At 39.8% G+C, this 288,358-nt stretch overlaps 4 protein-coding genes and 1 non-coding gene across 11 annotated transcripts; 1 reads left to right on the top strand and 4 right to left on the bottom strand.

Moving 5' to 3' along the window:
* Positions 1-21,610: 21,610 nt before the first annotated feature.
* On the bottom strand, positions 21,611-45,280 carry LOC103177370 (myozenin-2). 3 transcript variants are annotated; one of them, XM_042337391.1, is made up of 6 exons: positions 45,066-45,280; positions 44,385-44,484; positions 39,431-39,597; positions 38,086-38,239; positions 35,736-35,919; positions 21,611-22,383 (listed from the first exon to the last, which is right to left on the bottom strand). In XM_042337391.1, exons 2-6 carry the CDS (start codon positions 44,458-44,460, stop codon positions 22,152-22,154), a joined length of 813 nt encoding a protein of 270 aa, XP_042193325.1. In that variant the 5' UTR covers positions 44,461-44,484; positions 45,066-45,280; the 3' UTR covers positions 21,611-22,151. The 3 variants fall into 3 exon arrangements, with proteins under 3 accessions (XP_042193325.1, XP_007889688.1, XP_007889689.1); XM_007891497.2 differs by having other exon boundaries at positions 44,385-44,487; positions 45,066-45,274; XM_007891498.1 differs by lacking the exons at positions 44,385-44,484; positions 45,066-45,280 and adding an exon at positions 42,856-42,906.
* Positions 45,281-54,161: 8,881 nt separating this feature from the next.
* On the bottom strand, positions 54,162-111,963 carry LOC103177372 (synaptopodin-2). 3 transcript variants are annotated; one of them, XM_007891500.2, is made up of 6 exons: positions 111,784-111,963; positions 81,722-81,873; positions 74,818-75,641; positions 71,439-72,593; positions 70,342-70,541; positions 54,162-55,165 (listed from the first exon to the last, which is right to left on the bottom strand). In XM_007891500.2, the coding sequence occupies exons 1-6, from the start codon at positions 111,886-111,888 to the stop codon at positions 54,584-54,586; spliced, it is 3,018 nt and encodes a 1,005-aa protein (XP_007889691.2). In that variant the 5' UTR covers positions 111,889-111,963; the 3' UTR covers positions 54,162-54,583. The 3 variants fall into 3 exon arrangements, with proteins under 3 accessions (XP_007889691.2, XP_007889690.2, XP_042193309.1); XM_007891499.2 differs by having other exon boundaries at positions 70,342-72,593; positions 111,784-111,959; XM_042337375.1 differs by lacking the exon at positions 54,162-55,165 and having other exon boundaries at positions 69,124-72,593; positions 111,784-111,956.
* Positions 111,964-119,479: 7,516 nt separating this feature from the next.
* Positions 119,480-233,066, top strand: sec24d (SEC24 homolog D, COPII coat complex component). The gene is made up of 24 exons (XM_042337359.1): positions 119,480-119,533; positions 120,162-120,238; positions 123,786-123,987; positions 127,943-128,072; positions 129,204-129,355; positions 130,113-130,403; positions 131,260-131,378; positions 139,296-139,407; positions 147,695-147,822; positions 178,918-179,056; positions 185,184-185,299; positions 195,344-195,468; positions 200,721-200,912; positions 202,928-203,021; positions 207,006-207,122; positions 210,335-210,505; positions 211,803-211,899; positions 217,632-217,777; positions 218,255-218,393; positions 224,004-224,122; positions 228,941-229,120; positions 229,907-230,098; positions 230,432-230,521; positions 231,883-233,066. The coding sequence occupies exons 3-24, from the start codon at positions 123,837-123,839 to the stop codon at positions 232,021-232,023; spliced, it is 3,141 nt and encodes a 1,046-aa protein (XP_042193293.1). The 5' UTR covers positions 119,480-119,533; positions 120,162-120,238; positions 123,786-123,836; the 3' UTR covers positions 232,024-233,066.
* trnav-uac lies at positions 221,401-221,472 on the bottom strand. The gene has a single exon. It is a non-coding gene; the product is annotated as a tRNA-Val (tRNA).
* A 25,067-nt stretch (positions 233,067-258,133) lies between the features above and the next one.
* Positions 258,134-287,901, bottom strand: mettl14 (methyltransferase 14, N6-adenosine-methyltransferase subun). Of its 3 annotated transcripts, none has more exons than XM_042339844.1 (12): positions 287,849-287,901; positions 284,589-284,677; positions 283,058-283,133; positions 279,241-279,328; positions 278,128-278,205; positions 273,760-273,847; positions 270,003-270,093; positions 269,300-269,441; positions 266,874-266,966; positions 265,902-266,018; positions 264,387-264,597; positions 258,134-259,662 (listed from the first exon to the last, which is right to left on the bottom strand). In XM_042339844.1, the coding sequence occupies exons 5-12, from the start codon at positions 278,173-278,175 to the stop codon at positions 259,349-259,351; spliced, it is 1,104 nt and encodes a 367-aa protein (XP_042195778.1). In that variant the 5' UTR covers positions 278,176-278,205; positions 279,241-279,328; positions 283,058-283,133; positions 284,589-284,677; positions 287,849-287,901; the 3' UTR covers positions 258,134-259,348. The 3 variants fall into 3 exon arrangements, with proteins under 3 accessions (XP_042195778.1, XP_007889694.1, XP_007889695.1); XM_007891503.2 differs by lacking the exons at positions 283,058-283,133; positions 287,849-287,901 and adding exons at positions 279,884-279,898; positions 287,686-287,840; XM_007891504.2 differs by lacking the exons at positions 283,058-283,133; positions 287,849-287,901 and adding an exon at positions 287,686-287,840.
* Positions 287,902-288,358: the final 457 nt, after the last annotated feature.

The following is a 288,358-nucleotide window of genomic DNA, read 5'->3' as shown; positions in this document are numbered from 1 at the left end:
GTCTGAAAATGTAAAATGCCTCAAAATTGTGGCAAATTCTTCAATTCGGATTTGAAATCTGATTTTCTGCAGTTCTTAAAAAGAAACAACTCCCAAATTAAGATTTAACTGAAGAATGCGCCATCGTCGTTTTATGACAAAATGGTCTTAGAGGTGGTATTTCAGGTCTTAATTTCCTCCATCACCTCCCTGGCTAGTCAATCCCACAAGAAAATCTAGAGAATCTACATGGGGCGGAGAAAATGTGGAAGAAAATCAAGTATATGAACAAAAGAAAACCTTTTTTAGCCAATCATTTGTTTGTAACATACTTGGGAGTTAGAATCTCAGTGTTCAGTCCTGGAATGTATGACAGACAATAACAGCTACGTGTTTTGGCACAGCATCAAGTTGAGCAGAATCAAGAAGTTCATCCAAAGGGAGAAGGAGAGAAAATTGGAGGAAGAACAACTTTAGGCTGTTTGTGCACGTCTCAGTCAGCATTTATGTTTTACCAGTTAAGAGAAAGAGTCCCTGCCCAGATTCCTTAAATAACGAATTGTCCATCCTTTGGATGAGGTGTTAAAATGAGGCTTTGTCTGCTGGTTTAGATGGACGTTGAAGATCCAATGGTGCTATTGAAAAAGAGAAGGAAATTTCTCCAGGTGTCCTGGCCAACGCATCCCCCAAATGGAACTGGTCATCAGTTTAATGGCTGTTTATAGGACATTGCTTGGTGCAAATTGGCTGCTGTGTTCACCCACAAAAACACACACATTACACCTGTTTGCAGTCCTGTGAAGAGTTTTGAGACATGATAAGGCTTTATATCAAATGCAAGGATGATTATTATAAGAAGAAATTTGTATTAGAATTAAGGAATCCTGTTCTAAATTGTGCATTTGAGAACCATACAGTACTGTATTGTGATGCAAGTCTCTGCATCTTGCGTTTGCAAAAAATAATTATAAACTGTTGAATATCCACTTGTGAGCATATCCACATCAATGTGCCCAAATAATCCTTTCATCCCCATCTTAATAATGAAAGCATGGAAAGGAAAGAGGTCATTCTGTCCACAGAAGATGAAAAGTATACTCTATTATGGACTCCATAGTATCCACTTGCTGCGTGAAGTGGAAACACGTGCTGCATGAATATTCTCGGTTCAAAAAAGGAAATTATCCAGAATATGCCTCCTTCACTGCATTTCTACTGTTTAACCCTGGCCTGCTTCCCTTTACAGACAATAATTTCCCCTCCAAACCCCCCACCCCCACCTATACATACAAACAAACAGAGAAACTATTGTGTTGCAAGGAATATTTGTTCATCTCAATCTGTTCCTATCCTTATCAGTTTTTACGTAGACTGTGTACAAAGTGAAGCTGATAGCTAGACCGAGAATTGATGAAACTTTGTAAAACTGTGTTGTTATGGGCTCCTTCAGCCAAACCAGCGCACACTGGAATAATCTGTGGCCAAAAGACTCAAGGCTCAAATTATTGAATCATAAAAGATATTTCAGTACAACCAAGAACATTATTTTGTCATCTAAAAAATATGATGCCAAGTAAGGCAGTTAAGATGTATCTCGTAAAACAATAGCCCCAAAATGAACTTGACAATGGAGCATATTCATAATTGGAGCATATTCATACTGTAGCGCTTGATTTATAATCTGTAAGAATGAAACCTTTGTTGTTGCTCGCAGGATTGTAGAGGTTTCTTTAGAAATTTAATTTAAAGCGGGTTAGTTAGATTTTGAGACCCTTCTATTTTATTTCAGTTCTAAGGCCTGAAAAGTCCCTTAGTCTTAGCCTTCGTGACTAGTTTGTCTTGAAATGTAAGATTAAGCAGAAATTGGGGGACAATTCTTCAATTCATAAATTCTTAATTTGGGGGGGAAGTGAACCAGCATCCAGATTGAGACTAAATTAAAGAATTATTCACAAATCAACACGATTTTACATTATAAGATAAAATAGTCTTAAAGGCTATGACTTGGTGGAATTTTAGGCCTTGTATCTATTTCTAAGGCTAGTAGTTATCAAACAAACATAAACAATGGTTAGGAATGTTTAACAATTCAGAGTTTGTTTTAAGTGCAGAGGAAATATATTTTCCCTGCAAGAGTTTTGATAGTTTTCCTGCAATTGAATTTCGACAATTTTGCTACACCCCATCCTGTTTAACATAAAGAGATATTTACATTTCTAGAGACTAGATGAATAATTGAAAGTTGGGTGAAACATGGCACATTTGAGACAATATTGTGAACTGATTAAATTACTTTCTTAAATTAAATTCTCAAGTTTTTTTTNACTGGCAATAGAATAATTCAGTTATGTGAGTGTGACTAAGTGTTCTATGACATATCTAGCAGGTAAATGAACTATATTTACAGTAGTTCCAAAATGTTCCAAAGATCAGTAAGACCGTGTAATATGAATAAATAAACGCTTTTGATATTTTTGTCTGTTAACATATTAAACAGTGAGGTCTACTACGCCTCTGAGCAGAAGACTGTGAGTTTTAGCCCCGTGCTTGGGCTTGGAGCTCATAGTTCAGATTGACTCTCCAATGCAGCTCTGTGGAATGTTGCATTGCCAGAATTGCCGTCTTTTGGATGAGACATTAAATCAAGCTCCCGTCTGCTGCTTGATGTTAAAGATCTCATGACACTATTTGAAATACAGTTTCTCTGAATTTTTGGACAGTAATCTCCTAGATAAAAAGAAAATTGGTTGTTTGCTGGCCATTGCTGTGCATAATCATCTGTAAATTCTGTAAAGTGGTTTAAGATGTTTCAACATCAATATGAAATGAAAGAATTATTATTATATGTAAGTACAGAGGGAATTAAGGACAGATGTAACTCTTTCTGTCTGCATGTTCTACAAATAATCTGAACATAGTGCGTAGCATAATTGCATCTACACATGGTTTACATTGGTCATTAACAACTGATGATAAAGTTTATTAATCAGTGAATTAATAATCTTTTTGTTAATTTTTTATTACACAATTGAGGGCACATATACGTTTTTCTGTACATGTGTGTTTTTTATTAATGTTTAGTTGTTTGATCAATCGGGTGGCTGATACATGTAGTAACCTATGTATCATGTATCCAAACCAGACTTCACATACATATAAAACGCAAAATACTGCAGATGCTGGCAATCTGAAACAAATTTGTTTCACATACATATACCACCTACAAATGGGAAAATCCTGTGTCTGGAATGAAATGCTTACTCTCTCCATGGAAGGATACCTCATTCTAATTATAATAAAAATCCTTAATAAACCTTACATTTGGTACAGTGCCTTTCACATCAAGAGGATGTCTCAAAGCAATCCACAGGATAATGTGTAGTCACCGCATGTTTTTTTGTGGGTAGAATTCTGCAACTTAAGACTAGGGGACCCCAGATCAGGTGATGGAGTCCTTCTGGGGTTGAAATCATATAGCTTGCAATTGTAAGCACTGCCTGTCATTTTTTCACAACTTGGCGAGGACCACCTTAGCTGTAAACAGTCAAAGTAGACCCACTCTGATCTACCCCTCCAAGTACTGCCAATGAGCTAGACTGTAATATACAGTTCAACAAAATGGAATGAAAAATTGGTAACAGTGGAGCATAGTAAAAGTTTACATTTCCATTAAAAGCAAATATCGCATGAAGCTACATTACACCTAGAAAAATAACTAGATTTTCCACATTAGTGTTGAACCAGGTTTATGTTAAATAGATTGACAGTTTGGTCTTCATTTCTTTTCCATGCTTTTTTTTGTAAATATTGTTTCACCGCTTATTTAGCCTCGCAGTTGAATGTGAAAAAAACTCCTGTTATGAAAGTAAACAGCTCCTCTCTCATATTTGTGTTGCTCATGAATCAACCCGTGGAATTATAGGGTTCAACCTGCTAATGACATTCACCACATGAATATTAGACAGACTGAAATGCTGACATGGCCTTGCTTTCACTTCACATAAACAACTTTCTGTATATTACAAGCATCAGTGTCAAATATCCTGGCTGCATATTTTCTCTTGCCATTTGCACTTCCCCTCCCTTCTCCCTGGAGACATTTGTACCAATGTGCAATCTACAGTATTTTTACAAGCTTTGGAATTAATGACAACAGCAAAAACGTGCTCTGTGGCAAATTGTTTACAGAAGCTTTCAATTATAATTTCATATCAAATGTTTTGATCTGGGTTTGGAGAAGTAAATCTAAGGTAATGATTACCAATTGCTGGATATGAAGAGAGTAAAGGATGGTTCAGTTAAGGCAAAGCATGTTATTACCAGTGTCAGATAACAGCACAAATCTTGTTGCTTCAAGGCCTTCATGTTAAATAGGCTGATACTAGAAACATTCAGGAGTCAACCTAAAGGAGAGTGTACATTGTGAGTACAGCCCTCGATGTTGCAAGTAGAACATCGGGGACCTTTAATTTGTAATGTTTGGATCAAATTACAGGGTATTAGGCTGGCCCAAATTTGTCTGTCAGTATTCACAGTCAGTTTTCCGAATGACTCATGTAGAATTTCTCAACCACTAGCAAGTGTGAGGGCTGAAAATTGTAAGGTTACTTAATAGGTTCAATGTGTTAATTAGCACTTCAAAGGGGTAAAATTCCACTGTGGTCCAGATTTATTTTTATAACGTAGCATTTCACAATATACAGAATTTGAGCAAATTCTTAAATGCTGTACAGTTTTCATTTTGAAACCAGTTTTACGTAAGTCCTTTAAGATCAACAAAAAGTTATTTTAAGAACTAGAGAAAACCAGCTTCAAAGTTAAGACAGAATTTGCCAAATTCTGGACTCATTGAAATGCTGAAATGTTAGCAATCCAGATCAAGGTGGAAGTTCACCCCACAAATTTGTGACAAAATATTGTGGGTTTTCACTTCTTCGTTTGAGTTAGTCTTTGATTTTTGCAAATAAACTGCAGAAAGAAAACACGATTATTAATTTACCTTGAGTTTCACTTGCTTTGAGTCTCTTTCCAAAGTATTTTGGCCTCCAGTATTCTTTTCTGGTTAAATACATTTCTGGTTGGGATTTTTTTGGAAAAATTGCTTATTAGACAGAGTATATAATTCACTGGAGTTTAAAGGATATTTTATTTTTATTTGAAAAAAACTTATTTCATAAAATGTTTTCTCAATTGTTTTTCTACACCATGCCCTTTGAATACAAATACAAAATACAAAATGAATGAGGGCAGGCAGCATGTGCTCTGTCTTTTGCCAATGCTGCTGTTGAACTGACACCAAGAGTTTGTGTGAGAATGTTTTTCCTTCCCTACCCTCTGAGGAAATGCCTGGCTCCAAACTGTTCCCACCCCTTGATGACTGGCTGAGGTTGGAAACTGCCACACAGTGAATCAGAGGGAGAATAAATGGGATTATTTTATGCTGATGGAATTTCAGGCTCTCACAAAAAAGCATTCGCCAGGAACTGCAGAACTGCACCTCTCAGATCCTGACTGGTCAGAGAAAGTGTAGACCCCAATCAGCCAACAGCCTCCAAAGTCATGTTTCCGCTGCTTTGTTCATGAAATTTCCCTTCCCAATGTTTGTTTTTGGTCAGACTGGTGTCTGACAAATGCGGAAATCCATCACAGTCTTTAAGAGTATTGAAACCAAACTGAGAATTCCATGTATCCCATCTACACATGGAAATCCCAGAGATAGATGTTGGAATGGAATGCGCTCTCTATCTCTGGAGGGACTCAACCTGCTTATCTACGTCTGGAAAGTATTAGGTGCAAGTTAGCAAGAGCCAATGCTTGGGACCACAGAGTGTGGTTTGGGGTACTGGCAAAGTCTGACCAGCTAAAACTGAATTGCTTGCCATTGATATCACTCTCTGGCAAGGTTTTCCGCTGCTTGTCCAGCTAGGACCACCCTACCCATTAGGGCTTTGATTTACAGGAGCTGAGTGGGATGACTCCCTGCTCCCAGTAACTGGTGTGCCCTTCCAGATCCTGCCGATGAGCTGTTATCAGCAGTGCCCTGTAATACTGAGGATCTATCTGGCTCAGGAACCGAACTACTGAGGCTGCCACAGAGGCCTGGCTCGATTCCGAGGGCTTCCCAATCAAGCATCAGAAAAAAAATAAAGGAATTATTTGTCATAGCTGACAAACTAGTCCCATCTAATCTCAAACCTCCAGAACACCATCCTACCATCTGCCCATCACTACATCAAGCTGTTTTTTAACTGAGTCGATGTTCTTCCCTCAATCATCTTTCCTACCTACCTCTTCCAGTCATTGATTACACTCTGCATAAAGAAAATCTTCCTTGTTTCTGTCCTGAAATTGCCCTTTAAACTCTAAACCTATATTCTCTTGTTCTGCTGTCATGATTCATCTAGGTAAAATCTGGGTTTATTTTTTCAATCCCATTTTAAATTTTGCACACCTCTATAAGATTAGCTTCTTTCAACACAGAAGAGTCCTAGCTTGTTTAGTCATTGCTCAAAGCTCATTCCTCGTTGCTCTCCTCTGCCTCAACAGCTCTCTTTGCGGTGACCAAACTTTGACATAGCATTTAAGTTGTGATCTCAGGAGAGCATTGTACAGCCTGAGAATGATGTCTGGGGATCTCAACTCACCTGATTTAGCAATATAGCCCAGCAACCTGTCTGTCCTGTTTATTGGTGCCTCACATTGTTTGACATAGTGAGCGATGCGTCAGTTAACACTTCTAGATCTCTTTCATTTTCCCTTTGGCAAGTTTAATCCCATTCCTGGAGTACTTGTGTTTCCTATTCTTGAATCCTATATGGAGTACCTTGCATTTATCAGTCTTCATTTGCCAATTATTGGCCCATGTGCATACCCAATCGAGTTCTCTTTGTAGGGACTTTGCTGCCTCTGCAAAGTTAACTATCTTACATTGAGTTTGTGAATCTAGGTCATTAATATACAGAAGGAACAGGAGGGGTCTCAGAACAGCCCCCTGAGTCACCCCACTTACTACCTCTCCCCATTTTGACTAGTTTCCCTAATTCCTTTAGCTAATTCTAAATTCATGTCCGTGTCTTGCCCTTGATACCCGGTGATACACAGTTTGTGAATGAGTCTTTCCTGTAACAGCTAAGGATCTAAGGATCCCACAACCTCGAACTATCTACCGAGTTCATACCGAGGCAGGGAAAAATCCCTTCTCACAAAGTAATAATAATAATAATAATAATCCTTGCATTTGATATAGCGCTTTTCACGTCGGGAGGACGTCCCAAAGCGCTTCACAGAACACACTGTAAAGTGAATTGACTGTATATTTGTGGGCGAACGCGGCAGCCAATTTCACACAGCAATGTCCCACAAACAGTCGTAGTTTGAAAATGACCAATTTATTATTTTTTTTGGTTTTTTTGGAAGGATTATTATTAGACTCTGTGTGGAGTAAGGAAACTTGCCCAAGGTTTCGCCCTCTGCCTGGAATTGAACTCAGGTCTCTCGCTTGCAAAGCGAGTGCTCTAACCACTGAGCTACAGGATCTTACAGTAAAATAAGAATCTGGAACACATCGTCCCGGAAATCCAGAAATGGAAAATTAAGAGCAAATTAAGAGAGATGCTTTGGGAGTTAAAATATTAAGGAATAAGGAAGGGAGGTGGGTTGAAGGGAAATTGCCATACACAGGAATGGAATGGTATGTGATGGAGCAGGTTTGATGGGCTAAATTGTCTCTTCTCTTGTTCCTAATTTACAATGTAATCCAATGTAACTATTCACTGAAACTACATGTATTTCATTGACGCAATAAAAGCATGCCATTTTACAATAACACTGTTTGTTCTAGTACTAAGAAACAATCCAATTATTGTGTTTTTTATGTGAGATGATACGAGGGATTATCCTGCATCATACAGCCCTAGGATTAATCTTTTTCTTTTTCAATTATTTATTCACAAAATACTGCAATCAAACCCAAGAATGGTTAAAAAAAAACAACCATTCAATGGATAGCTTCTCTTTCTTTTGTTTCACTCTGCTGTAATTGAACTCTTCGCCCAATACATTTCAAATATCACAATTCCCTGAAGCATGACAGTCCCAATATAGTTATCTGTTCTGTTATTGACACAAAATTGTCTCCTTCACACATGAGCATTGTGCCCACCTCTTCCATGAAGTGACTTTTTTTGTCACTGTCAAAATGAGAGGGGAGAAATTGCTCGAGATTTACTCTATCAACGTAGCATTTTAGAACATCCAGAATTGAGCAAATTATTGAATTCAAACAACTTTGAAGATTTTGTTATAGTTCTTAAAATAAATTTAGAGAATCTGGGCTTGAAAATTAAGGTTGTGTTTAAGAATTTGGCAAATTCTGGATTCTCTAAAATGTTATGTTAATAGCACAACATGCAGGATGGTGCGCAATTGGCTGGCGCTTTTCGCCCACAAAACACACAGTCACTTCACTTTTCAGTATATGCTTTGAAGCACTTTGAGAAGTCTCGAAGACGTGATAAGGCGCTATATCAAATGCAAGGATTATTATTATTAGCAGCAGTAACCTGACAACCAGGAAGCTAGTCATTTTTTGCACCCTGCTCATAACCCGGTTGGTGTGACATTGGACACAGCCAACTACGTAATGAGGTTTCCCTGTGTATTATAAGTCAATTTATCAGTCTAAATTTCTGTATCAAAGGTCAAGGGTTGAAACTCTGCATTGAGTCTTTGAGTTTATTTCTCAGCTGATAGTCCAATAGTGTTGGGGTGGCTTTGCATTGTCAGTGGTGCCAACCTTCACATGTGATATTAAACTGAGGTTCTCTCTGACTGTTTCAGGTGGGAATCAAAGACCCCAAGTTATTATTCAAAAGAGAAAAGATGGGATGTTCTCCTAGTGTCCTTGCCAACAACCTTCCATATAAAATTATAAAATTATAAAAATGGCCATTCATGGCTGTTTGTAGGATATTGCTGTACATAAATTCGTCTCCAAATACGCGATCACGACACTTACAGAAAACAGTGAAGTGTTTGACACATTCTTAAGATTATGGAAGCTTTATCAAATTCAAGTATTATTATTATTACTAATAAATAGTTTTGATGTATAAATGGATGGTAGAAAACTATGGTTTGCAAGTATAGTAAACTATTTACTAAACAACATTAGTTCAGAGCAGAAATCTGTGTTAAAAAACACAGTTATACAGCAAGAGACCACAAAGAAACTAACAGTGTGTGCTGGCTTCATTCACACCACCTCTGAAGAGTTCTTGCACCGAGCACATGATGCTGCACTTTTGAGAATGGATATTGGCGGATCTTGGTGTGACAGATCTGAAAGTGTCCAATATCCATGGTTTAGAAATAATCCATTGAATAACAGCAGTGCTCTTAGAGTTCATGGAAATTAATTTTCCATGTTATTGTATCTCTGGGTCTTTACATATGTTTCATATTTTTTAATTTTAAAGGTTGCACTGAAAGCAACTCCAATGAATTATAATAATAATAATAATAATCCTTGCATTTGATATAGCGCTTTTCACGTCGGGAGGATGTCCCGAAGCGCTTCACAGAACACACTGTAAAGTGAATTGACTGTATATTTGTGGGCGAACGCGGCAGCCAATTGCGCACAGCAATGTCCCACAAACAGTCGTTGATTGAAAATGACCAATTTTATTATTGTTTTTGGTTTTGGAGGGATTATTATTAGGCGTGTGGAGTAAGGAAACTTGACCAAGGTTTCGCCCTGCCTGGAATTGAACTCAGGTCTCTCGCTTGCAAAGCGAGTGCTCTAACCACTGAGATACAGGACTCCACGATTGTTTTGATATTACACGATATATCTGTTTATGGAGGATGCAAAGTCTGTAATGCATCTGGTGCTTTGGTGGTTCATTGATTGCCAACTATAAAGGAGATTGGAACTTCATTCTTAGTTTGAAAGTGCAAAATATACAGGAAGGGCTCATATACTATACACTGTTAGGTGGAAGCTTCATTATATACTAGTTTGTGCCTCCTTGGCTCATTTGGTAGCACTCTTGCTTCTGGGTCAGAAGGATGTAGATTGAAGTTCCATTGGGGACTTGGAGCTCATAGTCTAGGTTGACACTCCAGTACAGTGTTTGGGGAGTATTGCCCAATACATATACCCACATACTGCCCTCATATACAGAATCAAGCCATTTCCTGTAGCTCATTGATTAGAGCACTCTTTGCTGACTCCACACACCTCTGTTTGCTGAGCAGTAAGTAGGAGTCCGGTTATCAGTTGATTGGCAGATTGCTTTTCTGGGGGTAATAATTTGTTCAAAAAAATAAATATAATCAATCCACGACTGTTTGTGGGACACCGCTGTGTGCAATTGGCTGCCGCATTTCGCCCCAAAATATACAGTCAATTAACTTTACAGTATATTCAGTTAAGTGCTTTGAGACGTCTTGAAGACATGATAAAGCGCTATACCAAATGCAAGGATTATTATTATTTCTCAATGTTTGACCTCAAACACCCTTCCTTGTAACTTGTTGCAGATGTTAATTACCCTCGAGAAAGGGTTTAAAAAAGGACTAGTACAGTTTGTAGAAATTTGAAGAATTCAAAGTTAGTAGATGATGATAATAATAATTTAATAATAATATTATTCCATAGATTTGGTATAGCACCTTTCACGTTGGGAGGGCGTCCCAGAGCGCTTCCCAGGATGTACTCTAAAGTGGAGTAACTGTGTTTTGTGGGCAAACACGGTATTCAATTTGTGCAGAGCACAAATGATAAGATAGATCTGTTGAATGAATCTTTCAGATGGATCAGTTACATGGATCAGTGGTGAAATTCTGCTGAAACTGTTACTGTGTTACTTTTATTGAAAATACAGGCCATGATTTTCTACATCAATTACTTTTTGTACCAGATATATCTTGGAGCTGCTCCTCTAAAGCATGTACTTCTGACAAATAAGTACAATTTGTGGGAAATGTGTTACACTTAGTTAAGCAGGAGGGCAGTGATCTGTGAATAAAATGTCTATGTTTTGTTTCAGTGTCACATCGTTGCAATTTTATTAAATGTATTTAGACATTGATGTTAAAAATTCTTTCATCAAAAAAAATTGTTATGCAGAGCCCAATATTGGAAACGGGTAATGAACTGGAAGAAATTCAGGAATATAAGTAATTCCAAAAGAAAAAGCAGTTCAGCACGTAAAGATTAATGTTGGTTATCCACAACAAGCTTTCACTAAAAGAAAGGAGGCATTTAGAAAAGCAGCCTGGAACGAGTCTTCCTGTTTATAAAGTTCCAACAGTTTGCCAAAGCCCATGTTTTCTTTGTGCCAGTAAATAATTACCAGCAGTATTTTAAACAAGTGAAATGGCACGTCACACAGTAAGCTTTTGAAGTGCCAGTCCTCGGTTAGAAAAATAAATATCTTCCAAAAATATTCACATTCTAGACTGTTTTTGCTGTGGCCTGGGTTAGAGGTTGGGAAAGAGCTGATTTGCTGTTTATCAACTCCTTTGTACTCTTTGTCTCAAAATCATTTGTATAGTTTGCTAAGCTAAAATCTGCAAAAGAGAAAAGCTTTAAAATAACAGCAACAACAACAACTTGCATTTATATAGCGCCCTTCATGGATGGTAAAGTGTGCCTAAGAAATAGATAGTCATTACATTGTACAGTAAACCCTGTGAAATACTTTGACTCATCCTCTTGAAGTGAAAGGCACTATATTAAATGTAAAGATTATTATAATATGTATTCTTAGGGAATTCAGGCATTATAGAATTTATACTTGCCAAAAGTGCTTCTTTGGACACCTTCACATTTTTCCAAGATAAACAAAAGATGCTTCCTTATTGCTTAACACTTAAATGAAAGGGTCTTATCAATTTCCTTAAGCATTGTCACTCCTGAGAATTTCATTGTGTTTGATTTTCTATACTAGATGGCTTAACAACAGGATGCAGCTGAAATAACCTCGATAGACCCCACACAGAAAAGCCACAGCCTGCAGCAACTTAGTTACTGCTTACCAACCACAGAGCTTCAAGTGATGACAATAGGATCTATAGTGTGCAGATCCAAAACAAAAGTTTATAAAACTGCCAAGAAAAGCAGCAAATCTGAAGATTGGGAGAGTTTTGGAAACCAGCAAGCAAAAATTAAAAAAACCCATAAAGAGCGAGAAAAAGGAGTATGAGGGTAAGCTAGCTAGGAACATTAAGTCTGATTGTAAAAGTTTTTACAAATACATAAAGAGGAATAGGCTAGTGACGTGAAAAGCGCTATATCAAATGCAAGGATTATTATTATTATTATTATTATTAAATGTAGGTCCACTTCAATCAGAGACGGGAGAAATTGTAATGGGGGATAAGGAGATGGCAGAGTCCCGAAATGGGTACTTTGCATCTGTCTTCACCCTAGAAGACACAACAAGTTTGCCAATAATAGAGATGCACCAAGGGGATAAGGTCAACAACAACAACAACAAGATTCCATTTATAGAGCGCCTTTCACGTCGGGAGGACGTCCCAAAGCGCTGGTCAGTTGGGTCAGGACCCGAGCAGGGGGAAATGGTCAGGGTGAGGGAGGGAAGGGAGGGAGCGAGGAGGGGGAGAAATGGTCAGGGTGAGGGGAGGGAAGGGAGGGAGCGAGGAGTAGGGAAATGGTCAGGATGAGGGGAGGGAAGGGAGGGAGCGAGGAGGGGGTAGAGAATTGAGAGGTGAGCTGAAGGCACGGTCAATGAGAAAGGTCTTGAGACCGGCCTTGAAGGAGGAAAGGGAGGAGGCAAGGCAAAGGCACTGGGGGATAGAGTTCCAGAGCCTAGGGGCTGAGAGGCTGAACGCCCGGCCACCGATGGGAGGGCGGTTGGGGCGGGGGACGTGGAGCAGACCGGAGCCAGATGAACGGAGGGAAGATAGGGGGATAGTAGGTCGGAGAGGTAGGAGGGAGCAAGGCCGTGAATGGCCTTGTAGGCGAGGATGAGGATCTTGAATTCGATCCTCTGGGGGATGGGGAGCCAGTGGAGGCGAGCGAGGGTGGGAGTGATGTGGTCGCGAAGCCTGGTGCGGGACAGTACACGAGCTGCAGAGTTCTGAATGACCTGCAGCTTGTGGAGGGAGGTGCCGGGAAGGCCGGCGAGGAGAGAGTTCCCATAGTCCAGCCTTGAGGTGATAAAGGCGTGGACCAGAGTTTCAGCAGCGTGAGGGGTGAGGTAGTGCCGTAGTCTGGCGATGTTCCGGAGGTGATGGAAGGCGGTGCCAGTTGTGGTGCGGATGTGGGGAAGAAAGGACAGCTCAGGGTCGAACAAAACGCCGAGGTTCCTGACTGGCTTTGAGAGGTGGAGAGTGCAGCCTTGGATGCTGATGCTGTCAGCGCCTGAGGTGCGGAGGCGCTGACGTGAGCCAATCAGGAGGGCCTCAGTTTTACGCACGTTGAGCTGAAGAAAGTTGTCTCTCGTCCAGGACTCGATGTCGGACAGGCAGCTGTCAGGACATCGGTGGTCGTGGAGTTGAGGGTAGAGGAGGAAAGGTAGAGTTGGGTGTCATCTGCATACATGTGGAAGTTAACCCCATGTCTGCGGATGATGTCACCAAGGGGGAGCATATAGAGGGTGAAGAGGAGGGGACCGAGGACAGAGCCCTGAGGGAAACCGCACGAGACAGTGCGGGGGGTGGAGGAAAAGCCATTTGTGGAAACAAAATGAAGACGGTGGGAGAGGTACGACCTAAACCACTCAAGGACAGGGCCTTGAAGGTTGAGGTGGGAGGACAAGCGGTGGAGTAGGATAGCGTGGTCGACCGTATCGAATGCTGCCGATAGGTCGAGGAGGACGAGGAGGCAGAGGGAGCCCTGGGCGCAGATGGTCAAGATGTCATTGGTGACCTTGACCAGGGCAGTTTCTGTGCTATGGGCAGCACGGAAACCCGACTGAAGGGGTTCGAATAATGAATGGGTGGAGAGGAAAGAGCGCAGCTGGGAGGCGACAACTCTTTCAAGGACCTTGGACAGGAAGGGGAGGTTGGAGATGGGCCGGTAGCTTGATAGCTGCGACGCATCAAGGGAGGGTTTTTTCAAAGTGGGAGTGATGATGGCAGTTTTTAGGGGAATGGGAACAGAGCCAGAGGAGAGGGACAGGTTGATGATGTCTGTGATATGTGGGGCAAAGAGGTGGAGCTGGGAGATAAGGAGTGGAGTGGGGATGGGGTCAAGGGAGCAGGTGGTGGGTTTCAGGGATAGGATGAGTTTGGTGACAGAGGGTGGGGAAACGGGTACGAAGGTGTGCAGGGGAGGATGGGTAGGAGTCGGAGTGTGGGAGGGAGGGGGTGGGGGGTGGGTGGAAGTTGGAGGGGAAGTGACCGCGGAGCGGATTCCCTTGATTTTGGATTCAAGGAAATCCAGCATCTCCTCGCAGTGAAGGTTGGAGGAGATGACCTGCACGGGGTGGCGGGGGGGACGGAGGAGTCGGGATGTGGTAGAAAACAGAAGCCTGGGGTTGTTCTTCGCCTCCAGGATTATCCTGGAGTAGAAGGACGACTTGGCCGAGGCTAGAGTGGAGCGGTAGATTTTGAGGAGGTCCAGCCAGATTTGTCGGTGGACCGTTAGGCCAGATTTGAGGCAGGTGCGTTCAGCGGCCCGCACCTGGCTCTTCAGTGAGCGGAGGTGGGTGGTGAACCAGGGGGAGGAGCGAGAGTAGGAGACAGTCCGGAGGTGATGGGTGCAAGAGTGTCGAGTGTGGAGGAGAGGGTGTTGTGGAGGAGGGTGAGAGGAGAAGAGGGGTCAGTGAGGGTTGAAGGCCAGAGGGAGAGGAGTTCAGAGGACTCCAAGGCAGCGGTTAGGGATTGTGGGGGTAACTTCTTCCAGGGGCGGTAGAAGATGATGGTGGGTCTGGTGGAGTTGGGGTGGGGGGTGGAGGTGGTGAAGGAGATGAAGTGGTGATCGGAGACGGCCTTGTCGGTAATGGTGACATCCGAGACACTGAGGCCCCGGGTGATCACCAAATCGAGTGGGTGGCCGTGACTGTGAGTGGGGGAGTTGATGTGGAGGGAGAGGTTGAGCGAGGAGAGCAGGGAAGAGAAGTCCGAGGAGATGGAGAAGGAGGGGGTGAAGTGCAGGTTGAAGTCGGCCAGGATGATGAGGCGATCAGAGCAGAGGCAGAGATGTAAGTAATGTAGAAATATCGAAGATGAAGATGGGAGTGGTGTTAGGGGGCCGGTAGAGGAGGAGGATTTTGAGTGAGAGGAAGGAGGGGTAGGAGAGGGTGAGGTGCTCGAAAGAGGGGAAAGAGCCAGAGGAGTGTGGGATAGGGCAAGTGGTGTCCTTGAGATAAGGGCTATACCACCGCCACGGCGGTTGGGGCGAGGGATGTGGTGGGAGGTGTAGCCGGGTGGTGTTGCCTCTGTGAAGGGAAAGGTGTCACCTGGGGTGAGCCAGGTTTCCGTTAAGGCCATGATGTCAACGCTCTCATCAAGACAAGGAGCAACTTAGGCAAATGTCACACCACTATTTAAAAAAGGTGGAAAGGAAAAGATGGGGAACTATAGGCCAGTTAGTCTCACATCAGTGATAGGAAAAATTTTAGAATCATTGATTAAGGATGTGGTAGTGCGGTATTTAGGGGAGCACAATACAATTAGGCCAAGTCAACATGGCTTCACAAAAGGGAAGTTATGTTTGACAAACCTCATGGAGCTTTTTGAGGATATTTCGAGTAAACTAGATAAGGGTGAATCAGTGGATGTGGTCTATTTGGACTTCCAGAAGGCATTCGATAAGGTGCCGCATAAAATGTATTCCAAAAGATAAAGGCCCATGGAATATATTAACGTGGATTGGGGAATGGTTAACGGATAGGAACCAAAGAGTAGGGATAAACGGGTCCTTTTCAGATTGGCAGGATGTGACTAGTGGAGTGCCACAAGGATCAGTCCTTGGGCCTCAGCTATTTACCATCTACATCAACGATCTAGACGACGACATCAAAGTTAATATATCTAAATTTGCGGATGACACAAAACTAGGAGGAAATGTCAACACAGAGGATGACATTAAAAAAATGCAGCGCTACATAGATAGGTTAGGTGATTGGGCAGGTAGGTGGCAGATGAAGTATAATGTAGGGAAATGCGAAGTCATCCACCTAGGGAGCAAAAACAGTAGAGTGGGTTATTTTTTAGAAGGGGAGAGATTGGAATGTGTTAGCGTCCAGAAGGACTTGGGTGTCCTTGTACACCAAACACAGAAAGTTAGTCTGCAGGTGCAGCAGCAAGCAGGAAGGCGAATGGTATGTTAGCATTCATTATGAAAGGATTAGAGTATAAGAGTAGGGAAGTCTTGCTGCAACTGTATAGGGCCCTGGTGAGACCACACCTGGAATACTGTGTGCAGTTTTGGTCTCCTCATTTAAGGAAGGATGCACTTGCATTGGAGGGGGTGCAGCGTAGATTTACTAGGTTAGTACCAGGGATAAAGGGGTTGAGTTACGAGGCTGACCAATTTGGGCCGATATTCTCTAGAATATAGAAGAATTAGAGGGGATTTTATAGAAACCTATAAGATCATCAAAGGGTATGATAGATTAGATAGTGGGAGATTGTTTCCCCTGATTGGAGAAACTAAAACCAGGGGTCACAACCTTAAAATCAGAGGCAGCCCTTTCTCACTGAGTTGAGGAAGAACTTCTTCACTTAAAGGGTGGTGAATGTATGGAACTCACTACCCCAAAGGGCTGTTGACGCTCAGTCCTTGAACATATTCAAGACTGAAATAGATATATTTCTTATTGCAAAAGGGATTAAGGGATATGGGGAGAAGGCAGGGTCAGGTTATTAGCTGGAGTTAGATTAGAAGATCAGCCATGATTGAATGGCGGGGCAGACTCGAAGGGCCGAATGGCCTACTCCTGCTCCTACACGTTATGTTATGTTAACTTGCACTTATATAGCGCCCTCCATGCAGGATAGTGTCTCAGAGCGCTTAACAGTGGCAGAGCCTGACTCCGAGCCGGGGGAGAGATGACCGTCAGCATGGTCAAAAAGGAAAGTTTTCAGGCTGGGCCTTGAAAAAGGGGAGAGAGGGGGCAAGGCGGAGGGATTGAGGGAGTGTGTTCCAGACTTTCAGGGCATAGTGGCTGAAAATGTGACCTCCAATGGTTGTGAGGGACAAGCAGAAGGCCAGTGCCACTAAAGCGGAGGCGCCGGGTGGTGGATTGGGGAGCAAGGAGGTTGGAGAGGTGGTTAAACATGGCAATTCTTTCTTCAATGGGACATCAGGACAAGGTAACAGAAAATTACTATTGTTGGTATGGTAGAGAATTCTACAGGCGTGAGAGAATCCCCAGTAATAATGCATGCATTTAAACATGGTTTGCCCAGTGGCATTTAGTCCACATTTTATACCCAGTGTTTATAAATGTACTGTACAAGTTGACAACACCCAAGTGACCAATTTATTTATACAATATAATACAATGTACATTGATCTAGTGCCTTTCACTGGTACTGTGCACATATGGCAGTCAGGTTAAGAGAGATGACTCTCTCTGCAGTTGAGTGGCTTGCCAGCACTCATTGCCAAGACTGACATCTTCTTCTCACTGCTGTCTGCGTATCCAAGCCAGAGGTAGGAGTTGAAGAGGGCAGGGAGGGGAAAGATGACTGAAAGTTCAGGCAAAGCGTTATGTCTTAAAATGCATTTTGAACATGGAGAGGGAGGGAACAAGTCAGAGGGACTCTGAGATGAAGATCCAAAGAGGCATAATAATAATAATAATAATAATAATAATAATAATAATAATAATAATAATAGGACTTGCATGTTCTAATTGGCTTCTCAAAGAGCTTCTAATGGACATCTCAAAGAGCTTCACAGGATTTACTATAAAATGTATTGACTGTGTGTTTTGTAGTAAAATACAACAACAACAAAATTTCATTTGTGAGGAGGACATCCCAAGGTGCTGGACAGACAGAGTTTTGGACCGAGCTGGGGGTCGGGGTCGGGCAGAGTGGAGGGCAGGGGGGGAAAGCAGGGAGATCGAAAGCACGGCCAAAGAGGAAGGTCTTGAGATGGGTCTTGAAGGTGGCAAGGGAGGGGGCGAGGCAGAGGGACTGTAGGATGGAGTTCCAGAAGGTGGGAGCAGAGTGCCAGAAGGCCCGCCTACCAATAGTGGGATCAGCAAGGCGGGGGATTTGAAGCAGGCCAGAGCCAGCTGAGCGGAGAGAGTGAGCTGAATGGTAGGGGGTTAGGAGGTCGCAGAGGTAGAGGGGAGCAAGACCATGAAGGGCTTTGGAGGTGAGGACCAGGATCTTGAACTGTATCCTCTGTGTGATGGGAAGCCAGTGGAGTTGGGTAAGGATGGGGGTGATAGGGTCACGGATCCTAGTGCGGAAGAGGACACAGGCTGCAGAGTTCAGGATGATCTGCAGCCTATGGATGGAGGAGTTGGGGAGGCCGACAAGCAATGAGTTTGCAGTCGAACCTCGATGTAATGAAGGTGTGTATGAGGGTTTCGGCGGCCTGCGGTGTGAAACAGTGTGAGCGCCAGGTGATGTTGCAGAGGTGGGGGAAGGCAGAGTGGCTCATGGCGTAGATGTGGGGTAGAAAGGATAGTTGAGGGTCAAACAAGGCCCCAAGGTTCTGGACTGGCTTAGCAAGGTGCAGTTTGCAACCATGGATAGTGATGCTGTCGGTGCCTGAAGTGAGGAGGCGCTGACAGGAGCCAGTCAGGAGAGTCTTGGTCTTGTTGATGTTCAAGTGAAGAAAGTTAGCCATATGATAGCCATAATAGTTAGGTATGAAGCTGCTGATAGCTTCCATTGCAATTGCTATCCACAAATCATCTAAGTGCTTTCCATGAATACCTGCTTAATTCTATTTGGGCAGCCTAATTCTGGTTGTCCCCACCCTGGCAATGAATGCTGCAGGCCACTCAAATGCAGGAAGAGTCACCTCTCTTCAGGTGGCTGCCATATATGCACAGTACCAGCGGAGAGTGCTGAAGTGGGACGAGGAACAGAAAAGCCAGCTGATATTTTCCTCCTACCCTGGGAAGACTGTAGCCAATTTAATCTGCTGAGCTGAGTCCAGTAAACTCAGCATGGCCAAGATTTGATTCATTGATTGCATGATCCATAAACCATTTTATTGTAATTTTATAAACATCATCAACAGCATGTGTGGAAGTATGTTTTTTTGAAAACATTAGGAAGATCTAGGGACCCAAATCTGTACTTCAAGGCAAGTTCCAAAACACATAATTATCAGATCTGTTAAGGAACGTTTCACCCCCAAGGAACAAGAATCTTTCAAGACATTCAAGAATAATTAGGATTGTTCTCCTTTGAGCAGAAAACGTTAAGGGGAGATTTAAAAGAGGTGTTTAAAATTATGAGGGGTTTTGATAGAGTAGATGGAAAGAAACTGTTTCCACTGGCAGGTGGGTCAGTAACCAGGGCACATAGATTTAAAATAATTGGCAAAAGAACCAGAGAGGAGATGAGGAGACTTTTTTTTACACAGAGAGTTGTTACTGTCTGAAATGCACTGCCTGAAAAGGTTTAGGAAACAGACTCAATAACAACTTTCAAAAGGGAATTGGATAGGTACAAGAAAAGGAAACATTTGCAGGGATATGGGGAAAGAGTAGGGGAGTAGGAAAGAGTAGGGGGTAGCTCTTCCAAAGAGCTGGCACAGGCGCGATGGGCCAACTGGCCTCTTTCTATGCTGTAATATTCTATGATTCTATGAATAAAGAGATTAAAAGGGCTTGAGAACAAATTCTTATGCACCTCTGTTCTTCAATTCCTCTCCAGTTGGAGCATATAGATAACTCTTTGGGGGAGTTATCAGAACTTTCTGTGAAGGAGGATTTTCCATGCAAGTATTGCGCTAGCAAGGGTTCATCTGAGGACTGGATTGAATGGTTTCAGTCAGAGTATTACTTGGCTCTAGCTCTGATGTATGGTTAGGCCATAAGGTGTACTCTGCCAGTACTGTGGTTTGTTGCAATTATATTTGAGTTTTGTATTCTACTGCATCGTTTTGTATTCAGCTCATTTTTAATGATATAGTTAACAGATTGTTGTAACTATTAAGATAACTTACAGTTGGTATTATTGTCATTAATAATAACAATAACAAGCTCTCTGAGACGATGCATAAAGGCAAGTTGTTGTTGTAATCCTTGCATTTAGTATAGCAACTTTCATGTCACGAGGACATCCCAAAATGCTTCACAGGATATACTTTGAAATGGCTGTGTATTTGCAGATAATTGCAGCAGCTCAATTGCATACAGCAATGCCCCACAAATAGCCATGAAATGTGTTATTTTGGGGACCAGTTCTGGCCAAGTTCCACCATTACCAAACGGAGAGACTTCAAGATCCTCACTCTCGTTTTCAAATCTCTTCACTCCCTGGCACCTCCCTACCTCTTCGACCTCCTCACTCCCCAATCCACCACCCAGCACTTCCTGCTTATTCCTCACCCCCGCCACTCCACTATTGGAAGTTGTGCATTCAGCCACTAGGCCCCGAAACTCTGGAACACTCACCCTCAATCCCTTCACCTTGCCCACCCTCTCCCCTTTTTCGAGTCCTGCCTGAAAACCTTCCTTTTCGACCATACTTACAGTCACCTCGCCCCCTTCCCCACACCCCCCTCACCCCAGGCTCAGAGTCACGCACTGCCACTATTAAGTGCTCTAACACGCTATCTGGCATGGAAGGTGCTATATAAGTGCAAGTTGTTGTTGTTGGTGTTGCATGTGAGTGTTGTTATATGTGAATCTGTCGGTGTGAACATGGGACAAAGTGCCAAAAGGCACCAATTAACGGAATTTACCAAAAGGGAGGACTAGCAGGATTTCTTTTACACAGAGTTAATAGGATTGTTGCAGCATGTTAGTTTTTAAGCAGAAGCTAGATAGATATTCAAAAAAAATTTTTTTTAGGATATGAGGCAAATGTAAGTAAATGGGACTGAATAAACTGCTCTTTCAAACAGCCAGCACAGGCACAAATAGCCTTTTTCTCTGCTGTAAAGTTCTATGGTTCTACGGAATGTACTCTGGGATGAGACAGGAAAGAAATGAAGAAAAGGAAAAAATTAAGCAGGAAAAGTGCAAGATAACTATAATAATCCTTACATATGATATAGCACCTTCCACATTAGGAGGATGTCTCAAAGCACTTCATTGGATTCATTATAAAGTGTAGTGATTGTTTATTTTATGGAGTCCTGTAGCTCAGTGGTTAGAGCACTCCCCTTGCAAGCAAGACACACGGGTTCAATTCCAGGCAGGGCGAAACCTTGGGCAAGTTTCCTTACTCCACACGCCTAATAATAAACCCTCCAAGAACAAAAAACAATGATAAATTGGTCATTTTTCAATCCACGACTGTTTGTAGGACACTCACTGCTGTGCGCAATTGGCTGCCGCGTTTTGACCCAAAAATATACAGTCAATTCACTTTACAGTATATTCTGTGAAGTGCTTTGAGACGTCTAGAAGATGTGAAAAGCGCTATATCAAATGCAAGGATTATTATTATTATATTTTGTATGCAAAAACTAAGAACCTTATTATTATGGTCTTTGAATGAATAGAGAAGGTTTGGCAGCTGATTGATTTATTATAATTGCAGAAACTGAGATGACAACATGATTGACCCAAGTGCTGTGGAGTGAACAAAGAAGAGAACAGCAGCCAATCAAACTGGATATTTCAGCAAAATAGTGTGACCCTTAACCTGCTAAATAAACAGAAATTGTACATGTCAGCAAAAGAAATCTTGCAATAAGCCCTTTCTAGGCTAATGTTACTGATGCGAAGCTTTGCACACATTACCTTTGAGTTTTCACATAAGTTATTTTAGCTTGCAGGAAAAGAATATGTACAGTGTCTCGGATACCATAATTGATATCCAGTGTCAAAGATTATGAGTAGCAATCATTATAGCATTAGGCATATGTTTGAACTTTCTAATGAAATCAATATTACATGTATGTACAAACTATGCAAATGCTCATATCTCAAAGGGTTAATTTTTGTTCATTGCGAATTATCATCATAGCAGCATGAAGCACATTATCATCCATATGTGTTAAAGGAAGATGATGACTCATCAGTTATGATCAGGAGCACAGTACGATTTTAGAGGTCATCTGTTTCAGGAAGGGCAATATCCATTGACAGATCAATAAATGTTGGTTCGTTGATAGAGGTCCAGCCTTGGGCAGTCCTGTTGAAGCTTGGCCGAGGAGAAACACCATCTTGGAACAAAGGAGACCTAAGCTCAGGCTCCAGTGATGTAAAATCTAGCTTTGGTATCTTGAAATTTAAGGCTTTGGAAGCCTTATCGAAGCCTCCATAAGGAGTTGCGACTCTGTAGTAACAGAAAAATAAGTTGTATTTTTACAATGCTATGTAATGTCAAAACAGTGCCATGTTAGATGTAAGCTTGTCTCAATTGATAACTCTCTTGCCTCCCAGCCAGAAGGTTGGGATTCAAGCTCCATATCAAGACTGTCAACTCACATTCTCGACTGACATTGCTGAATTGTGGAGGTACTGCCTTTCAGATGAGACACTAAACCCAAGTCGTGTTTGCCTGCTTTTGTGGAAGTTAAAGATCCCATAACACTATTCAGGAAAAAAAGGAGTTTCTTGCAGTATCCTGGCCAACAATCATAAAATTGGTCATTTACTTCAATGCTGTTTGTGGAATGCTGCTGAGGGCAAATTGGCTGCAACATTACTCAATAAGATACACTGTGCTTGCACTTTACAGTAAATCCTGTGAAATGTTTTGAAACACCCTACTTTTGTGAAAGGTGCTATATCAAAGAAATGTGTTATTAAAACACTTCAAAATGCAAACAGATAATTGCAAACAAGTGCAGTGATTTTTTTAGAGAAACTCAGTAGCCATTTGTGCCGTTACAATCTTACTAACAGCTATGAGGTGAATGATCAATTAATCTGAAGAAATTGCTGTCATGAATGTCACAGGGAACTACCTTCCTTTTTTGAAGCGTTCCCAGTCAAAATTATAATTCATACTTTTTCAAAATTCCATATAATCATAAATTTTAGGACAATGATCACGGGAGGTAAAATCCTACATGTAATTGCTGTTTGTGTTCAAACTTCCCTGGGGTGTGAGTCTTGTCAATCTCAGACAGGTCATCGTGGGAGGGGAGGAAAACTGTCTGAAAGGAAGGGAGAGTCCTTTTCCACATCACTGAACTACAGTTCCTCACAGAATTAGAGGCACATGTGGAGACGGTTGGAAGACTGACAGTCCTGCTCTATTAACCAAGACGGCTATCTTTGTGGGGAGAAAAAAATATATAAAAAATCCAAAACAAAAGTTGTCTAACGTGTTCTGATCAATAACATCGGTCATGAACTTTCTATCAGGTGCTTATAACGAGATTTCCTTAGTAAAGAAATCACATAAAACATACTTTCTGAGTAATATTTCACCACATGTCATTTTCATATGGGTCCAAAGGCAAGCTTAACGAGAGGATGGAATGCATTGAATTTTTTTCAACCACATAGTCAATAAGGAGCTGAGAAAAGATTGCATGTGTAAAATAGACTGACTGCTGTAATGAAAAATTAAGCCATCATTTATGCAAGCCAGACATGCATACTTGTGACCAGTGGTCTAATCAAAGGATCAGTGCACTCAATCTTTATTTTCTCTTATTCTTTGAACAGTGCTACAAAGATAATAATCGAAGAACGAGACAGGGGAAGAATTCTGGCAGGATCATGCCCCTTACTTTTTAGAGCATTTTTCAGCTTGTGCCAACTTAAAGTTCTGATCTTAACATGTATCACAGAGTTCCTGTAAACATAAAGATGAACAAACTCTTCTTGTTTTTAACTGCTGATGGGGTCGGGTATCCAGTTTCTATCTGGAAACAAAATACAGTAAAATTCTTGACTGTTGTTTTGTTGCTTGACGAAAGTAGGACAATTAAACAAACAAAAGATTAAGCATTCTTCTTCTCAAAATATTGATGTGGAAAGGGAATTCCTCAGAGCATTAAAAACAAGTGTAAAGCATTTTTAATACTCCTGTGTGCCTGACATTTGCATCAGTGCCCAGAATTGGGCAGTGCTGAACAGTGTTAATGTGAAGACTTTTATGTTTACGCTCATTTAGCAGCCCTATACCTAATACTGGTAAAGTGTTTCAATGAAGCCTTAAAATAAATCCAAAGACTTTAATCCAGCTATGGAATAACGAATTTTGATGTGAAACCTAAATTCACCAAAACAAGATTAATCAATCAGTCATTCATCTCATTGCTGTTGTTGATAGGAAATTGCTGCGACACATTAGCTGTTACATAATCACTACACTTCATCACATCCAATTGTGTGAACCTGTTTGAGACTTCACATACATACATACACACACACGCACACGCATACATACGTACCCGTAGTATTTTATATAGCTATATCAAATGCAAGGATTATTATTATATTATTATAGTGCGTATAACATGAAATGTCTCTGTGGCCTTCACTGGTAATTGCTGCCATGTGTTGTGACTGTGTATTTCTAGGTAAACATGTCATGGTGATAAGTAATATTATTCATTAAATAAAGGAGCATTAAAGACAATTCTGCATGTCTTGATAAATTATGAAGCAATTCAAGTAGCTGTTGGTTGCACAGGGCAGTCGTCTCCACCCCGTGCTAAGCAAGTAACACACTTGACAAGAGGTAGCTTCCCAGGTCATCTAGTATCAAGAGACTCAGAGAAACAAGGTTTGAATCAACTGAATGACATAAAGAAATGGAAAGGTCAGAATTAATATTGGTTTACTATAGTTTCCTTGCTTTCATCAAATCTATGCTAGACTACGCCATTCTCTGCTTTACTGGATTTCCCTAATCTTCCCTCCACAAGCTACAAACCATCAAAAACACTTCAGCTCATGTCCTCTCCTGCACAGTAAAAACAAGTCTATCAGCCCCATTCTTGCCCAGTTCCACTGGCTCCCCATCCCCCAGAAGGTCAAATTCAAGATCCCCATGCTAACTTTTAAATCCCATCATTGTCTTGCCACCTCCTATCTCTGTAACCTTCTTAAACACTTCCTTTTGCTTGGCAGGCACTGGAATGCTTCATGTGCCCTACCCTGTCCTGCCCTGCCCACCCCACCATCGACAGTTGGGCTTTCAGTCTTTTCTCCCCCACTTTCTGGAACTCCATCCCAGAATCCCTTCGCCTCACCACCTTCCTTCACTTCCTTCAGTTCTGTCTCAAGACCTGCTTCTTTGACCTCACCTTCATTCATCTTGTTGAACGAATAACTTGCATTTATATAGCGCCCTTCATGTAGGATAGTCTTAGAAGGAAGATGCAGTGGAGTGTTTGCATCATCAAAGCAACACCACATACTCAAAACCAAGATAAGTTCATTGATTTACTCCAAGTTTCAGTGTAGATAGTAAAGCCAGCATTCTGGAAGAATTAGTTAAAATTGGACAAAGGGTTTACTTTATCCGAATCTCTCTAGTGATGTTTGCAGAGACATCAAAGGTAACTGGATTTAAAATCCATGATAAATCAGATTTATTTCCTTCCTGTGATGTTCATAACCCTGAGACACATCTAAACAACAATTATCTGACTTTGATGTCCATGCCATGGAAATATTGATCCAAGCAGAAGTTTCTTCAGTTGGAAAGATATATTTTGACATCATATGTGCTGTAATATAAATGGGTCAACTTTACGAACAATTTAAGTAAAAGATTTTACTTTAGTTTTTTAGTTTTTAGTTTTTTCCTTTAGTTTTCATTTCCTTTTGTTACCGAATATTTTAGTTAACTAATTTCAAGTGTTCTAATAATCAAAGTAAATATTGAAAGATATTCAAAGGATTTTCTAAATATAATTTTATGTGTGCTGGAAACTCCCATCTGTCCCAGTCATCTTCTGAACAGATGATCCCATGATATAATATGATAATACCTAATATATATAATTTTTCATTGGGAGGACATCTCAAAGCGCAAGCCTGGATGGGCACCCAAATGGGGTTGGGAGCCAAAGGGGTTGGCAAGAGGAACAATTACTGAAAGCGTGGTTAAAGACATACATTTTGAGACTGGCATCAAATGTGGGGAGTGAGTGAGTTGGAGGGACTCCAGGATGGAGTTCAAGAAAGCGGTGGCAGAATGTCTGAAAGCCCACCTACCAATGGTGAGGTGGATAGGGTGGGGGACATGAAACAGGCCAGTGTTCACTGAGCAAAGGGAATGGTTGGATCAGTGTGATTACAGAAGATCACAGAGGTAGGATGGGGCAAGTCCATTGAGAGATTTGAACATGATTATTGTATAACTATCATATGATACCACACATACATTTCTTATAATAATAATTTTCATGTAGCACCTCATCACATCTTAATAAACATCTCAAAGGGCTTCACAGAATATACTTTAAAGTGAATTGACTGTATATTTTTTGGGCGAAACACAGCAGCCAATGGGCACAGCAATGTCCCACAAACAGTTGTGGATTGAGTGACCAAATTATTATTATTATTTTTTAAGGGATGATTACAACAACAAGATTACATTTGTATAGCGCCTTTCATGTCGGGAGGATGTCCCAAAGCACTGGACAGTGTACAGCATTTCAGACCCAAGCTGGGGTCAGGGGGGGAGAAGGGAGGGGAGGGGAAGGGGGTGACCGATGGCATGGTCGAAGAGGAGGGCTTTGAGGCAGGACTTGAAGGAGGCTAAGGAGGAGGTGAGGCGGAGTGATTGGGGGATGGAATTCCAGAGGTTGGGGGCAGAGTGGCTGAAGACTCTCCCGCCAATGGTGGAGCGGGTGGGTCGGTGAACATGGAGCAGGCCGGAGCTGGATGAGCAGAGGGAGTGGGTGGGTTGGTAGAGGTTTAGGAGGTCGCAGATGCAGGGTGGGGCGAGGCCATGGAGGGCTTTGTATATGAGGACCAGGATCTTGAACTGGATCCTCTAAAGGATAGAGAACCAGTGGAGTCGAGCGAGAATGGGGGAGATGGGGTCACAGAGTTTGGTGCAGGAGAGGACACGGGCTGCAGAGTTCTGGATTATCTGCAGCCTGTGGAGGGAGGAGTTGGGAAGGCCGACAAGCAGGGCGTTTGCATAGTCAAGCCTGGAGGTGATGAAGGCACGAACAAGAGTTTCAGGGGCCTGAGGGGTGAGGTAATGGCGGAGTCGGGCGATGTTGCGGAGGTGAGAGAAGGCAGAGCGGGTCATGGCTTGGATGTAGGGATGAAAAGGCAGTTGAGGGTCGAACAAGACACCGAGGTTCCTGACTGGCTTGGTGAGTTGAAGTGTGCAACCATGGAGGTTGATGTTGCCAGAGCCTGAGGTGCGGAGGCGCTGGCGTGAACCAATCAACAGCGCCTCAGTCTTGTTCACATTCAACTGTAGGAAGTTTGCCCTCATCCAGAACTTGATGACCGACAGGCAGTCTGTCAGGATAGCAGTGGTCCTGGAGTTGAGGGTGGAGGCCGAAAGATAGAGTTGGGTGTCAGCCGCATACATATGGAAGTTGACCCCATGTCTGTGGATGATGTCACTAAGAGGGAGCATGTAGCTATCAAAGAGGAGATGGCCAAGGACAGAGCCCTGGGGGATGCCAGATCCGACAGTGTGCGGGCTGGAGGAGAAACCGTGAGAGGCAACAAAATGGAGATGGTGAGAGAAATAGGAATTGAACCAGGCAAGGGCAGATCCATGAAGACTGAGTAAAGAGGAAAGGCGGTATATGAGGATGGAGTGGTCGACAGTGCCGAAGGCGGCAGAGAGGTCGAGGAGGACAAGAAGGCAGAGGGAGCCCTGATCACAGATGTTCAGAATGTCATTAGTGACTTTAACCAGGGCTGTTTCCGTGCTGTGGGCAGAGCGGAAGCCGGATTGGGGGAGTTCAAAGAGGGAATGGTGAGAGAGAAAGGAGCGGAGCTGGAACGCGATGACTCATTCCAGGATCTTGGAGAGGAATGGGAGGTTAGAAATGGGGTGGTAGCTGGAGAGAAGGGATGGATCCAGGGAAGGTTTTTTCAGGATGGGGGTGATGGCAGCTATTTTTAGGGTGGTGGGAACTGAACCAGTGGCAAGGAGAGGTTGATGACGTCTGACAGGAGAGGGGCCAGATAGTGGAACTGGGAGATGAGGGAGCAGTTGGTGAGTTTGAGTTTGGGAGCGATGGTTGTGAGGGAAGAGCGATAGATAGGGTCGAAGGAGTATAGGGGGGGATGGCTGGGGGGCTGGGTCATCAGGGAGAGGTTATGTGGGGGTGGCGGTGGATGGTGCAGAATTGGTTGAACGTATCCCCTCGATTTTGGATTTGAGTACGTCCAGCATCTCCTCACAGTTGGAGTTGGAAGAGAGGTTGGGCGAGGTATGGGAAAGTGGGCAGAGGAGACAGTTAGTGGTGGAAAAGAGAAGCCTGGAGTTGTCCTTTGCCTCCAAGATAACCTTGGAGTAGAAGGAAGATTTAGCTCAGTGGTTAGAGCACTCGCTTTGCAAGTGAGAGACCTGAGTTCAATTCCAGGCAGGGCGAAACCTTGGGCAAGTTTCCTTACTCCACACACCTAATAATAATCCCTCCAAAACCAAAAACAATAATAAATCGGTCATTTTCAATCTACAATTGTTTGTGGGACATTGCTGTGCGCAATTGGCTGCCGCGTTCGCCCACAAATATACAGTCAATTCACTTTACAGTGTGTTCTGTGAAGCGCTTTGGGACATCCTCCCGATGTGAAAAGCGCTATATCAAATGCAAGGATTATTATTATTATTATTATTATTAGCAGAGGCAAGAGCGCAGCGGTAGATCTTTGTATGGTGAAGCCAAATCTGCCAATGGACCATTGGTTTGGATTTGGTCCAGGCGCGTTCGGCTGCTCGCACTTGTGCCTTGAGGGAACGAAGATGGTTGGTGTACCAAGGGGATTTATGGGAGAATGAGGCAGTTCGGGAGGTGATGGGGGCAAGGGAGTCCAGAATGGAGGAGAGGGAGTTGTGGAGAAAAGAGAGTGAGGAGGGGAGATCGGTCAGGGAGGGCCAGAGGTGCAGGAGTTCAGATGACTCCAGGGCAGTGGAGAGGGAGAGGGAGATTTTTTTTCCACGGACGATATGTGATGGTAGAGAGTTGAGAAAGGGGAAGGGATACGAAGGTGTTGAGGGAGATGAAGTGATGGTCCGAGATGGTTTTGTCGATGATGGTGATGTCCAAGACGGTGAGGCCCCGGGTGTTCACCAGGTCAAGGGGTGGCCACTGTCGTGGGTGGGGGAGTGGATGAGGAGGGAGAGGTTAAGGGAAGATAGGAGGGAGGAGAAGTCGGCACAGGTAGAGCAGGAGGGGGTGAAGTGGAAGTTGAAGTCACCTAAGATTAGGAGGCGTTCAGAGCAGAGGGAGAGGGAAGATAGGAGGGTGGAGATGTCCGAGAAGAAGGTGGGGGAAGGTTTGAGGGGATGGTAAACAAGAAGGATTTTGAAGGAAAGGTTGGAGGGGTGGTGGAGGGTAAGGTGTTCAAAGGAGGGGATGGTTCAGGAGGAGTAAGGGGAAAGGCCTATGGGGGACCGGGAGATGAGAGCCACAACACTGCCATGGTGATTAAGCCGTGGGGTTTGGTGAAAGGTGTAACCTGGAAGTGTGGCCTCAATTAGTGGGAAGGTGTCACCTGGGAGAACCCAGGTTTCAGTGAGGATGAGGATGTCAATGTGTTCTTCGACGTTGAGGTCATGGATTGTGAGGGACTTGTTAGTTAGTGAGCGGACGTTCTGCAGACCGTTGCGGAGGGGACAGTTAGTGTTGGGAGTGTGGGGGAGATGAGGGCTGTGGAGGGTTGGGCAGACGGGTTAGATGGGGATGTGAGTGAGGGAGGAAAGGTTGGCTCCCATGGGATGAGGGCCAGTGGGCCTTGCAGCGAGAGTGGGGGAAGGGGAAGTTAGGGTGGGTGCTGCAGGACAGCCGACGGCATCTGCCACGGTGGGCACAATGGAGAATGTGAAGGATGAAGCAGAGGGAGGCCGTGGGGGAGTCGAGGAGGATAGGAATCGGGGCAGGTGGAGGGAGAGGAGAGTTCAGCGGGAGTAGTGGAAGGAAGGGGATGGGATCGGGAACATCTTGGGGAAGCAGCTTGGGTTAATTGCGGCAGCCAATGTGCACACGCTGAGACTCAGAGTGGACAGGAGTGTTCAGGGAGCCATGGTTAGCCCACTGGGCTGGTGATGCCCAGTAAGGAGATGGGGGTAGTGATGTCTTCCCAGTGAGCACCGGGAAAGCGATCCGCCAATTGACTAACAACCAGATTCCTACTTACTGCTAACAGAGACGTGTGGAGAAAGGAAACTTGCCCAACCTTTTCCCCTGACCAGGAATCAAACCCAGGTCCTCTCGCTTGTGAGGCGAGTGCTCTAACCGCTAAGCTTCAAGACTCCACACTCCTTTTACTGGATCAACCATATGACTGCTCCCTTGTAGGGTGGTGTAGAGCGTGTTTTCTTCTGGGCATTATGTTACTACAAAACCAGTCAAAGCTGTAAAATAGTTATTATTAATGGAATCCAGTGCACCCAATAATAGCTTTGATTGCAGATTGCAACCCATGGTTAAATAAACATTATGTTAATTTTAAACACATGATGGAGCACAGGAGCCAGTGGTCATGCCACCTGACTGGAACTTGAAACACAGTGTTTGTATCACCAGATTGCCTGCCTGTAGGCTAGTGTTAACATGAAGCTCATGGTGCTTATTATGTTAAAAAGCTCCGTAACAGGCTGGTCTTTCACAGTAAATCCAACCATGGACTATCTCTCCCAGAGGTGAGCAACCAAACTCTGCCTGCCTAAGATAACACTATTGATACGAATACAAACAAGGCCCTTCAACCCATCAAGCCTGTTCCACCAGATCATTGCAGATCTTTAATCCTATTTTCTTATGATTTCCCTATACATTCTTTTCCGTGCACCCCCCAACCCCCACCCCCCCACCCCCCCCTCCCCACCCACTTTAAACACATTTCTCTTGACAATATATCCTGTAAAGCGATTTGAGTCATCTCAGCAATGTGATTAGGCGCTATATCAAATGCAAGGATTATTATCTTGATTTATTCTGTCCCTATAGCCTTCTGTGGCAGTACATTCCACAATTTTATAAATGTTGTCATTTAGCTTCTAACCACTTAATTTTTGCTCCTTGTTTTAAATCTCCCTACCAGGGAGTCATCTGCTGTCCACTGGCTTGCCAATTCCCTTCATTATTTTAAACACTTCAATCAAATCACCCCCATAATCTCCTCAACTCTGAAGTCTAATCCAAGCCTACTCAGCCTCCCATCAAAGGGAAGCCTTAATATAATATTATTATTACTCCTGTAATATGGGAATAGTGAAACCAGAAACAATACTGAAACAAGAAGCTTTCTCTACTAATGTTCTATTTACTGATCTGAAAAGATGTTCTTTGGGGGAGTAATAGTCCTCTGATAGACCCTGTTTTACTTGAACTACAGACTACAGTTTGCTAAAGGTCAACATTTCAACATTTCTTTTCCTTTGGGAGGATCAATTTCCTCCAGATAAGCAACCCAGAACCAGGTTAGGTACTTTTACAGAATAGACTGAGGGTGAAAGAATGATTACCTATTATAGTTAGGTTTTAAGCAATGCAACAGAATAATATTGCATTACAAGCTAATAACTCTTGAGTCCATCATTCATAGTCCTGCCTTGTTGGATACAAGTGCTTAATAAGGATGATCAGGTGCTACTCTATCCTTGTTAGGAAATTGTATAAACATAGAAGAGTGCGGGCAGATGGCCCATTGGATTTTAGTTTTAGGAAACTATTACTTTGTCATCCAGCATCGCAATGAAAGGCAGCACAAAGCAATAGCTTGCTGCCAAGGCCACATGCAGACTGCAAACATTGCCAAAGAGTCAAAAAGTTGGAACAGAAACTGCCAAATGATAAAAGGGATAACAGCTTTAGATTCCAATGAGACTTATGGTGAAGGACATCTCTGTTCTCCAGAATTTAAAACTAAAGCAACGTCCAATTTTAAAAACACGATTTTCACAAATCAAATAACAAATAACAGGAGTTGGATTCCAAGCTATGTCAGCCACCACTGAGATGCATCAGAAATAAATACTAGATAACAACACTCTTGACTGAAAACTCCACTCCAGAGTTCTGCGATGAAATTACATTGCCTGGAATAAACATGTGCATCTCTGACATATGGTGCCCTGAAGCGTGGGAGGTGAATTGGCTTGCCTGGAGAATTGGATATTCTTTGATGGTTTGGCAGCTAAGGCCCTAAACGATCATGAATAAAATAGACCAAAATAGATCAAAAATAGATCAACAGTCTCAAAAAAGGATACAATTTAATTGTGGCATCATATTTTAGTGAAATATTATGAAAAAATTATTATGAAATTACTGGCTCAATGAAAGATCAGCTGAGGGCCTTAAACATAATGAGATCTCAATATATTCCTTTAAGAAATGTCAACTGGACTGATCAGGCCTAAAATGATCTGTTGATGCTATGGTGCAATTTGAGCTTTGGAAATATTTGCTCGGTATCCACAAGGTGTTCCCAATGTTTGGTGAATAGATAAAACAGCAAAAACTGTAAACAGTTCCACTTTGCTTGGGCTCTCACGGTCTTGGCATAGTGATTTCCTACACATGAATGGGACAACAAGTATCAGTATTGATCAGAGAACCAGAGTAAGAATTTTCTTAAACAATTGAAGATGTAATCACTGTACCTCTCATAGGAGAGTTATTTGTCATTTGCCACACTAGTCAAAATGACAAACGACATTCTGTCCATCTGCGACCAGGGCTCCATCTGCCTCCTCATCCTCCTTGACGTTTCTGTTGCCTTCAACACCATTGATCACTCTATCCTCATACACCGCCTCTCCTCTTACCTCAACCTTCACTGCTCTGTTCTTGACTGGTTCAGATTGTACCTCTCAGACGGCCTCCACTTCATCTCCACAAATGGTTTCTCCTCTAGCCCCTGTACCAACTCGTGTGGAGATCCACAGGGCTCTGTCCTTGGTCCCCTTCTCTTCAATATCTATATGCACCCTCTTGGTCACATCATCCACAGACATGGGGTCAACTTTCCATATGTATGCGGATGACATCCAACTATATCTCTCTGCTTCCACGCTCGACTCCAGGACATCTGCTGTCCTGACTGAATATCTGTCAGACATCAAGAACTGGATGAGAGCTAACTTTCTTCAGTTGAACGTCAACAAGACCGAGGCTCTCCTGATTGGCTCCCGTCAGCGCCTCCATACCTCAGGTGCTGACAGTATCACCATCCATGGTTGCACACTCCACCTCACTGAGCCAGTTTGGAATCTTGGCGTCTTGTTGACCCTCAACTGTGTTTTCTACCCCACATCCATGCCAAGACACGCTCTGCCTTCCCCCACCTCCGCAACATCACCCTGTTCTGCCACTGTCTCACATCGCAGGCCGCCAAAACCCTCATACATGCTTTCATAACATCAAGGCTTGACTATGCAAACTCCATGCTTGTCGGCCTCCCTAACTCCTCCCTCCATAGGCTGCAAGTCATCCAGAATTCTGCAGCATGTGTCCTCTCCTGCACCAGACTCTGTGACCTATCACCCCCATCCTTGCCCAACTTCACTGGCTTCTCATCACACAGAGGATACAGTTCAAGATCCTGGTCCTCACCTTCAAAGCTCTCAATGGCCTTGCTCCCCACTACCTCTGTGACCCCCAAACCCCTACCTGCCCACTCCCTCCGCTCAGCGGGCTCCAGCGTGCTTCACATTCCAGTCTCGCCCGGGCGGGCGGGCCTTCTGCTACCGTATGGAACTCCATCCCACAGTTCCACCACCTCGCACTCTCCCTTGCCTCCTTCAAGACCTATCTCAAGACTCTCCTCTTCAACCGTGGTTTTGATCACCCTGCTTCCCCCCCTGCCATCCACCCTCCCCAAACCCGACACCCAGCTCGGGTCCGAAACACTGACTGTCCAGCATCTTGGGACATCCTCCCAATGTGAAAGGCACAATACATATGGAATTTTGTTGTTGCTGTTGTTATACAATAAAGAGACTATTGTGTGGAATATAGACCGAGAGGTGGGATAGGGAAATTGGAGGACAAGTCAACCAGAATGATTCCCTGCTGATTATTTCTGAAGCATTATTGTCTCAGATCTGTGGATAGACAGGTTACCTGTCTGCCTGACTGAATGTAAATTAAGGGATTTTCAAAAGGAAAAGTAGAGGAGGAGAGAGTTGATTGTAAGCATAGTTGAAAACGTAGGTTTTCAGTAGCTTCTGAGGATAGATGGAGAGAGAGTGAGATGGAAAGATTGAGGAAGGGAGTTCCAGAGAGTGGGGAAATAGTGGCTGAAGGCTCGTTGCTAAAGTTGGGATGAGCGTTACACAGCAGACCCAAATGTGTTGAGCAGAAAGGACAAGCAGAACAATGGGGCTCGAGAAGAACACAGTGAGGTAGCGAGATGCAAGGAGGGCATGGAAAATTTTTGTAGGTGTGGATGAGCATCTGGGCAGAAGAGCTTTGAAACATAGAAACAAGAGTAGGCTATTCAGTCCCTCAGGCCTGTTCCAACATTTTATAAGATCATGACTGATCTGTACCTCAAGTCCAGTTACCCGCCTTGTCCCGTATTTGGATGATAAAAAGGTTGGATAGGTTTTAAACCCTACTATTTGCTTTGTTTTCCTTTTCCTTCCCATTCTCTCTTACTCATTGTCATTCTTCCATTTTCTTTATTTTAAATTTAGTTTTATTTAATTTTTAATGTCATTTATTTTAACATTTTCCACCTTTTATGAAATTACTTTTTTTTACTGTGAGTGTTTTTCTGTGTTTTTAATGTTTATTCTAAATATGGACTCCACATTATTCAAAATTAATAATCCTTGCATTTAATCCTAGCACATATAATGTCTAAAGGTATCAAAGTGTTTTACAGATAATTGCTGTCAAGTGTTGTGACAGTGACCAATTTGCATATGGCAATCTTTTCAATCAGTCATGAAGTAAATGACCAATATTTTATTTGGAGATTGTTGGTCAGGAGGCTGAGGGAAATTGCCTTCTTTTTTTGAGTTGGGCCATGGGATCTTTAACATCCACTTGAACAGATAGAAGGGACTCTGGTTTAACTTTACATCTGAAGGATGGCACCTCTGATAATATAGTCCTTCCCCAGTACTGCTGTGGAGAGTCAGCCTAAATTGTGAGCAGCCACAACATGGACCTTCAACCTATAATCATCTGGCACAGAGGCAAAAGTGCTATCAACTGATGCATGTTGACCTCTTATTAATCTCTAAATAGTTGAAAATCTGCTCTAAAAGCTGATTTCTTGGCCATTATTGGCTTAGGAGAGGAGTTCCACCACACAACCAATTCCAAGTCTGAGGTATTTTTCTGTTGCACAAATGGAGTTGGGCTGCGACACAATAAGTTCTAATGTCATCCCATCGAGCTCACTCGCCAATAGTACTTTAGACAGTTATCATTTAATGTTTGCAAAATAATAATTTTATGGGCTAATAAATCATTATTCCTCGTGTTACCTCCCTTTAAATGTACAATAGTTTCAAACAAAGTTAAAGATAGGAGTTGGTGCTCAAGAATATTTTACCTGTTAAAAGTCTTATACTCAGGCAGTTCTGTCTTAGGTGTAACCTCCAGCATCCTGGGTTGTAAAATTGAAACAAGTTCAGGATCACTTGCAATGGCTTCTTCCCAAGGTGTCTGATAGGATTTGGGTACCACTGTTGAGTTGAATTTTTCAGGTGGAATTTCCTTCAGTGGTCCAGTATACCCTGTGTAGAAAGACAATCTCTCACAAATGAAAACTGCGCAACATTTCTAAATCACTGTTTGTCTGAGGCGGTCATTTCACATTACATCATTAGAAATTTGGCTTTGGGCTTCCCTACACATCAAGCTCTTAACCTCTGCTGAGCTGACAGATAGAAGCAGAAAGTGAAAGCTAGGTACTGCCCCAGAGGAAGAGTCAAATACTATCGTTCCAATGTAACCCCCAGTAATCGGCAACAGGGCAACAATGGCAGTAATCTGGCACCTGGTTGACTAGCCAAAGTATCAGTTAGGGAATACTGTTAGGAAATCTCATCATTGTAATAGACAACTACAACCATTTTGAACTGTCATTGTAAACAAACCCATACTTCTTTTATATTTGCAATATAGCTTTAGTGTAAATTATACTACCTTTGCTCTACGTATCTGTAAACTTCACCACTGAATTGCTCTTTGATGTGTTTAGTTGCAGTCCTATGTTTATGGCTTTGTAATACATTTTATATTCATAGCAATTCCATCAGAAGGTGGCCATTCAACCTATCTTGCCTGTGCTGTACTAGCTCCTCCACTTGTGCTAACTATTCTAATCAAAGAATATTTCCCTGCTCGTTCCCCAGGCTATTTTATAGCTTCAAAGTAAGCTCCAGTTCTTAAACAATAAACACAATAATTTCAATAACTCTATATACATAGCTGATATTAACTTACAAGATACGTTTAATATGCACAGTGAAGTGAATTGATTTTATTTATCTTTTACTGTCATTAACTGCTTCAATGAGATCACTGGCCTTTGTTTTGGTTTTGCTAGATTATGAGATCAAGAGGATGACATTTAAAAAGCTATGATTTTTGTGCCCAAGGTTCCTGTCTCTATAAAGACTATTAAAGCTCACTGCATTCACATAAAAAAATGGATACAGACAAGGAGTTCCAGAAAGTCTGCTGATTGATCAGTTTCCCAATGCTTGCGGAATCTGGATAAATAGCCACTGAGACTTCTCAGAGAAAGCACAACAAAATCAGGCATTTGTCCAGCTAATTTTGCTACTTTGTTCCAGTGATTTGTTCTCCTGAACTTAAGGTCTTAGAAATGAGTGAAGGAAAAGAGAGAAGTTCCACAATAAGAGTTGTAAATACAGTAAAGAGTGAGGAGTAATACACTGAGAATCTAAACTGAAAGAAAGGTAGAACTAACAAGTTGGAAGCCAAGTCTTAAGCATGGTGATGGAGGTCCCCATGTGTCAGACACCTGGCTGACCAAAAAATGTAGCTTCTTGCAGCATTTGTTTTGTCAGCCAGGTGTCTGACACATGGGGACACCAACAACAACAACAACAAGATTCCATTTATAGAGCGCCTTTCACGTCGGGAGGACGTCCCAAGGCGCTGAGATCACCATGCTTAAGAGTATTTAAATCAGATTAAGTTTCCACATGTGAATGCCACCAATGCAGGGAAATTTTCCGGTGTCTGGAATGGAATGCACATTCACTCATGGAAGGGATGTACCCTGCTTACGTAATCCTGAAAAGTATTAGGCAAAGGTGTGTGTTGGGTATTGCTGGAATTTGATTAGCTAAAACCATTTTAAGCACTGTCTGGCAAGGTTTGGCATGCCTGATTAATCGGAGCTCAATGGGAAGAATCATTGCCCTAAGGAGCAGCGTGGAGACTGAGAGACTTTATCTGAAAGTACATACATTATAAAATAATCTTAAATTAAGAAAAAAGATTCTCTAGGAACGCAAATGAAGAAACATTTGAAGAAGTGTATGCACCCAGCTGATTGGCCTATTTTATTCTCTCCTGGCCATGGTTTTTAGATGTGTGCCTTTAGTTCCACATTTAGTACATCTGCTTAATGCTTTATACAGTAAACATGTCACAAGATTGCAAGATCACAAGATGGATTTGGATGAAGAAGGTACTTCAAACTGCTTTCATTATTGTTTCTAATGGTAAACATAAGTCAGGGAAAGTTAAATTATTACTGTTCGTGTGATGTCATGTTGCTGCTAGCTTGTTGCATTGCTTCCTCACCACATAGAGCTGCCTTGTGCCTTGGATTCATTGAATACATTTAAAACTCGGCCACTCCATTTCTGGAGCACAAGAGAGGGAAGGTCGTGTGCACTATTGCCTAATGCAGTTTCTCTCACCTGGAGCAATAGCATCTGGATTTGGTGGAGTCCTTGGATCAGGAGTATTAGGAGGTGTTTTAGGGGTATGTTGCTGCCCAACTTCTAATTCATTTCCCACAGTTTTTCCATTCTCCGTTCCTTCACTGTAATGTGTCTGGGAAGTAATATAGCTCTGGAAAAGATTCAAAAGAACTAGGGTACATGTTATAGTGTACTTAATGTGGGTCAATCTTTAATTGATTACATTTTCTCAGGCACTAATTCATTTCCAACTGGATTGAATCGGTACACAGTGTGAGGTCAAAATTCTGATGTGTGATTATTACGATTAGTGATAGCTATATACCACACACTTGATAACTTTCACTCATATATGCTTGTATGCATATATAGTGAATATATTGCTGGCATACGCATATACACATAATGTTTTTTGTACTGAGATATTCCATTTTAATCCTAGTTCAGCATTGCAATTGACACGTTTTTCTAATTTGACCTATTCATTGACACTCTTTCTAATCAAGCAATTTTGTTTTTAGAGCTTATGTAGTTGTTTGCAATGATAACATGACTGGGAAAGTGGGAAAGACTGATTTGACCTTAACTTCAAGTAGATAGATACCTCAAAATATCAGCCTCACCAGTGCATGCCAGTGTTTATGCTCCATGTGAGTCTCCACCCACTGCTTACTCCCTCCTACACCCTTCTATTCCCTTCTACCTCATGTGTATATCTTGTTTCCTCATTAAATGCCTCTCTACTATTTGCTTCGACCATTGTTTCAGGCAACAAGTTCCCACTACCCACTATGATGGCATATTATGGCCTTTATGTGGATCAAGCTTGTGACCTTATTCCTTAAAAAGTGGTATATCAAATGCAAAGATTATTATTATATTTATTATTAACAGCACCACTCTCCAGCCAATTGAACTTGCTGGCCTCAAACCACCCTCTTCTTCTTCTTCTTCTTAAAACTGGCGTTGATTCAGCTTATATAATTTCTAGGAGCTAAATTAATGTCAAACAGGCTGAACCTGGCTGTTTTGATGTGAACTTCAGATACAGTAGCAATGTAAGCAGTACAGACTTCACTTGCTGAGCCAGCAGTGTTGATTGACTCAAACACACTTGAATTATCAATTTACTGTAACAAAATAGAATAAATATAGCTTTGAAGTCCAGATAAGGGAATGACAGTACTATTAATACGCTGAAAACAGTGAGTTTTATTGAAGTAAACAGTAAGTTTCATGGATCCAATGATTTTCCATGCAACAAAGAGTACTGGAATAGGATAAAAGCATGAACAAGACAAGGTTAGATAAAATAAAGTAGCACTGTACTGTGAATACTTACATTCATTTGTGAATTGATGGAGTTTTGGTATCCCTCAAATGTATATTTCTCAGATCTTCTCTGTCTCTTTTTAAATAGCCTGGATCCTCTATTTGACAGGAGAGAAAGTTCTTCCAACATGATGTCCTTGGGAACGCTGATCTTTTTTCCAAAGTCAACATCTATGTCTGTGACATATAGGCAAAAATTAAGCAGAAAGTTAGCATTTCTAAAGATAATCTTTACATTTTATAAAGGTTTTCAATTTTCTTTGTACTTTCACAAATTTTTCCAGGAGAAAATCAAAACCAATATGGAAAACTTCAGCAAATTCACAGTGTCCTCCCTGCCACATAATAATAATAGTGCTTGCTTTTGATATAGCGCCTTATCACGTTGTTGAGATGCCTCAAAGCGCTTCACAGTATACACTGTAACATGAATTGACTGCTTATTTTGTGGGTGAAAAGCGACAGCCAATTGCACACAACAATGTCCCATAAATAGTGAGTGATCAAATTAGTATCATTATTTTTTTTGAAGGGATTATTACCCCGGAAAAGCGATTCGCCAATCGACTAACAACCGGGTTCCGACTTACTGCTAGTAAATAGAGGCGTGTGGAGTAAGGAAACTTGCCCAATGTTTCGCCCTGGCCGGCAATTGAACCAAGGTCCTCTCGCTTGTGAGGCGAGTGCTCTAACCACTGAGCTACAGGACTCCATACGGCAGACTATTGCACACAATAATGTCCCACAAACAGTCGTGGAGTGAGTCACCACTGGATAAGAATATAAACATCCCCCATCTTCAATAGTCATGTGTTCAGAATGCCTTCATTTGAAACATTTGAGACAATTAGGGATTTATGAGTTGCTCACATTGACTTAGGAGTGGGCAAATTAAACTGGAGTCTAATTTGTAGGTTGGGTTAACAAGTCATCTTCAAAATGTTGGGGTTGGATAACCTTGTGCAATTGCATAGCAGGAATTAGAGGTGCCCTTAGCTATGTTTGAACAACCAATAATTACAGAATGCTACACATGGTTAATCCAACTTGGCACTGTTGCACATGGGTTGTTATACAAATCGGACCCAATTGTAGTTCAGTTGCAGTCCCTTAAACCCTTTTTTTTAATACCATATAATTATTAAGCCTTCCAACTGTCTCATCTGGAATACAAGTTTAAATCTTTCCAATATTGAAGCTTTTCACAACTTAATCAAGAGAGGCTTGTTTGCCATACAGACACCAGTGACATTGTTTGCTGCAGGAACTAATGATATGTCTGGCAGTCAAAGTTGTAAATCGGTATACGCATGAGTGAATTTGCTGCTCGGGGAAGTATCTGAGAGTTCACAAGAGCAAACGCTTATACCTGACCTAGAGCAGACTCCTTTGAAGGTCAATTTGCAGTTTACCTCACTACTGGTGGTAACAACAGCAACTTATGTTTATGCAGTGCCCTTCCCAGAGCTATTTTACGATGATGGTGTCAGGCACTGAGCAGGGGAGAGGGGGATACAACTTCAAGACTACAACTAAAATTCATAAGTACATAGGGATCAACGGCAATTTTAAAATCATACATCAAGTATGAACAATTAACCTGGAGGATTGTTAGCCAGGACACTTGGAAAAACTCACTTCATTTCTCAAATAGTACCATGGGATTTTTAACATGGAACAGGCAGTCAGCATCCTCGGTTTGATCCGAAAGATGGCACCTCCAGCAGTGTTGCAACTCCCAGTCTGCACTAGAGTCTCAGTCTAGTCTATAAGATCATTTCCACATGTTGGGCTTGGACCCACAGCCTTGTGACTCAGAGGCAAGAGTTCTACCAGCTGATATAGTGGTACATTGACCTGATACATGTGTTCATATGATTCCAATTTGGCACTCTTCAGATTGTTCAAACAACTCAATCAGTGTTTGCTGTTCTCATTGCTAAGTGTTTGAAATATTTTTTACATGACTTTATACAAGCGAAAGTGGCTTCAAGTTCATCTTGTGTCACTGAAGAACAGCTCCTTCTTATAGATTTGTTGAATGGGGATACTGAATACCACAGTGGAGGCTGTAACCCACATTCCTTACTGGTGTTCTGGTTTATTGGTTGCAGGGCTGGAAAATTCCACTTGGCAAACACTCAGGAGTGACTTACTCAACAGCTTGCGAGTAAGATGTTTTTATCCTATCTCCATCCCTAATTGGAATTGTTTCCTCTGCTTTCTTTGTGTTCTGGGCAATTGTTCCCTGGTTTCTGGCTGCTTTCCTTTTATTTTATTCCCTTTTTAGAATTAATTTTATTTCTCAGCTAGCACTTTGGCAATTGAAAAAAAAGTTTCAGCTGAGTTTTAAATAGTCTCGCTTGCCAATCGACAAGTACATTTTTTAAAAAATGTTAACACTAGTTGAGATGTGAACTTGGTGAGGGTGAGTGATGTGAAAGAGGAAATTGAAAGGCATCGATAAAAATACATGACAATCTATTTCTGATTTTGAATTCAAAGGCGTCATGTCACACCTGATTAAACAGGAGTGACATTTAATGGTATGAGATGACACAACCAAACTGCTGACAGATGTGAGTAACTTACACTTTCAGAAGGAATTGTGTGCAGCTCATTCAATTGAGGAATACATTCTCAGTCTATTTCATTGGGTGGCAGCTTTAGCACCACCAGTTCATGTTAATTATTGGCCAAAACATTTGCCCTTATTTTTTCTTTCTTGCCGGCCGGCATTATATTTAAATGCTGACATTTAAATGCTCAGACGTCATTCTATGTGAAGAACGCTATATAAATGCAAATTGTTGTTGTAAATTATATGGCATGGATTGCAAATGTTTATCAGGCTACTGCAATGCTCCTACCTCCACGTTAAAATTCATTGGTTCTGGATCTCTTATGCTGTGGAGCTATCTTGATGTAGTGCATGGAAGGAAATCTCAAAATAACAATCTATGCATCTTAAGTGCCCTTAACAAAATCTTTATTTCATTGTAAGGTTTCCATTGTATGAATGAATTTTGCCCTGTGTGATATACCCCATACTCTGACCTACCAAAAATCTATCAACCTCACTCTTCAAGGTGTGGATGGATCCAGCATCCACGGCCTTTTGGGGGAAAGAATTCCAGATTTCTACCATCCTTTGAATGAAAAAATGCTTCCTGATTTTACACTAAAATGGCCTGGTTCTAATTTTAAGACTATGTCCCCTTGTTTTGGATCCCCCTACCAGAGGAAATAGCTTCTCTAACATCAAAAAGAAGTATGAGAGCCCGAGAGAGGAATAGTGTCCAACATACCCAATACAGGTGTAAATATAGTACAACGTTTCTAATCATAAGCCTCTGACAGGATTGTACACTAAAACATAATGACACTCATATTTCTTAAACAACAGAAGTACAAGTGCAGAATTAAAACTTTTACTTTTAATACAAGGTAACTTCCCTGCCTGCCCCACCATCAGCGCTCAGTCTCAGTCTTTCTGCCTCCACTCTCTGGAATGCCATCCTGGAGTCTCATCACCTCACCCCTTCCCTCCCCTTTAACATCTGTTCAAGACCTTCCTCTTTGGCCACGCCTTCAGTAATCTTCCCACCCTTGTTCCCTACCCCTCTCAAATACAATCCCCAGCTCGAGTGCTGCCCTTTGACTGTCCAGAGCCTTGAGCGTTTCCTGATGTGAAAGGCTCTATATAAATGCAATTTGTTGTTGTTGTTATGCTGTTGATTTGACTACTGAATTTCATAGTAGAGTTTGGACTGCCCAAATTATTTTTACTTAAAATCTTTAACATCCGAGAAAAGATTTTGATCCATTTAATTTTGTCTGACATGGATTTAAATTGAAACTCAAGGATAATAGTATAAATTCAGTCCTCTTCACAAATAATACTTTGTTGCAGATTTATAGGGAATTTGTAAAGGTCTTAAGTAAAACTAATTAGGGCAGTCGGGACTGAGTTGCCACAGAATCTGCTCCATGAAGTCAATTGGATTTTTGTGTCTTCTTTTGATTAAATCCAAAGAAATAAGACAAATGAAATAACACTATGTCAAGGGAATATTAGAAGACTTCATCAGATTTAGAAAAACGTTTCACCCACTTCTTTTGATTCCACAGTAGGATAGCTATCCTGCTCTCAAGTCTATCAATGACTTTGGAACATCTGATCCATTTTGATCTTCATTCACCTTTTCCTTGTGGAGAAATACCAGACAATAACAGATGTTCATCACAGCCACATCTTGTGCCACATCAAAATGTGATGGTGCTTCAAAACACTGGATTGCTCTTAGGACAAGTCTTTAAATCATAAAAGGTGTTGTTGTGCGAATGTCATTGTGAGTCTCTCAGACATTTGGCCCAAAGTTGTTCAAAACATCATAAACTACATGTAAACATGAAGAATTCAGGGGTGACAATATTTTCACATGAAAAATTATAATGGCTAGCACGAGAATCCAGGATTGCTGGCAGAACTGATGAGGTCAGACCCAAAGATCTTATGACATTCAGATTTGTTTGATGACTGCTTAAACATGGGTTGATCATGTGCATCCAGCTGTAATTTTTTTATTCAATCCAACCATTTGTTTCATGCACACACACACACATCTATACATATATATGGGCACATAAAGCCATGCCTTCCCCCCAAATGCCTATTGTAAGTGAGACTATTGCTGATGTAATTTCCAACCTCAGCCAGATAGCTACATATTCTGGAATTTACATCAGCTGTCAAAGATTCCAATCCTCTGCACAGCTACATATAGTTGTTCAAACCAAAAATAACTTTCAAAGGACATTGGTAATGACAAAAGGATTGCTTACTGTAGAGAGCAAAATATCCCATTGCATTATTTTTGGTAAAATATACATTAGGCATATGACCTTTGAGAATAGACTGGTATTTTAGGTTTAACATTGTGACTTCGGAGAGAATGCCTTACCGTTTCCTTGGATTTCTTTTACAATGGCCGATGCTTGCTGTTTCAGTTCTTTTGTGAGGTTGCTGTAAGATTGCATTGTCTATATAGCTGATGCTTTTATCTGCTGTTGAAAGATTCAGTAAAATAATGTGCATGGATATGTCAACAATACGTCAACAATGGACATTGTTCACTTTAGTTTTCAATGGCAAATATTCCAAATCCTATGAGCTTGCAGCATCATATCAACACATATTATTAAAATGATCTCACTGACATAGTCTTAGGAGAGTAGAAAGTGTATTTTCATTGAATGCATTTCTGAAGAATTCATTATGAATTACAAATGTTCTTCCTTTGTCTTATGAAAATAACATGTTACAAATTATATAGATAGAGAGGATTATCTTGTTCTGGACAAACTGCACTTTTTATTTATTCTCAGACATCTCTCTTGCTTTCTCAAATCTATTTAATACTTAATGGACATTATTTATTTTAACATGGATATTAATACTCTAAACTCCTGATAAGTATAACCATGTATTTGAATTTGTTATTGTTGCATCGATTCTTTGCACTAATAGTGAAAAAAGTAAAATTATTTGGATTGTTACAAGCTGGTGAATGGCAATTTCTTCTCATGGCTCATGTATTAAAACAATATGCTTTCAAAATACTTGGATGAACAAATAAACATACCTGTGCCAAATACTGCAGATCCTTTTGGAAATTGAAAAGATATTTCTCTTCCAATACTTGTTTCCAGTGAAATGGTTTGAGATGTGTCTCTGTGTTCAGAGAAGGACTGATCTTTGCAGCATCAGCTCTGCCGTGGTCTGCACAGCCCCCAACACCAAGATTAACTAGACCCAAGGACTGGCATCAACTTTACATCAAACAGCTATATTTAGCCCCCAGTATTTCAGCCACTCAGTTGTACCCAACAAAAGGTTGAAGTTAGAGGACATCTACTATAGTAATTATTTGTAGATAAGTCTACAGCACAAATCAGCACATAAGCAATCGCATTAAAATCAATCTGGTTAATTTATAGATACAGATATGATCAATGTATCCAACAAACAAATTAACAAAGATTTACAAAGAATGTACAACATGAAAACAGGCCACTTGTTTATACTCCACACAATTCTGATGATGCACGTCTATTTTAATTCCAACTATGAAGAATATATGGTAACCATTTTTGTTTGGGTTTTAATTAATTCGAAAAGTAATGAAAGATCCTTGGAAACCTCTCAATGTTATGGGTACAAGGATTACAAGAAGGTTGTCATAATATCATTCATTAAGTAATCCAATTAAAGTTTGAGGTATTGCTCTCTTATTTGAGAAAGGATGAACAACTACCCAAGATAATTATGAATCAAACCATTCTTGTCATAACCAGCTCTCCTGATAATGCAGCATTCCCCCCAGCTCTGCACTGGAATGTCAGCCTCAAATGGACTTGAGTTCAAATGTATCAACATGGTGCTTCAACCCATAATCTTCTTTTGATCTAAAAGCAAGAGTGCTGCCTTTCGAGCCAGGCTGGCAACATAACATCCCAGCTGAAAGTGGAAGGTCTCATCTGAAGGACCAAAACCACAGAACATTTCTATTATTCACATTTTTGCATTACTTGGAACGAGGCCAAAGGGTTAAGGAAGGCCAAGCAGTGAAGCAACATCCAAACAAGACGGTTCATTCACAACATTAGTTCTTGAAGGTGTTCAAAGCAGTTTGGTGCATAAAGGAACATTCAGTTCCTTTCCAAGGATAAAGCACTCGAAAAATGTCCATACTTCTTAATTGCTACATTCATGTTTTGTAGCATGATTATCTGGGCGGTATTCTATGTACACATTTAGTATTCCAATAATTAACATTGTGATCATATGTGTGGTCTGAGCAATTATAAAATTACAGTGGGTGTGCACATTTGGGCAAATTTAATGCAGAATTTGAAGATAATTGTATTTGTGCAGCTGCTCACTCCTGTCAGATTAAATAAAATGCCCAAAATAAAACATAATTTAGCAGCTGATTACATAGTGCTGTAAGCCAATTAAACCAATAAAATAGTTTGCTACAGTGATAGAGAAATGAAAGGGGGTAATTTTAATTTGTTTTCAGAATGTCAGGCCTCAGCAGCATGATAAATTCAAAAGTCAGAATATTAAATGTTTGTGTTACAAATGCTCTTATTCTCTCCCCCGGCATTCTATTTGTGATTAGCACTAAAATTAAAATTAATGCCATGATGGGAGACAGGCAACATTATTGATTGAAAACACTTTCAATCACAGAGTTTGGACTTAAAATTCCATGGGTATTAAGATATGATGACACAACGTTTATTCTGCACTACCTCATAAGCTCCTCTGATAACATAGTGGGTAAAAATATTGAATAGTGAGGACAAGGCTGTGTGAACCAAAGGTAGCAAATTCTAATTCTGGTCTGTGCTGAGTTAGTTGATCTCTGCCGGGCAGCAGTTGTGGTGCTAAAATCAGCCTCACGGTTCATGGGCAAGGGAGGAGAAGCTATTGTGTTCAGGGAATTAATCTAATGTCAGTCCCAAAACTGTTTGTGCATTTTTAATCCATGACTGTTTTTGTGTATATATATATATGTTTGTACTGTGAAGTATAGTGACTGTATTTATAAGCAAATGAGGTAGCCAACTTGAACACAGCAATGTCCCACAAAAAGCCATAAATGACTAATTTAAGGTGGGGGATAGTTGGTTAGGATGCTGGAAGAAACACCCTTCTCTTTTCAAATAGTGCCATGGGATTTTTAACATGCACTTGAGTAGGCAAACAGCACTTCACTTAACATCTCATCCAAAGAACTAGACTTCCAACATTACAGCGTTCCCCCAGAGCTGTGTTCAAAGTCCTGGCATGGAATAGGAACTTATAACCTTGTAACTCAGAGGCAAGAGTGCTACCAACCAAGCCAGGCTGACAATACTGAGCTAGGCTGTCATTGTTTATCACTGAAAGCAGAAGCTGTATTCCAAAGTTGTAAAGAAATACAAGCTACAGTAGCATTATGACACCAAACAGTAAGTAGGAGGAGGAATAGCTCTTAAAACCACATGACTTTCTTTTGTGGTCTGGAGATGGGACTATCATTAGACTTTGGTATAAGCTTATTCCTCATGACAAATAGTCACCTGCTCTCACTAGAGTTACATTGCTTTTTGGCAATAAGCCCATTATTTTAGTATGTAATTGAGGAAAGGACATGTGTGGTGAATTATTATGAGTCAAATGAAAGCACGTCAAGTACTCTTTTTAAAACCAGCTCAAATTGTCATGAAGATGGATTCTTAGTTAATTGAAGGCATGACTGCAGTCATTTTGTTACAATAATAATCCTTACATTTGATTTAGCACCTTTTCTCGTTCTCGAGAAATCTCAAAGTGCTTCACAGGATATACCAAAGTGGATTGACTATGTATTTGTTTCATCATGAATAAAGGAGGAAAAAAGGTAGGGTGATCATAACGGTTATTTCTCCCCCTATTGCCGTACCTTGTTTTTAATGCAGACATCAGAACTTTGGCAATACACCACTTGCAAGTTACTCAGTGGAAAATCAGGGCAGCTTGTTATAATACTCAGCAGAAATGTTAAAGCTTTGAAGGAAAGCCTGCACAAGCAATAAACCATTAATGAGCCTGGAAATAACAGCAGCCTGGAACTTTTCAAGATCATTTCCCCAAAACATGCAATGACTGGAATTGTCAAGGTATTTCCGTTGGCATTCACGTACACTATGTCCACAGCAGGGCCAGCTGTCATCCACAAGTCTTTCCAAGATGGTCACTCAATGGAGAATAGCAGACATATTCAACCAACTGCAGGGACATTCCAGGATTACTCTGTCCTACAGGGCTGCGTGAAAGCGTAGATAACGAGTGAACCAACACAAAGTGTCTTCTTCCTTCACAGCAACTTCATTGTCACTGAAAATTGGACATTCAAGATGGAATTAATATTGCTGAAGTCACCAAGGAAACTGTGTTAAAACATACTGTGGACAAGCCCAAACAGACAGGATTTACAATCAGAGTACCAAGATCCAGATATAGCTGATCAAGTAAACCTGTATTCATAATCTAGATGCACTATATATGGGTCAAGACCACTTGATTCAGGAATGTGCTGCTAACTGTAGGCTTGCACATTAACCAAACCAAATCCCTTTTCTCTCTTCAAGCACTCTGAGATCCTCCACACTTTACCTTTGTGGAGGGAGCTATATAAGTGCAAGTTGTTGTTGTTGAAAGAAGTGGTTACCTCCACTGCCTGTTTCTGTGATGAATTGTACCTGCTTTTAAAAAAAAATTAGTGGTGTGAGATGTTCAGTCTATAGTAAAGGTGTACATGACACTAATCCTCTGGCTAGTTGACTAATGTGGGGGAGGGGGAGGTTGGGGGAATCTGGTCTAATGAGCTGGAATTTCTGGCTAAGTGTAATTACAATGCACAATTACATTTGCCAATTTTGGGGGGACATTGGTAATCTGGCTCAGTTTATGTCAATGATCAAATGAAATTGGGAGGGGGGGAAGGAGATCAAATTAAAATTTTGTAGGCTATTTTTGGTCAACGGAGTGCAAAAACATATCAGTATGTTTAAAGAGTGTCCAAATCAAACTGAAAGTTGCACTTGTATATGGAAATTTCTATTTGCTTGGTATGGAATGTGTATTCACCTTGAAGGGACACATCCGGCTTTTACCTAATTCCAGAAAGTTTAGACACAGATTGGTAACTTGCCAAAGTGTGTGCTTGGATACTGATGGAAGTTAACCAGCTAAAATTGTATGTATGTTGCCCTTGCGACACTGATTCGCAAGCCTTCTGCTACTTATCCAGTCTTGAGACATTTTGGTAACTTGATACGACGCTACATGATTAATAATAATAATCCTTGCATTTGATATAGTGCTTTTCACGTCAGGAGGACGTCCCAAAGCGCTTCACAGAACACACTGTAAAGTGAATTGACTGTATATTTGTGGGCGAACGCGGCAGCCAATTGCGCACAGCAATGTCCCACAAACAGTCGTAGATTGAAAATGACCAATTTATTATTGTTTTTGGTTTTGGAGGGATTATTATTAGGCTCTGTGTGGAGTAAGGAAACTTGCCCAAGGTTTCGCCCTCTGCCTGGAATTGAACTCAGGTCTCTTGCTTGCAAGGCGAGTGCTCTAACCACTGAGCTACAGGACTCCGCGATTAGTATTATTATTATTAAGATCTAATAAACTAGTGGAACTGGCTCAATGGGCTAAATGGCCTCCTGTTTTCCTATGGTCCTATCTCGCCTAAATTCTCATCCGCACTGAACTCCGCACCCCGATTACTCCAGTCCTTGCCAAACTCCACTGGCTCCCTGATACAGAGCAGATCGACTTCAAGATTCTCACTCTGGTGCTTAGATCCCTCCATGCCTTGGCAGCCCCCTATCTCTCTAACCTCCTCTCTCCCCACACTAGTACCCGCTGCCTCCGCTCTACTGGCTCCAGCCTCCTCCTCACCCTCACCATCGGCGGCTTTTTCCCCATTTTCAGGTTGTGCCTGAAGACCTTCCTCTTCGACCGTGCCTATGGTTCACCTTTCTCCCTCCCCCTGGCTCAGCACCAGGCTGCATCATTGTTAAGCACTCTGGGACGCCGCCCGTCGTGGAGGGCGCTATATAAATGCAAGGATTATTATTATTAAGTTGGTGTTGTTATCCAGATCCATTTTATGTTCTTTTTTCTCTATTTTTAGTTTACCTCCTTACGTCTGCTCTAAGGTCGACAAATGTACTGAAGATCGGAAAATCATCTGTGAATCTGTATTCTTCTTTACTGAAGGCCGGGATGGATTTGTCTGACCAAAAAATGCAACATTAAATCCATTTATTGTAGTTTGAGCATTTAAAGGAATTTGTGGATACACACTAGACAAAGACAATTGCACATGCAATAGGTTTTCATGAATGCTTCAACAATAGTACAGGAATAAAGCACTTTTGAAGCACAAATAAGTGTCCTAGAACATTTCGTACCGTACTGAGATTATCAGGGTATTTGTCAAATATGCTCCTCAGAAACAATTATTTGTGCACATTTGCCATTTCAAAAATATGTGACGTGCTGCATATAATAACTTTTTCAGTGTTTAATAAGTGAGAAGAGTGTTGCATATATTCCTCCTGTACGTGAATATAAGCATTGCAATACAACAACAAAATCAGCACTCTGGACTGAAGTCATGTTATGGATAACACCAGGATAAGAACATTATCATTTCAAGGATGTGCACAAAATACGGTAAATAGCATAACATTTCAGATACTGTACAATCATAGACATTGCAGCTTATGAAGAGATCATTTGAGCCAATGTATGCTGACAGCAGCTCATGCACTTGAGCTATTTACTTTAAATCACTTCCTTGCTCTGTTTCCATCCCCTTTTTGTATTTTTCATCTCTAAGTCTTTATCCAATTTCCTATTGAATGTTACAGTCTTGGCCTCAATAACCAGATATGGCAAGAATTTCATGTTCTAATAATAATAGTCATTTGCATTTATAAACCACCAACTGGGAAATAAGTAAGGATCTTCTTGAAGCTGAGATGGCAACTCACTGACTTGCCTGGCAAATGGAATATCAGAATTGAGTCGATCTTTTGTGGTGATCTCAATATATTAGTCCGGAGTATTTCAAGCTGCTGCTAACAACAGACCAGTCAACTTGGCTTTCAGCAAGACTGGTCAATGGGGGCCAGGATTCTTTCCTCTTGTTAATCTAGCAAGCGAAAGCCTAAATGAGTAGGGTGGTCTTGGGAGGTTCAGACACAGAAAACTTGCAAGACATTGCTCTCAATGGCAAGCTATGTGGTTTTAGTTGGTTAATTTCTAGCTGTACCCCAATGCACACTTTGGGGTTTCCAAGCTTTGGCTCTTGCCTGCCTGTGCCTAATACTTTCTGGAAGTAAACAAGCATGGTGTTTTTCTCCAAGGAAAGAGTGTGTATTCATCCAGACGCAGTGAAATTTCTAGACCATAAGTAACACACACATATGTGGAACTCTCAGTCTGGATTGAATACTCTTAAGCATAGGGATAGGTTCCGACATGTGTCAGACACCCACTAATCAAACAGGCACCTTTTATATGAAATAAACATTTTGAAGCACTTAAAGTTGATAAGAAATTAAATTGAATCTGCTCTATAGGCAAACCGACAGCAAAATTTTTAGCAACAATGTGCCTCAAATAATAATCAGATGAGTAACCTGTTTAAATTTAGTGATAAATTTGAATTAGGAAAGGTGTATGAACCAGGCAATCGGGAGAAAGACTGCATTTCTTTGAAATAGGAACATTATTAAACAGTCATTGGGTTTATCAATTGTAAGGCAGATAGAATCTAATATCACAATCAGAAAAATGGAATGATGATCTGAAAATAAATACTAAACTTGTTTTTAATATTGAGCAACAACAACAGCTTGCATTTATATAGCACACTTCATGTGGGATAGCATCTTGTTATATAGGCAAATGCGGCAGCCAATCTACATGAACACGTTTCTTTTAATCTCCTCCAAATGCTATGCCTCTTCTTATTCACACTATAAATACACAGTCAGTACAGTAAAAATCCTGTGAAGCACTTTCTTGATGACATGTTAGGCACTATATCAAATGCAAGGAATATTATAAATAATAATTATCAATAATGAATTGATAATTAATAATAATGTACTGATTATAGTTGTGCTTTAACTAGTTGCAAGAATGTACCATAATTTGTTATAGCAAGCCTTTGAATGCACCCTCCTACTGAAAACGAATAGAGAATGAGAAGGCTGCAAAAGGCCAGGGCAATAAGAGGTCACATGCACATCAGCAACTCCTATTGTATTTAATGGTGCGGGTGGGTGGGGTCGGAGTACTGACCACTCCCGTTGACTCAACTAATAGCCATTATTTTTGGAAAATAGAGGTTATACACTGTGAATCATTTTAAGACCTCAAGCAGATTTGTGATAGATCTTTGAAGACTGAATTCTACATCTTTCACCTGGTTTCTTGGCCCCCAATCACTTATCATTGTGATTAGCTTCCCGAGCCAGAATCACCAATGACTGTTAGATTTTGGGGTAAAGCAGTTTATTCTAAGACAACTAACGAAGACAATGTGCTAATTCTTTCTATACATAAAATATTAAGCAGAATAAATTCACAATTCAAGCCATTTTTACAATCCCTCAGAAATTCTGGACTCATATCTCATAACATACCTCACTTACTGTTAACCTTCAATTCAGACGTTACATTGAACCCCTCACTTTCCAAGTTGAGCAAATGCTCCCCAAACATCCTTTCGACCTTCTTCGAGTATTGACTGTCTCTTCCAGTCTCCACCAACCATCTTTCAATTCAGGCACTGCCACATAATATAAATTAACTATCACTTAAGAGAAAGCAGAGCAAATATCCTATCGGGTTTAAAGTGTTAATTTAGAAGATCTGCAGTAAAGGAGGCATCAGCACTAGTTTGGCTAAGGCTACCAGCAGTGTATTTAATCCTTGCATTTGATATAGTGCTTTTCACGTCTTCTAGATGTCTCAAAGCGCTTCACAGAATATACTGAAAAGTGAATTGACTGTATATTTTGTGGGTGAAAGCTGGCAGCCAATTGCACACAGCAGTGTCCCACAAACAGTCGTGGATTCATGTAATCAATTTATTATTATAATTATTTTTAAGGAATTATTACCCTTGGAAAATAAATCTGCCAATAGACTAACAACTGGGTTCCTACGTACTGCTAACTGAACAGAAGCATATGGAGTAAGGAAACCTGCCTAACATTTCATCCTGCCAAGAATCGAACCCAGATCTCTCGCTTGCCAAGCAAGTGCTCTAACCACTGAGCTACAGGACTTCACATGATGCTAAACTTATAAAATATTTTCTGCTGCTTTCAATGTCTACACTGAATCAGTTTCATAGGTATTCATAGCAGTTACCATGCTTAAAAGATTGTAAGCTCTGATTTTTTTCAATACACGGCTTGTAATGCGGGCTTTATTTTTTGATTAATTTTTTCTGAAAGACAGTTTTTCAAACCTTACCATTTGTATACAGAATCCTATGTGTGGAATCCATGGCACATTGTATTTCTGAGTAACACAAAAGCAACTAAAAGACATTCTGTTGAACATTCCCTTTGTTTTGAGATACTGCCTCCTTCTGATTGATTTTTCCATTTAAAAAAAGCTGTCATCCTCTATCCAAGAAATAATGGACAAGTCCTCATAAGAAGTAGGTCAGAATATTTTTTCATTTTTAAAAGAAATTGAAATTGCATCAGTCAAACGATTAGAAGTGTATTACAAGGGCATAACCACAATCTCAAGCTTCATTTTGATGATTTATCATATCTCTCGTCCTCTGCTGGAGTTTGTCTGGAGCAGTCTTGTGTAATTCCTCTCATAATCTCCTCAAATGTGGTACAGTCTGCCAATGCTCCCAGGCTGCTCTAATTCCAGATGCGCTTGCCAGAGATCGAATGGTTCTCTGATGTATTATTGTTACATTTAAGCAAAACTGAATATACTGTACCTACAATAACACCTGAAATGCACGTGTTTGCAATTGGCTGCCGCTTTTCGCCCACAAAATACACAGTCAATTCACTTTATAGTATATCCTATGAAGCACATTAGATGTCTCAACAAAGTGATAAGGCGCTATATCAAATGCAATGTAGTGAACGCCCACTATTATATTATTGAAGTGTTTCATCGCTCATCAATTTTTCCTAAAAGTCTTCAGTTTCCCCACTCAGCAACTTGACTCTGTGACACTATCTCCAAACCAAACCACATAATAGTACAGTATCAAATCATTGCATACGCACTGTATACAAAAGCTTTGTGATTATCACGGTATTCATTCTTAGATATTATTTAAGCAATTTGTAATCTTGCTAGAATATGTGCTATAAAAAACATTTTGCAGGTTGCAAGATATTACAGAAAATCAACACTGAGGATTGTGCCCACCCGATGCTGTAGCTCGTTTGTCCCTTTTCCTTCTTTGATTTTACTTTCAGATTCAGAGCCCTCTCCTGATAGCACACTACACATCCAGACTCGTGTCAAGATTCCCTTTGATTCATGCGCTCATCTTTGCTTTCTCCAGCCCCGAGGATAAGGGTTATAATTTGGATCAGTCTTGTGCTTCCCTGATCCGGGATCGGAGCACACGCTCGTGGAGATATCGGAGTCGGTCAGTGATCGCTGATAACTAAATGAACGCTTGTGCACTGATCCCTCCTGTATTGAGGATTCAGGAGCAGACACTGTGCTTTTGACAGGTGATATGATGTTAGACGGTCGCCTCACGTTGAAAGTTGCCATGGAGGAGTATCCACCAGGGGATGGGGGTTCGTAGGCTACCCGTGCTTTCCATTCCTCTGGGGGCTCGGGTAACGTCTTCCGACGAGCTGCCGAAACAACATTCTTCACTATTGACTCTTGTATATTTCTGGAGGAAAATGCATCCTCCACTGAGCCAACGGCAGACTGTGCTGCTGCATCCCACGGCGTCAGCTTCTTCAACCGGGGTTTATCCGACAAAGAAGCCGATCTTCCTGACAATTTGCTTGTTGTCTGCTGCACTGTCTGTGCTTCAGAAAATCGCCGTGGATAGCTTGGTGGTAGCTTGCCTGATGGTGTCACAGAATAGAAACCCCCTTGCTTCTGCTAAATAAAAGAAAGTGAGTTGTAGGTCAGGCCAAAAGCATAACGATAGCATACTGAAGACATTAAGGGTTCCATTCGTAAATCAGTGCATAGCATATACTTTTAAAATAGCCTGTAAAAGAAACTAGTCTTTAAGATCCATTAACTAGGAGGTGTGAGCAGGATTTGCAAACTTAATTAACATTTGCGCTTTTTTTAATAAACATTCAGCAACAATTCTCTAAGGCATTTCTAGCATATAAACAGCATAGGCAGATACAGTCCTTTAGTGGACTGAGGTTTATTTTTAGAGTAACAATTTTAGAATATCCCATGACTGTTCATTATTCCCTGTCAAGTCCCTATCCAAATGAGCTGCCTCCATGAACTTGACCACAGGGGAACAATCAAGGTGACCGGTCACTATTCATCAAATGCATGACATTTGAAGACCGTGACAATTATGCTGTGTCCAACTGAACTGGCAGAAATACAGCTGATAGTGTATAAATAAATAATCTAAACTAACTATGGGTACATCTCCTGGTGCAATGAAAACAAATGTCAGACTTAATCCATCCACACAGTGAAAAAACAACTAATTTCTAATGCTCTGTGATTGTTGTTATTTGTTCTCTTTTTAAAATAACAACAATTTATATTTATGTAGTGCCTTTCATTTTGGGAGGATGGCTCAAAGATAGGGGAAAGGGAGAAGCTGAGAGTCAGTGGGGGTAAAGAAGGAAGGAAGATGGCCAGAAGCACAATTGACATGATAAATCTTAAGGTGGGTTTGAAAGAGGGAAAAGACAGAGCAAAGCTGAGGTACTCCAGGTGGAGTTCCAGAGAAGAGGGGTTAGAATGACTGATGGAGTAAATTGTGTAAGTGATGCCAAGTTGGCCATTGTTTTCTGAGCAGAAGAGAGTGGGGTCAGGGAAGTAGCGTCGCAGGTCAGTCACACCACAAGAGAAAGATCTTACAGTCCATAACAGCATTTGAAAGGGAATTAGTTAAATACTTCAGGAAATTTATGTTAAAAGTGCAGGAAAGGAGGAATAGAATTAAAATAAACAGCTACTATAGGGGAGTAAGCACCAGCACAGACGTGTTAAGCATGGCACTGATGACACATGTGGAACTGACTCCAGGAAGTGCTTCTGGAATTGAGGGGAGAAGATTGTAGAGAAATTATTTTCTATTTTTAAAAAAAGGTTGCTCTAGTTCTGTCTTTTTTCCCCTATTTTTTTCCCCCTGTGGTGCTTTACTCAACTTATATTTTATAATTTAAAGCCTTGCCTGTATTTTACGCCTTCAGCTTCATACTATTTTGATGTTGGGATCCACATATTTAAACATCAGCCCCTAAATGGCTATAATATGATCTCACAGCTATGGTTTCCAGTCAGTCTGGAGATTGAACAGTAAAGTTTGAATTGATCACATCGCTAGATCACCCAAGTCTACCCCTGACCTGTTTTTTCTTTGTAGCTGTGCAGAAAAGCAAAGTATCTGATAAACAAAAGGAGAATGGGTGCACTGAAATTAGTTATCTTTGCAGTAGTGCCCCAAGAGCTAAGCCAGAAACACAATGATCAGAAAGCTGTTTACTGGTGTCTGTGTCTGGACTGAACTATGAAGTGAGATCACAGGACTTATACTGCTTAGAAATCTGAGTGTCCAAAATCTCAACAAACATTCCAAATATGGCCTTACCCACAAAACTGGATTAGAATAAATTTACAAACACAAAGGTTCAAGTATTCTACTGGTATTCGGTTAGTCTCACACTGTAGAACATAGAGGTCATGAAGCTTCAATCAATCTGTGAGGTGGGGGAAGTGATTTCTTAGTCAGCAATCCAGCCCACACCATCTGTTTACAAATATTGCAAATCATTTCGCTGAAAGAGATCCATATAAAAGCAAGCACTGGCCTCCTGGAGTACCAAAGTCTGCTACCTTGTGGAGCAGTAGTCTAACTGCAGTATCTGCTACTACCAGACTGCCTATAGGACTACCTTTACCTAAGAGACTCAAGATAATATGTTGATTCTGATATTGCGTTTCTGAAAGGCATCTGAGATAAGCCTGACAGTTAAAAGTTCAATGGGGGTGAAATTCCACATGCATCTAGATTTATTCTGTTTCTGCAGTGTTTCACAGTGTCCAGATTTTGGCAATGTGTTGACTTCAATTGTAACTTTGAAACTGTTATTCTGTAGTTCTTAAAAGAAAATTACAGAAACTGGCTTCAGGCAGGGGAAGCTTTCTAGACAGTGCGCTCTATGTGGTTTTAGCTGGTTAGACTCCAGCAGTGAACCAACACAGATTCTGGGCTCTTGCCAACCTGTGTCTCATATGTTCCAGATGCAGTGTGTGTCCCTTTAGGGAGAGAGTGCATATTCCATTCTAGACATGGAAATTTGTACATATGTGAAATTCTCCATCTGGTTTGAATACTCTTAAGAAGGGTAATGCGTTTCCTCATGTGCCTCACACATCCCTGCCGACCAAAAAAAGTAACTGACACAAACGCTGGGAAGCCAAAATAGACAATTCTTATTTTTCATTATCTAAAACGGTTGTCACCTCTTCCCCTTTATTGATAGGCTAATAAATGAAAGCACTGGCCGGTGACATAATCCTCGACAATGAATTTTCAAACCTATTTGTGTCTCAAAATAGTATTATTTTTCCCTTGAACAAAGTTAAAAAGGTAATAATTGGTTATGATATTTGTTTCCTGTTGCTATGGCTGAAGAGTATTATAATTAACAAAGGAAATGTAAAGTAACCACGCCTTTCGCAGTGAAGAGGTTTTGTGAGAGTTATTCGAGAGTTCGTGCACTTCTGCTTTACACCACCTCTACTTTGTTTGTCAGCGTGAGTGGAGAAACTACCACTGATAATGTTTAGGCTAAATGGAAACAATCTAAAAGGAGTCAAAATCATGATTTCTCTAAACACATTCCATGCCTTAATTCAAGGATTTGGTTCTAATAATAATAATCCTTGCATTTGATATAGTGCCTTATCACGTCTTTAAGATGTCTCAAAGCGCTTCACAGAATATACTGTAAGTGAATTGACTGTATATTTTGTGGGCGAAATGCAGGAGCCAATTGCGAACAGCAGTGTCCCATAAACATTCGTGCATTGAGTGACCAATTTATTATTATTATTATTTTTTGTGAGGGAATTATTACCCCTGCAAAAACAATCCGTGAATCAACTAACAACCAAGTTCCTACTTACTGCTAGGCATGTGGAGTAAGGAAATTTGTAAATATAAAATACCCTCCCTGCCTCCACTTTGAAAAGGACTTTGGTCAAAGCTGTCTGAAATGTTCTGGGCGCTGATATTGTAGATTATTTCCTCTCCAAATTTATTCAATGAATATTGAACTATCTCAACCTGAGAGGTTTTCAGCACTAGCAAAATTGCAATGGAAGCTTTCCTAAATCTGTAGGTCCAATATATGAACAAGGGTGTACAAAAGAAATGAGGTGAGGCAATTATTAACTATAATCTCAGTATGATGAGAATACTAACTGATGAGGTTAGCTAAAACCTTCAATACTGAAGGAATACTCAGACAGTGTGACATAAATGCTAAGCATGATTCAATGTGATCCAACGTAAATGATCTCATAGGGGCAGGGTGTGTTTTTTTTTGGTTAGCAGGGTGTCTGAGATATGTGGAAACCCATCACCATGCTTAAGGGTGTCCAAACCAAGCTGAGATTTCCATGCGCCCCACCTACACATGGAAATTCCAGGGTGTGCTTTAGTGTGACTGGAATCAATGTGGCTCAGTAAGTCCAAAAGTTCTGTTAAGCAATGTGCAAGAGTAACTGAATCGTAATGAATTACAGAAGACTGGGATGACTCATCTGTGGGAAAGTACACATGTCCTACAGGAATCGGAAGAGACCAGATGACATATATGTAATATGTTACATGTAATATGTTACATATATATATGACATATTTGATTTATATGTAACATATAGGGCTTATATCACTCATTGTGTATTGGGGCAATATACTGTAAAAAAAAATCTAACTGACAAACTTGCTTCAAGCCAATAACCTTGGAATGGAAATATTTTTCTTCTGATCTTTTCACAAAAACACAGGCTTGTAACCGTAACTATAATTTTACATTTGGTCAGCCTGGTGTCGGACAAATGCAGATACCCATCACCATGTTGAGCAGTATCCAAACCAGACTAAGAGTTCCACATATGTATGCCAGCCACGTGTGGAAATTTCCTTTGTCAGGAATGGAATATGCATAAATCACAAATTGTTACATATATTTGAATTGCAGTAGAATGTCTCCATCAAACTGAATATAAGATATTATCCTCTACTCAACAAATACGAACCTAATATTTGCATTTTGCAACAGAAGATTAATAAAACCAATTTAATCGTGTGTCGCAAACAGCATTTGAAGCAGAATCATTTTAAAGTATTACATATCAGTTATCCTATTATTTGGAATGACTAAATCTACCTTGTGATACCTCAAAGGTTCCTGCTCTGACTGGTTTCTGTGCTATCTACAGTACTTTGAAAAATTGCTACTGAACACATTTCACCCACAAAATAGCCTTAATGTGGTGATTAAACACTAATTTAAATGCAAGAAATATTTAAAAACAGAGAAATCTACAAAGCAGAAGAAGGCTATTTGGCCCATTGAATCTGTACCTGTTCACAGAGCAAGGAGAATTCCCATACCCCTTCAAGCCCATCTCTTTCATATTATGCCTATCTAATTCCCTCCTGACAGTCACAATGCACTCCAACTCGCTCACCCTACTCAACAGTACGTTCCACCTACAACTCTTTGTGAAAAAATTCCTTTAAGTTCTCCTTTCGCGTTCACATTTGTTTATTAGTTATTCTGCCTCATTCAATATGTTTCATGAATATGCCCCTCTGAGCTTATAAATAAAGGCAATACAATTTAAAACATAAGTTAGTTTTACTTTCATACAGCAACATTACATATCAGTTCAAATTACACAACAGTAATCTATAGGCAGAAGTATCCATTTGATAAAAAGTGCTTTCAGCCATTACACCCTGAAACTCTCTCCCTCAATCCCTCCGCCTTGCCTCCTCCTTCCCCATTTTCAAATCATGCCTGAAGACCTTCCTTTTCGACCGTGCCTATGGTCACCTACCCCTGTTCGGCATCAGGCTCCACCACTGTTAAGCGTTCCCAATGCCACGCTCCGTTAAGGGCGCTACATAAATGTTATTATTGCTGAACAGAGCAGCATTTGACTTACTCTATAGTGGGTGATATAAGAGTATCTGCTGCCACTTCTTGGTGGCTAAGCTGTATTGCATTCTGATATTGCGCATTGACATTTCAACGGATCACTTTTTTCATTCATTACATGTGGCTGTCTAGATTTTTACAAGAAGAATCTCTGACACAATATATATTTTTTTTTTAAATGTACTTACATGTTTTTCTACCTGTTTCTCAATTGTTATCCATCATTACTTTTACACTAGGTTTTAAACTGGCTGTTAGTCATAACTGCTGTTATGGCTCAGTGATCAGCTACCAGGAGGTCGCACATGAAATTGGATAAGACGCCTGCCAGTTACTAACTTCCCTGAGGTGATATGTTCATATTTAAAGATTTTGCCCGAGAACTTGTAAAACGTATCCCGATTGAGTAAAGGGTGAGACTAGGAGGAATTTTTTACACAGAGTTGTAAGAGATGGAATCCCGTTCTGGGTAAGGTGATTGAAGCAGGATGCATATTAGCTTTCAACTGGGAACTAAATAGATATCTAGAAATGAATAACTTTCAGGGGTAAAGAGAAAAGGCAGGCAAATGGCACTGAATCAAGAGCCAGCCAGACATGATATGTCAAACTCCCTTCTTCTGTGCTGTGCATTTCTATGGTTCAAAATACCAGAGAGTCTGAGAATCAAACAACAACAAATTGCATTTATACAGTGCTCTTCATGTAAGATAACATCTTATAATGGTTCAAAGTGTCAAGGTCTGCTGCAGAGCAAAGGACAAGTTGGGGTGACATAGGTCACAGGCACAAACCTTCTGTATGTCCTTTGAATGTAATTACTTATGAGCCATCCACAAGAGAAACATTAGTAAGGCAGACACACAATCAGTTAGCAGATGTGCACAAAACAGGCACAAACATGTCAGTGAAACATGTACAAAGCGCACACCAGTAACACTGCACATCATAAACTAATGTTAATTTAAACATACCCTAAAGTCTATCCATTCTCCAACTACGTCTAAAATAATGTATCACTGCAGCAACCTAAAGATATGCATTTTACAGAATAAACATTGAGACAGAACAGCAAGACCACGTGTGGTGTCCTGTAGTTTAGTAGTTAGAGCACTTGCCTTGCAAATGAGAGGACCAAGGTTTGATTCCCGGGCAGTGCAAAATGTTGGGCATGTTTCTGTACTCCACTGTTTACCTAGCAGTAAGTAGGAGCTGTTGTTAGTCGATTGGCGGATTGCTTTAACAATAATTTGGTCACTTAATCCACGACTGTTTGTGGGACACGTTATACCCACAAAACATTTCGTCAATTCATTTTACAGTATATTCTGTGAAGTGCTTTGAGACGTCTAGAAGACATGATGAGGTACTATATCAAATGCAAGGATTATTATTATTATAGGTACTGAAGGTAACAGGAACAGGTTGTCAAGAAGGGAGGTTGAAGCCAGGACACTGAACTCATTTTAAAAAAAGGCTTGATCCTGAAATGGTAGGATGAAAAGAGGGTATTCTGGAAGGATGAGAACAAACAACAACTTGATAAGGTTTCACACAAAAGATTAGCAAAAATAGAAATGCACGGAATCAGAGGTAACCTTGTGATGTAGCTTCGCAATTGGTTGGGAGGCAGAAAACAGAGGGTAGGGATTAAGGGAACATTCTCTGATTGGGGGGACATGACAAGTGGTGTCCCCCAGGGGTCTGAACTGGGATCTCAGCTTTTTGCCATATACATAAATTACTTGGATGAAGAAATAGAAAGTCTTATATACAAGTTTGTGGATGACACTAAGATGGGAGGCTCAGCAAGTAGTGAAAATGGGAGCAGCAAATTACAGAGGGACTTAGACAGACTAAATGAATGGGCAAAGTTGTGGCAGATGGAGTTCAATGTAGGGAAGTGCAAGGTCATCCACTATGGACTGAAAAAAGATAGGGCAGAATACTTTCTTAGCGGGGCGGAATTAAAAGCTGTGGAAGAGTAAAAAGATTTAGGTGTCTATATCCACATATCACTAAAAACTAGTTCCCAGGTGCAAAACATAATCAAAAAGGCAAACGGTATGTTGGCCTTTATCTCGAGAGGCCTGGAATACAAAGGGGAAGAAATGATGCTTCAGCTGTATAGAGCGTTAGTCAGACCCCACCTGGAGTACTGCGTTCAGTTTTGGGCATCACACCACAGGAAACATATATTGGCCCTGGAGGGGGTGCAGCGCAGGTTCACCAGAATGTTACCAGGCCAAAAAGGGTTAAGTTACGAGGAAAGGCTGCGTAAACTTGGATTGTATTCCCTCGAGTTTAGAAAATTGAGGGGTGATTTGATAGAGGTTTTTAGGATGATAAAGGGATTTGATAGGGTAGATGCAGAGAAGCTATTTCCTATGTTGGAGGAATGCAAAACAAGGGGGCATAGTCTTAAAATTAGAACCAGACCATTTAAGAGTGAAATTAGGAAGCATTTTTTTACTCAAAGTGGGTAGAAATCTGGAATTCTCTCCCCCAAAAGGTTGTGGATGCTGGATCCATCCACACCTTCAAGAAAGAGATTGACATATTTTTGGTAGGTCGGAGTATTAAGGGATACGGGGAGAAAGCAGGAAATTGGATTTGAAATTCTAGTAGAGATATAGATCAGCCATGATCTAACTAAATGGTGGAACAGGCTTGACGGGCTGAATGGCCTACTCCTGTTCCTATGTTCCTAAATGGTTATCAGTTAGCAGTTCTCAACAAATGGGGCTAAATTACCACTTCATTTCAAACCAATCTTGTGATCTTGTGAAGTAAGCAGACAAGTCAATCATGAATCTCTGTTTTTTGTAATAACAACTAGCCTGGGGTTTGGCACCAGTTAGCATGTTGCGTGTGTAACTTCAAGTCACTTTTAGTGTGATAAGTACGGCATTTTGTAGGTAAATTACTTTGATGCACAGTCATAAAAAATATATATTTGTAAGCTTCCTAATGAGTGGTATTCCTTATTGGAGGAACACTCAGTTTCTGGAATGTGCCCCCAGCATTTAGTTAGGAAATGAAATGAAGACTCATTGGTCTGTCTCATTGATTAGTCTAGCTTTTTAGGACATCTGTCATTCCACTCAAATAGTGGAGATAGGATTTTGCACGGTAGTTGATTCAAGGAAACTCTCCATTTTAATTTCTTGTTACTCAGGAATCTAGCAAAAAATCCTTTGAAAGTTTGGATCATCTTTCCTGGCTGCACAACACATCTGGGATGATCTCCAGACAAATCACTGGGTTGCTCTGCTCATCCACTCTTTCACCAATTTACCAAACTTTATTGTTTATACACACAAAATTGTGGTCCTTGTAAACACATTGCATAAGGACCGGCAGAGATACTAGAAGTCTCACATGACCTTGTCCTCAAACACATTCCCCATTTCCAATTTCTAGACCGTAATCATTTATTATTATTATTAATAATAATTAGGGATCATATAGATACCTATCCACTAGAAATCTGTATTCTCTATTATTAGAGAACATAATAATATGTTAATAACAATCCTTACACTTGATACATGGCTTTCTCAAATTCCAGACACAGCAGCCACTTTTTTGACATTGGCAAGGGGCCGATGGAGCAGGGTTTAAACTTTTAAATGTAATGTTTTTAAAATAAATGAAGACAAGAAGCTTGAAATCTGGCTCAAGCAGCATGAAATCGCTGCTTGTGGGAAGAGAGATTTCAGGCATCACTTGCTTTAAAAAAAGGAAGCAACCATCATGAAGTCCTCCCCTTTCCCCTAATCTGAAAGTATCAATTATGCACAAATGGACACCAAACCCAAATACCAGGGATGACATAGATACTTATCCACTAGAAATCTGTATTCTCTTTCTCAATTAGAATGCTAGTTTGACAGATGCCTCACTAATATTCTAGGAATCTAGGTATTTGTTCATAACCTCTGCTCTAACCACAGGCAACAACCATATTTCAACAACCTTCCCTTTATTTTTAACAACCTTCCCTTGCAACAGCAAGGACACCTGCAGTGAAATGAGGACAAGATTCTATTGCTGTATAAAATCAAGGGAATACAAGCTGCTCTTAAGTAATGGACTTCTGTATTACAAAAGTCAAAGTCCATTATACAGGTCACTTCCAATGTTGGAAAGAATAATAATAATAATAACAATCCTTGTATTTGATATAGCGCTGTTCATATCGTCAAGACATCTCAAAGCACTTTATAGAATATACTGTAAATATATAAATGTAAATATATGAATAGGAGAGAGAGGATGAGAATTCACCCATTGGCTGTAGCTTGGAATGTGCCATTGGCAGAAAGGTTCAAAGCAGTTGTTGTTACCATTGCAAGATGGCAGTTTTATTTGCTATTCTGGGCTCCAGACCCTTCTGCAACAGGGTGCACGGATCAGTGACCATTTGGCACATGAGCACTACCACAGGAATGGTGCCCTGCCTCAGTCCACAAAGTCTAGCAGGAATGTCTTTGATGCGCTGTGTGACGGTGGTGTCATATTGCTCCCTATCTAAACATTTTCCCTCAGTTCACCATCTAGTGCAATGCTGTGTTCCCATAACATCGCCCCAAATAATAATGCTTTATAATCCTTCCATTGGTGTGCGCCTTTCACATTGGGAAGACATCTGAAAGTGTTTCACAGAATTCACTGTTAAGTGGAGTAAATGTGTTTTGCGGGTGAATGTGGCATCCAATTTGCACAGAGCAGTGCCTCACAAACAGCCATGAAGTGAATGATTGATTTTATTTGGGGGATTATTGGCCAGGACACCGGGAGAAACTCTCCTCTTTTTGTATAGTATTTTAGGATCTTTAGCATTCACCTGAACAGATAGGTGAGAACTTGGTTTAACATCTCACCCAAATGACACCTCTGCAAATGCAGTGCTCTCCATCGAGTATCAGCCTAGACTGTGAGTTTCCAGTCTCGATGTGGGGCTTGAATACATTATTCTCCACTGCAAATACAGAGAGAAGCACCTAGAGGGTGGAACAATCTATTCAATCAATCCTGTGAATACAATCAGCAAATGTAAATCTTTTGTTTTTTAACTAAGGTGATCAACATAGGTGGTTTATGTGAGCAGAATGCTGACATATTTCATACTAACTGAAACCTCTCAAGCTCATACTACAGTATTCAGAGTAGTTTTTAACCCAGCCAATCTGTCCCTAAGTAACCCCCCCCTCACCCCCCCCCACACACACACAATTGCTCTGAAGCTGTATATTCTGGTCCCACTCTCAGCATATATGAAAGTATTGTCCATGTTTAGATACCCATTTAGAAGGATTATTATTATGAGGTACACTCTCAGACATCTGTTTTCAAAGGTGAACTCCTCTAGGTTTTCTCAGTGTTCCTTATATCTCATCCGTCTAATACAGGTGTGTCACCTTTGGATTAGAAGATAGTGGGTTTAAAATTCACATCAGGAACCTGGAGCTCACAATAGACCCTCCAGTGCACCATTGGGGAAGCACTATATTTTGGCACTCTGTCCTTCAGAAAGATGCTAAACCAAGCTCCTGTCTGCCTGTTCGGATGGACGTAAAATAATCCATGACTTTGTTCCAAAAAAGAGAAGGGAGTTTCTCTGGTGACCTTGCTAGGAATCCCTTAGTTAATTTGTCATTTATCTCTTTGCTGTTTGTGGGACATTGCTGTGTGCGAATTGACTGTTATGCGTGCCTATAAATACAATCAACACACTTTACAGAAAAAACTCTATAAAGTGCTTTGAGACATTTCAACGTGATCAAGTGCTATATCGAAAATAAAGGATTATTGTACTGGGGATCAATCTCAATGTCATCTGGACTAACTCTAGATCTGAGTGCCTTGTCCCTCTCATTATGTCACAGTCATTAGAACTGCACACAATACCCCAGGTGTGGCCTCACTGTTAATTTTCAGTCTGACCTCTGAGAAGCTGAACTGAACTGATTCAGCAATATAGTCCATTCCGTGTTTGCGTTGTTTATTGTTTCATCACATTGTTCCCACATATTGAGCAATGAGTCAACTAACACTCCTAGGTCTCTTTCAACTTCCCCCTTGCCAAGTTCTATCTTGTCCACGGAGTACACGTGCCTTCTATTTTTACTTTTATGTGCAATACCTTGTGCTTATTTCTATTGAACCATCTAGGTGGGTGTCCTGTGAAGTTCTCTTTGTGGGAGCTGCTTTTAATGTAACTCAAAAAACAATGATAGGAATCTAAGAGTTCAAATAAGATGGTAACACAAAGAGCCAGGACAGTGGAGGATGCAGATTTAACCTCCTATATTGGGGTTAAATCTGATGAGTTCCTGATGTTTGTTGTTCTTGTATGGGACGTACCAAACAGCTCTCTGCAGAGTAAGAGTCCCATCCTATGGCTGCTGGGGTTCTCCTAACAGCTGCTTAACAGTTCCTTGAGCAGAAGTAAAGTATTGTATCATGTCCCCCCACCCCATCTCCTCCTACTGCCTTACTCAACCACAGGACTATGGGGCTGCAGATAAAAATAGAGAAATTAAAAATTTGCAGGCAAAAATGAAATATGCTCAAATAAGGAAAAATAAATCAGAGGGGAAAATTCCACTATCCACTCTCTACCATTACATTTTCTTGCAAGGTGACTGTTCCAATGATATCAGCTGACATCACAGCTGTGTTGGATTTCAAAGGTGAGTAAAGATATGAAACCTGCTGAAGTGCAACTTCTGAAATGCCCTGATATATACATCAGTATGTATCAGTTCCTTTCCAGTCAGGTTCAGCATCAGCAGTTAATACAGTATGTCAGAAACATACGGGTGAAGTCTGCTTTCCTCAGCCTGTATTATGATGCACTACCACCCTGTTTCACTTACTGTGCTCTATTTTAGTTTTAAATTATGATATTATTTTAAAGCAGTTGCTAATCTCCCCTTTAAATAGAAATTAACCCACCATTGAGTTTAGAGATTATAGCATCACTGAGTTATGTTTCCTGGCAAATTTAAAATATTCAGCCTCGATTGAAAACAGGAAATTCATTGTGTATGAAGAAGTCACTTGAATGAAATGCAGTGAGAAGAGGGGAGTGGGGGGAGGAGGGTTGGAGAGCAAACTAAACATTTTAATGTGATAAGCTTGGTGAAACATTCAAATCAATCCTGGTAATTGTTGATTTCTATCCAGACCAAAAGAGAAAATGCATTTTTTTTAAATGAAAGAGTGAAATGAGTGACCCTGTGGGTAAATGTTAAGCTCTCTGCTTATTGCTTTGTGACCCTCCCCACCTGCCCCATCCCCAAAATCCTCTCTTACTAGCCAGCAGAATGCACATGTCACACTCACCCTGGCACGCAGAGACTGCAGACTCTCACAGGATAACTCATGTTTGCACACAAACGTAACTGCCAGTTTGAGCTGGTGTCAACTGTCTTAATGCTGCTTACTAATGTTACAGTTGTTTTGCTGTTTAGTTTTCTGCAGATAAATGCCCATTTAAAATCAAACAGTCAATAAGTAATTATTCTGATCTCCTAGAAATCATGTACATTTCAAAACTTCAAATGACGATGGATATGGTGGTCTTATTCTGGCCAAAGGTGAAAATCAACAAAATAGTCCTGAAAAATGACATGAAAGTGAAGTAAAATGAATGATCGCTGACTTTGTGCAAATAACAAGTGGCAGTTTCTTGATATTTTACCGTACACTGTATGTGAAGAGGAAATTTCCTAAACATTTGCAAAGTAATAATCTGGAACTGTTACGACCTGCAGTACTTGCCTTTGCATAGTTTTGGAGAGGAAACAGATGTGTGCATGATTATTGTGATGAATAAATCTATGAATATATAAATAAACAGAACATTATGTTCCAATGCTCAGCAATTTTGCTATTCAATACTTTTTCCAAAGAATTTCTTGCGGGTTTTCATAAGGACAGTACTTGCACAGCAATTGCAATTCAACGCAGTGGTTGTAGATCTGCAAGGCCATTTGGAATGAGTGACAGGATGCAGCTGCCACCTAATATCATGATCTGGCCATGTTGCCAATACACTATTGTGGGGACACTGCGTCAGATGCAAATGAATGATGCATTGCAGTAAACAGCACCTAACCAATTTGAAATTTGTCATGCTATCTCTATGGGAGTGTGAATAAAATGTCTTATTTATAAAATCATGTCTAGGGGGCATGGCAGAGAAATTCCACTTAGTTCTACATTTACTCAATTTATGTAGCATTATAGGTAACTTTCCCACTCCCTCTCCCAATGGCTCGAGGTCAGATTCCGCCACTGTCAAGCACTCAGGGACTCTAGCCCGCGTGAAGGGTGCTTTATAAATGCAAGTTGTTGTTGTTATAGAGCATCCACAATTTAGCAAATTGTTAATTCCAGTCTTAACTTCAACGTCAGTTTCCTGTGGTTTGTTAAATGAACTTACGGAAAAGCAGCTTCAAAATGAAGGCTGTACTTTAGAATTTGTCACCTGATATAGTCTGTGACATACTACATAAATAGAGTAAATCTATACCCACGTGGAATTTCTCCCCACAAATCCTTAAGAGATTATTGCTACCAATCTGCATTTAATTCAAATAAGTTTTTTTTAATACATTTCATATTCGCCTTGCCCAGAGTGAAAAGAGAGAAATGAAAGTAAATATATAAAGACAGTGAGAATTTTAATATTACAGTGGAGAAGAATACAGGATGTACATAACAGGAAGAAAAATTATATTTGAACATAAAAGAAAGCTACAAATAACAGCCATTGACAAAAAAAGAAGCTTCTATATGTAAATGATTCAATCTTTGCAGAAATGTTGATTTGTTTTCTTTGGTTTGAATGAAGTGAAGATGCTATTTTACAATAAATAGCATTTCTGTTTTCCTGGCTGATATTGTAACCTTCATTCTTGCAACTCTTAAGAAGCAGAACGAAAAACGTGAAATTCAAAGAAAAAAGATTCAAAATACAATGAAAGTAAAGAAATAATAAAAGCGTGAAGAAGTCTCAGAGCAGAAAAGTTGTGAGCGCATAATCTGAGGTCAATGCAAAGCGATCTGAATTCTAGTGGGTGTATATACCCTTTGTGTTGCTGCAACCTTCAGATTAGTAATAAGCAGAATTCATTCAATCCTTACACATTGTGCATACAAAGGAAAAACCCAAACTTGCCAAATATTATACCTTGAACCATGTTCAGGAACTCCCGCCCCCATTACCTCATCATCAAACTGTGCAACATTTCCCAGACTCCTTCCTTTTCCAATGAACATCATATAATTCCTTCTGTGTAATCACAGAGAAACTCAATCGCCATGCATTCAAATTGATCCGCATGTTTCATTATTTTGCAAAACCTACTTTAACTTTCATCCAGATTTCCCTGCTTATTCCTTTCACATCATTGAGTGTCTGAAGACCTGTAAATTTCCATTAGCTAACTCAGATTTGCCGAAGACTATTCAGAGAAACTAATAATCATTGCATAATCTTTGCTCTCCTTTTTATGTCATGATAACCCTGCCTTTTAAGGCAATGTACTTCTGGACTGGAATTTCTTTTCTCTGCCCAGCACGTCATATGAAAATGAGGCAACATATTTAAAAAAGAACAGAGCTGGGATGACTTATGTTCTGTTTCAAAGAGACAAGATGCATTTCATCGATTAGACCCCCAAAAGAGCTGGAAGTATTATTTAAAAATAGATTCATTGAAAAAATCTACATTGGGACAGAAAGAATGCACCTCTCTTAAACTGCCATTAACTCCAGTGCCGTACTGCAGACCACAAAATCAAATATAAATCTCACAAATAAAACCGTTAGCATTGCCTTTTACCAATTACATTACTCCACTATCGAAAAGGGTTTCCACACCTGTGCTGTGACTCCAACTTTCTTTGCTGAAAACTTGGGTCTTGGCACCATGGCAATTGACATGGCTGATGACACATAACTTGGAGGTACAAAGGCATTCTCACTCGGAAGAGAGGGTACACCAGAACCCCCTCTAGAACCATAGGCATGATCTTCATCTGCAGAGCTTGCATAAGCTGGAGCTTGATTAAAAGATTGTCCTGTTGGCATAGATGAGACACTCTTAGAAACAGAACAGGCAGCATTAACTGGTGGAGAGATTTGAGTTTGATTCATAGGTGGAAGAGGACCAGGCTTTACAGATTGCTTAGAAAGTGGTGAGCTTTTGGGTGGAAGTGCCTTAGTATCAGATGTGGATGAAAAAGTGAACAAGGATGGATTAAGCTGATATGGCTGGTGTTTCATGACATCCAAGGTATTGAGAGGCTTTTTGCCTTTACCTTTGGCACCTTTATTTGACTTGTTTGAGGAAGTGGACTGTGCGTGTGATTTTATAAGGCCAGGTGGATACGATGGTGAAAGGATTGGGTTGTAAGCCAAAGGGGGAGGTGCTCTTATATTAGACGAATACTTCCAAGACGCTGGCAGGGAAGGGGTAGGTGACGGTGGCCGCGGTTTATTAGCCTTGACTGTTGTTGAGTCTACTATGTATTTCTCCATTCGAGACTGCCTCCTTGCAAACAACGCAGCTCCTTTACCTTTCAAAGCTGGCATTTCAAATGCTGGACCCATACCTCCAGCTGCTGCAGAATGTAATAAGGGAGTTGTGGGAGGTGTTTTGGAACTATGTGAATGTGTTGACACTACTGATTGAGGTCCTGTCGAAGGTGTAAACTGGTTGGTAGCATTGGTAGATGGGTACCAAGAACTAACAGGTTGAACTGGGTGTGATTTTACTGGCATCTGGTGAGTGGCTTCAGAAGAGTTTACAGGAGCTTCAACAGGGATTACTGCCAGAGGCACAGGAGGTGATAGCACAGGTAACAGCACAGGGGTTATCCCAGTGGGAGAGTTCTTAACAGATGGCTTTGGTGCAACTGGAGGAGGGGTCTTCTGCTTTACCGCCGGGGACTGTAAAAAGTTGGATGCTTCCGCACCTAAACTTAGGTAATCTTCTTCAGGTCCCGATTCAAAACCTCCGCCGGGCTGGTCTGCTCCTCTACGTTTGTCTTTGTTGCCTTTCACAAGGGAGAGGAGCTCTGGGTTTGGGGCTACCTTAGGGCGATCCACGAAAGTAAACATTGGCTTTGCAGTGTTTCGTTTTCTCGCGTCTTGCAGAATACCAGTTCTTATTGCAGGAATAGAGATTCTCTCATCTCTGGATGCTATCTGCTCCCCTGCAATGCCTGCAGGTGACCATACACCCGGTTGAGGTGTGGCAACCAAAGGAGGAGATGCAACATGGTAAAGGTTGCCAGGTGGTGGACTAATGGAAGAGTATGGTGGTGGGGGAGGTAAATCTGACAGGGAACTTGTTAGATTTCTTGTAGGGGAAAAAGGAGCAGCAGCTCGGTTTTGCACCCCGGGGAATGGTCTGGCTGTTCTGTTCAGCACACCTGATCTGTTCTCTTCAGCGACTTTAAAGTTTTGGACAATCATCTCAGATGCCACTCCAACTCCATTTACGTTCTCAACCCTAGGATCATAACCACTTGGCTTACTCATGTCCATACCATTTTCAGAGGCATGATTTTGCATCGTGACTGATGATTCATTGACACTGCTTTGCATTACTTGGGAAGAACTGTCTATTTTTACAGACTGCGTAAAGGAAGCTTCAGATACTCTTCCTGATCTCTTTATCTCCTCTTGCTCAGCTGTGTATTGGTCAACCCTCTGCCTCCTCTTGGCAAACATCAAAGCACCCTTGCCTTTGGTTTCTGGTAACCTCTGCATTTCGTCTTCACTCTTGTCCTCCTTCTTCTCGACTTCTCCTAAATCTGTGTCCCAATCAAATGTCACAAGTTGGGTTGAGTTACTGACATCCACATTGAAATCCTCATCAAGATCAGACTCGCTAGTTGATATTAAAGTGAATTCTATGGAATCCTCTTGATCGTCGTCGGGATCAAACTCCCCTGTTCCGTAGCTGACCAAAGTATACTTTTTTGCCCTCTGGCGACGTTTCTTAAACATCAACGCCCCCTTGGAGCTGGGAGTAGGAGTTGCTGTCAAGAGTAAAGCAATGCTTTTACATTTAGACTTAGCTTCCTTAACCTGCTTTTCTGACAGGCTTTCACTCCGACGGATTTCTGTAGGGAACACATGAAACACAAGTTTAAAACTAATGCATGTGGGTATGGAAATAGTTCTCTCAATAAAATATCTACTTCGGAGAAAGGAATCTGAAAGTTAAAACCTTTAAAGCCTGTCACATTGCCTGTTTACAAACAGCCGTCTCGATGGTAAATGAATACAGATCTATTCAAGTTAACAAAGCAACAAGAGAAAACATATTTTATTTTAGAAGTTTAACCAAAGTTTGGAAGCAAAATGCTTTTCATCAGAAAATTTATTTTGCCTGCAAATATTTTACAGAATTAAAACTCAAAGCATATTCTTTAGTGGAAAAATTAATTATTCTGGTGTTTAATTTCTTAGCTGTTAAATCATATAAAATGCTTGATTATAAAACACTGAAGATGCATAAGAGACCATGCTTATCATTTCTTTAAAAAATATTTTGCAATTTTAAAATTGTTGCTTTATGTACCCATTAAGAGCATTCGATTATAGAATTGCAGATTGTTACTGTGCAGAAACAGGCCAATCAGCCCATCAAGTCTGTACTAGTAATTCTTTACTCGAGTCACACCTAGATAATTCTATTCTTTTCAAACCCTATAGTGTTTTCTTACTCTTTTTCAATCATGCATTGAATCCAATTCCCTGTTAAAATAATTTCACATCAAAGAGAATTCCGCATTCCACTTATCTTCTGTGTAAAGCTTTTTTCTCACCTTTCGTTTAATTCCTTTTATGATTAATTTAAATTGGTGCCCATTAACTAGTGGAGATAATTAATTACTAATTAAGGGGAAATAATCTATTACTATGAAAGCTAAAGAAGAAAACAAAGTAACAAAGTAAGTGATATATTTGGTGAGTACCATTAGTCCTGAAGGATTTTATAAGTACACATTTTAACAGCAAATGATTCTTGCGCATAAAATCGGCAGATCTAAAAGTTAACATTTTATGTTAGAAATTGTAAGCAGAGTTGGCTTGTATTATTTGTAACATATTTGATATTTTAAGTTTAAATAAAGAAAATGCCCTCTTCCCTCCCCCCGCACGCCCAGAAGCAGGCAGGTATTTCCCTTTTAAGTAGAGAAAACATGTCAAATTAAATTAATTGCTGAATTTGCATGTTTCATATTTTGAAAGATTACATTGAAATTCCTTGTTTTTCAATATCTTGTTGGCAACAAACATCTTCAACTGCTCGATTTCTAAAGCACCGCTTTCATTTTAACAGCTAATGGCAACAACTTTACATTTACACAGCACCTCTCATGTAAAATAAACGTCTCGAAGAAACATTTCTAACATTGCAGTGTAGTGAGGACTTGTTTAGTACTTCAGTCACCAAATGTTCACTGTGATTAGCATTCACGGAATAACTGTGTAAGGTGTAAATCTTGATTGGATGCAATTAAAATGCTAATAATCTCATAAAGGGATTCCATCAATCCTGTAAATCGCAAATATTGTCTTGATCCCCTGAAGGTAATGGTAGAATACCACAGACCAAGTGATACATAATTTGTGCTTCTAACCCGACTACCATTAACTCTCATACACTTGTAAAACCTTCAGAAACAATCTGAGATATTTAGGACTCCTTCCTTCAAATGTGCTCAAGAGGAACAAATAATTCAATGTAGAGATGCAATGAATATACATATGAATATTAATGAAGATCAGATATTATGTCTACCAAACAGATAAATTTAATCAAACCCGAAGTATTATGTTAAGAGAATAATTTTAAAGTAAGCCTGGTCCTATAATTTACAACGTCCTCAAGTATAAAATATGTCTTACATTTTTCATGTTTCTTTCTGCAAAGAACACTGGCAAACATTACTTCATAAGTACCAACATCCATTCAACCCAGATTGTACTGAAGTTAAAAGTCTGAATATGCTTACAGTATCCAAGGCTCACCTCCCAACTAGAAGACAGGGAACATTCTGAGTTCCCTTTTCACTGGAGTGAAGACTTTGCTATTTCAGCGGATCAAATAACTCCCAGGATTACAACTGTCGGTGTCTGTCAAACCGAGTTCTGCAAACATCATCAGTCTGCAGCCATTAGCTTCATTCTACAGCTACTAACCCTACAAGTAGTACATTAGAACATGACCTCATGCAGCGCTGTTATATATATGTTTTACTAGGGGCAATAATGTTAACAGCATTACATTGTGTCTTATATAAATGTATCAAATGTGCAGGAAAGAATCCTACTTACTGGCCTGCCTGGCCCGGTGCTTGTGGGTTCTTGCAAAATCCTTGCCAGAGCGTGTCTCTTCTGGTCCGTGCTCTGTCCCCTCTGATGAAATTCCAATGGAGAAAGGAGGCGTTCTGTATGTCTTTGACAGCTCTTCTTCAGCTGGAGAATCAGCACACCCACTGCCAACCTCAGGGGTGGAGACCTCCTTTCCACTTTGCTCTCTGTCAGAGCAGTCCAGAGACAGCTCGACTCTGGACTGATTGGAATCCACTCCTGCTCCTTGCCACTCACTTTGGACCAACTTGACGTGTTTGTCACCGCTGCTCTGAAGTGATGTGGCAGCAGTGGTTATCTGGGCTGTAACCTTTCCATCAGTCTCTGACAGTGCTGATTCAGTTCTCTGGCTGTTCACAAGAGGTTTAGTGGGATCTGAAGCTGCAGAGTTGAACGTTTCTGCCCCAATGATGGTCACAGCAGCTGTCTCTGGGTCTCCATCCTTTCCATGCACTAGGGATAACTGGAGTTCCACCACTGCTGGTTGTGTCAGTTCTTTTTGCTCTGCAGAATCACTTTCCTTCATTGACCGCCCAGAGTTTCCGCATTCCTTCAGAAACAATCTGGAGCTGCTCTGTTTCTGCTTCTCTTCTTTCTTCCCTGAAATGTCCGTGTCACTTTCTGTTTCTCCATAATATGCTTCGTCCTGAGACTCAGAGATGTAAAGCTCGAATGGAAGGGACTGCTCGCAAAGCTGTCTGCTGCTTGTAATCTGTTGTGTGGTCTCTACTGCTTTCTCACTCTTTGTCCCTTCATATTCTGTGTACTCTGGCTGATCACTAACAAGTCTGCAGCAAAATGACAAAAAAAAACAAAGGTAACATTAATCAGAGACAGCAATTAAAAACAAATTGGCATTTCAATCTCCACTCTCAACAAGTTTTTTTTAAAATGCTGCTTCAACTGATTTCAAACACTTATTACTGGATTTATCTTTGCACTTTACTTTCTCTTTATGGTGCCATACACATTACTTAGGTTTGCCCAACAAATACGCATGTATTAAAACCAACACTTAAAATGCCCAACAAAACGTTCTATTTTAAATATTGCATGCTGCGGATATTCCTTGGATGCATATTCCGGTCGGTAGCTGCATGACTTTATTTAGGTCATTAGCTCTTTCGTACTCGGCATAGTTGCATCATGATCTAAATTTGTTCCCAATCCAAACAGTTACGTACCAGTGATTGCAGAATATTGCTGTACTTGGGCAACATTTTGAAACAGCGAAGTGGGAGATTTAATCTATGCAGAAACTTTCTATATCCAACCCAAATGCAAGTTTAACACCATTCCAGTCATAATCCACTTTGTGGAAGTTTCTGATCAGTCTAAGCAAATGTTTTCAGGGAATGATTTGTATCTTTTTCAGGGAATGATTTGTAAGCGCTTGTATTTAGGCCAGTGACACAACTCTTGAGCAGAAAGTTAAGAGCGACAATCTGCAGTTGTCTGTGCAAACTATCAGATAACGACCCTCTAATCTAATTACCTAAATATACATTGAAGGCACAGAAACCAGGGGCTAAAATAGCACCAGCGAAGCATTGGTGAGTCAGGCATTCAGAATGATGAAAGCTTCTGTGAGGCATCATTCAGATTTACAGCTTCTTACAGTCAGCCAGACACAAGTCAATTAAATTTTAAACAAGACCGAGGCAATCTACAAGTCAGTTAAATTGCAAATGAGGGAACTAAAAGGTCAAATCTATAACCCAACGCCTCCAAAATTAAGCTGTGAAGCCATTTTAACAGTGTTTACTACCTAATCAATCACTATTGCCTCAGTCAAGTGCACAGTACATGAGACATAAATATATGTTGCAATGTTGGTTAATCCTCACTCTGCTAACTATTTAGGAGTTCTATAGCAGAAACACAACAAATACTGTGAATAAGTGTAAGTTATTAATATTTCTACAGCAATGATAACTTTCTAAAATTCCCATTGCAAAATTGTGTCTTGAATAGGAACGAACCTTAAAAAATATTTTGGAATGTATATATGTCAGTAAAAGAGGATTCACTGAATTAAAATGTTTGATAACAGGAATAATAGAATTGTAATTTGTTGGTGTATCTCACCATCCAATAGAATTGTGATTTATATCAATAACAAAAATCTTTGGAGGTGAAGGGACATGCAGATAAAGCTGTCAAAAAATCATACAGGTTACTAGGCTTTATAAATAGGGGCATAGAATACAAAAGTCAGGAAGTTATGATGAACCTTTATAAAACACTAGTTACAACAACAACAACAACAAGATTCCATTTATAGAGCGCCTTTCACGTCAGGAGGACGTCCCAAGGCGCTGCACAGTTGGGTCATGACCGAGCAGGGGGGAAATGGTCAGGGTGAGGGGAGGGAAGGGAGGGAGAGAGGAGGGGGGAAATGGTCAGGGTGAGGGGAGGGAAGGGAGGGAGCGAGGAGGAGGAAGAGAGTCGAGAGGGGAGCTGAAGGCACGGTCAAAGAGAAAAGTTAGGCCTCAGCTGGAGTACTGTGTTCACTTCTGGGCATCACACTTTAGGAAGGATGTCAAGGCATTGAAGAGGGTGCAAAGGAGATTTATTAGGATGGTACCAGGAATGAAGGACTTCAATTATCAGGAAAGGCTAGAGAAGCTAGAATTATTCTCCTTGCAGCAGAGATGGTTAAGAGGTTAAGAGGAGACTTAACAGAAGTTTTCAAATTTATGAGGGGATTCGATAGGGTGCACAAGGAGAAACTATTTCCACTGGTGGGTGGGTCGGGAACCCGAGGACTCTGATTTAAAATATTTGTTAAAAGAAACAGAGGGGAGGTGAGGAGAAATTTTTTTACACAGCGAGTTGTGTACCAACCCGCCCGCTCCGTCCGCTAAGCTGGCTCCGGCCTGCTCCATGTCCCCCGACCCACTCGCCCCACCATTGGGGGGAGAGCCTTCAGCCACTCTGCCCCCAACCTCTGGAATTCCATCACCCAATCACTCCGCCTCTCCCCCTCCTTAGCCACTTTCAAGTCCTGCCTCAAAACCCTCCTCTTCGACCATGCCATCGGTCACCCCCTTCCCCTCCCATCCCTCCTCCCCCCCTGACCCCAGCTCAGGTCTGAAATGCTGTACACTGCCCAGCGCCTTGGGACATCCTCTTGACGTGAAAGGCGCTATACAAATGTAATATGGTTGTTGATGTTCGGATCTGGAATGCATTGCCTGAAAGGGTGATGGAAGCCGATTCAATAACAACTTTTAAGAGAGAACTAGATAATTATTTTGGGAGGACAAGTTTGCAAGGCTATGGGGAGAGAACAGGGGAGTGGGATTGAATTGGACAGCTCTTTTCAAAGTGCCGGTACGGACACGATGGTCCGAATGGCCTCCTTCTATGCTGTATAATTCTATGATTCTATGAACGACATCTTCCCTTTTGCCCTTACAATAACAACATTCACAATATTTTTAACTATTCTAATTTTGTAAAGTGTTGTAGAAATCACATCATGCTGTGGCACCTCCCTACCTACCGACCAGCTTACACCCCACTCCAATGCCCATTGCCTTTGCTTAGCTGTCTCTGGCTTCCCGTATGTCTCTCATCCCCTCTGGTCCACCATTGGAGGCTGTGCCTTCGGGCACTTCACCCGAAATATGGAACTCTGACTCAACCTCTGTCTTGCTTCCTTCTTCCTCATCTTCAGAACACACCTGAAGACCGTGCTCTTTGACCGTGCTCTTTGACCATGCCTATGGCCACCTCCCCTCTCTCCCCTTCTCAGCATCAAGCTCCGCCACTGTTAAGCGCTCTGAAACACTGCCCAGCATGAAGAGCACTATATAAATGTGAGTTATTGATGTTTTGAAATGATTATTTTACCCCAAAGTGCTATATAATTGTAAGCTTTGTGCTTCCAATAATGTTTAAACTTGATGACAGAATGATGATATGGGCTAAACCTTGTCTTTTCATCTCAAAGTTCGGATTGAGTCCTAGCCGATAGAATAAATAGTTTGATTTTCTCCTTTAATTATGCTTTAAAGGAGATAGTGTTATAATAATGTGCAAAATGAGGTTAGGTGGTAATAGAAAGATAACAGTATAGTAGATTTGTGCTAGGTTTGATTGATACTGAATTACATTGAGTGATATAGAGTGATATGGCAAGTGCTCAGGTTATCTGGTCCAACCAGTCCATGCCCGTGTTAATACTTCAAACACGCCCCTACCACTTCTATTCCCCTCAACTATACCCCTTCTCCATCATGTATGCAGCAAGTTTTCTCTTAAATACATTGGCAAAGTAGTATGGAAATCTGCTACAAAGAATTTTGGGGGCCAATGTGATTTCCCAGTTCACTCTTTGCACACTTACTGCTTTGGACACACAAATCAAGTGAAGTATAAAGCACACAATATTTCCTGATGTGAAGGGAAAGGGATGATTCTGTTAAAACAGTCAAAGGCTAAGCAAGCAGAATGTAGACAGGAGAGGTTGAACGTCTGTGATTGGTATTTTGTAGAGATAAGAAAAGCTGTAAAGACATACAACTCCTCAAGGATGGATTTCCGAATTCTTGGAGGTCTACATATGTCAAGGACGCAGCTGTGATTCTGAGCTCCAGTGAGTGATTTGAAATGTGTAGGATGGATGTTATGCAAAAGGAATTCCTACCAGTGAATAGAAATAATAATCAAGATTTTTCTGAATTAAATATATGTACTGAAAATAAGATTTGTAATAAATATGGAGTTGCAATGCCTCAATTAATTAAACATTGCATTGAACAAGAGGAACTTAAAGACCTCCTAAAATATATGTAATTTGCAACATTAACTCCTATTATTAGCTGCTCGTTCAATCGTGTATATAACATTGCTCAAGTTCTGCTTGTTTATTCAGATGCAATGTGTAATTTAATATTTCAAAAATGGCATGGGTTCCTGCTCTCCCATTAGTTAATGAAGCAACAAAACTGTTGCTGGAAAATATCTTTATCTTAGCCCATCAAACAATTGTAGCAACGTCTGTCTTAGCCTACTCATTTCTCATGAAACACTTTTAACAAAAACGTGGATTTATATTGTACCCTTCAAGCTTTGTGATGCCTCGGAACACTTTTAACCCCTGTTGAGAACTACTGCATTCTTATTCGATAACAGACTTTTGTTAGAGATGGTGGGTCTGTCTCTCACACCTCCACAAAGCACTATTTTACAGCTTCTGATATTTTATTATTAACTTGTGGCTAGGCCTCAATTTTTGAAGGACAAGTTTGGACAGCCTCAGCCGTCCTCCTAATGAGCTCCTGTTCACAGCCAGAGCCTTCCCAAAATTCAATTGATTTGGAACTATTGTGGGTAGTTCCAAATCAATTGTGGATCTAACTTGGACACAGGATCACAAGATTGGTTTGGATGAAGAAGGTCCTTTGGCCAATCTGATCTCTTCACTCCAGATTACCCACTCAACTGTCCACCCATCACAGTATCAAGCTACATTTTAAAAGAGTCCAATGTCCTGGCTTCAACCACCCTTCTGGTACAATGTTCCAGTTGTTAATTATCCTCTGAGGAAAAAATGCTTCCTGGTATCTTCTGAAATTGCTCTTTACATCTCTAAACCCATTCGTCATGTTCTTCTATCTTAGTACATCTGAAAGTATTATTCTGGGTTTACTTTTTCAATTCCATTTGAACTTTTATGCACTGCTATAATGTTCTTTCTGAGTTGCATTCTCTCAAGACAGAAGGCATCAATGACTGATGTGGGAAATGAAATAGTGACATAGCAGACAGAGCTTTTACTCAGTATCTAATCCATGCAAGTTTGATGAGCACCAACATTCAAGCCCTTCACTCCAAAATATGTCACATTTTCTTTGAAAATCCGTTCTCTCTCTCTGGTTCTCTTACTCTTCTGCCATGTATCTCCTTTCACAAACTGCTCAGTGTCATGTACAGAGCATGGAATAACCCAGCTCACATGGTATTCTATTGCTATAAAAGGCAGCCAGGAATAGTAAACCAAATCATAAGAGCTGGCTGATGCCATTTCTTCCTTCCAGCCATTAATGGAATTCCTTGTTTCTAAATAGTGCTCCATCTAGTGGGCTCCATGTGAACCAAAGCTTCATCCAATCCATACAAATGGATAATTTATAAGTGAACATTGAACAACAACCACTAATCTTCTGGTTGGCTGGAAAATGAACTGGCCAGTGCACAGCATCTTTCCTATTATGGTCAGTGTTGCCAGAGAGAAAATTAATATTTAATGACAAAAAATGCAAACATCACTGCCCACTTCTTGAAGGGGTTTGAAGAAATAGTAACAGCGTTTCAGAGTTACTGTGAAGTTTGTAGAACAACATCAGAAAGAGTTTATCACATTGACAAAGGGTATTATATAGATGTGTACAAAACAGTCATGAAGTGAACTCGAACAAAAGTTGTTCAATTTTCCTTCATTATCTTAATTCTTTAATTTAGAAAATTGGACGTACAGAAAACCAAAATAATCAAAATAAATTAAGGAATGCAGGCTTCCTAGGATAGAGGTTCCAACAGGGTCCAGATTGCCTCTATTTTTGTACCATTTTAGTGCAGTTAGAATTTGGTAAATTCTAAAATACCGCTTTAATTTAGAATCAATTTTCTGTCAGTTCTTTTAAGAACTATGGAAAACTGGTTTCAAAGCTGAGACTTAAATCAACAATTTGCAAAACACAGCACACTCTGAAATGCTATGTTAATAGAGTAAATTTAAACCATGTGGAATTTATCCCTACCTGTTTCTTTTTGTGCTTTCTACCATCTCTAATAGGATATATTATAAACAATACATTTTTTATTCATTGAAAAATATAGTGGGATATCAGTGCTCCACCTTTTAATGAGGATTTGCAGGGTGTCACTTGTCCCATCTACCAGTTGCATGGCCTCTGAATGGGATAAATCTGAAGTAGGTTTACCATTGATGGCAACCAGTTCATCTCCCTCACACAGTCCAGCTCTGCAGGCTTTGCTCTTCTTCCGAACCTGGAAATGATAAGACACACAAACAATATTTACTATTAAAAACAGCCCATTTTTGATGACGTTGTAAGGTTATCAGCAGCGAGTCCTTTTATGCACAAAATATCAAAGGGTAAATAAAGACCTGCATGTTCAAATGGATTGTTAGATATAGGAGTTTGAATCATGCATTGAAACGATCCGGCTAGTTAAAACCTTTCAGTTGACAATGGACTTGGAGCTAGAAGCTTCTGGGTAATTGGGTTGAACTAAGGTCTCTCTGGACCAGTGCTTTACAAAAGGCAAGGAACATCTGCAGGAATCCAAAACCAATGGAAAATCAGTCTGTGCAGTTCATCAATGAGACTTGGAAGTATGGACATGTCTTTAACTTTGTGAACCCATGGACTAAGCAGATTGAGCTATCCTAGCTGGATACATACCATGAAACATATCAGTAGTTCATAATGATAAATTGCACAATTACCTGTAGATGTATTATTAATATTTTCCCTCACCATGTATATTACAAATCCACCCATAGTGTCACTGTAGAAATTTCCATCTCTAGTTTCCACAGGTGCTCTCACAGAAGGCATTGGGTATTATTAATGTAATTGAACACAACCAGCAATGATTCCTTTGCTTGTCAAAGACCAATTAGTGCCATAGCAAGTTCTGCATACAGAACTTTGGATTGTCGTGGCTTCCCTATTAGTGGCAAAAGACATGAAACTGTGGCTGAGATGAGTGTCAGCTTGGCTCAATTGGTAGAACTCTCAGCTCTGAATCAAGCTCCTAATTCAGAGGTGAAAGAGCTACCAACACTCCATCAACACTTGGGAGCGTAAATCTAGGCTGTCTAAATGAAGTGTTGGTGGTATGTTTCATTGTTGAGGTGCTGTCTTTCAAATGACATGTTAAATCTGTTTTGGGATATTAAAGACATCATGGCATTATGCGAAAAGAGAAGGAAGTTTCTCCCAGTGTTCTGGCCAACAATCCCCATAGGTATAGATATCAGGAAGAGCAAAACTTCTTTCAAGATAACATTGACCCACTTTCCTTTCTCCATAGATGCTGCCTGACCTGCTGAGTATTCCCAGCGATTTCTGTTTTTGTTTCAAATCCCCATAAGTATAATTGGTCATTCACTATATGTCTGTTTGTGGCAATTGCTGTATGCAAATTCTGTGTTGGCCTAAAATATACACAGTCACTACACTTTCAAATAAATCCTGTGAAGCACATTGAGAAGTCCACCCAAATTGAAAGGCGCCATATCAAATGCAAAGAATATTATTATAGTGGCAACAACCTGCATATAATATGAGTACCCGCAGGTCCTGTTTCTGTTTTGTTGCTGATTACTAAAACTACATTATATCCAGCATGAAAGAACAGGATGTTTGCAGGGACACACAGATAAGGTACACTTGGAGGTTGTTTGACCAGAGTTCTGCATCTGGCACACAAAATTGAAAATTATTTTCTAAGGTTTTAAGAAACGTGTGAAGTAAAGTGACACTTTATTTAATTCCTTTGAATCTCTGATTATAAACAATTTTCTAAATCACAGTACCTGTATTAAATCAACTTGGGCTAAAAATCCTTTCAATTGTCTTCAGAGGTCAAATTCTACAGTATGATATAATTAACTAAGTTCCTCAAAATTCGTATTTACTTTGTGTTTTGTCCATACTGTATCAGAGAAGCACTTCCTGATATGGTTCACTTATCCCTGTTTCCAGCTCTCTGTTTATTACGGGGCAGTGTTACAGCGCTTGATTTAATCTTAAAACAACTTGTGTGCAAGTTCAGGAATGTGACGGTCTTTAAAAATCGGCTTTTGCCAACATGGCAAAAAGTTTTTGGCAGTGTGTTAGCTTTTAAAGTATATAAGATTGTAAATGGGATTGATAAAGTAAACCCAGAACAATACTCTCAGATATGCCAAGACAGTAGAAAAAGAGGACACATACACCGAGAAGTAATTTTGTTTTACACACAGGGTATTTAACAACTGGAACAAGTTACCAGGTCAGGTCAGGACGCTGAGGGTACAGTCTCCCATGGCACAAGCATCACTGTATTTACATTGGGAGTCTCCTGCTTTTGGTAATCGTGCCATCAACAGCAAAGTTGTAGTGTGAATGGGGAGATCTGACAAAAATTGAACCTTAATTCAATTAAGGTTCAAGCTCAGTGGTCAGAGCACTCGCCTCGCAAGCAAGAGACCTGGGTTCTATTCCCGGGAGGGCAGCATGTTGGGCAAGTTTCTTTACTCCGCTCGCCTGTTTACCTAGGAGTGAATAGGAACCCGGTTGTTAGTTGATTGGCGGATCGTTTTTCCGGGTATATTCTGTGAAGCCTCTAGAAGACATGAAAAGCGCTATATCAAATGCAAAGATTATTATTATTATTAATTCAGATGCCAATTTTTTCTCTCACTTCTTCCCCACATTAATTTAGGAACATGGAACTGTGCAGAGCAGCCATGGCCAATTCCCTGAATATTTCTTTGCAAACCACAGTTTTTGGATGAGCAATAATAATCTGACTGAATAAGGGCATGATGAAGGATGAATGTTCGTGCTCAACAGCAATCTGCAGCAGCCTCTCCAGTAATCTCTCATATCAATTTAATGAACAATAGTGACCTCTACAGGTTAAACCTTTACACAGCATAAATGATTCATATCTCTTTACCATGTTGTCTTCCCCCCACCCCCCCATCCCCCTTGGCTTTGGTGCCCAGCCGGCATTAACAAGTACTTTGAGACATTCTCCCAACATGAAAAGCACTATACTATAAATTGTATAGTATATTTTTACACTGCTGTGCGCAATTGGCTGCCGCGTTTTGCCCACAAAAATATACGATCAATTCTGTGAAGCGCTTTGAGCCATCTCGAAGATGTGATAAGGCGTTATATTAAATGAAGGATTATTATTATTATTACAATTATTATATTAAAATTATTACTGATGTTCCTTTAATTCTTTACCGTGAAATAGTTCCTTATTTATGATATGAATTCTAAATCTAATTTTAGCAGTCTATGGGGTGATTCTCTGACTGTTGGTAAACTTAAACTTGGCAGATGTTTACATTCCCTACTGATCAGTAAATGTAGTGACTATTGCTTCTGAGACTTACATTTTCCTATTGGATTAAGTTCAGTAGTTCATTAGAGATTTATCAAATCGGATGTGCCAGAGGTGGACATTTATCAAATTTCCAAAGAAATGCTTCTAATATCATTCTCAGTAAATGCCTTTATTATGTGGACTGAGATGGTAGTTTGTGATGGGAGGACTGCAGGGGGTTATTCTGGAAGGAAAATAATAATGATAATTCTTGCATTTGATGTAGTGCCTTATCACGTCGTTGAGAAGTCTCAAAGCGCTTCACAGACTCTATTGTAAAGTGAATAAACTGCATATTTTGTGGGCGAAACGTGGCAGCACAATGCGCACAGCTGTGTCCCAGAAACAACTGAGTGACCAAATTATTTTTTTACAGGATTATTACCCCCAGAAAGTGATCCACCAATTGACTGACAACCCGAGTCCTACATAGTGCAGGTAAACAGAGGGGTGTGGAGTAAGGTAACTATCCTAAGGGCCTGGCTCCTCTCGCTTGCGAGGTGAGTGCTCTAACTAATACACTACAGGACTCCACACCGTGAGCTCAAATGGACAAAAGGGTTTTTTCATCCAAACCAATCTTGTGATTTGTGGTTTAAATTGAGAAATTCATAATGTAACGGTTAGGAATCATGCACATGTGTCAGAGGTGGACTCCTGACCAAACCTTCTCGTCATTACAATTCTCATGGTATTGGCGACTTCTGCAAAGCACATCTGATTTCCGACTCACAAATCATGGCATTCGATTGCCAGTTAGAGTGATTAAGGCTTTTTACTAAACAGAACACTCAAGAATAGTAAAATGTATTGAAAAACAAATGACCTTTTGTGGATACTTGCAGTGATAACCCCAAACAGCCCACACTGCATTCTCCATCCTTACCCTCAACGGCTGAGTTATACATAACTCTGCATGTTCTCACCAACAAACTCTCTGGTTGAATCGATTGTAAATGATCCCAGCTTTGTCCAAAAAAAATTCTAGAGTATATGGTTTAATCGTTATGCAGTATAAGTCCTGTCATCATTTGTTCTAAATAAGGAATGGTTACATGACCTTAAAACCTTTCCCAAGGAAAGCCACCCACAATTTCCACTGAATGGAGTGGAAATTTCTCAACATATATTCGAGGACAGAGGATCATTAGTATCTGTATTCTTTTTGACAAAAGTGCCCCTGCCAACAAAGTCACAGTAAAGTAATTCCCTGTTCAGAATCCTAATTAGTTTTTACACTATATACAGTACCTATTTAATAGAGACCTTAATGATCTAAAGGTCCTATAATGGCTCAAGGGAAACACCAGCTCAGTCATAAAGATTCATTCACCACATGTTAAATGGAAAACACAGCTGGTTTATAGAACACTTTAGGATCGCTGCCTTATAGGGTCAGTTCTTAGGAACACTACCACTAATCTATCACATGCATTACACTTGGATGTAAATACTTTAGAGCAAATTAAATACAGCAAGTTTAGTGCTTGGATTCTGTATGACCCCCTCTTACAGTTGACATAAACTGAATCCAGTAGTAATGAGCTCTGGTCAACAGATGGTGCTGCTGTTACCATAAAGTCTATGATTACTAGTTACACCAAAGGATAAGTAATAATATTGCATTTTTATATATATACTGTACCACCTTATCACATCACAAATCTTTTCACAAGTTATAGATGCCAAATGCAGTTGTAGGCAAACTCAGCCATTTTACTTACAGCAAAAAAACACAAACAGGAATGCGATGAATGAATAATATCTCTCTTGACCAGGACACTCCCAGATATTCACTGCTTTTTTTGTAAATTGTGTCATCAAATCTTTAACGCCCACCTGTACAGGCAGATGGGATATTAGTTTAACAATCTGTTGATAGACAGGACCACCTGACAATACTGCACTGGAATGTCTGTGAGCAAAGTCCCCAAATAAGGCTTGAATCAGCAACGTTGTGTTGCAGAGTTGACAGTGTTAGTAATTGAACCAAGCTGACCTTGAAAGAATTGTATATAGAGTGGATTCCATAAAGAGCCATGTGAAATGATAAATACCTCTTTAAGTGAGGGTAGTTGCTTAATTTACAAAAAGGTGAGATTGGCATGTGCTTGTCATGGTTACTTCAATGTATTCACACATACATTTTCATACACAGGTGGGTAATGCTCCACTGGTCAGTACATTTCCCCAGCTGTACTGTTTCATGGACGATGTCAAGCAAAAAGCAGATGCCATGTATAATGAGAGACAATCAATAGATGGAGCTCCACAAGCAGGAACTAACTGAAGAACAGCATATAGGAGCCTACTCCTTGAGTAGTTCCACTTTCAAGTGACAATAGTGCATGACACAGGCATCTGAGCAGAAGGTAAGTAATAATGGTAAAAGACGTGGGTGAAAAATAAGTTAAAAATTCACCAAACTTTTTTTTATTTCATAGAGTGAGTGCTGATTGCCTCTGTGTCTTGGTTGTATGTAAACAAACTAAGGGTTTATTACATAATTGCTGCCATTATTGCTTTGAGATAAGCTAAACAGGAAGTTTAACATGGACTTTGTCATTGACTCCCTCCCACAGGTGGAATGCTGTGTATTCTGATGTTTGACAACAACCATAACAAACAATGGTGACCATGTAGCTAACCTATATGGAATCTGTGGCAAGGTTCACCATACTTGTCCAGCTTGGACCAGTTTATTCACTTAATGGGTTGAGCACATATCGTATACACTTGAGTTTCAGTGAAGGCCCAGATTGTGTCACAGGACCATTTCGCATCCATCTGGAGAGGGAGCCAGGAACTTGATTGATCTGCTCCAAAAGATAGCACCTTTGACACTGCAGTGCTAGGACATGCCATAGATTACTGAGATTCTCCTGGGCTTTGCCAGGTGTTTCTATTCACAAACATTTTAACCACAAGGAGATCCCACTTATCTCATTCTTGTAGGTTTTAGGACTTGCCCCCCACCCAACTTAAATAGACCCAGGGTCAAACATAATGACAAAAAAACATTTCATAGAGAATGTATTGGTAGATACTTGGCATTAAGAGTTATGGGAAAAGCAAGCAAATATCTGCAGCCTCATGGGCCAAATGCTACAACAACAACTTGCATTTATATAGCACCTCTCGCGCAGCGTAGTGTCCCAGAGTGCTTAAATGCTATCCTCTGATTCCACATTTGTATTGTTTCTAACCGAGTGACTGCGTTCAAGTGACATGACAATACTTTACACTGTGTACTTTATCATACCAATTTTCTGTGACTGAATGTTTCTGTATATATTTGAACCTCTCCAGTCTGATTAAGGAACTAGTTGACTGCCTCGTTTTTACAATATTAAATTAAAACTTTGAATTAAAAATAACTTTGTAGTTAGTTATTTAGGTCTGTTTAGTTGCAAATGCCATTATTTTTCTTATGATAGATTTTCTTACCATATCTTTTTAAATACTGTAAAATGCTCCAAATCCCTTTATATAATTATTATCCTTACCTTTGATGTAGCACCTTATCATGTCATTGAAACATCTCAAAGGGCTTCACAGAATATAATGTAAAGTGAATTGATTTTATATTTTGAGGGTGAATGTATACAAGCATATTTCATCCCAAGATTATGAGATGTTTGGAATAAAACAGCTGTTGATTATCCTCTATACAAATAAATACTTCCTAATATTTTTCCTAAAATTGGCCTTCACAACCTTTAACCTGCACCCTTTAATTCTATTGGTCTGAGGTATCTGAAAGTATAGTTCTGGGTTTATTTCCTCTATTCTATTTAGCATCTTATATTCTTGTATAAGGTCCTCTCTGAAATTTCTCTTTTCAAGGCTGAAGAGCTCCAAGTTATCTCATTGTTGCTCACAGCTGATCTCTCTCATACTGAGATCAGCCTTGTTCTAGGCTAATAATCCTCTAATGTCACTGCAACCAGAACTCTATGTTATGCTCCAGGTATGGCCTGACCAGGCAATGTACAGTCTAAGCCTGACCTACACAAATCTAAACTCAAATGATTTAGTAGTTTTGTACAGCAATGTTTTTATGACTGTGGGAAATGCAGCTGCTCCCAGTTGTTTGGGAAGAATTTCTGTATGAATATCTCTTGGAAAATTGCAGTCTATGCTCCTTAAACGTTTCATTTAATTTGCACCTTGACTTTACCAAACCCATGTTGGAGCTTTCACAGATGCTTGCAGGAATACCCTTGGGCTATTTGCCATGAAACTCTTTGAATGTTGATTTTTATACATCTATTCATGACAATACACTAAAAAGAGCAAGGAAATAATAATACTGCCTGGATATTTTGCTCTAAGAGTTACAATCTGTTAAGCATTTCTCAATCACTTAATTGGAACATGATGTTATTTAAATGAAGCACAGTGCTATTTTAGAGCCTAAAAACAGACATTTTGCAATTAGTTTGGAAATAATAGTCTAAAGTCCTACTGATTTGGGAGCATTGCCATTTTCAACCACAAATTCACGAAGAATGACAATTTGATTCAGATAGCAGAGGGCTCTGGGCACGAATAGAACAATATCCCAGCACAAGTCATTGTGGGGAGAAAGTAATGGAAACATGTCATTTGCATTCCCGCAAATGAGTATTTACATGGAACCATGGGTAATGAACCATGAACATTTACAGCACAGAAAGCAATTCAGCCCATTGCATCTATGTGTAATTTACCTGACTTTTCCCCATACCCTTGTAAATTATTCCTTACTACATATCTATCTTATTCCCTTTTGAAAACTAGTTTGAATTCTGGCTTGGCTTGATCACCACACCTGGAAGGGCATTCCACAGTCTAATAACTCTCTGTGTCAATTTGTTTGAGCTAACCTCCCCACTTTGATCCCTTGTTAATCATCTTAAGTTGAAGGCCTCTGCTTACTGACTCACTGATCAGTGGAAGTAATTTCTCCCTATTGACTCACAAAAGCCATGTAATTGTAAAGACCTCTATCAGTTCTCCCCTTAACTTTCTCAGTTCTTCTTATCTCTGCTCACGTGGAGTCCTGTCGCATAGCAGTTAGCAAGCGAGAGGACTTGGGTGCAATTCCCGGGCAGGGTGAAACCTTAGGCAAGTTTCCTAACTCCACACGCCTCTGTTTACCTAGCAGTAAGTAGGAACCTGGTTGTTAGTCAATTGGCAGATTGCTTAACGGGGGTTAATCTTTGGTCCCATTTATAAAAGCTTGCAGCCCACTACCTTTCTTTAAAGCTTTCTCCACCTGACTTCTCACTTTCAACAATCTACTTATGTTAGCCCCCTATAACAACAATAACTTGCACTTTCGTTGCAACCTCAATGCAGAGTAGCAACTCAAAGCGCTTAACAATGGCGGAGCCTGACGAGGTCTCTGCTAACCCTAGGTCTCTTTGCTCTTCTACTTTTAAAATGTTACCATTTAACATATATTGGTCTCCATTTTCTTCCACCCAAAATCAATACTTTTGCGTTAAATTTCATCTACCAACTCTCTGCCTAATCTACTAGTCTGTCTCTGTCCTTGTGCGTTTGCTGGTGGACAAATATGTGTGGAGTTAAGGTGCTGAAATTTCTCTTCCTAAAGAGGACAAAAAGATGTTGAGTATTTAGATTTAATTGTGCTTCAAGATTAATTTTGCCTCTGTTTCCTTTTGAATCTCTCTACCTAATCATTGCTTCACATCGGTCAAACTATTCACCCCACAATTGGCCGGCAGGCAGATAGGCTTTCTGCTGGAGTCCCTCTGACTTGTTCCCTCCCTCCCCTTATTCAATGAGTCTCAAAGCATACCCCTTTGAATGTGCTTTCAGTCATGGTTCCCCTCCCCCTACTTCCCCTCAACTCGAACCCCTGTTTGGGTGCCCATCCAACATTGTTAAGCACTTAGAGCTATAGTAATGTAAATTGTATTGTGTTGGAATGTCTGATTATTAGAAAATAGGGACGATAATTTGTGCCACACACAAGTGGCTGGTAAAGTGGGGAATATTCTATCCAGGATATCCCAGTGGAACCTCAATACCGTATTACAAACTCAGAAAAATAATTTATTATTATTATGTAGCTATTCTCCAAGCTGCAGTTCATTCAGGTTCATTTCAAACACCATAACAGAGCAAATGCAAAAATGTAGATAAATGCAACATTTCAGAACAAATCCAAATCTTACATTAAATCTGTTATGAACCCTCCACCTCCCCCCTCCACACGCGCACACAAACACACACATACATACACACACATACACACCAAGGTAAAACTATGGCCAACAACTTGTCCTTTTTGCTGTTTTCATTTTAAATTGTTACTAAATCTCTTTAGTGCTTTGTTCTGGAAAATCGAATCAAAGTTACGCCACTGACCTAGCATGTACCTCGAGCATGTGTTAAGTCTGAATTTGAGAATTCTCCAGCAAATCCGATCTGGCTTAATTGTAAGACATTTCAGATCTCTGTATTCCTCATTCATCACTGTCAAAAGTAAAATTGCTTATATGGTCTGAATGCATATTCCAGAGATGAGGGGCATGTTGGCCATTACATGGAAATTTATAATGAATAGCTCCTCTGGGTTTTTATATTTCAAACCATTTATGGTTCACAGTTCATGGCATGAATGATTGATCTTGTTAATAACTTTCCTTGGCTAATTTAGAAAATTATGCTGTTTGAAAGAGTGAATAAAAATGAACCACATAATATATCTTCACATTCATGATACTAGAGAAACTATTTCCACTTGTCGGCAAGGTGCCAATTTGAGGGTAACAGAAAAACAAAGGGAAAGGTTATGAGAAATCATTTACACAGAGGCTTTTGAACATAACATCCAAAGCAATAGTGTCACATCAAATGCATTAAGAAATGCTATGAATTCAGAGGTTAACTGAAACTGGTCATTGAAATGTCCTCCCCCTGCACCCCCTGCAAGTTCCATGAGTGTATCCTTATCATTGGAATCTAATCATTTTCATTGGATTGTTTCATGCTATTTTTTTGAGAATGTCACTTTACATTTTTTTCCAGACTCGAGCGAGCTTCAATTTCTGGTGCTGGAGGCAGCATTTGCTTCCCAGGCCACCCACAGAATTAAATTGACGTCCTGTTTTAGCTTCACTCAAATGATGATTAGTTTGACTTTAGGCAAAGAGAAATCTTTGTGCATAACCATTTTGCTGAGGGTACAGACAGACGGATAGATGGAATGCTCCTATTCCTACAGAATGCAAAATGCAATTTCCACAGAAACGTTTTGAATTTAGTTGCTAATTATCAACTAGCTTTTGAAGAGAACACTCTCTTGCGTTTCCCAATTTTAGAACAATTGGTGGACCCAAAGTCAGTCTTAAACATTGGTGGACAAGACTTGCCATGGCAATGAACAGAGTTTTGTCACTCAATCTTAGGCTGGAAAGTCACTTTAATTGGCAACAGCACTGAAGTCTATTATGCCCAAACACTATGCCAAGTTTATTTTCCTTGTGACCTCTGCTCAGCATCTCCCTCTGACCACAGGGGCAAAATAATTGCAGATATGAACTCATACTGTTAAAAAAAATAGAAAAGCTGAACTAGCACATTAACAACAACAACAACATTTCATTTATATAGCGCCTTTCACATCGGGAGGTATCAAGCTGATAGATCACGCTGTCTGTAATCTGCGGATTTGTAATCACCTTTTACTACCTCCAGCACCCCTCTTAGGTGACATCTACTGTCTTTTATATGACTTCAGTATTGTTCGTTGTTTGATTCCTTCTTTCTTGGTCCATTTCATTAGTTTTGATCTGTTATTGAACCTTGCTTAGATTTCTGTTTCCCATACAGATGTGTTTTCTTACAACTCCCTTGAAAGGTCTTTAAATAATTTACTTTGTTTCTCTTATTTTATTTTCGATTTTTGCTTGTCATTTAACCCTCCCCTCAGTTCTTTTCATACGTCTGAAGTTTGTGTTTATAAAGTCATGCGTTGTAATTATTATATTTGGTCATAGCATTTAACAGAGTATCAAATCAAAGTACCCAATGATTATTGTTAATCCAAGAGTTCATCAACCCCCAAATTACTGATCAGTTCTGATGGACTGCTAAAGAACACTGGTAAATCTAAGACAGCATCTGGTTCAATACTCTGCTTCACATGTTGTGTTAAGGAGCAATGAGTAATCTTTCCCTTCTGGCAATTCTAAATCTGACCATTTTTCTTCTTAGAACATTGAATCTCCTTTTGTTTATCACATTATGGTTTTCCCTGTAGTCTCTCTCTTACTTGCCTGAAGAACTCTCTACCTACATGTTCAGCTTGAGCTCACTCACTCCACATCATCTCATGTTCGAGCACAAAAGTACTGAATCAGCACATCTCTCTATATAATCACAATCAGATTGTCCTGAGACGCAAACACTGCAGCATTTGTACATTGATCAGATCATTCTGTTCATTTCATCACTTAAGATAAAATCATAAATCTTTCTTCGTTCCTAGTTCCTAGCTCAGCCTCTAAAATAAAACTGCAGTACTTTACCACTCCGCTCTCCTTAAAAGGAATACAAAATAGTTTTAACTTTATTTATTAAATTATTCTTACCAGCAGAGACCACAAGTCAATACATGGATACCCCAGTGCATTAGTGACTGAGCCACTTGGAATTTCAGGCCTTTATATCTGTTAACAAACATACAATTTTCTTTTGACTGTAAGTTATCAACTGGATGTGGGACTGGATTCATTTTGGCCATTACATTTAGAAAATCATCCATTCCTATATATTGATTAACCCATCGTCATAGTGAGGTAATTCTGTGAGCCCCGAACATTAACTTCATTTTGCTAAGACGAGTTGTTTTACTTTTCCATATACAGCCCTTGTACGTCTGCTGCTAGTCTTTACTTTTGTACAGACAACAGTACAGCTACTGCCTGAAACTTCCCTTTTATGTCCCTTTCCCTAAGATAGATATTTCAAATAAAACCTGCTCTAATTACAGTTAGTATAAATATCAGACGTATCAAACACACCACCGAGCCAGACAACCCTGATCAGAGCTGCAATTCTATTAGGCTTTCCCATTAACATCAGCTAAAATCATTCAATATTGTGTGTAAATCAGCAAAATGCATCAATTGAGTTAAGTGTAAATGTTAGTGACCAGTAACCTTCCTGTTAAAGTTGGTTTACCTGTGTATGTATATACATAGTGCAACAGGAGCAATTGCAGATGTGCACAAGGTTGGTTTGGGAGGGCTTGTTTCAGGGTAGAGTTTTTTTTAAAGGGCCAATATCCTTATGAGAATTTGTTTGACAATCCTTCTGTTTGGACAAGAAGAAGATCTGGGCTATGTTACAATTAATTTTTGTACACGAGTAACATGCTAGTGCACTACAACACAGTTTATGACATATGTGTTTTGGTGTTGAACTTTTATCAACAACTTACGTTTATAAAGTCCCCTTCATACAGGATAGCGCCTCAGAGCACTGTAAAATGGTGTGATTGGACATCAAGTGAGAGAGAAGGGGGAGGGGGAGGGGCAAGGGGAGGTGACCATTGACTTGGTCGAAGAGCTAAGTCTTAAGGTGGGATTTAAAGATGGATAAAAAGGGTGGGGTGGGGGCAAGGCAGAGAAATTGAGACAGGGAGTTTCAAAACCCTCTTTAAAAATGTGCCACTTTGACCTTTCCTTTGGTCAATACCCTCAAACTCCCTCCTCTCATGATTAAGATTACTTCCTCATGAAAGCACAACTTAGATTAAAGAGTCAGCCTTTGCAGAGTAAAGTCTGGTGCGATATTGCACTGGAATGTTTTTTTTACTCTCAACCATTCCTATACTAAGGGGAATGAAAGCGAGTGAGAATCAGCCTGCATCTAGTATCCCACAGACCTCCCAATGGCTAGCTTACAATTTCATGAGTTATTTACCCACATCTTCCCTTATTTTGTACATTTACAGAGATTTAACATCAGTAATATAAAGGAGGGAGGAATCCTTCAATTTTTGGCCAAAAAGTTATAAGGCATTTACAGATACGCCTTCTTTATTTGTGGAATCCACAGAAACAAAGAGTACATAAACATATATCGGCTTTGTCGCTGGGAGCCTGGTTTGCCTATTCTGGAAACTCATTAACAATAATGTAAATATTTTTTATGTTATTTAAATTGACGTGCGGCTGTTTCTGTGGCTGGAAGACTTTATCTGAATACTGTTGTGACTCTGGGATGCCCACACTGTGATAATTAAATCTGACCTTTCTCAGTAGCAATAATCAATCTTATAGCAACACAGGAACAGGAGAAGACCATTCAGCCCATCAAGTCTGTTCCTCCATTCCATCATGGCAAATTTGTTTAGCCCATTTGCTCTTTGACAATACCCCTTATTGGGATGTAGGAGTATTGTCAAATACCTCCTTGGGATGTAGGGGTATTTGACAATACCCCTACATCCCAAGTACATATTTCCCTTTTAAACATCCCTTTCATTTCTGTATCTATGACATTCTGAGCCTTTATTTGGAAAATCCCTTTCTAAGATCACACTGTTAAGATTGCACATTTACCAAGGAGCAGATTATCAAATGTTTATTGATCTTAGCCGTGCCATCATTGGGAGGTGTTGGGTGGAAGACAGGTACTTTCTTATATTAAGGGAAACTTTTGTGAGAGATTTGGCCTACCTCCAGAATTTCACAGACCTTCTAATGGCTAATATACAGAGCAAAGCAGAGCTGGGTTAAGATCACCAACATGCAGCCTTAGCTAGGGATGGTGAAAGCATAGCCCCTCCATCTGAAAGTGAGGGGAAAAGTCTAAATGTGGGTGTCTGCCATGACTGCCTTTTTCAGGGATTAGATTTGTACTCGGGGTCATGCTGTGTTTTTTCAAACCATTATAATAGTTATGACATGCGAAGATAACTTGCTGAAAATAGGGAATAAAAGACCAAGTATGTTTGTTATCAGTAAATCTGAAGTTATAAACATAATCTCACAAAAATGTGTGAATTACGTCCCAACTCCTGCCGCTTGAAGTAAAAGCAGAAAAAGCGGCCAAATATCACCTTTTCCATCGAATGTGACACTGGGCCAAAAGCTGCTGCTCAATTGTAGGATACCTTTAAAAAGAGGTCCACAGTTTTCCATGAGACGTCAGCAGTTATGCATTTAGGTGCTCATCAGCTGTGAGAAATGCACACAATTCTGTGTTTGGAGGAAAGGGCACCCAGGGCAGGCGTTTCAGTGAAATCTGGAAGCAATATTTGCTTTCCAGTCTCTTCTGAATGACTGCACTTGTTCAGTCCAACAGAATGGGATTCAAAAAAGCCCATCATATAAACTAAAACTCTAATGGTGTGCTCTTGTCTATGTCACCCAATGCACGCGCACACATGTATGTAATAAAAATAAAATATGGTGGGTAGAATTTTCCCCTCATTCATAATGAATGAGGGGAAAATTCCATCCGAGGTCAGCAATGGAAATCTTACTTTAGTTATGAAAAGACTGGAATAATTCAGAAGTATTTCACGTCTCTGTCTGGGATATAAAATCTGGGATTCATCTCCCAGCTGCGCATTATTATACATCCCATTTGGAAGATGTACAAAAGTGCAAATCTCATTGATGGGGTCAAGGGATTTCACTCTATCTCCGGCTGTTATGAATGACACCATACAAAAAGGGATACCTAAGTATTTTGTAATTTCACCGTGTACATTTCACCTTATTGTATGTTGTGGTATTATTAGCCAAGATACTAAATCAACAAAAATTAAAAATTTCTTGTAAGAATTTTTACTATATTTTCCTGCCCTCTGCAGAAAAAAACTGGTGTTAATATTTGAATTGTTCTAGTCTAAAGCTGCTGTATACTGTCAACTCCAATGTCACCCCTTTATTATCCATTTAACTCATCTCCGCCACATTTACCATCCCTGCCTCAGTGACTTTAACGAAATTGATTCTTTCAAAATGAACTTTACGAGTATGAATGCTATATTATATGAATAGCACTGTAAATTTTCCAGCTGTGAGCATCAAGCTATAATTCAATCTTGGGATTCCGGTGCTGTCCAGAAACTGCTGGAGTTTCATACTTACAGTTAAAGAAATCACTCAGAACTGCTCAGTTGAATCATTGTCTTGTACAGTATTTCACTGTCAGAGATCTATCATTGCACATTAAGTCGTAAAGTTGACCCAGTTAGATCACACAGAGTAGTGCACTGCAGAAAGCCGTTGCAGTAAATACTTAAGTGTGTGCACGTCTATTTGCTTATAGAATGCACTGGATCAAATGCAGCAACTTAACAGAGATTTTCCATTGTTGAATGTTGGGATTATAGAGTTAAAGCAAACTTTAAGAGCGTTGAGTTTTACACGAGTGTCTGAGGCCTTGTGCCATTCTTTTGCACTTCTGAATGTGAATCATAAGATAATAATTTCCAGTTTGCAGCCAATTCTCTGGAGAGGCACAGAGCTTGGAGCAACTTCCATTTAAGGGAATCAATCCCTGCTGTTGAAATAAATTCCTTCTATCCGTCTCTTTAAATGTTCACATAGGAAAAATCTATGGCCAGAGAGATTGTACCTGTTAATGCAGAATAAACCACAGGCTAAACAGGAATCAATGCCACACGCCTGTTTTATGCCTGCATCAGGTTGGATTGTTTTGCTATCTTGTGTGCCATTTGATCGGTGAGCTGCAAGAAATTATTGCTGTTAAGAGTGGCCAGTATATTTTATTTTCCAATGGCACCTTGCCTGGTCATAACACATTATGACGAATGTCGGTATCTGATGAAGTAAACCAACACTTCTCAGACTGGAAATGATAATAATCTGTAACATGTCGCCTTTCATGTTGAGAAGATATTTAAAAAGGATTCACTGTAGAGCAGGGTTGGTCAATCGACCAACTGGTCGATCAACCCTGGATGGAGTCTTGCGAGTGCTCATTAAAAACAAGAAGGAGTGATAATTAGATCAACAACTTGCATGTATATAGCGCTCTTCATGCGGGGTAGTGCCTTTGAGCACTTAACAGTGGCGGAGCCTGATGCCGAGTCGGGAGAGGGAGGAGGTAACCAAAAAAGCACGGTCAAAGCAGAAGGTCTTCAGGCGTGGTCTGAAAAAGTGGAAGGATGGAGGGAGAGACTTCCAAAATTTCGGGAAGTAATGTTTGAAAGCACCGTGGTTGATAGTGAAGTGGAAGGAACAAGGGACGAGCAGGAGGCCAGAGCCAGCTGAGTTGAGGCAGCGGGTAGTGTAGTTGGAAGGAAGCAGGTTGGAAAGATAGGGACGTGGTAGGACATGAAGGGATTTGTAGACGAGTCAGAGAATCTTGAAGTTGATCTGTTCTGTGATTGGGAGCCAGTGGAGCCTGTCGAGGACTGTTGTGATGGGATATGGAGTTAGAACGAGTGAGTATATGGTTGGCGGAGTTCTGAATTTGTTGGAGTTTGTGGATAGTGGAGCTGGGAAGACCCGCGAGGAGGGCATTAAAATAGTTAAGGTGGGAGGTGGCGAAAAACGAGGATTTTGGCTGCATTGGGTGTGAGGTTCGGTTGAAAGCAGTCAATTTGATGGCAGTGGAAGAAAGTGATCTTGGTTATAGGGACCAGGATTTACTGCAGTTTAATACAAAAAGTTTATGTTTGTATTTCCAGATGCATGAAAACTTCATGTGTCTGGCTTCATTTTCAATTGGGCTGAATTTTACTCAGTTCTGTCACTCCATCCTCTTGTATTTTAGATCATGTTCGACAGTGCGACCTAACAATGATCGCCTGGTTGAAGACTACTACCGTACAGTGTAGTGACTGTATATTTTGTTGGCAAATGAGATTGCCAATTTCTGCAAAGCAATGTCCAACAAACAGCCATGAAGTGAATGATCAATTTCAGAAATCACCACAGGAGAAGGCCATTTAGCCCATTTTTCATTTGTGTTTTCTCCTCCAAAACAACATCCATCCACTCCTAATACAATTCCTGCTCTTTTCCCATAGCCTCTGATATGAAATGCAAGAATAGCTTTCCCTCATTACATGTTTTCTTATGTTTTGATGCAAAACTAAATAAAAAGGAAAAACGCACCAATGACAGTAGGTCAGGCAATGAGAAAAGGCTTTTTAGTAAACTATTCCAAATGACTCAACGCACAAATAGCTTATCTTAATATTGGCCAATGAAGTGTCTCATTACTGTTTAGTCCACCCACAAAAGTGTTTACTGTGAAATTATAACTTGAGCCAGTAAATCAATCTCTATTTTAGTGTCCAGCCCTTTTCAAGTACAGTATTTCCAAATAAAGTTGTACTCTGCTTTATTCTAGCTGGTAAATGTGAAAGACAGATTGTTCTGACAGCCAGTTCACTTCTGCTCAGAGCATTACCTGCTCTCCTGGAATAATAATACATGTTCAGGAGCCAAATTGGAACAAATGAACGAAGCATATTTTCCCCCCGATTTCATGATTGCACTTAGCTGAAAACCTGGCTTAAATGTCAAGTACAGCATTAATTGAATAAAACTTGTTCCCAGTGTACCATTAAAATGCATCATAGCAAAGTCAATATGAGTTCAAATAAACTTTAGGATAGCCACCTAAAACAAATATTTTCCTTATAGTTAAGTTGAAACCTGAAGCATTTTTTTAAAACTTTGTTTTAAACATTGACATAGTTCATGTTCTGATTAATAATAGTAAAATAGCTAACTATTCTACATGTTTTATAATTAAAATTTTGCCCACACTTCAATTTTTTTCCCCTCGTCTCCTCTCTTGAACGCACTGATTCTTTGCCGAGTTTCATGGATTCTTGCCACCCTCAATGGTATCTCAGCCAATTGGCTAATCTTCATGTGTAAGCCTTGACAGCTAGTGCTTTGGCAGGCTCTGCAATCAGGGGGTATCACAGCCAAGTTGAATCCTGACCTCACCCAGCATTCATGCACGTCAGCCTTCCAGCAAGGATAGCTAAATAGCGATAAGAGAGCAGGAATACTGGCTGATGTTTCTGCTGTCTTTTTTATCTTTCAGCCAGGTGTCCGACACACACAGAATCTGATTGCTATGCCTGAGTTCCACCTACGCGTGGAATTTCCTATTTGTTTGGAATGAAATGCCCACTCTCTCTCCCTGGAGGCCCTTGCTCTGCTTACCCAATTATGGAAAGTATTAGAAACAGGTTGGCAAGAGCCAAAGTTTGGGGATTCCAGGCTGTGCATTGGTGCTTTTCTAGAGTTTAACCAGATAAAATTTAATAGCTTTCCATTGCGAACATTAACTAGTAAGCTTCATATTACTTGTCGAACTAGGATCACCTTACCTGTTAGAAATTTGGCTTGCAGTGTTACCAGGAGTTATATATAAGGAATCCCTACACCTAGTGACTGGTATACCCCCTCCAAGTCCTGCGGATGAGCCAGTCTGACTGGTTTGTCGTCAGCAGTGCCCTGGAATACGGTGAACCCACCTGGCTCAGGAACTGGACTACCAAGACCACAGTCGAAGGGAAGACAACAAAGGAAAATTGGGGGAGCTTGAACAAAATAGGTGGAGGTATTAAGCAAGGTCACTCAGAGGTCTATACTGAGAATCAGAAAGACTAATGTTCTGGATTTGCAGGGCTTATGTAAAGCAGTTACATTTGCAGGTGACACAAAGTTGTAGGGGGTGGGTGGGGAGGGCGGAGAGACTGAGGAATCAGAGGAAGCAACATAGGTCTCAGCATAGACAAAGAGAGCTTGAGAGGTTATTCACCTGGGTTGGTAACTGTCAAATGAAGTTCAATAAAGATAAAGGCAAGGTTGTACTTAAAGAAAGTAAGAATATGAGCACGGGTGGGAAAGAACTTACCAAAGTGGAAGCTCAGTGAGGCTCTCCTGCTTGGCTCCCATCAGCACCTTCTCATCTCAGGTACTAACCGCTGACCTTCAACTACTCCCATTCTCTGGAACTCAGCCTTAAGTCTCTCTGCCTTGCCCCCTTTCTCTGCCTTCAAAACTTACCAGCTTTTCAAACCTTCCTCAGTGCAATTGTAATTGGTGGTATAATTACAATTTATTTGTATATGGTGCCTTTCCTGTCAGAAGGATGTTTTATAGTGCTTGATAATACAGCCTAGGGGCATCTGAGCTTTGGATGAGAAGATAGGGGGAGGGGAAGATGTCTGAAAGTGCAGTCAAAGAGGTACGTTATAAGATAGTCCGTGAATGCAAGAAGGGAGCAAATCTGTGGCAATGCGGAATGGAGTTCTAGAGCAATATCTTGGTGTGTTGATTGACTCAATGCTTAGCAAAACAGTGTGAGGCAACAATAAACAAGCCAAAACAGGATGTTGGGCCTCATTGCCAAATCAGTTAAGCTCAGATTCTCAGAAGTCATATTCAAGCTGCATCGCATTCTGGTTCGGCCAAGAGTATTGCACACAGTTCTGGTCACTATGACATAAGGGAGCTTTCTAAGCACTAGAGAACAGTGCAGAGGACAAAAAGAATGATTCTTAGCATTGAACTCTAAGTCTAGGAATAAGCTATGAGTAACAATTAAATATTAAATAATTCTTGCATCTGATAAATGCAATTTCATATCAAAATGACATCTCATAGCTCTTCACAGAATTTTACTGTAAAATGTAGTGACTGTGTATTTTGGAGGTGAAAGCCAACAAGATTAGACAAATTAGGATTCTTCAGTCTTGAAAGGAGACATCTCAGACAGGACCTGGTAATGTATAAGATTGTTAATTGGATTAAGAAAGTATCTCCAGAACAATATTTCCCGATGCAGAATAAGAGGTTTAAAGCTGCAAAAGGCAATTTTGGGACAGAAACTAGGAAGTATTTTTTTAACCAGAGCATAATTAAGGACTGCAACAGGTTATCAGGAAGAGTGCTTGAGGCCAGGCTGGTTGACACTTAAAAAACAGTTCATTGCTGCAATGGGAGGACAGTGGGATGGGTGTTCTTGAAGGATAAGATCAAATGAGCTGAAGAGCATGCTTCATCTGAAATTCTTCATGATCTTATAATGCCTACATCACAGACACACACTTATTCATTGATTGAGGGCTCTACCATTTGGAGTTTTGTAGCTTCGGCAGCAAATTAACCTTAAGACATTCGAGCTTATCTCTCTCCATGCTAATCAAAGTAGATACCAAGCCCTGGATATATGAATGTGTGTACACAAATCCTGATTCCAAGTAATGCTTTCCAGTACTTGTTGTCCTAAGGCTCAGAGTTTCCTTGTCAGCTACTCAACCGACATCTGCCTTCAGTGAAGTGGAAAGGACCTATACAGGACAACTTGTGACATGCCAGCTAGCTTGATGTTCTAGACTGGTTGGTTATGCTATGCAATTGACATGTATGCCTGGTTAGGCTTCTTTTAAGCCTGTTTACCTTTAGCGAACCTCTTTCTATTTAACTTTCTGCTTGATGGTAATCATACTGCTCTAGTTGTCTCTGCACTTGATATTTGTGCTATCGAACCGTGATAAAGAAAAAAGTAAAAAAAAGTAAACCCAGAACAATAATTCAGCTGCATCAAGACAGTAGATCAAGACGGCATAGGTTTAGAGTTGTAAAGGACAATTTCAGAACAAACACCAGCAAGTGTTTCTTTACCCCGTGGGTAATTAAATACTGGGACAGGTTGCCATGAAGTGTGGCTGAGGCCAGCACAATGGACTCAATTAAAAAGCAGTTAATTTCAAAAGCTGAGTTGAATGAGGTATTTTAAGCATTCTGAGACACTACCCTGCATGGAGGGTGCTAAATAAGTGCAGGTTGCTGTTGTAGTTTGGGCTTACTTGGCTGTAGGGTGTTGGCAGAGCTTCAAATCAGTTATTAATTATAATGTGATAATTGTCGATAGTTTTCTCTTGTCCAATAACAAGGGACATAAATATAATAATAATAATAATCCTTGCATTTGATATAGCGCTTTTCACGTCGGGACGATGTCCCAAAGCGCTTCACAGAACACACTGTAAAGTGAATTGACTGTATATTTGTGGGCGAACGCGGCAGCCAATTGCGCACAGCAATGTCCAACAAACAGTCGTAGATTGAAAATGACCAATTTATAATTTATAATTTATTATTTATAATTTATAAGATACCTACTAGCAGATTTAAAAGAGAGTTTAGACAGAACTCCTTTACATAGAGTGGTGTGAGAAAGTGAGAGTAATGACTAGAAGCTGTAGTTGTTGGAGGCGCTGTATTGTTGGAGGAGGAGACAATAAATTGGGGTCCCATCTGCCTCAGGTGGAAGTTAAAGATCCCATGGCACTTCTCAAAAAGAGAAGGGAGTTTCTCCTGGTGTCAATCCACCATATAAAATTGGTCTTTCACTTCATGACTATTTGTCAGACATTGTTTGTGCACGAATTGACTGTCACATTCGCCTACAGATATAGTCACTACACTTTACATTAGATCCTAGAGATGTCCTCCCGTTCAGTGAAAGGAGCAAGATGAAACGTAAGAATTAGCATTATATTGTTATTTAATATATTTCTGTTAACCAATTGAGGCCTAAATCTTTGTAAAAAAGAGTTGCAAAGGAGAATCTGTCAGTGTTATGATGATTCTGTTTGTATACTGGCAAACAAAAGCAAATGGGAGACTTATTGCCCCCACTACCGCCACCATGAAAAAGATCTACTCGGTACTCATTTGGTAAGAACACTTGTTCAGTGCTCCACTATCCCTATACTTTGTAAATGATTTTTCTTCTTTCCTTTACAATTTCCTACAGCACCCTGTTCTGTTTAGGTAAGCAGGATGTGTCCCTCCAGGGAGAGAGTGCGCATTCCATTCCAACAATCTATCTCTGGGATTTGTATGTGTAAGTGGGATGATTTGAAATCTCACCTTGGTTTGGATACTCTTAAGCATGGTAATTGGTTTCCGCATGTGTCAGATACCTGGCTAACCAAAAAAACACTGTACCTAGGCTGTTATGCTGACCACTGCCCATTAATCTTACACTGGCCACTGGGAGGTTTGTAATAGGCCAAAAGTTGACTCATCCTTCAAATTTGCTTCTCCATCTCTGGGGAACTGTCTTGTCTCTACTTAACATGGTTGTCTCCCCCTCTCCTAACAATGCAAGATCAACAGGGATTATGAACTCACTCTGTTGGAATCTCAATGCAGAAACAAAAAGTACAGGTCACTCTGCCACTGTGCTGAATTGTCAAGTGATATTGGGCACGTACCCAAAAGAAGAAGCGAAAACTATTGGACTGTTGGTTTTCTGAAAGCTATGTGGCCTATCATTTTAAGAAGGTTCTTTCATTTGATCTCTAGTTGTTGGGATAATTCCACTTCCTAAAAGCATTCGTTTGCCTACTTTGCAGAGACGTAAAAAGGAGAGAAATCAGCACTGAACCCCTGATCTCTCATGAGATTCTGTGCTATAAAACCTCAAGCATATCTTATCTATGCCACAGAACAACTTTAATATTTCAAACCTTACTCAGTTTCAAGAAATATGCTATGTTCTAGAAATTATTACTGTCGCCTAATCACTAGGATCTACTGCAACACAATTTTTTTTTGGTAAGCGGGCAAATGTCTGATACATCCAAAAATCCATTATCAGGCTTAAGGGTATCCAAACCAGCTGAGAGTTCTACACATGTATGCCAATTACACGTGGAAATTTCCATGTGTCTGGGATGCACCCTGCTCACCTAATTCTGTAGAGTGTTAACCATAGGTTGGCAAGAGCCAAGGCTTGGTGTGTGTGTGTGTGTGTGTTTGGGTCCTGCTGGAGTTTGAACAGCTAAACCGCATAGGTTGCTATTTAGAGTACCAGGTCTGTAAAACCTCTGGCTGCTTGTCCAGCTAGGACCAGCGTTAGGGCTTCGGCTTGCAGGGTTAGTGGGAGCTAAATGGGTAGAATCCCTGCTTCCAGTGACTGGTCTACCTTTCTAAGGCTTACATGAGCCAGGCTGGCTTGTCATCAACAGTGCTTTAGAGTACTGTGGACCTGCCAGGCTCAGGAATCTAATTATCGAGATCCATTTACTGTCACCCCACCACCCCCCCCTACCCCCACCCCCACCCAGAAGGATACCAATATAATGCAGCTCCTGATGAGCCAGTTGTGTGAAAAATTACTATAAAATCATTTATGTACCCTTCAGTGAAAATATTGTACTCGATCTCTATTCTGAGAAATTCTGAGACCGAACGTGTACACTGCTGCATTATGAACTGTGCAGTTAAATGGAGAATAATCCCTGGTACTAACTATGAAAACAATACAGTTTGGTGACTGCTGATTTAGTGATGGAACAGGTATGAGTAAGCAAGGGAAGCCAGTTACTGCACACACGATTTATTTTATGCAAATCACTACTAGTTGCTAGCAGGTCCAGGATATTTATTCCCAGCTCTGGTCCAAAAAATCCCGACTATCCAGCATCCTTGGACATCTTTCCGACGTGAAGGCCGCTATATAAGTGTAATTTGTTGTTGTTGTGGTTTATACTCTCTCGGCTTTCCACTTTATTTACAGAGGAGCTATTGTGTGTTTTTCTTGCATGATTTTTTTTTGATCCATACTGCTGGTTTCATAGAAGATAACCATTCCACAGCAAAGTCGAGATTCTAACACTCTCACATGATTAGGACTGAAAACTCGGGAGAATAAACAGGAAGAATAAACTTCCTATTGCCATAGGAAATAGCAATGGCCACTCGCAGGTCCTATCAGATGGCACACAAGACTGGCATTGACAGAGTTCCAAACCTAATCACCAGCTTCCCATCTGTGTCAGCAAGAAAATTAATTTATTTCTGCAACAAATATATAATACTTTTATAATGTGGGTATGTGTTGGCGATTAGTGGCTGCCAGTAAATCAGTCTGATAGACAATTATGATGTGGCAATCCAGAATAACTAATCTATTTTAATTGATTTGAGATGTAAGTAATGATGCACTAATCCAGATAACAACTCAAATCTTTTATAGTCTTACTGCAGTAGGTTGGAACTTTTAAAAATTTGATGTTCAATGCTATCACATGTATCATGCACTGGTGACTAGAATGGTTAAACCAAGATCCTATCTGCCTGTTCAGGTGGACCTGAAGTTTCCATGACACTACACAAAAAGGGAAGAGCTTTCATCAGTCATTCACCTCATGGCTGTTTGTGGAACTTTACTGGCCTGAATGACTGTCAGATTTGCCTAAACCGAAGTCACTACACTTCACAATAAAATACAATTCTAAGTATAAAATTGCAAGTATCATAATTGTATTATTATGGTTGATAATCCTGTTGTTTAGAGAATAAAATATAATACGATTCAGCTATCAAACAGCGTCACAGAAAGTGTCCCCACAATACATCAAGACAATACTGCCAAGCAAGACCATGTCCTAAAAAAAGGAACTCAGAATTCCTTTAAATACTTCAGAAACAATTGCTGGCACTGTACTATAGTTTTGAGGATAGCCAATTGCTCTTACCAACCATTAGTGAGAATAAGCTAAGCAGAAATGCCTTCAAGGTGTAAAAATCTAACATGGCAAACAAAAATCAAACGAAGAAGGTTAGTGAGGATTCTGAGCACTTTACAGTGTATTCTGTGAAGCGCATTGAAATGTCTCGAAGATGTGATAAGGCGCTATATCAAATGCAAAAATTATTAGTAAATGGGACATAAGCTATCAGTTTGAAAGCCCAACTCAGGAACATGCATAAGATAAGCATGGGTAGTAGGAGGAGGGGGTTAGGGGGGACTAAGCTGTAAAACAAAATTCACTGTATGACAGTTCAATATAACACCATTGTAGTTCCCTAGTTGATAATTTGGTAAATCAATGTTCCAATACTCTTGCAGAAATAAAATTCCAAGTTAACCATCTAAATAAGAATACTTGCACCGTCAGCTTGTAACAAAATATATAAGTAGCTCTCTCTATTTCAGTCAGCTTTCTCCAATTTGCAGAGTCCCTTGTGTGTACCAAAGGCAATTTAAACTGTTAACAAAGCCATTACATATCCTTCACTCAGTTCCTCCTTATGGAGAGCATACGTTTTTGAAGTCACTGTTCCTCATTTATACAGACAACCATAGGATCGCAAAACACAGTAAGAGGCCATTTGATTCAATTTTTCGTGTTGGTGTTTTTTCCTCCAAGAAGTCAACAATCTTAATCTGACTGCCTTGCTCTTACTTTGGGAACAAATTGGGAACAGTAACAGCAACTGATTGGACCAAGGGATCATTGATACGGTGGAGTCCTGTATCTCAGTGGTTAGAGCACTCACCTCGCAAGTGAGAGGATCTGGGTTTGATTCCGGGCAGCGCAAAACATTGGGCAAGACCTTCTAAAACTAGGGGTCATAGTCTCAAGATTAAGGGTCAGCCTTTTTGAACTGAGGTGAGGAAATATTTCTTCACTCAGAGGGTAGTGATTTTGTGGAATTCTCTACCCTAGAAGGCTGTAGACGCTCAGTCCTTGAACATATTCAAGACTGAGATTGATAGATTTCTAAAGGATAGAGGGATTAAGGGATATGGGGATAGAGAGGGTAAATGGAATTAGATTAGAAGATCAGCCATGATCTTATTAAATGGCGGGGCAGGTTCGAGGGGCAGAATGACCTACTCCTGCTCCTAAGTCTTATGGTCTTATGGTCCTTTTATGGTCCTTTTACCCTCTCATGCACTTTTTAAAATGCCCAAATTGACTGTTCTAATAGCAAATCACTCCATGTTCTGACAACCCTCTGAGAGGAGTTCTTCAACATTTCTCTTTTACTCTCCTAGTCACAATCTTGAATTAATTTCCGCTTGTTCATGATTCGCTACCAGTCTTTCCATCTTCATGAGCTGCCAATGTACAATTGAAAAATTTTGACCATTTATTCACATCACAAGCTCTGTGTTACAGCTCGGCAATGGAATCAGGCTGTCAAAAGAGCCAACACATTCTTTCAGTGATAACAGGTACTTAGTTACTTCTGGGTTCATAATGGGAGAGGGATAGTTAAATTATATTTCAAAAGAAAAAAAGACTAATTTAGTGAGAACCGCGATAAAATCATAGTAAAAATTTGTCGTAGTTACAGCATCATTTTATTTAATAAGCTATACCTGATAAACCTCAGATGAAAGATTTCCCTTCCTATGTGGGACACCAGGCAGGCAATGATTGAATCACTACTGATTTGGTGGCTAACATTTATAGAGCACAACAAGTTAGTTTCAGGGATAACTTCATTTTCACAAATGTAGTCTGAAGAGACGTAAAGCCTGGATTTGCTACTTGTAGCAAACTGAAATACAGTAGTGTATGTGTTTTACAGGACAGGTTCCAGAGGTAATTATTTGCATCCAAAGCTCTCATGGTAGTAATTAAACTTTTTATTTTGTTTAATAACTTCACATTGTATTACATTGTATCACATGAAGTTGTATATTTTGCTTTGACAACATTTACAGTACACCCTAATGTTGCACTTGTAGGTCATACACAACAAGGTCAGTTTTTGTTGTGGCCATTAAATGGGAGATGGATGATAAGGTGAAGAATACATAGATGGTGGGTTTTGCCCCTATTCCTGCGCTGTTTGAAGCAGAAGCTGATGTCAGTAATTTAATACACACAAAATAAATCCTTACATTAGTATCTTTTAAGAATAGGCTTATCTATGCCATCTAAAGGACCACAACTTTCATGAAAAGTGTTTGGTTAAACCTTTTATTTTTAATTGTTGAGGGGAAATAGTTGTGCTTCATTTTTATCACAGTTGTGTCAAGTGCAATGCAATGATGCATTTGATGTCATTTACATTATGTTTATAATAAATAATAACGCTTCTTGATATAGCACCTCATTGTGTTGACATGCATCAAAGCTTTTCACACAATGAGTTACATTGAAGTGCAATTACTGTTTTTGTAGTGGAAAATGGCATTTAATGTACATCATTAAGTGGAGTCCTGTTGCTCGTGATTAGAACACTCGCCTTGCAAGCGAGAGACCTGGGTTCGATTCCCAGCAGGGCAAAACATTGGGCAAGTTTCCTTACTCCACACGCCTGATAATAATCCCTCAAGAAAAAAATAGTAATCGGATCACTCAATCCACAACTGTTTGTGGGACACTGCTGTGCATAATTGGCTGCTGGGTTTCGCCCACAAATATACAGTCAATTCTCTTTACAGTATATTCTGTGAAGCACTTTGAGATGTCTCAAAGACGTGAAATATATATCAAAGGCAAGGATTATTATTATCAGCATCTAACAAACAGCAATGACCAATTAATTACTGATTAATTTGCTTTTTTGTGTTCCAAATTTGAATGACTTAGAAACATTAACAACTAATACAGACAGATGGGATCTTGGTTAAAAATCTCAGTTGATGGTTGATAACCCCTACAATATAGCACTCCTTCAGTTTTACACCACAGTTCCAGCCTAGACTTTTTTAGCTCAAGTTACTTTGTGCGATTTATACCACAATGCTATACCACAATGCTGTAACAAGAGGTGAGAGAGTTATACGCTGAGCAGACCCAGTATGTTTGCAAACAAATAAGAAAAAGTTTGTCAAACACTTTCTGATGGAAACAGTGGTGTCTTCTCTGCTCCACATAGAAGGTGGTTTTAAAACTTGTCAGTTGTCTGTTTTCATTTTTCTCTTGAGAATTTTGTCAACTGATAGCATAAAAGGTTTTCTGAAGTGTTCTGAACTCTAAGGGCACTAAGGAACCTCTGGTGATAATGGAACCCAGGTTTAACTTTCTTTCGTCTCAAGACCTCCAGGCATTTTTTTAAATGTTGTAATTGCACAAAGGGTTCACTAGGTGTCACACATACAGGATTACTGTTGCTTTCTACTTTGTGAACAATTACTGATTGTGAGCAATTTCACAAGTTTTCTCATTTCTCGGATCTTAAATTACACTTTTTTTAAAACAAAAATGAAAGCTTTTTAATTTGAAAGGGAACCGATATTCATCCGACCAATATTTTGGAATACCAAGATGTTTCATGACATGAATCGAAGAAAACTGTTTATAAGCAGAAAAACAACAAAGTAAAAAAATAACTACTCTTCACAGTTTAAGAAAAGAAGATTAAACCGCCAATTGAAATGGAAGCAACAACAACAAAATTACATTTGTATAGCGTCTTTCACATCGGGAGGACGTGCTAATGCGCTGGACAGTCAGAGTTTCAGACCCGAGCTGGGGGTCGGGATCGGGGAGGGTGGAGGGTAGTGGGGGAAGCAGAGTGATCGAAAGCACGGTCAAAGAGGAGGGTCTTGAGATGGGTGAAGCAGTAAAGCAATTCAAGTTCCTTTGGAGGAATGTTAAAGCATTTCAAATCTTACCTAATTAAACTATTGCACAAAGCAACTGAGACAATCGAACATGAACAGCAGCAGAAACCATATTAAAAGGTTCGTTCCTAGGACTGTAATCTTTTAAGTAAATGAAACACATCAATCCATATTTAACATTTCAGCAGCAGTATGTAAATGTTATATTGTGCTTCCCATCTCCTGCAAAACCAGTGCAGTTTACCAGAAATGTGATACTCTTTATTGATACACAATTAAATTGAATTAACTGGAACGCATTCCCCCTTTTCCGCTCCTGAATTAGTGCTAGAGCTCTACACTAAATGTCAGGGTAAAATAAGTTTTGCGCCTACAATGTCACCCACCGTCTATGAGCTGAAAGATTGCAACTGGATGAAGTTTTAAATACAAGATAATGGGCAGCCACAAAACTATGTACACGCTGCTCTATCCCCTCGAATGGTGGTATTGACCTGAGTTCAATTCCAGGCAGAGGGCGAAACCTTGGGCAAGTTTCCTTACTCCACACTCCTAATAATAATAATCCCTCCAAAACCAAAAACAATAATAAATTGGTCATTTTCAATCTACGACTGTTTGTGGGACACTGCTGTGCGCAATTGGCTGCCGCGTTCGCCCCCAAGTATACAGTCAATTCACTTTACAGTATATTCTGTGAAGCGCTTTGGGACGTCTGGAAGACGTGAAAAGCACTATATCAAAAATGCAAGGATTTTACAACCTAAGGCTCAATAAAGTGCTGACATAAATGATCAGTGATGGATTTCAAGCTTCTTAAATGGTGAGTTGCAATAAAAAGCAGAGCTCAGCATTAGTCAGTGCAAGTTTCAAACCTGATTCACATGCAGCAACGGGTAAGTGTCAAACATTCGTGTTGCTATACTCAAAGCTGCAATGATTCTCTCACTCAGATGGTCATCGACAACATTATTCCCGTCTCACATTCAAGTTGAGAATGAATTCTCCTCTCGTCACTTCCACTGCTGCCTTGAACTCTGTGTCTACTTCATGATGGGCACTGTGCTCGGGGTTTGATGCTGAGTTTCCGCAGTTGTTTACCTTATCGGAGATGCTCTGAAATTTGGAGCAGTTACTGACTGGGGAATTCGGGAACCTGACGGTACAGATTGTTGAAGAGCGACTTACAGCTAAACTTTGATACCTGAGCAAAACGACACGTCCAACGTAGTAATGTGTAGTGTTTTTCGTTTTTTTGCAAAGAAGTCTCGCAGATACGTAAAAGTGAATCAGAAATGAAGCAGTAAACGTTTAACTCATCTCAACAGCTGCATCGCCAGCTTTGGGGTACGTGACATCCTCCACAAACATCCCGAGCAAACACCGGCCCTGTTATACACAACACTGTGCTACAATGCTTACCCTTGAAACCTGTAAGGGCTGCGTGTGATCTTTGCCACCTTGAAGTCTGAACCCCCAGGGCGACCCTCCGCCGAGTGTAACACACACATAATCCCCGATGCCCATAGAGGTGACCTCACCTCTCACAGCGCTTCGGCTGCTGCGAGTTGCTGAGCTGCTGAGATGCCGAGCGCTCAGACTGGGCTCCGGGCTCCGGGCTCTGAGGGCTGCAGCTGCAGCTTCACTGGGGCTCTGAGGAGAGGGCGGTCTCACTCATCACATCTACCAACCACTTACAGCACTACAGTAACGTCAGAACCAGCAGCTCAACCCCTCACATCGAGAGAGAGAGCGAGAGAGAGAGAGAGAGAGAGGGTGGGGGGGGGGGAGTCATCCAGATAGTTGCACACTGTAAACACAGCGCAGCAAATCGGGGGTAAATCAACATAAACAGCAGAAAGAGGAAATGTGAGAGGGGGTGGGGGGGGGGGGAGCAATGTAAATTCAAAGCGAAGAGCAGCCCTGCTCAGCCCATGTAGCAAAAAGCTCCTCCCATACCAATGAAAGCACACAAAACACTTCAGCTGAAATCCATTGGGAAAATATTCCAACGAGCATATAAACTGAAAGTGGGAAATAAGGAGGTCTTGACTATCAAAACAGCAGAGAAAGTCTGAAAACTGCACACTGGAGGATAGGAGCAAAACATTGCACTAACCTGACCTGACCTAATATACAGTTATTTGAAAAGCATGGACAGACTCAAACAAGGTACATGTAGTGAGAAGTTTGGGGCTAAGAGTGGAGTTTGGCTGACAAACATCTTACTTGCACAATCTTCATGGACGGGAAGACAGAAAAGCTAAAACCAAGGAACTTTTATCCGTTATAAAAAAAATCGGATCACTCAAGGGTCATTTGACACTGGAGGAGTTGCAACAGGATCCCAGAGCTCAGCAGCTCACCCACAGACTCCTCAACCAGCAACGTCTCACCATCACAGAAAATATTCAGAATCAGTACAAAGCGATAGCATTGTGGAGCTGCGAAACATCTGCACCGTTAGTTTGGGCCCAGGAATGAGAAAAACAAACAAAACTCAGAACCAAGAGGCCAGCGCACTGTTAAAGCCAGCGGGACTGAGAGAAACTACACTTGAGAAAAGACGAAAAGAAGGATATCTTTTTTGGGGGAAAAAAAAGTGAAAAAAGAAACACTGTGGATTTTAAGGAGGCAGACTTCACTGCTGCAAATGGAGTTCTGATAAAGAATTGTACCTCACGTGATGACTTTGTTTTTTCAAATGAAATTTCCAAATGCTTTGGATTTCAGATTTTTTCTGCTATTTAATTCACTGTAGCTTCTCTCAGAATTGCTATCTCTGAAGAAATTCTGTTCACTCCCTATCATTTACTCCTTTCCCTTGCAATACATTTGCCTTTTTTGTTACCCTTCCCCTCATTTTGACAGGGGTTCTGGTGAAGGGTCTTGCTTAAACAATTCACTTTCAAACGAAGATCGATCTACTATAGATATACAGCATTTGTTTTTATTTCAATATGAGTTTTTAAAAAATAATTTCCCCTCCAATTTTCTTACTCATTTTCTTTCTCTACTCCCCCTCTCCTGAAGACAGCTCATGGGCTTGCTTGCTGGAAAGTTCTCCAAAGAATGGCGGGAAACATCCAACAGAGGGTTTTTGAATGTTATCAAAGTTGATCAAACAAAGGGTCTTTAATAATATTAAAAAGTAACATCAGATATTAATGTTGAAGAGGATTCAAGAGGGGCTCGAAGCTTGTGTCCTTGATGCATAGGACATGAGCGCAGGTGGTACCTGTGCTCTGTTGGACATTATAGTTGTCGGCACCCTCAACCCGCCTCGGCAATCTCACCACACCAGAAGTGTAAGAACATCTCATAAAGGCTCTACAGGAAACATGTGAGATAGTGAGTGATCATTGGCTGCATTTTCATGAGTATCAGGTAGTTGAAGGGCCTGTGGACACAAAAACCAATGGTCCATGAAGTGGCTCTGACCGTTGACCAGGCCCTGCTGGCAGTGGAAGTCAGAGTGTGCCCAGCTAATCTTGTCTGGGGGAATATATTCTATGGAAAATCTACACCCTGGCATGTGGCATCAGTATACATTCTTCAGAAGTCAGGTTGGACCAGTACACCTTGTGCTACAAGTGACCACGTACGTGAGGGGTATTGCCAATCATCATGCCTAGGACCAATTCTGTGTGAGGGCTGACAGCGCAGACTTGACGATTGACGATGTAGCTAAGGAGTTTCTTGCTTCTGTAGCTGAGGTCATAAGGAAACTAAAGCTACAACCTGTAAGGTACTCGTCCCTATAGCAGGATCCTGTCAAGGTAACCAGAAAGGGAAGGAAAGCTATTAATCCGAAAGCAGGGGGCCTTTAAATTGGTTTGGGAAGTTCCCTTGGAGCAAGCCAAACCAGCAGCAAAGGCAATTTACAAACAACAAAGCACGAAGGTTACTGGAGAAATTAAGAAGGATCAATGGGTTGTGTCACTCCAAAAGATGTAGAACTGCACAAGAATGCTCCCAAATCTTTCTTCCGCTGGCTGAAGTCTGTTGTTGGTCATAGCCAGAGGGGGCCGCTCTGGGCTTGTGCCTGTGTTGGACAAGTCCAGTGTTTCACAATAGCCCCATGAAGGTATCCTTGGGGTCTGGAGAGAGTATTACGTGGAGTTGGGTGTGGGGGGGGGGCGGTCCTCCTCAGAGCTGAACTTGATCCAAGGTGATAACAGAATGTCAGAATCGAGCCAGGCCTCTGGGTGGTTTCAGAAATCCAATAGCTGAGCCAGTCAGGTGGTCTGCAGTATTCCAGGGCACTGCTGATGGCAGCACAGCCAGCCTGGCTCATCGACAGGACTTGAAAAGGCACACCACTCACTGGGAACAGAGAGTGGTTCCACCCAGCTTCTGTTAACCTTGCAAGCCAGAGTCCTAACAGGTTGGATGATCCTAGCTGGACAACCAGCAGGTAAGTTTGGAAGGCAATGCTCTCAGTGGCAAAATGTGCAGCTTTAGGTGGTTAAACTCCAGCAGTACCGCAGGGCACAGTCTGGGATCCCCAAGCCTTGGCTCTTGCCAATCTGTGTCTAATACTCTCCAGAATTAGGCAAGCAGGAAGTATCACTCCAGGGAGAGACTGGACTCCAAGAAATACCTCTGAAATTCCCATGTATAGTTGGGATGCATGCATCTCTCAATTTGATTTGGATACTCTTAAAAATGATAATAGGTTTCTACTTGTGTCGGACATTCGGCTGACCCAAAAAGGTGGTTCAACATTGACCTGGAGTTTGTTTTTTAATGACTGGTTTGTGTATAAACTAAACTTCCTGCTCCACAATACTGTACTGCTTGGAGCAAGGAGACTCCACACACAGTTTATAGTTTACGCACTACCTTGTGTGAAGAGCACTATAACAAATGCCAGTTATTGTTGTTGTTTTTGTTGTGTACATTTGTTTGGTTTAGTGGGTCTGATGGTTTAGATGATAAATGAAAAAATGTCATGTTTTTCTACTTTTAAAACGTCCACAGGAGCATCACATTGTTAAAGTGTCCCTGCGAGCAGTTTCCTATGAACAACACCATAAAAGATGAAACTCAAGGGCTCCAGATCTTGATCTGTTTTTTAGTGAAAGGTTGCACTGTGTACAAATGCAGTAATTAACCATTTTCCTGTGCATTTCCTGTGTACCATCATAAACCGAAAAATACCCGAAAAAGTAAGGAAACATTGCAAATAGGTCACTAATTTCTTAGTTAGTAAATAAACCCCGTATATCAAGACACAGCTTTTTATGTTTCTCCAGTATATTTAAATGTATTTTTTCAAATAAATCTTTAGACTTGACCTTTATTATAGGAAGAAATATTGCTTCCTGTTGCTTAGACACAACTATTTGTTGACTTAATGGCCTGTCAGTGTTCAAATTTTATCTCATTTCTAATCTTTCAAACTTCTTCAATTCCTTAGTCCTGTAGCTCAGTGGTTAGAGCACTCACTTTGCAAGCGGGAGACCCGAGTTCAATTCCAGGCAGGGCGAAACCTTGGGCAAGTTTCCTTACTCCACACGCCTAATAATAATCCCTCCAAAAAAAACAAAAACAATAATAAATTGGTCATTTTCAATCTACGACTGTTTGTGGGACATTGCTGTGCGCAATTGGCTGCCACGTTCGCCCACACATATACAGTCAATTCACTTTACAGTGTGTTCTATGAAGCGCTTTGGGACATCCTTCCGACGTGAAAAGCGCTATATCAAAATGCAAGGATTATTATAGGATTAGTCAGCAGTTTCAGCACTCCAGAACATTTCTATTGCTTGAGAAAGAGGTTGCAGCCCTGGCAAAACTTATCCTGGACTCACTATTTTATGTAGTGTCGGGCATGTAAACCGATTGACCACATTTTTTTCATTGATTGATTGCATAAGTTGCACTTAATGGACAGCCAAAATACAACATAAATAGGGATCGTGAAACAATTGGTACTGGTGACCATCTGTGAAGATTACCTTGAGAAGGTTGTTTTGTCAGGACATTGGTTCTATCAATGAATTATAAGCAAGGCTGATGTGAATTGATTTTGGTATCCACTCAATAATGATCTTTTAAAAATCTCTTGTGTTATTTAATAGAACTTTTTCACCATTATTAGATAATAATTTGGTCACTTCAGTCCACGACTGTTTGTGGGACACTGCTGTGCGCAATTGGCTGCCGCTTTTCATCCACAAATATACAGTCAATTCACTTTACAGTATATTCTGTGAAGCGCTTTGAGACGTCTAGAAGATATGAAAAGCGCTATATCAAATGCAAGGATTAATATTATTATTAAAGAGTTGGTCACACTCCGAATCCTTATAATTACATTAAAAACTGATGTTCAGTGCCTAGCAGAAACCCACACATGAGCTTAGCTACATATATGGAGTTCTCTCCTTATCCTCAAACCATTGCAAAGAAACTTAGTAGTATAAACAACAACAACAACAAGATTGCATTTATAGAGCGCCTTTCACGTCGGGAGGACGTCTCAAGGTGCTGGACAATTGGGTCGGGACCCGAGCAGTGGGGGAAATGGTCAGGGTGAGGGAAGGGAAGGGAGGGAGTGAGGAGGGGAGGTAAGGGAGGGAGCGAGGAGGGGTTAGAGAGTCGAGAGGGGAGCTGAAGGCACGGTTGAAGAGAAAGTACACACTGCTTAATTTGGGCTAGAAGCAATAAGGCCATGTTTTATGGTCTTGGAGGATTTGCTGAAAGCAGCCAGGAGATCTCACAATTTGATTATGTTCAATTAAGTTAACTGGGCCACAGAGGACAAATCACAGAGGACAAATCAGCATAATGTTCTGTGTCTTCTGGGTACCAGTTTAGCGGAGAGGGCTTGGAACAGGTCACAAAATTGCAAGGATAAGGAAGGTTTGGATGAAGACGGCCCTTTGGCGCTTCAGTACATTAATCTCATCCTGCTCCATGTCTCCTTCCTGACCCGCCCTACCATCGGTGGCTGGGCTTTCAACCTCTCTGTCTCCACACTCTGGAACTCTATCCCACGGTCCCTTCGCCTCACTTCCTCCTTTGCCTCCTTCAAGGTCGGTCTCAAGACCATCCTCTTCAATTGTTCCTTCACACCTCTCTGCCTTCCCTCAGCCCTATCCCACCCCTCCCCCATGCTCGGATCCTGCCCCATGTCTGTCCAGCACCTTGGGACCTCCTACCCGACGTGAAAGGAGCTCTACAAATGTTGTTGTTGTGCGGCATTATTGGACTGTGCAGCATTATTGGACTGTGTAGGGCATTACTGGGGTGTGTGGGGTATTACTGGGGTGTGTGGGGCCTTAATAGTCTCTCCAAAAACAAAAACAATGATAAATTGGTCATTTTCAATCCACGATTGTTTGTGGGACACTGCTATGTGCAATTGGCTGCCGTGTTTTACCCACTTTTATACCGTCAATTCACTTTACAGTCTATTCTGTGAAGCGTTTTGAGACGTCGAGAAGACATGAAAAGCGCTATATCAAATGCAAGAATTATTATTATTATATATTATTACTTCCTATGACATCAACAAGTTGAATTTTAAAGGAGTTCAACATCCGGGCTTCAACTACCCTTCCTGGCAACCTGTTTCAAGCAGCAATTCCTATTAGGGTAAAGAAAGAATTCCTAGGGTCTTCCCTGAAATTGCCCTTTGCAACTGTAGATCTGTTCTTTTATTCTACTATCTTGGTTTTAGAATCAAAGAAATTTACAGTGAAGAAGGGGGCCATTCAGACATTCAAGTGTGCACTGGTTCTCAGAGCAAGCTGTTGTCTTGTCTCATCCCCATATTTTTTCACAAGAATTGAACTTTAATATATCTGTTTAATAGATACATAAGGGAACAGAGTAGTATGATTGTAGAAGAGGCATATCTAACCCTCCTAACCCCCTACCAACCCGCCCGCTCCCTCCGCTCAGCCGGCTCCGGCCTGCTCCACGTCCCCCGACCCACCCGCCCCACCATTGGGGGGGAAAGCTTTCAGCCACTCTGCCCCCAACCTCTGGAATCCCATCCCCCAATCACTCTGCCTCACCCCTCCTTAGCTTCCTTCCAAGTCCAGCCTCAAACCCTCCTCTTCGAACATGCCATTGGTCACCCCCCTTCCTCTCCCGTCCCTTCTCCCCCCTGACCCCAGCTCGGGACTGAAATGCTGCACACTGTCCAGCGCCTTGGGACGCCCTCCCGACATGAAAGGCGCTATACAAATGTAATCTTGTTATTGTTGTGACCCCGGTCTCTCCGGGTTGCCCCGGTGACCCCGGTCTCTCCGGGTTGCCCCGGTGACCCCGGTCTCTCTGGGTTGCCCCGGTGACCTCGGTCTCTCCGGGTTGCCCCGGTGACCCCGGTCTCTCCGGGTTGCCCCGGTGACCCCGGTCTCTCCGGGTTGCCCCGGTGACCCCGGTCTCTCCGGGTTGCCCCGGTGACCCCGGTCTCTCTGGGTTGCCCCGGTGACCCCGGTCTCTCTGGGTTGCCCCGGTGACCCCGGTCTCTCTGGGTTGCCCCGGTGACCTCGGTCTCTCCGGGTTGCCCCGGTGACCCCGGTCTCTCCGGGTTGCCCCGGTGACCCCGGTCTCTCCGGGTTGCCCCGGTGACCCCGGTCTCTCCGGGTTGCCCCGGTGACCCCGGTCTCTCCGGGTTGCCCCGGTGACCCCGGTCTCTCCGGGTTGCCCCGGTGACCCCGGTCTCTCCGGGTTGCCCTGGTGACCCCGGTCTCTCTGGGTTGCCCTGGTGACCCCGGTCTCTCTGGGTTGCCCTGGTGACCCCGGTCTCTCTGGGTTGCCCCGGTGACCCCGGTCTCTCTGGGTTGCCCCGGTGACCCCGGTCTCTCTGGGTTGCCCCGGTGACCCCGGTCTCTCTGGGTTGCCCCGGTGACCCCGGTCTCTCTGGGTTGCCCTGGTGACCCCGGTCTCTCTGGGTTGCCCTGGTGACCAGCCCCTGGGTTCCCGTTGTCTCTGAGCGCTGACGTGGGCCTGCGAGTGCCGAGGGAGTGCGCGTGCGCAGTGTCGGCGGCGCGGGGCGGCTTGACGTGGCATTTGCTCAGCTGGTGCTGCACTAACCGGGAGCCGCGCCGCGAGGGACAGCCCGAGCCTGGACCCCCCCATCCCGGCACCGGCACCGGCCCGGCACCAGCCCGCCCTGCCCGCCCTGCCCGGCAGCCTGACACCTCACAAGGTAAATGTACATCGCGGGTATCTCCGCCCTCTCCCCGGATGGATATTCTGCATTGTTTTTATTCGGGTTAAAATGCCTGATTTGTTTACAGTGTTGTTTTTTTGCCTCTCATTGTGCTCACGGGCTCTGACTGACTGACTGACTGACAGCTGTTACCTCAGTGAAACTCTGTTGCGAGTTGTGTGTTGTTTTATACACTGGGTAGAAAGGTTCAATAATACATTGACTTGAAGCGTGTGGGAGTAGTTTGACGTGGCAATTCATTCACTGACTGACTGCTCATAACCAGACTGAGTTGTCACTTTGGCCACAGAGGTTCAGGGCTGTGCAACACACGAATATTTATTTCCTTGATCATTTTCAGTGAAAACAAATTCTCCTTTTTAAGCACTTGACACTTGATTTTCTTTCTATCCTTCATATATTTTTTAAAAAGTTCATTTTCCAGACAAAGTGAGGCCTTTGCACCCACCATTCACTGTGATGTACAGTGGTCTAACATACATAATGTTTGCACAAGTTCCTGACCAAATAATGGATTAAACTATCCCGCTATGAATGTTTAGACATGCTCTTGCGAAAATAATGTTATTTCCATATTCTCAGGTTTGTTTTTGCTTTGTGGCAGATTTTCCAGCTGGGAGTCTGAGGCCGATCAAACTGTGAGCTCTTCCAAAACTGCCACTGTGGCATCACCAAGAAGAGGTTTGTTGGAGCTTCATCTCATTTTTGTTTGTGAGATGTTCCTGGCACTGATGAGCTGTAGTGTTTCCCATATCAACAATAGTCACTGTACTTCAATAACAGTAACAACAATAATAGCAAAAGTATCATCTTGCACTTTCATGGTGCCTTTCACAAAACATGAATGTTTTGAATTGATCACAATAATGGTAGCAATCACTGAGCAGGGAGGGTGTTAGAGTAAGTAAATAGTAATATTCCTTATGTTTGACATAGCCCCTTATCATGGTGTTGAAACATCTTAGAGTGCTTCAAAGAGTTTTACTGTAATGTGTAGTGTTTGACTGAATTTGCAGGTTAAAACTGGTAGCTTCTTTACATATAATAATAATAATAATCCTTGTATTTGATATAGCGCCTTATCATGTCCTTGAGACGTCTCAAATCACTTCACAGAATATACTGTAAAGTGAATTGACTATATTTGTGGGCGAAACGCGGTAGCCCATTGCGCACAGTAGTGCCCCACAAACAGTCGTGGATTGAGTGTCCAATTTTTTTTTGAAAGAATTATTACCCCCGGAAAACCGATCCGTCAATTGACCAATTGACTAATAACCGGGTTCCTACTTACTACTAGGTAAACAGAGGCATGTGGAGTAAGGAAACTTGCTCAATGTTTCGCCCTGCTGGGAATTGACCCCAGGTCTCTCGCTTGCGAGTGCTCTAACCACTGAACTACAGGACTACACAAGTCCATAATGTCCCACAAACAGCCATGAAGTGCATGAACAATTTTATCTGGGATTTGTTAGCCAGGAGAAATTCCCTTCACTTTTCAAATTGTGCCATGTCGTCTTAATGGCCACCTGAATAGGCAAACGGGCATTTGGTTTAACATCTCACCTGAACTATGGCACCTCCTAAAATTCAGCATTCCTTGGGCAAGTTTCCTTACTCCACACGCCTAATAATAATCCTTCCAAAACAAAACAATAATAAATTGGTCATTTTCAATCCACGACTGTTTGTGGGACATTGCTGTGCGCAATTGGCTGCCGCATTTCGCCCACAAATATACAGTCAATTCACTTTACAGCAAATTCTATGAAGTGCTTTAGGACGTCCTCCCAACGTGAAAAGCGCTATATCAAATGCAAGGATTATTATTATTATATAGAAGACGTGAAAAGCACTATATCAAATGCAAGGATTATTATTATTATATAGAAGACGTGAAAAGCACTATATCAAATGCAAGGATTTATTATTATTATTTATTCCCCCATTATTGTATTGGAGTGGCAGTCTGGACTATGAGCTCAAAATGGTGGAATGTGGGGTTTGAACCCACAACGTTCTGACTCAGAGACAAAAGTGCTATCATCTAAGCTAGGTTGACATCTGAGCCAGCTTGACCCCTGATAAGGTGCTATCCAGGATTATTATTAGTTGGATATTGTCTGAATGTTCTATTAGTATTTCCCATATCTGGCTCCAAAAGAAATGCATTGCTCAAGGTAGTGGCCTGGCTGAGACTTGACATAATTCAGCTGATCAAGTATTCATTTTATTGTTCATTTGACATTTCCAATGGCCAGCTCACCAGTTTTCCCAGCTCTACCATCTGCAAGATCCAGATTATCCAAATATCCGCAGCCTGCATTCTCTCCCACACAAGGCTCCACAAGCCATCGTCCCCATCCTCATCAGGCTCTACTGGCTCCCAATTCCCCAGTGGATTGAATTTAATATCCTTGTTCTTTCTTTCACATGTCTTCTCGGCCTTGCCCCAGTCTACCTCTGATCTTGTGCAGTGTTATTCCTCTGCTTTCTCCCTTTGCTCTACTGACTTAGGCCTGCTTCTTGTCCTCTGTCCCACAATTTGTAGGCTAGCTTTCAATCATTTTACCCTCTCTGAAACTCTCTTCCCGAATCCCTCTTCCTAGCTTTTTCCTATGCGTTCAAAACTTTACTAGAATGCTATTTCTTTCACTGTGTCTCTAACCTCCTCCCATCTACTCCCCATTTTCCACCCTGTTTGGGCTCCCACTCCATCTCTGTGAATTGCTTTGAGATGTCATTCTATATTAAGATGCTATATAATTGCATGTGCTTGCTTTTGATCAAGGCTGGAAGGATAGACTATTGAACTTCAGAGTGCAAAACTATAGCCTAATGTTTGGAAAAATTATACAATACACGACAATCCCATTAGAATGCCTCCTCGTTGAATGCAGATTTATTAAGAACACAGATCTATGCTAATTGTAAATATCCAGCTACCAGTAGTGACTAGCCAACGACCTATGATTTTTTAAAAAAGACCAACTTCCAGCTTGCACAGTTGCTACTGATATCACTTCCTGTGTGCATGAGCAGTAACATACCACAATGTGCCACCCAGTATTTCTTAATGGTATAAATTTACAGCATATACATTTGTGAAGAATGTAATCTGGATTTTGCTGCAGAAAGCAGTCTATTTAATGTAGAGTATTTGCAAGAGGAGATGTGTATACAGTAGTTATACAAACAGCTGCCTGCACAATTGTAGAATATGTCCATTACTATTATATTAGACTCCAAATACTATGTGGTCTTAGCTTGTAAGAACATTTTGTCTTAAAGTTTAACATCACAAAGAATTGTGAAAAATTCTAAAATTCAGACTTGATTTGAAATCTATTAATCTGATTCTATTTAAGAACTATAGAAAACTGTCTTTTGAACTAAGAATAAATTTAAGAATTTGCAAAATGAGATTTCGGGCTTGTTAAACTGTAATTGATGAAATAGTGTATGAATGTTATTCATTTAATTTGTACAATAAAGAATGATTCTAACATGTAAGGATGAGAAGCCAACCTATTTAGATGAACAACCCTGAAGTCAGTCCAATGGGTGATCTTTATTCATTCTCACAATTTATTTTTTGATCAGTCAACATAGCCAGGGCAGCAAAAGATGCTAAAGATGCATGCCCTTCTTGGAACTTCAATAGCAAACATGGCAGACAATTTGTGCACAGCAATGTCCCACAAACAACCGTTAAGTGAATGAACAATTTTATCTGGAGGATTGTTGGCTAGGACATCAGGAGAAACTCCTCTTTTTTTCCAATAGTGTCATAGGATCTTTACCATTCAACAGCAGATGAGGCAGATGAGACTTTGGTTTTGACATGGAATCTGAGGGATCGCACCTTCAGCAATCCACTGCACCCTGTCGTGTCAGCCTGGACTGTGAGTTCAAAGTCCCATTGTTGGGGTTTGACCCCACAACTCTCTTACTCAGAAGTGAGAGGGCTACCAAGTGAGCCATGCTGGCAGCACTGATATTTGATAATTGAGAATCATCATCAATTTGTAATCGAGAAAGGTATTTCTTCTGAGTAAACAATGACAGAGGTTTGGTGATACCTTGACTGTTCCCTGAAGTAACTTGAGCCATTCACCTAGATTTCTGAAACAAATGTGTCACTTGGCAATTTGTAGCAAATAGAATCAACATACAGCAGTTCAATAATTTGTGAACCTAAATTCTGATTTGTATTTTTCCCTTGCAGGTTTCTTAAGGGTTTTTGTCGTTTAAGGAATGAACATATTCTGAACAAAGGATGAGTCAACAAGGATATGTAGCAACTCCGCCTTACTCTCAGGCTCAGCCTGGAATGGGAGGCTATCCAGCCGGCTTTGGGTCAGCAGCTTCCCAGTCTCACTATACCCACTACAGTGGAACAGGTCAACCTTATTCTATACCTCAAGGAGGTAAGATGCTGGAGAAATACTCCTGAAATTCATCTTGCTTTCATCTCATCCCTGTTGAGGGGATGCCCATTATCCTTGTGAAACACTTTGAGAAGTTCATTCTGTGTGCAAGTCTATCTGTTGATTTCAGGCCTAGCATTACTGGCATTACTGGCTTGAGCAAGCCTGAAATAACTTGTTCTTTAGTTATAATAACAGTAATATTCCTTGCATTTGATATAGCGTCTTATCACGTCTTCGAGACATCTCAAAGTGCTTCACAGAATATGCTGTAAAGTGAATTGACTGTATATTTTGTGGGTGAAACACGGCAGCCAATTATGCACAGCAGTAATCCATGGCAAACATTGGTTACTCAATCCACAACAAACAGTCGTGGATTGAGTGACCAATGTTAAATTCTGAATTGTGCAGAGGGATAATGGTCATAGAAGTGATTAATTTGGGTTGTTAACCACATCTGAAGACCTTCCTCTTCAACCGTGCCTATAGTCAGCTTCCCTTCCTCCCTGGCTTGGGGTCCAACTATTCCATTGTTCAATATAAATGCATTGTTGTTGTCCAGATATACTGTATATCACTGGCAGCAAGAATGTGTGCGGTCTGGATAAAATAGCATTGAGGTTTGGATTCAGAATGTAATCTACTGCCAAACTGAAAACATATACATAGATAAACTCCAGCTAAGCCGGACCAATTGGGGTGAGGGGGGTGGGGGGAAATCCTGTCCCGGGAGCTGGAATTTCTATATAAGCGTAATGATAGTGCTGGTCCTGGCATTATTGGCATTTTTTCGGCACTGCAATTTTTTTTAATGTGTGAATAAGCTATCTTCTGCTTGTGTAGTCACTCACCAAAGAGGGCTACTACACACGGACACTGAAGGCTAGCAAATGAGGCTGGAAAAAATTCCTTGGGCTGCTCAGCCTGGCCGGCGTTAGTGCTTGTTGGGAGTCAGCAGTCTATGTACAGGCTGGTGGAAATTTTGGGCTTGTAAAAAATTTGTTAGAATTGTTCGGTTTGGGGCCCATTCCACCAAGATTCAAATTCTGGATACCCAGAATCCTACTGTAAGTCAGGGGTCTATACTGTAGATGAAACTCCCTGTAGTTTGATTTAGAGACTTGGGGATAGGCTTCTGCATGCGTCAGGCTCCCCACTGACCAAAAAAGTCAGTGATCAGTCCAGATCAAAGGGCTTTTTTGGCATTCAAGGAATCACAGCTGCAAAATAGAATAATGGTTGCAGTATATTATAATTATTTTTGTAAAACAAAAACTTTAGTTACTTTATTGGACTTCCACTTGAGATGCTGAGAGCTCACTTTCCAATATAATTCATTGATGTTTGTGCAGAAAATTTCAGTTTTTAATTTCCTTTTGCCTCTACTAATCAGTTTTATTTTTAAAATGAATATGTCTAATATCACTTACGCTAAAATTATGATATGGTTTCCTTTGATGAAAAAAAGTAGTTCCTCGAATAATGATATCATTGTATTTGCAATTTATTCCCTGTTACCTGACAGGGCATAAAATTAAAGAAGTTACACAAAACTGGCTTCAAAATTAAATCAGTAAGTTTTTTTTCAAAACTACATTGACTTCAAAGTTAAGACAAAATTCAACAATTTGTCAAATTTTGACATGCTACACAAATAGAGTAAATTTAGACCCTTGTAGAATTTCTCTCAATAGATGAAGTGAAAAACATTTGAACATCACCTAAACTTTGAGATCATGTTACAAATAATAACATGTTTTGCATGGAATGGTTTTCAACTTACAAGTGGTTTGGGTAGCTTAAAGTCTATTGGACTTATATAGTCTGCTACAAGCTTCCTCAAACACAAACAAAGTATTCAACAGCATGAATGCTCCAACAATACGTATTGTACAAGTCCTCCGGCACACCATGTCATATAGATGCTAGGGTCAGTGATAATGGGACAAACATTTTTTTTTAAGATCGTACTCCTGACAGTTGTTGCCCTCTTGAAATGGTGGAGCATGGCAAATCTGTGGAAGCAGATGGAGATGGTCAGAAGGCTGGTAATAGATTAAAATGTCACTGTTTATATTCTGCAGATTAAGAATCAAAAATGTTCTGTGCTATCTAACTTTCAAAAGATACATTTCCAGTACATCCTCTATGCCGTATATGTTGTATGCACTTACATCAGGTGAAACTGTTGTTCAGTGGCTAGGGATGTGTGTCCGATCTGTGAACAGGGAGATGGTGGAAGGCCTCTTACACGTTTCATGCTGAACTTTGCTGCTCACCAAAAATCTTACAGGGAGTTCCTAGTATCTGCATCCAACTAGTGCACTTGGTCAGATATCAAATGGCCAATGAGTGACTATCCTCCAGGTCTCATTAGGGCTAAATTGATGCCAAGGCGACATGAGTGACAAAGGGATATCAGAATTGAGTTGGCTCTCTGTGGTGGGCTTGGTACTCCACTCTCTGAGCTAGGTGAGTATATAGTACTCCAAGGCACTGATAACCAGCCAGCATGGCACATGGGCAGGAGTAGACCAGTCACTTGGGTTAAGGATTCTTCCCTACAGTTACTCCTGTTAACCCTACAAACCAAACCTTAGTGGGTAAGGGATCCTAGTGAGGCACACATTGGGAAGTTTGCCAGACAGAGCTTGAAATGGCTAACTATGCAGTTTTAGCTGGTTATGCTCTAGCAGTACCCCAACACACCCTCTAGGCTCCCCAAACCTTGTCTGTCAGTGAACAGTGCTCCACGTTGGGAATTTGAACTCATATAGTCTAGGCTGACACTCCAGTATACTGATGGGGGTGTGCTACATTGTTGGAATTGCCATCCTTCGGATGAGACATAAACCCAAGTACCGTCTGCTTTTACATAATACAGTTACTGCACTTTACAGCAGTAGCAGAGGTAAAGGGAAAGCGCGAGACTGCCATCACTCTCCACGCTGCCTCATGACTCTTACATTCTTGTCAGAGGAGTGGAGGGCGACGGAAAGAGAGCCCAAGTGGGAGGCATGAGGCATTGTGGAAGGTTGTGTCACTAATGACTCATCACAGCCCTCCAAACCCCCCCTCCCACCCCAACCCCTCCATGAGAAATTTGGCTCCATCACTGCTTTACAGTCTATCTTCTGAGATGCCCTAAGATACCCTTACCATGTAATAGGATTACTACTACTATTTTTAGTACTTTCTGGAATTAGGTACTACCATCTGGTGTATAATCAATGGATCAATAAGCAACTCAAAATCTACAAAAACAGCAACTTCACACAAAATATTCCATCTGTCTAAAAGTGTACCACTGTGCTTGTTAACTAGCTAACATGCTGTTTCCTGGAGTCTCTCCGACTCACCCGTTACACATTCAGAGCCCGCCTCAAGATGGGGTCTTGCCTCTTTGACAGTGCTTTTAGTCATGTTTCCTCTTCGCACCCTCTTCAGCTCCCACCCACCCCCAGTGCAGGTACTGATGGGAAAGGCACTATATGAATGTATTGAATTATTGTGGCATGATGCTTTAGTTTTTGCATGGATGTATTGTGAAAGATATATTGCCTGGTTGCTCTTTTTTGCCATGTGCCTGTATGGGGTTCAGAAAAGCTGTCACCATTTCATTTGTTGTTTTCCTTTGGATTTCGTCCCAGTAGTGGGAGTTCTAAAGCCTCCTGTTGAGATGATGTTGGTGGGGTGGTGGAGCTTTATACCACTGACCTCAACAGGCTTCATTATCTAAGTGCAGTCTTTTTCAAGACAGACAGACTTTTGGAACATTTTTGTTTTTCGGTTACCCAAGTTACTGGAGAAGGTGGTTGAGGATTTATATATATAAAAAGACTGATGCTATGATGGGAGGATGGCAGTGGAGTATTCTAGAATAATCAGATAAAATGGGCTTCTTTAGAACCAATCGTGATCTTGTGATTTAATTGATTTATTTTACTTTCAGGACCTTTAAAACCAATGCCTTCACCTCAAGGACCCCCAGTTTCCGCTGGTCTTCCACCACTTGGTCCCAATCCATTCGGTCAGCCCAGTGTACAGAATGGAATTTATAGTGCTGGACATCAGGCTCCAAGGTATACAGTTCAACATGTTAATGTCTCATCTAACAATATTCTGCATTTACTTGTTTTTGGAAACAAAACTCTCAAAAGCCTGCAGTGAAGCCGAGAAGATAAAATACAGTCTAACAAAATGAAGAGCATGTTATGTTTTGCAAAGTCAAGTTGGTTGATTGTCTGAAGATTGCCTACACTTACTTTCTTTGACGCTGGCAAACCACAAACCTCTGCAAGCTGATTTAGAGTGGAACTGTCTCTGTTTCCACTTTTAGTATTTATTCTCTTAGTAAACCACTGGAACAACACTGAGGTATTGAGAGGTCCCAGTAGTATGTTTCATTTGATTGCAGATTATTATTGTGTCTCTGGTTCAACAGCTGAATAGAAAGCTTTTTTACAGGATAGTTGATCTAGAATCTGTGCTCTTGACATATTGTAATTTCCTTTTTAAATAATACTGTATCATGATTCTTAATAAATAATTACCAGCAAATTGACAGCATAACAATATTGATTCTGAGATGCTTACGGGGCCTGAAATGTTTAAATCGTAAAACCCAGTTATAAGATTTGCACTATAGTATTTGGTTCAGGTCAAGAGTTTTTTTTAATTTAATAGGAAGTACAATTAATAATAATCCTTGCATTTGATATAGCGTCTTAGCACGTCATCGAGACTTCTCAAAACGCTTCACAGAATATACTGTAAAGTAAATTGACTGTATATTTTGTCAATGTTTGTGTTAATACGATTACTATCTGAGAATTGTGCTGAACTCGCATCCTCTGGTGCCTGAAGGGGTCACAAGACCAATTCTTTCATAATGTCAGAAACAAACTCTGGACCATAGGGCATTTGTATGCAGAATGTCAAAATCAGGTAAGAAATGTGGAGCAGGTAGCATAAATCCACCTACTTGTTCCATGTGACTTTACAGCTGGGAGCAAAGTAGCTTCACTTCTGGCAGTAAAAACACGGCAACATTGCAACTGTGAGAATGTCCATGTCCATTTTTCACCTGAATCAGGACCATATACAAATCTAAACTAGTGGTCATAACTCAAAACAAATCTCTAGCAAATGAGAATATATCTCTTGGTGATAATTGACTTCTTATTGTATTTCTCTTAAAAATGTAATTCCAGATTTGCTGCTCCTCAGTCAAGTAGTGGTGAGCTACCTGTTCTTCACCCTCATGGTATTCACCACCCAGCGTCTGTGCAACAGAATACGGCACTGCCTCCATTCACACAGCAAGTGACCAACCAACTTGGTGCCATGCAAATAGGTGGCTATGGTAAATACTATAGTAGAAACCAGCTGAATCCTTTTTTTTGGATGTATGTGGGGGGTGGGGGGCAAGGATTTGTGGTTCTCACAATTTAGCAACTGCCTAAGCGACCTACCAACTGAGCCAAACTGATAAGGTAGACTTTTCAATGGAAGGACGTACATTAACTAATTTTAGAAATTCTAAAATTTGGCAGATTTTGTCCTGGAAGGCAGAAAATCCTGTGACCTGAAATTTCACTTGGTCTTAGCTTGTCGTATTATTTTGTGTGCCAGGTTATTTCCAGTATAAATTTGTTAACTGAAGCTTTAAACAGATCGCTCTGTGAATGCAAAATTGCTTCCTGTTTTGCTGTATCTAAATCCCATAAGGATATAGTGAAAAGATGGTTATTTTTAGCCAGCGGAATAAAGACACAATAAGAATTTTGTCCACAAAATACACAATCAATATATTTGGTATATAATAGCACTTTGAGATATCTCAATGACGTGATAAGGGGCTATATCAAATGCAAATGGGTGGCTATGGTAAATTCTATAGTAAAAACCAGCTGAATCCTTTTTTTTGGATGGATGGATGGAGAGAGAGAGGATTTGAGGTTCTCACAATTTAGCAACGGGGTTACATTATTAAGGTAGATGTATCGACATGATAATCACACAGCTCAAATCAAGCTTGAAACTTCTTCAATGAGTGTATGTATTTTTACAAAACGTATCTTACCAAAAAGTTGTGCATAATGTATGTATATTTTTAATAGGATCATCTCAGGCACCTCCACAAAGTTCCCCATCACTGTCTGGTCCACCACTCCGGCCTTCATTCCAAGGCCCTCCACCACAGCAGTTTTCACCTCTAAGTTCATCTTCTACGTCCCAAGGTTTTCCTGGTTCACCTCCTGCCTCTTCAGCTGCAGTACCTCCTGGAATGACTGCTTTGCCACCTACAGGAATGCCGGTTGGACTTGCTGCGCCCAATCAAGGCAGTGCTAACTACCAACAGGCTCCAGGCCAGCCCCCCATGCCCATGCCTGGATACATGCCGCAGCAAGGTAAATGTCTACTTTTAGCTAGGAACTTACAGCCAGTGCCTTGGGACTGAAAGGCACTATACAAATGTAATTTTGTGGCTGTTCTTGTACAGCTCTTATTATCAATGTGCATCTGAATATAGATCAGTTGATAGTAATCTGAATCACTACTGACTAAACTCAACCCAAAATGCACAGCTGTTTTGTAAGGATGTAGATTTATCTCCACTGATTTTTTCAACCTTGATACTGAAGTATGCTTCGCAGTTGACCTGGAACTTCGCTATTTAAAAATTGGGAGGATGTCCCAAAGTGCTTAACGCTAGCGGCTGTGCTTTTCTTGTTGGTAAAGTAAATTGCAGGCTGAAAAAAACAACAACCATTTAGCAGTCTCAACGAATGAGATTGATGTGGTTATTGCATACTTAAAGGGTTTACTTTAAATAGCTATTTATGTTAAACAGTTAACTGGCTCTGGCCTCCTGCTGTCCCTTGTCTGCTCTGCTCCACCATCGGCAGGAGTGCTTTCAGCCATTACACTCCAAAGCTTTGGCGATCTCTCCCCCAATCCCTCGGCCTTCCTCCCTCCTTCCCCTTTTATAGATTATGAGTGAAGACCTTGCTCTTTGACCGTGTTTATGGTTGCCTACTCCCTTTGCCCAGCTCGACATCAGGCTCCACTACTGTTAAGCACTCCGAGTACCTGTCCCAGATAAAAGGGGCGATATAAATGCTGCTGTTATTGTTAACAATTAGTTATTTTAGCCCTTTTTTTAAAAAAAACACAGGTTTTATAAGATTTAATGCAAATAATTTATGTGAAATTGGGAAATAAACTACACTTTCCAGTGTTTGCTTCTTTCCCTTTTGTTTCTAGGTGGAATGTACGGAGGCCAACAAAGAGGACCTCAGCCCAATTACCCCGGTGCTTATGGTGCACAACTTGCTGGTCCTCAACAGAAGAAACTGGATCCCGACTCCATCCCAGCCCAGTATGTACCATTTAGTGAAGAATGTACTTTGCAAAGTATTATGATGGACCATTTGGATCTATTATATTGCCATGTGTATAATTTCATCATAATCTAAACTTTGTCTTTCCCCTGCGTACAAGGTCTTTCTCTATACTTTTTTTTAACCTACTCAAGAGGAAGCTGATTCCCTAAGACCTTTCCCAGCTGTTGCTTTTGTGTAACCCTAACATTATTTTCTTTCAGTAAGTGTCCTAACCATATCCAAACCAGAGAATAATGAGGACTAGTCCAGTGCTTTGGGACATCCTCCCGACATGAAAGGCGCTATACAAATGTAATTTTGTGGTTGTTGGTGTTGTGGACGGAACAAACAGAAACACAAAATTTCAGCATTTTTTTTAAATGTCCATATTTGTGTGCTGCATCATCCTGTGGACTCAGTCTTTAACTAAGCATTGATGTACTAATACATAATGCTGCTAAGTATTTTCACCACTAAAGATGTGTGGGTCTGAATTTACTCTATTCACATTGCATTTCCTAATTCGTGAAATTCTTAAACATAGTCTTTTAAGTTGGTATTCTGTAAGTTATTTTAAAATTACAGAAAACGAGCTTCAAAGTTAAAATTTAATTTAATAATTTGGTAAATTTTGCCCACTCTTAAATGTTATGTTAAAAGAGTAAATCTAGACCCAGTTGGAATTTCTATCCAGTGATTTATAATTTCGAAGCTCATCTTACACTTTTTTCTAAGGTTTGCAACCCAGCCATCATGTACATCGTCATGTGTTTATTGAGTATTTAAAAATATTAACTTGAAACTCTCCTATTTTATCTCTTTTTCCATGTATTACATCTGGTCCCAGTTAATGGAACTTTGGAACCATTTTGGATTCTAATTTTAACATAACATAACATGTAGGAGCAGGAGTAGGCCATTCGGCCCTTCAAGCCTGCCCCGCCATTCAATCATGGCTGATCTTCTAATCTAACTCCAGCTAATAACCTGACCCTGCCTTATCCCCCTATCCCTTAATCCCTTTTGCAATAAGAAAACTATCTATCTCTCTTGATTATGTTCAAGGACTGAGCATCAACAGCCCTTTGGGGTAGTGAGTTCCATACATTCACCACCCTTTGAGGGAAGAAGTTCTTCCTCAACTCAGTGCGAAAGGGCTGCCTCTGATTTTAAGGTTGTGACCCCTGGTTTTAGTTTCTCCAACCAAGGGATACAATCTCCCACTATCTACTCTATCATGCCCTTTGATGATCTTATAGGTTTCTATAAGATCCCCTCTAATTCTTCTATATTCTAGAGAAATTGGTCAGCCTATCCTCGTAACTCATCCCCTTCATCCCTGGCAAGAACATCCTTCCTTAAATAAGGAGACTAACATAATCAATCTGCATGATGTTTGATTGTCTGAGGTTATTATCTTACTTCTCATTGCTTCAGCTGAGTCCAAGAAGGAGATTCTAGTCTTCTGAGGTACCAGACCTGACTCCTAATCTCTATTTTAATTCCTATCTATTTATCTAGCTTGTTATCTAACCTTAACTTTGCTATGATCAAGCCATTTCTTGACTAAAGAATATAAGAAGAAGAAATTGTCAAATAATTAAGAACCATTTAGCCAATCAATGCCAGGCCTCCCACATACCACGCAAATTCTACCCCATCCATCCACCCACCCGGCTTTTGGGGGTAAGTTCTTTGTGGAGACTCCCTGATCCCCAAAGATAATCATGCAAAACATCAACATATTCATCCATCTCCACCCTGCTTTCCTCCACAAACAATGTTTTGAAATCCTCTGTCCCATTCCCTAAACCTCCTTCTTTCAGTTGGGGGAGTGGGGTAGGTAAGCGAGCTCTCCGTGCAGCTAACCTGACTCAAAAATGTTGTCCTTGGCATTAGAATGTCAGAATTGAGTAAACTCTCTGTGGCAGTCTCGATGCTCATTGCTGGAATCCAGCAGGTCCGAAGAACAGGGTGACCAAAAAGTTGTGATATCTACCTGTTATCTAAAATATATATATATCATTTTTTTAAGACTTATTAGACATTATATTGGTATCACGACTTTTTGGTCACCCTGTATTAAAAGGGACTCTTACTTAAAGACTAGATGGCATAGCATGTTGATGGGACTTGGTAGGACAGACTAGTCACTGACAGCACAGATTCTTCCTATTTAGATCCTCCTAACCTTGCAAGACAAATCTCTAATGGGTATGGCTTGCAGAATTAGGAGGAAATAAATAAGTGGTCCTAGTTTGACAATCAAGACAGAATTCGCAATAGCAAGTTCTGCAGTTTTAAGGCTTAAACTTCTAACAGTACCCCAACACATATTTAGGGGTACCCAAGCCTTGGTTCTTACCAACCAGGGCCTGATACTCTCTGAAGTTTCTTTGTGGCTTTCCCCACACTACCTCTGTGACCTTCTAAAACTCTACAAAACCACCCGCTCCCTCTGCTCGGCAGGCTTTACGACCTGCTTTACGACCACTGCACACCCAACCTTTGGTGATTGGCCCTTCAGACTTCCTGTCCCCACTCTCTGGAATTCCATCCCAGAGTCCCTTAATCTCGACCCTTCCCTTCCCTCCTTCAAAAGTTGCCTTAAGACCTTCCTCACCGTAGATGGTAGCAGCATAGGTGGCAGTAGCAGTAGCAGTAGGGTGGGGGACTGGAAGTAGAGGTTCGAAGGTCACAGAGGTAAAGTGGGGCAAGACCATGGAGGCTTTAAAACAACAAAATTACATTTGTATAGCGCCTTTCACGTCAGGAGGTCGTCCCAAGCTGCTGGACAGACAGACTTTTGGACTGAGCTGGGGGTTGGGATCAGGGAGGGTGGAGGGCAAGCGGGGAAGCAGGGAGATTGAAATCATGGTCGAAGAGGAGGGTCTTGAGATGGGTCTTGAAGGTGGCGAGGCAGAGGGACTACGAGATGGAGCTCCAGAGGGTGGGGCAGAGTGACAGAAGACCCACCCGCCAATAGTGGGTGAGTGAGGCGGGGCAACGTGAAGCAGGCCGGAACCCGCTGAGCGGAGGGAACGAGCAGGATGGTAGGGGGTTAGGTGGTCAAAAGAGGTAGGGGGGAGCAAAACCATGAAGGGCTTTCAAGGTGAGGACCAGGATCTTGAACTGTATTGTCTGTGTGATGGGAAGCCAGTGGAGTTGGGTGAGGATGGGGGGGGGGGGGGGGCGATAGGTTCACGGAGCCTAGTGCGGGAGAGGACACGGGCTTTAAAGGTGAAGACAAGGATCTTGAACTCAATCCTCTTGGGGTTGGAGAAGGGGGAGGATGTGGGAATGATAGGCTCACAGAGCCTGATGGGGGAGGTGACCTCAGTTTCAGAGCTCTGGAAGGTCTGCAGCTTGTGGAGGGAAGAGTTGGGAAGTCCGCCGAGCAGAGAGTTGGCATTGGCAAGCCTGGACGTGATGAAGGCAGCCTGATAACAGATACAAAGTGAGGTTTATTTTACTTTCCATTCCATTTTCTCTGAACCTTTTAAATGCACAAAGAAAACAGACTTTTTAAATGCAAAATGTAATAAGGAGCTGGATTCCAAATGTGTGAACCAATGAGGATACCATGCCATAACGACAACAGTTTGCATAGCACTCCTCAAGTAGGGTAGCATTCCAGAGGGCTTGGCAGTGGCAGAGAATAACGCTGAGCCGGGGTGGAGGTGACTATAGGCATGGTCGAAGAGGAAGGTCTTCGGGTGCCATCTGAAGAAGAAGGGGAATGAAGGGGAAAGGCAAAGGATAGAGGAAGTGAGTTCCAGAGTTTCGGAGTGTAGTCGCTGAAAGCGCAGCCACCAATGGTGGAACGGAGGGCACAAGGGACAAGCTGGAGGCCGGAGCCAATTGAGTGGAAGCAGCGGGTAGTGGGTTGGGAGTTAGGAGGTCAGAGAAGTAGGGAGGTGCCAAGACATGAAGGGATTTGAACATGAGTGTGAGGATCTTGAAATCAATCCGTTCAGTGATAGTGAGCCAGTGGTCAATGCTTGACTGTGGCAACTATTACTAATGGTGAAGGCCTCACCAATACATATTCAACTGTCAATCAAAATTGATACTTAAAGACATAAAAGTACATGCTATTTTATTGTGCCTTATCAATACTTCAAAGCTCTTGACAGGTAATTCAAATTCATTGTAGTAACTCCATTTATATGCAATCAATTGATGTACACAAGTCATTATACTGTTAACTCACAAGCAAAACTGCATCCCTGGCTTTGCTTGTTAGCCATTTCGTTTCTGAGCAGCCTTTGTAATTATTTTCCAGCAGTTGGAGAGGACAATATGAGTATCGGCTAAATCTGATTTGGCAGTAACTCAGCAAGCACAAACCTGGACAACATTTCCAGCTGCAGTTCAAATGAAGCAAGAGTTTGTCATGTTGCTTTCCAAATATTTCCAAAGCTTGGGATCAGCAGTATCAACCACGGTGTGAACCCCCACAGTGTAAAATCATGAGACAGTACTTCATACGTTTCGGTCACGACAACAAAAAAGGAGCACTCCAGGTCCTAAAGGCAGAGCAAAAGACAGGAGAACAGTTAATACAATACAAAATTACAATACAAAATCACATTTGTATCACATTTCTTTCACATTGGAAGGACTTCCCAAGGCGCTGGATCCCCAATATTAGAGAGATGAACTATGAGGAACAATTAGATAAGCTCTTGAGCCTTGAAAACAGATGTAACTCAAAGGAAACCTTATAATCCAAGTAAATCCAGAACAATATTTTCAAATATGCCAAGGTAGCAAGACAAGAGAATTTTTATGCCAAATATGCCAAGGTAGCAAGACAAGAGAATTTTTAAAAATATATAATTTTAGAAATTACAGCAGGAAGTATTTCTTCATACAGATGATAATAAACAGATGGTAATAAACAGCTGGAATGTATTTTATCAAGAAGAATAGTGGAAGCCAGGATACGTGGTGCTGTAATGGAAAGATGTTCGGGTTGGGATGATATTCTGGAAGCATGAGGTCAAATGTGTCGAAAGGCTTTCTTCATGTGAACTTCCCTGATGAAGATTATCCATTTCATGTCATGTTTTCAGTATATGCTCAGAAAGCAGAAATGGTGTGTCTAAGCAGCTGATCAGTTTGTAACAGTAAAACAATTAAATATAGTGCTTTGTCAATTGGTTCTTTATCTGGGGTGGTTCTAAATGAACCCATAGATGAAGTAATAGAGTTCAGGATATGTCTTAGCTGAAAGTGCAACAGAGAAATTGTGGGCTCTAGATATCTATAAATGGGTGGTACAGGAGCTATCTGGAATCATCACTAGTCCGTGATGACCCAATAAGACCTGAATATTACTCAACAACAACAACTTGCACTTATATAGCACCTTCCTTGCAGGGTAGCGTCTCAGAGTGCTTATTAGTGGCAGAGCCTGACTCTGAGCCAGAGGGAGTGGGGAGGTGGCCGTAAGCATGGTCAAAGAGGAAAGTTTTTAGGCAGGACTTGAAAGAGGGGAGAGAGGAGCAAGGCGAAGGGATTGAGGGTGTTCCAGGGGAGTAGTGGCTGAAAGCTCCACCTCTGATGGTGGGGCGGAGGGTGAGAGGGAAGAGCAGAAGGCTGATGCCAGTTGAGCGGAGGCGCCGGGTGGTGGATTGGGAAGTGAAGAGATCAGAGAGGTAGAAAGGTGTCAGAGAGTGAATGGATTTGAACATGAGAGAGAGGATCTTGAAGTTGATTAATCAGCAAGATGAAGTCAGTGAGCCTTTCTGGTGCAGACACAAAATGGTACATCCATTGCAAAGTTTTCACCATAATCCTGGAATCAGGATACAGAACTCTGTAAATTTTAATAGGCTATTTGTGAAGTAAAGCCAATTCCTATTAGCATTCTTTTGAACTGATAAAACATTTCAAAATGAAGTTTCTGCATTCTGTCAAGCAGCACCTCACAAATGAAGGACTCCTATTAGTTTTTTAACTCTTTGGGTACCACATCGTTTATGACCACAAAACTAACAGGATCACAATTATTTTTCTTTGTATACTATATAATATAATATATATAATATATTAATATGGAGTTCCGACGGTGTATTTAATGTGCATTTGCATGGAAAATAAACAGTGGCTGGCAGTATTTTACAAAGCTACAACTTTCTCAAGGAGTTCACTTAACATTGTATATTAGGAGAGAGTCTCTGGAAAGCTTTTCCACTCAGGAAAGTGAATTTTGAATAGTTTACAAAGACTAAAATACATAACGTGCCCACAAAGTGTTTTATATAAAAAATGTTGACAAGTTTTCTTTAACCTTTTCTGATCATTATGCATCGGATCAGTTTCAAGATCAAAGTTACATACAAATCACTTCACGCCCGAGTACCTCCCTATTTCTCCGACCTGCTTACGCCCCATTCCTCCACCGCCCCCTTTGCTCAGCTGTCTCTGAACTTCTGCACGTGCCTTGTCCCCTCCGCTCAGCAATCAGCGGCGGTGCGTTCAGCTGCAATGCTGCAAAACTCTGGAACTCTGCCTCAATCCCTCCACTTTGACCCTCTTTGCCCATTCTGCAGATTGCATATGAAGACTTTCCTCTTTGACTGTGCCCATTTTCTCCTCCCCTCTCCCCCTGGCTCGTCATCAAGCTGCATCACTGTCAAATGCTGCAAGTTGCAACCAAGTGTGAAGGACGTTATATAAATGCAAGTTATTGTTATATACAGAGGTGACATTGTTTGCAGTAGCACAGAACCCATCAGAACAAGTGTGTGTTTTGTGTAACATTGGAACAAGTAGAAAATGTCTGCTCCATGTGAACCACACTACGATATTGAAACTGTTGTTTTAAAAGGAGTACTATTTTTTAAAAAAAAGCATGTTGTGATTTCTCAGTGATGGGTCAATTGTTTTTAATTAAATGAAATACAGAGCAGTCACATTATTGCACAAATTTGGTTATAATGTTATAATGTGGTTGCGTGTGGACCCCATTAACTGAGTATGTATGTAGCTGGGCTGCTCGCTTCCTGCATGCCAGTTGCATTTTGCTGTTAAATTGATCATGCATCTCGTTATGCCTTCTCCGAATATCTGCTGACTCCTACGATTGCCAGGTGGTGCTGGTGCTCAAGATTGGGTCAGCTGGCTATACGCATGCTCAGTGAGAACAGCTATAACACTTCTTTATTGCTGGGATTTTATGGATCCCAAGCACCGTGTTACAATGGGATTTAATTTTATTGCCCTGATGTGGTAAGAACTGTTTTAGTCTCCTGATCTTTTGTTCAATGGTGTGTTTTGAAAATTGTAATTAGCCATACGTCGAAATCAGCGACTATTGTAAATTAAAACCTCAAATACAATGATAGGTGTCAGCAGTGAGCAAATTTAGTACTAAGAGACGTGAAATTGAGGCATATCCAGAGCTACTTTAGTTGTTAAAGTATACAGAGTTACATCTAACATATCAAAACAAGTAATATAATAATAATAATCCTTGCACTTGATATAGCGCTTTTCACGTCTTCTAGATGTCGCAAAGCACTTCACAGAATATACTGTAAAGTGAACTTACTGTATATTTGTGGGCGAAATGTGACAGCCAATTGCACACAGCAGTGTGCCACAAACAGTTGTGGATTGAAGTGACCAATTTATTATTTTGTTTCTTGAGGGATTATTATCAGGAGTGTGGAGTAAGGAAACTTACCCAAGGTTTTGCCTGCAGGAATCGAACCCAGGTCTCTCGTTTGCGAGGCTAGTGCTCTAACAACTGAGCTTCAGGACTCCAATATATTATATATATAATATATTATAATATATGAAACAAAAATGCTTTGATTCTTGCAAAGGTAGTGGAAATTGCTGATTGAAACTTTTGTTTGGCTGCCGTTTTGAGTTATTCATCTGTAAACTTGTTTTATTCTTTAGACCCAGGTCATAGAAGAAGATAAAGTTCGAAGATTGGGACAGATTTTTACAACGAATATCAAGGGTCAACTTCCTCCACTTGTTACGACAGACTGTGTGATACAGGATCAAGGTAATGAGGTTGGATTTTTTCATGTTAAATTGTTGAATAAATCATTGTTTTTAGGAGCTTTGGAGTGCTGAAACATAATTTTGGTTCATTGAATAGCAGTATTATTTATACATTTGTAATTTGACTATTATGGTGTAAAATTCTGATACTGAGCATTGGGATATTGAGGGCACGTTTGGGCATTTTTTGCACTGGGTGTGTGTTCGCTAGGAATAACACCCTGAGGTACGAAGCAATGTTTCATTGAATTCAGCATTTATTGGCTCCTAAACCAATCATAGAATTATACAGCACAGAAGGAGGCCATTTGGCCCATCGTGTCTGTGCCGTGCAATTGTCTGTGCAATCAGAAGATGAAAAACACAAGTAATTTCTTCGCCAGCTCAACAAGCTACTGAGCCATAGGAACCAAACGAATGGGAGTGGCCAAGACAGGCTGACAAGCTCAAAAATTGAGATGATGTGGGAATGCCTGTACTATAATGTCATGAGCATGCACAATAAGAGGGAGCACTTAGGCTCCCCGATGCCTCCTATGAAGACGCAGTGTGTCACACGAGTGGCCCACACACAGCCCTAGAAATACTAGAATACATGCTCACCAAGTGCCACCCCAATGTATAAGAATGATTATATAATTTGGTGATGTGCAATGATGTTCAATTAGAATAAAGGTTAAAGCAAATAAGGTCATGATGTCTGATATTATTGTTGCTCTTTGGGTGTTATGCAGCCACCAGTAATGTCAGCACCATCACATCCAATGCATGAATATATGTTAGCATAATGATACAGGAGGCATATGAGCAATTCAACACTACTGGTACTGCATAAACCTGTAGGAGATTAAGTGATTTGTTGACTATGTATCCGCACCAGCTCAAATCCTATTACATAACACAGCAGCTTTATTAAATATGTATATAATAATAATGATAATAATAATCCTTGCATTTGATATAGCGCTTTTCACGTCGGGAGGACGTCCCAAAGCGCTTCACAGAACACACTGTAAGGTGAATTGACTGTATATTTGTGGGGGAACGCGGCAGCCAATTGCGCACAGCAATGTCCCACAAACAGTCGTAGATTGAAAATGAACAATTTATTATTGTTTTTGGTTTTGGAGGGATTATTATTAGGCGTGTGGAGTAAGGAAACTTGGTATGGTTAGTAATATGGTTAGTAATGGACTTTTAAAAAAAACTTTCACAGCATAAACCCATACCAGTGCAGATTTGTGAAGCTCTAGCCATGTTTCTTGGTTCTCGTAGAGATAGAGTCTTAAAAGAAAGAAACAGTAGAACCGTGTCACATTCTGAAGCGAAGTCCATTGGTGCACTATAAAGAAGGTCGACAAATCCATATAAAATTCCCAGGGTCCATATTCTGAAGAAACTTACTTTCAATGAAGATTAAAATCATCAGATGGGTGTTTGGTGTCATCAATTCTTGAAAAGTCACTAGGGTATAGTGAAGATTGCCAACAACTGCTTCACACCCCTGGGGTGTCATTATGACCAAACATTTCCAAGGCAGATCTCAGCCAGCAATGCCTAAGTACTGGGAGAGACAGCTTTCCCATCAAGACAGTTTTCTACTGGTCCATCGTTGGAAAGTTTACCAAGCTGTCTGTAACTTCAGAAGTCTCATGTATGTGGATATGCCTGAACTGCTTGACTCTTCAATATCTAAGTTCTCATCCTACTGACTCCTATCATTGCCCCCAGGGCTAGCTTCAAACTGTTGGCAGATACCACAATCACTGCAAAGGGCTATGAATATTGCCACTTTTACAGGAGGGGTGGTACACATGTTGCCAGATGTCACTCAGAAGATCTTCTACCTGGATTTTAGGATTTAGGATGCGTCGGAACATCTGTGGAACCTAGGGCGTTTCAGTAATGGTCAGCTTGTGGCTGGATATTCTTGCGGGTAGATTTAGCTTCAATCTTTCCTCTTCGAGTGCTAAAGTAGGAACGATACTACAATTTCTTCTTTTCAGTATTTCACTTTCTTCTCTAATCACTTCTACAAACAGCCAGCTCAATTTGAAAGCTATTGTATAAGTTCTTTTAAAAGTTACCGATGTTAATACAGTGGAGAAGGATAGAAAGAAACCATTTATTAGGACAGCCAAGTTTCAAGCCATCTGAATTGTCAAAAATGTCAAGATAGGCGCGCTATGAATGGAGTTTTCTTCCTGATATTTTTCCCCCTCAGTTTTCGCAGATAATTTCACATTTGATTAGGATGTGAGTGTGGCATTGAGAAGATGAGAGGTCTGTTTCTCATTTGTGACTTTAAACCTCAATGTTTATTGGCCCATGTTCATCCATTATATTGCTTCTGAACCTCCAACAAATGTACTTTGTGAACAAGGGATATTAAATACCTGGAATACGAGGAATCAGAGAGCACCAAAGGCATGTTTTGGTCAAAAATACAACTACTTAAATCTTTGAGCTGACCTATATTTTTTGTGGGGGGAGGTGGAAAGAGGCCCTCAAATAATCAGATGTAATTTCATGAGTAAACATGCACAGCTTCACAAATTCTCTGCCTAAAAACATAATAATATTTTCTTTTAATCAGTATTTCAATGGTAAATGGACGCCTTTGTTTTTCTCTTACATCAGAGAAGTAATTTACTGCCATTTTGTAATCTGAAACAAGCTAGTAAGACAGTAATAGCCCTAAATGGGCAATACTATGCTATATCCAAGCTTGGGTAATGCAGTAGAACGTTTTTGGCTTCTTAACGTATTATATTTTGCATTCATATGCCTAGATGATTAAGAGATTTATTAGAGACTGCCTGTATTAAAAAATCTCCCAAATAGGATCTGTCTGTTATAGGACTATACAATAGCCAAGAAAACTTGGATCTCATTCCAAGTGTGGCTAAATATTCTATTATATACAAGTTTGTTGGAAAATGCCATTAAGATTTTGTTATTCTTATTTTGGGGGAAAAAAATAGTGTCGGCAAGTATTGCACATGCTTTGTGCAATATTTTTATAGACAAATGTGGCAGCTAATTGCACATATTGTTACAAGTTCAGAAATAACAGTGGAGTAAATGAATCGGCGCATATGTGTTTGTCTTTTATGACATTTATCTGTCATAATAGTAGTGAAGGTGTAACCAAAATAATCCCCACATTTGATATAGCACCTTTTATGTCTGGAGGGCATCTCAAAGCGCTTCACGGGTTTTAATGTAAAGAGTAATGACTGTGTATTTTATAGACGAATGTGGCAGCTAATTTTGCTCACAGCAATGTCTCACAAACAGCCATGAAGTGACTGACCAATTTTGTTAGGGAGATTGTTGGCCGAAACTCCCTCAACATCAGTTACCATCTAAATGACCAACCCAAAGATCTTAAAATAAGGAGGCTCATTTTTGTGACAAGAATATAATTTGAAGAAAGAATAGGAACATGGTGTTGTGCTGTGGACCACAGATTGACACAGGAAGTTCAGAAATATCCAGCTGCATGGCAACTTCTGCAGCCACATACCCACGAGTGCCTCTAGTGCTATTGCCTGGGACTGAACCCAATTAAAAAGTGTTGGAACAGATGGGGGTCCACTCCTTTGACCCCATGGAGGAGCTTGGCAAGCCTTATGAGGATAAGCCATTTGAAGATCGCTTTGATGTAAATGCTGTTTTTCTGTTGGCTGACTGCCACCTTGATGAGAGATTGGTAGGAGCAAAGATTCTCTTGAGTTGTGAAGTGATGTTGGGCAATATGTCTGCGCTCAACTCTTCAAGAATTTATGACTCAAATGCATAATCTGATGATCCTCCACTACTTTGGAAGATACTTTGCTGAGAGTGCAGTCCCCAAGTTGATACAGATTCCTGAACTTTCTCTGCACTCCTAATGATGCCCTGCTGGACATATAGATAATAACCCTTGCATTTGATATGGTGCCTTATCACGTCTTTGAGATGTCTCAAAGCGCTTCACAGAATATACTGTGAATTGACTCTATATTTTGTGGGTGAAACACAGCAACCAATTGTGCACAGCAGTGTCCCACAAACAATCGTGGGTTATGTGATCAAATTATTATTATTTTTACTTATTTTGAAGGGATTATTACCCTCGGAAAAGCATTCCGCCAATTGACTTAACAACTGGGTTCCTGCTTACTGCTAGGTAAACAGAGGCGTGTGGTGTAAGGATACTTGCCCAACATTTCGCCCTGCCCGGGATTAAACCCAGGTCTCTCACTTGCGAGGCAAGTGATCTAACCACTGAGCTACAGGACTCCAACTTTGCTTCTATCTGTGACATGTTAGCACACCTCTGAAATCGTTACCTCAACACCTTCAGCTCACCTCTTCTGTCTGTCTGTCCTACCTTAAGACCTACCACTTCTCTCTTGCTTGGCCTCTAACCCTGCTACTGAGCACTCTGAGATGCTATCCTGTGTGAAGTGTGCTATATAAATGCAGGGTGTTGTGCTCCACTTTATTAGCTTTAATTTAATAATAATAATTATCCTTGCATTTGATATAGCGCTTTTCACGTCGGGAGGACGTCCCAAAGCGCTTCACAGAATATACTGTAAAGTGAATTGACTGTATATTTGTGGGCGAACGCAGCAGCCAATTGCGCACAGCAATGTCCCATAAACAGTCGTAGATTGAACATGACCAATTTTTTATTATTGTTTTTGGTTTTTGGAGGGATTATTATTAGGCGTGTGGAGTAAGGAAACTTGCCCAAGGTTTCACCCTCTGCCTGGAATTGAACTCAGGTCTCTCATTTGCAAAGCGAGTGCTCTAACCACTGAGCTACAGGACTCCACCGAGTTCTCTTCCTTTGAAGAGAACCATGTAACGTATGCCTGCAAGTACATGTGCCTTCAGGGTTGTGGATCAACAATTGCTTGTGGCCTTGAACACCCATAGTACTCTGAAGTTTAATTTTATATAAAATTGTAATCTATCTCATTCGGATGCTAAAACCTGCGTGTGCAACGTTTTCTGGTGTGATTTCAGATTTTCAGAAATTTCTTTTTATCTGTTTCCCGTTTCCTTGATTTAGTTTCTTCACTGTTGTGTGATATTAGGGATTTACTTCTCCACAGAATCAGTAGAAAAGGGAGCTCAACTGATTGCCAACTCAGTACCAATCTCTGTAGTAGAGTGGTTTCGACTTGGAGTGAACATAAATAAATAACTCCAAACCGTTCACTGCAAATCTTTAACAAGTGTCACTGCAGTAGAATTTGTTTTAATGGTAACTTGGGAAGCCATAACCTGATAACTCCCTGTCTTCCTTCGACATTCTTTTATTTTATTTTTATTTTACTTTCATTTTAAAAAGCAAGAGACCTGGGTTCTATTCCCAGCAGGGTGAAATGTTGGCCAAGTTTCCTTACTCCACACGCCTCTGTTTACCTAGCAGTAAATAGGAACCTGGTTGTTAGTTGATTGGCGGATCGCTTTTCTAGGGTAATAATCCTTAAAAAACTCAATAATAATTTGGTCTCTAAATCCACGACAGTTTGTGGGACACTGCTGTGCGCAATTCGCTGCTGCGTTTCGCCACAAATATGCAGTCAATTCACTTTACAGTATATTCTGTGAAGCGCTTTGAGACATTTAGAATATGTGAAAAGCGCTAAATCAAATGCGAGGATTATTAATGTTTATTATTATATTATTTATAGTAATATTCTGACCAATGTAACTTTCCCAATCTTGGAGTTGGAGGTAATTTGTAATTGTAATCACGTGGTGCTGTTAATATACTGTGCTGGTAATATTGGTTAACTCAGAGATGTGCATTATCACTTTTAAAAACTTGGCAGGTAAAAAATAATCATTAATAAATAATCTTTTAGGTCATACAATCTTGTGATATAATCTTGAGTTTGTCAAAATAAGCGGGCTGCTCTTATTTACTTTTGCTGAGTACAGCTGAGGTCTTAGACGGTCCAAAATAATTTGTATTTGATTTCAGTTAGTTATATTTTAGAATTAATTATGCCATATAGGCTTTTTACCAAGGTTATTATTGTCCAATTGAAATAGATTCTGACTTCTCAAATGTTCTTAAATATTAGACTATTTGTGATAAAGCTTGTGTTGTGTCTTTTTCTGTTTTAAATTCTGGCGTATAGCAGAGACATAGAAACTGGGCCTATTTTTTATTGGAATAAAGAAGGTTGAAAGGAGATCTAATAGAGATCTTTAAAATTGTGAGGTATTTTAATACAATAGATGAAAAGAAATTATTTCCACTGGCCAGTGAGTATTGGCTGGAGAGCATCAATTTAAAATAGTTGTCAAAGGGCAGGTTGGGAGAAATTGCTTTGCAGAGTTATTAGGTTGTGAAATACACTGCCGGTTATAGTGGTTGAGGCAGGATCCATATTAGTTTTCAAAAGTGAACTAGATAGGTATCTAAGAAGGGGTAATTTACAGGGGTATGGGGAAAGAAAGGTAAGTGAGACTAAATGGATTGCTTTTTCAAAGCCAGCGCAGACATGATGGGCCGAATGACTTCTTCTGTGCTGCAAATTTCTTCGGTTCTACATCATTATTGATTTGTTACTGCAGCTGAATATGATTTACTTACTTTTTTCCCCCATCTGGAAATAACTTCTCCTTAACGTAAATCTTAGACTGAAGTACATACTTTGAAAATTCTGAGCAGTAAAGTGTTCTTTATTAAAAAGATAGTGGCCAGGAGTTCAGAAATCTGTATATATTCCTTAAATCACTCAACAAGCTTCTAGCTATATGTCAGAGCTATTTTTAAAAACTGTTGATAGTAAAAAAATCATGAGATTTAAATTCAGTTCTATCTCAGTTACAAACAATGTTACATGTTAAAACAAAATGGTTAACACTTCGAGAGCAGTGCTTTTTTTTATTAAAGCTGACATTGGAAACTGAAGGACCGGAAAGGATGACTTTCTAAATAAAACTAGTGTTTTTATTTTTCTAATTGCCACAGAGTGGGGGAACGATCGAATGATTTTTTCTGCTGTATCAGCAGTCATTTCAAACACTGACAAGCCAAGCAAAATATTCACCTCAGGAAAGCAGAGACTTGATAATTGTCTTCTGTGCTGAGGCTTTAGCTTTTCAAGTTTTAGATTTGAGGCAATTTTAATGTTGCAAATCCAAACTCAATGTGGATTTTAACTCAAGTCTGGAAGATTTAATTTCCTTTGTGACCCCAAAAGAGGGATTCTTGGCACTGGGGTAATGAGAGCAGAATTAATGTTGCGAGATGAAGTCATAAATTAAGGCTGATCAGGAATTTTGCCTTTTCAACTGTAAAGCACATTATCTCGCCTCTCTCGGGCTGTCGGGTAGAGTAATTTTTCTCAGGCCAATTCTCTCCATGATGATATCATCGTTGTTCACTGCCTGAAGACAAACATTTAAAAGATAACGCACAGAATGGGAAGGCAGTAGAAATTGATTATTGTGGTTTGTAATTTTGATTTTCATGTGGGTTAGTGATGGTGAGATACTGCTGCACATAGCTTTTAATGAAGGGAATAGCTTTATCCTCCCCAATCCCAACCCCCAGCTCGGGTCCGAAACTCTGTCTGTCCAGCGCCTTGGGACGTCCTCCAGACGTGAAAGGCACTAAACAAATGTAATTTTGCTGCTGTTGTTTATATAGGAAATAGCTGCACTTTTCACTTCTGGAGAAAGTACCAATGCTCTTCAAAGGATTCACTGTAAAGTGTAGTAAAGTAAAGTGTACAATTTATACTTACAACAAAAACTAACATTTATATTTCGCCCTTCATGCGGGGTAGAGGCTCAGAGCGCTTAACAGTTGTGGAGATGGATGCCGAGCCAGGAGGAGCAGGGAGGTGACCGTAGGCATGGTCAAAGAGGAAGTCAATGAACAATTTTATTTGGGGGATTGATTGGCCAGGATACCAGGGGAAACTCCCTTCCCTTTTTGAGTGATGCCATGGAATGATTAGCTTTCATTTGAACAGAACAGGCAGACGGGACATGTGTGACATTGTATCTGAAAGGGCAGCACCTCCCACAATGCAGTATACTCCCAGCACTGTTTTGGAGTGACAGGCGAGATGTGAGTTCAAATTCCCCGACCTGGGGCTTGAACCTACATTCTTCTGATTCAGAGACAAGAGTGCTACCAACTGAGCCAGGCTGACATGTTTGATTGTATAAAAGTCCACAGGATGTTGCAAGTATGAGAAAGGTGCTGGTAACGGATTAAGTTTCAACATATTTTTTCATATGTACTTTATTATGTTTTGAAGGAAATGCAAGTCCTCGTTTTGTACGTTGTACAACCTACTGCTTTCCGAGCACAGCAGATATGGCCAAACAATCCCAGGTTCCTTTAGCAGCTGTCATCAAACCTTTCGCAACATTACCAGCAAATGAGGTAAGAAAACTGCAAGGAAATAAGATCCAACATCCAAAAGTATTAAAATGATTGCTTTGATGCTGCTTTAAAGACATACCCACATGTGTGAAACTGTCATCAACCTCTTCCTCTCGGCTGACAAGTACATCCCCATTCAAAACCACCGTCATCACCTTCCTCCTCAAGAAACACTCACTCACTGGAATCTCCATGCACTCCAGCTACTGATCCATTTCATACCATTCCTCACCAAACTGCTGGAACAAGTCATCACCTCCCAGCTTTGCTCATTCCTATCTTTCCTGACCTCTCTATAAGACCCACAATTCCAGGACCGCTGCTTTCCTGTCAGACAATTCTTTATGAGTTCTAACTTTCTACAGCTCTATGTCGACAAGACCAGCTTGGCTCCCCTCAGTGTAACTTCGCCTCAGGCCCTGACCACCTCATCCTGCATGGATGCTCACTCCACCTTATGGAGCTGTTATGGAACTTCAGTGTCTAGTTTAACAGCCAGCTATCCTTGAAACCTTACATCCATGTTTTCACTTGCTCTGCTTTCCCCCAGCTCCACAACATTGCCTGTCTCCACTCTCACCTCTCTCCCGGGGTGCTGAGAACCTTGCTATCAACTTCCATTCCGAGAGTGAAAATTATGGAAAGTTAAGTTTACCAAAATTCCACAAAAAACATGAATTGAAATCGGTGGTTTAAAAGTTCAAGCAATGTTCTATATGTATAATAATAATAACATTATTGTGTAAATATCAGTTAAGAAACAGTTTGAAAAGAATTATTTATGGTTCAGTATAAGCATCTTCATAAACAAAAACAGAAATTGTTTGAGAATTGTTTTCAAGTTTGTTTGAACATACAGTAGTTTTTTGTTGCCGCAAGAAACGTATTTGAAAAACTGAAGGACATTAGTTGATGTCTTTTGACTTGAGAGTTGGTATTGAGAATATTTTTGTTGGTTATCACAAATGTGCTGTGTGTAAAGTATTTTGGTGATTTGGACTTGTTTTGCATTCTTTTATCCCAATTGAAATAAAACGATAAAAATGTTTTACTTAAGTCAAAAAAAGTGAAATGAAACCTGATAAGAAGCAAATGCAGCACTGATGAAAAGTGTACTATTTTAGTTCAGTGACCCTTAAACAGAAAGCGTTAAGAACTCTGCCAGTTACCAATCAGTTCACTGTTAAGTGATGAAAAATGTGCTCTAGCGATCATTACAACAAATGTAACACACCTCCTTGAAAGCTTTTCAGTTTTGGGTCCTGTTAATATCTGTTACTCTGTTATTCTTTTCATTATTTTAATTTAGTATTTTCCCCCATCCTACAATGTTCTCTCCTCTTGAAGCCACTGATTATTATTAATAATCCTTGCATTTGATATAGCACCTCATCACATCTTCGAGACGTCCCAAAGTGTTTCACAGAATATACTGTATATTTTGTGGGCGAAACTAGGCAGCCAATTGCACACAGCCTTGTCTCACAAACAGTCGTGGATTGAAGTGATCAATTTATTATTTTTTTAAGGAATTAAAAAATTCTTGAAGGATTCTTGCTGAGGTGTGGCTGGATCATAGGATGTTCCCTTACCCAAAGTGATCATTCTTCATGTGTGAGCCTTGACTCTTTCTCTGACCTCCCACCCTGTTAATTCATTTTGTGTGTATTAGAATATGGAATCATTTACCACATATAGCTGAGTCCATAACATTATTTAAAAGGGAATTGGATAATATTTGAGGAAACTTATAAAAAGGTATCGATTAAGAATAGTGGGATTGGATTTGAGTGTAGAATTTTTGTGGAGTGCTAGGACCAGTCATATTAAGGGTCCATTAAGACAGCTGGAGGAGCATCATTGTTGAAAGGATTAATTTTACACCATTAAACCCCATTGAGGAATAAAAGCCAAATTTTCATTATAATCATGGATCTAAGATTATAGTCTAGGCTGACGTTCCAAAGCAATGCTGAGAGAGTGCTGCATTGTCAAAGATGCTATCTTTCAGATGAGATATTAAACCATGTTTCTATCTACCTGTTTAAGTGGACGTTAAATATTCTAACATTGCTTGGCTTCTGTGTTTGCCTACAGATGCGCAATCACTACACTTTACAGAAACTTTGTGAAACAATTTGACATTCTTAACCTAATATGCACTATATCAAATGGAATGATTATTGTGATTATTATTAATGAGCAAAATAAGTAATTAAGACCACTATGATTTAAAATAAAACATTTTCAGTTGTAATGAACATATTTGGTAGCTATTACCTCTGGATCCTTTTACAATATTAAAAATGAATTATTTGGCACAGGACTAAAATATATGCATGTGGAATAGTGAAATTGTAGCCAACATGCATGGAGCAGGGTGATAACATCCATATGGTCTTTTATGTGAAATTGTCAGTGTCACAATGGTTAACACTGTAATGGGTTTGACGGTGGTACAAAAGATTGTGGTGCACTGACACCCAATCTGCATTGTGTGTGTCTATGGTGTAATGATTGCAAGAGAGGTGTGACGTATTTGGCATATGTGGGGAGCAGATAACTGATATGAAAAGATGTTGTTGATATCTGGGTGATCTAAATCCAACCAAATCTTTATGTCATTCTATGAAGGGCACATTGACAACTGTTAGCAATGTAATTTCTTAAACTAATAAGGTTTTGCTGTGAAAATCAACTCAGGTTCAAGTATTTGCAAATGATATAGCGCCTTATCACATCTTCGAGACGTCTCTAACTCTTCACATAATATATTGTATAGTAAATTGACTGTATATTTTGTCAGCGACACATGCGACAGCCAATTGCATACTGCAAACAAACAGTCAACATTATTATTCCATGACAAACAGTCATGGAATAATGTGACTGAAAGGTTTGTACGTAGCATCATAGAAATTACAGCACAGGAGGAGGCCATTCAGCTCAATTGAACCTGTGGTGGTGCTAATTCCTCCACTGGAGCTACCAATTCTAATCCTAATTCTCTGCTCCCTTCTTTTACTCTGTTATATTCCTCTTTTTAAAAAAAAGTGTTGCATCTATTACAGAACCCTGACAAGAATGCAATACTTGCAAGAACTGACACACTTCCTGTGTTGCAGATTACTTTTGATATCAAAGCAATTTTCTGTTTTATCCAAGCACAAAGATTCATTCAGATTTTTGTTTTGAAGGAAAGGTAAAATTATTGGCACTGGGTTCATAAACTGACCGGACTGGAGCTCCAATCCTCTTGTCAGCATCCCTTCACTAAGTAAGGCGATACTGCTTGTAGTTATGCCTTTGATGTTTCTTTTTAGTAGTTTCTCTCTGAGATCTCTGTCTCAGTTACATGGAATCCAAATATGTGGAGTATCATGGATGTAATTACTGAAGTCTGTGGATAAAGAAAATTGATATTGTGTTTAAGCCTGGCTCGGTTGACAGCAATGTTTAACCTGAGTCAGAAGTTGTTGATTCCAGCTCCATGTCGGGATGTTGAACTCAACAACAACTTGTATTTATATAGCGCTCCAATGCTGCAACGGAGGGCACAAGGGATAAGAATGAGGTACGAGGGACAAGCAGGGGGTCAGAATCAGTGAGCGAAGACAGTGGGTAGTGGGTTGGGGAGTAAGCAGTTTGGAGAGGTAAGGAGGTGCCGGGGATGAAGGGATTTGAAAAAGACTGTGAGGATCTTGAAATCGATTTGTTTGGTGATAAGGAGCCAATGAAGCCCGGATAGAACTGGTATGATGGGGGTATGGAGTTCAGTGTAAGTTGGTATGCGGGCGGCGGAGTTTTGGATCAGCTGGATCTTGTGCGTGGTGGATCTGGGGAGACCGTTTTGGCTGCTTCTTGGGTAAGGTATGGTCGGAGGTGGGCAATGTGGCAGAGGTGTAGGAAAGTGGGTTGCAATTCCTAGGTTGCATTTTGGTCCTGGTCAGGGATCAGATGAAGGGAAAGAAGGACAGCTGGAAGTTGTGCACCGGTTCAATGAGTCTGAGGGATAGGTCGGAGAGGTTGAGGAGGTCAGAGCTGCAGGGCATAAGACATTGACGAGAGCCAAGCCTTGTCAGCATTCAGCTGCAAGAAGTTTGCATTCATCCAGGCTCTGAAGCCTGCCAGACAAGCTGATAGAGCATCTCATGCTCTAGACTGACACTCCAATGCATTGATGTTCAAGAACCCATGGCACTATTTGAAAACAGAAGGGAGTTTCTCCTGTTTTCCGGAGCAACAATCCCCACCCAAATAAAATTGGTCATTCACTTTATGGCTGTTTGTAAGACTTTCACCTCAATAGTTCAGGCTGACAATGCAGTGCAGTGCTGTGGTTGTACTGTATTATTGAAGGTGTTGTTCTTCGAATGAGAAAAACTGAAGCCCGAACTGCCTGTTCAAATGATACTATTTGAAAAGAGAGGGGAGATTCTCCTGGTGTCCTGGCCAACAGTTCCTCAGATAAAATTGTTCACTTTGTGGGACATTGCTATGTGCAAATTGACTGCCTCATCCGTCTACAAAATACACAGTAACAACACGAGACAGCAATTCCTGGGTGGCATTTTGAGAAGTCCTCCTGACCTGAAGGGCACTGTATTAAATGCAAGGAGTATTATTTAACATTGTACTATTAGTAGTAATAATGACAGATAACTTTTTAAGACATGAAGATACAGTTATTAGCACATGACTGTAGCAAAATGGGTTTTGTTTGAGGATTCCAAGTAACTCAGTGTGTAAATGCAGCACCTGTGCAGCAATAATGGCCAGGAAGATTACAGGTACAATTCCAGGTTTGTGCTAATGTGGAGTCCTGTAGCTCAGTGATTAGAGCACTCGCTTTGCAAGCGAGAGACCTGAGTTCAATTCCAGGCAGAGGGCGAAACCTTGGGCAAGTTTCCTTACTCCACACAGAGCCTAATAATAATCCCTCCAAAACCAAAAACAATAATAAATTGGTCATTTTCAATCTACGACTGTTTGTGGGACATTGCTGTGCGCAATTGGCTGCCGCGTTCGCCCACAAATATACAGTCAATTCACTTTACAGTGTGTTCTGTTAAGCGCTTTGGGACGTCTAGTAGACGTGAAAAGTGCTATATCAAAGGCAAAGATTATTATTATTACTGATTTCAGCTGTGGGGAGGTAGCGGAGATATTAGGCAGGATTGCCTGCATTGAATAATTGATGAAACATATTACATTATTTTCTTAACTGATCCTTGGATTGCTTCTGGTTACTTAAGCAAAACGTGATGAAATACATGGAATTATATTATATAAATATCCTTTACCAAATGTTAGCTGTGTGTGGCGTTGATAGAATTCTTGCAAAGTGAAAGAAAATATCCCTTTGCTGTAGGGTATTATTTTCATTTTCAGGGCATAGCATTTTGTTTTCAGTTTTTTTTTTCTCCCGACAATATTTGACTTCTGTTTTCTCTTTTACAGGGGTACAATGATAGGCTTTGCTGAATCTTGGTCAACTTTAATGAATGGTATTTTAACAAGAGATCTTCTTAACCTGGGTGGGGAGGGGAATAAGAGAGAGACGTTTTGAATTGTTATATCCCTAAAATTATTCTTGACTGATGGGTCAGTAATTTTATCCAATGTTTTTATCTAATATCGAAACCATTCAGATGAACCGCCTGTTCTCAGGTCTGATCCCAAATTTCTACTGAGTTTAAAAAAAGCCTAACCATCAAGAGTCAGGACAGGGATTCTAATGTATTTCCATCCCTGATTTCTACCCACTGCCTTTGATATTCATCAAATGACAACTGTGTGGTGACGATACAAAGCCATCTTGTTAAGATGCCATTTGTTAAGATGACAGTTGTTAAAATTGCTTCCGTTTCATTCACAGAAGTCTAGCAATGTATCCTCTGTAACTATCCCTCCTCTCTCTCTCTCTCTCTCTCTCTCTCTCTCTCTCATTTCCCCTTTCTTTCTCCTCTCTCAACTCCTTTCCACTGCCTCCTTATGATTTAACTACTCCAGTAAAATCTGTTCTAATGCACTTCATGAAGAGAAGTGAACATGATTTCACTTATAGTGTGAATGAGGTGTGGACCCCAGTGTTAACTAACTAAAAAATCCAAATTGAATGCTAAAAGCCAGTTCGCTCACTTCAGAACACAGGCTGGTTTTCTTGGGTTACTTGAAGTCAAAGAGCTTTGGGATAAGGAAAAATTATTTCTTCGGTGAATAATAAACCAAATTGTGAAGTTGTTAGTTTTCTCTAATAAGATGCAATTGTTTATTATAATCTAGAATCATTGGATTGGAGAAGGTTATTTTCCATGATGTTCATATGGTATAAAGATGGGACAGTAGATAGCGACAAACATTATCTTACAAGGCTTGCAGTGTTGGACAGTTTCCAGAAGCTCTTGAGTAATTGAGTAATTCAGAACTTTGATGATGAAAGCTGACTTCTTGATCAAGCTTAAATTAAATGATTTTTTGTGTTGCAAATTGTTGTCTCCCTTGTCCTGACTCACATCGGTGTGCCTTTTCCAGTTATTTCTACTTTTCAGTTTATTATTGTTGAATTGAATTTCTAGGTACACATAAATGGTGGACTATTTATATCTCACTGAGTAGAGGGCTGTCATCAACTTGATGTGTTAACATTCAACACATGTTAATGCTGTACTCTATAAATCTTGCATACCTTGTGATCTCTTATTTCTCATGTAAATGACAATTATGTATGTACAAGTAAAATATTCATATTTTCCAGATGCAAAATGTTTACTCATCAATATTTATTTTCCTAGGAAACCCAAACGTCATTGAACCAGCTTTTTATAAATCCATGAGGGATGAACATGGAAGTAAATCCAAGATAGCAGTTGATCCTAGAAAGATTTGACTAACAGTGAGGGATCTTCATAAGATAAAGACAAGTGCATCACCACCCCAAAGCCACATTTTCCTTCGATGTTAGATTTCAAGGCATTTCAAGATTTTAAGGTTGTAGGCAGTTCTCACCACTATATAGCGAAAAAAAACCTTTATAACGTGATATTTGGACTCCGCTAAAGCCATTTCATTAGCAAACGTGAAAAAGTGTTTTACTTTGCAAACGCAAAGCCATCTGTCAGTCTCCCTACTCCTGGCTGAATTCTGGGTTATCAGGTCATCATTGATATCACTTCCTGGTTGCTGTGTAAATTGGCCATTTGTTTTAGTGCTAGAAGGTGAAATGACTGACTTCCAGGTTATTAAGTCAACATTACTTAGTGGCATTGATGACAACCAAATGGCCCAGAATTTGGTCAAGAGCCATTCGGTACTTGAGAGAAGGTTAACTACACACATGCTTTGTGAATGGGGACAAAAATGCAACTGTGTAAGGTGGCTGGTCCTTGCAGTTTTACAAATTAAACAAAATTTCATGGAATTTGGGTTACTTTAGGCAAAAATTTGGTTTTGATTATTTTCATGTTCCTTCTTTAATATGCTCAAACCATAATATTTTATGACGTCCCACCCTACATTGGGAGGGGGTGCAGAGGGGGGAGAAGGAAATAGTAAACTAAGCACTTTAACTGCTATGCTCAGAACAGAATATCCTCCAATTATACAACTAACTACTTGTGCGTTTGCATCTCCAGGGAAGGTAGGTTATTGGATCCTGATCAGGAGTAGGACTACTGGCTCATTTCTCCCACTTCTCTCAAATCGCTTCCATTAGACCTGAGTGCTGAGACCAATTATAAATGTCCTCAGTTGGATGCATCAACTGAATGCAGCTAACTCAACACAGCACAAGGATAAAGACTGGAATTATCTGGGTCTGTATAGCTCCTTTTCATATAAGGCAATGGCTTTACCTACCAAATCGTCAGGGGAGTTCTCAATAAAATCTTTTTTATAGAGCACTGAAAATTTATAAGAGCTGTTTTTGTAGTGTTAGTGCCATTTATGACTAAGTTTATTTTTGAAATAGCTCAAACTATGTGAATAGACTGCAACTTGCCGAAAGCTAAGGTTGCACGTTAGATGATTGAGTGGAAATTGAACAGTCCTTTCACCTCTTTGACCTTGGTTCTTATCCAGCTGAGGAGCAGAGCAGATGAAAGAGTCTCCTTTATGATAACTGATGGACTTCTAAGCAGAATTCATGTGGTCAGATGAGAGTTGAGGTCTAGCTGAAAAATGTGTTGAAGTAAAAAAAAAATGCTATGAATTGATGGGCATCAACTGAAACACTTAATTTTTTAAAGATTAAAAAAATATTATTCTGTGGGAAATTGGATGTGCCACAGCTAGAATAGTAGGAGATATTTTCTGAATAGTAGGACAATTAGCACACAGTGGCTGAGATTTTATTCCACCATGTTTAGTAATAATTTGTAGCATAATAATAACGATAATCTCATAATAATTCCTCTCAATTAGTTCTATGGTGTTGAGGCACATATTTCCCGGGTGAACTTTTAATTTGGAGTTTACAATCACCACCATCAGAGTGATGAACAGAATTGTCAATAGTTTTAGCAACAAGAACAACAACAACAAAATTGCATTTGTATAGTGCCTTTCACGTTGGGAGGACGTCCCAAGGCGCTGGCCAGACAGAGTTACAGAGTTAGCAAACAGTTAGACTCTGCTACCACCCAATTGTAATCAGTCTTCAAACAGTTAGAAAAAAATAACCAAAGAGCAGTTAAATATGGATCTCACAACTACGAATGGTATTAATGAGTAGATGATGCATTAGGCATGTCGTCATACTGCAGAACTCTAGAGATCAAAACCTTATTTTGTGGATGCAGAGGTGGCATGTTAGGTTTCAATAGTAAAAGAGTCAATAGTCAATTCTTTGTCAATAGTCGATAGTCAATTCATTCAAAACCAATAGCTCTCACTTCACATGGTTAAATATGTCAATTAAATGAATGGAATGTACAATGAGGTAATGTTCAATTTGTACAACATCTTTGTTAGCCCACAGTTGGAATATTCTAAAACATCAGGAGAAACTCCCTTCAGTTATCCAAAAGTGCCATGGGATCTTTAAGGTCCACCTAAATAGGCAGATGGCATCTCAGTTTAATGTCTCACACAAAAAATGGTATCTCCAACAATGGAGCACATCTCCAGCATTGCAATGCTGCCCTTCCTTATATTATTATTAATTATTGTATTCACGATGAGGTTGCACTTACAAAGGATCCTTGTAGTTAGCTAAGAAAGGGATTTTCATGGAAATAATCAGGCTGGATTTGACTGAGATCCCAGAGGTGAAAGTTTAGTGTGTAAACTCACACTACCCAAAACTTGTATTATTTTTGATTCAAAACAGTTGTGTTTATGCAAGTACAAATTGCACTATTTCAATAGAACTTGCAAACTGAGAATAGTGCCAATAATTAAATTCTGTCAGCATGATCTTACAATTGACAAAAATCCAGGCTAGTTCTTGCGGTTAACTTTACAAGAGTTTTTGAAGGGCACAAAAATACTTAATACAAATAAAGGCCCCTACTAGCAATCCAGGAACCACAAAATACTCGATCTGTGTGGATTTCAAAACCAGATTACAAAACGTCTGATTTAAACAAAATTCTACAATATTCTTCTTTAAATCAGAATTGTTTTGCTAATTAGCACATAGTTATTTTTGACCCTGGTGACTCTCGGATGTGAATTTGTCTTGAATAACTGCCTGTTTAATTGCCATATACAGTATATATATTTACGTACTATATTTTCTCACGCTGTTCAAAACAATTGCTTGTTACAGGCATTCTCTCATCATTTCCTCTGGGAAAGTTGTTGGAATTGGATTTTCTTTTTTTGGTTACCTCCTTTTAAAAAATGTTATGTTCATAACAGTATTTGGTAAGATGAAGGACTAGGAGCAAATGAGCAGTAACAAAGAAGTTCTTGCAAAGTATAGATGGCGAGATAAACTATGATTAATGGTGTATTACAATTGCATTGGAGATTGCTTTTAAAGGCTTTTTTAAAAAAAACTGTTTTAGTTAGGCTACGCTGACCTTTGCTGTAACACAGAGCAAGTTTCCATCTGCCCATAAATTACTTGATGCCCTGAGTGTTGTATGGACTGGGTGTTTGCTTGCTGTGATGAGTGAAATACTACAGCATGTAAACAAGAATCTCAGACTGGCAAATTGCACATTTTTCCACATTCTTTGCCAAAAGCAAAGTCCAAAAGACATCTTTTAAAGATCTTGCCTAAAAATTGAAGAAAACATTATAACTTTGTCGCTCTTGCTTCTGTGATAGAAATCAATTCTGCCAGAGCGTCTTCAATTCCATGTTTGATTTGAATTTCTCGTGTTAAATGCAGGACTATTTTTGTTCAATTCAACATCAATAATTTGAGAAGTTAAAAGCCATAACAGCCAGATGTCCTGTGTTACATTTGTTTCACAAGCATTTGATTCAAGAATTAAATTTTAATGCAAGATTTTAACAGGAGAAATAAGGAAACAAAAATAGCAGGTAATAGGAACCCTTAACAATTTTACAAGATCAGCTCGCACAAAGAAGGCTTTTCATCTCATTTGATCTCATCCTTCCAGAACACTCACCCTACTCACCCTATCACAGTACTAAGCTGATTTAAAAAAATGAGTCCAGTGTCCTGGCCTCAACCACACTTCCTGGTAATCTGTTCCAATCATTAATTATTTTCAGACTTTGACGATTCTGTACAGTTTGTTTTTGTTGTGTTAGGCTATAAATATTCCTTTATTAGGTACACATGCTTAAGTTGTTCAACTGATGAATATAACATGTTCTTTATATCTCAATGAATGAAAAAATTAAGGTTAATAACAAGTGTCTCACCTTCAGCATTAAAAAAACAGTGCGTCTGAGTTGGGGAGCTGAGCAGGTAGGCGGATAATTGAACTCGTACTGTATGTATGTACAATGTTTGTTCTGTTACTTCCACTGCAGCTTGAAATGATCAGAGCTCATGTTTTTGTTGGCAGCAGAATGCCTAGGGCATAATCTAATTCATTCCATACTTGCAGCTATTGACTTTGCTCTGTTTCAACATCAACACTGTGTAAATGAACTCTGAAATCGTTACAAATCTTGGTGACCTCTGCCTCCGCCATAATACGTGCTGGTGTGCGCGAGACAGACACACACACACACACACAAAATGACACGCACAAAGATACATCAAACACAAATCACACACAAAACAACAAATGGACACATAATACACACACAGAAAACACATACCCACACACACACACAAAAAAACACAACCAAAACATACAACACACACACATACACACATTCACAAAAAGCAGACGCATACACAAAATGCAGGCACACTAATCACATACTCAGAAGACACACAAAAATCCCCCTCCACAAAAATCCCACACACAAAATACAATACATATACTGTGCACACACAAAATACAAATGCACATACAAATACAAAACACACATGCATACATCAACGCATAAATATTACCAAGTAAATCTAAACATTCTGAAGGATTTTTCACTCTTAAAAGTTGATTTGAATTATTTAAGGTCTATATATGAATTCATTTTATCTTGAATTTTTACTTCATTTTATTTATCTAATTTCTATTGTTCTAAGAGTAATAGAGAAGATGAGATTAAGTGACTTACGAACAGATCCTAAGGCTTTTTAAATCAAAGATATTGTTTTAAATCTTATCCTGAGCATTTTTAACGAGCATGACAAAGCTGTCCTGGCAAAAACAGCACATAATGTGATAGCCAAACTGATTGGAGACCTGAGGGCTGAAATTCCTGTTAGAATTGTATGTCGCGATTTTGGTAATGCATAATTATAATGGGAAATCCCATTAAAGCCGACATCATCAATGCCAATGCCAGCATAAATTTCAGCCCTCAGATTCCAAAACAATAGCTCTGCCAATGATGAAGATCAATGAAATTATCTTTAAGAAGAAATGGTCGCGCAAATTAGTTTGTAAACTCAGATGGTTTCAAGCAGGTTAGAGACTGCATTGAAAGTGGTTTTCAAGATTTTTATCAGGGCATACCGTTCTTATAAGACTTCACTGGCGACCTGTTCCCCAGCTGATTTTAGACGCCTTGCCCTGGCTCTGCAGAAGTATCTCTTACTAAATGTCAGTCTGTCTCTGTTGGCAACAATCTCGTTTATGTGCCATAAAAGGTGGGTTCAATCCCTACACAAAGACTATGAATTCACATTCAAGGCTGATACTCCAATAGAATGCTGAGAGTGTGCTGCAATGTCAGAAGTCTGATCCATCGGACAAGACTTGAACCGAGATCCCATGGCGCTTTTGGAAAAGAAATGGGTGTTTCTCCTTTGTCCTCACAAACAATCCCCAAGATAAAATCGGTTATTCACTTCATGACTGTTTGTGGGACATTTCTATGTGCAAATTGTTGGCTTTGTTTGTCCACAATTGTAAAATGTACAGAATTCAGTCAGAATTTGGAGAAATACTTCTCACTTGGTAATATGTTTTGTTGCTTCTCATTCTTTCCACCCAGAGATGTTGCCAGTCAAGAGTCTTCTCAGCCAAAATGCAAAATGCAAGGCAGTCTGTTGCTGCTGATTTTCTTCATTCTATATTGCAGAACTTTACTACAAAGCACTTCAATTTCTGAAACTCATCCATCGAAGGAAATCTGCTTTGAATGAGACTTGTGATGAAAAGTGAAATGGAGCGTTTCAAATGATGGATAAAAAGTCTACTCATAAAACAAACAACAATACCCCAATGCCAGTCTAAAACTAGCTGCGTAAGGTGACTCGAGTTCAAGCTGATTCTATATCCTCTGTCACTTTCAGTCCAAACATAAGTCATTCAGCAAGTGTCAGGTTAGTTATTTGATGCCATCTTGAAGCCTAGAGCTGTATAGATTAAGGTGGTTAAACTCAAGCCTAGTGAATGTGGTATTTAAAGATGACAGGTGAAGTGCCAGATTTGGGGTGGTGGTGATGGGGGTGGATGTGTAACCATATGCATTGCAACTGATGGAACCAGTAAAATTCCTGAAATATTTGTAACCCCTCATGTAACTATAGAAAGCAATCCTTCATACTCCTATGTTTACCAATATTGATGATATGTATCAATAATGGCATTCAGCCTGTGTTGGCACGTCATCACTGTCGCTACAGATAGCTGTGCTGCATGAGGAATTTCTTCCATGTCCCTTTGCAATAGAATTTATAGCCAACATCCTGAAGGTGAAAAGAATGGCTTCTAATCTTCAATGTTGCAGTGGTCTGTCACAGGCAGCCATCGTATGAGTAAATAGATGAATGTTTTAGCCTGGTTTTGGTTGCCAATTGAGCAAAACACAAAGATTCTTGGTTATAGCAATATTGGAAGTACAGAAAAGAATATTATAATCTGTCTGGCCACTTTCATTTGTGTACGGTTCTTCTAACTAGATTCCACACTTTAAATCCTCTTCTTTCTTCAGCTCCCCGATCAAGCAACTTTATTTTGGAATTCATTTACACTTGCTGTAAAACAGTCTGACAAGCCAGTTTTGCAGCGAATCAGAAATTAAACAATCAAGAAAGGTGTTCTGTCAGTCTGGAATCCGATGTAAGAGCAGATAGAATTGGATTGGGAGCTGCATACATAAATACATGACCATCACCCATCAAATATAGGTACCCGTGTTCCAGCAGTGTTCATTGCAGAGCAATCGGACTTTCTTTCCTCCTTATCTATCCCAGAGTGCTGAGGCCAATTGTTGTGGACATTACTGCCTTCATTACTGATATTAACTAACCCATCCCAGACAGGATAGCTGAGCTCTTCAAAATCTGAGGTCTTCTTCATCTGTATTGCTCCTTTGCACTCTAAGCAGTGGCTTTAGCAGCTGATCCATTGGGGGAGGTCAAAAATTTATTTTTTATACCATGAAAAATGTGTCAACCTTCATGGTATAAAAGATGTGGCTAGAAGATGTGGCAATAATGCTTCCAGACATGTGCCTGAGGCTACATGAGGAATTTGATCTAATATTTGAAGAGAGAAACAAGATATATTAATGTATTAAAGTCACTGACGTCATGACAAAAACTGGGGATAATTTACCACTTCCAAACTTACAATTTGAAAGAAGAGATCATTATCAGCTAAGGGAATGTGCCTCAATAGGTCCATGCAGTTCTGTGCCAGATTACTCAATGCCTTGCAGCTAAAAACAGCTATATCCACCTGCTTGTAATTTAGTGAAGCAGAAGGTGCTGCATTTGCTGTGGTGACTGGAGACTGTTTATTTGGCAGAGGGCATGTTGACCCTTTGTGGATTGTAGGATTATTTTGACACCAAAATAATTGTTCTCTGAGAACACTGTGAACTCGCACTGTCTTGTGACGCTGTATATTCTAGTTTTAAGTTTATAATGTCTCGAATTAGAAAATTAGAGAACATTACAGACATGCCATATTCTAGCAATAACAGGCTCAGTTATTAACTCAGACTGCTACACAATGATCATTGCTGGAAAGTGGGTATCTGTACAATTGTGTATAATTCTCCTCTGGTACCACTGTCAAGTCTCCTGTTTCTATAAATGCTTTCTGTGGTCGACATTGCAGCTTTAGTTGAGATGTATATTTCATTTACAATAATAATAATAATAATTGTATTTTCTAGGCCAGCGTGGTCTGCATCCAGCACGGCCAGTGATTTTAGCAATTTTGGGATTCAAGGAGGTGGGAGAAAGGGTGATTGAGAGAGAGAGAGAGAGAGAGAGAGAAGAGAGAGCAAGAGAGAGGGTGGCTGTGTAAGAAAGGGGAGAAAATGATTGAGGGAGGGGGAGAGAGTGATTCATGTGCCGTGCAGTTTCCTCACAGAAAGTTCCCTTTCCCCTATGCAAAACCACTCAATGTCCTTTGTCCCTCTCCCCCCACCCCTTCCCCCCCCTCCCCCCCACACCTCTGCGACCTCCCGACCCGGCTGTTCCCTTTGCTCAGCAAACACCAGCTTGCTTCATGCCCCCCACCCCATCTACCCCACCATTCCCTTTTATCCAAGCTCTCTGGTTCAATTCCTGAAGTCCCTCCAACTCACTCCATCCCTCCTCTCTTTCCTCAGCCCACCTCTCTTGGCTCAGGTGCCCAGCCGACAGTGTTGAGCGATTTGAGAAGTCCTTCCAACATGAAAAAGGTGTTGTGTAATTAAAAGTTATGTTCCTGGAAGGAAAAAACAAATTATTGCTTATGTGGTCTGCAGACCTTTCTCAAACAGGTAATCCGGCCTGCGGCAACCAAAAGGTTGGACCACCCTGTTCTCTGTGGCAGTTAATTTGGACATAACACTGTCCCGCAACAGGCCATGAAATCAAAGTTTTCTTAGAAATGAAGCATTATTGACAACAAACACCAATTTGTAACAGATGAGTATTTTCACTTGCTTCCAAAATTATATGCTTTTTGACGTTCACAGGAAGTTTGATACCATCAGATCAGATTCCAGCATATTTAAACCCATCAAAGAATGGGGGAGGAGGAGAGAGTAGGAGTCAATATATTTCTGTAATCTTTGATGAAAGAATAACATTTGAGAACTATCCCAGTCATACTTCTCTTGCCCAGGTTGTGACGTAATCCTTGCATATGATAAGATTTTGCTCCTGAAATCTGTAATAGTGACGATTATAATTTCACTTTATAGATGGAAGTCTTTCCCAAGAATCTTCATTGCTTCTGAATCCAGTTTTTTCATACCATACAGCTTGAGCTCAACATCACAAACACTGTGTTTGATGATGTGAGCAGAGAATTGCACAGGAAAGGATGAGATATTACAGCACATTGCACAAACAGACGTGAAAGGTTTAAGAAATCAAAATTTTAATTTAAATACATGTACTTTTATTTTAGAATATCAATCTTTTCTCTTCAGATATTCTCTGAATATCACAGAAATCTTTTCTTAAATATAGAATGACATACAATCTATACAGAAACATGCCATTTTGCCCAACTAGTCAATACTAGTGTTTATACTGCAGATGAGTCTCCACCCATCCTATTCTTTAGCTACTCTCCTCTTTTTCCTTCTTTCTCGTTTATGCAGAATTGAAAAAACATTGGTAAAGGTTTAAGAGCCTGTCCCTACAATATTTTTCGGAATGTAGGGTATCACTTTCAGAATAATTCAGTAATGTAGGTTCCACTTGGAAAATAATATGTAATCAAGGTTGAACAGTTAATTTAATGTTCAGGAACACAAGATCTTCTACCAATTAAAGCTTCAAAAGTTTTCCCTTTAAAGCTTCAGAGCCCAAATAGGAAAATTGGTCGCTCACTTCATGGCTCTTTATGAGCCTTGTTTGCCTGTGGAGTCCTGTAGCTCAGTGGTTAGAGCACTCGCCTCACAAGTGAGAGGCTGGATTCATTTCCAGGCAGGACGAAACGTTGGGAAAGCTTCCTTACTCCACATGCATCTGTTTACCTAGCAGTAATTAGGAGCCCAGTTGTTAGTCGATTGGTGGATCACTTTTCTGGGGGTAATAATTTCCTCAAAAAAAAATTGGTCACTCAATCCATGACTGTTTATGGGACATGGTTGTGCGCAATTGGCTGCCGCGTTTCGCCCACAAAATATACAGTCAATTCACTTTACAGTATATTCTGTGAAATGCTTTGAGACGTCTTGAAGATGTGATAAGGCCAGGATCAAATGCAAGGATTATTATAAATACACACACAATAATAAAATATATTTTAATACAGTAAAATCCTGTGAAGTGCTTTAAGACATCTTGGCAAATGCAAAGATTATTATAAAAATCCAACTAGGTTTAAATAACCATATAAACAATAGGTTTTATAGAAATTGTCTGACTTGGAAATAACACTCAACAAAGGATCTGAATCTTGTGAAATATTCATGGAAAATAATAAAGAGACTGAAACAGCCTCCCTCCCAGGCTGTGTTTCTAATCATAGCTTATTACAGCAAACCCTCTCTTGTCCACCCACATATATTGACCTTGGTTCCTGTCCAGTTCATTGTGTTGATGCTTAAGAGTTTTAGGGAGTGAGGCAAACATTGATGTATTTCATTTTGTTCTGTGAAACAAACTTGGATGGCAAATGTTTTATACGCTCTGCTGAAGACCTTTTTTTTCGACCGCGCCTTTGGTCACCTTCCTACCCCTCCCCCTGGCTCGGTCCCGTGGCCCTAAACTGTAAAGCGCTCTGAGACGCCGTCCGGCGTGGATGGCGCTATATAAATCCAAGTTGTTGTTGTTGTCCATATGTTTCCAGGACTTCTTTGTTAAATATGTGGTTATCAGTGTGGATAACTTTTAATAAGAATTGACTAAAGAATCTTAACTCACCAGGAGAGTAAATAAGGAATTTTAATTTCACATAATATGTTTTTCATTTTCTTCCATCCTACAGATTTAATTATCAGAATGAAGAGATTTCTTTGTCTCTGGAAAACACACAAAAGTCATCTTTCTCTTCATTATCATTGGTATTACATGTTCTCTGTGGGGCAGCCAATTTCTCATGGAAAACTGGCAGCAAAATAACATCCTGTCCTTACTACATGAAGCAGGATGGCTATTTTGACCTTTGCATTTTCTTCAGAAAACCGCAAGTTAATCTGGATATATAAGTATTTGTCTTGTTCTGCCTTTTTAACGATTATGGCTTTTAGATGTGATTTTTAAAAATGGTTATTTAAATACGAAAATCAGTAATATGGGCCATTTTTTAAAAAGGCATGATTTCTATGACTGGAAATAATCCGAGATGAACAAAACTTTTTGACACAACTTTCTAATGTGAAAAAGGCATATCTTTGTGTTCTGTCAATTGTTAGCAACAGATGGCGTAGATATCTGATTTCCTGAAGACCGAGAGATAATACTCCTACTATCTATAAATTCCCAATCTTGGCAAACAGGCAAAAATATTGGGGAACCATCAGAGCTTTACATAAGTATTGGGAATAAGTCACTGGAGGCCAAAAGTTTACTCGTTTAAACCAGTGACAATAGACTGAATAATTGAGGTCAGAGTAAATTCAAGTGGAAACAATTTCTGTGGAATTCCTTGAAATACTTCAACTTTGCTTGTTCTTCCTTAAAAAAAATTAAAGCTTAAGGTTTATGATTTACACAATAAGGATAATCTATCAAATTTGATTTGATCTAATAGAGGCCTTCAACATTCATGATAATAATCTTTGTATTTTATATTGTACCTTTCACATCAAAGCGCTTTACAGGATTCACTGTGAAGTGTAGCGATTTGGTTTTTGTAGGCAAACTCAACAGCTGAAGTGAATACAGCAATCTCTCACAAATAGCTATAAAGTTCGCCCACAAATATACGGTCAATTCACTTTACAGTCTATTTTGTGAAGCGCTTTGAGATGTCGAGAAGACGTGAAAGATGCTATATCAAAATGCAAGGATTATTATTATTAAAACGAATGACGAATTTTACATGGGGGATTGTTGGCCAGAACAACGAGAGAAACTTTCTTCTATTTTCAAATTGTGCCATGGAATTTTTAACGTCCACCCAAGGAGGCAGATGGGACCTCAGTTTAACATAACATGCTGCCATGGTCAAACTGATTACTGTCAGTCTAGAAGATGCCCACACTGTATAAAAATTGTATGATGCAGTTCTGAGTTTGATTGTCGCAATATTAAACCTATGAAATGGGACATGAAAAAGTCTGATTTAAAACATCCAACGAGTAATATACTTGTACTCAAGTATTCTAACTGCTGCATATGACGTGTCTCTCAAGGCATTGGTTGAATCATTGGGCCTTGATCTCCTTCATGCCATGCATTTAGTTTCTTTCATGTTTTTCACAAGTCTAAACAACAATTCCTACCCTTTAATGGCTCTACTCTTAATCCTTCTTCATTCATCAACATTCTTGGCCACACTGCACTCTGAAAAATAACTGTAATTCTTGTACCTCTCCCTTTGCTAAAGCAGTTCCAAGAAGCTCGATACTCTAAATATTTATGGATTTCCCCCTCAACAACCCAAAAGTGTCTTTAAAGCCCAAGTTCTTCCAGAATTTGAATAGTATTCTTGTATCTGGGAAGATTCTCAAACACCTTTGCTTGTATCTTGGCTCTGTTGCAATAAAATATCAGCCCACTGTCTCCTACACTAAATCATTCTTTCTCAGAATCTAGAGACCATAATTGTTTACAGCACACAATACCAGATCTCGCTCTCTCTGTAGCAACTATTGCATTCATCTTTTTTTTCCCCTATAACTTTTAAAATTACTTTACCTTAAATATCCTTTTTAAACGCTGTTATGGATTAAGCTTCAAAAGCCATTTATGGTTTTGAAAAAATCTCCTATCCTGTTCATCATAACTATATAGATAAATCCCTAAATTGCATTATTGCTGATGAGCGTGGTCCGCAATTTTTTTTACTGTACAGAAGCAGCTTTCTGCAAAAGTTCTGAAAATGGATCTCACCTCATTCTATCTGATTGTAAATAGTCATCTCATCCCATTTTAACTAACTGGGATCTTATGCATCCCCTAACTACGATATCATAATGGTCTCCATGGCCCTTCACCTCTATTCTCAGTGAAAGAAACCTAAATTAATAAATGTATGCAAATAGAATGGCTTGTGAAATTATTTCTTAATGTGAGGTCAGAGAAGAAGAGTGGAAGATCAGATGCTAGAATAAGACTCTTTTCCAATATTCTGCATGATTCTAAGTTTTAAGACAATAGTCTTAAGCCTAAGAACATGGCGATTTGGGGTCCTTGTGTTTCCTAAGCTATGGTATTTTCATCCTTTATACAGTACTCCATTGTAATAGGTTTGCACTAATTGAGATTTGTAGTGAAAGACTGGTAACCGTTTGGATACAATCTATCTCTAAAATTTACTTAATTCTAAGCACCTTCCTGGCTAGCAGTAATTTGTTTTGAGTTATTTAAAGTTATTTTTGTTTGCAAGGCTATTTCTTTTTGCCTCATCGGAGACTTGGAAAAAGTTCCAAACTCTGCTGTGACTGGTCCTTACAGTCCTGAAACTGGGAGACCTTTAGTCTGTGCAGCAGATGCATTGACTGGAGGTGGGGACAAGGACAAACCCATTGATGATGCCTGACAGTGAGCCTGCTGAATGATTCCACGACTTGACAAAGGCAGATACAGACATATGCAGACAACTGAAGAAAAAAAAGTATTGTAAAGGGAGGAACTCATGTGGATTCCTATTAATGATGTTGAGGTTTCATTTTCCATGTGTATCTTTGGGATTGATGATTTATAACACAGTCCTGTAGCTACACTTAACATTTGCAACCAAAAANGGTTCAGTGAAGACTGGGTAAGTTGAGTATTTAATCAAAGTGCTTCACAGAGATTTGCTGTCAAGTGTAGTGACTGTGTATTTGTGGGCAAACATATTTGTAGACATATTGAATTTACTTCCATTTCTCAGTCACCAAAATACATGCATCATCCTGGCTCAGTTGGTGGTATTCACGCCTCTCAATCAGAAGGTTGTGTGGGTTGGGACTTTGAACTCACTAAGTCTAGGCTGACACTCCAATGCAGTGGTGAGGGCCATTGTATTATCGCAGATGATGACCTTTGGGTGAGGTGTTAAACCAGGGTTCTATCTGCCTGTTGACGTGAATGTTAAAGAACCCTTGACACAATTCAAAAAGAGGGAGTTTCTCCCAATATCTTAGCTAGATAATTTCCTGAGATAAAATTGATCATTTATTTAATGTCTGTGTGTGGGACACTGCTGGGGCAAATGAGCTACTGCGTTTGCTTACAGATACACAGTCACTACACTTTATAGTAACTCGTGTGAAGTGCTGTGAGACGTCCTCACAACGTAAAAGGTGCTATATCAAATCCAAGGATTATTATTGTAATTATTCAGCTGAGTAATAATTCATTCAGTCTGTACTTTTAATTAAGTGATCGAAATCTCCCCTGTTTATTAGCTTGCTAAAGAAACAAGTTACAGCAGTTGCATTTGAAAGTCATCTTGCTCCTATGTATTGCTGGATAAACAATCTATCCGATTATTCATAATAAATATTACAATTGCTGTTTTTTGTAAAAAGGCCTAATGAGAGGCTTTAACAGCTTTTCACATAAATATTAGTACCTTAGTAATTGGGTATTACAGCAGTTACTGGGACATAAAACGTGCAGTGCAATTTTGGAGTTGGCATATTTATAGGTAGTCTTCTGACTTGCATTGTCTGCTGGGAATGTATTTTGTAGCTTTACTATAAAGGTATACATTGTTAAATCCTTGCACTTCTTTGGCAGTAATGTGAGGAAATGTATGTTTATGGATTTTCCCACATTGAATTTGAAAGGTCGGTGACTGGAGATTGGAACATTGTGTGCCCAGGATACTTGGTTCATGGAACCTCTAGCATTTATTGCTACTTTATTTTGGATAATAAGGTACATTTATAGTTTGAGGGTTTCTGTACTTTCTTTCATCAAGTCTTTGCTGCAATTATTTTCTCCAATTGCTTACAGAATATGCCAAAATGGTACAAAAGAAAAAGTAAAAAGCATAGACAAATGATTGTTGTATTTACCTACATTACAAGTCACTAAACCATTCACAGTTGTTCTTTTTCACAGCAAATTTTGATGTGACAGCACTATAAAAATGCAAGTTTTATTTAACTAGAATTTAGAGATTTTCAAGAATGTGTTTTGAGTGCTTGAGACCTTTATATTTTGCTTTACTTTTTAAAAAAGTAAGGTCTGACTTGTTTCTTTGGTGCAAGGAATCATTAACATTCCACATTTTGAGTACATCGAGAAAAAAGACTGACCTCCTCAGAAAGGTCAGAGTCAACCCCGAAGGGCTACCTGACATTTGACAAGAGCAGAATACGGGTTGATTGAGTGAAATGCTGACTTAGTTCCAGAAATATGATAGAACTGGTAGCAAAACTTCAAAAGTTATCCTTGTGTTAGATTGCCTGTTGCTGCAGATGTCAAAAGATCCGAGAGGAAGGGTATCATTAACTTAGCATGAACATGCTGAGTGTTCGATGAAGTATCAGTTGGCAGAACCCTTGACTCTGTGTCAGAAGGTTATGAGTTCAAGCCTCACATCAGAACTTTTGAGTTCATTCGCCCCCTCCCTTGCCTCCTTCAAGATCCATCTCAAGACCCTCCTCTTCGACCGTGCCTTCGATCACCCTCCTTACCCCCTTGCCCTCCACCCTCCCCAATCCCCAGCTCGCGTCTGAAACACTGACTGTCCAGTGCCTAGGACATCCTCCCAATGTGAAAGGCACTATACAGATATAAGGTTATTATTGTTGTTGTTCACAGTCTAGTCTGACACACCAATGAAGTGTTGGAGCAACACTGCTTTGTTGGAGGTGCTGTTCTTCAGATGAGACATTAAACTAATTTTCTGTTTAGTCTGTTCAGGTGGTCAAAGGGGCGGACTGGCTATTCAGGAAATCAGGAAAATTTCCAAGTGCCTGAATGCCCTCGTGAAAACAGCCATGCAATTACCAAGTCCCCAGGAATTGATCAACCTATCCTTTGCGCAGCAATATGTTGGTCGTATAGGCACTTACACACACTTGCAAACAAGGCTCTTCCGATTGGCTCAGTTGCTGCTACTTTGCATGGATGCACTTGGCACCTTGACTGGTGTATGGTGGGATAGTCGGTGAGCCTGGAGGAGAGGAAAACCACTGCCGCCAAGATAACAATGAGTGCGTTAGCAATCTACCAGCATCTAACTGGCCAGCTACCCTCATCCCAGCCACCGTCATCCCAGCTGTCCTCATATCTAGGGGCTGGAGGTTGCTGTAACAGTGCCAGGGTTCAGGTGATATCAATACGATAGGCGGGGCTGTGCCTTTGTGCATTGTCTTACACTTTTTGCTGCTGCAACTCCCCCCATGAATCAATGTCCCCCTTTTTCCATGAGAATCCCGAGCCCTGTGGGAAGCCAGCCTGCCACTGGGTGAATGTTAAGGATACCATGACGTTCTTCAAAGATAAAAGAGTTTCTTCTGGTTTCCTGTCCAAAAATCCTGTAGAAAAATAATTGCTCATACACTTCTTGGCTGTTTGTGCGACAATAATGTGAGCAAGGGTTTTATGAATCTCTAGGGTTTTATGAAATATAAAATATAGATCTTGTTTTCATATAAATTTTTGGTAGTTTTACTCTTTGGCATAACGAGAATAGACCTAAAATGTTACAATTTGTGGTTGCTAACCCATTTCCCATTTGTTTTTAAACTCTGTTGAAAAATACACGGATAAATAGTATCATTTAAGCAATCACTATTACAATTTTTATATTTGTTTATATCTATGACTTAAAAGAAACGTGACTCAAGTATCAGGCAGAAGGTGAACAAATAAAATACAATAATGGTATCTAAGGGCTTGCAATAAAAGGATTCAGTTGTCTACAGAGCATCAAAGTACACTTCGAAAGGACTCACCATGCTATGATTCTCGAGGACATGTTTCTTGCACAGACTTAGCTATGATCTGGTGGTGCTAGAGCACCCTGTAAGGGCCTTCAGATCTCTGCACACTATTTTGTAAGCTTGGTTTATAAAATGTTTGCCATTTTAGCCCCAAGTGCTTTTGGTCCAAGGATATCTTGATATGGTCCATCTCCACACACATTGTCAGTCGTAATAATGTTTTCTCCATCACAACCATTTTGATAGTAAGGATCTGTTTGTGCATGTGTGAGTCTGTTTATGCTTATTTATATTTGTGTGTGAGTCTGTTTATGCTTATTTATATTTGTGTGTGAGTCTGTTTATGCTTATTTATATGTATGTGTGTGTAGCGGTGTGTTTGTATGTGTGGCATATTTGTACGTAGGATATGTTTGTATCTATGTGGTGTGTTTGTGTGGATGATGTGTTCTGTGTGTGTGTGTGCTGTTATCATTGATAAATAATTTTTCCCCAATTCCCCAGTTAGCTTCATGCAAATTATAATCAATAATTGAAATAACGTCTTTGTTTTTTATAATTACTCGATGAACGTGAATGCGAAATGGAAAATAATGTTTGAGAATAAAATGCAGGGCAATTAAATTGGAACACTTCTTCTCCATTTGAGTGGATTAGTTTACAGCATTCATCTACAGTCGACTTATGCTAGCTGGAAACGTGCTGGCCGCCTTCCCCTCCTCACCCCTTCACCCCAGCTCGGGTTTCCAGCTGTGTGAAGTGCTTTACCATCCTCCCAATGGTAAAGGTGCTATTTAAATGTAAATTATATTGGATATAACTAGAAAAAACTTTTTCAAATTCCAGTTCTCATAATTAGTTTCTGAATCGAGGGGAAAGAACAAAAGGTGACGGTCATTCACTTGAACAGGACAAAAATATTAACAACGTCGAAAGTTATGGTGTTGCTTTCAGATACTGTGAAGAAATCATTCACTGAAGAAATCCAAGAGCAGCCTAACTTAATGAATGAGGTTCAGCCATAATTTAAGAAGCTGTTTAGTTAATATTAGAAATTTAGCAGATGGTCCAAAACGGACTTTCAAAGGCTGAACAGGAGCAAAAAAAGGGGGATAAAATGGTCTGACAAAGAATGTGAAGAATTATAATTCAGAAAAGATAGACTGTCAGGGTGATGAAAGAATTTGACAGCCCTTTCAGTCTTTACAGTGCCTCATTTTAGCTTAGTGTAAACCACCCAAGGTTTGCTGAATTAAAAATTGAGACAATTAAAAAAGACAGGTCAGAAACTATTGATTCACAACCCCCGCCACTCTTCTTGACAGCTCCTGATTCTAAAACGTTCATGTTTTTAATGTTAATCCCATTGAATGACAGAATCAGTTGACTTGAAAGGACATCGCCATACCTGAAAACTATTTCTGCAAGTATTTTTGAAAGCATTGAAGCGCTCTCGGACACTACCTTGAGTGAGAGGCGCTATATAAATCCAACTTGTTATTGTTGTGTTCTTGTTTACTCTCTAAATATCTGACACTGGATGCTATTGTTGTATTGCAACCTGGGGTTCAGTGATTGCAAATCATGCTGAGACCCTGCTTATCCAGAAGGATAGTCACTAGTTGGTCGTTCAATGTCTGACAAGCGTGGGTTTGAACCCTAGCTGGATGGACACAGAATGACACTGAGGGCAATCATTAATAGAGACATCAATGGAGCATTATATATTCTTGAATTCAGAACAGTAGAGGACACCAAGCAAAATAGAAAAGATAAAAGCACGTATTATTTTTGTTAGCTAAAACAAACTAGCCACGTGCACGCACATACAGACTAGAGAATTAGAGCCTCCTTCTTTTCATGGTCTGGGCTTCATCACATATGACCTGTTGGTTCTTATAAGGCATTTTTACCATGTGATGCAAGTGAAAACAGTGATCAGACCTCGCTAGGGGGTGAATAACCATTGCTACTTCATGTGCAATTGCGAGCAAATCGCGCCCCAGGTAACCTCATACATATGCATAACTTAGCACATGCACATATTTTTTTGCCAGTTAAATGTTATTCTTTTTCTTATATATATATATATATATATATTGCAGTATAGAGTTACTCAGTGAAAGAGAGAATAGAAATATAGATAGAGAAAGTTACAGAGAAAAAGAAAGAGAATGTTAGAGACTCAGAGTGACAAAGACAGCAGTGGAAGCCAGCCTTTATAGAGGTCAAGATTCTTCTGTTTCCTCTAATAGAAACAGAATCCGTTTGTTTCATACTGTTTGCTATTATGTGGGAAAACCAACCTCTTTTGTGGGGCATGAAAACATGCAGGTCATTAGAGAGGATTTTTTTTAGTCCCCCCCCCCCCCCACCCCCCGTCCCCCCCCTTTCTGAGGTCAGGAGTCGCTGTTGCAATGGATATTGGTTGAAAATGTGATCAACAACAACAACTTGCATATATATAGCACTGGGTAGTTTCCCGAAGTGCTTCTAAGCACACAACCTCCCAACAGCGAGTGAGCAGTGTCATTATTTGAGGCACCTTCCACTCACTTCCTCTAAATTTTTGATGATAAAGTTATTTTTAACTGGTCTCAATCTACTTTTTAATAGAATTCCAGATCATCACTCTCCGTTACAGCTGTTTAAAAAATTAATGTTCTTAATTTTGTTTTGGACTATTTTTCATCTCACATGTCAGTTTAAATCATTGCTGGATGTTGTGATGAGGGAAGTACAGCAACGTTGCAGTTGATTAAGACTAAATGGTTAAGTATAACCAGTATAGTAGTTTCTGTCCCAGAGCTGTTAACATTTGATTGACCTTGGTTGCAAAGAGAGAAAGATACGTGTCAGAATGGTATTATTATAATAATCCTTATATTTCATGTAGCACCTAAAACATGAAACATCTCAAAGAATTTCAGCAGTATTTGTTGAAATAAATCTCAAAGCAAATACAGAGTCACTAAAGTGTAGTGACTGTATTTGTAGACATATACAACAGCCAACGTTGTGCACAGCAATGTCCAACAAACAGACACAAGTTGACCAATGTATCTGAGAGATTGATAGCCAGAAAAACAGCAGAATCTCCCTTCTCTTTTTGAATAGTGTGATGAGATCTGTAGCTTTCACCTGAACAGGCAGTTTAATGTCTTAAACCTCACTTTAATGTCTTACCTTTAGGACAGCATCTCCAGCAGTGCAGTGCTCCTTCAACACCTCACTGAAGTGTCAACTTAGACTATGGTTTGAGTCCTAATAAGGATATGATAGCATTCATCTTACTGTTTAGACTGATATTATGTCAATTCAGTAGTCTAAACTCAGCCGTTAATGTACAGAAGCTAACTAACAGTAAGTGTAAACCCTGGGAGATCACATTAAGTCAATTTAGAGCTCTATAGGGCTACTGCATAACTCAGCTAGGTTGCATTTTTAACATACCATATATTTTGGTAATGGCAGTCATTTAGATTTAGTTTAAAAATGGGTATCCCTAAAAGACTATGTTTATTCAATACATATAGAATGTGTGCATTGTAACCACAGTGCTTTCATTGTGCTATATAAATGTTTTGCTGAGTAAGCCACACGCTGGTCTGACTTAATTTTGATCATGCTCGAGTGCTGAACCGATTACAGCAATATGGCCGAACAGTGTCTGGTGGTGCCCTGATGTGACAATATCAGTGGCCACCTAATAAAGCACATATGGTAACATTAGAACTAACTGTGGCTTTTTGTTACTGGAGCTGAAGATAGCATTGCCACATCTGGTAATTTTGGAAATAAATTGAAACATAAGTCACCTAAATAACTTTTCTCCTCTCATGGCAAGAAAAAAAATTGGAATCATAATCACCGACCCAAATCACATCGCACTCCACAGGAGACTGAACTACAATAAAGCTGCAGGATTGCATTTCAGTTTTAAAGGGAATCATTGGTAATGTTAAACAATTTCAGTTAAATAGCATAAATGTAAACAGCCAGCGGCACAGACCTGCAATAAAAGGTGCATCCAGTGGTAGCAAGCCCTGCAGTATGTGATTGCCAAATGAAGACAGGTTTTGGCAGATCACATCTAAAAGTGAGGGTCAAAACAGTTGAATAACTTTAGGAAATTTTTTCTGAAATAAGATTTCAGTCTGTAAGAAGCTAGTTTTCCTTCTGACATTTGGATTTATTGTCAGTCCAATAAACAGTTACATTAACAAGAGGTTTCCTTTACTTTCCGAGCAAGTACTATAAATATCTTCTAACTGCTGTCCCCAAACATTGGCGTTGCAGCTGTTATCTAATCAGTGCTCTTCATTACTCTTCAAAGAATTCCAGAGTGCAGGGATCATCGGGCTGTGGCGCTGAGTTAAGTCCCTCATTCTAGAGAAGCTCAGATGTAAACATGGAGGCTTTGACATTCCAAAACCAAAGAACATTTCTGCTGCTTTGATATCTGTTGGCCGGTCATACTATGAGCAGCTCAAGTTTGGCAACGCTGACGTTTGAGTGTTGCTCAAGCTGTAGCCGCAGCTTTTACATTTAAAATGTCAAGGTTTTCTATTTCTTACATGAGGGAAACTTTATTTTGAGCATTATTACCTGAGTAATGATAGTGGAGGCTGGGAGCTTGCCAATGCCAACCTCTAATGTGATTTCTCCATTTAATTGTACAATATCAAAGTCAATGCACCTAAGAATTACTGGATAGCAGTCCTCGAGTGATTTGCTGCCGAGCTTTATTCCCAGTTTCACTACTGTTAGATAAAAACTATTGGGGAAAATCAACTCAAAAGGATCATACACATGTTCAGACCGGACAGTCGACCCTGTTGAGTGTTCAGTCACCGAAAACAACAGCAACAACTGGGGGAGGAGGGAGAAACAATTGGTAGGTGGCTCAAGTTAGATAGGTACTTTGTTTCATTATAGTCAGCCCCCGAAAGCAGGAATTAAATCGCTGCAAGACCCACAGTGTAAAGGTGGTTCTGGTGATGGGATCAAAGCTATTGATTTAACAGTTTCTCAGTTATCTTTTTCAGTGATGTATGCCTTTAATGCTATTTCAAGTAGTTACATTGAATACCAACCCAAAGCTGTATGCAAGGTTACAGTTGGTAGCATCAATCGGAAGACATCAGGGCTTTGAGCTCACAGTTCACACTGTATTGGGAAACATTGCATTGTCATTGTCCTGCAGATGAAATGTTAGACTAAGATTCCATCTGTTCATTCAGGTGGACGTTAAATATCTAATCACATTGTTTAAAACAAAAATACAGTTTTATCCTGATGTCCTGACCAATGTGGTTGCCTACAATACATAGTCTCTATTTTCACAGCAATTGCCTTTGATACAATTTGATGTTGGAGAAGTATCAAATGTAAAGATTATTATTATCTTGGTTATTTTATATCTTTTGTCTGTGGGCCAACACAATGACAATAGCTCCCTTCGATGGGTTAGTCTGAACTATAACTTATTCTGTTGCCATTGTCTAATTTTTCCAACTATCTGAAATACAATACAAATTTGCTTTTATATAGCACCTTTCACATTGGGAGGACATCTCAAGGTACTTAACAGTGCTGGCCTGACACCCAAGCTTTGGATGACAGCAAAGGGGGTGGGGGGAGGGGAAAGATGACCAAAAGCTCCAGTCAAAGAGGTAGGTCTTGAAATGGACCTTGAACAAGTTGAGGAGGGAGTTGGAAGGACACTGGGGTGGAATTCCAGAGTGTGGGAGCAGATAAACTGAAATCCCGAACACAGAAGGGGGATGTGAAGCAGGCCTGTCATGCTGAGCAAAGGAAATAGAGCTCTGGCAGAAGCTGGCTACCCATTTAGCATCCCCACTTAAAGAAAGTCTGTTCCTATTCACAAACAGTAGCAGGAAAGCTTAAGTGACAGACAGGTTTGGGTACATTATAATGTTACCATCTGAAAAGAGTTACAGTATATGTCCTTGGCAGGGTATCCATGCACAAAGTATAGATTTATCTATATAGATTATTGCCTCCTGCCTTGACCTTGTGCCAAGTGTATTAGTTAATTACATGATCCATGGGTTTTGATGAACTCATTGTAACCTTTCTGTTCCCAACCATTGATCAGTTAGTAATACATTGCGCTGGATCTGTGCCTTATTAGTTAATTTGGAATTTTGTAATATGCGTTGTAAAGATTACTGAGGAACTAATTTTGGCCTTGAAAGATTTTTCTGGCCATAACTCCAGGCATTCAGTCACCAACAGAGCAAGCAGTGAAGTCCTGCTGAGACATCAGAGTTGCTGACAGTTCTGTGCTCCGTTTTTCATTTGTGTTTTTGCTGAAACTTGTTTGCCCCAGAAATTGGTATTTTGCTGTTGGGAGTGAGGGCTGTACATTGGAGTTGAAAAAGAGCCCCTGAGGTAAACAGTATCAAAAAAAGGGCTATTGGACATAACCTTTGTTTCCTCCAGGAAACATCACGGTGACTCGCAAGACATCGATTGAGAACATTGTAAGTCTGAACTGAGGTCTTGCAATTCCATGTGACACGCAGAGGATTCCCTATAAAAAAAGAGTTTGTGTAACAAGGCTTTTTTTTCCAGCGGTGTGGAGTCAGCAACATTGCATCTTACCCGAGGAGTGTTCTTATCACCCCAATTGCATTATTTTCACCACAAATGCTGAGCACAGGCTTCGGTGTAAATATCTGGTCACAGTGACTTTTAAAATTTTAGCTTCATGTTTAAATAAAAGTTGAGACGTGTAGCTCCTATTTTCACTTACTGATATAATAGAGTTGAGAATCCACCAGTATGTTCTGGCTATTAGCTGTTTTGTTGGTAGTTGGAGCACAGTGAGGGCAGCTGTGTGCGTTCCTCTGTGTGAGTGTGTCTTCATTTGAGGAATGCTCCTTATCCCTGTTTTACTTCAGCTGGTGAGAGTGCATTATTATGGTAGGTTACACTCACATCTTTCTTGAAAATGCTCTTATTACTGTATTGTTTGATGCTGCATTAAAAAGACCCATTTTCAAACAAACAGGAAGCTTAAACTCAATGCTACAAAAAGCAGTCAAGAACTTTAATTCATTACCTCAAGATAAAAGCAAAATTAATCCTTTGATTGCTTTAAAGGAGGGAAGATGAAAGGGGCAGACTAACCATCAGTGTCGCTTATGAAATTTCCATCAATACAATGAATTACGATTCACTTTCAGAGGAAGGGAGAGGTGGCCTAAAACGTGGTTGAAAAAATGGGTCTTAGGGTGGACAGACTCTGGGTTGGAGTTTTAAAGAGTTGGGAAAATTCAGTCTTAATTGGTACTTTTTAAGAATTGTGAAAAAAATGCTTCCAACTTAAGCCTGAATAAGAATTTTCCATAATTCTGAAGCCATCTTGAATTTTAAGACAAAATGGTCTCACAGGCTAAGACAAGGGGTGTTTCTGTCCTTTAGCTCGTAATATGACAATGAGAAATGTGTGATAAAATATTGCAAAGTAAGGTTCTACTCATAATCTACCTTTACTGATTTGATTATTTTTATGTAACTACCTTTTTTATGATATGGAAACTTACAAATTTATGAAAATTCTTTCATTGGTAACAGGCCCCAATCTACATAGTGAATCATGGGGAGACTGGCCCTCTCCGATGTAACCGGTGTAAAGCTTACGTTTGTCCATATATGCAGTTTATTGAAGGTGGACGAAGATATCAGTGTGGATTCTGCAACTGTGTAAATGAAGGTTAGTCATTCATTCCATTCTTCTTTGTCTCATTGTGTTTATAACAGTATAATAATCCTTACAAATTTGATATCACGTCATCTCAAAGCACTTTGCAGGATCTTACTGTGAAGTCCAGTTACTGTGTATTTGTAGGCGAATACAGCAGCCAATTTGCGCACAGTGGTGTCCCACAAAACAGCCATACGATAAAAATAGCTGAGCTGAGATTATTTTTAACCATCACAAACCCTTTCAAAATACAATAAACAATTTTAGGCATAGGGCCCGAATCACTATGAAGCAACTGCATGTTTACAGCTTCCTCAATAACAAGAAAAGTTATCAAACTTGCTATTCAAAGTATGCCTTTACCTATCCATGATATGTACACACAAGCAAAGTGAAACTTCTGATGAGTCCAGAGAAATTCCAGTCTCCCCGAACTAGCCAATTTTTAAATTACAATGCAGCTCACATAAAGCGATATTGAAAGAGGGATTAATATTACTGTAATAAAGCTGCTAGGCATAGCTTTATTATTGTAATATTAATTCCAGAATACAAAATCTGAACTCTTAAAATCTATTTAGCAGAACAACAATGATTTATTTGGTAAAGAACAATGAAGTATATACCAAAAGGTTCTCCAAGATCAATCTCCACTCTGTTCTGAGTTATCTCAAAAGTGGAAGAGCAGTAACCTTGGTTATTTTCTATCTCAACAAGTTATGTGCCTTTTGCTAATTTTCTTGGCAATCTTTAGTTACCAGAGGGGATAATGTTAACTGTTTTCTGTGCTGCACAAATATTTTTCTGGTTTAAAATGAGTTCACAGTTCAGAACATCTAAATATTTACATTGTAATGATTCATGCAGTTCTCTGATAACATCAATGAACCACACTGTGCGTGTGAAATATCATTTTAATTTCACATGTACAAATAACTTGTAATGTGAAAATAATTAGTATGATTAAAGGACTTATCTTCCTTGGAGGCAAAGTTTCTTCTTTTGGAAATTGAATATAAGTTGGATCCACAACAGGGCAAATTATAAATAATAATAATAACCCTTGCATTTAGCATTGTGCTTTATCACATCACCAAATGTCCCAAAACACTTTACAGGATTTATCATAGAGTGCAGTGACTCGGAGCATTTAACAATGGTGGATTTTTACGCTGAGCCAGGAGAAAAGGGGAGGTGACCATAAGCAAGGTTGAAATGGAAGGTCTTCAGACACATTGGCTTTCAATGCATAAATATGGCCCACTTTCGCATTATCAGGTCACTGCTGGTGTCACTTGCTCAATGCATGCACGTTAACTGTAGTGCCCAGGTGCAGAAGATAATCAAAATGGGGCTGGAATACAAGTTAAGAAAAGCCAGTTTACAGTTGTATAAAATGCTGGTCGGACCCCATTTGGAGTATGGCATCAAATCATGCTGATTGGCTTTAGAGAGGGTGCAGCGTCAATTTAGTAGAATGGTTCTAGTGTCAAGGCCAAAATCATGATTAAAAGATGGAAAAACTTGGATTGTATTCTCTTGAGTTCAGGAGGTTTAGGGGTGATCTGATTGAGGTGTATAAAACAATAAAGGGATTTGATAGGTTGACTGGTGAGCAACTGTTTCCTTTGGTGAAAGAATTGAGGCCAAAATTAAACTTGACGCTAAACCATTTAAAAGTGAAATAAGGAAATATTTTTTCACGCAGCAGGTGGAGGGGGTGTAGAATTCACTTCCCCAGAGGGCAGTGGAGGCAAATTCAATTGAAGAATGTAAAAGGCAAATAGATAGAATAGTTGATAGAGAGGGTAGCAAGGCAACAAGGCTGGGAGATGGAATTGAGTTGTGTATCAGCCACGATCTTGGAATGTGGTGGGATAAGCTCAATGGGCTGAATGGCCAACTCCTGTTGCTATGTTTCTGTGCACAGGAAGAAATGATAAGGTAATAAGACACCGTTGTCACTTACTGTGACCTGACAACCTGGAAGTTGGTCATTGGTGAGAATTTTACTTCTAAACCAATATTGACAGTCACTGTTAAGACTCTCACATTAAAAGGGGTTGAAAAATACCCTGAATGGTATAACCACTATGAAATGTGGCTCAACATGACAGCTCCATTTTCTGCAATGAACTCCCTGCATTGTCATTGTGACTGATGAGTCGTTGCCTCTGAGATCTTGGGTTAGAGCTGAAGTCTTGCAACTCAGGCATGATATACAGAAGGTCCACTAAGCTGTTTACATTGTGACCCCTTCATTGTAAAGGGCTCCAAGACATTATCCCATGTGAAGAGCTCTATTCTAATCAAGTTGTCATTGGAGGCCTATTTTCTGGTAGTAACGCTGATGGAGCATTTTTCTTTGAACACCACGGGTCACTTGGGTGAAGCACCAAAGGGTGACTTTCATCCATGAAGCCGTACCACTGAGGAAAGAAAGAAGAAACAAAAAGCTTTAAGAGGAGGAGAGCGGGCAAAAAATGTTCATAAAAACATTTTAGTTCCTGCAAATGTTTTCTAGAAGTGCTTGAACAAGCTAATTTCACAGCTAAATTACCCATTAATTTCAGACTGCCAGTTCTGCATTCTCTCAGATGAAATCAGACCATATTTGTTCAAAGAAGCGTCTGCAGTGTGTGCGAGCTATGATTAAGTGATGCAAAGTCCTTGGCTATTTTCCGACTGTTTTGCCAGAAGCATTTGACTGGAACTTTTTACTTATGTTGGATTTTACTCAGAGTAAACCATTTCCTTATGACGTAAGTGTGATAACCCTCAAGCTTCAACCTTCTTTCCAGGCCAGCACTTCAAATTGTATGGTTAAGTATAGAGTGTTGTTTCAAACCCTTTTTACTGGTATATCGTTAATAAAGTCATAGGGTACTGCAGGTTGGGAAGGTTTATTAGTCTTCATTGAAATGTAATTTAAGACAACAAAACCACTCTAAAATGCTGTGTTCATCCATCATAATTTATCACTTAAAAAAGGGAGTAGAAACATTAACAAGGATTCTTGCTCAGGGAAATTATCCAGTGACCCCTGCTGGAAAAAAACGCTACAAGGATTTAATCAAGACCTCTGAAAAGCCCCGGATAAAAAAAATCCTCAGAGATTGAGGACTGGATAGATTCAAGGGCCATGGGGGGGGGAATCAAGCTGTTTGAATGCAAGATAGGTGGTGGGTGTATGTATGTGGGGAGGGGGACGGACGTGAGGAGGAGGAGAAAGCAGGACTGGGCACAAGCAGCAAACGTGGGAGAGGGGAAGTGTCTGAGGAGGAGCTGAATCACAATAAGAGATGTTGACTTTCCCAACTCTCTAGCTTGCTTGAAGCTCTGCATTGTACGACTGCAGTTCCTGCCAACTGACTTTGCACTGTGCATCACTGGGAATATGTGCACACACACGGAAATTTAATCTGCCAAGGCTTTGCTCACAGCCCTCCATGATTTAGTTGAGCCCGGAGTTAGTGACGGGCACTCGCATTTAAAAATGATCTGCAGGGAATGGAGCACACTATTGCTTTCCTCTGCAAATGTGAAGAGAATCTGGTGAAAATTTTGCATGGTTTACTAGGCTGTCCAGATTCTCTGTCTGAGATCCTATATGAAGAATGCCTATTTGGTAAGGTACCAGAGGGCAACAGCACTCTTAGAATTGTACCACTTCATGAGAGCAACAACTTGCATTTATATAGCACCCTTCACGTGGGCTAGCATCCTCAGTAGAGAAGGTGTGATGGTGGTGGGGAAAGAAGGATTGCAGTGGACAAAATTAGCAGCAAATAAAACAAGCTGTATTTTCACATCTATAAAGTCATATCAGAGCACAGTAGCTCAGAGCACAATGCAGCAGCCCAGTGACAATGATATGGTGCAAGTTTGCTCACCTATAACTTCCCTATACAACTGAGTTCCTGCTCCGGATTATTATTCAGAAATCCTATCGAAATATAGGGACAGAGATAGGGATGGAGATGGGCAATATGCCTATTAAGGACAGGACCAAATAGCAGGGCTATTTGATGTCTTGGAATCAAATAATCTACACTAAATATCAAGGCTCAAAAAGATTAGTATTAATGCCCATCAGAATGAGGTTCAAAGGGTGAAACTGCCACCTGTGGAATCTCAGTAGAAGGAAAAAGTTAGTGAAGGTCTTCATAAGGGGAGAAAGAGAGCTTTTATTATTTATACTTTAAGATTACACTGGTGTCAAGCTCCGCCATTGTTAAGCACTCTTAACAAGGGCACTACATGAATGCTAGTTGTTGCACATCATTGAAAACCAGAGGAGGGTTTTAACATCCAAATAAAAATCATTGCATTTAATGAAAAGCTCAATTTTTTAATTGTGCATGGGATCTTTAGCATTCACCCAAACAGGCAGAAGGGATCTCAGTTGAACATCTCATCTGAAGGACATTACCAACAACAATGCCGCACATCCCAGCCTTGCATTGTGAACTATATGAGTTGAAAGCCCCAATATGGAGCTTGAACCCACAACTTCTGACACAAAACTGCTACCACTGAGTCAGTGTACTGACACACAAATGAAATCTTTCCAGCAGGATTATTCTTTATGTATTATTTAGACTTCCATTTTGTTTGATCCTATTTTAACATTTCATCTTTTATCTTACTATCCTGGTTTGTCTCCAGTTTTCCTCAATTCACATTGAGTTACTGTTGGAAAATACGTGATGTTATATGTGTGTGTTAAGACTGTTTTGGAAGTCCTACTTTCCAAATTGACTTTATTGTACTGCAGGGGATTCCGAGAAGATCAAGAAGAGTTATTCAGAATCTTAGGGCTCTGTCGCTGGAGAAATGTGAGAATGGGTGAATGTTTTGGAGTTTTTTTGGAAGCTCGGTGGTCAGGAAACATTTATGTATCTGCCTTCAGAACTAAAGTATGTGGGTTAGAGTCCGTAATGGGATAAAGAAGCACCTAGACTCTGAAAAAGAACACGTTTGACAGTCAAAATATTTTAATGCTTTATCTTTTTATCCCATTTGTTCCTGGGTATCTGCCAATTCTCAAATATGTTGATAATTTTCTCCCCCTTTACCCATCCTCTCATGCTTTACATTGAGATAACGGGTGAGGTTATTCATCCCCTCGGGACATCTTCCCGACGTGAAATGCACTATAGATATGTAATTTGTTGTTGCTGTTGCTTTATTGTGATAATATCCTCATTCTCTGAGATGCTACCATGTGTGAAGCATGCTATATAAATGCAAGCTGCTGCTGTTGTTCTACTGGCTCTTTTTGGCAGTGATTCTGGCCTTTCTCAGTATTCTTTTTGTTTTGTTTAATGAAAGCTATTTATTATGATTTCTCTTCCTTGCCATGCTTACTTCTTATGAGCCATCTGTTGAAAAATGTATTCCAGCAATAGGTGTTGGTAGCAATCTCGCCTGAGTCAGAGGTGATGGGTTCAAGCTCACCTCAGAACTTTGAAAGCACAGTCTTGGCAGATATTCTAATATAATACTGGGGGAGTGCAGCATTGATGGAGGTGACAATCTTCAGTTGAGTCATTAAACTGAGATCTGTATGGTTGTTGCGGTAGATGTTAAAGATTCCCACGGCACTGTTCAAAAAGAGTTTCTCTTGGTGTCCTCATGAACAATGGCCCAAATAAAATTGGTGACTCACTTCATGGTTGTTTTATGGGACATTATCACATTAACCTACAAACACAGACATCACTTTACAGATAAACTCAGTGAAGAACTTTGAAGCATCACAATATGATAAAGCGCTACATCAAATGCAAGAATTATTTTTTATTTATTAAAATAGATTTTAATTTTATAAAGCCTTAGTCAAATCAGAAATATGCATGGTCTTTAAAACAACTGCTTTAGACAAGGGTTGGTAGTATGGCTATGAATGTGGTTTATTGAAAATGTGTTTATCAGGGTCATGAATTATTCAGTGCAGTGCTACTGAGTAAATCCCCACTTTGCAACTCACAACTTTCAGTACCAGAAAATTGTGGAAAATTATTTGCAATTGTGCTTTCAAAAGTTGCAAAAGGCATTCTATCCATAGATGAGTTTATAGTTGCTCTTGACATTCTTTTATTTTTAAGAATTTTTAAAATCTTTTTGTCTTCAGTCCCTCCATTCTATTTTCAACATCTGGACCACATAGGCAGAAGAGTGGACTACTATGAGAGACCAGAGCTGTCTCTTGGATCCTATGAATTCATAGCGACTTTGGATTACTGCAAAGTAAGTATTTCTGGTATTTGAATCATTTTCCCGTATTATTAATCTGAATCCTTTTCTTCCCAGCCATTCAAACACAGTAAAACTCACATAAGTCGGACCATGACATTTAATTTGATTTAAGCAAAGCCCAAGTTGCAGGCAAGCTGTATGAGTTGTATAAAATCTGATTTAATCAATAATCACATTCATAATTTGGTGATGAGTCAAGTCGACCTTTCCTGTGATTCAGTTCCTCTTGACCCGTCGCCACATGCGTACTTACCGGCAAGCGTTGTAATCTCATTGAATCATGGGCAAGGAAGTTCTTCTATGCATGTGTCAACGGATCAAAACTATGTTTCCCGCTTTTCAATGCAGCCGGCTGGTACGTGCATATGCGTTGCCAGGTCAGGACAACATTCCTCGTAATTCAATGTAGCCGGTAAGTCTTGAGTCATGGAGGGTATGTGAGCGGAGTTACGAGTTAGCAGTTGATTAATACAATCATTGCAAAGAAATTATAAGAAACTGAATGGGACTTGGGTGAATATATGACTAAGGTGCTAATACTATTGATAAAGATAAGACTTATGTGAGTTTCACTATAGTTTATTTCCTGATCACTAACCCAGAGCTGCTGCTTGGCATTTTTTTCAGTTGGCAGTATTTTGTCTCAGCTGCCACAAATTCAAGCTCTTTTAATACTGCAAACGTTTTGTTAACCACATATAATACATATAAAAGTATTTGTATACTTTTCTAATATGGACTTAGCCAAATACATTCACATAAATTAGGTTGTCACATGTTAAGGCAGTTCAGGGAGTTTTCTTTACATACTGGTTATTAAGCCTACTTATTTCTGTCCACTGTTCTGCATTGAGCTTGAATGAATGTATTTACAGTATTTTTTTCTCCACTAAGCAGACCAGTCACTACACACATCTGAGCATATGTTGCATTTTTCCAGCTGTCCAAAATTTGACTGCCAGCCAGGTTCAAGCAAATGTTTTTTTACTGTTCATTTGAGTTTCCTTCACTTGGCTCCTCCCCACCCACCCCCCCATGCCCAAATGGTTTGTTAACTCAAAAAATATAAGAGTACTAATGCTCTTTCAAAGAGGGTAAATAGAGCAGTGAGATAGGATTTAAGTTAGTGGGGCAAGGATAGGGGAACCGATCCCTAATAAATGATATTCCTAATAATTAACTGATAAAGCAGGAAGGAGTTGGCCAAGATTAAGGTAAGAGGAAGATGGAAAGAGGAGTGAAGGACAACTAGATTCATAGCTGGAATATCATTAACATGAGTTATGAGGAGAGGCTGTGGAAGCTTGGAATGTTCGCAAGGCTCTTTTTTGAAATGTTTAATTTTACAAAGATTACAAAGAACATACAGATCTTAGTGTTTAATGGAACTGAGCCCTAATCATAAGTTTAACATGGGCAACATGACAATGCAGTGAATATCACAGTGACTATGTGGAATAGACTCTCCAGGGCCACAGCTTAGGCAGATTTTGCAGTTAATTTGATAGTTATTGTTTTTATAGGAATTTGATAGTTATTTGAAGAAGTCTTAATTTAAGGGATGTGGAAGATAAAGTAATATTCAACTGTTTACCTTTTTTAACCTTGACCACATGCAAGAAAGAGTGTCCGAAGTATGATTTAATATACATATATTTATTTTTACAACAGATTTCTGCCCAGTCCGTTTTAAACATGGATTTGTTTGGGCTTGGTTTACTGTTTGAATTGAATTATTGCAAAGGTAAAATGAAAGTTTATTTGAGTTTCCTTCACTTGGCTCACCCCCAACTCCACCCCATGCCCACCCCAGAGTATGTTTATTAATGACAGAAGAGTTGATCACATATGATCAATGTCAAAAGGTTTTGTTTTGGTAAAATAGAAGAATAAATAAGTAATAATCAGGCAACATTATGAAAACTAATGTCACTTTTTAAAAAAGAAAACTTGGTATTTCATTCCATTTGTATCCCATTGTTGCTAAAAGAATATCACTGCATCATTAACCTTCCAATTTATACTTCAAAGAGTTCCATTTATAAATTATTGGAGACCACCTATGCAGAATTATACAAAGTTAAATGGTTGCATGTGATATGTGTTACCAGTTAGTTGAAACACACATTAGCTGTAGGGTCAGTTTGAATTACAGGGCCTAAAGATATAACAAGGATATATACATAAAAATATAAAAATGAGGCTCTAAACCATATAATCAGAAGACACATTTGCTGGGTAAACTTTTCCTTTTTTTGTTATTGTAACAACATCCTTAATATAAATCTGTAATAAAAATGAACTTTATTGTCTCTTGTTGAGATGAATTGCGTTAAGCTGAACCTCCATTCAATAAAAACAAAACGTTTGCGGAGAGACATGGCCCAGGCCTTTAAAATAGGAGGCACAATGCTGTAGCTGTAAGCAGGCTATTGGAGTTAGACTGTGAGACCAGAACTTTAGGGGATTGATTTCAAATTAAAAAGACTCAATCGGAGATTGAGAGATTGAGAGATTAGAGATTAGAAGAGTTTCTTTTTCCCTCCCACGGAGTGGATATGTAAAACAAATCCCCGAACAAAAGCAGTTGACATTGCATCAATTAATTCCTTAAACAAAACTCGATAAGTATCTGCTTGAGAACAGTATGGAAGGATATAAATGCTACAAGCTGAAATGAGTAAATACTCCACCGGAAACAATGATTTCTGTGCTCCAGGATACACAGGGAAGGAGACCACATGATATTGTGGATGGATGAGAATTCTATTTTGTTTTACTGGATTATCTTTCCGGTTCAGCAAGTACCTAATACAATAGAGGCTTCAAGAGGTTAGCTTGTTTGTGGAGGAGCAAGGAAATGGAATGACGTTTTCCATGTTTTCTTACGGCTTGTGTACTTATGTTAGATCAAGCCCTTTTAGTCTAGAACGTTTCACAGATTCAGACTTCCAGTTTTCTAAACCAGTGGACATGCCCATAAAAATGAACAAACTGACTAACTAGACAAACAAAACTCAACTACTGAGTGCAAAAAACTGTCCCATTTTTGCTAAAAGAATATCACTGCATCATTAACCTTATATCCAATAAAATCGACAGCTTTCACTCGTCAAGTGCTTTGAAGTGTTTTGACATTATGGACGCAATATCAAATACAAGATTTACTGTTAGCTTGCACGCAAATTATTGTGAATACACAATTATGTTGAGTTAATAAAAAAATATATTTCAGAATGAAGTATTTACCAGTGGGTTAACATGAGAGAAAGTAACATCAGTTGAAGACTAAGTCCCAAGCTTTATACAATCATATTGAATTCTGCAGGGTGATTGCACTGGATGCTGCTGGAGAACAAGACCCACTTAAATCCTATTGATTCACATGATTGACCTCATTCTTGCCAAGGATTGAGGAAACCCAATGGTCTAAATGTAGTTCACTTTGCCCACTGAACAACACATTATCCTTTACAAGACTATCTGCAGGAAATGTAATCGTTTTAAGATGGTATTTCGATTTACTTCCACGATTGGTTTGATCACACTTGGACTGATTACATTTCTTCTCCTTTTTTTCTTCCTTTAATTTAATGCATTTTCAGGTCATTTAAATGCATACACTGGACTCTAACAAATTGTGGCATCTGCGTTAAATCCAGAGGTGTCAAAGATATATTAAGCTTGGCTTCAGTGAAAATCTTTGTTTCGTGGACAACAGAAGTTGGCTGAGTTTCAAAAGTATTACATCCAGCTTCAGCATTCATAATACTCCTAGGACAGAACAGTATAAGTGCAAGTTATCACTCTTTCCCTCAACTCTAATTACAATAATGTGGCTTGAGCCTAATATGAGTATTTCCTACTGTACTTGTGTTACACATTTTATTTTGCTTAGGAATTATATTTGTGGCCTCTTTAAGTGAAAGTACCATATTTAGAGCCAATTGATAGTGAATTGTTTTTGGAATTGTGCCATGATCTCTCTACCATTGGAAACTGGGATGAGAACTTCACAATAGAGGGTGGAAAATTCCATTACCCCAATCTGGGCCAGTGATAAACTTAATTGATTTCCCAGGAAAAGTAAATTCCTGCTTTCACACTCCCTCAACTCCTGTATCCCTCTCTCCACTGCCTCCAAACCTATCACTACCACCCGTGGAAGAAGATCTCCCCGCAATCCCTCTCCGCTGCCCTGAAGTCCTCTGAACTCCTCCCCCTCTGGCCCACCTCCCGCACCAATCCATCCTCTGCGTTTACTCTCCTCTACAGCACCCTCTCCAATACATTCCTTGCCCCCCCTCATGTCCCGAACTTCCTCCTATTCCCAATCCTCACCCTGGTTCACCAGCCACCTCCGCTCACTCAAGGGCCAGGTGTGGGCTGCCGAACACACTTGGCTCAAATCCGGCCTAACGGTCCACCGGCACATCTGGCTGGACCACATCAAAACCTACCACTCCGCTCTCGCCTCGGCCAAATCGTCCTTCTACTCCAGGCGAAGGGCAACCCCAGGCTCCTGTTCTCCACCATCAATCGGTTTCTCCGCCCTCCCCCTCAGGCCTCGCAGATTCTTTCCTCCGACTTCCACTGTGAGAAAATGCTGGATTTCCTCAAGTCCAAAATCGAGGGAATCCACTCAGCTGCCATTGCCCTCGCAACTTCCACACCCCCACCACACTCCAACCACTACCCACCCTCCTTCCACACCTTTGCACCTGTCACCCCCTCCTCTGTCATCACTTGCATATCCTCCATGAAGCTCACCACCTGCTCCCTGGACCCCATCCCCACCCCTCTCCTTAAATCCCAGCTCCGCCTCCTTGCCCCAATACTCACCAACATCATCAACCTCTCCCTGTCATCTGACACTGTTCCTACAAAACAGCTACTATCACTCCTACCTCGAAGAAACCTTCCCTTGACACATCACAGCTATCCAGCTACCGGCCCATTTCCCACCTTCCTTTTCTGTCTAAGGTCCTTGCGAGTACCTCGCCTGCCAGCTTCGCTCTTTCCTCTCCACCCACTCACTCCATGAGCCCCTCCAATTGCTCTGGTCAAGGTCACAAATGGTATCCTGACCATGTGTGACCAGGGCTCCTTCTGCCTCCTTGTCCTCCTTGACCTCTCCGCCGCCTTTGATGCTGTGGACCACTCAGTCCTTCTCCACCGCCTCTCTTCCCACTTCAATCTTCAAAGTTATGTCTTTGACTGGTTCAGGTCCTACCTTTCACACTGCCTCCACATCGTCTCTGCAAACAGCTTCTCCTCCAAACCCCGCACCGTCTTGTGCGGTGTTCCTTAGGGCTCTGTCCTCGGTCCCCTCCTCTTCATCCTCTACATGCTCCCCCTTGGTGACATCACCCACAGACATGGGGTAAATTTCCACATGTATGCAAATGACACCCAATTCTATCTCTCTGCCTCCACCCTCAACTCCAGGTCTACTGGCGTCCTGACCGACTGCCTGTCCAACATCAAGGCCTGGACGAGGGACAACTTTCTTGAACTCAACGTCAGCAAGACCGAGGCCCTCCTGATTTGCTCGTGCCAGTGCCTCCGCACCTCAGGCGGTGGCAGCATCAGCCTCCACGGCTGCACACTCAAGTTCACTAAGCCAGTCAGGAACCTGGGTGTCATAAGAACATAAGAATTAGCAGCATTCGGCTCCTCGAGCCTGCCCCGGCATTTGATAAGATCATGGCTGATCTTCAGAACTAACTCTAATTACCTGCCATATCCCCTAATTCCTCTTTTTTTAAAAATCTGTCAATCTCAGCCTTGAAGATGTTCAAGGACTGAGCAACTACAGCCTTCTGGGGTAGTGAACTCCATAAATTCACTATCCTCTGAGTGAAGAAATGTTTCCTCAACTCAATCTACGCTGCACCCCCTTTAGGGCAAGTATGTCCTTTTTTAAATAAGGAGACCAAAACTGCACACAATACTCTAGGTGCGGTCTCACCAAGGCCCTATACAGTTGCAGCAAGACTTCCCTACTCTTATACTCCAAACCTTTTGCAATGAACGCTAACCTTTTGCAATGTTCGCCTTCTTAGTTGCTTGCTGCACCTGCAAACTAGCTTTTTCAGACTGGTGTACAAGGACACCCAAATCCCTCTGAACACTAACACTAATCTCTCCCCCTCAAGAAAATAATCTGTTTTTCTGTTTTTGCTACCTAGGTGAATAACTTCACACTTCCCCACATTAAATTCCATCCGCCACCTACTCGCCCACTCCCCTGCCGGTCTATTGCATCATCCTCAGAGTTTACTCTCCCACCTAGATTAGTGTCGTCCGCGAATTTAGATATGTTACATTCAATGTCCTCGTCTAGATCATTGATGTAAATTGTAAATAGCTGAGGCCCAATCACTGATCCTTGTGGCACTCGGAGTCAAGACTCTAGCATTTGAAGGAAGAGTTTCCACATATCAAATCCAATAGGTGATTGGGTGTGATTTCTGTTGTTCAACAGGAACTCTGCTCCTGGGCATGTTACAGCTGTTACTTACCGATTGGGGCGATGCACATTTGGTTACCAACAGGATTTGATATTTGTAAAAAGTGTTTTTAAATTCAGTTGCAAATGTCATATTTTAGCCCTCTACTCTTTCTAGTCATTAAATATTGCATGAGAAGCCAGTGTCAGCAGGCCTGTAACATTCCATTGGGGGAGCCGAGCTGGAGGAGGTGGGGAATTATCCAAACTTGTTGCTCCAGATCTTTATCCAGTGACACTTACTGTAAGTGCATAAGGTGGTCACAACTTGGCTATGATTCCTCTCATGGTCGAATGGTCTGCCAACACTTAATTGTACAAGCTCAGAGAAAAATTGGCTGCATGAAACTTCTGGCATCCATGCACTGTATCCTAGAAAGGAAAATCAACGGGGGAAAAAATCTTTATTTAATAACTCTTGTTTACATTTCTTACAACAATAAATAGTTCCAAATGGAGGTGTTATAGTAATCACTATAAAACAGTACATATTATTTAGTAACCAGGAAAAGTCCCAGTGTGGGAGGAAATGGGGAAGACCAAACTTGAGACAGTGGAAATTTTTATCCAGGAACATGTTGTCTCCAGATTTGTGAAATGCGTTGCCAAAACTGGAGATGTTAATATAATAATAATAATGCAAATGCATTTTCAGCCTCCACCACTTTGAAATTTTAGTCTCATTTCCGGAAGAAGCTTATGGGAAAATTATCTGCTGTTACCTTACATTATGATTGGCACGATTACGTGAGATATCGTGCAAACGCAAAACATCAACATTGAAACTCCAGTGCACTTTCCAATAAATCCTGTGAAGTGGTTTAAGATGCTTTGATGGTATGATAAGGCTCTATCTCAAATGCAAGGTTTATTATTGTTGGAAATTGATTTTTGTATTCTCTGCTATCAAAAAAACAACAGCAGAGGCTGAGAAGAGCATTTAATATCAGGTAAATTTGCCCCTGGCAATTTTCCACAGCTCCACTACCATTATTTGGGTCTGGCTAATCGCACAAGTTACATTACCTCTAAAACAGTGTCTACCTCTGCCACTACTTCTGCTTTGGGCTGCAAAGACACATATCTAAGCTTGACTACACCAATGCTCTGCTTGCCAGACTCTCACATTGAAATTCCTCCACAATCTGTCCCCACCCTATCTCTATGATCTCCTTCAGTCCAACTGACCCAGCCGCTCCCTGTGCTCAGCAAACACTGTTCTGTTTCATGTCCCTCATCCTATCCGCCCCCACCATTGGTGGGTAGGCTTTCAGTCACTCTGCCTTCTCTCTCTGGAACTGCATCCCAGAGTTCCTCCAACTTGCTCCCTTCCTTCTCTCATTCAAGGTATGTCTCAAAACATAGCTGTTTGACCACTCTTTCAGTCATCTTTCCGCTCCCCACCTTCCTTGACTCCCACTCCCAGCTCGGGTGCCCAGACCAGCATTGGTACTTTGAGACTTACTCATGATGGGAAATGTGCTACGTAAATATGAATAGTATTGTAATTTATTTATAATGAACATTTGATGTGATCATGTTTATTACACAATGATATCAAACTTTCCCGTGTGCATGGAACACCACTAAGTCTGGTTGCACAGAAGAGGCAATAGAAGTTACAAGTCCAAGTATGTTTTGCTAAATACACCACTGGCAATCGATACATTGCCTCCAGAGGTGGGCATTCCTCACAAGGCAAATGGGGATTGTGGACAGAATGTACTCAACAACTTGCATTTATATCCGACCTTCACACGCCCTTGCAAGAGACAGTTGTCAGCCTCCAAAGTATGCACCTCTGGTTCAACCATTCAATTTGAAGCTAACATCAGTTAACAACGACAACAAGATTACATTTGTATCGTGCCTTTCACATCGGGAGGATGTCCCAAGGTGCTGAAAAAACTTGTATTTATATAGTACCCTATAACATTGAAACATGTCAAAGTGCTTCACAAGCAATTACTGTCAAGTGCCAGTTCCAGTGGGGCAGATTGTGCTGTTACAGACATGATGGGCCTCCTTCTGCGATAAAAACGTTGTATGATTTTACCTCCCAAATATTTCAAGGAAGGCTTTATTGGCCCTGAAGTAGTTTTCGCTGTTACTGTGCAGTTCGTACCAAGTATATTTCAAACATATGAGTATATTTCCAAGAATAGAAAAGTATTTTCTTCCCCTGGAAATCCCAAACAAATCATAACATAAACATATTTTAATGGCTTAAAAAGTTATTAAAATGGAAACGTAATACTCCTTTCATTGGATTTTGTTCCCTGGCGCTTCACATAAAACATTGCTACAGTCCTTTACAGGGTTTCTGTATAAGGCACTGTTAGTGGTTCTAATTTTATCCAATTGTTTAAGCACGATTCTTCACTGTTGTATAAACAATAGGCTAAAATTAGAATCTCTGAAAAGGGACACTTCTCATAAATAAATTGGGATGAAGTGTGTGATGCAATTAAATAAACAAAAGCATTTTACTGACACAGTTTTTACATTGTGGCTCAGGAGACTCGAAATGCGGCGCATTGCAAGCTCTGCCACTTTCATATTGCCTCTGGACTTCAAGAGGGCACTTGCAACAACTAGCGATTGCTTAGACGTATTAGTCTTGATATCATCACATAACAACAACAAGATTACATTTGTATAGCACCTTTCACGTCGGGAGGACAGCATTTCAGACCCGAGCTGGAGTCGGGGGAGTGGGGGGGAGAAAGGAGGGGGTGGCCGATGGCATGGTCGAAGAGGAGGGTTTTGAGGTGGGACTTGAAGGAAGCTAAGGAGGGGGCGAGGTGGAGTGACCGGGGGATGGAATTCCAGAGGTTGGGGGCAGAGTGGCTGATGGCTCTCCCGCCAATGGTGGGGTGGGTCGGGGGACGTGGAGCAGGCCGGAGCTGGCTGAGCGGAGGGAACGGGTGGGTTGGTAGGGGGTTAGGAGATCGCAGAAGTAGGGTGGGGCGAGGCCATGGAGGGCAAAACTATCATAATAACATAAGAATATAAAATAATCCTTAGATTCAGTAGAGAGCCATTCATGTCAGCAGGATATCTCAAAGCGCTTCACGGGATATATATTAAAATGTAGTGACTAAGATTTTTTNAGTAGGAAAGATGTTTTGTGCACAGTAATGTCTCATGCATATAAACAAAATGGCATCAGAAATGTTAAGAGTTAAATGTTAAGAAACATCAGTCTCTGCATAAAGAAGTTCCTCCTAAACTTCTTTTTTAGATCTACTACAAACTCTCTTATATTTATGCCCTCTAGTTAGAGTTAGCCTCAGTTGTCCTGGTCTAGGAAAAGTGAAATATCAACCAGGATCCCATTCCAGGTGATTAGTTAGTGTTCCAGGATTGGGTTAGGCTTATCTACTGACATTCGCTGTCCCCACTCACATGGAGAATGTAACCTGGAGTCAATGGCCAAGAATAGTAATCTGAACAATACAGTCTTCAGATCACTATTTAAAATAAAATTATTTTCTGTTTATACGTACTTGTTTTATTTACAGAATAACAAGCCTCCTAACCCACCTGCCTTCATCTTCATGATTGATGTGTCATACAGCAATATCAAGAGTGGATGTGTCAGCTTAGTATGTGAGGAGTTAAAAACACTGCTGGATAAATTACCCAGGTAAGGAGTTATGCGTAGCTTTGAAAATCATGGCCTGGTCAGGAGAGAGTGGTATCTTATTATTGACAATATGTATCTGGTGGTGTTATATTTGAAAATAATAAATAGTCCTAGCATTTTATATAGCATCTTTCATGCCATCGAGATGTCTCAAAACTCTTCAAAAAAATATGCTGCAAAGTGGCTTGCCTGTGTATTTTATACCTAGATGCATTACCCACAAAGATCAATTGTATTGGCTTCATTTGAAATGCTCACTTAGAAGAGCAGCAGTGTCTGCAGTGCCCCTTACCCGAGAAATAGGAAAAATCAGCCATTCAAGTGGTTCTCCAATTGTCAGCATTCTTGCCATTATAAGATTGTGTCACCGCGCTGGAAATTTTATCAAATAGTGGAGAATAAGATACGCTCAACTATCAAGTTTAGTTAGTTTACAGGTGGTTCACATAATCACCTTGATGTTTCCTGCTGTTAATAAAATACTATCCACTGACATCTGCTGAAATGTGAGGAAATATGGGTGTCATGTGAGGCCAGGATTGAACGCAGCTGTGATTATGGGTTGCAATCCAGGGATTTCGGGAGCAGCATCCCGAGATTGCAATCCGTACTTGTGTGCCCTACGCCCAGTGATATAGCCTGGCAGCATTCCCTGTCTAGGTTCACAATTGAAAAATATCTAGGTATATGAGTTGCCAACAAGTGGCAGGTGCTGAGGAAGTGTGCCATAGCAGACAGTGATATATTGAAGTAAAGGTCACAATGTTAATACACCCATTCAATGCATGCTTCTTTCTTTAATTTCATGGTAAATTTGCCAGGCAAAAAAAGAAGCTAGACGTAATTTACCAAACACACAAAAAAAATCCTAGATCTGTGAGATAAATTCTTCATGAAACCTCTTGTCCTAATGTTGAAAAGAGGCTTTTTAAAAAAAACAAGAAATTCAAGAAATTCTTTCTGTTGTCAGTGAGCTGCAGTGCATTCATTATATTTGTTCAAAAAGCAGAGTGCTGTCAGAACATGTGAGGTAGCTGGCTTAATAAAAAGCATATTGAAGCCCCCCAAAAAAGCGGTTTGGAAAAAAGGACCAGTACATTTGTTTGGAGCATAAGAATTGGAACAGAGCAGAGAAACAGATGTGCAGATTAACGAGAAGCCACGTGGGCTGGTAACCTGCTTCTCATCTCTTAAAATTAGAAAAATACAGCACTGACAAGTTCAAAATGCAAAGTATCACAAGGTCTCTTATACCTGAACAACCAAAAAACATATATGGAGTTTAATCCAATTCAACAGTCCTGCATGATTATGTTCAAGCATTCTGGCATGCTATCCTGTGTGAAGGGCGCTTTATAAATGCAAGTTGTTGTTGTTGTTGTACAGCTTTTGTAAGTTAACTTTTAGCTTTTTTACCCCCGAATTGTCTCTGAATAACAGAATTGTTCCCAGAGGGAAAAAAAATTCTCTTTGTGTCAATGTCCATTAAGGTTATTACCTCATGTATACATATAGTTTTAAAAATAAAAAAAATCTGTCATACTGTATGTACCCACAACATATACAGTCAATTCACTTTAGTCTATTCTGTGAAGTGCTTTGAAATGTCTCGAAGACATGATAAGGCGCTATATCAAATGCAACGATTATTATTATGTGCAACAAGTAGAACTCACTGTGTTACACAGTGAATTCCATTTGTTGCACATAATAATAATAATCCTTGCATTTGATATTTAACCGAATGGTAAAGATACAATTGTGTTATATTCTGGCAGCCTCTATAAATGTCATATCACAATAGGAGCAATGTGATCTGTTTATATAGTGGCTTGCTAACTGCAGATTTAAAAATATATATTGATAAATGGAAAGGTAAATTGAGCAGCAATCGGTTGTATATGTATGACCCAAGTCATGGCAAGATATCGGAACCCCAAAGGGATTAGTTGATTTCTGCAGTATCAGTTTATGTTGAGTCCAGATCATGAGAACATATGGAAAAAGAAAATAATAATTTTGTGGGCAAAACGCAGCAGCCAATTGTGCACAGCAGTGTCCCACAAACAGTTTAATGGATTATCCCCAGGAAAAGTGATCCACCAATTGACTAACAACCGTTTACCTACTTACTGCTCGGTAAACAGAGGCATGTGGAGTAAGGAAACTTGTCCAATGTTTCACCGTAGCTGGAAATCGAAACCAGGTCCTCTCGCTTGCAAGGCGAGTACTCTAACCACTAAGCTACAGGACTCCACAAAGGGGATTTGGCTCATTATACCCATTCCCTCTGCAGTTTGTGCAAAATCGTATTATATCACAGACTTCATCCATCCATTCATGATCTTATGTCTGGAATTTAGGAATACAGGACCTGAAAGACCATTGCAGACCAACTCACTGATCTAAAAATAAATCCTAAATAATATTCATATATTTACAAAAGCTGAAACAATATGAAAAGTGAGATAAGATGGGTCTGTTTTCTTTCTCTGTGTTCAGTGTTCTTCTTTTGTTTGACAGTTACATTAGTGCTTTGAGACATCCTCCTGGAGTGAAAGACAATATATAAATGTGAATTGTATTGTATTCCATTATAGTTCAGGATAAAGTGTAGTGATTGTTCCAGTGTAGAGTTTGATTACATTAAGAACAGTTGTTTCATAATAACTGAAACCATTTCCATGAAAAAGTGACCTCATATTGCCTTAGGAGAATGCAGCCATTATATAGCAACCAAAGTTAATCTCCACCATACTGTCCTTGGAAAACTACCATACACTTCAAATGGATGTGCTGGTTGAGTATGTAATCCATTGGATAGAGGTTTATGAACTGGCCCAGGTTCAGTGGCTTTGTTCGGATCCAATTAAATCCGGTGGTTTAACTAATTCCACCACTGCTTGCCTAGTCTCCGTTTTACACAGCAATCTAAAAGCTACAGTTAAAAACCTGAAGGTCTCAATTTCTCTACCAGCTCTATCTGTGATTAATTTTTTGTTCTCACAGTGAGCCATGGTAGAGTTCACCAATTTGGGGTACCCAGTCTAAGCACAATTAGAGGCATAGAATCCAAATTAGATGTAGATTGAAGCTCCCTTTGTGAGTCCAAATATGTTGTATATCACACAAGCTCAGGTAGAGCAGCTCCTTCCCCCTCACTGAACAAATATGATATAATAATAATCCTTGCATTTGATATAGTGCCTTATCACGATTTTGAGATGTCTCAAAGCACTTCACAATATACTGTAAAGTGAATTGACTGTATATTTTGTGGGCGAAACGCGGTAGCCAATTACGGACAGCAGTGTCCCACAAACAGTCGTGGATTGAGTGACCAAATATTATTCTTTTTTTAAAGGAAACTTGCCGCTCCTGATCCTAGTTATCGAGCTCTTTTCCCCTTGAAGCGACGAGTTATCAGGAGTTTACTGCAGTGGGAACATTCAGTACGCAGTCAGTCACCATGCACTTTTATCTGAACCTTTATATTTAACTCCTTTCAGTGATCCACACACCAGTGGAGCAGGGCAGAGTCGAGAGGAACTGGGGACTCCTGTGAGCTTTAATTCTCTCACCATTCTAATTGAGATTGGCAAATTAGTGCCCAATGAAGTATAGTATTGTCCCAACCAGGAACATTAACTCTTTAGACTATCCAACTTTCACCAAATTATTATGCATCAATTTCCCTCATGTGAAGTTAATTTTACCTGACAAACATTTTAGAGATTGATCAAACTCTGAAATCTCAACATATGCTATAGATTTGAGTGCCATTTATTCCAGGCTTTGATGAACATTGCGAACAAAATTGAATTCACTCCACATCTTGAGAGAAGCCATGAAATCTGATGCAGATGTTCTGTTATCCTAGTGCAGATGTCTGGACAGCTCATTTTCATCTTGGTTGACAGTACATGATTTTTTTTACTATAGTCTTGTATGCTTCCTTGTTTCTTTCTTTAGAAGCAGAGCATTATCAAATTTAAATATCTCAAAGTGCTTCACGGTGATTGTCAAGTTTCGCAATTGATTTTTGCAGGCAAATGAGGGTGCCCTTTTGTGCACAGCATAGTACCACTAATTGTATCTGAAGGATTGTTGTTGGGGGGGGAAGATGTCCAAAAGAGCAATCAAAGAGGAAGATCTTGAGGCAGACCTTGAAGGACGTGAGGGAAAGGGTGAGTCAAAGAGACTGTTTGGATGGAATCCTACAGGGTGTGATAACCTGAAAGCCCAACCAGCGATGGTGAGGTGAAGGATGAAAAGCAGGCTGTTGCCTGATAAGGGGAGGAAATGACCAGATTTCTAGGTTTTGAGGAGGTTACAGAAGTAGGGTGGGGCAAAACCATGGAGGGATTTAAAGGTTCTGATGAGGATCTTGAGCTCGACTCGCTGGTTGATGGGGAGCCAGTAGAGCCAGGCTCAAGGATCCTGGAGTGGGAGAGGGCACGAGTTGCAGCTTATGGAGAAAAGAGATGGAAAATTGGGCAAGCTGAGAGCTAGTGTAGTTAAGCCTGGATGTGATGGCTGCATGATTTAGGGACATGGCAGGCTGAGGAGCGGTGATAATGTTACGGAGGTGGGGGAAAGCTGAGCAGGGCAGAACACGAATATAGATTTTTAAAGGACAATTGAGAGTTGAACAAGACACCAAGGTTCCTCACAGACTCTGAGGTGGAGTGTGCATCCAAATAGTTTGATGCTGCCAGTACCTGAGGTGAGAAGGCACTGACAGGAACCAAGTAGGAGAGCCTCTGTCTTGTCGATATCCAACTGGAGAAGTTAGAGCTCATCCAGAACTTGATATCTGAAAGCCAGTTGGTCAGAAAATCAGTGATCCTGGAATCAAGAGATAGAGTTGGATGTCATCTGCATATGTGTGGAAATTAACCCCATGTCTTCAGATGATATCGCCAAGCAGAAGCATGTAGATATTAAATAGGAGAGGACCAACGATAGAGCCCTGAGGAATGCCACATGTGACGGTTCCAGAGATGCAGAAGAAGCCATTGGCAAATGCAAAGTGGAGAGGTTGGGATAGGTAAGAATGAAACCTGGAAAGGACAGAACCATGAAGGTAAAGCTGAGGGTATTTCCTGTACACCCATCCTCTGAAGCTCATTGAGATGTCTTCCTGATATGAAAGGTGCTATAGCAAAAGCAAGGATTATTATTATATTGGTTTGTGGAATATTTGTTTAGCTGTTTCCAATCTCCACCTTCACTTTGAAATTTTTTAACAGGGAAGACCAAGCAGAGACGTCCGCCATTCGAGTTGCCTTTGTTACCTACAACAAGGTGCTCCATTTCTACAATTTGAAGAGCAGCCTCGCACAGCCACAGATGCTGGTGGTGTCTGACGTGGGAGAGATGTTCGTCCCTCTTCTGGATGGCTTCTTTGTCAATGTTCACGAATCACGATCCGTTATTAACAAGTATGAAACAAAAATTGGGGGTCAATTCTCTCAGCTTACCATTTTCAGATATTTTGTTTATTTAAATTGACTGATGTGATATATTGCTATATTGTTTGGAAATTGCCAATTGCCAGTCAGTGCTTTGAATGGCAAACTATGCAGTTTTAGCTGGTTAAACTCCAGCAGTACCCCAACACACACCCTGGGTTCCTCAAGTCTGTGCCTAATACTCTCTGGAATTAGGTTAACAGGATACATTCCTCCAGGGAAAGAGTCCGCATTCCATTCTGGTACATGTGAATTTCCATGTATAGGTGGGATGCCCAGAAAAAAACACAATGTTTATTTATGTGCCTTGCAATCTCAGGCCTCAGTGACTCCTCCAAACCAAGTTCCTTCCACAATCTCAGCGGCACTTACAATTTAAAACAAAAATATATATTTTTTAAAAAGAAGAAAACAAGGATCTTAAAAAGTCATTTTAATTCTATGCAACATTGGATTGTTGAAAGGGAGCACTGATTGTGAAAGTTCCTGCCAAAGATAGATAGTTTTAGAAAGGAGTAATTGATGGCTATGAGTATGTACCAGGGCTTTGTGGCCTATAGCCCAACTCTTTCCAGACTCCTGACTCCTCCCCTCAGCATTCCAACACAGTTGTATAAAGCCAAAGCATTTTGAGACACAAGGAAACTGATTTTTCCAAGTGCTGCTGCCCAGACCTGAGGCCAGTTGGATATGTTGCAAATAATCTGAACAATATACAGAATTATCCCTATTTCAGCAGAAGGGCTGAAATATAAACATTCTTTGCTATCCTAGTGAACCGTTTTCATTTGCTTAGCCCAGGAAACTGAGGGTAACTGTAGTGGCTCGTAAAGTTATCTCAGCAGAGACCAGCTACCTGAGCGTAGACTGGTAACTGAACTTGGAAACTCCCACACAGGTCTGCCTGGCTCAATTTTACACCAGGCAGTGCCATTAAGGGGCTGTCATTAGATTATTGATCATGTCTGCCACTTCAAATATATTAATTAATTTAAGAATCATTTTTAGCAAATAAGAATAAAAAGAAAAGATATTAAGCAAGTTAACCAGAATACAAATTAAAGACTTTAAGCAACTTAAAGTGATCTAGCTGGCTCAATGGTAGCACTCTCACCTCTGAGTCAGAAGGTTGTGGGTTCAAGCCCTACATCGGGACATGGAATTACATAGTCTAAGATGACACTCCAATGCAGTGCTGGGGTGTGTTTCATTGTCGGAGGTTCTGTCCTTCAGAAGAGACGTTAAACCGAGGTCCCATCTGCCTGTTCAGGTAGACGATAAAGATCCTATGATACTATTTGAAAGAGTAGTGACTTTCTCCTGGTGTGCTGGCCAACAATCCCCCAAATAAAATTGGTCACTCACTCCATGACTGTTTGTGGGACACTGCTCTGCATAAACTGGCTGCCACATTTCTTCCACAAAATACAGTCACTGCACTTTACAGTATAACTTGTGAAGATATACCACAAAATATACAGTCAATTCACTTTACAGTATATTCTGTGAAGCGCTTTGAGACGTCGAGAAGAAGTGATAAGGCACTATATCAAATGCAAGGATCATTATTATTATTATACTTCGAGACATTTCAACAATGCATTGGCGCTATATCAAAATACAACAATTAGACATGCAGGGTTAACAGGAGCTGAGTAAGATGATCTCCTGCTCCAGTGACTGGTTTGCCCTTCCAGGTCCTGCCGATGAGCCAGGCTGACTGTACGTTCTTTGTATTTTTTCTGAAGAAAAGCAGTATGTAGCACAGCACAAAGTTTCTCTGGGGAGCTAGTCTGGCAAACGGCAAGAGTACTGAGCTTTCACAGTAACATGTTCTTATCTGTTCCACAAACCGTTTCTCCTCTCTCCCCTCCTCCACCCCACCAACTCGAGATAGCTCTTTAAATCATATCATGGGCTTGAAATTCCTCCCCAGGGGGACTCTGTGAACATTAACTTTGAATGGGTTTATTTTATTTTTACAGTCTGTTGGAGCAGATCCCCGAGATGTTTGGAGACACTAATGAGAGTGAAACCGTCTTTGCTCCAGTTGTACAAGCTGGCCTGGAAGCTATGAAGGTATAATTTGTTTTCATTATGAATTGAGTGTCTTCAATATGAATGAATGGAACTGAACAGAAAACCTAAGATTAGCTCAAGGGATCCACTGGGAAAATCTCTGATAATTGTACTAACGGTTTTAAACATGGAGTTATTCACCTAGGGAGGGAAGTGGTAATTTAATAGTAATAATTAATCCGGAGGAGATTATCCCACTTTATTAAAATAAAAAAGTCATTGTCACTATGATGATTAAATGGTAAGCTACAATACAATGTTCAGTGTAAATAAATTCAGTAATGTCAGATTTTCGAAATTCAGTAATATCAGGCTTCCCATATATCTTTCCTAAACTTTCAAATCTTCACCTTGCTTGTCCTGAATGTGTTGGCTCCTGTTGGAGTTGGTTTTACATTATTTTCCCCTTTTCCACAACCACCCCCTCCAAGCAACCCATTTTCATGTCCAAGTCTAGGCAATGAGTAAAATCATACTGCTTGTTTGGGGAATCACAACTAAACATCATTCTGTCCCCACCTCACATTCATACATATGCATTTTTCAGCAGGGGTCACAACCTACTGGGTGAGGAACTAGGACTAGGGTTGATTTTTCTTGAGTCCAATGAAACATTCTCCCTGCTCATCTGGCTGAGATCAACAAACAGAACAGACCAGGAATCAAAGATGAAATTCTCCTGGTCTGAAGAGTAAAGTTTGACTTTCAGAAGAACATCTCCTGAACCACTGAGGCGACCTTGTTTCTCTTTCGTAAAATAAGGATTGGGAGCACCGCTGTTACCCATTTTCCTTTTCCCTGTGGCTCCTAATATCCATTTAGACTCACCTACCCCAAAATTGGCCTTTAGCTAGTAAACTGCCACAGGGAGATTTATCTCTGGAGCCACTGGGTCCCAAGTTAAACTGGAAACTGCACAAAAACACAAACCAAAAGAAAAAAAAAATCCAGAATCTGGAAATCTAAAACAAAAAATTGAAAAGCTGGAATTCCACAGCTAGTCAATTACCATCTGGAAAGAGAAAGAGGCTGAGGATTCCGGCACTGATCCTCATCAAGACTACATCTGTAGGTTGGTAGAGCCCTCATAAAAGACAATGTGAAGAAATTAAAACCACACAAGAAATGTGTTCTCCTTTTCCTCCTCTATCCTACAGATACCCATAAGTCAATGTGTTGTAAACTTAATCTCTCCAGAGCATCCTTTCCATCCATTCCTCAAGATAAATAAATTTAATGTAAGGGGAAGAAAATTGCATAAATGAGGGTTTACAAATAAAGTACAAGATTTCATTTATAGAACGCCTTTCACGTCGGGAGGACGTCCCAAGGCGCTGGACAGTTGGGTCGGGACCCGAGCAGGGGGGAAATGGGTCCCGACCCAACTGGACCCAACCCAACTATTATTACCTACTGGAAGTAGGTAATAATATGGATCACAAGAGAACTATTATTGTTTTAAAGATATCTACTTGCATCCCTAAACCTCACGATTCACTGATTGTTTTCTTATGGGCATGCTTCCATTCAGTGAATGCTGTTCTCTCTGATGTTTTATTATTATCCAATTACCTGTTGTGGATTAAATGTGAGCCATATTTGGCAACGAAATGTCAGAATCGAGCCAACCCTCTGTGAACGGTCTCAGTAGTCCGGTTCTTGAGCCAGGCATGTCCGCAGTATTCCAGGGCATTGCTGAAGACAGCACAACCAGCCTGGCTCATCAGCAGGACCTGGAAGGGCAAACCAGGCACTGGACGCAGGGAGTCATCCCATTCAGCTCCTGTTAATCCTGCAAGCCAAAGCTCTAACGGGTATGGTGATGCTAGCTGAACAAGCAGAGAGAAAGCTTGCAGGATAGCAATATAAATGGCAAGCTATATGGTTTTAGCTGGTTAAGATGCCAGCAGTACCCCAACCCACACTCTGGGGTACCCAAGCCTTGGCTCTTGCCAACCTGTGCCTAATACTTTCCAAATTAGGTAAGCAGGAGCATCCCTCCAAGGAGAGAATGCACATTCCATTCCAACAATCTATCTCTGGGATTTCCAAGTATAGGTCAGATGCATGTAATTCTCAATTTAATTTGGATACTCTTAAGCATGGTGATGGGTCTGACCAAATAGAAGGGTTAAATGCTGATACAAAGACCAATGCACACAGACACACATGAAAATCATTAATCTTATAATAATAGGCTCCATTGCTGCTGAGGTGTGTTTTCTTCTTGGGCCTGTTACCAGTTTCATTTCGTGCCAGAATTCATCATTGTAGGGGCCGGAGGTTTCTGCAGCTGTAAACCCTCCAAAAATGGTTGTGATTATTGCTAAGAATAACTCTTTGCATTTCGATCATCTAGCAAAATCACAGTTTGGTAGCAGAGAATACATCGCTCATTACAAAAGAAATTGAGTGACCTAATTCATCTGCATAGGGTTGTAAATGCAGATCTCCGCACTAAACACTACATCATCTGATTGCAGTGTTTCTTTTGACCCAATGGATACAGTGAACTTACACAGCTCTCTTGTATGATTGTCCACATTGAACAGAAATAAGTATCCTTGACTCACTTTTTCCAAAGCAGGGTTTTGTTATCAGCATTAGTTTCAGAGAGAAAGTTTTGAACCAAGGCGTTTAATCCTGTAGTTGTCCACTTTCTTCAAACTATTTATTGCTGTCTTAGAGTTAGCACAGTCTACATTAAAGGCACTTATCCTTTCAATAAGTAGGTGTATTGAATGCCAGGTTTTACATAGAAACATTGGAATGTACATCCTGGAAAACGCCATTCGGTCCATCTGGTTGATTCTAAAGTTTAAGAAACATCCTACACTATTCCATTGCTCATATCCATGAATAGATTTCTATGCCAAATAGCTAATTCCCTGTAGAATTTGCTGAAGCAATCTGCTTCCAACATCTCCTTGAATGGTTTATTCCAGATATTCACCACTCTCTGTGTAAAGTAGTTGAATTTAAACTGTCTAATCACCTTCCCACTTGTGAGCTTAAATCTGGGTTCCCAAAAGATGACTCTCATGTTTGTCAGTGAACCTGGATCATTTTGTAAATGGTTGCTGCCAAGATAGTTTTTTTTNGAAGAATGAAATGCAAACTGGCTAGAAATTTTAACCAGACCAGAATTAGCTAATTTTACGAAGTTACAAATGCAGTGATAGCATTGGGAATTAATGTTTTGCTCTTTCAATCAAACAAGTTTGAACTGAATGCATATTGTTGTGTTGTGGTAGGTTCATATTCCAGTGTCGTATCTATGAAATCTTTAGTACAGTTTTATGTCCATAATTCCCCCCAACCCCTACTCACAAACAGCATCAGCCTTCTGAGTAGAAGTTTCTAGTTTCAAATCTTGGTAGCTCTACTCAGGACTTGTCCCTTTCAAGACTAATGAATTTCGAACCATATTGAAACTAAATGATCTTTTTAGGTAGAAAGGAGGGCAGGAAGAACCTGATCTCTCTGAGACTGAACTGGTGTATAGATTTGTTCAACCCTGCAAAGCCAGAGTTCAAACATGTAGCGTGGTTCTAGTTGGAATTGTATCATGATGCAGGATTTTGAATTGTTTGCAACCACATGCGGCAAATATATTGTGACTGCTTACTAATTGCAGAGAATAGGATCTGATCACTTGCCAAGAACAGGAAATGTACTGTCTACTGGAGATTGTTCCTCTTGTGTATAACTAGGCAGACGGTGATCGACTCTTACAACAAAAAAATTATAGTCAAGAGTTAACAATGTTATTTCTAACCTTTTTTCCATCCACACATCCCTTGACACAGCCCATTGATAAATTAAACCCTGGGTATTTGTACATCTTTAAAATATTGCTTTGTTTCCAATGACTAATGGAAAGTGTTGAGAATATAAAGAGCTGTTAGACATTCTGCTATTAACACCTTGATAAGAATATTTCCGCAGCAAGTTTATTGAATCCTTTTTTTTAATTCTCGGCAGGCTGCGGAATGTTCTGGAAAACTATTTATATTCCACTCCTCCCTTCCAACAGCTGAAGCACCAGGTAAACTCAAAAACAGAGACGACAGGAAGCTGGTGAATACAGACAAAGAGAAGGTACAACACTTCGGAAATCTATCTTCAATAAAGTGCATTTCACCACATTCTTTTTTATGTAGTCATTTATGGGAATATTGCAGAAGTTGCTTTGCTTTTTCAGCAAAACATACTGTATTTGGTGTGAATGGAAACGTGTGGTATTTTAACCCCTTTTATTTGTAAATTGCCTGCAAGATTGCGAATAACATTCCAGAGGTAAAAGACAAAATCTAGGAGCTCTTTAAGTAGAAGTAAGCTGTGGTGAGGCTTATATGGGGAAAACCATTATTTTATATACTGTATTAAATCAACGCTCACCCCACAAATTCTAAGTGAAAGAGTAGATTTTGTTGTAAAATGATCGTGACTATAAACTAAGCAGTTAGACATGTCCTTCGATACACCACATTGATCTGTGTTGCATCCATTTGATATCCTTTAATATTTTTTGTATTAAGTGGAGTTTGAGTTGAAATCTTGTGCAAACAACACTCAGTATTAACTTAGTTATCCTGTATCATCAAGTTTATTAACTAAATATGCAGAATATTCCACCTCACTTTCTGCTTTAGAAACACTTCTAAAAACTTAACTCTTCGACTGCACCTTTGGTCACTTCCCTCGTTCAATACCCCCACTCCATCGGTGAAGTTCTTTGTAACTTTTGCATATGAAAAGCGTGAGTTATGATTGAAGCACTCTGGGACCTACTCTGTTGGGGGGGTGGGGTTGTTGTTGTTATAATGTTGGCTGGCAATAGTGCAGTGATTTTGATTTCATTACAACCCAATGATAATGGAGAGGGAGAGGAAGAGCGTGTGAATGGACATGTGGGTGAGATTTTATGAGAGTTGAGCAGGAGATCCAGCCAGGGCTGCTTTGGTCATCTTGTAAATCAGTGTGACAGATGAAGTGTTTCATCAGTTTCGAGGATGTGTGCTGCATCATGATGAAACATTAAGGGGAAAGCAATAAGGTTTTCTTTAATACAGCAATAAAATAAAAATGCAACTGGCACACGCCAACCACAGCTTTGTCACTTTGAGGCAGCTGCTGTTACCAAACAGCAGTTTCAAAACTAAAATGTAGCCAAGCACCTAGTAAAATTACATTGGGAAGGAAGATAAAGCAATCCTGTACTAATGTGAAATGTCTTCTCACTGGACAATGTCATGTTTAGCTCTGTTGAATCTGTATTCAGTACATCAATTCATGAATCATCCAGTGAAATAAAGGCGAGTGTCTCTTGGGGTTTCAAATATTTTTTTTCCCCAAAACACTTCAATTCTTTTGCAACCGAATGTTCTCCTTAACTTATCGAGCCAAAATTTCACCGTTCATTAACCCCAGACTTTTCTCTTTAAAGTGTTTTAAAATTTAATGCTGAAAACAAAGCTTGAATTTGCTTGCCCAGTGTTTTATGCCCCTTATTCAGGAAAAGGTGAAAGCAGAGAGTTGCTGCATCGACACTCACAATCTGCTGAGTGAGACCTGGGTCTTGGTGTGAACAATTACTTTGATTCCAGTTTCAGACACCCATTCAGACAGGGCACTGTAATGATAAAAGAGTTTGTTATATTCATGGTATTGTTGTTTCTTTGTTTGTATTACTCTTTCTTTCTCGCTCCTTTCTTTCTCGCCATTCCCTCTTCGAACCCCTCCAATCTGGCTTTCGTGCTGCCCAAAGCACAGAAACAGCCCTGGTCAAAGTCACTAATGACATTCTGAACATCTGTGATCAGGGCTCCCTCTGCCTCCTTGTCCTCCTCGACCTCTCTGCCGCCTTTGACACTGTCGACCACTCCATCCTCATACACTGCTTCTCCTCCTTACTTAATCTTCGCGGACCTGCCCTTGCATGGTTCGATTCCTATCTCTCTCACCGTCACCACGTCATTGCCTCTAACGGTTTCTCCTCCAGCCTCCGCACTGTCACGTCGGTGTCCCCCAGTGCTCTGTCCTTGGCCCTCTCCTCTTTAATATCTACATGCTCCCCCTTGGTGACATCATCCACAGACATGGGGTCAACTTCCATATGTATGCGGATGATACCCAACTCTATCTTTCTGTCTCCACCCTCAACTCCAGGACCACTGCTGTCCTGACAGAATGTCTGTCGGACATCAAGTCCTGGATGAGGGCAAATTTCTTATAGTTGAATGTGAACAAGACTGAGGCCATCCTGATTGGCTCATGCCAGCACCTCTGCACCTCAGGCTCTGGCAGCATCAACCTCCATGGTTGCACACTACAACTCACCAAGCCAGTCAGGAACCTCAGTGTCTTGTTCGACCCTTAACGTTTTTTTCTTCCCCACATCCAAGCCATGACCCGCTCTGCCTTCCCTCACCTCTGTAACATCGACCGACTCCGACACTACCTCACACTTCAGGCCGCTGAAACTCTTATTCATGCCTTCATCACCTCCAGGCTCAACTATGCAAGCGCCCTGCTTGTCGGCCTTCCCAACTCCTCCCTACACTGGCAGCAGATAATCCAGAACCCTTCCTTGAACATCTTCAAGGTTGAGACTGATAGATTTTTAAAAAACTGAGGGATTAGGAGATATGGGGATAGGGCAGGTAATTAGAGTTAGGTTTGAAGATCAGCCATGATCTTATCGAATGGTGGGGCAGGCTCGAGGGCCGAATGGCCTACTCCTCTCCTAATTCTTATGTTTTTATGTTTTAACTCTGCAGCCCGTGTCCTCTCCTGCACCAAACTCCGTGACCCCATCTCCCCCATTCTCGCCCGACTCCATTGGATTCCTATCCTTCAGAGGATCCAGTTCAAGATCCTGGACCTCACCTACAAAGCCCTCCATGGCCTTGACCCACCCTACCTCTGCGACCTCCTAACGCCCTACCAACCCGCCCGCTCCCTCCGCTCAGCAGGCTCTGGTCTGCTCCATGTCCCCCGACCCACCCGTCCCACCATTGGCAGGAGAGTATTCAGCCACTCTGCCCCCAACCTCTGGAATTCCATCCCCAATCACTCCGCCTCACCCCCTCCTTAGCCTCCTTTAAGTCCCGCCTCAAGACCCTTCTCTTCAACCACCCTCCTTCCCCTCCCCACCCTTCTCGCCCCCCCCCACCCATTGACCCCAGCTCGGGTCTGAAATGTTGTACACTGTCCAGCGCCTTGGGACGTCCTCCTGACGTGAAATGTATACAAATGTAATCGTGTTGTTGTTTATTATTATTAATTTGATTATTCTTAATACCTTGCAGACCCTTTTTCAACCTCAGTCTAATTGCTATGAGACCCTGGCAAAGGACTGTGTGGCCAATAGCTGTTGCGTTGACCTCTTTCTATTTCCAAACCAATATGTGGATGTGGCGACCATGGGCATCGTGCCATCGTACACTGGTGGCACGCTGTACAAGTACAATAATTTTCAGGTAAAATTCAGTTTAATTTCTCGCTTAAAGAGCCTGTAAATTGTTTTCCTGTTGTGATTTTCTATTTGCAGAGCCTATTCACCAACTCTGCTCCATGCTTTGGCCCTTGAGATATGGGGTAAATTGGATGGGGTATCAATGTGGACTTGTAGACCACTGACAAATGTCGAGTCTGTAAGACACACGTCTAAAGCAAGCCACTTAACTTTTTTTTCACATTTTTCTTTTATGTATATATGTATATGCGAGTTTGCAAGCATATGTTCATATTGTGGAGAAAAATATATATTTGTGTACTAATGAATAATTTTGCACAATATTTAATAATATAGTTTTTCATCAGTGGAAAGTAGACCATTTAGTTGTCTTTCAAGAATTACACAATATCGTCTCTCGCATCTCTAATCTGTCTCTCTCTATCTACTACTTTTTGTTGCATTTACAATCATGTGTTCAGTTTTCTCCATCTGAGGCACTGTGTTATCTGCCAGCTTATTCCATCAGTTAACAATTCCCAATGGGAAGAAATTGCTTCTTAGTTTACATCCAGCTCATTATTAAATTAATTTACAATCCTTTCCCACGATTCTCCTTTCTTAGTTTTGAAGAAAATAACTGCTCCATTTCCAAACACTTGCATCATGTCCATTCTTACTATTTTTTTTCTTCGGTGAGAACCAATTTGCCTTCTTTAGCTTCTCCCTTTTGGTCGAAGTGCTGATATCTATAAATATTTTAGTTTCTGTTTTCCGAATCCTTATCTGTTCAAAAGTTCCAAGCCCACAACTCAACAGGATACTCCACTTGTGTATTCTGGATAATGTGGCTGATTCAGTATACCTACCAGTGTCAACTGATGATGTTCCATTTATATAACTCACAACTGTGATGGCTTTGCTGGATTTATTTCAATGCACTGTATTGAAATACCTGTTATTCCCTGTTCTGAGGTTAAGTAGAGATGTGTCAGCTGTGCACCCAGCTACTGCCAAATTAATCAGTTCAGTTTCTGATAATAATAATAATTCTTGAATTTGATAAATAAATCAAGAAATGTGCTTTATTGGGACCGCTGTCATTACATTGAATTCAGAACACATAAAATAAACTGCTAACAATTAGAAAATAGGAATACACTAGTGTTACCTTCTATAAATTTGCCAAAACAGCCAAAACATTGTATCACACATTTCCTTTGCTGATATTTGTCTGCTGCTCTGAATAGCGGTGATAGTGCCATCAACTGGTAAATACTGTACTATACGGCTTGAGCTTTTTCACAATGCTTACTTCGCAGATACAGACGGATGCTGAACATTTCTTGAATGACCTGAGAAAGGATGTACAGAAACCAATTGGATTTGATGCTATCATGAGGGTTAGGACAAGCACAGGTAAGGATGCATTGTACACAACACATATTATTGAGAAAGAGTGTAGTTTGGGCAACAGAGTAAGGGATCACAAGATCGGTTTGGATGAAGAAATCCCTTCGACCTACACAATCTCATCATTCCAGAACATCTTATTGTGACCCCCATCATAGGATCAAGTTGCTTTTTAAAAGAGTCCAGTCTCCTGGCCTCCACTACCTTTCCTGCAACCTGTTCTAGTTTTGATTGCTCTCCAAGTAAACAAAAACTTCCTGTTTTTTGTCCTGAAATTGCCGTTTGCAACTCCAAACCTATGTCCCCTTGCTCAACTGTCTGTTGCATCTGGGTTTGTATTGATCTGGGTTTACTCTTACAATCCAATTTAAAATGTTAGACTTCAGACGCTAGAGACTGAAGATCCTTAGCTTGTTCATTGCTCAGTGTGTCGGTCTTACTCAGTTGGTAGCACTCTTGCCTCTGGGTTAGAAGGTTAATCCCCACAACAAGACTTTGACAATGCAGGTATCTCCTGAGAGAAACACAGTCACTTTATAGTCAGAATGGCTATTCAGATCTCAAATTCCAACCTTCAGAATTTAGCTTGTTACAGTGGCTGCATACGAATGCCACATTTCCTGCAGCTGAATATCGGCGGGACGGAAGCCATACTCTTTGACTCGCGTCAACATCTTCGCTCTTGGGGGTCTGAACACGCAGGAGAGAAGTGACATTTCCCAATACACCTCCAGCTTTGACATGATGGTTGGGGTGAACTCCGTGCTCCTAAAAATGGACAGAAAATATTTAAGCATTCCGAAGTTGGATGCTAGCTTAACTCAACAACAACAACTTGCATTTATATAGCGCCCTTCAACCTGGGTAGTGTCCCGGAGTGCTTGACAGAGGTGGAGTCTGACAACGAGCCAGGGGGAGAGGGAGGGGGGAGGTGACCATAAGCACAATCAAAAAGGAAGCTCTTTAGGCAGGATTTGAAGTTGGTGACGGAGGGGGCAAGGTGGAAGCATTGAGGGAGATAGTTCCAGAGTCTCGGGGCACAGTGGCTGAAGGTCTGTCCACTGATTGTGGAGCGGAGGGGAGGAGGTTAACAGGAAGCCGGAGCCATCCGAGTGGAGGTAGCAGGTGGTGGAGTGCAGGATAAGCAGATGGATAGGTAGGGAGGTGCAAGAGCATGAAGACAATTGAAAATGAGTGAGAGGATCTTAAAATCAAACCGTTCCTGAATTGAGAGCCAGTGGAGCCTGGCAAGGGCTGGTGTGATACGGTTATAGAGTTTTGTGCGGGTGAGTATCCGGGTGTTGGAGTTCTGAATTAATTGGATTTAATGTATGGTGGAGCCAGAGAGCCCAGCGAGGTGGGCATTGGAATAGGCCAGAAAGTGACGAATGTGTGCACAAGGGTTTTGACTGTATTAGCTGAGAGGTACGGATGGAGGAGGGCAATATGGCGGAGGTGGAATAAAGCGGTCCTGATCAGGGAATAGAAAGGAAAACTAGAGATCGAACCTGATGCCTACATTGCACATGGGTTTGGTAAGTCTGTGGGAGAGCCCTGGGAGGTTGAGCAGTTCAGACCTGCAGGAGAGAAGACATTCACAGGAACCAAAGTGTATGGCTTCCTCCTTGTTGACATTCAGCTGCAAGAAATTTGGCATTCATATGCAGCCACTGAGCTCCTAAAATTGTATGCTCCTCCCACACTCCCTCAGCCTATACTAAAGGTGGCATCCACACAATTTTCAGAAGCTCATATGGAGCAAACAATTTTGCCAAGGTTATGAGGGCTTTCAGAAACCAGTGATGTTCTGTAGTTTTACATCAAATCTATTGTGAAATGTCACAAATTGCTCTCCTTTTCTTAAAATCTTAGTTACATCTGTGCAGAAGCAAAGTTGTACTTGACCACACTAGCTAGTCTATTCCAGAAATTTGTTATATTTGTTTAATACATTTAGCATTTAATTCAAGTTAAATGTTTTAACTCAATTTGAACTTTGCAGCCCATCCCTGGGAAACTTAACTGAATTCTCAGAAATTAAGAAAGAGGAAAAAGGAAAGAGGGAAACCAAAAGCAAAACCACCACCTACAACAATTCCATCACTAACACTAATAATAAAAATAAATAATCCTTACATTTGATATAGCGCTTTTCACGTCTCAAAGCTCTTCACAGAATACACTGTAAAGTGAATTGACTGTATATTTGTGGGCAAAACTAATCTTATGAACTAGAAGTCACTTACAATTATAGTTGTTTACTCTCTGTGCCTATCCTCCTCCAGTTTCAAACGATCGGATAGTTGTTCATTCACAAAAGGAGCAAAACAAGATCATGAACATAAAGAAGGGTGGGAAAAAGATCGATTGGTGTGTTTATCTTAATGGATAAATGCAATTGAAAAAGTGGCATTGAAAATATCTTATAAATTTGTGATCAGTTTTAGCGTATAGAGTTTATTTATTATCTTAGAACTTGTAAGCAAAATAATATGTTTCAGTATTTTTTATATACAATATTGGATGATTATAATAATAATAAGCCTTGCAATTGATATAGCGCTTTATCATGTCTTCGAGACATCTCAAAGTTCTTCACAGAATACACCGTAAAGTGAATTGACTGTTTATTTGATGGGTGAAACATGGCAGCCAATTGCACACAGCAGTGTCCCATAGACAGTCATGGATTGACCAATTTATTATTTTTTTTAAGGAATTATTATGTTCAGAAATGATAACCTCATTCAGTGTCCAAATGATTTGGGCCGCTTATATTGTGTGTCTCTGGAAGATTACTGAACATAATAAAAATCACTTATATGTTACATGAATAGTTGCAAATCAGTTACACTTATTCGGTCCCCTCATACTTGCATATCAAAGATGTAAAAATGTCAAGCAATTATTTAATTCCTCAGAAACTCCCTAACTTTCTTAAAGGGACACAGCGAGAGGATGTGGGTGGCTGACTCATCAACAAAATACCTCATTGGCTACAGGGTGTCAGCCTGGCTCAGTTGGAAGCTTTGTCGTATCTAATCTTTGTCAAAAGATTGTGGCTTCAAGCCCCAAATTGCCACATTGAACACACAAAGGTGCCGTCCTGTTGATGGTGTATTAAACCTAAGTCCTGTCTCGCTGTTCGAGGGGGTGTTAAAGATCCATGGTACTATTCGAAAAGAGAAGGAAGTTTCTTCTCGTGTCCTAGCCAACACTCCCCAGATAGATTTGATTCTTCACTTCATGGCTGTTTGTAGGACAATGTTTGTAGCATATATTGGCTGTTTTGTTCGTCTACAAATACACAATCATTGCAATCTACAGGAAATCCTGTGAAATGTTTTGAGACAATTGATAAGTCACCACATCAAAAACAAGGATTAGTGTTATTATTACATCTAGACTAGATTACTCACCAATTGGCTTTCGCTATACTGTTCAACCTTCTTTTAAAGAAAACAGACATAAAGAATCGTGATCTGTTAAATCATTGTTAAACAACAAGTAGCATTTACTTTATTTCTCCAAGCACCCGTTTCTCTCTCCTTTAAATATTTAGCATGATGTGCTTTCCGTTTCTATCTGCCTGTTTATCTGCCTCACCACTGTGTATAAATCCCTTTTGATGAAAAACAGACCGTGACTGTGTTCATCTCCAGATATATTTTCAGTGCTTCACACAGCAAAAGCTTAAATACAGTGAAAACAAAGTGTAGAGGAATGCCTCAGAGTTGATGACATTGCATGGCTGTATAGTCTTCATATATTTAGTTCTATTTGTGTCAGCCTTGCTCAGTTGGTAGCAATCTCCCCCTTCATTCTGACGATTGTGAGTTTAAGCCCCACTTTAGGACTTGGAACTCATGTAATTTAACATGACAATCCAATGCAGTGCTAAAGGTGTTTGTAGCCTGTTCATGTGAAAGTTTCATTGCTTTGGCTTTGCTTGAAGTAATGGTCACATGCTGTCCCAAATAATAATTAAAAGCAAATTATTTTTGTAACTTTTTTTTCATCTCTTCATATTATGAAGTTATATATATTCATTTCATTCACCCACAAAATACAGTCAATTCACTTTACAGTATATGCTGTGAAGCACATTGAAATGTCTCGAAGAACTGATAAGGCACTACATCAAATGCAAGATGTATTATTATTAAATAACACAAATGATTTAAAATGTGCTCATAATAGTTCACAATAGTCCCAATTCTTTGCTGATATTAGTAACTCCCCTATTTCCTGATGGATTATGAAATCGTGATGTCAGTAAAAGCAGATAAATTGATGATAATAAAGGGGTAAAATTGATGGATGGCTATTTGTGGAGCACTGATGTGCACAAAATTGGCTGCTTTGTTTGCCTACAAAATAGAGTCTTTAGATCCTGTGAAGCACTCTGAAATGTCCTCCAAATGTGAAAGGTACTTTATCAAATGTAAGGATTATTATTATTATACTAAAATATTATAAAACTTGAGTTGTTAAAGCATTCCATAAATATGTTAAGGAATATATGTAAACTACCAGCAGATGGCAGCGCACCTCTCCAGATGATGATAATGATGATAAGAATAAAATTATTTGCATTTCATATAGATCATCAGATTGCCTCAAAGAGCTTCACAGCATTTACTGTAAAGTGTAGTGACTGTATATTTTGTAGGTGGAGTAAGTGGTTTGTTCCTCTCAAGGCCTTGACACAGCCACTTTGCTTGATCTGTGACAATTTTGTGAATGTCAAGTCTTACATTGGTCTCCTGTTCCCTTTCTTTTTGTTTAATTTTGCTTTTCTTAATGTTGATCTGCTGAGGAGAGCCAAAACCCGGAATCTCCTCAGCCAAAACATTAGAAGTTGGCCCAGAGGCATTGGGCCTAGTCCAACTGGTCATTTAAAGTTAGTTGGCTGAACAAAGCCTGGATTTCAATCCCCCTCAGCACATCAACATTGAGAAAATTATATTAAACAACAAAAAGGCCTGATGTAGGCCCAGCAATTTTCACTTTAATAGTCCTCATCCCAAAGTGAAACAAAATTGCGCACTTGGCTTCTGAGAGGAACGAACACTTGCCACCTCCTCCTGGTACTGATCAGATTTATTTTACTTATTTAAGGAATGTTCAAACTACCACAAATTTTTCCCCCTCGTTTGTAGCAATTTTTGTCAAATGGTTTCAGTATGACTTCTGACTTTAATCAGTCTTGTGGACTTTTAAGGACCAATGTTCTTTAGGCCCTGAAGATGTTGGATTTAACATTCAATATTTAGCACATGGAATGTACACAGTGGTGGATGCTCCTTGTTCATACACCCTGCTCCTATTTCGTTCCCTACTGTGGCAGCTGTGAATACCAGGACTGTGGCAGTGGACCTCTGGCTGACAGACCGTAGCCTTTGATACTGGCATTTAAGAAACCAAAAAACTGAAAAAGCCAAATACCCTGCTAGTCACCATATCTGAGAGCTAAATCTAATGCATGCACCTAGTTGTATGGACGAGAACATTGAGGTCGCTGTTGAAGGGGGAGACATGCGACACACACATCCAGGTTCATTTGATCCAGACACACTAAATCTTGAATGCATCATCAAATTTGCCACACTATAATGTTGAACTTGTGCTCTTTGTAGATCAAGAAAAGTGGTAAAAGTTATACGTGTCCATTGTATTTGAATGCTCTCTGTGTTTTGATTGTGTTAATATGCTTTTTTTATCACTTTATTTCCTAGGGTTCAGGGCAACTGATTTCTTGGGTTCCATGTACATGAACAATACAACAGATGTGGAGTTGGCAGCCATTGACTGTGACAAAGCAATCACGGTAGAGTTCAAACATGATGATAAACTGAATGAAGAGAATGGGGCCTTAATCCAGGTAAAGCACGAGTTACTTAAAACCTCCGCACTTCACAAAACAGCTTCCATTAACAACAAGAGAATATGTAACACTTTAAAAAGTCAAGGGATATGAACAGTATTTATCCAGATCCCACCAGGCTCTGATTTATCAAAGAAATGAGAATCAAGTAGTAATCTCTGTATTCACTGTCATGTTATATCTCTGTCATGTTAATATGTGTGTTATAGATGCCACCATCAGCCTTAAATAGCCCTACAGAGGATTTGAAGAACTCAAGATTCTTAAATTTTTGTGCGTTTGGTGGAAATTGGGGGCCAATTCAGAGCAAAAACAAAGTCCTGATTCATTTATTTAATTTTAGATTTGTGGTATTTCCTCTCTGAATACTTCTTTCTTCTAGTTGTTTATCTTGTATAATTCAAAGCAGCAGGATTATCACAAGTGTCTCATTAATTAGTGTAATGCCACATGTTTCTTGTTAATGTCTTCCAGTGTGCCTTGCTGTACACTAATGTTGCTGGTCAGAGACGTCTGCGTATCCACAACCTGGCACTGAACTGCACTTCTCAGCTCACCGACTTGTACAAGAGCTGTGAAACGGATGCACTAATCAATTTCTTTGCCAAATCAGGTGAGGATTGTAGGCTACAACACAATTTTACATTTATATAGTGCCTTTCAAATTGGGCAGATGTCTGGCTGGGTGCCGAAACCGGGGTGAAAGGCGCTATGCAAATGTAATTTTGTTGTTGTTGTAAATTCTAAAATGGAAAGGCGTGTGTTTATTCCTCTACTCTGAATTATTTTAAATCCAGAATTTTTCCCTCCATCCTTTGCTTTCAAAATCCTTTCTCCCTTAACCCATTGTAACCACCCACACACATTCTCGTCCTTGAGCAGAATGATCTGAACATCCTCTTGGATGCAGTCATTGATGCTGCTCAGTCAGCTGCCAAGATTGTGTTTTCTCCCATAGACTGATAAGCAGGTTGGAAGAAGCCTGAGAAAATATATCAGACAATCTATGATATCAGCTCAGGTCCCCTAGTCATACCAATGTTCTAGTATTGTAGCAAGAATATTTGTAGTTGATACAAAAGGTTGTTTGATTTGTTGATGGTTTCTTTGCATAAGAAATCTATGTGGAATCCTGTAGTGTAGTGGTTAGAGCACTCACTTTGCGAGCGAGAGGACTCAGGTTCAATTCCCAGCTGAGGCAAAACCTTCTCAACAACGTGATAAGGCACTACATCAAAAGCAAGTATTATTATTCACTGTTTCCAAAATGTGACTAATTTATAATCAGCTGCCTGGTACAATTATGTAATACTAGATACTCGTGATACCTCCTGTATTCTCTGGACAATAAAATCTCAGACCGCAGATTAGAAGCATGCACTAAACCCAATTTTCTGCTTTTGAAAATCGAAACATTTCAGATTTGAGAACTGCCAAGTTAAGGACAGATTTGTTTTGCGGATTCCTGCCTGGGAAATTCCATTGGTGCTCTACCTCCTTGTCCAGTGTATCATCACATGACAGATGGAGAGTGTACACAACTTGTACTCTGGTGCTGTTATTGTCTGAATGGTATTAAAGCTACCCCTGTCTTGCTGGCTATGACCCAGTTCATTTTTCTCCTCAGCCACACATGCTTATCAAAGAAAATGTTTTGTTTTAAACTCACCAGCATCAGCAAACTGCCCCTCAAATTTATTGCCGGAACACTCAGTTGATGTCAGGAGCTGCTGATATATTGGGTATTTTATTTTGAGAAAGAACAGGATTGTAAAACATTAAAATTTAGTGCGTTAGTTATCGTAATGTCTGTTTATTAGTCAAGCAAACGTTGCAGTTCTGTGTATCAGCAGGCTATGCTATATAAGGAATGTTACAGTCTTGCTTCAAAAGCACACATTCGTGTTTGCACTATTTTTTAAAAACTGAAACCAATACACTCCTTTCCAGTTCAAAATGTCAGTAAGATTATAAAATCAAAGTCGGCCTAAATTTTGGGGGAAGTCTGCACTCGTTCAATTAGCAGAGGAATGTGTCTGCCTGACTAAGCTTTGTTCTACCTCTATAAATACATGAAGTGCATAATCAGCTTGGGAACACTTTCCAAGTGCCTCAACTGACAGTACAAAGGATTGTTAAGAGCTCAGTGTTTATTTTTGTGAAAATATGTTTTGAGGTTTAAACTGCATGTTAAACCGCTGCTCGATTAAAATTGTATCTTAGCTTTTCATCAGCTTGACTGGCCGAATCTACCTGAAAAGTGGTCTTTTATATCACAGTGTGAAGTCTAAGCAAAATGACTCATTACCCAACAATTCATAAAGCTACAATTCAAGTCATATTGGAGACCATATGGTGAAGACTAGTCTAGGCCTGTTTTCTTTCCAAATGTAACAGCTGCAGTTGTGGTATTATAAATGATTATCAGCAAATGTCACATTACATCTCTATTCTCTTCCTGAATGTTGTATTGTTTGACCTTTAATAATAATAATAATAATCCTTGCATTTGATATAGCGCTTTTCACGTCGGGAGGACGTCCCAAAGCGCTTCACAGAACACACTGTAAAGTGAATTGACTGTATATTTGTGGGCGAACGCGGCAGCCAATTGCGCACAGCAGTGTCCCACAAACAGTCGTAGATTGAAAATGACCAATTTATTATTGTTTTTGGTTTTAGAGGGATTATTATTAGGCATCTGGAGTAAGGAAACTTGCCCAAGGTTTCGCCCTCTGCCTGGAATTGAACTCGGGTCTCTCGCTTGCAAAGCGAGTGCTCTAACCACTGCGCTACAGGAGTCCTTTGCCTGCATTGCCTGACTTTTTGTTGTTGTTTTTGTTGTTGTTGGACTTGTATTGCTGGACTTGCAGTAAATGACATAATTTGCTTTCTCTTCATAGACAAAATCTTGTTTATTACAGGAAGAAGCATCAATTTACCATTTCAATAATACGACAATACCTTTGATTCTCTTTGCCATGTAGATTAAATGGCATTAAAAAAATGGGCTTGATTCCTCAGGACAAATTTATCCTGTATTTGGGATTATACTCATAATTTTCCATCTTTTGCACAACATTGTACCTGAAGGCAACTTGACAAATGTTTAACTGAGTATTTCAGTCAAGTACACCAACTTGAATCCTAAATGGGGCATCAGGCAGAATATTTAAGTGAATGGAAGCAATGTGTTGATGGGATGTTGCATGTGATAATATTTGAAAATTTGAATATTAATGATAGAAACATATATTCGTACATTCTAAGGTCAATGTTCCACTACATAAGAACATAAGAAATGCTAAACGAGAAAAGACCAAGGTCCATTTAGTTCGCATTCCACCTTCCTGGTGGCCGCATGCACATATGTCCTAAACTAATAAATAATAATAATCCTTGCATTTGATATAGCGCTTTTCACGTCTTCTAGACGTCTCAAAGCGCTTCACAGAATATACTGTAAAGTGAATTGACTGTATTTTTGTGGGCGAAATGTGGCAACTAATTGCGCACAGCAGTGTCACACAAACAGTCGTGGATTGAAATGACCAATTTATTATTGTTTTTTCTGAGGGATTATTATCAGGTGTGTGGAGTAAGGAAATTTGCCAAAGGTTTCACCCTGCCGGGAATCGAATCCAGGTCTCTCGCTTGTAAAGCGAGTGCTCTAACCACTGAGCTACAGAACTACCTCTGTATCCCATAATGGTATTTCTTAAAAGAAAACTATCTAATCTGATAAGGATTAAAAGGACAAAATAAATCTGTCCATAAGCGAACAGCGAACTATAAAATTGGCTGATGGTGCAATTACAGGAAAATGTCAAACTGTGGCAGTTTTCCTCAGAGTGGGAACTAAACCCGTTCCCTTGACACACTGTACCTACAGCAACAATTTGACATTAATATAGGATCAAAAGCCAAAAGACTATCTGGATTATATTATTACGACTAACATGACTCAGTTTAATTTCTCAGTTAACTTCATTATCTATTTGGACCAATGTAGTTTTCAAAAATTGGGAGGGGTGAATTTCTGCCTACTCAGATTTTTGTTTAAAGTGTAAGGTCTTTCAGAATTGTGAAAAATTATTTTAAGTTCAATGCCTGTATTTGGAAGCCAGTTATCAGCGGTACCTCCAATTAAAACCCAATTTTAAAAAATGTTCACTGCTCTGTGTCATTTTGCAGGTTAAGACAAGGTGGAATTTCATGCCTGGGGGCTTACAGATTGTTTTATCTTTTATATTTTATATTTTATCAGTATAGTAGGTCATTCCCCCTTCCTCCTTCCAGAGAAACACACACATGTTATAAGCCCGATGTCACCGTCATACCCTCTCAGTCTAGTAGAATACGTTGAGGTACTTTCATTTTAAACACATTATTGGTCACTTTTCCCCCCTACTTCCTCAGCTTCCTCCATCCTCAGCTCGGGCTCCCAGCGGGCTCTGTGAAGCAGTTTTGAGATGTTCTCTGATAGGAAAGGCATTATATGAATGTTAAATTGTTGTTGTTGTAGGTGCAGTGTGTCAAAGGAACAGGTTTAGTTCCCACTCTGAGGAAAACTGCCACAGTTTGACATTTTCCTGTAATTGTACCATCAGCCAATTTTATAGTTCTCTGTGAAATTATGGACAGATTTATTTTGTAGACTTGCTTCCAAAATACCAGATTCAAGATGCAGATCTAAATTGAGAATATTATATCTTGACTCATTTTATTTGAGCCCCACAGAGAGTAGTCATTTATCCCATTAAATTATGAAGAATACAAATCCATGTCCCAAAGGATAAAGGCGATTGCACTGGGGTTTCTCATTATTCATAAAGGATTAGGATTGAAGCAATGCTTATCATTTAGATAACTGCAGTGGGAAGCAATTCTGAATGTCTGACTGCTGTATCTCTCAGCACTGTTGATAGTAGAATTCTGAGAGGAGTTCTGTTTGCAGTTTATCACAGATCAGTGCTATCTGTCTTTCATACCATACAGATTGTTTTAGATTTGAGACTATGTAGAGCAGAACTAGTTGCGGTTGTTCAGTGGCTTCAAATCAATGTTTTTTCATCTTGTGCAGTACAGACTAGCCTTGTATTAAAATGTAATATTTAGATTGTGCTCATTGAAGGAACACTGTCATTTCCCACCAAATGATATTTGGGTTGAAAAATTATTTGATCCATTCAACAACAGCATTTATATAGCGCCCTTAACACGGGTTAGCATCTCAGAGTGCATTCGGACCATCAAATAAAGGACCTTTGATATCAGCTGTGTTTTCTCCAGAGGATTCCTTACATTTTAGGATGTGAGGCATCTGCTCCAAGGAGCTCCAAGCTCAGAGGAAATCTACATGCATTTCTGAAGTAAGAGAAGTTTATATTGTGGGCACTTTTTTGTATTTTTTTCCAATCACACATTGTGTGTCACTTTGATGGGAGTTTCTTTCATCTTTATCAAGCATGTTCCAACAGGTATATTTCAAAGCAAACTTGTTTTTCTTTACCTCCTTTTTGAAGGGCGGAACGGTGTGAAGGGGTGGCAGGTGTCCCTTTTGAGGTGTACGCTCGAGGACCGAGCACCTTTAAATCTAGATGCCATTTCATTTTGCTTAAACAGTATAAAAGTGTTGCTGAACTGGAAGAAATATAAATTGCAATGAAACTCCGTTAGCACCGAGTGTTCAACTCTTTTCTGCAGTCAGGAACTAAAAGATTGCTGTCAGGACAATGCAAATCGTTGCACTTTATTTTCAACCACCTTTAGCTCTCTGAGAGTAAGTGCAGAATCCATGTGTCAGCTGCACTGAGCCCTGCCTTTCAAAAGCAGATGGCTGTCACAAAATGATTTTTTAGTCACAAATAATTGTTTTCTGAATCTTCCCTTGAACCCTTCTTTAATGTTTGCTGTATAAATGCTGTATGCTGCTTAAATGCTGCTTATACTTGGCAAAAGTGACCAGATGAAGTCAGTACTTTAATGTGTTATGTGTGTTCCAGTGGTGAAAACTTCCAGTGAGTGTTGTTAGGTGCAATGCCTTTGGTGTTGTCAGTCACTAAAGGGATTCCGTGTTATAATCACATTACTCACAACACTCAGCAAACCATTTCTCCACATTTCTATATTGATAGTGAAATTGTACATACCTTGTATGATTTACAATTAAATATCTATTAAGAACAGTTGTGAGTAAGTTGTTGCTATTTTTTTGAACCAGCATACAGAGCGATTCTCAGTCAACCTCTGAAGACTGTGCGGGAGATACTGGTGAACCAGACTGCTCACATGTTGGCCTGTTACAGGAAAAATTGTGCCAGCCCCTCCTCAGTTGGCCAGGTAAGTACATCATACACAACCTGAAACCTAACATCTATTGTGATCGATTGGGTGCAATATAGCATTGCTATCCAAATAATTGGAATGTGATTATAGTATCTTGTTTCTGTGCATCTTGCCAGTTATTAACATAACATTTAATGCTTTTCACTAAATATTTAACTTTCTTTGTTCTTTATTTACTTCTCTTTGGTTATAGAATTGTAGAACTATAGAATGTCGCAGCACTGAAACAGGGGCCATTTGAGCCATCAAACCTGTTGTGTTTTTCACTAGATATTCTGTAAGATTCACAAAGATATTATTCATTTATTCCATCGTGGAAAGATCAAGGTGTATAATCATGAACTAGTACTCAGATTATAAACATTTGAGTAGTCTCCTGAGGTAGTCATTGTCAGAACATGTTTGAATTTCAATAGGACCAAGCATCTTATTTAAGGTGCACATTGTATTTCTAAACCCTACTTTGAAGAAACCAGCACTTCATATTTAAGCAGGATGCATCTTACTTTGAGCTTCAATTATGTCATTCTGAAATGTGATGATGCTTCCCTTTTTGAGATCCATTTTTTGACATCAAAAATGACATTAAACCCAGGATGAGTATTACAGTTCCTAAGGTCAACACCATCAAATCACCCCTTTCCTTCCTATTCTTAAGCACTCCGAGAAGCTATTGCAAGTGAAGGGCACTATATATATATAATATATATATATTTATATGCAAGTTGTTGTACTAGATAATCTCTGTTGTTTTTGAAAATATCCTCCTACAAACAAGGTACCAGTGAAAGCTTCTATATAGTGTACATACAATTTTAGTACCAATAAAGTGGCCATCCTGTACTATTTTTGCAATTTAGTAAATGATTTTATGAGGCCACAATCCCAATAATTAATGATACAATATCTTACAGATCTGCACACACATGCTGGCCTGTATTTGCACACCTGCTCATACAACTGAGAAAATATTGCCCATAATGTCCATGACTCACTTATTTAAAATTGTGGAGCCCATTGTTTGGTTGTGAAACTTTTCTCTGACTATTGATGTAAACCAATTAATAAAATAGAATGTCTGTTGCAATATTTATTCAATGGGATTAACCTGAAGTCAGATCCATCTGTTCAATCTGTTCTTATCGGGCAAATCTCCAGTGACTTCCGTTTGCGCCCTGGGTGTGGATGTAAAAGTTTATCGTGGTTTTATTGAAGGTGCAATGTTCAATTTTATTTGGTTGACATGGGGACCAATATTCAATGACTGTTTTGAGTTTCCAGTCTAGTTTCTTGCAGTCCAGCAACACTGGTGTTGAAAAAGCCCATCAAATAGCATGACAGTCCGAGAGGCAGCGTAGTGGAGAACAACGAGAATAATCACCAATGTTAGAGTAACAATTTATGAACCACAATTAGGTAAGCTAGATCTGTTCAGCTTTGAAAAGAAGCTTCTCAGAGGGAACCTTATAGAGGTATATAAGATTTTAAATGGGATTGAGGAAATAAACTCAGAACAATACTTACAGAGAGACCAGGGCAGCATAGAAACAGCTAGTGACAATTAAAGGTAGAGCTTAAATTACATGAATTAAGTCTGTGAGATAGATTAAATGAATTCAACATCAGTTGGGCATCTTTAGACTCGGGTTGCTTGTGTTCTGTCCAGCTCTGTGAATCTCAGCTGTACACTGAATAATATACTGGGTACAGGATAATAACATTTCTAAAAGAAGAAATCATCATCAAAGTCTAGTTGCATTAAAGTTCAGAACAAACTGCAAAACTGAAGATGAGAAACAGCTATGAAATTGTAACCTCAACAAATAGATTCAACTTTTTTGCTTTCCATTTATTGCTGTTCAACACATTTGACACAATATTGTTTTTAAACCTGCCTTGTGTTTGTTTAAATACATTCTGATGTTGAGTTGAAATCTTAAACTGTGTTGATCATTACAAGGTCACAGAATTCGTAACTTCTTGCAATGATTACAAAAGACAAGTCAATATAGAGAACTTCATAGAGAACGACACCTTAGACTTTAGCAGGAAAATATGGTAGAGTACAAACAGATGAAAACAGGACTAAACTTAAACTAGTTAAGAGTTGACATAATCTGTTGGAACTGTCTTTTGGATTCCCACTATTCAGAGGTGAAACACAATACAGAGGAGGATCATTCGGCCCATTGTGTCTGGGCTGTTTGTTTGAAAGAGTGAGCCATTCAGTCCCATTTACCTGTCCTTTTCACATACTCCTGCTAATTATTCCTTTTTAAATGTCTATCTAGTTTCCTCTTAAAGATGGGAAAACAAATATGGATCCTGCCTTGGCCATCACTTCTCCTATACTGTGTTTAAGAATTAGGATGCAGAAGCTAATTCCTTCCTGATTTTACAAAAACGTTGTGAGAACAAAGCTTTTCAACATAATAATTGAAAAGCAAATCTGCTGGACACAAATGATGTCTTCATAGCTGTTGGAATCGCCCCAGAATATTTGCTTTAGAAAGGGGTGTATAGTGTAACTGATCTTAATGAATGGATGAGGTAATTCTATAAATCAGCCTGGTGTTCAGCATCTGTACAGGCCAATAAATCAAATGCATCTGTACAAACTCAAAACCGGGTGAGATTCATTTCACTGCAGAATCTAGTTCTAACAATTGGAGGTGAAGCAATGTTTAAAATTATACTGTAAGAAATCATCCATTCACTTCAGAAGCTTTATTTTTTGAATATTGAGATTTGCTGGATTTAAAAGTTATAAGCAATCATTGCTAACAGCTGCTTGTAATATCAATTTATATTGACTTTAAGCTTGCATTTTTATTAAGTGAGAATCGATATGAACTGCTAGAAATAATATTCAGCTACCCATTGCTTTCTCTTTTTACTGAGAGTTGGAAAAATACAAGCACATGCAGGGGAAGGGTAATGGAAATGTGCAAAGAGCAGGAAATGGGATTAGGAATGATAGCTTCTTGGAGGAGCAAGCACAGACACAACAAAATGGATCAAATGGCCTCCTACAGTGTTAAACAATCCCGTGGATCTATCATTTAAAATCAAATTGATTTCAGCTGACTCATCTCCAAATACGATGGGTAAATTACCTATTATTTGATATAGCAATACATCACATCAATGCCACTCATTACAAGCTACTTTAAAATGTAGTGTCATGAGAGTAAATTATTTTTAGATGAAACATTAGCCAGGAAACAGCATTCTCTGTTTTTAGGGGTTCTTTAATGTCCACCTGAACAACCAGTTATCTTTATTGAGCACTTTGTTGAGTGTTTGTGGGACATAGCTGTGCACAATTGGCTGATGCTTATGATGGTTCATTGATCCTACTTACACATACCTGGGTAGAATCCAGTCACAGTTGTCAGTAAATGTTAAGTACAGATTCAGTCACGGGCACAGCATCTCATAACACTTTGAGGGCTATGCAACTGTTTGGTGTACTACAACACCACTTAACTAGCAGAAGGGTATTAGGTCATGTTTTGCAGAAATCTACCTACTTTTTGGCACCATTAAATGAGATTGCCAACAAAGTACACAATCACTGCACTTTTACACTATGTTCTGTGAAGTGCTCTGAGATGTTTCAATGACATGATAAAGTGCTACATTAAATGCAAGGATTATTATTATTATCATCATCAATAAGATTGAGAAAGTAAAGCTAAGGCAAAAACGACAACAACATCCATTTATATAGCACCATTCATGAAGAATAGTCTCTCAGAGCACAGGTTTAGATAGAGTTGCAAAGGATAATATCAGGACAGACATCAGGAGGTATTTCTTTAACCAGAGGATAATTGCCATTTGTGTACTTCAGTGGAATTATTTCTAAATATTATCCAATTTCCTCTTGCATTTCCTGTCTCAATCAGCCCCCACTGCCTCTCTGGGTTTCTATTCCACATATGCACGGCTTTGTGCAAAGTAATTAAATCTTAATTGAACTGTGGATTGTATTTGAATTACACTGCAGTTTTCTTTCTCAGTGTAAAGCTGTATTACAGTAGATTGCTTTGCATACAATTTACACAAAAAGTCTGATTGCAGAACTTTGTTCATATTGAATGTAAATTTCAGTTAGTTGAGTATATCTCTGTTTAGTTAGCTATGTAATAATAATAATAATCCTTGCATTTGATGTAGTGCTTTTCGTGTCTTCTAGATGTCTCAAAGCGCTTCACAGAAGTCTCTCCTCTTTATACTGTAAAGTGAATTGACTGTATATTTGTGGGCGAGTATATGTAATGCTATCTACCTCATTTATTTGGCTGATATAGGACTAATAAAGACATGACACATGCTAGTTGGTATGTTGTAAAGATTTCAAAGTTGTGCTCTGGGTGACCCTGAGCTTTTCAGAATAAATCCATGTTTAAAATATCTTGAGGCTAAAATATTGGTTTCTGTTCAGTTTCATTACAATAATCTTATCATCTCCAGTATTGGTTAGATAGATTGGAAGCTTAAACTGCAAAGCCAGACATGAAGGCGCTTTTCTGATTTCCTGTCCTTGTCACCCAGAAGATCCCCAGACTGCTTTCAAGCCATATGCTGTATTTGACAGGACAGACTTCAGAGTACTAGATACTAACTAATACTTAACATCGGAAATGGTTTACATGAAAAAAAGCTGTTTCTCAAGTCTGAAATGTGTAGTTGAATCTCTGGTCTTGCATCGCCAAGTAATTTGTGGCAGATTAAATAAAAACAAGATCTGCTCTATTGTCCCGAAGAGTTTTGTTATTGAAGGATGTTGTTGTTTTTGACTCTTAGCTCATTCTTCCTGAGGCCATGAAGCTGTTGCCAGTCTACATGAACTGTCTCCTGAAAAGTTATGTTCTGCTTGGGAGCCCTGACCTTTCTACAGATGAACGAGGTTTCCAAAGGCTATTGGTCACTTCTATGGATGTTTCTAGCACACAATCATTTTTCTATCCACAACTGTTACCAATTGTAAGTACAGTTATTCAAGAGGAAAGAAATTAATTTGCAGAAAACTTATTTAGTTCATGCCTTTGTTCAGAGTTAGGCTCTATCTGACGGCAGTCTGACACAAAAGGAGCATTTTATTTATGGGCTTTCTATTAGAGTTAAATGTTTTACCCGACTGCACTTAAACAGGCTTGAATTTAATGTCAGCACGGAACATGTACATTGTCAGGTTATTCAATCATGGGGCCATTTGTGATACATTGCTTCACATAAATTGGTTCCTGGGATTGCCTACAAAATACATAGTTACTACAGTTTGCAGAAAATCCCACAAAGCACATTTGGACGTCTTGCGATTATAGGATTGTAATTTAAACCTTCTGGCTCAATATGGTTGAGTTTAGTTCTGGGCAACTGAGCTTTCAAATTGATGTTGTTACCTTGCAGCATATACAAAGGTAGGAGCAGAGTTAACAGCTTTATCTGCTTAAGTATATTTTTATTCTGGGAGGATTTGAAGTAAGGCAGAAAGCCTGTCAAAATATACACGCTTTGGAGTTTCTTTCATGAATAATGAATAAGCTATGAGAACTTGGGAGTCTGCTTTATTTTTCAAATAGTCCCGAACCGTGAATTGAGTTACAGCCAAAAATAAAACTCTTAATGGTTCAAAAGAAGAAATTAAGAATTGTGAATGTTTGTCAACTGTTCCCTGATCAAGTTAGCATTCTGATGTAAGAATGTATAATTGATGAAACTATACTGTGAACTATATCGGCTTAAGCACTCTTCTTTCTTTAATGCCAGCACAACATGGATGTGAAGAGTGAAGACTTTCCCTCTGCTGTCCGTTGCTCGGAAGAGCGTTTATCTGACGGAGGAATATTTCTGCTGGAAAATGGGATCAATATGTTTCTCTGGCTGGGACTGAGTTCACAGCCTGAATTAATACAAAGCATTTTTAATGTACCCTCCTTCGCACATATCAACACAGATATTGTAAGTAACACCTACAAAAGGTTTTTAACATTCATGGTTAACTCTTTATTTACTTCAGCGCCTTGGGACGTCCTCCCGACATGAAAGGCGCTTTACAAATGTCATTTTGTTGTTGTTAAAGTTGTGGAAAGTAATATAACCCCCCCTGCCCTTTGCAATCTGAGTTTCAATCTCAGTGAACTATAGAACCACAAAAATGCACAGCACAGAAGAAGGCCTTTTGGCCTGAGATGTCTGTGCTGGCTCTTTGGAAGAACCAAACATTCCCCATTTTAGGTATGCTACTCAGTGCTTCAGTCTGTGCCTAAGAAGTAGCTTTTATTTTCATTACAGACTTTATTGCCTGAAGTGAAAAGCCCATATTCAAAGAAGCTCAGGTCGATCATTGACAGCCTGAGGAGGCAGAGTCCTCGTTCTATGAAAGTAAGTAAAGAGGTTTAAAGGATCAATTCGTGTATCGTCTCTTCAAGAAACAATTACATTATTTTACACCATCAACACTAGGACCAAGATTTCAGAACAGTTGATTCTTAATCAGATTGTGGGGTGTTAGGGAACCACACGTGTGAGTCACTCGGTTCTGAGTTTTATTACTTCATTTGTTGTTTTTTTTACACGTTACCAATAACATATAATCCTTGGATTTGATAATATATCACATCACATTGAAACATCTCAAAGACCTTCGCACAGTGAATTTTTTTCAAGTTGGTGACTCTTATGTAGGCAAATATGGCAACTAATCTCAAGAGCATGGTGAGAAAGTAGAATTCACTGCTGGAAGCTTTCATTGAAGCAGAGAACATCAAGATAATGAAGAAGAAATTTAATGTATTCGTGAGAGAGAAGAGAATATAGGAGAGGAAATTAGGAGGTTTGACTGCTGTGGAGTATAAAACCGACAAGGACAAGTTGGGCCAAAGTGACCTGTTTGCATGCTGTAAGGTCCTATGTAGTATACCAATCACAAATGGGATCCTTTATAATAGTTTCAGAGCCAAGTTAAATATTTAAAGCCCATTATATCTTGCGTTAAAAATGGGAAGCTTCAAAGCGATCAAGCGAAGGGCACTGTCACTAATTCATATTTTGTCTGATGGGAAATACAACCTTTGCAACAAGGAAAACTGATATGGTACGGAAGGTGCAGCTGGAATTGCTTTTGTGCGAAGAATAATAATGTATATTTTGAAATACGAGAATATACAGGAGTGAAAAAGACAATTGCAGTCCATCTGGCCAGTCCCCAAATTCAGAAATAACACGATACTCCCATCTCTAATCCCCCTTGTTTCTTTTGTCAAAAAATTATCCATTTGCTGTCCTCCTCCCTTAGCTCCTGCCTGCCCTTTGGCCTCAGTTGGTATGCAACTCAACGAGACTCGAAAAGAGTGAGAAAATAGCTGGACAGGAGGGGAAAATGAAAGAGAATACTTGTACATATGTGACAGCATTAGAATAGAATCATCCCCATTGCACATTGAAATATCCATTGGTGTTTATTCGGAAAAACTCGGTGAAAGTCATTCCTGTTTTGCTGATATTTTTAAAATCTTTTGATTTTAATATTTTTTGACTTGAGCCATAAATATTCAGCATTTGGCAATGTTGTTCCACATTAATCACAGCGATGTCTGTCTCAAGCTTTAAATATTTCAAAACCTTGCAACATATTTTAATAGTTTTGAGTTATTTCTGTCTTAAATGAAACGTTCTTCAGATTGTAACCAAACCGAGCATGGATTCTATCAGAAAGTCTGATTGTCCATTCCTTTTATCTACAGCTGGTGATAGTAAAGCAAAAAGATAAACCAGATATGATCTTCAGGCAGTTCCTGGTGGAAGACAAAGGGCTGTATGGAGGAGCTTCCTACGTCGATTTTCTCTGTTATGTCCACAAAGAGATCCGTCAACTCCTCACCTAAACCCTCCCTCCCACTGCAACTCAAACTGTTGAGTGATTGCCTTACTGATCTATCATTCAGCAAAAAGGAACTGTGCGATTTAAGCAAGTTTAAATTATGCATCACCTGATTCATTTAAATACTTCCGTTGACAGGACTCAAGTTTTCTTATGAGAAAACCTGTTTTTAAACCTACTGGAAACCTAGCATTTACTATTTTATAACAACTCAGTTATTTTAACCAAAAATGTCTTTGATAATAAAATGGTCTATGTTAAAATATATATATAATGCGCAATGCTAGTGCTCCGTATCTCCATCCCTGTATATGCAGTCTTACCAAAGCTAAACCTTCTAAGCCACACTTCTTCACTGTGATGTCAACATATTTTGCTGCAAACAATCAAACTTGTAAAACAGAGAGCAACCTCTCCAGTAAAACTGTAGTTTTATTTGTTTAGTTCTGTAGCCTAACATCCAGTTCTAAATCACTTGTGGAATGTGGGAGTTCACTAAATCCTCTGCACCAAAGAAATACTGTAATCAGCAGAAGGGAAGTCATTCCAAGTATGCAAGTGTGGTGCCAATTTGATGGAGGTTACTTAACACTTGTAGCAATCCCACTGCAGATGACTGCCATGATCTTTGAACATTTCACGGGATGAAAAGCAACTAGCTGAGATTGAATCATTAGCAGCTAACGTTAGATTTAGATTTGACAATTATTGGACCCAGTCATTTCCAAGATTGGGTTCTCGACATTCCTACAAAGTTGATTGAGAAGTTTATAAGGGAGACAAAATTATTTGGGAAGTAAAGTATAAAGGGATGTGGATAAAAGGTAGGAGAATGGGACTACAAGTACTGTCATAATAAAATGTCAGAACAGGCTGCAAAAGGCTAAATGGCCTCCTATTTCTATTCTGCTAAAATAATTGTTTAAATACAAATATACCCCAATGTTAGTGCATTGTAATAATTTACTCTTTGCACTAGACCCTATAGTTTTATCTGGGATTTGCCAAGAAGGGTGGTTGAAACCATGACCATTTAAAAAAAACAGCTTGATGCTGTGATGGGAAAAATGTAAGTCAGGTGTTGTGGAAGGATGAGATCAAATGGGACGATGGGCAAACCAATCTTATGATCCATTGACTTCCATGGTAATTCTTCATTGTCCCAAAATGCTTTCAAAGTAAATAACCTTTACTATCCTATATCAACCACAAAAACAGTTTCCTGTAAATCTTTTACTAAACAAAAGTAGAATTAGAGAAATGTACAAATGTTAGGATCTTTCTTAAATCATAGCCCTGAATATAAAAAAATGTTTGTGTGCTAACCTCAGACATTTAAAAAGCATAGATAGCTCACTCGCTCAATGTGCGTCTGTCCTGTGTTTCTTCATTATCAGTCATTGACAATGTGCTGAGTTTACTTTGCAGCCTTATCACAGCATGTGGTTGTCATTTTCCAAAGATATATTACTCACGTTGTGTAGATTGGATTTCTGTCTCTGATTGTTACTGCCTTTTCGGTTCAGGATCACACTCTGTTATGTATGTAATGTAGTGTTTTGACCTTTCCTAAGTACAGTATTACGTGTTAAGAATTAACATTGCAAATAACCTCTTTTCAAAGCATCATCCTGCAGATCAGTCACATGGATTTAAGGTACAATTGAAAGTAAAAAAAAGTACTGTATTAAAATATGTATACGTGAGTTGTAACAAATGCTAACATGATATGATATAAACAGATTACTTACATTTGTTTCTTTGCATTGTGTAAGTTGTATGCCATACAGTAACTGTGGTAAATATATATACGGTAATACAAACTTTAATGATAGGTAAAATTTCTGAATACATATCCATTCATTTATATTAATTTTCAGATTGTAATAAAGACATCTTTTGTTGAGGCGAGGATGAACAAACTTAATGTTGCAACCACAGTTAGTTTACTGTGATTGTATGTCACAGCTGGATAATAATAATCCTTGCATTTGATATAGTTCCTTATCACATCATTGAGACGTCTCAGAGTGCTTTGAATGTACTCCAAAGAGAATTGGCTGTATTTTGGGGGCAAAACAAAATATTTTATAGGATAACTTGAGGGGAGTTTATTTTGGCAAATGTCCAGCTCTTCCACTGGATTAACCACATGTTTTGGAGCTACTCCTCTGGCTCAGTTGATAAATACAACATCTCCATCTGAAACTGAGCCACACATACCAGAAGGTTGATCCCTGGCTATGCTGGCTTAGCTGATCTCAGTCGGGGCATTGCAATTGTCCTCAGTGCCTCAGGTCTAGGGAGGGGGGAAATCTGTCAAGGGCTTTTTTGTGATCCCTTCTCTAAAGTACACGTGTGGGTGGATGTCAAATAATCGGGCTCAGATCAGGATCCTACAAGGTCAGACAACCTGCCAACACTGCCAAGGCTCACACATGAAGAACGGTCCCTTGGGCAGTGTACCAGAGGGCACCCAGCAAAAGATACTGCCTTACAGGAAAGCAGGAAGGTCGAACGTGAGGGAAACAATGCTGACTTTGTTGGGTGATGTGGGGGTGGGGAATGAACAGAGGAGAGATTCTAAAAAAACATTGACTCACAGTCAGTCTCATTTGTCATGAAAAGTTGCTTCAATTGGTTGGATTCCCTTAAAGCAAATTTGTGCTAGGGTGTCTGAAAGGTAAAAATTACACAATTGGTGAGCCGTTTAAGCACTCAAACAATGGATTCTAAAATGTGATGATTTCAAGCAGGCTTCCTTAATTAGTGCCAGTCTTGCTCTATTTGTAGTACTCTCATATTGGAGTCAGAAATCACTTCGAGATCTGGAACCATATAGTCTATGCTGACGCTCCAGTACTTTTCCTGGGCATGTCAGAGGTGCTGACCTTTTGAAGAAACATTAAACTAAGGTCCCGTCTGCCTGTCCAGATGGATGTTAAAGATCCCATGACACCTATCAAAAAGCGAAGGGTGTTGCTCCTGGCCAAATATCCCCAAATAAAATAGATCACACACTCCATAGCTGTTGTGGGACATTTATGTGCACAAATTGACTTGTCAGGTTCGCCCACAAAATATACAGCCAGTATACACTAATTCGTTGATTAAGAAATTTGAGTGGGGTTTCCTCCCATGAAATCGAAGTAGGTCACGCTACCTGACAGGGAACTCCACTCCAAAAGTACCTATCATCGGAGGGAGGTCCCACGAGTCAGTGTAAGATTTTTCTGTTTTCCTTTGTTAAAAGAATCCTACTTGAAATTGACATGTTTTAGACCCTAATATATCAAAGTTTTTCCTGACTTCCATTAAATGAATAAAACAAAAAATTGAACTTTCAAAGAGTAACTTTTCAATTTGTAAGCTACACAAAAACATTTTTCTGGAGTTATGAAATCCTGCAGTGATGAAGTGTGATGCTTTGCCAAAGCAGCATTCTGCTGCATTATCTGTAAGGAGTAAAATCTCCATCTAAGAGTATGGAATACAATTATTAAAAATTATTGAAATTATTACTTTTGAAGTGCATTCCAACTTCTAGTTTTGTAAATGTACTTTGCAAATGGCGTCAAACATTTCAGTGCAGTCACTTGCAAAATGTGATGATGCCTCTTGCTGACATTTTTTTAAAGATGAGGAATGAACTGAGTGAGTCAATGAGCGAGCGCTAAGTAACTTTTAGTTCAGAGGCTAATATGCCTTTCTGCTATGTCGTTGTGAACATTTTCAGCCCTGTTATTAATGTTAATGGAAACCTGCAAATAAAAGTGAGTGCCTTGTATTGAAACAACACTCATTTGTCGTCATTATTAAAAAGCCACATTACCCAAATGCGCTTATTGTTCAATAAATCCTGAAGATGAACTTCATCCACCAACTCTTCCATCCGCAAGCTGCAGATCAGACAGAAATCTGCAGCTCATCCTCCACACCAGGCTCTGTGAGCCTATCAACCCCATCCTCATACGGCTCCACTGGCTCCCCATCCATCAGTGGATTGAATTAAAAAGCCTCATGTCCAAATCCCTCTATGGCCTCGCCCTTCCTTACCTCTAGGACCTCCTACCACTCCAGCCATTCACTCAGCTCAGCGAATACCAGCCTGCTCCATGACTGCACTTTCAAACCGCTAATGATGGGATGGGAAGCCATGGTACATGAAGCAGGCCAGTGTCTGCTGAGCAAAGGGAGTGTTTGGGTCAGTACTCAGGACACAGAGGTAGGGTGGGGCAAGACAGTGGAGGTATTTAAAGGTGATAATTTTGTAAAATTATTTTTACGGATCTATATTTGGTCCCCTTGAAAGCTGCCACATTGTACTGCAGACCAAACTGTTTATACATCCCATCTCCTTGATAAACTCTTGCCATCAAATAAGGGGAGAAGTCAACAAAATTGGTCCACCAATCCATTAATGAACCTCCTGAGTGACATTAGCCAAGAGACGATCTCTTGTAAACAATACCACCACAATCCCCACATCACTATTGCAATCACTAGGTATTTGGTCTCAAGAGAGATAATGTTTGCCCATGCAATCTGACTACTTCACTGATGTGCTGTAACACATTGAACAGGAGTGGGAAGTGTTAATAATTGTGACTTCTAATTTGCTAATGACAATTTCTGAAAGCTGCCAAAATGCAGAGAGCGGTCAGAGAACTGAATTCCATTTTTGAACTTTAATGCAATAAACTGGTTTGTGAATATTGCAAATCAGATATCGCCATCATTTCAAAGAAACACGAGACAAAGCCACTAAATACGAATCGAATCACCTGATAGTAAGTAATAAAATAATATATTTAAAATAGTACCTTTCACATCAGGAGGAAGTTCCAAGGTGCTAAACAATAAACTGGGGGTGGGAGTCGAAGGGGGTGGGGAGGGGAAAGATGTCCGAAAGCACGGTTAAAGAAGTACATCTTGAGGTGGTTCTTGAATGAGAAACTCCAGGATGCAGTTTCAGAGAGTGCTGGCAGATTGGCTAAAAGCCTATTCAGTGCCTGCTGAGCAAAGGGAGCAGCTAGGTTGGTGGGATTTAAGGAGGTCACAGAGTGAGACCATTGAAATAATTAAAAGTCAGAATAAAAATCTTGAATTCAATCCGCTGGGGAATGGGGATCCAATGGAGCTGGGAGTGATAGGCTGGCAAAGCTGGGTGTGGGAAAGGACAAGGGCTACAGAGTTTTGGAGAGTCACAATGTGACAGTGATTTTAATTTGACAGTAAATCGCTCCATCATCACATGTGAGAGTGGTTTCCATCTGACACTGAATGAGTGATATTAAACATCTGTTCAGTGATACAGAGGTGTCCAATGATACAGATCCGTCAAGAGCAACAAGAGTTCCTCTATGCTTTCCAACATACATGGGTAACAATTCTATATCATTGAATTAAGACATTCTAGCCACTAAACACATAGTTACGTCTTGCTGATGAAACCCTTCCATAGAAAACTTATTTAGTTATAATTAAAAATGCTGTAAACACACAGTAGATCAAAAAGCCCCTGAAAGAAACAGGTTAACGTTTCAGATATGACCTCATTTAAGTCTCTCGTGTGATTTTGGCCTGTTTGCACTGTTCTTCCTCACTTACAAATTCTCCAAATTCCACCCTCAGCATTTTATTAAATCGTTGGCTTGATCACAAATTTCAACACATAGGACTACGTCATGAAAATACTGTACCCTTGGCTCTATAGAAAACATAAAGTGGCTATTTATGTGTGGATCCAAAACATGGTACAATAACATTGCTGTACCAATCACATATAAAATAACACTTCAGTCTGAATTATATGTTATACTTGTAGTCATCTACTGTCTGCTTAAAACTCAAACAACTGTCACTGGCGGTAAATCCTCCCATACCATAATCAGGGTAATGACACAGCCCATGTTATGAACGCAATTGAAACTACTGCGGTTGTACACTCCGTAAAGAACAGCAACAAGTGTTATGGTTTATGACTTTGTCTAAGCCCCTCAAACTATTACTGCCTCTTGTCAAGTTCTTGTTATATCCCACATGTAACAGGCTCATAGCCACCGTTTAATCCATGTGTAATTTGTTTCTCTCTTCTGTCTCTCTATTTAGCTGTGAATTTGTGATGTTGGACTGAACCAAATTTGGTATATAAACTGAAGGTTCAATGGGTTGACGGCTCAGATGAATGTCAGATTGTACCATCGCTTAGTACATTTTTTTATGATGTTCTTTTATGGATAGTTTTTATGGCTCTAACTTTAACTTGACTTGAGATTATGGAACTTGAGTTAATATGGTAATGCATTTCCCAGCTGGGCTTGAGATTTGAAATGACTGACAGTAATTCTCATTACTTACTTACTGTATTTGACAAGTTCCAATTCAATATTTCAATAACATCTTCCTCAACCAGGTTATGTTTGTTTTCATTAATATTTTTTGGTGCCTCAAGATGCATATTGCAGATCATACTATATTTAGCAGAATGTTTCATTATTCGGTAGAAGTATAGCATACTGAGATATTACTGTACAGAAATATGACACTGTAATCAAAACTGAGATACCAATTCAAGAGTTTTTTTTTATTTTATTGCACATCGACTTTACAGTAAACAGTCCTGTTGAGATAAACAGTACCGAGAAGAGAAAGCTGGGTTAAGGTTCCAGTTGTGACTCACTCACAGCAGAACTGGATCTTCAACAAACACAATCAAGGAGAGAGATTTTACCCACTGCCCATGCGATTGTGTTGCTTTTGACAGTGTAGCGCCCTCAGCTGTAAATTAACAGTGATAGCACTTCATGAACCATCAACCCAGATATACAGGACTTTACAACAATTTAAGTCCAAACACACTTTTTAAAAAAAATAAATTAGTGATACAAATTGTATCAATTTAATATGTCCCAAAATGTAAACATTTTGTAGCAGACATTAAAAAACTTGCATAACTGAAACCTAAATAAAAATTAAATCAGTTCTTATCAACTAAACATGTTAAATTCTTAAAGCCCTATGTTAACGTGGTTTCAATAAGGTTTCAGTTTGCTGTACTATTCTTTTCAAATGTTTAGTACTGTCCCATTTATACCAGTGCTGCACATTCACCTCACAGGAGCTTTGGGACAAATGCGAAACAACGAGAAACTATTTATTCCAAGCAGATTTCAGAGATGACATTTTCCTCATCTCTGAGCTAAAGGATTCCTATCAGGTTATTATGTAATCTTTCGATGATTTCAATCTCAGGGCAGTGCTCACTGCTGTCTCAGGGCAGTGCTCACTGCTGTGTCTCAGGGCAGTGCTCACTGCTGTGTCAGGACAGTGCTCACTGCTGTGTCTCAGGACAGTGTTCACTGCACTAGGAATCAAACCTAGGTCTCTAGCAGTAAAAGTCCCATTTGGCAGCAACATTAGCGATTTGTGTTTAGGTTTGATAAAGCAGTAATTTTGTAATCCACGTGGATTAATATCAGTGATCAAGAATCATTTGGGTGGGGAGTGGAACTGAAAACCTTTAGTCAAGCAGCAATTACATAATCCTAATAGAGCAGCTGGAACTGCCTTTTATAAGGAGTAATTACGATGATTCTACAATTTTACAATTATGATGGATTTACCTGCATTTGGTTTGTCACACTCGTGACTGGCCTCAGATTTATTAACACATCAAACAATGAGAATTGATTTAATTTATCGAGTACAATGTGGAATTTAAAGTAAGTTTCCTCGCCAATGTATCAGGCAATCGAGATAGAAGTTGGCAGCAAACTTTTTGTACATTGTTTAATATTGAACAAACCTATCATGCTTCACATCATTGTGTGCCATTTCTCCAGAAGGTTGAAATGGTTTGAAGTCAAGACAACAAACTTTCTTTGTGGGGAGTTTCATTGACGTTTTTGGCTTTTCCAAATCTGAGGATCTAAAGTTTGTTCCTCACTCCTTCTGTCCCATCATTTGTGGTCGAGCTTTCAGTCACCATTTTCCTGTTTCCCTTGATTTGTTTGGACTTAAATTAGAGTACAGCACTGTATTTCTGGGTTGATGGTCTCCGGTAGTTTTACTGCACAATTGGAATGTTATCACTGTTAATTTACAGTTCAGGGCGCCATACTGCCAAAAGCAACTCAATAAAATGGGCAGTGGGTGGAATCTCTCCTCTTGATTGTCTTTGTTTAAAGGCTCAGTTCTCCTGTGAGTGAGTCACACCTGTAACCTTAAGCCAGCTTTCTCTTCCAGGTGCTTTTTATTGCTTCCTAAATTGCTTCCAAAATTGCTTTGCCTTGCTTCCTCTCTCAGTGCATTCTTTTAAAAATCATTAAATCTCCCTGACACAATTTCTGACATATGACATATTTGCATTTGATAGCACCTTAACATATCATTCAAACATCACAAAGCGCTCCGCAGGACTTACTGTATAGTAAAATAACCGTATTTGTAGACAGCAAATTTGCACACAGCAATGCCCAACACACAGCCATGAGGTGAATGTTGAATTTTATCTGGATGATGGTCAGCTAAGACACTGAGATAAACTTCATTTTCGTTTTGAGCCACAGAATCCAGGTTATGTCTGGGATTTGAGCACCTCCAATTCAATGCATTCAGCTGCCAATCACATGTGCAGTTCCGGAAGGCAGTGGGTGAGATTCCTTGTTGTGATACTTGGTTCTTTCACAATGAAAAAGCAGCAATGAACGACCTGCAGAAGGCAGCACTTCCACAACTTGGTCACGCACCAATTTAGTTTTTTTGTGGGACACTGCTTTGCGGAATTGTGCTGCCACATTTGCCTATAAATATAGTCACTCCATTTCATGGTAAATCCTATAAATTGCTTTGAGACACCCTTCCAACATGATAAGGCACTAAACCAAATGCAAGGATTATTATTATTATGCCAATTGTTCAGAATGATACCTGGAAAATGTGTGTCATTTGTGAACTGATTTCTTAATAATAGGCTAAAAAAAGTTCTGTTTTCACAAAGAAAATTAACAGAGGATCTAATTGAGGTCTTCAAATTCTGAAAGCTATTGAGAGGTTAATAACAATCCTTGCATTTCATATACTTCACATTGAGAGTACATCCCAAAGCGCTTATATATTTTGTAGTTGAATGTGGCAAACAATTTATACATATCAATGTCCCACAAACAACAATGAAGTCAATGAACAATTTTACGTGGAGATTGTTGGCCAAAACAGATAGATAAAAATTATTGCTTCTCTGGAATCCGATAACAAGGGAACGTGAGCTCAGGATTGTCACTGAAAGAGTTGAAGAAGTTAGAAGAGCATATTTCTATGCAAAAGTTAGTTAAAACATGAATCTTTTCCCACATTTGTCTGTTGAGGCTGAGACCATGACTACATTTCAAAGGGAACTGAATAAATATTTGAGGAGGAAACACATAAAGGGAGGAGTGCAGAAAAGAGTAATAAATTGGGATCATAGTAAATTTCATTGGATGAACTTGCACCTCCTATCATTAGAAACCATGTTTTGATTCCTAAATGATATAAGGCAGATGTAGAATTGAAATTAACTGTTCTAAACACTGTGGTTTCGTTTGGATAAGCATCTCAGAGGGGATTCAGGCTATTGTTTATTCTCACCTGCTGGTCTACATCTTATTGTCAAATCGCTTATAACTTTTTCCATTACACCAGCAGCTCGTTAAATAATAAAATTGCAGATTCTGTATTTCCCTTATTTTCCCTCTGTCTTAAAATTACAGTAAATAGATTTGTGTTTACACTGCTATGATACCTCATGATAACTACACACTACAGGCCCTGGAATCTTATTGTATCTTTCCCTATTCTAAAGCATTATGTGGTTTTGGCTTCAATTCTGCACTGTGTGGAGCTGCAGATCTCAACCATGCAGAGGCGCTGTGCTCTGTGGGTAGGAATTCCCACAGAGATGGAGAAAAGACCAGAGGAGAAATTTAAACCCACCCACTCTCATACAACTAAGTGGATACACACAAAGGCGACAACGGAATATCTGTACTACAGCTGGTCAGCCGGCTGGTCCTTTTGCCTCTGTTCCCCGGTGACAATAATAATAATCCTTGCATTTGATATTGCGCCTTATCACACAATTGAGATATCTCAAATTACTTCACAGAATATATTGTAAAGTGGAATGATTGTATATTTCGTGGGCTAAACGCAGAAGCCAATACCGTAAAGCAGTATCTCACAAATGGTCATGGATTGAGTGACCAAACTTTTTTTGAGGAAAGCGATCTGCCAATCTACTCACAACTGGGTTCCTACTTAATGCTAGGTAAACAAAGGCATGTGGAGTAAAGAAACTTGCCTAAGGTTTTGCCCTGCCTGGGAATCGAAACTCATTCCTCTCGCTTGCGAGGCGAGTGCACTAACCACCATGGTACAGGACTCCTGATGTATTAAAAAGGATATCAATTGCTAGTTGAGAGTCCCAGAAACAAAATAAACTTTTTTGGTTTAAACAAATGCTAACACATTTACCACAATTATTTTTTTTAACCAGTATCTTTACCTTGTAGAACCAAATCCTGTCATATTACAGCATTGTGCTACCACTTGCATGATCGTATTCCTGACACCCAACAAAACTTTATTCTTCATTTTTTTTCCATTTTTTCATGTTCCACCAGGGGGTAGAGTTGCTCTGTGCATCCAAACATATCAGGAACTTTTCACAGTTTTTACAGTCACTGTTCAATTCACCTTGCATTAAGGATATGACACACAAAACTTTGTTTGCATTGTGACTGCAAACAAGGTTTTGTGTGTCATACACTGCCCGATGCATTTGGAAGAAGGGAATAGAAGGATATGGGAGTGGGATAGGGAGAGAGGATTGGGAGAGTATAGGCTCATGTAGAGTATAAACACTGGTGAGGACTGGTCAGGCCAAATGGCCTGTTACAGTGTAGTACAATCTGTGTAATTCTATGTGATATTCAGGAGCATGTACTGTGCTGTGTGCAGTTTACTGTACACTAGAGCCTAGAAATGAAGACTGGACCGTAATTTACTGTGGTTATGCAATGCACTGCATGTCAAACACTTAACCATTGCCAGTGTATATTGTTCCTTATTCTGAAATGTAAAAAGATGTTGGGTGAAATTTGAGGCATTTTATAATGTATTCTGTGTATTATCACACTTTTATCAAGTGAATCATTGCAAATTTCAACGTAAAATACATTTATTAAAAACATATTTAATTTTCAGAAATAACAAGAGTTCCTGGAAAACCAAACAAATAAAAAATCTGAAGTTCTAAAAAAACCCTGAATAAACATCTATTTAGATATCTATTCTGAAGTCTATTGTATACAGATTTGAATGGTGAGAAGCAAAAGCCTCAAAGTTTCCTTCCTGATTGTTATGGATCTGGTGTGGTGATAAATTTCTTTGTCATTGGTGGATCATAATAGCATCACACACAAGCTATTAAAAATGACTTTGGGGTCAATTTATGTTCAGTGTTAAATGCTTCAAAGGTGCTCAAGTGTGTGTGTGCCATGGCCCCCTCTCCTCCCTTCCCCAACGGATTGTGATCTTGAGCCTATCTAATACTGCGTGTGTGTTAGGCTGCTATAATCCAGCACCTGACAGTGAAGGATTGGCATTCAATGTTTCTTTGACTAAATGTGCTTTACAATTCACCACTAAATTGTCTCCAATATCAGGATTTTGAATGTAAATGACCCTTTTGCAATGTGAAGGAGGTTCATGCAGCCTTGCAACATTTACAACTGCGATTGGAATGCCAGTAATTTCCGACAGGTTCTCTAAGAGGAACGCTTTGGTATTTTTTGGACACAGAGAGGTAGAATCTTAGCAGTTGCTGCCTCCTGCTCCAGAAATCAAGAGAATGAATTCACCTTTGCTGCTCAAACCGTGCAAAGGGTGGAATGTGGTTTGGGATGTTTAAAGATCTCTAATTGTAACACATGGGTCAATTTAGCACTGGTCAGAGAAACAAGAATCACTTGAGGTGCAGGTCTAAGGTTATCGCAGCCAAACAAATAGCACTGATTGGGATCATGTTGTTTTGCTGTGACCTCTGCCTGTCCTCTGACCTCTCAGAGCGCTAATAATATAATTGAGTTTTAGAATGACTGTAGACAGAAAGCTTCAAGTAGAGACCTGCAAGAGACCACAAAATCTATTGACTGAAGCTGGCTGGAAGAATAATTTAAGGTTTCTAGCTTAACTCAATTGTGTTTGTTGGATCAATCAGGACTTTGAGCTCTCAGTCTAGGCTGGTTCTCCAGTGCAATGGTGGGAGAAACCCAATGTAAAGAAACCCAGGTCCCAGTTATTTGTTTGGGTATACGTTTGGTGTAAACCTAAAACCAAATTGAAATAATTGACCTGCAGTAGCTCCTTTGTAAGATTCAATACGTTTTATAAGACTAGACCAAAAAATAAAGATAATAATAATAATATAGTAATAATAATAATCCTTGCATTTGATATAGCGCTTTTCACGTCGGGAGGATGTCCCAAAGCACTTCACAGAACACACTGTAAAGTGAATTGACTGTATATTTGTGGGCGAACGCGGCAGCCAATTGCGCACAGCAATGTCCCACAAACAGTCGTAGATTGAAAATGACCAATTTATTATTGTTTTTGGTTTTGGAGGGATTATTATTAGGCTCTGTGTGGAGTAATGAAACTTGCCCAAGGTTTCGCCCTCTGCCTGGAATTGAACTCAGGTCTCTCGCTTGCAAAGCGAGTGCTCTAACCACTGAGCTACAGTACTCAGCTACAGGATGGTAAGGAAAAGTCAAATTCACTAATTACATGTACAAAGAGGCAACTAACATACTTCAATAACATGAAACGACGTCTACCTTCCCACTCAATCCCCCAGGCGTGACCTTATCTTTATCCTCTCTGTGCTGTCTCCCTCCCTCCTAGGTCTTTCTCAAGTACTCGCATATCTGACTTTTGTCTAAGATTATTTGTTTCGACATTTCACAATCTGCTTATCACTTATTAGCTGACATTATGCACATTGAATTAGTGGATTTGAATTTTTTTCTTCTTCTCCCCAATTTTATAATAATAATCCTTGCATTTTATCACATCATTGAGACGTCTCAAAGGACTTCACAGGGTATATTGTAAAGTGGATTGACTGTGTATTTTGTGGGCAAAATGCAGCAGCCTATTTGGGCACAGCAATGTCCCATGAACATACACATGGAGTGAGTGACCAATTTTATTTGGGGAATTTGTTAGCGAGGACCCTGGGAGAAACTCCCTTCTCTTTTCAAAAAATGGCATGAAATCTTTAACGTCCAACTGAACAGGCAGATGAGACCTCAGTTTAATGTCTCATCCAATGGCTCCTCCATCAATTCATTACAGAAAGAGGTCATGCAGCTTATCAGTCACCTCAAACGGGATTGGAGATCAAAGCATTTGGTCTAAATTTGCTACATTTCATAATTTAGGCCCAATGAGTTTAAATCAAATGCTTGTAGTTGCATCGTCTATTGTCTCTTAGTATTTTAAAGACCTGCTGGATAATATTAAATAACACAAATAACATTTTATGAAATGTCATAAATTTCCTCTTTTTTCCCCTATGTTGTAGTAGAACAGATTCCCAATACAAAAGTAGCTGGTATTGTAGCAACCAATTGCTTACAGCAGGATTTGGATAACTACTATATAAAGACTAAGATGATCAGATACTCTAGAAGTCTTGAGGGGCAAGGTGGGGGGTGGAGATAGAGAAGAGAGTGGGAGAGTAGAAATGAATGTACATGAAAGAACAGAATTGAATAACAGATATTTGGAATGAATTAACATTGCAAAATCTGGTTTAATAGCCTTTGGGAATTTGGAAACAGTCAAGCAGAACCATCATTCAGGTTAATTGGAAGAAGCTGAGTCCATGGCAGAGTATATAGTCTGTGGAAGGAACACATTTGATGGACAGAGTGATATCTTCTTATTCCATGTTGCATTCTTATATTCTCTCAGTGCCCCCTTTCCCCACAACACCCACAAACTCTTGATTTGAAAGTGCTAACTTTAAGGCCAACCAATCTCTGGAATGTGTCCTCTTTAATATTCCCCGTCTCTCCTCCATAAAATAACTAACTTGACTCTGTTCAGCATCTGCTACACACTAGTTAGCCTGGTTCAGAACATAAAGCCACTAAGTGGAGAATGGCAGGAAATAAACCGCATGGGATTTTACCAATATAAATATTCTCACTTGATCACCATATTCATTCAGCTCATAGGGTGCATTATGTTGAAGAACATACACCTATTTTAGATAAGTCTAGAAAAAAGGAAGGTACTGAATTCAAATAATATCTGAAAAGACACTTAACATAGTTTTCAGGATGATAACTTGCAGTATTTATAGAACTAACGTTACAAGCTCTTGTCAGTCTCAATTTAAATAAACTAGATTTGAGTGAACACAATACATTTAAAGGAGACTAAACAAGTCTCAAGCATATGCACTGTACTAATTCATCACCATATAGGACTTCAAACAGAGCAGGCACACATAATTCTTAAATGGAGTTGTTCTCTTGATGTTTTATTTTTCTGGGATCAAAGTTAAGGACTCAATATGACAAGAAGCAGTAACAAGTCTGTAGATTAAAGAAATCAGAAAAAGAAACTGACTTTTTTTTGCTTCAAAGCCTATAAAGGTTACATTTCTAAACCATTAAAGCAGAGCTTTGGTCTGCTCATGATGTGTTTAGTAATTTATGTTTTTGACAGCTGCAACTCTTTGTAGAAGTGAGAGTAGTAGTCAGTGATTCATAATTTGCAATGAAAGATGCATTGGACTGCAGTATACTGATACCCAAAGACTGAGTGCAGATTATTTGACAATAAAGGCAAATCAAGAATAAGCAAGCCTGAGATCCAATACATTGACAATACAACATTATTTATTGTATCTAAACAACAACAAAATTACATTTGTAAAGCCCCTTTCACATCTGGACAGACAGAGTTACGGACCCAAGCTGGGGATCGGGGTCAGGGAGGATGGAGGATCGAAAGCATGGTCAAAGAGGAAGGTCTTGAGATGGATTTTGAAGGTGGGAGTGAGGCAGAGGGACTGCAGGATGGAGTTCTAGAAGGTGGGGGCAGAGTGGCAGAAGGCCAATAGTGGGGTGAGTGAGGCGGGAGATGTGAAGCAGGCGATCTGCCTATTTTGTTTCTCACAAATAGAGGTCTGCATGACAGTTTCCTTACTGATTCCTTACTGATTATTCTAACACATGATTAATCTGAGAAACTGAATTAATTTAGAGTGAAATTATTGGGGTATAATTTGCAGTGTTCCTTAATCTGTTCCATTTGTTAATTAAGAAATATATTCAGGAATATCTGTAAATTATGCCTGTATTTTTCAATCATTCCATCTGAATAAAAACTAGTGAGTGGGCTGTAATGTTTCTCAATAAGCTGTGCAAAATACTACAAGTCTCTTACCTCTTCCTAGAACTGCAATAAGTGACTGCCAACTGGGAAATATGAGGAGAATTAAATATATTCAAAGTGATAGCTTGATCTGGACAATGTGGCAAAAATAGCTCATGGTTTTATTTCAGGTCTTACTACAATTGGGCAACATAAACTGTCTCATGAATATAAACTGTCTAACCCTCATCCCAGTTCCCTGCTTGCTATAACATATTCTCTTTCAGGTGGAGCTGGTCTTATAATTTCACTCTACATAGCTCTCAGGGAGATTTTCATAGCTGTGTTATTTTGGTGTGATGGGTTCAGAGAGAGTCTTGCTTGCTATATTTTCTCTCTTGGTAACATCATTCTCAAACATGGGGATAACTTCCATTTGTGTTTACAGATTGACAACCAAATTTACTTTCCAACTTCTACCTTGATTCCAGTTCTGCTGATGTTCTGTCTTCTTGATTGTCAGCCATCAACAACAACAACAAAATAATATTTATGTTGCGCCTTTCACATCGGGAGGACTTCCCAAGGCACTGGACAGTCAGTGTTTCAGAACTGAGCTGGGGTTCGGAATTGAGGAGGGTGGAGGGCATGGGGTGTAGGAGGGTGATCGAATGCACGGTCGAAGAGGAGGGCTTGAGCTGGGTCTTGAAGGAGGCAAGGGAGGGGGCGAGGTGAAGGGACTGCTGGATGGAGCTCCAGAATGTGGGGGCAGAGTGGCAGAAGGCCCGCCCGCCAATGATGGGACGGGCGAGGCGGGGGTCATGAAGCAGGCCGAAGGGAGCGAGCAGGATGGTAGGGTGTTAGGAAATCGTAGAGGTAGGGACGAGTGAGGCTAAGGAGGGCTTTGAAGGTGAGGACCAGGATTGAGGCCTGGATGAGTTTCAATTTCTTGCAGTTCAACATAGACAAAAATGGAAGCTTCTGCCAATGTATCCTCACTCAGTCTCTGACCTCCTCAACCTCCCAAGCCTCTCTCTAAGTTACTTAACCGTTGCATAACCTTGGCATTCAGTTTGATCTCCAGCTCTCCTTTGTTCCTTACATTCAGTTGCTGAGCAAGACTGCTACACCTTTGCCACATTCCACCTTTGTCTCTCTCTCACACAAAATGCTGACAAAACCCTTGTTCATACCTTTGCTACCTCCAAACTAAACAACTCTTCGCCAGTCTCTCTAGTTGCATCACCACTAGCTCTAGATCATTCAGAGCTCTGCTGCCACATTCTCACTAAACACTAAAAATTGGCTCTCTGTCCCTACCCAACAGATTGACCCCTAATTACTAAATAAAATCATGTTTACTTATGGTACCCAATACCAATAAGTAAGACAATACCAATTGCAGTAAAACTAAAACAGAACTGGCAAATCAAGGAAGCATGATTTGCTATTTTATTTAAAAGACAATTGATAATCACCCATCATAATGCATTGAGTTCATGTTAGTGCACAGTAAATGGATGTAGAGACTTAGTTAAAAACAGCTGAAAATAAGCAAACAACTGCATTTTGCAAAATGAAATACAATAATCTATAATTATAGTCTGACAGCATGTAACAATATCTTGGTATTAATTGCTCAGTTTCCAATCAAGTCTGACGACACATATTGGAAAATTCTAGTCAATTTGACATCCTGGAAATTTGTTAGCATGAATAAATACTATCAGCAAAAATCAACGAGATTTGAAAATAAATAAAAATTTGATGGACAAGGAAGAAATCTTATTTGTGAAAATATACGATTTTATCAGCACAGAACAGATGGCAATGGATTTGTTTTAAATGCTTTACTAGAAATCATTGAAAGAAAAACCAGTTTTCAAGATAACTACGTCAACCACAACAGCAGTGTTTGGAACAAAACTGCAGGCTATTGAAGAGGTTAAATACTGTAGTGAGACTTGGCGTTTGCGACCTCTTGTTTAGTTGAGGACTTGAATACACATTAGCATTCGCATTTTTACACACCCTTTCCACCAACTAAGCATTCCAAGCACCTATGCTCTCCTTGGAGGAAGCTCTGCTGTTAAAAGCTAGAGAAACATTTACTTTCTTATTCATTCTATATAAACCTTTCCTGCAAGAATCATAATATTAAGAAAACAGATGCAAATTTTTATATAAATGCACAAAACGTCTACAATAATAATATATTAAATATAAGCTTGGATTAACCTTTTTAAAAAAAAGTTCTACATTCATACAGTGTTGGTTATATGTTCACAAGAGGAACATATTAACTCAGTGGGAGAACAGCCTAGGTATATGGTCCCACTGAGAGGTTCCGAGATTAATTTGACTGCGTGACATTGGATACTGGTATCCAGACTGAAGTCATAGATTATTTCAAGTTAGATCCTATTATGTGTAGAGAATGTGCATCAAATATCCACCTCCTCCAAAAATAGTAATAATACGTGACTTGTCTTACAGTATTAGCTCTGAGGGATGGGACAGACTGGTCAATCGACATCCCAATAGATCTTGTCAGTGACATTCTTTGGCTAGGATTTCAACAGGAAGAGTGCACAAATGGTATGCAAAGAGAGCTGGAGAATTCTTGTATCAGTTGCTAGCTTTAAAGTTGTTAAAGTGGTTACATGACCATCTCTGATAGTATTACAAATCAACCCTTAAAAGTTCTTGAGTGCCCTGTGGGCCATCCTAGAACTTGTAAGGGACCATTTCTGAGAGGAGTTTGAGCCAATATGAACAAACTCATTTATACTGCCATTATAAACTCACACCACATTCATGCTGAAGAACTGATGATGGATATGTACTGTGGCCTCAGCTGGTAAGTTTGCATGTGGAAATTAGAAGGTGATACGTCCTTAATAATGCCTAGCCAACACTCGTAGTACTGACTCACACTTCGGCAGGATCCTGGAGGAAACCTGATGCCCATAGAACTATTCTGCAGTAGAACAACAAAGAAAGCCAAATTCCTTCAGGAAATGAGGGAATCTGAGAAAAAATTTGAAGATCTTTTAAAATAAATATTATAAAAGTGAAAATAGTTGTAAAAAAAAGCCTGGGGAAAAGTGGGAAGCAACATAACAGTAAGGTATTTGCAATTTTTAAAATAATTTTAAAAAGGTGTTTGTTTTATCTAAGCTATAATCTTTGCAACATCAGCTGACTCATCTCACATAGAATAAGAGCAATGCCATTCATCAGCACTCGCCCTCTCCAGTCTGAACTGAACTCACAATGTAATCCAATTCAGTTGAGGGAAAACACACCAGGTGTTATATATTAGAAAAAATGTAGTCAATTGTAATTCACAATTTTATCACCTAAACTGATCAATCCCATGAAATACAGATTGAAATCAATTGCTCCACCTTGTCTTTATGCCACAGCAAAGAGCAGAACTGTTTCCTTGTGGAACTCTTCCCATTTTTGGTTCTCAGTGAAAGCAGAATCATAGAAAGAAACATCAGCAAGATTTTAAAGTATTTTAACCATATGCATCTATTGGGTTACAATAATTATAAATAAACTATTCACAAATAATATTGTAAAATAAAAACTGTACATTTAATTCCACCCACGTTTCTTAATTGCAATAGTTTTTCAATTATTAGGCTTCTGGGCCTCAGTTCCTTAAATCCTAGTTTTTACAACACAATATATATTTATATAACACATTTCACTTCGAAAGTGACTGATAATGCTGTATGGGCACCTGCTCTGTTTTTTGGAATACTGTATTAACAGATAATCACTACAGTTTGGATCTCTTTAAAAATACGCAAAACACTCAACATTGCAAAACTACATTATGAGGATGGATCAGCAATTGGCTGCTGCGTATCGCCCATAAAAATACACAGTCGCTACACTTTACAATATATTTTGTGAAGCGCTTTGAGACGTCTCAATGACTTGATAAGACGCAATATCAAATTCAATCTTATTATTATCAGATTGCTTATGTGACGGTAGGGCTGTAACAAGCCAGGTTATTTTCCTTCCTATCTTTGAGAGAATACCAAAGGTAGATTGTGGTCTGATCTTTGGGTAGGTAAACAAAACATATGTTGATACCAGTTTGAAAACCGAAATCGTAGCATTGAAGCAGAGTGAAAATAACAAAGGCCTCAGGCGCTGACAGCATCAGCATTCAAGGCTGCACTCTCCACCTCTCAAAGCCAGTCAGGAACCTTGGTGTTCTGTTCACCCCTGAGCTGTCCTTTCTTCCCCACATCTGCGCTACAACTGGCACCGCCTTCCATCTCCTCCGGAACATCGCCAGACTACGGCACTACCTCACCCCTCACGCTGCTGAAACTCTGGTCCACGCCTTTATCACTTCAAGGCTGGACTACGGGAACTCTCTCCTCGCCGGCCTTCCCGCCACCTCCCTCCACAAGCTGCAGGTCATTCAGAACTCTGCAGCTCGTGTACTGTCCCGCACCAGGCTTCGGGACCACATCACTCCCACCCTCGCTCGCCTCCACTGGCTCCCCATCCCCCAGAGGATCGAATTCAAGATCCTCATCCTCACCTACAAGGCCATTCACGGCCTTGCACACCCCTACCTCTCCGACCTACTATCCCCCCATGTACCTGCCCGTACCCTCCGTTCCTCTGGCTCCGGTCTGCTCCACATCCTTCGCTTTCAGCCTCTCAGCCCCCAGGCTCTGGAACTCCATCCCCCAGTGCCTTCGCCTTGCTTCCTCCTTCAAGGCCGATTTCAAGACCTTTCTCTTTGACCAAGCCTTCAGCTCTCCTCTCGACTCTCTACCCCCTCCTCGCTCCCTCCCTTCCCTCCCCTCACCCTGACCATTTCCCCCCTCCTCGGGTCCCAACCCAACTGTCCAGCACCTTGGGACGTCCTCCCGACGTGAAAGGCGCTCTATAAATGCAATCTTGTTGTTGTTGTTGTTATGAGATTTTGTTGCAGCCCTGTTATTTCCCGTGGCAACTGACTAGTTACATTGAAAACAAAGAGCTTATTAAAGTGAAATACCTTCTGTACAAACATGCCCTTTCATTTTTCAGATCACAATGTCTCTGACCATCCGCCCACAAAACACACGGACACTCCACTTTACAGTAAATCCTGTGAAGCACTTTGGGGTATCCTCAAATGTGAAAGGCACTATACTAAATGGAAGGATTATTCTTATTATTATTTAGGGATATCCTCATCTTTTTTGTTCCAGATTTTTCTCCTCATACGTACCTACCATTGGGTTCTTTGCTTTCCTCTAAAAACATTCTGGTGAAGACATCCCAGATCTGTTCCACTGATTTCAATGGGAGTAGTGAGTGTTTCTGGCCAGTTGCTGAGAGCAGATAAATAATAACTGGCCAATGGTAGTGCAATTCCAGTCAGGCAGCTGCGAGTCCACAATAAGCAGTTAATGCTAGATTGATGAACATAATTGAAGAGAACCCTCACTAAATAAATATATGTTCAAGAACAGAATTAACTTTTTCAAGGAACAGAAGAGAGATGATAAAAGCAACCACAAATGGTTGTTGAAGATTTAAAAGCGAATCAAATTTGGGGGAAATTATGAAAATGTTATGAGGTAAAAGTAGTGCAATGATATTAGAGTAAATAACTCCCCTGAGGGAAGATAGCAACAACGCAGATATATTGGACTGAATAACCTCCTGCAACCTGCAAACTTTCTATAAAATCTTGAATGGATTATGAAATTTCCCTTACTAATGGGACAGTGCATCAAAATGCAATTCCCCTTCCCTGCCCAGGCAGAGAGGCTGAAAGCCTGGCCACCGATGGTAGGGCAGGTAGGGCGGGAGACATGGAGACATACGGAGCCCGCTGAACGGAGGGAGCGGGCAGGTTGGTAGGGAGTCAACAGGTCAGAGAGGTAGGAAGGGGCAAGGCCATGGATGGCCTTAAAGGTGAGGATGAGGATCTTGAACTCGATCCTCTGGGAGATGAGGAGCCAGTGGAGTCTGGTGAGGGTGGGAGTGATGGGATCACGGAGCCTGGTGCGCGAGAGTGCACGAGCTGCAGAGTTTTGGATGATCTGCAGCTTGTGAAGGGAAGAGTTAGGAAGGCTGATGAGGAGGGAGTTCCCATAGTCAAGCCTTGATGTGACGAATGTGTGAGTGAGGGTTTCGGCAGGCCTGAGGGGTGAGGCAGTGGCGGAGTCTGGCAATGTTGCGGAGGTGGTGATAGGCAGTCCCGGTCATGGTGTGGATGTGGGGGAGAAAGGATAGTTCAGGGTCGAACAAGACACCTAGGTTCCTGACTGGCTTAGTGAGGTTGAGTGTGCAGTTGTGGAGGCTGATCAGGAAGACCTCAGTCTTGCTGACGTTGAGTTGGAAAAAGTTGGCCTTTGTCCAGGACTTGAGGACCTCAGTCTTACTGACGTTGAGTTGAACAAAATTGGCCCTCGTCCAGGACTTGATGTCAGACAGGATGCCAGTTGTCCTGGAGTTCAGGGTGGAGGCAGAGAGGTAGAGTTGGGTGTCATCCACATACATGTGGAAATTTACCCCATGTCTGCGGATGATGTCACCAATGGGGAGCATGTAGAGGGTAAAGAGGAGGGGACCTAGGACAGAGCCCTGAGGAACACTGCATGAGACGGTGCGGGGGCTGGAGGAAAAGCCATTTGCCGCAATGAAGTGGAGGCGGTGTGAAAGGTAGACCTGAGCACGGAAACCCGATTGGAGGGATTCATGGAGGGAGTGAGAAGAAAGAGCGAAGCTGGGAGGCAATGGCTTTCATGGAATGCCCCAATAAATCCATGTTGGTCAAGCTGATAAAGTTATACCAATTTCAAGCTGCTTTGAGGATTTAGGAATTGTGATGGAGTTGCGCCTAATTTTTCAGAAGATCAAAATGTCTGGAAATCTCAACTAAAATCCACAATCATTCAGTCTGAATGGATGTTTTCAACCTGGTAAAATTAACACAAGATACTTGTATATAGGAGCAATTGTAAAAAAAAAGTAATAAATCAGAGATTATCACTTGACCCTTACACGCTCATAAATATTGAATAACAGCACTATAATACATTCTACTTTTCAAACATCCCTACAAAGCTGAGCAGACAGATTGAAGGCAGCTGTAGATGTCACTATAAAGCCTGGAATATTTATAGTCAAATCATGTTCATTTCTTTGTATAATCTAACCCAGCCCAAGAGTCTGTCTAACGTAAAAGTGAAAGAAGATTATCCTTCACTTTGTCAAGGTTAACAAATGGTTTCTTGTCCCACTGAACTGGAAATATACAAAAGGTCCCTCTTGCAGTTCACTTGTGCTTCCTGACACAATGCCATTGCTGTGCTTTTTACACATGTGAGAAATCGTCCTGGACAATGGGGTAGAAATTGTGATATTCACAAACTGGAAGTAATAGTTGCAGCCAGCATTTTGCTTTTGGGATCTTTCTCAGATGAGAAAAGGCCTAGAAACATACATAGGTTGTGAAACAAAATCTTAGTTTCTTAGACATCGGAATTTTCTGTTCCCAATTCTTTAACATCAAATTTTATGGCAAATCCCATAATTTCATTCTCACAGGCAAAGTCCCTATCACACATTGTCTGGTTTGCAGATCATGCATTTTCAAGCTCAAATATTAATGTTAAACCGTTATGTAGTTCTTTGAGTGTCAGAACCATTTCTCTGACACTTTGTTGTGTCAGGATACAAATATAAATTTGTTTTCTTTGCTGCAAGTAATCATTCCACTTTGATTCTGTTTTTGTTATAAATAATAAAAATCAGCATCAATGAATACATAACTATGCAAGGTATTGCTTATATATACTGAGCATACTTGCCCTAGATCTTTCTGATAAAAGACTACAGAAATGTGATAGACAAAGATCTTATTGTCTGGTTTATACTTTGTTTTTAAGAGTGATTTGGAACAAATTTTTGCCAAATAACCACAAAATACTTAGTACAATTTGTGTTTGATTAATACCGAAGCCTGGCTGCCAATCCCACCTTGAGAAGATGGGTTTTATCAGGACATAGATTCATTGCAATCTAAATCAAGGCATAAAGTGCTCTTTAAACTCTGCTCAAAAATGATTTGCACAAGAATTCGTAGGGAATTTTTTTATTATTACCAAAGTGCTGATTGTGTGGTCAGATTAATCAAATATTGGCAGTTTTCAATCCCAAGTTTGAGTGATTAGGAGCAGGAAATATTAATCCTGCTCTGAATCAATCTCTTGTGACATTGCTTACAACATAAAGCTGGTGATTGATATGCCCTGTGATTCACTACTGAAGATCCAAATGTTATAAACAGTTCAATAAAATGACTTAGAGACTGGCAACATGCTCAGTCGGTGTGTTTACTTAGTGCATATTATTTTTACTCCCATGTATCTTTAAGTGAACTTAAAACCTTTCCTTGTTGCCTGTGCAAATAGTCACATCCCCCTTGTCCATTGCTCAGGATCCAACACTGTCCTTGTGATGAGCTCTAAAACGTTACGTAAAGGGAGCTAAAAGCAAGCTGTTGTATGAGACAAGGTGAAACTACAGGAATCGTAGATTATCAATTATCATACAGGTACCATGGTTTAAAACAACTGATGGGTAAGTATACTGATATGTTTGGTTACAAATTATAGTCACACTTTACAGTGCATCCTGTGAAGAAAGTGCTTTGAAATCTCCTCCAGACATGAAAAGTATCAAACATAAGATTAGGAGTGAGTGAAATAAGTGATCCTCTATTATATCACCTAATTAACACTTTCACATAAAACCAAGTAAGGCACTGAGGCATTAATGTCACACAAGATTGGTTCAGTTGAAGAAGGCCCTTCAATTCATTTGAGCTCATCCTTCCGGCATAACACCCTACCATCCTCTCATCACAGCACGTCTATTTTAAAAAAAAAAGACTTCAGTGTCTTTGCTTCTAATGCCCTTCATGGTGTTCTGTTCCATTCATTAATTACTTTCTGTGTAAAGAAAGTGCTTTGAAGTGCTTCATGGTGTCTGTTCTGAAATTGCCATTTGAAACTCTAAATCTATGTCCTCCTGTACTGTCTTGGTGCATCTTGAAATATTGTTCCAAGTTTACTCTTCCAATTCCATTCTGTATAAGGTCCCCTCTGAGACATCACCTTCATTAAATTGTCAACTAGAGTGTATCTAGAAGACAAGGATAAAGTATTCTATTCACTGTGAGTATTATGGTATCATATTAAATTCTCCCAATGTGGTAAAGACACTACCCAATACACTTTACAGAGGAAAACACCTGGAGAGTTCATTCACAATGAACTTTTCACCTTTTCTTTTCACTGTGAATTATTGCCAGAGGTACATCAAAAGGGGAGTGAGTCTTTAACAAAATAGCTTCAAAATCAGTATATTGGAGCTCATGACCCAGAAACCTTGTATGATTAATGGTATCAACAACAAAAGGGTTAAATGAAAGTTACAAACAAAATGCCCATTGGGTCTCATTGTATCTATCCTTCCTTGTCCTCTTCAATGTTTTCTCCTATCAGCTGTGGTGTCCTGGTGTTAGTGATACTGACACCAGGTCGTTCACGTTCCGAAAACTCCATCTCGTCTCCCGAGAATTCGCATCCTAATCAGTCAAGTGATCTTTTACCTCACTGCTGTACAAAAGCAAGAGCTACTCAATGAAGCAATAGAATCGAAATAAAAAGTAGCGCTACGCCAGCATTGCCTTGTGGGTTCTCAGAGACTCAGTTGTATTTAAAACCAGTATACAAGTAGGAATTAGGTTTCATAATTTAAAAATGCAGTTTATTCAGTTTTGAAAAAAACACAGTGAATAATAACACAAATTCTGTCAAAACAAGCAGCAGAACTTTTTTTTACTGTATGTCAGTGCAGTAAAAACAATTTTGTAAATTTTGATTATTTGGAGTTCATTACAAACTACATATTTAAAGCTGCAAATATCCGGAATCCAGCCCTACAGTTTTAGCAAAACAATCTAAATACAGTACATCCATTCCTAAAAAAACACTGGTAGTGTAATTTTTGAACAGTAACTTAATTCCACAAAATCAGTACCTGTGAAACAAACAGCAATTTGTTTGCATGGCATAATGAAACGAATAAAGAATTTGTAAAGATTCCTGTATTAAAAACTATTGGTCGCTACCAAAAGTAGATGTGTGTCCTGTTGCCTTTGTTGTTAACCCACGATTTAAACATTTATTCATGATTTATATTGACTAAGGGTTTCTTACTTGGGTTGCATTCATCCAGATATTTCTTGCTACTGCTCCCACACTGATCATTCTTCTCTTCCAATTCCTTGCTAAACAACATGCATACATTCTGAAGTTTGATACATGGAGCAATGGGAACAACAATAACAACTTGCATTTATATAGTGTCCTTCACGCAGAGTAGCATCCTGGAGCAATACCCTGGGAAATGGTAGAATAGCACGAAAAATATGTGATGAGATTTAATGATAATCCTTGCATTTGATATAGCGCTTTTCACGTCGGGAGGACGTCCCAAAGCACTTCACAGAATACACTGTAAAGCGAATTGACTGTATATTTGTGGGTGAACGCGGCAGCCAATTGCACACAGCAATGTCCCACAAACAGTCGTAGATTGAAAATGACCAAATTATTATTGTTTTTGGTTTTGGAGGGATTATTATTAGGCTCTGTGTGGAGTAAGGAAACTTGCCCAAGGTTCGCCCTGCCTGGAATTGAACTCAGGTCTCTCGCTTGCAAAGCGAGTGCTCTAATCACTGAGCTACTGGACTCCACGTGAAAAACAAAAAGTGTGAGAAATTTAAAAGAGAAATTGAGGATTGGACGAGATGTGGAAAATATAGGGTGGGAGCTGCTTCTTTATTCAGTGGCTCTGCACTAGAATTATATAGAATAAAAATATTAGTATTAACAAGGGAATCAAAATGTCATAATGTTGATAAAGGGATAAAATGTAAATTCAAAATTGCTGCAGTTGGGGCACTTCCAAGATTGAGATTGTGTGTAATATTTTTTGTAGGTGGGTAGGGGAGAGGAGAAAATGTAAAGGGAGTTCACATTAAATCCCTGACCCTGAATGGGTCTCCTTGGGATGTTCTCTTGACGTGAAAGGTGCTATACAAATTGAATTTATTGTTGTTGGGTGTGAAACAGGGGAAGACTTTCTATTCCATCGGGGAGATCTCAGCATTTTGAAACTGAAAGTATTTATTTCTTTAAACCAAAGAGAAGTGGTTTAAAGAAATAAACTTAAAGGAGTTGGTTCTAATACTTTTTCGTCCTATGTATTGAAGGATGAGCATTTATATTCAGATATTTAGCAGCAGTAAAAGCAATGTTTGAAGATGGTTTTAACTGGAGCTAAAATGGAAAATCTCACTTATATTGCATGTTTTGCAAAACTGGAATAAAATATTGGTTTTAATCAACCCACTTCAATATACAAAAGACTGCGCAGTTCAATCAAATGTCTACCCAATGAGAAAAAATAATTGTCTTCAAAATATTTTTTAAGCACGTTTTATTCAGATTCTTAACCCTAAAACAAACTACAGGATTGAGTTATCAGATATTGCAGCTTTAAAGTGTTCTGAACAGTTTTAAATGGAACACAATGTGAATACACAGTATAACTGATTTGAACGCAACTATACTGCACTTCATTCATCATAAAACACTTTTCATGATGTGAGTGCACAACTTTGTCCTTTGTACACAATGCCTTTTGTCACTATAAATGAAATTATTCCTTGTTTTTTTTAAAAAAGTAGAAAAGTAGAGCAGTGCTGATAATTCAGACAGATACTGAAGCTCAGCAGTCATGCAATGTCAACTGAGTTTACTTTCAGCTACTTTGGAGAACCATCATCGAGAAGCAAATCCTCCTCTGTGAGCTCCACCACGCCCCCCTCGAAATCCCCCCCTTTCTCCCCTGAAGTTTCCTCGGTTTCGTTCTCTTCCCCTCTCACCACGTCCTGCTGAAGCCCCACCTCGTCCACCACCTCTGGCTGCTCCACCTCCTCGATCAGATTTTGACTTTGGAGGTGGTGACTTAGGTCGAAGTCTCTCAATCTCTTCTGTACAACCAGTCAGGTGCACGTTTGGGCCAGTAAAGTACGAGTTATAAGTTTCAGCATTAAAGTTACTGTTTGTAGGTCCAGGGCCCACAGTGAGCCAACCTAGAAAAAGAACAAAGATAAATTAGGGATCAGAATTCAGGGCTATTAATTTAGAGTGAAACAATGTGTTCAAAATTAAACTGAAGAAACAAAGACAAAATTTAAATCTGGTTACAACGACAACAAATTGCATTTATATAATGCCTTTCACATAGGGAGGACATCACAAGCTGCTGAACAATTGAGGGGTTGAGCTGATGGTTAAATTCAGGAAAGGTGGGGACCAAGGTGGTGGAGGTGGAAAGTTGACTGAAGGCCCGTGAAGGAAGTGAGGAAAGGGCCAAGGTGGAAGAATTTGCACAATTGGAGTTCCAGAGAGTGGGTGCAAAAAGGCTCAAAGCTTGACCGCCGATGGCAATCAGAATTCTAGTCTCTTTTCGAATAGTGTCAGGAGATCTTTAACGACCATCTGAATAGTTAGATTGGGCCTCAGTTTATCATCTCACCTGAAGGACAGCACCGCTGACAATGCAGCATTATTAAGTATTGGAGTACAATAGGTAACTACAATAGATTCTGAAGATTCTAAAACACAGATCAGAGTACTTACACTTTTAAGAGCCTTTTCAAATAAAATGTAATACTAGGGACCATTAGTCAGTGTCATTGCCTATAAAACTGTACATTTACCACAAGCATTCTAACTTAACTTATACTTATGTGTGGAGGAGAAAAAAGTTTTTTTTAAAATATATATATTGATACGCTCCCTGTTAAAGAAAAATAGCAAATAGTGTACATCCACTTTTCGATGAAGTGGTAAGACTCTACATCAAATGCAAGCCTTATTATATTTAAAATGCAATATTCACAAAGAAATACAAACAGCAATTTTTATGTCACTCTATTTTGGAAGACCTCATTAAAGTGGAGTTTCCCAAGGTCAAGTGCAGCACTTCTGGAATCCCTATTTGCAAATCTGTTTGTGAATATTGTGTGTTAGATTCCAATGTACTTCTAAACCAGTTACAAGGGTTTACTGTATATGAGTTCATAAACTCTGATGAACATTTTTTGTGATGTTTGAGGTCAGCAATGATCAACATTATTACAGTTTAAGGTCAAAAACAACTGGTCTACAGCCCTCAATTGCAATCCCACATTCGCCTTCATAAATTGTTCAAATAATTGGTATTTAATGCATCACACATTACAATGCATAAAACAGAACAGTGTATTGTACTGTCTTGAACTAAAGTTTTTAAAAACAATAAATAATCAAGTATGATGCTAATTAAAAGCAATGACCCACATTATAAACCTTGGGAGTATAAAATTCCTTTACTAATAAATATTTTGCTCAGCAATTTTCTGTCCCATGTTCAATTTATTTTTATAATTTATACAGGCAAGCATTTGACTGGCTATAAATGGCTTTGGATCAGTTTCAAATTGGCACTACCATCAGTCTCCGAACGGCTGGGACAGTCTCCAAATTCAATGGACTTAATTTCCTTTTGTTCCATATTATAAAGCCAAATGTGTCTGCAATTTTAGAACACTACTTAGGCTACCCTGAGGAATGCTGACCTATCATTATAGTAATTAGTTACAATAAGAAACCATGAATATTGCACCTTCTGAAGCGTAAAACCTTAACAAGGTTGATCAGTTGAATCAAATTAACAGAATTTAAGTTGAAAATCTCTGTCTTAATCTAAATACTATATTCCCTTTAACTAATAGTTCATTATTCGCTGAATAAATTAAGAAACCTTGTAAAATATCTCATGTTATTTAAGCTTTAATGCTGTTTACAATTTGATGGTGAAGTACTGCACACAAATTATACGGTGGTCATCATGGCAATTTGTCACAGCATTGAACGATTAATTTGAAAGAGAATCATGCTAGAATCCAGCTACCAAGACTACGTTGCAGAAGTCATTTACAATGGATCGCCCAAGAACGTTTTAAAATAACTTTTTTAAAAAATGATATTAAGTCATTCTTGCAACTGGCTTTATATTAATATAGAAAATACTGGTTAGGGAAGCTTTATGCAGCCACAAAACTCCGACATCTGGTGAAAAAAAACTTAGCCCCCGGAGTAATATAACGAAGAGCTGAAGTATAAATCAGATTTCCTGCACCCATCACTCTGCTGCTCAAAAGGAGATTGTTTCCTTTCCAGCAATACAGATAGAGCATAAAAGAAAAAGCCATAAAGTCTTCCTTTTGCAGCACTGCAAACTAACTGCTTTGTAGTGTCCAAGCTGATTTTTTTAAATGGAAACCACATTAAACTTGTAAAGTGATAAAAAGGTTTGATCATTTCTTACAAAGATTTAGTAAGTACCTTTGATCACCAATAGCTTGAATTTCCTGCCCACAGAAGACATATTGATATTAACTATTAAATGAAAAAAAATTCTTAAATATATACCTCAAAAGGAACAAACAGCACACATCTTGCTATTACATTAAAAATTCAAACAGTGGCAAAAAATAGCAGCTCAATATGTTCCCATAAAGCTGAGATTGGGAACATATGAGTAAATTGCTTAAAGCACCAGGAAAAAAAAATAACATTCTAGTCTACTGTTAGATAATCTGCATTCACTTCAATCTACTGGTCTTGACAAACTATAACAACAAATGACATTTGTATTACGCCTTTCACATCAGGAAGACGTTCCAAGACGCTGGACAGTTAAGGATCCGTACCCGAGCTGGTGGTTGGGATCAGGAGAGATGGAGGGCAGAGGTAGGAGGGTGACCGAATGCAATCACTTCAATCTACTGGTCCTGACAAAGTTACTAGTTCAAACAAAATGATAATTTCTACCTTCAGAGATGCTTTGAAAACCACTACATCTTAGTATCTCCAGAAGCAAAACTGCCTAATTTACCTCACAGCACTTCCATCAATGTTCAATTAAGACATTTCAGCCTCAGGGGAGTCATTTTAGTGTGAGGAATACAATTAAGGAAAAGTGTTTCATTTTAAACAGCTCAAAATTCATTGGATTATGCTCAAAACAATTTCACTGCTTTAATAATAATAATCCTTGCATTTGATATAGCGCCTTTTCACGTCTTCGAGATGTCTCAAAAGGGCTTCACAGAATATTCTGTAAAGTGACTGTATATTTTGTGGGCAAAACGCAGCAGCCAATTGCGCATAGAGGTTTCCCACAAACAGTCGTGGATTGAATTCACCAATTTATTATTTTTTTTAAAGGAATTTCATATGAAGAATACTACAATATAGTTAAAACACCCTTTTCCTTTTGATAGTGAAGAGAAGAAAAAGATTATTTCTAGCTAGGAAAATGTTTTATGTATTAAAAAATATACATTATAATAATAATAATCCTTGCATTTGATATAGTGACATATCACATCTTCAAGACGTCTCAAAGCGCTTCAAAGAATATGGTGTAAAATATACATTGGTGTCCTGTTTAAAATGTGGCATTCTTCATTACAATGTGTTCATTTAATAATAATCATCCTTGCATTTGATATAGCACCATATCACATCTTTGAGAAGTCTCAAAGCACTTCGCAGAATATCCTGTAAAAGTGAATTGATTGTATATTTTGTGTGCCTTTACATTTCAAAATACTCAATAAAATTAAATGGTCAACCACAGAGCTGGCAATACACCTGTTAGGTTACAGCTAAAGATGAACCTCCATTCCAGTGGTGGCCAACCTTTTTGGTTGGTCAACAAAATATACTTTTTTGATTGCATATTTCTTGATCATTCCATAAATCAAATTTTAAAAAAAACTGGGAACAAAACAGAAAAACGGTTCATCTAGATTAATGCGAATGGTCGGGACGCCACTTGATGGCCACATGGGCCACTTATGGCCCAAGGGTGATGGGTTGCCACTACTGCTCTATACCAATCCCATTTTCTTTCAAATTCTGTGGTAAATTCATTGCAGTTGTGGGTCAGCTAAGCTCAATGGTAGCACACTCGTCTCTGAGTCAGAAGGTTGTGGGTTTAAGTCCCACATCAGATCTTGGAATCACATAGTCTAAGATGACATTTCAATGCAGTACTGGGGTTATGTTGCAATGTTATGTTATGCAATGTTATGTTGCAAAGGTGCAAATTGGAGCCTTCAGGTGAAACTTTAAAATTGAGGTCTCTTTTGCCTGTTCTGGTGGATGTTAAATATCCCATGGCACTATTTGAAAAGAGGTTTTTCTCAGTGTCCTGGCCAACAAATCCCCCAAATAAAATTGGTCATTCACTCCATGACTGTTTGGCGGACACTGCTGTATGCCACGTTTTGCAAAATATAATCAGAACCACTTTGTAGTATATCCTGTGATATGCTTTCACACGTCTCAATGATATGATAAGGCATTGGCCTATAAATAGACATTACACTTTACATTATATCCCGTGAAGGGCTTCGAGTTGTTCTCCTGACATGAAAGCATATATCAAAAGCAAGGACGATTACTGATAACATTTCCTTCCTTTCCCTAATTTGAGAGCAGTGGGGGATACTAGCAATGATCAGGTAATTCAGTGGAAACCAAAGATTGAATGCAGATACTTCCTGATCTGTTCTGCTTACATCACATGACACAATGTATGAGATGTGAAAGAGTGGCTATAGGCAATCAGGGGAGCCTGTGTAGCACTTTTGTTCTAGTAAATCTCAAATCTGCGTGTGTTTAAGGGAGTAGCAATTCTTTTATATAAACAGACTAGACCAAATAATAAAATGTATTTTCACAAAGATGCGTCACCCACCAGGCCTTATTGTGCTGTCCCTTCCAAAGAGATGTAATCTTCTTCGTCCCAGACAGAAATGTTCAATGATGTGAAATATTTCGACTGGTTTTTCAAGATTGCCAATCTCTGGCTCTTCTGTAATAATAAGGTCAATGTCGACATTTGCATGAATAAAATCACCATCTGTACTTCTGCGTACTGTCCCTTTGATACCCATTAGGCAATGTTCCTGAAAAATATAGATCAAAATAGTCAGAAAGTAGTGTATTCTGTTCAACTAAGTCATTATGGAATTAATATTTCATTTGTAAGAAATCTGTGATACTAATTATTTCGACTGCCTTTTCTCAGAAACTTCTGCCTCATTTTACTATTTGACTGCTATAAGTCTCATTCCCCACCTCCTTTTTTCTCTTTTTTTGCTTTTGGCAGGTTTAATTAAAGAAAGTACTGATATCTGCTGTCGGAAAATTTGTTTGCAGAACACTGCCAATGCCACAAGAGATGGCTGTTATGAGTTGTGAAAGAGTGGCAATGGGCAATACACTCATTTTTTTCCTCTCTTTGGGGAACTACTTATCCCTCACTTGGCAACCATTCAAATGGAATTAGCTCAAATCAAGATTGCATGATTTAGCTCTGCAGGGCTGTCTGCACTTTATTTGATATCTGTAGACCAAATTCTGATGTTACGAAAAGGTCAACTTTCGATTTTTAATTAGAGATGTTAAATGCCATATTTATGTTGTCGACTAAACATGCAGTTTTTGCAACATACTTAACCTTAATATCACTCATGCTTGATAATTTTGTAAAATTAGCAGATGCTTAATGTCGACAAATTAAAAATTATGCGACAGTTGGGGGAAATAAGCAGTGGGAAAATACTTGAAATAGAAGGTGGTTACAGGACACAATCCAGGAGCAGGGTCTGGGGGTACTGATAAATAGCTAATTTAAAACATCAATGTGTGTGGCAACAGGAGGAAAAGCTGGTAAGATTTCAGGGCTAAAGGCAGAGGAACAGAGCTACATGGTTTGATAACACTGTTGTGAAAAAATAGTGAAATTATTAAATTAGATATTTTTGAAATTTAATATAGTTTAATTTTCAGCCCCTCTTATGATGATTTTATTTGGTGCAGAGCTGGCAAATACAATGCTGCTGAGCTATAGAAACAGGTAAATGCAAAGAAAACAATAAGAAGCTTTACTGCACTTCGAATATCCTATGAAGTGAAGTCACATTCATAGCCTCTTCAATCCTTCCCAATCTGCATTTCAATGTGGCCCGAGTGAATAACACCATTCACAACGCTATAAAAGAACTTCTTAAAGTAATCAGAGAAGCGAATAGAGCTTCCATTTTACCACAGACCAAAGAATATAAGAATTAATTGCCCATTCTGCATTCTCTGGGTAATCCAATCTAACAATAAAAAGGTGTCTTTTTGTGCAATCGCTTGAATTCTGAGCAAAATCAATGACAGTCTAGGCTCACTGGAAATTGTGTCCCTAGATCAGACCACTTGCCTTTGTTCTCTGGAAGACAGCCTTTGGATCCAGGGTTTTGGTTTTCCCAGGATTATTTTTATTAGTTTTGATCCAGCAAATATCTTCACAACGTCTGAATCCCCACTTGCGTAGGCACTGTATTCAAATAAGCCACAAACTATTACACCTAAACAAAATCTATAATTTAAGATACTTGATGCTACGTATGGTTATTGAAGGTTTTTTTTATGGGTTAGAATGATATCAGAACTACAGTAGTTTCATTTTAAAAGATTTTAACTTTTAAGTGTGGTCTAGCACAATTTATAGTCATTGCAGGAACTTAATTATGACACTCAATAGGAGAGTGTTGGAACTTCATTTTATTTTAAAAAATGTTTTAAAATCCTGAAAATAATTCCACATAAACTACTGCATGCTGGAAGAATACTCAAAATATTATTAAAACCAGGACTAAATTCATAATGCCATCTTAAAAAGTAACTCAATTTTAAAATAATTTGCAAACCTGTAAAGATGGGGAGCTACAAGAGTGGTAAATAATTATTATGTCTAGAGATTAAAAATGTAGAAATTTCTATTGAATGTTTGGATAGTATGAATTGATAACAATGGCATGTTATTTTTGCAGGCCACATTGGGATTCCTGTAAAATCAGGAGGCTTTGGTTCAACTGTCAACATTAATGCAGTTTACCAACATCAAATTGTGTGCATCTGAAATGGTTCAACAGAAACCATAAAGATTTTTTCTAAATTTGAAAATGTAGTTCAGCTTCTACCAGGTCGCACACATATAAAAATGTACCGTTATCTGAATCTAAATTATAAATGACAAAATAATTAAGAGTAAACAGCGAACTCAGTTCAGGATTAACAACGCATCAATGACAAATAATCAATCAGCGATACATCAGACAGAACTTATCATACGAATAGAGTAAATGTGCACTCTCTTTCCTTGTCCATTTCACACTGCATTACATCTTACCACTCTGCCAAGGTCAAGACCATCCCCTGAGCCACACCACAAGAAAACAAATGATCTAGGAGCTGCAATTTCTTCAACTTCCAGCTTCATGATCTGAAGAAAAACAGATTGTTGAAAAAGTGGTTCACTTCCAAGTTAAGATTCATCACGGGCAATTAGTTACTAGTACACCAATATGCTAACCACAGCAACAAGAAACATTATTTGTAACTATTCTTCACTATTCTGAATTACATATTATATTGCAATTCTTTCTGGAATATAGTTAAGGCTCAATTCTTTTTTTAAAAAAAGTAAATTTCTTTACTGTTTTTCAGATAATGTACTCAAGTGGAAAGGAGTTTTTGTCCGTTTCATCAATCTAATTTTATCAATACTATTGTTCACTCTTTCAATCCCAATCTCCCCACTCTCCTGGCATTGCCTCTTAAACTGGTCAACAAGATGCACCCCAATGCCTTCCTAGGCAACTTTCTAAATATTCTTTACATTCTGCAAAAAATAGTGTTGGTATATTTATATGCTACATGTATCTACTGTTCAGCATATATTCCCACTCTTTATTCCTAAACCATCCCATTACATGTATCCATAATAAACATTAGTTAATAATAGCCCAACAACTGAACCTATCTACATCTCTGCTTATTTTGTTCATTTGTTCTTTATTTGTTTCTGAACTCCATGAAATTTGGTAAATAAACTTAACCTTCTTTCAATTACTTTGTCTTTCAAACTTCCAATATTGATTTGTACCATGGTTAGCTTTTATAATGATTTGAATCATTCTGCTAATTGTTTAACAAGCATTATGATTTGATCGTGCTGCTAATTGTTTAAACAAGCAGGGCAACCAACTCTAATAACATTATCTGAATAGTTATAATGAATAAAATGTTACATTTAAAATTTACTTATAATCAGCTCCAGTTATAGGACAGCCTGTACGAAGCCAAGGTGATGTGAAAACACTGGATATGACCATCCTAAAACTGCAGTCATACTGCAAATTTTGTTAAGTCAGCATAAAAAAACACATTGAATTAGCATATATAATTGCATATAAATGGCCAATTAGAGTGCATTGCCACATCTGTGTTTTCTTCTCATAATTCAAACTAGGTCACTTCCTGTTGATACTCCCTTTTGAACTACCTCTGTCTAAGGGGTTTTGATCTTATAGAATTGGTTTATTCTCTAATTTGGTTTTGCTCTAGTGAGTTTTAAATAAATCACTTATTAAAGTTTACTTTTTGAACATGAGATTTGGCAAAAGTACAAATTGCCATCTGATCACTAACAGATGCATGTATGTAAAATATACAAGTGGCTTAAAAACAAGGAAATAAAAGTTTTAGATCTTGTATATCAGTGGGATCTTGATAAAGGAATTCTTAATCCAACCATACATTTTAATATGCTAATGCCATTGCCTTGAAGACCATTGTAATACCTTGTGGGCAACTATATATTAAGGTTGTACAGCAGATATAGGTGAAGAGGATCAAGGATATGAATATAAAGATTAAAGCAACATATTTGAAAACAACCTTCCTTTATAGATTTAAAGTTACAATTTATATACATGCACACAACTGGATGGGTGAGGGTGAGGAGGCAAGAATACAACCAAAATTGCTGTCAAAAAAATAAGTCTCAAGGCAGGCTTTAAAAGTTGGGTGAGTTGGACGGTCACTGAAATAGATTTCAAGAAAATGGGGCAGAATTGTAATTTTTTAACAAAGTTAAACAGTTGCTTGCTTTTTATGAAGCCCCATCTCATTTTATTTCTATTCTGTTATGTTCTTACAAACAAACAGAAGTTTCCTCGACTTGGAGAGAGAATCAATCTTTCTCTCTCCATGTGGATAAAACCTTGGTTTTTGGCTGACCCCAAAAAAAGATATCCTCCACATTGAGAAAGACTCATACTTCGAAAACATCTGCTTGCTGCTTCTTTATATCTCCCTCCCAAACCCTGACCAAGCTAAAATAGCCAAATATAGTTGGCACTGATCATATTTTAATTGATTGAAAGATGTTACGATAACAAGCTGTGATCCATTTAGCAATTTATCAACATATCTAAATAAGGATCATTCAAACAAGATGTCATACCACGTTTATAACAATGACAACTTGCATTTATAAAAGAGACCTCCGTTAAACTTCCTATTCACTAGCTTAAGTTTTGACATGGAGCATGACTTGAACACCCAACTTTCTGACCTTGGGATGAGACCATTACCAACTCACTCAGAACCTTGTTAAAAACAAAACACAATCTTACTGTTGCTTATAGATTGGTCTAGAAGTTTCTAATAGTGCTTTAGGATAAAGGACAATTTTTTTTATAATGATGGATTTGTTTTAGAAAGGTAGGTTACTGAAGTAAAACAAGTAAAGCAAATCTATAATGAACTCACATCATCCCATGTCCAGCACTTCTCATTGGCTGTTACTCCAGTTTCTCTGTAGTATTCTTCTAATGGTGGTTCCACCAGAATAACATCAAATTTACATTTCAGCTCTCGAACATCATATGTCTCCAGGTCTGCTTGTAAATACCTAGTTACAAAAGAATAAAGTTAATATCGAAGACCAGAGGTATTCATAGAGACTAGAAATGAGATCAAAGAGTTATCAAGAACTAGTTTCTTTAAATAAATTTACATTTTAGAAATAAATTTCAAAAAAAAATTTAAGAGATTTGTTGAGTTTTTTAAAAAAATTAAAGAGAGGACATACTATCAATTAATGCTAGTTAAAAATGTCTTCTAAATGCCCATTTTTGTCTATCAGCTAAAAAAAATTTACAAATCAGTTTTTAGCTGGCTGTCAATACATTGACAAAATCTTGGCCATTAAAAAGATTGTTACTTTCCATAAGATTGTTACACATGCATTTGGACAGTACCCATAACATACAATAGATAACATAACTATATTTACATATATTGATTGAGGAGCAATCTCAGTCGAATGTGCTGAAATTCTGATCGATACGATGCATAGAGCCTGATGTCGGCAGTTTATGGTATTTCCTATTGTAATCACTCACTGACACAGGATACATTTGTACTGTCAGCCAGAAATGTAACTTTGAAATCTCCAGAATGAACTACGTACATTGGAGGAGGGTTAGTTTGTGAAATCAGATCATCTTTCAATCGAATCAATTCACGCAGCTTTGGGTACTCTTCAAATCTGTCTGCCAGGCCTGTAAACAAAAAGTGATTTTAAGTTTAAATGTACATTTCAGGGCTGGCAAAGAGCTGGCTATTGTTGTTCTGAAAAAACATAAAACACACACCTTCACATTCATTGTTTCTATAATGGGATTGGTTTCTTTTTGAAGCTTCCCTTACATTTTCATTATCCATTTAACAACAGAAGCTGCAAAAATATGAAAGGTTTCAGGTTGAAAGTGTACAATATCAAATATTTTCACCCAAAGCTGAATCTTTAGTATCCACTTAACTATTTATCTTACACTTAACTAAATTTAAATCCATTTGTCATTCATTGGATCATCTGTTCAATTGTACAAATCTTTCTGAAGAGTTTTTCTTCCTTATGACATCCAGTCATGCAGTTTGACAGTAATAAATTTCAGAATCTATATTACAACTACATTCCTTGAAATCACTTCTGAGAATCATGAATAAGGAACCGAGAACATAACACTAAATTTCTCTCATCATTCTAGTTCCTGAGAAAAGTCTTTTCTATTATGATTACCTACCTAATTTTTAATCAACCTAGCTAATTTGTCATAACTTCCATGAGTCCTTGTGTTCTTCAAAATGTTTTTAGATGTAAATTACATCCACTGAATAGCTTTCAGGCACCAGTTTAGTTATCTTTCTAAGTTGTCTGGTAACTTTGTGAGATATGACCTGTGTGTCGCTTTACTTAATTGGTAATATTCTTGCGCCAACTTCAGAAGCTTGTAGGGTTTAAGAACGTCTGTACTTGAGCTCGTAGTCGAGGCTGAGTCAATTGCAAAATTAGGAAAGCGCTGCAATGTAACAGCTGCTGTGTTTTAGATAAGACATTAAACCAAGATATCACCTGTCAAAGGTCCTATAGATCTATCGCTGCGCTCTTGCCTCCGCCAAATCCTCCATCAGGCAAAGGACAACCCCTGGCTTCTCTTTTCCACCACTAACCGTCTCCTCCGCCCACTTTCCCATACCTCGCCCATCCTCTCCTCAAATGCCAACTGTGAGGAAATGCTGGACTTCTTCGAATCTAAAATTGAGGGGATACGTTCAGCCACCTCAGCCCCGTTAACACAGCACCTCTCCCTCATCACCCACCCATCCCCCTATACTCCTTTGACCCTATCGCTCTCTCCTCCCTCATCACGACTGCCCGCAAACTCAAACCCACCACCTGCTCCCTCGATCCCATCCCCATCTCTCCTTGTTTCCCAGCTCCACCCTCTTGCCCCCTTCCTGTCCGATGTCATCAACCTCTCCCTGTTCACCGGTTCAGTTTCCACCTTCCTAAAAACAGCTGTCATCACTCCCATCCTGAAAAAACCTTCCCTGGATCCATCCCTCCTCTCCAGCTACTGCCCCATCTCTAACCTCCCATTCCTCTCCAAGGTCCTGGAACGAGTCGTCGCGTTCCAGCTCCACTCCTTTCTCGCTCACCATTCCCCCTTTGAACCCCTCCAATCCGTCATCACTAATGACATTCTGAACATCTGTGATCAGGGCTCCCTCTGCCTCCTTGTCCTCCTCGACCTCTCTGCCGCCTTCGACACTGTCGACCACTCCATCCTCATACACCGCCTCTCCGCTTTACTCAGTCTTCACGGACCTGCCCTTGCCTGGTTCGATTCCTATCTCTCTCACCATCTCCACTTTGTTGCCTCTAACGGTTTCTCCTCCAGCCCCCGCACTGTCACGTTTGGCGTCCCCCAGGGCTCTGTCCTTGGCCCTCTCCTCTTTAATATCTACATGCTCCCCCTTGGTGACATCATCCGCAGACATGGGGTCAACTTCCACATGTGGCTGACACCCAACTCTATCTTTCTGCCTCCACCCTCAACTCCAGGACCACTGCTATCCTGACAGACAGACTTCCTGTCGGACATCAAGTCCTGGATGAGGGCAAATTTCCTACAGTTGAATGTGAAGAAGACTGAGGCCCTCCCGATTGGCTCACGCCAGCGCCTCCGCACCTCAGGCTCTGGCTGCATCAACCTCCATGGTTGCACACTACAACTCACCAAGCCAGTCAGGAACCTCGGTGTCTTGTTCGACCCTCAACTGTCTTTTCTCCCCCACATTCAAGCCATGACCCGCTCTGTCTTCCCTCACCTCCATAACATCGCCCGACTCCGACACTACCTCACTCTTCAGGCCACTGAAACTCTTGTTCATGCCTTCATCACCTCCAGGCTCGACTATGCAAACACCCTGCTTGTCGGCCTTCCCAACTCCTCCCTCTACAGGCTGCAGATAATCCAGAACTCTGCAGCCCGTGTCCTCTCCCGCACCAAACTCCGTGACCCCATCTCCCCCACTCGCCCGACTCCATTGGTTCCCTATCCTTCAGAGGATCCAGTTCAAAATCCTTGTCCTCGCATACAAAACCCTCCATGGCCTCGCCCCACCCTATCTCTGTGACCTCCTAACCCCCTACCAACCCGCCCATTCCCTCCGCTCAGCCGCCTCTGGTCTGCTCCACGTCCCCCAACCCACCCGCCCCACCATTGGCGCGAGAGTCTTCAGCCACTCTGCCAACCTCTGGAATTCCATCCCCCAGTCACTCCGCCTCACCCCTCCTTAGCCTCCTTCCAAGTCCAGCCTCAAGACCCTCCTCTTCGACCATGCCTTGGACACCCCCTTCCCCTCCCTTACCCCCCCAACCCCAGCTCAGATCTGAAATGCTGTACTCTGTCCAGCACCTTGGGTCTTCCTCCCGACATGAAAGACGCTATACAAATGTAATCTTGCTGTTGTTGTATAGATCCCAAGATACTATTCAAAAAGAGGTGAGAATTTCTGCCATCTACACTATTGCTTTCCTGCAGTTCTCAAATATTCCTCCTATGTTTATGAACCTCCTAAAAATACATCCTCTTTCATTTCCTTGAATGACCCTGGCATCCATCTGAAAATAGATAACTCTTTGATAATCCTAACCGTAGACTGCCACCATAGTGAATGTTAGATCTCATTCAATGTCCACACAAAAGCAGTGATGACTGAACAACTTTCAGAAACCCTGTGTGATTTTACCTTCTTAACCAAGGAAAGGGAATTCTGTACAGATTATGAATCTAAAATGCAAAGTTCTGCTCTGTATGGTTTCGTGCTGCATCCACTATCCCAAATAAAGAGTGAATCAGAGTCCTATGCAGAAGTCTGTTTGCAACTACTGTCATTTTATTATTCAAGCATTCCACTGAGGTCTATGGAGATAACCTGTCCATCACAATCTGCTGCAGACCTGTTCATTTTCCCATTACGTTTCCACAGCACTCAGCTGGCTTGTTTGACAAATAGACAAACTAGTACAGCTTTTTTTGTCACAAATTGGGAAACATTACTGCACACAAAATAACAGATTTTCATGCAAGCATCTCAAACATATTACAATTGGATATAAAAGGTTTCATCCAGATTAGGCACATATGTTCAAACCAGGTGGGATAGTTTAGAATCACTGAAGTATTTTGATGAACTGTAATATGTTTCAGATTATTTTCCAGTTATGTTTTGGAAGAATTTTCTTTGATAGCAATCTGGTAGCATAATTTAAATTCAAAGATTATCTTTGTAGTTTCCCCACAATATACCTCATCCATAAGAACATCTGTTGTATTCAGAGATGTTTATCAAAGACTTTGTTTACTTCTTCAACTTACCTACATCCCGAATGAAGTTTTGGGGACGATGACCAGTATCCACAAAATGTTGGCAGTAGTCATTGTGTGGGTTAAGGCTTTGTGTTCCCTGGAATAAAAGATATATACAGGTTACTCCAGATAGTTAGTAAAATAAACCTGATATGTACCATATGTTAATCGATATGTTAATCTGGGATTTCAGTAAGAATGCAAATAACAATAACAACTTGTATCTATGTAGCGCCTTTCACGCATGGTAGCGTGAGAGCGCTTAATAGAGTGGCGGAATCCGACCATAAGCACAATTGACAAGGAACGTCTTCAGGTGTGATCTGAAAAAGGGGAAGGAGGGGGCAAGGCGAACGGATTGAATTCCAAAATTTCAGGGCGTAGTCACTGAAAGCACAGCCACCAATGGTGGAGAGAGGTGATAGACAAACAGGAAGCCGGAGCCAGCCAAGTGAGGCAGCGAGTTGTGGAGGGTGTGTGTGGGCAGAATGGTGGTAGGTGCAACTTACCACTGACGACCCTAGTTATAAGATTTAGCATAGAAATGAGAGTGTGGAATATGTGCTGAGGGAAATTTGGTAAATGTGGGGTTTGGTAAACAGACCACTGAAACTACTGCTACAGTGTTCCCAGATAGTTGAGAAAGCAAACAACAACAACAACAAGATCTCATTACAGAGCGCCTTTCACGTCGGGAGGACGTCCCAAGGCGCTGGACAGTTGGGTCGGGACCCGAGCAGGGGGGAAATGGTCAGGGGAGGGAAGGGAGGGAGAGAGAAGGGGGTAGAGAGTCGAGAGGGGAGCTGAAGGCACGGTCGAAGAGAAAGGTCTTGAGACCGGCCTTGAAGGAGGAAAGGGAGGAAGCAAGGCGAAGGCACAAAATAAAGTGATGTTTAAATAAGGGTAATGGAATGCGTCAGATATGTAGCATTTAATTTTCAGTAGCGTGTAGTTGAAGGGAGTACATCTGTTAGTTTAAAGAGTGTACATAATCAGTTATTCCCATAAATGGCGAGAAAGCAATCCTGTAAAATTGTTTTATACCTGTATTCTCATAGACTAAGCATTAGAACCCATAAAAAGTGCAAATGAATGCAATACCGAACAAGTAACACAAGGATTCAATCAGAAATATTAATTTCAAATAATGATGGATTCTGGGAAAAATTTACAAAAGCAAAGATAACGCTTAGGCTGCAGCAGTCCAGCAAAATTTCAATTTTGTAAGTTTTCACCTCACACACCTTGACAGCAAAACGAATGCTAATATTTCAGGATGAAATGTTATTACAGATCAAAAAGTTTGGTTTCAGGACGTTATTTCAATAATTTAAGTCCAAACTAAAGCTCAGTCAAAAATAGATGTTAGGAATGTCAATCTTCTCATTAATTTTGCCTCTTGCTATTTTCATTGCCCATTCATTCTCTCTCCTATTTCTGATTTAAAATTTTAAATATTATTCTTTCTTCTACTTAATCCAATTGGAGCTCTTATTTACGACTCATCTTTCCTTAATTTTGATTTCATGTCTTCTTTTTTCTGCTTACATCCTCTACTTTGAAGATGGAAGTAAATTTCAAAATATAACCTAGATTTGGACTGACTGAAAAACAGATTTAAAAGTACAAGGTGTACTGTCCACATACTCTGTTCCTGATCAGAGAAGGGAATATCAAGACCACAAGTACACCACACAAGCAATAAATGTTTTTGGTCAGCCAGATGTCTATATGACGAAACCCATGCTTTCTAGTATCCAAAAACTACTGAGAGTCCATCATATGCATAAAATTTGCCTTTATTTGGAAAGAAGGGTTCACTCTCTCCCCATAGAGGGATGCAATCTGCACATCTAATCCAAATAAGTATTGGGTGCAGGTTGGCAAGAGCAAAAGCTTGGGGAAGGCCAGAGTATGCATTTGGGTACAGCTGAATTTGAACCAGCTGAAATTAGCAATAAAACATTTACATTTAACACTTAAATTCACAAAATTCCATCACCACTTTGTTTGAAGAGAATCAACGATAGGCCCTTTTGTATATAGGTGATAATTACAATTGAAAAATGAGATTACCGGCCTCAAGTACCAATCCCCAGAACAGGAATCACCATTCAGCCATTTAACACTGTTCCGAGCTCAGTAGGTAGTTCAGTCGCCTCAATCAGAAGAATATAGATTCAAGCCCCAGATCAGAACTTGGCTGACACTTCAGTGCAGTGTTGAAGAGCGTTGTGTTGTCGAAGGGGATGGATGAGATGTTGAACCAAGGCCTTATCTACCTATTCAGGTGGAGGTTAAAGATCCCATGACTCTATCGGAAAAGAGAGGGGAGTTTCTCCAGGTATCCTGACTAACAATTCTCTAAATAAAATTGGTTATTCACTTCATGGTTGTTCATGTGGTATACAAATTAGTATATAATACAAATTTATACATATTAGTATACAAATTAGCTATTTGTTTATTCTCAAAATACAGTCATTACACTTTATAGTAAAGTACTATGAAGTGCTTAGAGATGTTTCAATGTAGTGATAAACCACTTTTTCATAATCAATAGTTATCATTATTATATGATGAGTTCCATCATAGATATGGTCATCCTAACATTTATTTTGTTTGAACAGCAAGGTTTGTGGAGCTGGAGGTTAGTTTCTGATTGCTCAAGGAAAGCACATGAATCAATTTTAACCTCAAACAATGCAACACCCAACAACCATATGCAGAATTGGAACAATTGAAAAATCTACTGTTTTGTTTTCAAAGGGATAAAACGACTGCCCTAAAATACAGCACAATTCACATCCATTTCAAAAGGTTGATAGTTTCTAGCAAAATATAATAAAAATAGATGCCAAAAAGGGGGAACAGTTAGCAGTTTCATATGCATCATGTTAGGATCATATAAATTGCATATTCCAAAATCGTTCTTACGTTGTTATTTTGAACTAGATTCAAATGCCAAAATGTTAATTTATAATTCCATGAAATTAAGGAAAAATGTCATGAAATGTAGAACACAACTTGCTCTTGCAGTGTATTTCCGGCTTGCAGTTTCTCTCATAGGACTCGACAAAATCCCACCTGCTTAAGGGCTATTGGATCAAATGCCCATGTAGATTTCATGTTACTAAACACAAGGCTGCAAGTAAGATGACATTACTATAAGGAAGAAGGATTCCCTATGCTTATCTCCTGTTGCTAACCTAGCCTTGGGCTAACTTCTGGGGTAAATCCTCACATAACACAAAAGGAATACTGATTCCCTTCATCAGACGCCTTAAAATCGGCTCTAAGGTTTGCTTTTACATATCATATCCGGAATAGCATTCAATTTGTTGGTGCTGTTCATAGCTATTTAAAAACGATTCAACCTCCTTACCAAAGTTTCTTTTGTACTTCATATGGAAAATCATGAAATCTCAACTTGTTGCTCAGAATGTTGATCCTTCTTTAGGGTCAACCTCCTGAGCAACGGTCTTAATAATATGGCTGATTGTTGTAGTAAGTTTACTGTCTATTCAATGTTATCTGTAGTGGGTTTGGCCTTGCTAAGTGAAATTGAAGGGCTTGAACCATGAATGGTTTGATTTTTCCATGCCATCCTTATAAGAGATACAGTTCAGTTTTGGATATCTTTGTACTCAGAATAGAGTTGAATCAAGGGTTTAGACTCTTTTGTTGAGCTTGGAAAATGTTTTATGCCTCTTCAAATTTTGTAGCATGGAGGTGACACTTAAATACTCAATAAGCATTTGAGTAACACTCACAAAGAAGGATTGAGTTAATTCTGCTAACAGTTCATTTTTATAAAACATTACATGAATTTATTGGAGCTCAGAACTAAGCCCCATAATCATTGACTGCTACTTTAAACATTAACTCAGTATTTTACCATTTATAAACATGACGTAAAATATGGATTGTACCTTTACATAAATGTCACAAAAGACATTAACCTAATTATTTATGTGGATAAGTTCTTAAAATAATTGCAGAATTGATTCTCCAATCTCACTGGATCTGCCTCTCTGCAGTAAGCTGGAGGGTAAATGCAAAGGTGAGGCAAACATGCCAGATACTGCCTGTGAAGCAAGTCAAGCTGCAGATAAGAACATATATTTACAATTTGCTCAGCATAAACAGTATTTAAATGGTAACCATGGTGGTTTATCTCCATGGTTACCTTTACAAGTACATTTAAAATCTTTGTACAATAATTTCCAATTATTATACCATTTCTAATCAGAATATGAACAAAGGAAATAATTCAAAAAGTCATTTAACATCAATTAACAGTGCAAGATGCATACAGTGCAGGTTACCAGTGGTCTCGTGCAATAGAAAAGATTCCAATCTGATTGAGTTATTCACCTTTAAAAATGTGCTGGAATCCTTGTAAATTTCCTCATTATAAGCCATATTCACTTCTTCTTCTTCCACCACTTCATCCTGTCAACAAAATAAAACACTCACATGAATTCAGAAGCTGAGGAGAGTCAACACTTGGGAACACAATTAAAATAAGCTTCATTAAGTTAACTCTTACATATTTCTACAGCAAAAGTATGCAGGCTCAGCTGACTATTTCCATTAAATCACAATGCAGTTAGCTATATATAAACTATGTTTATATTTAGCTCAGTGGTTAGAGCACTCGCTTTGCAAGTGAGAGACCTGAGTTCAATTCCAGACAGGGCGAAACCTTGGGCAAGTTTCCTTACTCCACACAGAGCCTAATAATAATCCCTCCAAAACCAAAAACAATAATAAATTGGTCATTTTCAATCTACGACTGTTTGTGGGACATTGCTGTGCGCAATTGGCTGCCGCGTTCGCCCACAAATATACAGTCAATTCACTTTACAGTGTGTTCTGTGAAGCGCTTTGGGATGTCCTCCCGACGTGAAAAGCGCTATATCAAATGCAAGGATTATTATTATTATGTTGATATCTGGAAGAAAGAAAAAACTGGTGGATATGTAATCCACACCAAATCAAACACAATCCACTTAACTCCGCTGAAGACTATTAGTACTGCTGTGAAATTGAACCATTCCAACTGGAAGTAGATTACATTGAAGCAGAGTTCCCATAAGTCGGTGTAATATTTATACAACAATTTTTAAAAATTATCATCAGGAGTTGCTGTTTGCAACATCCTGTTATTAACATCAAAAAGATGCAAATACTGATTCTGTTCATTACGAAATTGTGGTTAAGAAAGATTACTCAACTACCCAATTTAGTGTAATAAACTTTTGATTGATGTTTGCCATTGGATATGTTTCATCAACTGTTTTTGATAGAAATCACAATTCCAAATGTCATAAAACAAATTCTAAATTATATTAATTTCATAAGATTAAAAGCACAAGGTAAACATTTTATATCTGCTGATCATAAGGTTCTACCATGTGTGGTGCACTGGACAGAAGAAATTGCACATGTTGACTTGGAATTGGAAGGAAAAAAATACATAATTACTTTATACTCATCAAATTCTTCTTCGACAGCCTCCCCTTCTTCTTGAAATTTGCGTTTAGCAGTTGGTGCAGATGTGTCATATGTTGCCCTGAAATCAGTAAAAAAAAATTTAAAAGGAAATCCCTGGAAAACAAACAGATATAAAAAAAATTCCCTTGCATGCTCATGCAAATTGCATTGACAAAAATAATGCATAAGCAAAATGTTCCCTCCCAAAAGGGATGTTTTCTAGTTATGCTCTAGCCACTATAGTTGAAGTCTCCTTTCTATAAATTAATTCAGCATAACTATATCAGTATCAACTATGTATTTTAGGCTGCAAAATATTAACACATACATAAAAAATGGAAACAACAAATTAAAGAAACTATAAGGGACAAATGGAGCTTTAATATGGATTCAGTACTTTAAATTGGACATGAACTGCAATTACAGGTGTTCTGGTTCTATTCTGATTGAAATTTATGAATGTCTATGATTCTAGGAAAGAAAGTGGTCAAAAGTAACATTTAGAATTTACTCATCCAACAATCACCAAACTGGTTTTGCACTCTGCCTATAAGAGGAATTTCCAATATTAAAGCTGCATTCTCCACCAATGTATTGGAGGAAGTTTTGAATTTTGTTTTGGAAACATACTCACCAAAACAGTCTGCTCCTTCAAAAAAAGGAAACAAAAATTTATCAAAATCTAAAATGGTTTGGTTTGGGCTAAATTAGAGGTTCTTTCACTACTTAATAAAGTTGCATCGATCAGCCATCAATGCAAATTATTGAAGCAAAGTTTATTGTAATTTTCATCCTCGAGGACTATAACAATAGAGGAGAAAAAAATGCTGTATCCAAAAAATGTAGCTTCTATGATATGATTTTTACATGCATATAATTGACATTCCTACTACTTGTAGGAAATTGCTGTGTACAAATTGGTTGTTATGCATTACTATATCATATTAATATAAATTAAGCTCCATTGTCAAAGTGCGATACACTTTGTGCCATGTGGATATCACCCCAGAGTATTATTCATCTTCATACCACATGGAAGACTTCACAAACTGATATCATTGTGGATCACGGGTAAGACATAATAGGATATGCGCATGGATTCATGACTGGCAAATACAATTTAATATAGATAATTGCAAGGTATTGTATATGGGAAGTAAAAATAGAAGGCATGGGTACTCAACATTACAATTATACAGCGCCTTTCACTTCTGAAAGACATCCCAAAGTAAATTCAAAGTTATGGTGTCCTGTAGCTTAGTGGTTAGAGCACTCGATGCGCAAGCGAGAGTACCTTGGTTTGATTCCCAGCAAGGCAAAACGTTGGGCAAGTTTCCTTACTCCACACGCACGCCTCTGCTTACCTAACAGTAAGTAGGAACCTGGTTGTTAATCGATTGGCGGATTACTTTTCCGGGGGTAATAATTCCTTCAAAATAATTTAAAATAATTTGGTCACTCAATCCACGACTGTTTGTGGGACACTGCTGTGTACAATTGCCTGCTGTGTTTCACCCACAAAATATACAGTCAATTCACTTTATAGTATATTCTGTGAAGCGCTTGGAGATGTCTCGAAGAAGTGATAAGGCTCTATATCAAATGCAAGGATTATTATTATCTATTGGTTTTAGACTGGTGTGATTTTGAAAATACTGTAAATTGGCAACAATGGATAATAACATAATCTCTTTCAAATTGGTGCAAAGCAGAACTAGGTGTGCAAGGTCCAAAAGCTTACTGACATTAAAATGCCATTACATTTTTAATGTCAATAAATAACTGACTGTTATTGTGCTTCTTCATGAATTAGCATTTTAAAAGATGCAGCAAATTACATGTTTATTTTTCAGTTCTGAACAGAAGTTGGTGTTCACTCCTTTTATCAAAAAAGCAGTCTAAGTCCACATTTTTTTTTAATTGCTGAAACTATTTGTAGCAACATAAAATGTGCTGTTGCAAAAAAAAACGCTCTAAAAGCAAGTGATATTGTGAATATTGTGTGCAGTTTTGGTCTCCTTATTTAAGAAAGGACATACTTGCAGCGTAGATTTACGAGGTTGGTTCCTGGGACGAGGGGTTGACCTATGAGGATAGGATGAGTAAACTAGGCCTATATTCTTTAGAATATAGAAGAATTAGAGGCGATCTTATAGAAACCTATAAGATTCTTAAGGGTCTTGACAGGGTATAGATGTCGTGAGACTGTTTCCCCTGGTTAGAGAATCTACAACTAGGGGTCATAGTCACAACATTAAGGGTCAGCTTTTTCAAACTGAGTTGAGGAAACATTTCTTCACTCAGAGGGTAGGGAATTTTTTGAATTCTCTACTCCAAAAGCTGTGGATGCTCAGTCCTTCAACATATTCAACACTGAGGTTGGTAGATTTCTAAAAGAGGGATTAAGGGATATGGGGATACGGCGGGTAAATGGAATTAGGTTAGAAGATCAGCCATGATCTTATTAAATGGCGGGGCAGGCTCGAGGGGCAGAATGGCCTACTCCTGCTCCTACATCTTGTGGTCTTATGATATAATAATTAGAATTGTCACATTTGATATTATGGATGATTACACAGAAACAACAAATTACACTTGTTTAGCACCCTTCACATCGGAAAGACGTCCCAAGGCACTGCAGTCAGGGTGTTTGGACCCGAGCTGGTAATTGGGGTCAGGATGGGTGGGCGGCAGGGAGGTTGGCCAAAGAGGAAGGTCTTTAGATGGGACTTGAAGGAGAAAAGCGAAGGAGTGAGGAGACAGATTGCAGGATGGAGTTCCAGAGTGTGGGGGCAGAGATACTGAATGCCCAACCACCAATGGTGGGGTGGGAAGTGCGAGAGGCCTGAAGCAGGTTGGTGTCTGCTGAGCAGAGGGAGTGGACAGGCTAATATGGGGTTATAATAATAATAATCCTTGCATTTGATATAGAGCTTTTCACATCTTCTAGACATCTCAAAGCACTTCATAGAATATACTGTGAAGTGAATTGACTGTATATTTGTGGGCGAAATGCGGCAGCCAATCGTGCACAGCAGTGTCCCACAAACAGTCGTGGATTGAAAATGACCAATTTTATTAATTTTTTTTCTTGAGGGATTATTAATAGGCATGTGGAGTAAGGAAACTTGTCCAAGGTTTCACCCTGGGTTAGGAGGTCGGAGAGGTAGGGGGAAGAACAGTGGAGGGCTTTGAGACATATCGAAGATGTGATGAGGCTATCAAATGCAAGGATTATTATTAATATCCTAGCATTCACATTTTGTACAACAGCCCAGCCTTTACTGCCTCCCTGATTGAGACTTTCAATTTAGAGCCAATCATAGTTAATTACATGTGTTTTTTGTGATGAACCATACCCACTAGCAAGTGAGTTAATACAATATACATTTATATAGTACCTTTCAAGTCAAGAGGATGTCCCAAAGTGCATTCATACTGCTGGATGGGTACCCAAGCTGAGGGTGGGGAGGGGAAAGATCAAAATGCGGTAAAAAAAAGTATGTTTTGAAACGTGCCTTGAAGGACAAGAGAGGAAATTCCAGAGAGCGGTGGAAGAATGGCTGAAAGCCTGGTGAGCCGAAAGATGGTGGGGTGGGTAGGGTGAGGGGCATGAAGCAGGCCGGTACTCTTTCATACATATCGTGACATTTAAATATGTTGTACAAAGTTGACAAACCAAAAACAACACAAATACACACAGACAATCCTATCTACTGTAATAATTTTGTTTAATTTCAGTGGCGGTATCCGTAATAACAAAAAAGAAATTGTACACATTTGTGCAAAATCATCCAACTACACTTACAGAAACAAAGCAAGAAACTTGATCTGACTTCTAAATGTCTGTAAAAGCAATCTTCTAAAGACATTGCTTGGAGATTCTGTGAATCAACAAAATACCAAACAAATGAACAGAAACAATTGCTGGAGGCCACTGCATACCAAAATGGAGCCATGCTATCAGAATGGAGAAAATGTTTTAACTAAAAATATCTTGCGGGCAGAAATCCTGGATCTAAACTTACTCTATTTATGTAGCACTTCAGTATCCAGAATTAGGCAAATTGTTGAATCGAGTCTTAACTTTGAAGGCACTCCGATGACGGTATCTATTATTTATTAGTGGCCCAAGATACTGGATTCAAATACAATATCTTAGATGTTCTGGCCATCAAACCCCAGATAAAATTGGTCATTCACTTCATGGCTGTTTGCGGAATATTGTTGTGGGCAAACTGGCTAACACACTTCTAATACAGTCACTACACTCTACAATAAACCCTGTGCAGCACTATCAGACGTTGACTACACGATGAGGTGCTATATCAAATGCAAGAATTATTATCAAATGCAAGAATTAAGTTATTATTAAATGATTATTAACCTTTATAGAAGTCATAAACAGCTGATCCATACTTGGAAGAGCAGACTATGTGCTTAACTGCACAGTTAGGTTGGAGACCCTTAGGTAATTACTGAAGAACAGTTAGATAAACATGCATGGTAAGTTGGTAAGTCAGGATAACCTTTAAAATATACATTAGATAGGATAGGGAAAGCACAAGAAACATCACTGCACAATAAATAAGACAAAAATAGGCTGCCTTTGAGACTTGTTGGTTTTAAAAAAATCTATTCCAGCTCACCAGACTGGAGTTTTGTATATGCAAGCCAGGATTTGAGTACATTGAAGATACAAACCAAAGCTTCTAAATGTTGTGACATACGGCAAAAAATTTCCTTAATTTTATAAATCTGAACTCATAAGGTTAATTTAGTTCATTGTAAGATGCCGGATCATGGTGGAACAAAATTCTGCATAGCACTCAAATGTCCCACAAACAGCAATGAACTGAATAACCAATGTTATCTGGGGGATTGTTGGCCAGGACACTGTTTTTGTATACTGCCATGGGATCTTTAATGTCCATCTGAAAAGGCAGACAGGAACTCAGTTTACCATCTCATCTGTAGAGCAGACTCCCTCTGTACTACTCTGGAGTGTCAAGGCTCTGTTTGCACTTTGAATCAATAACTCTTCTGCCTCACCCGAGGTGAGTTTTAGCAACTGAGTCATGCTGACTCCTCATAAGTGGATGCTGTTGAGTTGTAAACATTATCTTTCAACAGTTATATTTTGTTATTTAACTATAATGCATTTAAAATGCAATTCAATACTGGTTAGAATTGCCTTCTAAATGTTGTGACATGCGGAAAGTATTCCTAAACCAGTTACAAATCCATTATATTATTTGGAATTTATTTTATACTCTATAGAGAAAATTATATTTTACAAATTGAAAGAATAAAAAGCAGCTAGCTGCCTTCCCACCAACCTGCACGTTTCTCTGGTTTCAGCAATCTCTCTCTGTTCTTCTTTGCTGTTCAGGACTGCCCCAATACTATCAGCACTTTCAGCTCCCAGCTAAGAAACAGAAACATAGATTTTAGTAAAACTTTAAAGTTTCTGCATCAATTACACAAAGCTGCACAGACAATTTTGAAATGAATTTATAAAAATATATAAATGCAGAATTTAAAACTACACTGGTGGGTTAATGAATTCCTTTCCCTTTTATTCCCGAGATCAAATAAGTAGAAACCTGCAGCACAAGTTGAACAACCCATTTTGTAAAACTTTGGCCAACAGCATGTTATTTTTAATTAGTTACAGATTAACCATACAATAGCAGGATAATCAACTTGACTAGTGGTAGAAAGATACAACTGCTGCTGGTTCCAGTTTCTCACGACACCCATAAATGACATCTTCACACTTCAAGGCACTCTATGAGAGGCATTAGTGAGGCAATGTAGGGCAGTGTAGTGGAAACAAGTAGACATAGAATCAATTAAGAACTATTTGGCAGAAATACAGTGAAAAGGGAACTTTTGTAACCATATAAATTGTAAATGAGTTTAGCTTACACTTTAATTCTCTTAAGTTTAACAAAGAATTGTTAGCCATTAAAAAACACATTTCTATTTCAAATGCAATATTCCTCCTTCTCATTCAGTGTATTTATGTATCAGTGTAGATATACCTTGAATTGTTTAACCTTGTGTTTATCAAAATATAGTATTTTATTAAAAACAAAATGTAAATAATAAAATAAGGAACTCACTGGAGTATTCAGTATGATTTTCACTGCAGTTATGAAAGCCAAATAACAGAAATAAAACTGCATCAAGGATTCTAACATGCAGTATCTTTTACTTGTTACTTTGACATTTTGAGTATTGCTGGCTCACTGGAGATTTATAAAAGGATTCGATTGATTAAAACTACCTTATGAAATAGAATTAGAGAAATATTCAGTACCACCAATCATTTATTTTATCATATTATGCAATTACAGTCCTAAAATTGTTCATTTGCAATACAATAATTTAGGGATAACACAGTACTTCATTGATTAATTAGTTTAATATCCAGAGGAAGAGTATAAAAGTAGGGAAATAATGTTAAATTTATATCAACCCTGAGTTAACCACATTTGGATTACTCTGTACAGTTCAAGTCACATAGTAAAGGAAAAATATTGCAGCATTGGAGAAAGAACAACAAAGATTTACAAGAATGTCACTGGGGTGAATGGATAGCTGTCAAGAAAGATTGGACAGGTTGCAACTTTGCTCTCTGGATTGAGACGACTGAGAAGGAACCTGATAACAATGTTTAAGATTATGAAAGGATTCAATAATGTGGCTGTTGAGAGGCTGTTTCCACTTGTTGATGGGTTCAAGCAGGCATAAATAAGATGGAAGTAGATCTAATAGGCGTTTCGGAAGAACTCCTTCACACAAAGGGTGGCCAGAATGTGGAACTCAGGTTGGTCAACAACCAAGACTTGGGGACCCAGCATAATAATAATAATCCTTGCATTTGATATAGCGCTTTTCATGTCTTCTAGACGTCTCAAAGCGCTTCACAGAATATACTGTAAAGTGAATTGACTGTATATTTGTGGGCGAATGCGGCAGCCAATTCCGCACAGCAATGTCCCACAAACAGTCGTAGATTGAAGATGACCAATTTATTATTGTTTTTNGTTTTGGAGGGATTATTATTAGGAGTAAGGAAACTTGCCCAAGGTTTCCCCTGCAATGGTGTACTGTTGAGAGTATAAGCAGCTAAAACAGCATAGATTGCTACTGTAAAGCAATGTCTAGTAAGCTTCACTCTGTTTTATAAAATGGACCACCCTACCAGTTAGGGCTTTGGCTTGAAAGGGTAACGAGATCTGAGTGGCAAGAATCCCTGCTCTCAATGGTTTGCTCCTCCAAATCTTGGGGAGTCTGAATTTTGAATACCTGTTCATATATCCAGGGCTTAGAATCCACCTAATTTGGTATTGAGTGGTAGCTGCTGATCAGTGTTAACTGATCCAAGAGGGCAATCATAAACTGGAAGTGTTAACAGACCTTCAACTCGTGGAATGATTGCTCAATGGATAGGGATGTGTCAGCAGGAAGCTCATGGGGAGTTCCTGGTATTTGCCATCCATCCAACATGCACTTATCAGGTGTTAAATGACCAACTAGTGACTATCCTTCTTAGGGGAGGGAAGAGAGAGGTAAGTGGGGTCTCCTTGGAGCTGAACTGGAAGGGCAGACCAGTTGCTGGGAGCCATCCTGCTCAGGTCCTGTTAACCCTGCAAGCTTCAGCCCTAACAGGTTTGGCGGTCATAATAATAATCCTTGCATTTGATATAGTGCCTCATCACATCTTTGTGATGTCTCAAAGCACTTCACAGAATATACTGTAAAATGAATTGACTATACATTTGTGGGCAAAACACAGCAGAGACCCACAAACAGTTGTGGACTGAGTGACCCAATTTATTATTGTTTTTTTTCTTAAGGGATTATTATCAGGTGTGTGGAGTAAGGAAACTTGCCCAAAGTTTCACCCTACCGGGAATCGAACCCAGGTCTCTCGCTTGCGAGCTGAAGGCTCTAATCACTGAGCTACAGGACTACAGGTTTGAGCGCTCGCAGTCATTGCTGGACGAGCAGCGGGAAAGCTTTCCAGACAGCGATATCCTTCGCAAACGGTCCGGTTTCAGTATAGTGATGGGTCTCGCATGTGTCAAGACACCCAGTCATGCCCTGAGACCAGGCTACACCTCACCCCCTGAACCCCTCACCCACCCACCCACCTGCTCACCCACCCACCTGCTCACCCACCCACCCCCTTAACTGTTTCATTGAATTTGATAAACGATTAGCATTCTGGTTATTCCATCTGTGTTTCTGTGTTAATTTAGTAGGTGAAAAGCGCGGCCTCTCCGCTCCAGCACTGTGTTGTGTGCTGAGGCCTAGGCCGCTTCCTCTCCCCCGGCAGCCGCCGCCGCCCAGTCAACCCCGCGGTGGCCAACAGTGTCCCCACCCTCGGCGGCGTGTCCCTCTCCCCGCCCCTCCCCTCCTGACCTGCTGTGCCAGCAGCTGACGCCGCAGCTTCTGCCTCTCTCTGATCTCCTGTAAACGGCTGTTCATCCTCCCCTCGCGACTCTCTCTCCCTCTCTCTCTCTCGCTCGCGCAGCGCTTCAAACACCAACCGCCACCCCGTCCGCCCACGCGCGCGCTTCCTTACACTTCCGGCCGCCGCCGCGCGCAGCAAGAGCAGCGAATGTCACGTGCTCCAGCAGAAGCATCACCGCCAATGTGAGCAGATTGGGGCGGGTTCACGCCCAATTGGGCGGGTTTTCATTATTTCACTGCGTGAAAAAATCCACTTCGGGCGGGTGTCAAATTTTTTTTTAAAAAAATGTCATTTAAATCTGCAAAAGGTTGTTTGTTTTTAAAACTCTCTTTGAAGACAGGTTTAAAAGCACTAAACCTGAATTGGGCATCCGGTACCCAGAGGAGGCGACAATAATGACATATAATAACAATAATAATCCTTCCATTTGATATACCACCTGATCGCGTCTCGAAGCGCTTCACTGTAAAGTGTGCTGTAAAGTGAATTGACCGTATATTTAGTGGCCAAAACGCGGCAGCCAATTGCAACAGCAGTGACCTACAAATAGTCATAGATTGAAGCGACCAATTATTTAAAATTATTTTTGATGAAGTATTCCCCCCGAAAAATTGATCTGCC

This window comes from Callorhinchus milii, unplaced genomic scaffold, assembly GCF_018977255.1.
Source record: "Callorhinchus milii isolate IMCB2004 unplaced genomic scaffold, IMCB_Cmil_1.0 Scaffold1, whole genome shotgun sequence".
In the NCBI taxonomy this organism is placed as follows: domain Eukaryota; kingdom Metazoa; phylum Chordata; class Chondrichthyes; order Chimaeriformes; family Callorhinchidae; genus Callorhinchus; species Callorhinchus milii.
The sequence above is the reverse complement of the archived record's forward strand: the minus strand, read 5'-3'. Positions and strand labels throughout refer to the sequence as shown.

Bases quoted from the DNA above. Each gene is read 5' to 3' on its own strand.
- LOC103177370 (XM_042337391.1), bottom strand. From the start codon at position 44,460: ATGCAATCTTACAGCAACCTCACAAAAGAACTGAAACAGCAAGCATCG. The intron at 38,240-39,430 runs GTAAGTATTCAC...AATCTTTTCCAG, and splicing joins CCATCAATTCACAAATGAAT to AGCTATATTACTTCCCAGAC. The intron at 35,920-38,085 runs GTGAGAGAAACT...CTTTCTACACAG, and splicing joins TCCAGATGCTATTGCTCCAG to GGTATACTGGACCACTGAAG.
- LOC103177372 (XM_007891499.2), bottom strand. From the start codon at position 111,888: ATGGGCATCGGGGATTATGTGTGTGTTACACTCGGCGGAGGGTCGCCC. The intron at 75,642-81,721 runs GTGGAGCACTGA...ATTTTGCTGCAG, and splicing joins CTGCAAATCCTCATTAAAAG to ACTTGTTAGTGATCAGCCAG. The intron at 72,594-74,817 runs GTAAGTAGGATT...TGTTCCCTACAG, and splicing joins GCACCGGGCCAGGCAGGCCA to AAATCCGTCGGAGTGAAAGC.
- sec24d (XM_042337359.1), top strand. From the start codon at position 123,837: ATGAGTCAACAAGGATATGTAGCAACTCCGCCTTACTCTCAGGCTCAG. The intron at 210,506-211,802 runs GTAAAATTCAGT...CTTACTTCGCAG, and splicing joins ACAAGTACAATAATTTTCAG to ATACAGACGGATGCTGAACA. The intron at 229,121-229,906 runs GTAAGTACAGTT...CTTTAATGCCAG, and splicing joins ATCCACAACTGTTACCAATT to CACAACATGGATGTGAAGAG.
- mettl14 (XM_007891503.2), bottom strand. From the start codon at position 287,751: ATGAACAGCCGTTTACAGGAGATCAGAGAGAGGCAGAAGCTGCGGCGT. The intron at 273,848-278,127 runs GTGAATAACTCA...CTTTTATTCCAG, and splicing joins ATTCCAGCACATTTTTAAAG to GGAACACAAAGCCTTAACCC. The intron at 270,094-273,759 runs GTAAGTTGAAGA...TTTTGTTTACAG, and splicing joins AAACTTCATTCGGGATGTAG to GCCTGGCAGACAGATTTGAA.